The sequence below is a fragment of the Ochotona princeps genome, chromosome 17 (assembly GCF_030435755.1).
Source record: "Ochotona princeps isolate mOchPri1 chromosome 17, mOchPri1.hap1, whole genome shotgun sequence".
Classification (NCBI taxonomy): Eukaryota; Metazoa; Chordata; class Mammalia; order Lagomorpha; family Ochotonidae; genus Ochotona; species Ochotona princeps.
The window spans coordinates 51,734,659-51,980,138 of record NC_080848.1 but is presented as its reverse complement, the minus strand read 5'-3'; the positions used below and the strand labels follow the sequence as shown (position 1 = coordinate 51,980,138).

At 48.5% G+C, this 245,480-nt stretch overlaps 1 protein-coding gene across 4 annotated transcripts; it reads right to left on the bottom strand.

Annotated features, from left to right (window-relative positions):
• Positions 1-2,130: 2,130 nt before the first annotated feature.
• Positions 2,131-223,487, bottom strand: GAS7 (growth arrest specific 7). Of its 4 annotated transcripts, none has more exons than XM_004594742.2 (14): positions 223,122-223,487; positions 71,938-72,058; positions 48,556-48,636; positions 38,639-38,727; positions 29,356-29,409; positions 24,312-24,401; positions 21,133-21,248; positions 18,633-18,707; positions 13,743-13,821; positions 8,679-8,807; positions 7,958-8,081; positions 5,175-5,254; positions 3,700-3,798; positions 2,131-3,220 (listed from the first exon to the last, which is right to left on the bottom strand). In XM_004594742.2, exons 1-14 carry the CDS (start codon positions 223,302-223,304, stop codon positions 3,107-3,109), a joined length of 1,434 nt encoding a protein of 477 aa, XP_004594799.1. In that variant the 5' UTR covers positions 223,305-223,487; the 3' UTR covers positions 2,131-3,106. The 4 variants fall into 4 exon arrangements, with proteins under 4 accessions (XP_004594799.1, XP_058532572.1, XP_058532573.1 ...); XM_058676589.1 differs by lacking the exon at positions 223,122-223,487 and adding an exon at positions 110,731-110,785; XM_058676590.1 differs by lacking the exon at positions 223,122-223,487 and adding an exon at positions 87,435-87,670.
• Between the last annotated feature and the right edge of the window lie 21,993 nt (positions 223,488-245,480).

Sequence of the window (245,480 nt, the reverse complement as noted above, 5' to 3'; positions counted from 1 at the left end):
TACCGTTTCTGTTGTTTGTTTCGGTTGTTAGTTAATCCACCCCGGGAGTCAGGCAGTGTGTGTTGAGCAGGGGCAGGGGGGAGGTAGAAGGAGGCCCAAGGGCATCCCACAGGGGATGCTGTCCACTTGGCCTACATGGTCTTGGGTGCTGTGGTCCTGATCAAAAGCACTTGAAGAAACCCATGGCTCTTCTTGGAGGTTGTCATGGTAATCAATGCATTCAGAGCACTGTGAACCCTAGATTTCTCTTTTCTTCAATCTGGTTTTCCCAGACGGTGCATCTGTGTCTCCCTGGCTGAACTCACAGCCACAGATTTCTCCAGAACAACTAGACTCTGAGTAACCCAGCCAAGCCATCTCAAAGCCTTACCACTCAACCACACACAAGACCAACTGCACTGATGGTCTTTGAGGCTCTCAAATATACCTGTCTGTTTTCTGATTGGCACCCAGGGCAGAGGAGCCCTGGTCAATAAATAGGAGGAGGCCTGGACCCTCGATGACGTCACTGGGTTCTTGCAAGCCTGTCCTTAGGCTTCTCTCCTCTCATTGGTAGAACAAGCAGAGGTCTGTAAACCAATCACCCAAAGGTCTGCAACTGGCCTTGGGTCTGGAGACCAGGTAACTGAAGTCCCATTGCTGTCTTCCCTCTGGCCACCAGCCAAGTGCATCATGGTGGCAATTCAGACTATGACAAAAGAATCCCAGGGGTCAGAGCAACCACGGCTGCCATGTACACAGATGAGAGAGAGTGGGGACTGCAGAGAGAATGTCTTACATGCCACTGCAGAACCACCAGCCAGGACAGAGCTGGGCTGGCCCTCAGCGTCTACTGAATGACAAGTGGGTGCTTTAAACAGATCAACACAACGACAGAAAGGACCATGGAAAATCACAATCCTGCACAGAATACTCTAGTGAATGCCAAAGTTCCCAGCTTGGGAGGTCCCTGGGCAGGGGGAGGAAAGACGGTGTACACAAGACAAGACCCCGTGACTTTCGCCAATGACAGCCATATCCTGTAAGGTGGGCTCTTAGCCTAGTGCTCTGCATCCAACTAAACACAATGGACGAAGAGAAGAGGGAAGGGGGGCTGGTGGCAAAAGGTCTGGGAGGGGGCACAGAGAGAGAGGTGGATATGAAGAGGAAAGAAGGACCTCAATCATGAAGTGGCCTCCATGGTCCAATGTGGGGTTCCCTGCAAGAATGAGAGAGAGAGAGAGAGAGAGAGAGAGACCCATCCCAGGACTAAAGAAAATTCTGGAATCCTCAGAGGGAAAAGCGGTAAATCCAATGAACTGTATTCCAATCCAAATATCTGTGTTCTTAACAAGGCCATCGGGCGTGAGAGTTTTGAAATTCATCCATAAACTGGCTTACTGAAGCCACAACGCAATCACCGCTAGCACCTGTTTCGAAGAAAGAATGCAAGAAACACCATCCTAAAACCGACAGCTGGTGTCATGGTCCCCGAGCCCCTCCTGGACAAAACCCTTTGGACCCTTGGGCTGTTTCCAGCAGTGTCTGGTACGGGTCAGTACTGTGGCTGATGAGAAATGCTGATTCCGTGAGGCACGAGGCACATGGCAAAACTAAGGATGAGCAAGTCACCTGCGCCTGGCAGAGGAGGCGTGGCGAGCCATGTCCTTCCATAGCCACAATGCCCGAGGAGACTCGGGGCCCCCCGCTGGACTCTGCCCCTAGTTCTACCATGGGATTCACTGCAGGTCCCTTCCCTTCTCCCAGCGCCTTGGGCTGCTTCTTTAGACTAACCTAGGTGGAGGACACATTTGCTGTGGCAGCGAGAGGGAAGACCATGCTGGGCTTCCCAAGTCACACTCATCCCAAGGAGTCAGAAGACACAGAGAGGACAGGGAGGTGCCAGCAACACAGGAGGGCTTGGCCCATGGCTCTGGGAGATGCAGAAGGAGCTGGAAACCTAGGGGGCAGGGTACCACTAGAAAGGGCCTCTCTCACCTGTGCCTGTGAGAGTCAGTGAGGCCACACCAGTGCCCATCAATGAGGGAGAGAGAGAGAGAAGAGAACCGTGCAAAGGAAACAGTCCTTGTCTTGTCCAGGCACCAGCAGACGGAGCCATCTGGGGGTGACCGATTTGCCCGCATTCATCTCCCACTCTGGCCTGACCCAGCCCCATTCAGAGCCAGGTGCAGAGGCCACAGTGGTGGGTAGACCCTGTGTGCTTGGCCAGTTCACTTGCACTGTCTTTCATTTGCATCTCTGGACCCCAGTGCAGCCGGGCGAGGTCGAATTTACTAGGAACACTGGGAATCCCTCAATGGAGTTGGAAAGGAATGGCAGGGGCAGGGCTGGGGGCTTCCAGGAGCAACAGCTGAAGGATGGGCAGCTGGAGGAGCCAGGGGTGGAGGGATCTAAAGGAGACCTCCCAGATGAAGCCTGACCTGACGGAAACCACGCACAACCTGCTGTTCCGACTCGGGGCTGACGTGCTCAATGAGGTAGTTCCATCCTGGCTTCCCCAGGCAGGCGGCATTGGCCCAGGGAAGCCAGGCCTTCTTCCCAAAGACCCCGGGGCGGGGGAGGGGACGAAATAGGGAGCTGGGAAAAGCCAGACATGGGATCCCAGAATGCAAAGGGAGCAACAGAAAGGGCCAGTCACAAGGGATTCTGGATTCTGTGAGTGGGCTACGGGCCCAAGGGCACCTTCTATCCACCATGATGACCTTGGCTTGGAGCGACAGAGGTCCCTTTTCTGACCTTCCCAAGCCCTGGGAGGGTGAGGGGTGTTGGGGAAGACAAGCCTCGGGGCTTCCAGGGACCATAGTGTGTGACAGTGACCCCTACAGCGCTCAGCCAAGTTCCAGCCTCAGTTTGTCCTCAGGAGGGTGAGCACAGCAGGGAAGTTGGAGGGCTTTGGCCTCGAGACAAGGGCAGGGCAATGGGTCCGTTGTCTTGGCCTGGAAATATCGGGGTGTCCCCCAGCTGGGCCATCCATGCTGTCCTCCTGCGGTCTCCAGCTCACTCTGCTCCTTCCCAGTGGGCCAAGAGAACGGGTGGGAGGGCAGCTCCTCCCCGCGCCCCCCATCCCCTCTCCTGCGGAAGACAGCCCAGAGTCTTGCAGGTGCTCCTAGATCTCCATGTCCACAGGCCGGATGTTGCCGGTCTTATGCTCTCTGACCCACAGCTCCCTGTCTCTGGCCGGGTCCACCTTCCGAAGCAACTGGTCCACAGGCTCCACTGTCTGTAATGGACAGAGAAAGGAGACGTGGTCAGAGGTGTTGGCCAAGCTGGCAGACTCCTCTGAGTCACCCTACACTCAGAGGAGCCTTTCTAGAGGCAAGATGAGGGTGCTAGATGTTGTGGAGTTTCCTGGTCTGGGACCTCATCCTCTGTGTGGCCCTCAGGATGGCTGCCAGACCAATGGGCAAACAGAGTGACTGCTTTATGGGGATTCTTGTAAATTTCTAGAAGTTGTTCGGGTTGTGCCTTTGAACAGATGGGAATCTCCTTTTTCTTGGAGCTGGTTGTGCACACATGTACGGTTCCCTGCACGGGGGCAGATTCTTGTGGACATGCAGGGTGAGGCCCAGAGCCCAACTTGGGGCAAGTCTCACAGCAGCCCCTTCACCTGCCGTGGTGATGCATCAGGCAACTCTGCTCTCTTGCTGGGCCTCCCAGGGGCCCTGCTGGCCTTGGGCACCGTACAGGTGGGGGACTCACGCTTTGGTTGAACATGTCCGTCTCGTGCCGCAGCTGTGTGTACTGGCACAGGTGCTGTCGGATCATCTCCACACGCTCCACCTCCAGCCGCTCCAGCTCCTGCCACAGGAGGAACAGACCTCAGGCTTCAGAGTGCATCCCCGCAGCCTAGCAAGCTTCTCCTCCTCGCCCCCCACAGGGGACCCCAGACCACCATCACGTCCATCTGTGAGGCAGAAGCCCCTGGCTGTGAAATACCACTGTGGACACTAACCATGGGCTTGATTAGGGCTGAAGGTGGAAATGATGAGAGTAGCTGCGACTGTTGACTGGCCCGGCAGCCTGTTGGGCTGAGCACAGTGCTCAAAGCTCTCCTTGCCGTGCCTAACTGTCCTCGTCATTGTCCTAAGGTGTGCTCCCAAGCAAGGTGGCTCACACACCGGCAGCAGACATGGCTTGCCCAAATAACATGGAGTTACAAGACAAGCAGGATCCAAACCAGGATCACCACCTTGCACCCACTGAAGTGGGTCCTTGCACCCTGATGGGGGGCAGTGTCCATCCTCACACTGCTGCGGCCTTATCCTTGGGTCTCTGCTGGGCGGCCCTACTCCCCACAGCACCCCCCTGTCCCTGTGTAACCGCAGTGCAGAGGATGGCACAGAGACCAGGCTAGGGAAGCAGGGCCGCTGGGAGTGGAGCTGCCACTGTTAAAGGGCAGAGTAGCAAGCTTCATTCTTTGGCTTCTAGATGGTTCCACACTTTCAGAACGGAAGGGATCGGCTGTTGTTCTGTGTCTAACTAGGTCACCGCCCAGGTGATTAACTGGGAAAGAGGGGGAAGCAAGTGGCTTACGGAGGAGATTACCCAGGAGGACAGTCGGCTCAGTATCCCTAACAGGGGAGGCCGCTAATCTGCCCTGGCGGGCTTATCGCCTGGTTCACGGATGGACAGGCTACCTTGTGGGATATCCGTATGCCAGAAGGCTTCACTGCCTCACGCGGGTGGATACTGGCCGACAAGCAGATGCTGCTCCCTTAACTAGAGATGTTCAGGAGGGCACTGTGGGGCCTGCTGCCAGGACCTGACACCCTGTCAGAAGCCAGTCCCCCAACCTCAGCCATCCGTAAGCCTTACAAGGGCCTCCCCCCAAGGCACTGTACCTGCCCTGTGTGTGTAGGTGGGGGGAGAGTCTCTCTTCCTAGGGACTGTTTGCCCTAGATTTGGCTGTTTGTCCTAGGTTAGGGGCCACCATCCCTTTCGTCAGGAGAGTCCTCCCTTGGCCCTGTCCCCTCATTGAACAGCCCTAAGGGCACATGGTCGCTGTGTCCACAGGGGAAGTGTCGCAGCAGGTGTCGACAGAGATGGCCTGAGCTGAGGTTCTGGCCCCAAGCCGTCTCCATGCTCACCTCACTGCCCTACTCACACCATGCACCCAGGTTACCCGCCATGTGCCAGTCCCCACACAGCCATCCCGGACATCTGCAACCACCTACCAGTGTGGTGGTCACCATCTCCTCAAACCACTTGGACTGGGCCTGGTTGTAGAGATCCACGCAGCGCATAAGGTCATCGCCTGGAAAAGGTCCGGGGGCTGCATCACATCGTGCTCCAGGCTGCCTTGCCAACGCTCAGGCCCCCACCCATGCCTCAGCCATGCCCTCCCCCGTCCCTCTGGGATCCTGGTGGCCAACGCACAGTGGAGGGAAGGCGAGGGGGAGGAGAGGCAAGCAGACAAAGAAGGAAGCGACCTAAGGGCTTCCACCCCAGCTCAACCCTGGATGCCAGGAATTCAGGATGGGAGGGAGTTTCCTCATTGAGTGTGTGTTTGCGCATGTGCACGGGTGGGTGTGGACTATGCCCATGTGTGTCGGGCATATGCCAACTTCAGGGGACTGTTCCCTTTGGGAAACAGAAAGGAGTTGCCAGCCTTGGCTTGCAGCAGCAGCTGGAGCCCGGACTGGAACCCAGACCCTCTGATGCAGGAGGCGGGTGTCTCAACCCCTGGGCCAAATGCCTGCCCCAAGCTGTGGGCTCTCCAGCGCTAGTGTGTTAGGAGCTTTCAGCTGAAGCAGGTTGCAAACATTCTGCAGCTGGGAAGGAAAGGGCTAAAGGCACACGGGACCCAGGACCCCTGGGAACTGCCTGGGGGCAGCCAAGACCAGGTCTGCTCAGAGCTGCAAGGTCTCAGCACCCCCCGAATGACATCTGCACACAGTATGGTTGCAGTGGTCCTGATGCAGGCCTTTGGATGATCCCAGCAGGAGCCGACCCCAATGCTAACTCATCCTGCTCAGGAGTGCCTGCTTCATGTCCTCGTGCCTCTTTCAATTTCAGCTTCTAACAGCTTTCTGGGAGGCAGCTGGTAAGGGTGCAAGCTAGTGGACCCCTGGTGCCCAGGTGGGAGATCCGGCCTATCTTACTGAATCAGTAGATGGGAATTCTCTCTTTCTCTCTTGAAAATAAATAAATAAAAATGCAACAGTATATGGGCCAGTTTACATAAATTTGAAGACTATTATAAAAATTGACACAGTAGGAAGTACTCATGGTAACTACCGTAGTTACTAGAATATTTTGCTGTGTGCCAATATTATCTTCGAAAGATTGATTTATTTAGTTATTTTGAAAGTCAGAGCTACCAAGACAGAGAGAGAGAGAGAGAGATCTCCTCCATCTCCTCACCCCCTGCTTCACGGATGCCAAATGGTCAGGACTGGGTCAGGACTGGGTCAGGACTGGGTCAGGACTGGGTCAAGCTCCATCCGGGTCTCCCATGTGAACATAGGGTCTAAGCACATGGGTCATCTTTCTTGCTTTCCCCAGGTCCTTAGCAGGGAGCTGGGTAGGAAACAGAGTGGCAGGCACACAAATTGGTGCCCACAGGGGATGCCAGAAGCACGGGCAGCCACTTTACCCACGCACCACAACACTGACCCCTGCAGTAATATTTTTCATAATTTAATAAGTTAAACACATCTCTTCCCTTTCTGGAGTTCCCCTGTTCCCCTTTCCTCTCCTGGTCAATATATTCTGGGTTTATAATTATACTTCTGGATCCACTAATTTGCTATTGTAATATAAAAAATGATCTCGCAATACCCGTACTTGGGAAAACACTTTAATAGGTACACAGACTTGTAGCTACTCACTCACTCGGAGTGCTTCCTACTGTTCTAATTTCCGATCTTACTATCTGTCTGGGCTTAGTTCTATCTCAGATTATTTCACAGGGTCTGCAGGGTGGCTATTTCCTTCCATCAGGAAACTAATTGTAGCAGGTTCACCAGACACCGAGACGAAAGCCACCTGTGGCACACGGCACCATTTGAAGGCACTACATGTTGTCCCGCACGCAGCAACACTTGGTTGCTAGGGGCTGCTGCTGTGTGCTGTAGACCCAGCCACAGCCTGGGCGGCACTCATCATGCCAGAGCTTCAGGTCCAGTCCCAGCTGCTCTGCTTCTGACCTAACGCCCTGCTAAGGTGTCTAGAAAGGCAACAGAAGATGGACCAGGATGGGTGGGAGTTCCAGTTTCCTGGCTTTGGTTCGGCTTAGCAGCAGCCACTGTGGCCACTGGGGTGGAAAACAGGGAAAAACGAAACTGCAGCTGTATTGCACACTGGCAAGCTTTCTCCTTGTCACGATTTCCTAAATGCACAGAACTGCAGGGTTTTTTTTTTTTTTAAGCATTTACAGAGCATTAGGTCTTATAAGTGAACTGGAGACGACTTCAGCTTTGTGTGTCCTCTAGGCAAATGGTGTGCCATCTTGCACAAGGGCCTGAGCGTCTTTACATTTTGGTGTTTCCTGGGAGTCCCAGGGACGACTGAGGTCACTGAGTTTTTCACTAGTTCTAAAGGGGTTTCCTGGCCCTCTGGTGCGTGAGCAAGTTTGGCCACCAGGTGGCACCAGAAACTAACCCGTTGGGGAAATCAATTTTGCTGCTTGAATCCCCCAATCCACGAAATGTCGGTTCCCGTCCTGGGGTACCATGGATAAACCTTCAGGGGAGCCCTCCCTGGGGAAGCCTTGTTGGGTGGAGTCTTCATTTCTCCAGACAGGAACCTGAGCTCAGTGCCTGCAGGTGAGCAGGTGTATCTCCTGGCCAGGGTTTGGGCCAGCCCAAGCTGTCATCACAGTGCCGGCAGGCCTGCGGCTGCCCCACCACCCACACCTCATCCTCTGAGACCCGGGAGTACGAGACCCCTACTCCGCCGCACTACTGCACCCCCAGGCGCACTCCTCTCCATCCCCCACCCCCCACCCCCGGCGTACCAGCCTGTGTGGACTTCCTCCTAGCCTTCTTGATGTCCTCCTCTGTCTTGTTGCTCAGCTTGATCTCCAGCTGCTGGGTCTTCATCTCCAGGTCTCGCTGCCGCTCCGTGAGGGCTTTCCGGGCCTATCAGGGCGGTGCGTGGAGAAGCTAGCTGCTCACGAAGCTCGGGGCCACAGCCCGGGGAGGGGGGAGGTGGCAGGCGAGTCTGTTCCTGGATCTCAGGGGTCACCTCCCAGAAATGGGGGGAGTGCAGGCTGGAGCACCTGCTGCTCCATTCTTCCTGGTCCCCCTTCAGAGATGGCCTTCCCTACGGCTGCTTCCCCTCCCCCCTCGCTGCTCCCAGCAGCTCCCTTTGGTGCAGGCAGCAGGTGGAGACTGCTACAGGTCACCCAGGCCACCAGTGCTCTTCTGTAAGGCACGGAGGTGGGGGTGGGGTGGGGGTCAGGCTCCAGGGGAGAGCCCTCTGTCCTCCAAGGCTGGCCCTCAGGAGTCCACCCATGTGGTCCCTGATTTCCTAGCAGGGCATGACTGTGGGGCGGGGGATAGAGCAGCAGCATCTGCAGACACAGTATCACCAAATCCCAGTTGTGGCCTCCTCTGTGCCCACAGGCTCATCCCATGGACACACCCTTCCTAGCCCAGCTGGGTGGCTCCCTGGATCCCCACCCCGCCCCAGCAGGCGGTCCCCACCTGGCTCCTCCCACTGTCCCCACCTCTCACCTTCTCCACGGCAGCATAGCGACTGGCCAGCTGCTTGCGGAGGTCAGCGATGTGGTGGTCACACTTCTTCATGTCCTTCTTGAAGTTCTCGCGGAAGTTCATCAAGGGCTTCTCCACCTCGCTGTGCAGCTGCGCGAGACAGGGGCAGCGGGACACAGACTCAGGGCCCCAGAACGTGAGCCTCGGGCCAGCCAGGGGCTGGAGGCTGAGCCTGGCTTCGGGTGGCTCCACCCATCTAGCCCAACAGGATGATGACTATTGAGCAGGCCCGAGGGGACCGAAGACACAGAGCTTATTCAGGACAGCATTCGCGTCACCACGCTGTATAATCTCATGGCCAAGAGCCACAGGAATTATCTACAGCATGGGTCTACATGAAGTATCAACCTGCTGCAGAGTTCATGAATTTTAAGCCTCATCTGTGCTTGCCTCAGCAGGGCCAGCCCAAACGATCTGGTGACGCTCCCCAGCCTGGCTCCATGATCCAGAAAGGCTGGAGGAACAGGCCAAGGCCTTCAAGGCTTTCCCCAAGTCCAAATGATGGCCTGAGGGGTGATGTTCCCAGCTGCGAGAAGAGATCCAGCTCTATGGGCAAAGACCACGGATTCTGTCTCTTAAGTAGTTTTTTTTTTTTTTTTGAAAGGCAGAGAAACAGAGTAAAGGAGAGAGAGAGATGTCTTCCATCTGTTGGTCCACTCTCCAAATGGCTATAATAGCCGGGGCTCGGCCAGGCTGCAGTCAGGAGCCAGGAGTTTCCACCAGATCTCCCACATGGGTGCAGGGCCCACACACTTGGGCCATCTTCTGCTTTCCCAGGTGCATTAGCAGGGAGCTGGATGGGAAGTGGAGCAGCTGGGACTCGAACTGGCAGCTATATGGGATGCTGCTGTTGCGGGCAGTGGTTTCCTCTGTTACATAATGCTGGCCTAGACTTCTTTACTTTCAAAGTATCGATTTTGTCACTGGGAGTCAGAGTCCTACTCCTAGGGGACTCTAGGGCTGGCCTGGCACAGTGTAGAGCAGGGTTGCCTCCCAAAGCCCTCTTACCTTTGTTTCTTTCCACCGAATTCATTAGGAGGGGGTAAGAAACATTTCAGACTGGGAAGGATTTCAGAGACACTGTAGCCCAGTGTTGGCCAAACAATGTATGTAAGAGCTGTGAACTCCACCAAGTGAATCAGGTATGGCTTCCCCGTGCAAACAGACCAGACATGAATAGAAAAAAATCCACAGAGGCGTTTCAGGGGGAAGGATGAGGACTGGCTGGCTCATGGAGGACTGGTCTTGGCAGCCAAGGCACGTGAGTGTGGAGCGGATAGGAGGCAGGCACTGCGTGTGGATCTGGGTGTTTTTGGGTTGGCCATGTGAAACATCTCCGTGTAGGTCACCTGGTCCCAAGCCTCCACTTCATACACAAAGAAAAGGCATCTGCAGGGATCCTAGGTGATTCACCCAGGCTGGGCAGCCCAGAGCATCGAGAGAACCCGCTTGCCTCTTCCAGACCCTGGCTGAACACACTGTCTCTACTGCCTGATTGATTTTTTCCCCTTCTTTTCCAGCCTAGGTGCCAGGTAAAAATTTCCTTTGCAGAGAGCAAGCTTCATGCTTTAGCAAACTGTGGTTATTAGCAACAGGCTAATGGAACTGATGGATGAAAAAAAAAATTCCTAACAAAATTGCTGTTCCTAAAGAGCTTTTCTGTTTTTTTCACCCGAGGACACACAAAGAGCAGTGTTTCAAGGAGCCTTCTGGAAGCATACACACAAAAACAGGGGCGTTGTGCATACACAGTCATATTATCCACAGCGGACTGACAAATTCTCAAAGTCCCCTTCCCCATTAAGGACGCGTCATAAAAACACCAGACTAGGGCCCGGTGTGATGGCTCATTGGCTAAATCCATGCCTTGTTCATGCCAGGATCCCATATGGGCACCGGTTCGTGTCCTGGCTGCTCCACTTTCCATCCATCTTTCTGCCTTGTGGCCTGGAAAAGCAATGGAGGATGGCCCAAAGCCTTGCGGGAGACCTGGAAGAAGCTCCTGGCTTCATCTTGGCTCAGGACTGGACGTTGTGATCACTTGGGAAATAAACCAACGGACAGAAGATCTTTCTCTATCTCTTCTTTTCTCTGAGAATCTGCCTTTTCAATAAAACTAGAATAAATCTTAAAATAATAATAATAATAATAATAATAATAATAATAATAATAATAAAACAGACTGGTACTACGGTCACCTGCAGCCACTGACCCTGATTGGCAGGCTGGAGGCACACACACGTTCCTGGCATAGTCTGGTGTGCTTGAGCGTTCTGCATAAGTCCCCGGCAGCCCTGCGGTGGCTACTGACCTAACATATTCTGTGCATCTACAGGGTGAGCCTGCACCTGCTACAGCGACCCCCACCCCCAGGGCCGCTGGTTCTGCTGGAGAGAGGCCTGAGGCCCCAGTCCCCCAAAGGCTCACAGTTCACTCCTCTGTGTCTCCTTCGGTCAAGTTCACTTAGTGTGCGCCACTGTCCTGGGACTCAACTCTTTGCTTCATTCTCATTGGAGAAACACACCCTGGCTGTTGGCAGCTATGTGGGGAGTGAACCAGTGAATGGAAGATCTAGCTGTCTTCTCTCTGCCTCTCAACCAAATCAAGAAATCAGCCTTTTAAAAAGGTTCTCCTTTTCGAGGTGGAGACGGATGGAGCAGTGCCCCCCGGATGCCCAGGGATCCAGCAGGAACCTTTGAGAAGTTGGCAGATCTGCCTCCCAGCCCTGCCCCTCCCCATTCAGCTGTGTCCGTCAATGAGGTTTTTGTGCCTGGCAGGAACCTGGGGTGAGAGAGGCAGAGGTCTTGATTGTAGTTGAAAGCAACTCGCTGCTTTGTACACAGTGAGGGAGAGGCCAATTCATGGGTCTCCCTGCTTGGCCAGGGCTTGAGCGGAAATGTTTGCTCTAGTGAGGTGAGCATGCCTGTGTGGGTGGGGAGTCCTCTCACACACTCGGGTGTCGACTCAGATTTGGGGCACCGATATCCTTTAGAAGTGGGGAGTCGGGAGCAGCTTCTGGCAGCACTGTGTGCATGCTGTGGCCAGAGTACCATTCGTTTGCTCCATACATGCCATGGGGAGAGCTGGGGCCAGCACTGTGGCACTGCGTGTTAAGCTGCAGCCTGTGGTGATGGCATCCCACATCAGAGCACTGAATCTGGGTCCAGCTGTTGAACTTTCCATGTAGCTCCCTACCGATGCATCCGGGAAGGCAGCAGAAGATGGCCCAAGTCCTTGAGCCTCTGCTACTCATGTGGGAGACCGGGATGGAGTTCCTGGTTTCTGGCTTTTGCCTTGTCTTGACCTGGCAGCTGTAGTCATTGGGGCGGGGGGAGGGTAAGGGTGAACCAGCAGGGGGAAGATTTCTCGTCTCTCCCTCTTTATCCTTCTGGCTTTCAACCTAATTATAATAAATCAAGATACAGGTTTCTGTCCTCTAACAGTACTCTGCATGGGATCTCCAAGCAGGGAAGAGCAGTGGTGGGAACAGCATTGGAAGAGGTAGGACCACCAAGAGTTCAATGTGGAAGTCCTGGGCAGGAGTGCCATCTTGAAGGACTGATACCTTCAAAGGGTAGAGGGGCGTATTTAAAGATGGGGACTCAGAGAGTTTAGGTCTTGCCCAAGTGACCCCTCAGGATGGTGACAGTGACATTGGCAGGGGGGTAGAAGAGAGGAGAGGCTGGGCCAGGGTCACTGGGCAGCTGTCCCTCTCAAAGGTTTTTTTCCCTTTAGAAGGCCAACATGCTAGGGGGAAAACCCTCCTAATCCTATACACTTTAATGAGAATGACTTCTCAGAGCTCCATGGCTTATCATTCACCTGCTAAGTAGCTGAGAACCTGAGCAGGAATCCAGAGATGTGAGCCAGTGAGTGGGCATGGATGGTCAGCTGGAGAAATCTTGAGGTACACTGGCCCTGAGAGACTGTGGTGGGGTGCTGTGGGGGTACTGTCAGAGGGTACTGTCATTTGCTGTGGCAGAAACTCACGAAGCACCCACGGTGGACCAGACACCACCCTGAGCCCTGAGGATGAAGTGAAGGGCCCAGAACACCCCTGTCCTCAGGTAAGCCCTGCCTCAAGTGTCTTTTACTAAATTCATTAAACTTGGAAATGCAGAGAGAAGAGAAAGCCATCTCCCATCTGCAGGTGCACCCATGCAGGTGCCTGCAATAGCCAGGTCTGGTCTGGGCCAGGCTGAAGCCAGGAGCCTGGGCACTCAGGCTAGGTCACCATCTGAGTGACAGAGACCCAACTGCTGGACTTATCCATCAGTTGTTGCCTGTCCCAGGATGTGCATTAACAGGAAGCTGGAATGGGGAGCAGAGCTGGGACTGAAAAAGAGCCACACAGAGGTGAGCCTGACCGGCTCCCACTGCTCCCCCCACACTGAAGATCCAATATCCAGGAATGCTGTCAGCTCATTGCTAAACACAGTCATTCCTAAATGTTAAATTCTACAAACCTTCAATTAAATAAATGACATAAAAGACAAAGGTAAGACATACTTAGCACTGTGCTCCACAACCTAGATGGACTGTTCTGGTAGTGTGTGTTTTTGTGTTTGTGTGGTGGGCTACCATGCACCTGTTCCCAAATCAGTTCTTGGGGACTGTCTATCAGCAGCTTGAAATTTACAGTAGGGTGGGGATGGCGTTGTGGCATGGTGGGTAAAGCCACTGCGCCTATGCTGGCATCCCATGGGGGCATCAATCTGTGACCTGGCTACTCCACTTCCAACCCAGCTCCCTGCTAATGCTCAGGGGGAAGCAGTGTTAGATGGTCCCTGCCACCCACACGAAAGACCCAGACAAAGCTCCTGATTCCGGGCTTTGACATCGCCCAACCCTGGCTATTGTAGCCAGCTGGGCAATGAACCGGCAGACGCACAGTTTCTTTGTTTCTTCTTCTCTCTCTGTGACTCTTTCAAATAAATACATGGGAAAAGAAAGGAAATGTACAATGGCCACATTTGTGGTTAGCCATTTATACACATGTGCAGGCAGGTGAGGAGAAGGGATTACCTTGGCCGAGAACTTGAGATGAACTTCTGCTTCATCTGCCAGGCTCTTTTTCACCTGAGCCCACGCCTCTCCCAGGGAGCTGCAACAGGAATCCAAACATCAGACCTGGGGACTCCCAGGGTGGAGGCAGGGGTGCTGGGTCCCCAAATCCTGCATCTCAGGGAGCCCCCCAATACCCAGGGCTTCAGACTCCGATGGAAGCAGAGGCCAGACATAACCTAACCACAAGCAACCTGCTTCAGCCCACAGTGCCCGAGAAGTCACCAATGCCAACGAGCGCTCTCTCGAGGCTAATGGAACAGATGGTAACAGATACACAGTTGGCTGGGGAAATATCCGGAAGCCAGAGCCCTGGGAGGACTAGCGGAGGTGTGAGGGGAGAACATGCCACGGTTCCAAAGCTTCCGCTGTGACCTGCCCAATGACTGCCCAAGTACGTCCCCGCTGTCCCTGCCTGGTTTGCCATCGAGGGCTGCAAACGCTTCCTCCTTCCCCTGCCATCCCCAGGAGGGGCCAAGAGGGGCACACCCAAGAGACAGGTACAGCCTCAGGCACAGCCTCTCCCATCCTCATGCCCCTCTTTCTGGTTCAATGGTCCTGCCTATCAACGCTTACAGGAGAATGACCAAGTTGTCCAGGCCAAACGCCTTCTCCACTCCAAGGAGTCGCTTTAGATGGAAGAAATCTCAAGTCCAAAGGGAAGCTTGTGCTGCCACCGCCATCCGTACTACTATTTGAACCCTTAAGCCTCATTGGCCCTTGCTACAGTGCTTACCACCACCTCCTCAACCCGGCCAGCCAATCAGGCTGAATGTTCGGTTGACTTCATTTTGTCCAAAGCCACTTTCCCCTCGCCAGGGAATTCATTACACTCGAGTGCCGAAAGCTGATTCAAAGACAGTATGTTGCCCAACTCTGGGCTCTGAGCAGCTGAGAATCAGCCGATGGAGAACAGCAGCTTCCTCTGATGGCCTGCCAGGCCTGGCTGGTGGTTAGGGCGTGGGCTGGGCGTTTATGGGAAGCAGCTGATTTTATCTCAGAGGAGTCCAGCAGCAGCAGAGCAAGGGCTAACTGGGAGATCTTGTCAACAGATCTTGGCCACAGAGGGACCGGAGTGAAGGGTGTGTGTGCGGGAGGTGGGGGGGGGGGTTGGTGAGCACCAGGAAGTTGGGTACTGTACACTCTATGGGTACCTGAGTCCCTACTTCATGCAATAGGGAGGTGAAGGGTGCATCAGGTTTGAGGGGTCAGACCAGTTTGCAGAAAGCCTAACGTGCAGGTGATGTACTATTTCATATACATCATGCCACGCTTCTGGATGCTTTAAATCATCTTTGGCTTACTTACAGAATGCACTATACATGCCATACCCACAGCTGTAACGCTGTTTTGTTTAGGGAAGTATGAGAAGGCAAAAGCCTGCTCACGGTCAATGTGGGCCCAATTTCTTCTACTTCTTTTTTCCAAATAATTTTGATCTGCAGCTGGCTTGGAGAATACAGAACCTGCACATGTGGAGGGTGGACTGTGGGGTTGTGCAGAACTGGGGGACAGAAGCACAGTAGAGGTGCCAGGGTGTTCCCAAGGTGAGGTAGGGGCAGCCTTTTCAAACATTAGTGAAGACACAAGTGGGTGTTCACAGGGAAAAAGAAACCTTGCCCTAGTCCCCCTACCCCAGCCCCCAAGGTCACATACAAACACACAAGTTATCACAAGGAGTATCCTAGCTCTAAGGTGTTGGCTGACCCAACACAGAGCCTACAGAAGCTGTCTGGGGAGTGGGCATGTGGCTAAAGGGAGGTGAGAGGGTTGTGTGGCAGCAAGGGCCTGGCAGAGGTGGAGGGGGGCAAAGCCCAGCTACAGAAACTGCACGGAGGCCCTGCGAGGAGCCCCAGGTCTGTGCCAGCATAGGTGCCCTTCTGAGCAGCTGTCAGCAGGGCACGTGGCCAGTAAAGGGCCCAGGGGTCTTGCAGAAGATAGCTCAGGGCAACTGGAAAGAGAGCAGGAAGTATGGGAGTTCCAGGGATAATGCCCACAGCTCCACCTTGGGCCAGGCATTATGGAGTGAACGGTCATTTCCTCCCAAGGATTAGATGGGTCTGTCTGAGCCCACATGATCCCTGTGCATGCCTCCCCGTCCCCAGGATTCCAGGCCCACTGGAGCCCCATCACAGTTTAGAAAAAAAATTAGCAGCAACTTGGAAATTGTGTCATCAGAAGAGACTTTTTTCATCTGATAAAAGAGGTTAATGACAAAATTAACCCCCAAGATAGATTTCTGTTCCCATATACAGTTTGAGGTATGTTAAGGCCAAATGCACGCTACTGCCATAAATTGTTAGCCAGGAGAGACCACAATTCCATTTGCTTCCCACCCAGGAGAGAAATGAAGGCAGAATAAAGAACCCAGTGCTGTGTCTTCACCAACACGCACAAGCACCGAGGAATCTAATCTCAACCTAGTGCCAGGGCTTGCAACAGCAACTCAAGTCTTCCTGATGGTGTCTGCCCCACATTTCCAAGCTTCGAAGCCGTTCTAGGAATTGGACAGCCCAGGTCCAATGTCCAGAGCTGTGAGTGTGTGTGAAAGAACGCCACTGTACACTGAGGGTGTGTGTGGGAGTCTTGCGCACACGCCCTGCGGCTGACTGGCAACAGCCTACATGCCCACGCACAGGCAAGTGGCACTGATGCACGTATAGGAGCATGTTTTGCAGCCCCCGCCCACCCATGTCTGTATACGCATGTGTGGATGGCATGGCAGTGCAGGCCCAAGGCGAGGAGCTGGGCGGCTTGAGTTAGAAGCATATGCTGTGTCTGTTGGCAGGACACAATGTCCTTGGCAGTAGCTCAGGCCGAGGAGGTAGAAGCTGGAAGATTCTGGAGCAGCTTAGTGGCTGCAGGGCATGGGGGAGTCCCGAGAAAGCCCCCTTCCCAGGCAGCTTCTCCCTCCCAACCCCTGCTTCAGATCCATTGTACAGAAGAGAAGAGAGCTAGGAACCAACTGAGCTCACTGATATCCATGGAAAAGACACTGGTCCTGTGCCTGCCGTGTGTGTGTGTGTGTGTGTGTGTTGGGGGCAAGGCAGAGGAGGCAGGAACCACTTGGTTGCAGCATGCCCCACACAAAGGCCTAAATCAAAGCCACATTGGGCTGGCAAGAGCTCTGTCCCCCTGGAGGACTGCAGAGTTGGTCTTGTTTAACATTGCAGCTCTCTGACAGCCACAACTGTTCCAGGACAGTGTCTTCCTTCCTCACTGCTGCAGGGTGATTTCCAGCAGAGACTGGCACAGGGAAGGAACACACATTTCCATGCTTACCTCCTGAAATTCTGTTGGTTTTTATGGCGGGGAAAGTCCCAGAACATAACCACTTTCTCATAGCTCATTTCACCAGTGTTCGCGACACCCACAGTATGCTGCAAACATCACCTCCAGGTACAGCCCACGTTAGAGCCTGACTCCCCTAGATCTAAGCCTGGAAACCCCGGCTCCAATGTGCGGTACAGCTGAGGGGGCGTGAGGTGCCAAGGGTGCAGGCTGTGACCTGACTGGGTTAGAGTCCCTATTAGAAGGGACACCAGAGAGCTGGCTGTCCCTCTCCCCCAACCCTAATCTGTGCAGGGGCCAGGTGAGCACACAGTGGAAAGGTGGTTTTCTGCAACCTACCTGGAGAGTCCTCCCCAGACACCAGCCCTCCTGACAACTGGATTCTACACTCCCAGACCCCAGGACCATGCCAAAGGCATGGCAAGCTTCCTCATCTGCAGTGTTACAGCAGCCTGAGTGGGCAAGAACAGTCTAGAAAGAAGCCAGTGCCATGAAATGGCCAGGCCTTACTCCTCCAGGCAGCCACCAATCGGCCTCTCTGCGTTTGCCTAACCTGGGCATTTCCTATGATTAGAACCACATAATTGGGGCATTTTGGGTCTGGCTCCTTTCACTCAACCTAATGTTTTGAGGTCCATGTACATAGCAGCAAGCATCAGTGGTCCACTTCTTTTGAGTGGGTGAATAATACTCCATCATGGATCCACAAACCTCCATTACATCTATACCACCATAGGATCATCTGCGGACCTGGGCTTGGTTCCTGCTCTGTGTAGATGTGTCCTTTGTCACCCACTTGTATTGGAATCCTGTTCGCAGTCCTCCAGGGCATAGACCTAACAGAGCAATTGGATCATGCGAGATGATTCTGTGTTTAACTATTCAAGGCACTAACTGTTTTCCATGGGGACTGCACCCTCTGATTCCCACCAGGAGTACACAAGACTGAGGACTTTGCTAATCCCCAGGGCACAAGAGACTCAAGTCTTCTTCCCACTAGGGATCCCTGAGTTTCCTGGGGGCTTGGGTTGTGTGTCCCCACTCAGGAGGTGTGCATGGTCACAGCTGGGGCTGAGGAAGGCAGCCTGGGTCCTGGGCCTGCAGTAGAGACTTCCAAAAAAAGGTGCAAAATCATCTCACACCCAGGCTCTTCACAGCCTGTTTTAGGGAAAGGAGAGAAGCAGTAAGTGCTTATACGCTGCTATCCGGGGGCCGGGGGCCCAGCAGGAGGGTCTTGGCTACTAGGGAGAAGTCATTTTGAAAGTGCCTTCACTGGGGGTGGATGGCCATACCCTGAGCCACGGGGGTCACATTGACCACAGGTTGCACCTCTTGACCCACAAGGGCATACCTTGACCCACAGGTACACACTTTGACCCACAGGTACACATCTTGAACAAGTGCACACCCTTAGGCATGGGCACCTACCTTAAACCATGCCTGTGGAGACTTCCCTATCCATCATGTACCTATGCCAGTGACCAATGACAGGTGAAAACACAAGTTGCTTCCTCAGTGGCCTTGCCCCCACCCACTTCCACCACTGTCTGTCCAACTCACCCCTCCTCCTGTGCAGCCAAGGAGTTCTGGGAGAGCTTTGCTAAGTTCTTCGCATACTCTTCTTCAATCTTGATCCTGCGAAGAAAGGAGACCCAGCCATCAGCTCTCCAGTTAGATATGGGGCATCTGACTCTTTCCTAATGCTTGTCAGCTACATCAAGAACCAGCTCATGAGCTCTGACAGTGTGTGGCTCCTGCCCGTCCTGTGCAAGTGCTGTGTATGTGTCAAGGAGGGCCTGGCATGGTAGTGTAGCAAGGTAATCTTCCTTCTGTTAACACTAACATCCCATGTGAGTGCCGGTTAGTGTCTTGGCTGCTCCATTTTCCTTGCTAATGCACCTGGGAAAGCAATGGAGAATGGTCCAAGTCCTTGGGACCCTGCACCCACATGGGAGACCTGGATGAAGTTCCTGGCTTTGGATCAGTTTAGTTAGGCCTATTGTAGCCATTTGGTGCATGAGCCAACAGATGGAAGACTTCTCTGTCTCTCTCTTTTTGTGATATCTGACTTTCAGATAAAAATAAACATATCTTTTAAAAAGAAATAAATGTTGAGGTGCTGGTGTTGAGGTGCAGCACGTTAAGCCACCACATGTTGACATCCCATATGGGGGCTGATTTCAGTCCCTGCGTCTCTGCTTCTGATCCAGCTTCCTGCTAACGCACATGGGAAGACAGTGGGCAATGGCGCAAGTGCCTCAAGCTCTGCCATCCACATGGGGGACCCAAATGGAGTTCTAGGATCCTGGCTTCAGTCTGGCCTATTGCAGCCATTTAGGGGATGAACCAGTGATGGTACATCTCTCTCTCTCTTTCATCTCTTCCCCTCTCTCTGTAACCCTACCGTCTCCTCAAATGTATAAATAAGCCTTTTAAGAGCCCACATATTTCTTGAATAAGTCAATGGATGAATGAAACTGCCTAACTGCTCAGGGTGCTGGAGTTGCGAGGCATCACTTGGCACAGCTCCTAGCCCACAGTGGGACGTGTGACAGTCCTTCAGGGAAGGAGTACAGTTCTCCCCTCCCTCTGCCTTCTCTGCTGGCCCTCCCAGGGATCCTGGGGACTGTCAGCGTGCACCTGCAGTCTGGGATCAAGAGATCTCTTTAGCAAGCAGATGTGACATATCACTCGCTCTCTGGGTTGCTCAATGCCAGCGGCACACAGGCATAGCAGGTGCCCAGGCTGTCCACCCCCTGGGTCGCATCAGCACAGCCAGCACTCGCATCTCCTCCACCCTACCCAATGCCCTGCTGCCCTAAACCAGGGCAAGCCAAGGCCCGCTCCCTAGCCAGGCACACTCCACTCCTGCACCCTAGTCCTCCCCGACCCGGCTCTGACAGGCCTCCCTACAAGAACCCAGGTTGGACTGTGTGTTCTCAGGGTGCAGTGGCAGGTCCCTGTAACTGCTAACAAGGTGCTGTGTTGGAAACAGAAGCCACACGCCTGGTCAGGCTCTGGCTGCTGCAAACCTCTTCCTATCTACCCGTTTGACACCTCAGCTTCCTTGCACCTGAGCCAAGTAACCTCCCAATTTCCTACCAGTGTAGTGAGTCATAAAATGAAAACTGGATTATACAAATAGGCATGAGGTCTCCTAAGGAAAGAGGGTGTTTTGAAATGCCAGAGCATTATTCCTTGATTATTGCGGTTACAATAATTAAAAAAAAAACTATTTTTAAAAGACACTCATTTGCTACAAATTTGCATACAAATTGCATGCCTTGGAAATGACACTTAAAAATCTGCATATGTGTGCCTGTGTGGGGTGTATGTGTAGGTGAGTGTGTCTGTGTGTGTTTGCACATGTGGAGATAGAATGAGGGAAACTGGGAATTTCCTCTTTATAATGCTCCAGTTGATTGTACTGACTCTTGAGCTTTTGCCGTGCTGCTTAAACAAATCACTGTTCTAACCCCTGAGAGCCCGGATGGGGAGGGGGTGGATGGGGAAGCCTGTGTTCCCAGGCTGGGACGCAGTCTGGGCTCATGCCTGACCTAAAAGGGCACATTCCCTTTTTGGTTATGGGAAGGAACACTGCCTCAAATGAGGACCAGTAGTTATAAACTGGGTTGAGCAGTCTGTGTGGGAGACAGTTGGGAGTGGTGGAGACTGCGGAAAAACACAGCAGGAGGTCCCTCTGCTGGGGTAGCACCCCTCAACTCCAGCTGCCACTGTGTGAGGGTGGAGGCATCAATCCTGCCACCCCTTCTGCTTTCTCAGGACAGGCCACCCGGACTTTTTTTAAATGTAAAATCTATCAATTTAAAAATTGGTCTGAATCTTTAGAAACACTGCATAGACCACAGCCACGCATCAGTCAGCCAGATCTGCCCCACAGCTTCCAGTCTGAGACACCAGCCTTATTCTGCCCCTAGCGCTAAGCAGCCCCAGGCTGGGCAGCATGCAGGTATGGGTCCTGCTGTGGGCTCTGCCAGGTTGGTGGTGGTGGGCGCCATGGCCATTCCCGGGGCGGGGCTGGCAGGGGCCACTGCGTCACCTCTCCCGGATGAACTCTGACATCTCCTTCTGCATCTGTTTGCCCTTCAGTTGCTTCTGCAGCAGCAGTTCAAACCCGGCCACGGTGCCGTTGCCTTGGGGGTCCTTCTTATCGGCCTGCGAGAGACACAGAAGCACAGGAGGTCAGGTGATGGGATATGGGGGATGTGGGTGTCTGCAGCCCAGCTGCACGTGGCCACCCGACCCCTAGCCGCAGTGTCTCTGTCCACGGTACTGCCGGATGCTGCCTCGGTTTGCATGCTCCCCGTCCCCCCGAAACCCATGCACTAGACCCTTAGTCTCCAACACAACCTGTGGAGGGGGTGGCCTTTAAAAGTGCTCAGTTGAAGCCAGGAGTCAGGAGTTTCTTCACGTACACAGTGTAGAGGGTGTGTATGTGTACATGTGGGTGCAGGGGTTTAAGCACTAGGGCCATCCTCCATTGCTGTCCCAGATGCATTAGCAGGAAACTGGATCTGAAGCGGAGTTGCCGGGATTTGAACCAGCAACACCATGGGATGTTGGCCTTGCAGCAATGGCTTTACCCGCACAACACAGGGTCCCTCACCCAGGCTCACGGGTCTGCTACAGTTACAAAGACAGACTAAGAGAGCTGCATTAGCGCTGACAGCTGCTGCCACACCGCTTTACTCTTCCGAGCTGGGAATAAAGAGGAACAAAGCCAAGTGGCCATGGTCTGGGCAGTGACACCCTTTGGCTCAGGACCTCCAGCCAGGCTGGCAGCAGCAGCTGGTGTGACTCTCTGGGGGCATCTCGTGCCATGACTCCAAGCCGGGACAGCCTGTGGTGGCCCTGGGCATGGCTGCCCCGACCCTGTCCATCATCCTGTCTCCCACCGGCTTCTTGCACTTGATGTTGGGTAGTGTCTTCTAACACACCTGCAGAGACAACCCCATTAGAGGGAATAGAACAATCCCAGGAGACTGGCTAGAAGGGAAGCTGGGGTGCAAGAGGGTAGGGCCAGCACTGACTTCCGAGCTGGACAACCCCGGGGCCACCCCATCCCACCCCACCTCCTACCCTCCTTCTGGAAGGAATAACAGAGGCAAGCTGCTTAGCACAAAGCCCAGCACACAGTAAGTACTCGACCAGTGGCATCCACTGTTGCCCACTTCTAAATCAAAGGCAAGACCTGAGGCAGACGGCCAGGTTCATGAAACGGGGGATTTCGCACTTAATTTTTCAAGTACACATTCTTCCAATTTTCAAATCAAATCATTTTTTTAAACCTGTGCTTTCTCGAGCACGCCTGACCACTCCTCCCTGGCCTTATCTCCTACCTGCCACCGCCCGCACCCACCCAGTCAGCCAGCACAGCCTTCTCTGGGGGGAAACACTGATTCTGCTATCCTCCTGCTGGAGAGCCAGACCCCAAAGCCGCACCAGCCCGTGGCTGTCACTCCACCTACAAGTGTTCTCCATCCCAGCCTCTCGCCAGCGGGAAGCCAGGATGGAACGCGTTGAGACTCACTGCAGGAACAAGGGGGAGGAATGCTCCCCTAGCAGCGAGATGGGGTACAGTGAAAGTACTACGCCAGCACCCGCCAAGGTCCAGGTGCTCAGCTCAGCTCAGTCACAGGGTGGCAGGGCCACATCCTAGCCCTGGGACCCCCAGACCAGCCACGTGGGAGAAAGGAGAGGAAAAGGGGAGGGGCACTTGCCAAGAACCCACTGGCCACAGTCAAGTTGGTGAAGGGTGTTAGGAACACCATCCCTGGCTTTTGCCCCAAGGCTCTTAGGATACACAGCCGACACTGCGACCCTGAGATTGCCTCCATGCGTAGTGAGCCACATCAGAGTGGGGGAGGGGGTGCAGGGAGGGGCTCTTGTTGCAGTTTCTCCATGTATAACGAACATCTGTCACTCTAGGGGCACTCTGTCTTGTTGAAAAAGCAAAATACAAACTCCTTGGAAATATCGAGTTCCGGTCTGCTTCCCTTCGATTCTGACCGTCTCCAGGGAGCAGCAGCTAGAAGGCAAGACCCTTTGTGACGGTGACTGCAAGTTTGACTAAAGCACAAGGTTTCGGTGGCCAGGAGAGGAAAGGCCCCAGCTTTCCCTGAGATGTGTACAATTCGGAGGCTTTGAATATATTCATGAGGCTGTGCGACCACTGTCTCTGATTCCACAAAACAGGGGTCTGCACTTTGAATGTCATTGTTGACTCGAACATGTGAACCCCAGATTACTAGTAGTAGGGTTTCTGAGATGCAGGAATATATATGTGTGTATATATAATTTTTAAAAATCTGGAGTGAGTGTTGTAGCATAGCATGTTAAGCTGCTGCCTGTGATGCCAGAATCCCAAACTAGAATGCTGGTTAGTGTCCTGGCTGCTCTGCTTCTGAGCCAGCGTCCTGCAAATGCACCTGGGGAAGTGGCAGAAGATGGCCTAAGTGCTTCGACTTCTGCCACCCACACAGAAAACTGACTTGGAGTGTGTAGCTCCTGGCTCGGACCTGGCCCAGCCTTGGTTGTTGCAGCCATCTGAGGAATAAAACAGTGCATGGGTCTCCCTCTCTATCTCTATTATTCTATCAAGTAAATAAGCAAATACATATATATACATATATATATATGTATATATTCTTCAAGTTCTATACTTTGATTGCGTTAAGACAAAAAGTCACCATCAAGGGAGGCCTTCATTATACACACATGGTTTGCACCTAACACCACTATCCACCTTGCAAAACCCAGGTCTTGTGTGTGCGTCACAATTTTCAAAACTTTAAGAGCCACAAACTGATTGACGCTGGAGCTCTCGGCAGATCCGCAGCCCCCAACCTCCCTGCGACTTCGATGGGAACTGTGGGGCCCAAATTGGAGAAGCACTCATTCCGAGTTGCAGCAGGGATGCAGTGGTCTGTAGCGCATGCCACTGAGCGGAGCTGATCCCCAACTCGCGCCCTCGCCGAGCCTGGCAGCCGACAGCCCTGGGCCAGCTACCGCCCTGCACGCTGCTGCCTCCCTGCAGTTACAGGTGAGCTGTGCTGCCGGTACCATCTTGCCAAGGTTGCTGACTCCACCAGCAGCCTGGCAGGTTCCGAGGGGAGGAAACCCACAGAGCTTAAAGATTCACCCAGGTCCCTCCTGGGGGTGTCCACTCCCGGTCATCAGGGGCCCAAAGTGTTGGAGAGAAACTGAGACACAGCTTACCCAGAAGTAGTCGCAGTAGCTCCACTCGGTGGGTTTCAACAGCTGCTGCTCGGGCATCGTGTCCGGGTGAGGGAAGGTCACGCAGTTTACCTGGGTGGCACAAAACAGAATGACCTCACTGGAGGCTGAGGAGACGTGAGCGGGCTTGGCTCCCTGGACACGACACGGTCAAGGCTCCCCTCTTTAGAGCCAGCTCCACAGAACACACAACAGGTTATTCAGATGCTCTAGTGGTCAACACTGCAAAGGCGAGCAACCGACACTCACACCCACCCATGCCAGGGGCTGGGACCTCACAGCTGCAAACATCTGTATCAGCAATGGCATCTGTGAGAGTGTGTGAAATCCGGCCGGTGATCTGCAGGCGTGGATTTACCCCTGCCGCCCTGGAAGAACGTTGAGTCTTTAAATGGACTGGTCAGGGTTCCTCAGCATGCCCATCCCTGCCTGATTCAACTCTGATTTGGGGAATTTCTGGCTCCAAGCCAACCCACAAGTTTTCCCCCAAATCCTCAGAGCACTGCACAGCTCCCTCTGGTGGTTTTCTGGAGATCCGCACCTCGACAGCATTGGGTTTTCTGAAGCCTTTGTGCAAGCGCCCTGCTTTGCATGGGTTCTCATTATCCCAGCCTGGTCAACCCAAGAGGGAGGACAATGGCCTTAGGTGAAACAAGGAAACTGATGACACAGACACTAAGTATCTGAATCCAGAGCCCTCAGTCATGCTGCCTCCACGTGCAGTCTGCACATCCACCTCCCATTTGAGTGTTTGCTGCATGACTACCAGTGCCCTGCGCTGTGCTCCATCTTCCCAGCCATCTGCACATGGACATGTGTGACGACAGCGCTTCCCGCAGTGCTGAGGCTCTGGACCCCACGTGGGAGTCGGGGCAGGGGGCTCAATCCACTGGGAGATAGGGGTAAGGAGACAGTTGAGTCTGGAGACTTGGGTAGCACAGGAGATAGTGGCCAGAAGGATTCAGAACTGATAAGCTCATCAACTACGGGCTCCTTACAATTCATGCACACATTGGGAAACTGAGGCAAGGAGAAGTTCAAGCTCTCCCCAACCACCATGTGGCTACACGACAGCCTTTACAGTTACCCTTGGCCTGACCTTCGATGATCTCCAGGCCTTGAGGTCAAGGCTCCTGTGCCCCTAAGTCAGCAGAGCTGGAAGATCCACACAGCTCCAACTAGCAGGGCTCTAAAGCCTGGGAGGGTAGGAGACAGAAAGGGGGAGCCCCGCCTGTCTCCACGGAAATCTCCATGCATGGATCCCTGTCCCCACCTGGGCAACCTTTTCCAGGCAGTGAAATCCAAGGTCCAGGTAGGCCTCTACCTGAGAGCTTGTCAATTCCATCCTGCAGCTGCAGGGGCCACCCACTTCCTGTTAGGTCCCAACTAACAACCGGCCAGCTGCTGTTTCCTCTGTAGGACGTCACGCTAGCCTCACAACAGCTTGGTAGTGCAGGCGCTGCCATCAACCCCCACCCTACAGATGTGGACACTGAGGCACACAGAGGTTAGGTAGCTCGGGAGTAGGAACGCACAGCCTGTGTGTAAAGGTGGAGCTCGAGTCTGGGCTGCTAACCTGCTATAACACTCCCAACACTCGAAGGCATAGACATGACCTGTCCCTTCCATGATCAGGAGCTCAGGAAGCAAGGCAGAGGCCTACCAGGCACCCCCAATTCTCACCTCCCCCTGGGATCAGAACCCTCAGCCCGGTGCACCCTTGTACCAACTCTGTTCTCTTCAACTCAGGCCCCATCAACAGGTTCCGCTGCACCTCCATTGCTGGGATGTCCACTACGCAGCTCGAGTGCCTGACAGGGACTTGGCACATGGGCAGCAGCACAAGGGCTCCCGGGGGGGTGGGGGGCTCTTGCCAACAGGACAGCAGCAGCCAGCAAGGCACTTGGCAAAGGCATGAGAGTCGCTGAATGCAGAGGGGACTCCCTGAGACTCCTGGCCTGGGAGGAGTCTTATGCCCCCGACCCAGCCTGTCTGTAGCACAGAGGAAGATAGTTTGACTTCAGCCAAGGAATAGGCTCTGACCAAGCTGGCCTTGAATTTGCTCCTGCACAGAACATGCTTGGGGGAGGGGAGAGAGTGCAAGAAGCAAGTGCTGCAGGCTCCTGGGAAGAGGGGGAGAAGCGTCCCCAAAGTGCATCGTCAGTCCCCATGCTACCAGCAGCATTCTGTGGCCTTGGACTACGCTGTGCTAGGAAGTCACAGCTGGGATCCACAAGGGTCCCAGCTGCCTCTCACCAGCACAGAGGTCACCAGGGGGCTGGTTGCCATCTTTTCTGGAATCTTCCCGGTCCTGGCAAATCCGATGTGTGCCAAGGGCAGTGAGCTGTCACAGCGCTGTCACTTCCAATATCACAGCCAGCCCTGCACAGGTGACAGCAGGGACGAAGACCAACTAAACCTGCCAGGTCAGCGCCTTTAACACCAGCCCCATGGCCAGAGAGCCTCAGAATGTAGCTCCACCCGTGCTTGCTCCTCCAATCTGCACACACCATGCTTGGCTGCCCAGGCCTGGTGCTCCGGGACCTCGGGCAGCATGGGACATTGTCCCCCTTGCTCCATGGGTCAGGGAGACCAAAGCTGATGTTCCAGGCTCCCAGGAACAGGCCTGATCCCTTCCATAGGGTGCTTTCTCCTGGACAAGGCCAAGAGCTCTGGAAGTTGGGCACACGGATGAGGGGGCAGGGCACTGGGAAATGTCCCATGGTGGCAGGGACACTCAAGTGCATTCAAGTCCTGGATACTCTGCTTCTCACTTGAGGCCAATCCCCTCTTGTTTTCCCAGCAAAAATTCTCTAAGGCATCAGCATTTATTTCAAAATCTCTGGAGGCATTGGAGGGGGGGAATGCGGATTTTCCTAGGCTCACCCCTAAGTCTTGGGTATGGTCCCGGAAGCTGCATTTAAAATGTTTATCTGAAAGACAGAAAGAGATAGGCAGGCAGAAGGAGAAGCAGACAGAGACAGATCTTCCATCTGCTGGTTCACTCCCCAAATGGCCACAACAGCCCGAGTTGAGCCAAGCTGGAGCCAGGCGCTAGGAACGTAAGTCAGGTGTCCCACACGGGTGGCTGGGACCCAGGGCATGTGAGCCACCCCCTGTTACCTCCCAGGAGAGCACGTGTGCAGGAAGCTGGAACTGGATGCGGAGCCAGGACTTGACCCGATACGGACACAGGTGTCCCAAGTGGCATCCTAATATCTATGCTAAACACCTACCCTGGGATCTTAAAGAAGTTTCTGGAAAGCCTCAGATGCGGCCAACAGCTTGAGACTATGTCACCAGAGGCCGTGAGATAGGCTAGTGTTAAAGTAACAGGAAAGATGTCCCAGCAAGGATGGACCAGATGTGCTACCCCGAGGAGAACCCAGGGTCCCACTCAGGCCAGCGGCCAAACTCCAGTAGGTGCCCGTCGTCCCAACACTCTTGCCAAAGGCTTCTCCAGTCCACTGGAGGTAGGCAAGGTGTGCTGTTTCTCCTCGAATCCTACTTCTCCCTTCTCTGTTTCAGGAAACTTTTGGGAGCTCCAGCCTTGAGCCAATATTCCTTTGGGGACATCTGTGACAACTCAAAGGTCAGGACGAGGCCCTCCAGAAGTCCGCACCGAGGGCCTGCCCATTACCCTGCTTGGTTTCACCAGCTCCATTTGTAACAAGCAGGCTGCTGCTGCCCCAAGTAGGCTGAACCACCTGCCCAGCTCTTAGGAGGTATGAACGATGGGGAAGAATCAACAACCCACACAACCCCATTCAGCTTCAGAAGTGGGCACTGCTGGCAGGAAAGGGCCTGGGTTTGAGTCCCTGGTGGGGGTGTCTCAGGCTCCCCATCCTTACATAGGCATATATCAAGCCAGATCCCCAAGCGTTGTACACAAAGAGACACAATCAGCCCGTGTTCCATTGCGACAGCTTAGACACCCACTATCTCCCCATTCCCTAGACGTGGATGCTGGGGAAGGAAGATGGCAGGAAAGTTGCCCCGGGTTGCCACACAGCTAATGTGAAACAGTGCTGACCTCTGGTTCCATCCGCATTTATTATGGCAATATCATGTGTATGTCCATTCTATCAGCGTCACCTGCAATAGCCAATGGAGAGTGAATGGAGCCACGTGGGAGACAGCTGGTGCCTACTAAGTGCACACATGCGTGAATGCACTTACAGTCGTGGCTGGGACAGCTTCCTAAACTCCACCCCTCTACTCCCACCCCCATGGCAGGATTTTCAGTGGGGTGAGGCAGGGAGATGCACACACTCCTGGGTTTATCTGTTGGGGTGGCCCCACTCAGGAGCCTAAGGGAGCACAGCCCTGTCTCTGGTTTTGCGGCATGCAGGTCAAAATTGCAACCCTGAAGCTGCAGGTAATGTTGGCTGCTTGAGTAACAGGTCAGTTCAAATCTCCCCACTCGGAGGGGTCCCGCACCATCCCTGAGCGCAGGGTTAAGATGAGGGATGGGGCAAACCTCGGGGACATGGAGGGTTTGGGGATAAGCCCAGAGAGTCAGGTTTGGCCACTTGAGGCAGAAGCAGCCTGCTGCTCCTTCACCAACTCCTAAGAACTCTATTCTTAGGATGTTTTCTCTGGCTTTTAACTTTGACATCTTCCAGAACTTTCTCTTGCACAAAAGCCACCCTACCGTGGCTATAATTTGCACGTCACATCACTGGCTCAGAGCACAGTCCACCCCCTTCAACCCACTCCCCCACACGCACGCCCTGTGGGGAAAAAAAAAAACGGCTCACCCAGCCCCCTTCCCTTGGTTGCCCAGGAGAGAAAAAGTGACATGCAAAATTGACAGAGGGGAGGGGAGAGGAGATGGAGAGACAGTGATAGTTGGGGGTGGTAGAGAGAGACTCCAGTTAGATTCAAGCCTGGGAACTTCCCCAGACCTGGCTGGGCACACACAGATCTTGTGCTTGGGGGTGTACATTGCCATGACAACAGCCCTGCCCACCGCAGCCCAGCCTGGAGGAGGTGGCAGAGGGGCCACCCGGTAGGAGTCTCTTACCGTGATGGTGCTTTCCTTGTTCTGCTTTTTGCTTGGCGAAGAGGATCCCAGGTTCTGGAGAGAGAGGTGAGAAACATCTTCAAGTCTGTCCTCCATGTTGGACGTGCCTTTCTCCCCGCCCACCCCATTCAGGGTTCCCCAAGGGTTGGACACATGGTGTGTGTGTGTGTGTGTGTGTGTGTGTGTGTGTGTGTGTGTGTGTGTAGGGGAGGAGGGTGCTTCAGGGACACTGCCTGCCGTTAACTCCTAAGTCACCATATCCAGGGCTGGGGCAGGCAAGGGTGCCACCCCTGAGCTTGCGATGCTCCCAGAGCACATCTCTCAGGCTAAGGGCACACTGAAGCTCCTGCACAGGGGCTCCGGCAACACTTGATCCAGCCCAGGTCTCTCCTCCTCTCCTCCCAGTCTGTGATCTGAGCAGTTAACCCCTCCGCTGCCCTCTGCTGGTAACTGCTTCAGTGGGCTGCTCGCTGCCTGAAGCCCTGAAAGCCACTGGGGAGCACAGAGTTAAGTTGGAAGGCACCTGCTGGCGGGGCACACAGCAAGTGATGTCTTATTCCCAAACCCTAAACACAAACAGTGTGCAGGGACTGAGTCACGCCTGCAGCTCTCTGTGCCCTGGGCAGGGAAGGGGCATTTCTACTTAGTCTTTCCCCTGGGTGCCCGCAAGATAACCCGAGTCCCAAATACCTGGGCAGAGCCATGGTCCTTGGCAGCACGCCACTGGAGGAACTCAAAGACCGCCAGCAAAAATGCCACATGGGTCACATGACAGCCAGCGACCCCCAAGACAGCATTCAATTCTGAGGCCCTGTTTTCCCATCAGAGCAATTGAGCATCAGAGAACCAGGAACAGAGCAGGTGGTATCACCAATCCGGAGCCACACAGTAACCAAAGAAGCAGGCAGGCTCACCTGTGAAAGTGCAGGGTCCCCCTGTGTGTGTGTGTGTGTGTGTGTGTGCGCGTGCGTGTGCATCCATCCCAGGATGAGTTTCTTGATCCCACTCTCTCACTGGTGGAGATGGCACAAAGCGGCTGTCACTCTAGAGTTAAGGGCACGACAGCGTCTCAGGCAACACGGAAACCAGCAGTCCCTCACCCTTCGGCCAATGCAACCCCTGGGGGAATCATCAGGCATGATGAGCTGGGGTGGGGGACATGCTGGACACTGCTCTGTGCCTCAGGGACTGCTCAGCAATCAGCAAGCCTGGAATGATGGAGGCCCTGACACCAGTCTCACTCCTGGTACTCTCGTTCAGCCCCTACTTTGGCCGGTCCCTAAGGTCAGGCCACGGACAGCACCAAGGAACCATTCACCCACAGAAAAAGGAAATGATCCCTGACCCCGAGGCCGTGGCTAAGGACTCTGGGTTTGTGGAGTTTCGCCATGCGTGCAATGGCTTGTTGCACCAACAGTGGAGCTGGTTCCAAACCAAGACCCAGACTTGCTGACTGAGCAGGTCCCAGGAGGAGGGCCAGCGTTTCTAACACAGGGTCCCACGCCCTAGCTCCAGGCGCCCTGATTCTGGCTTAATTTATGCCACGATACAGAGACATTTCCATGACAACATCTCCTTTAGGAGCATCAGTGAGCTTGAGGCAATGTCAAGTTCAGCTCATCTAGCTGGCCCTCCCAAGCCATCAGTCCTTGCTAAAACTGCCTTGGAATACAGGGTTGCAAGTTAGGAACCCCATGGGCTGGGCACTGAGGACAATGGACAGGGGCAGAAGTCGTTTGACAGGTTCATTCAGAGAGACTCTGCCAGGCATACACACACACACACACACGCACACACACGCACACATTGAGAATCTCCAAATGCTCATTTCTGGAGAGTGGTGGCTCATTGCAAAAACGCCAGGCACAGGTTCCGAAGAGGTCTAGCCTCAAAGTTGACTTCGCTTTTCGACTTCATGTGTCCATGAACCTTTTGCAGTGGCCCCTTGCCCTGGGGAAGGCTGGCCCTGGGGATGGATTCCGTGGTTTGCAGGAGTCATGATGCACACACACGTGTGACCATTCTAACTGTGCTCTCACTGCAGCCAACCCGGGAGGGGAGACTAGTTTCTGCAACTACAGTGGACGGTGCCATTGTAGGTGATGGGGGAGGGGACACAGCGACAACCGAGAGGGTATAAGGACAACACAGTGACCAGGCCTGGGGACGCGCTCTGAGCATCATCTGACCACACTCAGGCACCAGGCTTGGCACTCAACGCTCTTGATCTCTCCCAGTCCTAAGGATTCCAGCTCAGGAAGAGGCCCTGAGACAGAGGTTTGCAGAGCTGAAGTGTTCAGAGTCACAGGCTTCACCTCCTTCCTCTCACCTGCCTCTGTGTTCCGACCTGGGACATCCTTTTCTCCAGGTATCTTTGCATAGGGGCTAGAGAGACTTCTGTCAACACGCATTCATCTCAGAACCATCTTCCTCAGGGCTCTGGGGAATGAGATGGGCCATGGAGGCCACAGTTCCTGCCTGAGACTTGGGACAGGTGTTGGTGCCCTATAGCTGATTACGAACTTGGCTCTGCATTTGCTGCTGAGTATGCACATGTGAACTTCACATACATGTGCATGTATCATCCTCACACATCATGCAAACATGCATCCCACACATATCACAGAATGTTCCTCCAAACAGCCAGGAAGGGCTGGGACCTCATGCCCGGGACACACTGACTAACTCCCATGGGTGTCCCTGTTCTCCACGAGCAGGGAATCATGGGTGTCCCTGTTCTCCACGAGCAGGGAATCATGTTTCTTGCAGAGGCAGAGCATTCCACATGCAAACAAAACCTGGACTATCTTATTGAGCCAGTGGGCAAAGCAAGTGTGCACAGGGTGACCTCAGAGGAACTCCTCCAGGCCAAAGGTGGGACGATTGGAACATCATGACGAATTGTGACAACTGCCCGGTTCCCAAGGATGGACATTTTTTATTTCATTACTGAGCAATGCCAGTTTAAAAAAATGTGCAGGGCGCGGTCCAATGGTTCAGGATCCCTGCAAGCACTGGGGTCCTATACGGGCACTGGTTCATGTCCCAGCTGCCCCACTTCCCAACCAGCTCCCTGCTTGGAACCTGGGAAAGCAGTAGAAGATGGCCCAAGGCCTTGGGACCCTGCACCCATGTGGGAGACGTGGAAGAGGCTTCTGGCTCTTGGCTTCAGATCAGCTCAGCTCTGACTACTGTGGCCATTTGGGGAGTGAACCAGTGGAAGGAAGATCTTTCCTGTCACTCTCAGTAAATCTGATCTGCCTTTCTAATAAAAAATAATCTTTAAGAAATGTGTAACAGATTAAGAAATATTGCCATTTGTAAACTCCAGTGTCCAAGGGTTGGTGTCAGGGCCATCCGGGGCATTCAAAGCACTGGATGAGAAGGCACCTGGGGAACAGAGTATTCAGATGGTCTCATGCTAGAACCCCCAGAAGGACGCTCCAGCAAAGGAGAACTCTGGTTCCCATCAGCCTGGTGTGAACAGGGAAATCTAACTCCAGCCAGCCAGCACTAATGAATCAGGGGGCCTCAGGCAATCCCAAGCTTGGCATTTACTAATGAGAACCCGACAACGTGCAGTGTGAAGAATCTGGCATGCCCTACATGGTAATCACACCCCAAATGGGCGCAGCAGAATGGAGGCAAGAAGACAATTGTTTCTGTAAGACTCGTAGAGCAATAGTCTAAATGGGGAAAGACAAACATGTGCAGGATGGAGACAGTCTGAAGCAATGATGCACAGACAGAATGATACAGCTGCACAAAGGAATATTATGCAGCAACAGAAAGGAAGGAAAGTCAAATCCCACACCTGCAAAACGTGAGGTTCAGGGGAAGAAGCCAGTCACAAAGGACCCCAGATTACACGACCCCATGGCATCGACAGAATAGACAAATGCACTGACCCAGAGAGCAGTTGCCTAAGGCTTGGACACATGTTGGGGGGAGTTATGAAAATATTCTCAGATTGTGATGCTGGGTGCACAATGCTATGAGCAGACTAACACCCTCTGTGGGAACGGAACCTTTTTTATGGGCGAACTGCATAGGATGTAAATTCTGCAAACATGAGTCACAGAAATCCTGAGGAGCACAACCACTCCTGCACCCACTAGGAAAACGAACAGATCTTGGACTGGGACGAGAAGAGGACACGCACATCATTTTGACGAGCCATTCAGGAATTTGCATCCGATCTGATACACAGATTCTGTGACATTACTGAACTAGTGTTTTCTGAAGTGTGTTGATAACATCAACACTCTTATCTCTCTCTGAGAAGTATTCTGAAACACTGCATTTCAGACAGGATGCCAGGAATTTGCTGTGGATTATCTAGGGTATGGAGGGAAGGCAGCAACAGGCACCGAGCAGGATGAGCCAAACGCTAGGGATGGAGGGAACCGAAATGAGAGGCCTGTGGTATTTGATGATCAGATTCCTGCCAGCTCTGCAGAGCCTTGCAAAGGCCGACAGTGGCAAGGGTACTGTGGTTTTTTTAATTTAAGAGACAGAAAGACAAAGGAGGCACCCCTATCAGGGGGCAGGGACACAGCCACTTGAGCGATCATGCTGTCTCCCAGGGCAAGCATCAGCAGGAAGCTGGAGTCGGGCGTGGAGCTGGGCATGGGACCCAGGCACATTCCAGTACGGGACATGGACGATCTGAGTGGTGTCTTAACCACTGTAATAAATAGCTGCCTCCAACTTAAAAACATCCTCTACTATGATTCCAGACCATTCTTCTTGTTTCCTAAGCTTCTTCCCTGCCTGGTGTCCTGACCCAGTCGATGGCTGTACTATCAGCAAGAGGATGCTTAAAGAGTAGGAATGGCCTCCTGGCCCCTCCGCGGTGGCAGGTGCTGCTGTGTGAAGCCTCTCGATGGCTTCCCAGTGCCATGAGGATAAAATTCGGAACAGGCTCCTCCAGCCAGCCCTTCCCACACCTGCTTCTTTGCTAAGTGACAGCCGTATGTGACCTCTACAAATTCCTTGAAAACCTCCTGAGGGGCTGACATCTTGGTAAAGTGGGTTAACCTGTTGCCTGTGACAGCAACATCCCAAATGGGCACCGGTTCGAGTCCTGCTACTCCACTTCTGATCCAACTCCATGCTAATGGGTCTGGAAGGGCGGGGGAAGATGGCGCCATGGTCACGGGTCCCTGCACCCATGTGGAAGCCCGGTCCAGCCCTGGCTGTTGCAGCCATTTGGAGGAGTAAACCAGATCTCTCTCTCTCTCGCTCTATAAATAAATAAATCTTAAGAAACAACCCACAAAAGCCTTGCCCTCCTTCCGACCTCCAAGCATCCACATCTGCTGTTCTCTGCACCGGAAATGCTGTTCCCCATCAGCCTCAACCCTTGTCTCTCTGCTGAGCAAAACTCCGGCTCATCAGCCCTTCTTGGTGTCCTAAGGATTGCATTCCTGACATCTCGATGCCAACCTGCACCACAAGCCTGGGTCTTCAGAGCATGTGTGACAGAACCTCTGCTGATGAACGTGTGGGGGAAGGGTGAGGGGACTGTTGAAGAGAGCATCTCTTGTTCTCTACCTCCAACACTTCTCTTCCTCAGTGTCCAAACTCTTAGACCCAGCCTCTTTCCTCCCTCTTGTATCTGGCAGATACGCTTCCTGGTAGAAGCTCACGGGAGGCCAAAACAATACAAGGTGAGTCCTGCTAGGTGTGAAGGGGTAGTACCTGGCTTGGCCAGCAGCGGCAAGATGAGAGAGGGTTCATCAGCCTTTGAGCCCTACCTCCAGCCAGCCCTAGTGTTGCCTGCAGAACTGAAACCTTCCACTGGGTGGCACCAGATCACCACCATCTGCGCTTACACAGCCACATCTCCAAGCCTAGATGGAGGGGTAGGCACCTGCAGAAACTTGGCCCTCAGTGCTGCTCACCGCCCAGCATGAAGGGGACACACTCCAGGTTTCCATGAAAATGAGGCATGCCTGGCCCCCTCTCAACGTTCTAATTGTCCTGATTGGTCCCCCAGGGTTTTGCAGGTTGCAGTTGTAATCTGGGTTTTGTCCCTAAAACCTCCAGTAAGCCATTTTATCCACCTGTAACTGCCCCAGCTGGGTATGTGCCTATCTACTCATGCATTCATTCACTCATGTCTCTCTCGGTTATTATTATATATTACTGTTTTTTAGATTTTTATTTATTTATTTGAAAGGCAATGAGAGACCTTGTATCAGCCATTTCACCTCTCAAAAGGCCAAAGCCAGGAGCCTGAAACTTCCTCCAAGTCTCCCATGTGGGTGCAGGGGCCAAAGCACTTGGTCCATCTTCTGCTGCCCTCCCAGGTACAGGGAACTGGATTGTCAGTGGGGCAGTTGGGATTTGCACTGGTGCCCATATAGGTATCAGCATCTCTGGCGGCAGTTTAACTTGCTTTGCCACACTGTCAATCTCCTATGTACAACCATTAAGATATAACTGACAACCAACCAAGTTCTGTTGCCCTTTCACAGCAAGCAAAGCTGGCCATCCTTGAGAAGAGAACCTTCCAGCCCCTAAATCTGGAAGCATGAATCAATCATTCTGCATACTGAAGACAGATGATCGTACCAGGCTGCTTCAAAAAAGTTTGTGAAAAAAACAAACAAGGAATTGAAAGATAGTACACTCTGGGGCAAAACTGATTTGAAATTCATGCAGTTTTTTTTCAGAGTATGAACTCCCTCCAAACTTGTTGAAGAATCTTGGGCTCAGGGGTATTTGTGGGTAGCATTCTTTAATAAATACTTAATTGTGTTAGCCTATTTCTATGTTTAACTGTTGACAGATTTTTGAATAACCGGTTCAGTCCATCCACAAACGAAGGAGAAAATGAGAAGCTTTTGTAGCCAAATGCTAACATTTCCACCACCTGACAGGCTAACATTGTACCTAGTGAATCAGAAACTGGTGACCAAATGCATGTACCTCTGCCCTCTCCATTTACCGTGTTATGTATCTTTGTTACTTTGATGGAACCCCAATTCTCTAGAATATCACCCAGAATAAGCATGTGACAGGAGACCCACCTGAGTTGATATGACCCTGACTGCCCAAGCCAGGGCTTCTGGAACTGGCCTTCCCTGGATCACCAACACCAGGGCCCCTCATTCTAGCTTTTATGTTTCCTAAAAAATATACTATAAATAAATAATAAATAAATAAATAAATATAAATAAATAAAAAATAAATATTGGTGTTGTGATGCCACACAACATCAGGTCCTGGCTGCTCCACTTTTGATCCATCTCCTTGCTAATGTATCTGCAAAGGCAGTGGAAGATGGCCTAAGTATGTGGGCCCCTGCCATACCCATGGGAGACTCGGAGAAGTTTCAGGTTTCTGGCTTAGGCCTAGCTCAGTTCTGACCATTGTGGTCATTTGGGGAGGGAGCCAGTACATGAAAGATTCTCTCTTGTCTTTATCTGTGCCTTTCAAATAACTTACAATACTGTATCTTTTATAAAGCTAAAATGTGTTCATTTAAGAAAACTGAAAAAAAAGGGGAAAGCATCAAGAAAGTTGCCCATAATCATAGCTAAGATTTCTCAGCTTCGTTATAATTGCAATCAAGCAGGTGAGCTCTCTGTAGAGTGGTGCTGTGTAACATTCCTGGACATCTGTGCCAGATGCCAGAAGCACCCTCCCCTGTCCCGATGACCATCACATCTCCAGATGCCACCAAATAGCTCCTGGCAGAGACCCAGAGTCTTGGAGGCAGACATGACCAGCGCCAACACTCCGGCTTATTTCTCTCCCTCTTTCCTTCCTTTTCGGAAAGATTTCCCTCTCCCGAACGAACTGTCAATGTTACACACAACTGCTACTTTGCGTTTTCCTTCTTGATAGCCGACAGTGGGCACTTCCGCCAAGTCATTACATGTTCTTCGGAAGGATGGTTCATAATGGTGACATCAGATCGTGGGCTGGCTGGCTGGATGTCCAGTACTGCAGTCTATCCCTTATCGCTGTACGGCAGGATTGAGTCCAGTGCTATGTGCAAGAACAGCCCTGCACCTGAGCCAGCTCTCTGCAGCTCTCTCCAGAACAGGCACAGCAGCAGAATGCCCCGCCATTCCCTGCCCACCAGACTTCTACTGCACGTTTCTGAGTTATCACTCAGCCTATACCGTGCTACGTCTGATTCCAAGGGACTGAATAAAAATTTCACAGAGGTAAAGGGGTGGGTCATCTTCCATCCAGGAAGGAAAAAAGGATTTAGGGGCTGGAAGGTTCTCTTCCCAAGGATGGCTAGCTTTGCTTGCTGTGAAAGGGCAACAGGGATGAAGTCTTCTGAAACGCTCTTGGGGTTTGGCACCAAACTGTTCCTTTTCCCACAGATGGACAGAGCCGTGTACTCCATGGGGATTCTGCAGGGCTGATCTGGGATGGGTGCCATGGGCAAAGGAATGCAGGGGGCAAACACATCAGCTCTCTGTGTCATTGACTGAATCTAAATCCTTCCAGGTCAGCAGTGCCAGCCTTGCCTCCGGGCCAGTTGAAAAAAACAGAGCCCTGTGCTGCACCCTGGTCCTCTTGGGTCACGAACAGGCACCAAGTCCCTAGAGCCCAGGGTGAGCCTCAGACACCACAGGCATAACAAGAAATGGGTGCCGACATCACCACTCACGTTGGTGCAGTGCCAACTGGGATGGCCAGTGAGAAAGCTGGGTTTCTCCCACAGATGCGTGTTCCCCCATCCCACAGCTGCCTCTGTGTTGGCTTAGCCAAATAGATCATCAAATTGGACCAACTCCCAGCCTAGGACTAAGACAAGGCAACTGCCTGGGTCACCCATGTCTTCACGTGATGGGAAATCGGGACTCCACATAGCATGAGCCCTCCATCCTGGTCAGGGCAACTCCAGCCCCAGCAGCCCCTTCTCCAGAACACCTGCCATTTCTAGAAAAGAAACAAACCACGATAACCCAACCTGTTCCCCACTTCAACAGACTTAAGCTCACCAGTTTCCTCTCATAGGTGCAGAACTACCCCTACCTACCAGGACTCCCACATGCCCACCTTGAAGGAACTCCTCCGGGGCTTGCTCAGGACCCCAACAGTCTGAGGTCATTGCCAGGACAGTCGTATTTGGAAGAGGGCCTGTGGGCCTTCTCCCTCGACTTTCAGGTCTGCCCCATGCTTTAGAAGACAGTCCACATATCCCGCCCCCCACACAAAGAAAGCTGGGACTTCTGCTACAGGCTGGCAGAATGGCAAGAAACAGGAACCCCTGGACCCTTCCTCCTCACCCTTAACAGGTCGTGTCCCTTACCTGGGAATCACCAGCGGTAGACTTTCGGAGACTCATGTGGGCAGTCTCGGGAGGGTGTGCTGGGGTCCCTGATGCGTGGTATCCATTCACTGCGGGGACAGAGATATGGCTCAGAAGAGGTGTGGGCCAGACAGGTGTCCTAACGGTCAGTCATGGCAGTCCTGTCTCCTTCCCTGGTTCCTAGAGCTGTTGCATGCCCAGGAGCATCTGGGGCTCCCAGCAACAGGTGCATGGCTGAAATGAGCAGAAAACATCTCACTGATCCTCAGCACCCAAATTACTGAATTCCCAGGGGACTGGGCTTTTTTAGAGTCCAAGAGTGTGAGGCATGCACTCAGCAGTAGGTATGGTCATGGGATTCCCACCGTGATAGCCACATTTTATCAGCTGTAGTCAGGGACAGCTCCTCTCTGTGGTGCCTACTGACCCTCCTGCCATCTGCCACTCTTAGGCAAAATGCTTGAGACCAGAAGTGTTTCAGAGATTTTACTTTACTTTGAGGAAGAGATGGATTTTGGAAGATTTGTACAGAGCTTAGGTTAGTTGGGCATCCCTAATCCAAAAGGCTCTGGAATCTGAACCTTTCTGAGATCTGATAGGAGATGGAAGCAAAGAAAGAAACTCCACAGGATGAATCCTCATTGTGAGCACAAAGTTGCTAAAACATATTTCTGAAAATTCCTGGCAGGCTCTCTGGGGCCTAAATAAAACACCCATGAATTCCATGTCCAGCCTTGGGTTCCATCCTCAAGAAATCTCATTATGTAGATGGCATCTCCTACGAGGGCTGGTTCCAGTCCCAGCTGCTCCTCTTCTGATCCAGCTCCCAGCTAGTGTGCCTGGGAAAAGCAGCAGAAGATGGCCCAAGTATGTGGATGCCTGCTACCAACATGGGAGACCCATGTGAAGCTCCTGGTGCCTAGCTTCATCCTGTCCTGGTGGTGGCTATTACATCCACTGGAGCGTGAACCAATGGATAAAAGATATTATATCTCACTCTCTCTCTGTATGCATGTATGTGTGTATCTCCCTCTCTCTCTCTGTAACTGTTTAAAAAAAAAAAAATCCCCAAATCCCAAACACTTTTGATTCCAAGCATTTCAGGTAAAAGATGTTCCACCTATAATTTGGCTGGAAGCAAGCAACAAGTCTAGGGATGCTAGGACCACTTTGTGAAAAACCTTTCTCATGCGGGGGGTTACACCGCACCTACCACAGATTGCAGAGGAAAGTCTAGGGTCATTGCCAGCACGGACACACGCCCAGAGGGCCTGCGTGCAGTGAGCCTTCTCCCTGGCCACAGGTCCGCCCCAGGCCCGGAGGAAGGGTAAGAACGCACGTCCCTGGGCACACTGCAGCCTCACCTTCCATGGCTCAGGGGAACAAGAAACAAGAACACAAGGAAAGCTGTAGGCCTGATCCATGCCCAGGGCCCAAAGCAGCTGGCCACAACCTGATAACATCCACTCTGGAAGAAAGGCCAAATGAGAGGGAGGGTCGGAATTCCAAGAGCAACAGGGAACAGGCAGAGAGGATGGAGGAGGAATCTACTCAGACAGGTGCAAGGCTATACCAGGAAGATGTTGGACTGTGTCGGCTAAATAGCCCTGAAATTGATAAAGCTTGAATGAGGAAAAATGTAAACAGCCACAGTGGAAAACCCCAGGCCCTGGATTTCAGTGTAGGACTGGGGAACAGACCAAAGGCCAGAACACTTTAAAAAAAGATACTGAATGACAGCATCCAACATTGGCGTCTACAAAGATGGCATCCTTTGCCAAGGCACCATGGGAGGCTTAAAAAAAAAAGCTGGCCACAAACGAACTGAACCATCATTGAATAACAACACACATTAAAACCCCAGGCCAAGCTCTTTGATTGGAAAGCAATCCAAGCAGATATTCCTAATGAAAGAATAAATACGCAAGCTTCTCATTCTCCCAACCCTTCCAAGCACTTGGAAAGATTTCTTAATGCCCTCTTACATAATCTCAGGTCAAAAGGGAATTTAAGACTGTAATTACATGATATTTAGACAATAACAAGGAAGAGCCCATTAACATCAATGAGATACGGACTGAATGATACTTACAGGAAAAGCCAGAGCCTTCATGATTTCATTACCAAACCCAAAGAACAACAACAAATGGAGCACGTGTGCAACTGCAGATTTTAGAAAAAGAAGAGGAAAGTAAACCAAAGGTGAACAGGGGCAGGAATTTAACAGGGCGGGGGAGGAACAGGGCAACAGAAATGAAGGAGCTAAGAAAGATGATGACACAAACAATACCAGACGTGTGTGTGTGTGTGTGTGTGTGTGCCGAGCGGGTAGAAATCACAATGATAAAGCCTATGACAAAGCCAGATTTGAGAGTGTGAAACGCTCAGCATCTGGAAAAACACGAAAGCACAGCCACTACAGCGGGGGACTTTGGAAAACCACAAGAATATATGATTGCTAATTCTCTGCTAATAATTAAAACCAAACCTTCCATACAACTCAAACAAGCAACATGGTTTCCAAAGACACTACGCATGCCAAAGAGAGCAAAACCGTTGGGGGCAAAAAAAAAAAAAAAAAAAAAAAATTCCTTCTGCCAGCAAAAACACTGCATCCAGATGGTTTTATGGACAAATTCAACCAAACCCTTTTAGGGAAGCAATGGCCAGGCACAAGCCATACTGCAGAGCATGGAAACTTGTGGCAAGTTTCCTGGTCAATTTTACAATGCCAGCATTTTCCTGACCCTAACAATGAGCAAGGAATACGCAAAACCTTAATCACCGTTACACTGGGAGGATGAAAATGAGACACATACACTCTTTACCTGGGAGGGTGGATTGTAAGCTGCTGTATCTGATGAGGCTGGGTCCTTGCACGCCTTGTAGACCTCGGTGCCTCTCCCTTCTTCCAGGCACACCAAAGGGCAGTCACTGTGCCATTCAGTCTCTGCCTTCTGCCCCGAAGCCCCCAGGGCTCTGGGCTTACAGTGACCAGAACTACAAGATGCACAGGCATTCTGCCCCTAATCCAACCTCCTGTTCCCACTCCAATTCTGAACTGTCAGCTGTTGGCTAATTACCGCTCATGTCAAAACAATTACTGGGAAAGAAAAGCTAATTACCCATTCAGCCGTTTCTCCCCACACAGCAGCTCTTCTCTGATGCCCCGTCTTGCTGCCTTTCACTCTAATATTCCCAGGCTCACTCAGAGCAGGGATTGGCGAAGGGGCAAAGACCTAGGTGAACCTTGGCTCACACAATCCTTGCAGCCCTCAGCCATGAGCGCTCCAATGTGGGCAGTGTCTGGCCGCTGAGCTCCCCAGTCACCCGGGGTCACCATGACAGGACACATAAAGGCATGAGGGGGTGCTCTGGAAGCTTCTGCTCTCCAGAGGAAATAACATTGGTTCAAGGCCACTCATCTTCTTATAGGAACAGGGTCAATTCGGGAATGAAAGTGAGAAAAACATGAGATGCTTTAACGACTCAGCTGGTTTTCAAAGCAGGAACAGAAAGCCCCAGCTCGTTACTTCAGTAACTTTCATCATAAATACAAACACAGACATTGCCATTTCCATCTTCTGCTTAGCTGAGCAGGCCATCAGTCAGTCCCAGCAGGGTACAAGGGAAAGATGGGACAGTGTAGGAAGGAGGAAAAGGAAGCTGCGCTTGGGAGAAGTGGATAAAAAGTGGAAAAACAAGTTGCCTAGGGGAAGCTATGAACAGACTATGGCACAGAGAAGAGCCAGTAACTCCTCCATTTTTTTCAAAGATTATTTCATTTATTTGAAAGGCAGGCTGAAAGCAGAGAGAGGAGAGAGAGAGGAGAGAGAGAGAGAGAGAGAGAGAGAGAGAGAGATTGATTGAGATTTACAAAATCTTCCATCTCTGTTCACTTCCCAAATGGTTGAAGCAGCCAGGGCTGAGCTGCACAGAAGCCATGAACTTCATCCGGGTCTGCCACATGGGTGCAGGAGCCCAAGCTCCTGGGCTATCCTCTGCTGCTTTCCCAGGTGCATTAGCAGGGAGCTGGATGGGAAGCATAGCAGCCGGGAATTTGAACCTGTGCTCCAACATGGGATGCTGTGAGTGGCTAGCCCTCCTCTTCAATATATCCTTTAGCTTGGTCCCACTCCTCCCCACTCATTTTGAAATAAATCCAGCAACTTCTTCTCTGGGAGTTGGGGTGGGTACTTAAGTCCCTACTTGGGACACCCCTCTCTGTATTGGGGTTCAAGTCTTGGTTCCTTTGCTTCTGATTTCAGCTTCCTGCCGATATACACTCTGGGAAGGAAGACATAAATGGCTCTAGGAACTGGATCTCACTCCATCTCAAGGCAGACCCGACTGGGTCCAAGCTCGTGGCTTTGGCCTGGCCCAGTCCTGGCATCTGGGGGGTAAACCAGAGGATGAGCCATCTTTCTCCATCTGTCTGTCTCTCTGATTTTCTCTAGGTTGACACAAACAGTGGTTTTGAGGGTACAGGAAAGTGCCCACTGGGGGCAGCGCTGCTGTCTGCTTGCACATTCCAAGCTGGTGCCAGAGGATCAGAAGCAGGTTGCCCCTCTGTGATGGCCTTGGTCATTGACACCTTTAATTCGGCTCCCCTAGGCTTCTGCTGGAAGCCAGAGGAGGATACCTCTGGGCATGCCAGTGCCAAAGTCGGACAAAGCCAGATCCTAAATCCAGCTGTTCTGAAGCCCACTCCCACAAGCCCCCTCTGCCCCCTCAACAACTTCAGTTAAAAATCAGTCTCCGGGGTCAGTGTGGTGGCACCTCCACTCAGTGATGCCAGCACCCCATGTGGATGTTGGTTGGTGTCCCGGCCACTCCACTTCTAATCCAGCTCTCTGCTTATGGCCTGGGAAAGCGACAGAGGATGACCCTAGTTCTTGGGCCCCTGCACCCACATGGGAGACCCCGATGAAGTTCTTGGCTCCTGCCTTCAGACTGAGCTTAGCTCCGGCCATTGTAGCCAGTTAGGAAGTGAATTGGCAAATAGAAGCTCTTCTCTCTCTACTTCTTCTTTCTGTATAAACTGCCTACCAAATTAAAAAAAAAAAGAAAGAAAGAAAGAAAGAAATTAACAAAAATCAGTCTTCCCTAGCTTCAAGAAAAATCTAGGGGATGGATACTTGTCCAGGGGGTTAGCATGCAGGCTGGGACCCTTGCATCCCATCTTGGAGTGCTTTTTGGCTCTAGGTTCAATGTTGACTTCCTGTTAAAACACACCCGACTTTCACTCTTTCCTTAGAACAGGCTTTATGTTTTTGTTGTCCAATCTCCCTATGAGAAGAGGCAGTGGTGATGGCTTCAGAGTTTGGGTTCCTGCCACCTGCCTCAGAGACCTGCTCTATGCTCCTGGCCTTGGCCCTGATCCAACCTTGGGCTGTTGGGAGCATCTGGGAAGTGAATCAGGGAATGGAAGTTTTGTTTTCTCTCTCTCTCTTAAATAAATTTAAAAGCAAACAAAACAATGACAAATGCAAACACAAGTTCATGCACATCCCAGGCTGGAGACTAAGAAAGGAATTCACCCTCCACACACTGCGTAGTGTTGGAAGCAGTAGCCACAAGCCACAAGCATGCCACAGGTGGTTGTTTAAACAAATCAAATTTGAATAAAATCAAAACACAATGTGGTTTCCAGAATTGGACCTCATAACAGGAAAAAGAACTCCAGTGAAAAAGTGCCTGAAAGCCAAACAAGGTCCAATGTGTAGGAAACTGTACAAATGACCAGTGTTGATTCCCTGGGTTTTTCAAAAACAATGGATTGTGCTTATGTAAGAGGATAACATGAGAAACTGAGTCGTGGTAGGTGGAGACTCTCTGTACTGACCTGACAACTTTCCTGCAAGTCTAAAATGGTCCCCAAAGTGGCAAAAACAGCATTAAGCTTTAAAAATTCCCCTAGGTTGAGTGAGGGCTGTGTATAGGAGTCAAGCTTAAGCCATCACAGAGCATCTGAGATACCAGCCAGTGAGTGCAGGAAGAATGACAGTTCCTCTTGGGGCTGGTTTCGTGTATAGGGTTGAAGTATTGCTTTGTGTACATTCATAGCTCCCATCACTGGAAATACTAACGGAGGTGACACAGGAGCAGTTCTTGGTCTGACCCAAAACAGCATCCTACACTCAAATCGTGAAACCAGTGGCTGGTGTTGCAGTGGGACAAGCCGCCATCAGCAACATCAGCATCTCTGGTTCAAGCCCTGGCTCTTCCACTTCTGAGGCAGCTAACACACCTGGTAAATCAGCAGAAGACAGCCCAAGTACTTGAAGCCCCGTCACCCACCCATGTGGGGCACCTAGATGCCAGTTCTTGACTCCAGTCTGCAGCCTGGATCAGCACCAGCCATTACAGCCACGTGGAGAATGGACCAGTGGACGTAAGATCTCTCTCTCTCTCTCTGCCTGTCTCCTTCTCTCCCTTCTTCTTTTTCTGTCACTCTGCCTTTCAAATACATAATATAAATCTCAAACAAAAGAGTGCAGACAACTGGGGGAGGGAACGGATGCTTCCAGATCCCTGTGGATCCAGTAACTGCAGTGGGAAGCACGAGGCAGCGCTGCCCTGGGTGGCCCTCCAAGTTCCCCATCCCCTTTCCCCCAAACCCATGGGACTAGAACACAGGAGCAAGGCGGGGCCCTTTGGTTGCTCCACCATGGATCTCCACAAAGGTCTGGCTTGGCTGGGTTTGTCTGCGGTTCTCCCTGGCTGATACTTCCTGATCCAGTTTTCCATGTCTTTCCTCAGCAGTGACCAGAGAGGATGCCTGTGGCCAACTTCTGCAGCAGACTTTTCCTCACTGCCGCTGGATCCCTGGCCTCGCCGCCTGCCTCCTCCCCCTTCCTTGCAGGCAACTTTGATCCCTGTCAAGGGCAGACAGCCTGAGAGCCAAGTGTAGCCTGGAGACTTCAATAAGGAGACCCTAAGGCTCAGAGGGAAATGGTAGCCCCCTTTTCCCTGGCTGGCTGACCAAGCATGGTGGACACAGCATCCCTTTAACTTTTCCTGCACTTCATCTCACACCACTGGCCTGCTTGTCCTCCACCCTCCAGACACACTGGCCTGTTTTCTGCTCTCAGGTGTGCCAAGCTTGCTCCTGATACTGTTTGGTCTCTGGCCTAGAAGCCCCTGGTATTCCACACATCCGTCTCCTCGTTGGCATTCAACCTTGGCTTAAATGTCACTTTCTTGGGTCTCCATCACTCAGGCTGCTGCAGAGGCAGGAAGAGGAACAAAAGAATAGAACCACTAGGCTCTAGGGCAGACAGGGGATTCTGTCTCTATCCTTTGCTCCACCATTGGACCCAAACTCCTGCAAGTAATAAGACACTAGAAAAGTCTATTGTCAGGCGTTAAGGTGAGAATGGAGAGAAACCTGGGAGAGAAAAGCGACAAGCCAAGGCCCCCGTTTTGCCTGCTGTCTATCATTCTGCTTCCAAATCAATGAGGGCATGCCATTGGCTACAGGATGGATCTGATTTTTTGGCATATTAAAATGTAGTAACACCAAGAAGTGGTGGGGGTTAGAATCAGTGCTAGGGCTCTGCAAGCTGAGACAGCAAAGAAAGCAACACGTGGCTGGGATCCAGAATAAAAGAGGGGGTGTGTGTTTCTGAACTGAGTAGCCAGGGAAGGCTTCTTGGAGGAGGTGACATTTAAAAAAAAAAATGGAGTCCTGGTGTGTCCCTGAGGCGAGACAGAGAGCACAGTCTCCGTGTCCTGGCACCACGGACACCCAGAGCTGGATGACTGCTGTGGGGGCCTGCCTGTGCATTTTGAGTCAGTCAGCAGCCTTCCTGGCACCCACCCATTAGATACCTACTGCACCTGCACTCAGCCAGCAATGCCAGTCAGGAAGGTTTGAGCAGTGTAGACAGAATCTGACCACAAAGCCCTTTTCCAAGGACTTCACCTTGGGCCCTCCCAGCCCTGGGGGTGGGGAGAGGAAGTATCAATGTCCACACGCATGCTTAGTCCCACCTAAGTCATCTTGGCAGTGCCCAACCCTCCTTACCCTGCTTCCCTCACCGGCCGGACACCCAGCCCAGCACTGAGGGAAGGAGGAAGCTGGCCACATCCAGAGGCCAGCCTTCCTTTGGGGTCTGACCCCCACCAACAGACGGCCAGGGGAGAGGGAACAGGGCGGAGGGACAGAAGAAGAGACAACCTCAGGATTCAGAGGGGGCAAGACCCGGCCAGCTGCACTGACATGCAGGCATGGCAGACATACCTGTTGTATGCACATATCCCAACCTAATTCTGCCCCTGAAGCCATCCCATCCTAACCCAGGGACCACGTGGGCCTGAAGACACAGTGGGGTCTTTCTTGCAAAAACAAGCCACAGCTCATGCATGTTAATTCACATTATTCACACTAGCATTTTCATTGTTATAAAATACACGGGAGCAACCAGGGACAGCAGGCCAGTATGCTGGCATCTGCCTGTTGTCACTGGCACCCGGGAAGACTGTGCGGACCATGTCTAGGGACTGACCTAACCAGTCGCTAAGAACGGTTGAGGCTCCCTGCTGAGGGAGTGAAGGAATGTCTCTACCATCCCATGGGGCCTAAACCACGTTCGTGTATTGGTCTTGGACTTGGGCAGCCAGCCTGGCAGCAGAGGGACAGCTGGGAACTTCCACATAGGTAGCCTGAGAACATAGCAGGTGCAGTCCCATCTCTCTCTTCCTCCCCAGTTCCTTTTTTAAAGGAAATCATTGTTTAAGTGTGTATGTGTGTAGTAGAAATGATACATTTTCAGAAACGTAGAAAGATTTTCAAAAGGGAACACCGTCCCCTCTCATCACCTCTCCCGTCTTTCACTGGCAACTTTCCTATCTCTACATAATGCACGTGGATGCTTTTATTGATTTAATGTAGCAGTGGTGAGCCTGTTCTGGAAGAGCAGTAAGTGCCCTGCTGTCCCCATGCTGGATTTACGGGTCCTCTCATGATCTCCTCCCTTTTGCTGCCTCTGTTGCTATAGGAAACCTTTTACACCTCTGCTTGCTTTTTATTCTAAGAACATTACAGAGGTTCCACCTCCCCTGGCACAGATGCCAGGGTGGGCACCCCGTCTTCTGTCCCTTCTCCTCCTGCCTGCCTCCCCACTTCTGCACAGTTGCACCTGCCACATTCTCAAGCTGTCTATGCTGCAGTTGCCCGCCATCCTCTGCTACTGAGTTAACTGTTCAGGTTCAAAACGCTGTGGACATCCAGGTAGTGGGGGAGGCATGAGTGAATTCACTCAACAAGGAAGTCAGGATGTGGCTAGGGGCTGGGGATTCCACAATAGGAAGCAAGAAACAAGGTCCTCCTCACCCTCAGGTAACTGCAACAATGTGCAGGGAGAAGAAACCCTGAGGACCAACAAACAGCAAGTGGCTGAGATCCAAAATGCAGTGTGAGCAACCAGGGAAGGCTTCTGGGAAGAGGCAACGCTTAACCATCCTGTAACAAACAGTCAGAAGGCATCCTCCCCACTGCTGTGTCTTGTAAGCTGTCTGCTGGAATCTCACTCTCCCAATTGCCCCCTCGGATAAGACCTCCCACCTCCCAAAAGGAACATACAACTTCCACTACCTGCTCTTGATTTCCTCAGCAGATGGAGAACGCACATCCACACAGACATTCTGCCCCATCCCACCTGTCTCCCTTTAGCACTGCCCCTACTTTCAGACAAGAGCTCCGATGATCACTACACCCACCCACCCACCACTTTCCCTTCCCCCATGAGATGGTAAGCACAAGAGGCTGTTTCTGGCAGTGCCATCCGGGAACTCCCAGGCCTGATCCCCCCACCCCTCAGTTTGGTGTATAAGACCCCGAGACCCAGAGTTCCAGCCTTTCCAAGGGGATGGACGTGTGGTCCCTCCCAGCCACCTGTACGAGTGGACGGTACCTGTCGGAGGCAGAGAGCTCCTGTGCGGGCCAGGGCTGGCTGGAATTCCAGGGGTGCTGCTGGGCCGATCCCAGGTGGTCTCTGGTCAAAGGAAAAAGAAACAAAAATCACCTTGAGAATTTCAGAAATCTTGGCATGAGGCAGAGTAGAAGAAGATGGACAGAGCTGGAAAAAAAAAAAATCCAAACCAAAAAATCAGAGACAGGTGAGTTACCTTATGCCCAGAGGACCCTACCTTCTCCTGTCTGCCCCCTCCTCAACATGGGGACAATGGAACTCCTCTTTGCTGGTGCCAGAAGCAGGTGCATGTCCAGCTGGAACCTTCCTGGAATTGTCCCCGGTGTCCCTTCTCCTGCCTACCCTGCACCCAGGGCTGCCAGTTCATTCATTCACCCCCCACTTCTGTCCTCAGACCTCATCCAGGCTTCAGTCCTGGGGCTCTGGGTGACCACTAGGTATTGATCCACACACACCATCATCCTTGGAAGCCCTAAAGCACAGAGCTCAGAGCCCTGGCCCTGGGTTTCTGGGAGACAGGGACATCTCGCACTGACTGAGCTTGATGGTCGCAGTTCTTTTCCAGTCTGCTCTTGTAAGTCCCACTTGAACTTCAACATTCACATCTGCCTGGCCTTTCTCTGTTCTGATACCCAGCGATGAGGCCCAATTAGAACCAAGGTGAATATCCTCCCCAACACTGCTTTACCCATCTCACTGCTGGGAATATACACTTCCCATAAAATTATTTACTGATGAAAATGGGACTTTCTGGGACAGGTGTCAGGCCTAGCAGACAGGACACTGCTTGGGATGACCACATAAAGTATCTTGCTATGCCTAGTGGATGTATGATGTCTTCCTCCCTCCACAGCCTGCCTTCCTGCCCATCACTCCCAACAGATGTTCCCTGAGATGCCAGCTCCTAGTGTCCCTGGGTACTGACTACAGCAGGCAATCATTAAGTGTAGGTTTTTTTAAAAAAAAATATGCATTTATTTATTTGAAAGGTAGAGTGAGGTCCCAGATGGTAGCCTAGTGGCTAAAGTCCTTGCCTTGTATGTGCCAGGATCCCATATGGTCGCTGGTTCTAATCCCTGCAGCCCAGCTTCCCATCCATCTCCCAGCTGTGGCCTGGGAAAGCAGTTGAGGACACCCCAAAGCTTTGGGACCCTACACCCATGTGGGAGACCCAAAAGAGGCTCCAGGCTCCTGGCTTTGGATTAGTGCAGCTCCATCTGTTGTAGTCACTTGGGGAGTGAATCAATGGACAGAAGATCTTCCTCTCTGTCTCTCCTCCTCTCTGTATATCTGACTTTCTAATAAAAACAAAGTAAATTAAAAAAAAAAGAAAGGTAGAGTGATGGAGAGAGGGAGAGACAGAGAGCTCTTCCATTGCTGATTACGTCCCTGTGACTGCAAAGGCCAAGGCAGGGCCAACCTGAAGCCAGGATCCCTCCAGGTCTCCTATGTGAGTGGTGGGGGGCTGGACCATCATCTGTCAATTTTCCCGGCACATGAGCAGGGAACTGGATGGTGAACAGAGCAGCTAGGGCTTGAACTGGCGCTCTAATAGGGGATGCTAGTGTTGTGTGTGGTTGCTTCACCTGCACAGGCTCAGCTCAGTAAAGAAAGCTTTTCATGGATGAATGAAGCAGCTATGAGAACTAAGTTCGGTTACCATCACTACTGGCTGATTAGTAACTGCACTTGCTCCCCCTGCCCCACACCTGTGTATGATGGCAATCAAAGGAAAACTTGAGAGACAGCGAGACTAAGAAGGGGGCCGGGAAAACAGAGTCTCGATTCTCTTGATATCCTGCGAATTACAAAGCAGCCTGCAGCACAATTTTAGAAAGGCAAAGAACCTACTCAGCTGGTTTATCAGAAAACAATTACAATTGATCGACCAACATGTTCCCACTCAAATCAACCAACATGTTCCCACTCAAGGCTGAAGACACATGAGCTAAGGCTACAAGACACTAATTCTTCACTCACCAGATGAATGAGATCTTTGAAGATCCGACAGGCCCTAGTGAGGGGAGGGGCTGGGAAAACGCGCAGGAATGCTGCTCTTACTAAAGCAATGTGGAGATGGCTATCAAGCAGTCCTGGCAGTGCAGTGATGTCAACAGAAGGGAATCTGGGGGGAACCTGTTAGGGAAGGCAGAAACCTCCTGGGGAGCAAACTAAGTCTCCCCCCAGCCCCCCTGCTCCCCCAACAGAAGACTGATCCTGCTTCAAGGCATTCAAGACAACTACAGCAAAGCATGCAGAGGTTCTCACTATCATAAAAAAGAGTGATTCAAATGCATTTGCTTATGTAGGCTGAAAGAATATTCCAGAGACATTTGCTGGAGTTTCGGTCCTAAAAAAGGAAAGCCAAGCAAGAAGCTGATATTGGCAAAATACACCCCTCTCAGAGCTTGTACCCAGTACGACACTCTTTCCCCATCCTCAATTCTGCTATCTGTGGGTTCGGTCACCTGTGGCCAGCTGCAGTCTGGAAATATTACACCAAGCAGTCTAAATGAAAGAATGCAAAAGTCTTACATTGTGCACTCTTGTGACTAGTAGCATGATAACATCCCACCCATCCTGCTCCATCCTACCTACTCCATCTCACACTACCTTGGCCTGGAGTATCAGTCCACATATACTCTCTCCCACTAGTGAACTCTTGCTATGGGTCCAACCATCTCGTTCTCACAGTGCTTGAGTTCAACCTACACTTATTTTATATGATGACAATCTCAAAGTGTCAGGGGAGCTGATGCTGGCAAGTCAGAACTGTCACAGAGGAGCTGCAAAGTATTTCTGTTAGGTGAGAAAGTCAAAGTAAGCTATTTTGAGTAAGAGAGACCACATTCACAAACCCTTGATTGCAGCAAATTATTATTGCTGTTAATCCCTTACTGAGCCCAATTAAGAACTCAAACTTTATCGTAGATAGGTGTTATAAGGGGAGGGGAAAGCCCTGAGTGTAAAGAGTTCAGGAATATCTGTGGCTCCAGGCATCCACTTTGGACATCTGAGGATGGGAAAAACCATTGTACCTGATAGGTTTCCATGATGGAAAGATGGAGTGAAGCAATGGGCAGTGTAGCACAGCAGTGGGTTAGGTCACTACTTGGGACACCTGCATCCCCTATCAGAATGCCTGGTTTGAGTGGCCGGAGTATCTCAGTTGGGAGAGCGTTAGACTGAAGAATGCCTGGTTTGAGTCCTGGCTACTCCAAGCTTCTGATCCAGCTTCTTGCTATGACATCTGGGAGACAACAGGTAATGACCCAAGTTCGTGGGTTCCTGCCACTCATGGAAGACTGGAGTGAGTTCCAGGCTCCCAGCTTTGACCTGTCCTAGGCCTGGCTGCTGCAGACATTTGAGGAGTGGACCAGTAGATCTCGCTCTGTCATTCAGATAAATAAACAGATGCCTAAAAAGAGAGAGAATTGTGCAGCGTTGATAAAGGAATAAAGAGAAGAATTAACAAATAGACAAGAAACAGACTGAAGCAGACTAGCATCCATTACTCAGCTTTTCAAAAACCATAACAGAATTCCCGAGGCAGCAAATTTCTTAAGGGAAAGGGATTTTTTTCCTATATTGTTTTGGAAGTTCAAAGCCCAAACAGCATGAAGCAGACTTAAGCAATGGCTACTGGTGAGCAGAAAACAGGGAGAATGAGTGAGCGACAGAGAGAGAGAGAGAGAGAGAGAGAGAGAGAGAGAGAGAGAGAGAGAGACTGGGACATCTCAGGCTTATCTAACAGCCCTCCTTGAAAGAATCACCTTCTGGTGCCAATCTTCCACATGCTAAGCACCACCCCCTCTAGGTCACTTCTTAGTTCCACCCTCTTAGTACCATTAACGCAAGACTCTAGAGTTTCAACAGAGTTTCTCCAGAGTTTCTCTAGAGTTTCTCCAGTTCAGAGACCAAATCACAGCAAACCAGAGCAATATGGTTGAGGTGTGTCTCAGCAAGGCCAGAAGGCTAACTCAGTCAATGAATGCTGTTAGAACGGCAGGCGACCTATTTGAAAATTATTAAAGTAGGTCCACTTTTAACATCTTCTCTGAAATTAAACTCCATCTGGGTTAAACCTTGCAAGAAAGAAAAAACAGCCTGTAAGAGCAATCCAGAAAAATATGATCTTGTGTGAAGACCGTTTGAAGTGTGGTCTCCAAAAGGTAGAAATGGCAAAAGCCAGAGATCAAGTAATTTTCCTGTAAAAGTAACAACCCAGCTTATAAAATAGCATCTGAAAAAAACCCCAAATGCTTTGATATGTGATCAAGAGTCTTCTTTAAGAATAGTCCAAGCTACAGAGTTCCTGTCATGTAGACTGGGTGTGTGATCACCTGGCCACTGTGATGTGGATCAGCTGAGAGCTTTGTGGAGCAGGACCGGGGCGGGGGGAGGGGTTTCTCCCACCCTAGCTGCAGAGGACAACCCAGAGAAACAAGTGGACATGGCACATCACAGGTGCCAGACAGGATGAGTACTCCGCAACTGTATGCCTGGGCTTTCCATCACATGTCTTCATAGCTTTCCAATAAGTGCCCTTATACAGAGCTAGTGTGAATGATGTTCTATTCCTGAAAAAAGATGGTCCCTGCCCAAGCTCATCCAGCAAACTCCTTGCTCTGTAGATAGCCAACCTTCTCCTTAGAATCATTCAAAATATTCTCTGGTGCTGCCTTGTGGCTTTTTTTTTTTTTAAGATCTATTTATTTTTATTGGAGAGGCAGATTTTACAGAGAGAAGGAGAGACAGAGAAAAAAATCTTTCATCTCTTGGTTTACTCCCCAACTGGCTGCAACAGCTGGAGCTGAGCTGATTTGAAGTCAGGAACCAGGAACTTCTGTGTCTCCCATGTGGGTACAGAGACCCAAGGCTTTGGGCCGTCCTCGACTGTTTTCCCAGGCAACAAGTGGGGAGCTGGATGGGAAATGGAGTATCCAGGACATGAATCGATGCCCAAATAGGATGCTGCACTGGAAGGTGGGAGATTAGCCAGTTGAGTCTTTTTCACAAGCCCCAAGCAGGGCTTCCCGGGAGAATGTTCTACTGTTTCAGAAACTGGTATTTTCCACTCCTGCATCACCACTTTTTCTTGGTTTTCGGAGAAACTTGGCATTTATTAACTTTAGTCGCTCTGCATTGCTAATCCGTATATAGAAGACTTTCCAGTAAAAGGTGTGACTTTACGTTTTCTAAATAAGGCTCAAAAAAAATCACTGAGTGTTGCTTTTCGCAGGACTGGGGAAATTGTCAGAAAGAGCTAAAATTATTTTTTTGGGAAAAAGAAACAAGCAATAATCTCTCTGAGGCAGCAGCCATAGGTCCTTGTGCACCTGCTAGAGCCCCCGGGAAGGCCATGCGGCCTTCAGGACACAAACGCGCCCCCATGGCTCTTTGGGGCCAGAGGAGAAGCCCTTGCCTCAGACCAAGGCTATAAAGTCATGCATAGAAATTCTGGGGTCAAAAATAGCTATTCTCAAACATCAAGAAGGGGCATTCAGCATAGGGAAGACCATTCGAGAAGGGTAAGAAAGAGGCGGCGCTTTAGAATGGAATGAAATAAGATTCCCAGGGAAACTGAACAGATTGAAAAAAAATCTCTGCAGAAAGACTGAAAGTCTTTTTGTGAGGAGGTAAGGAACAGGAGAAACCTGCCAGGTGGGCTTAACGTGGCATGTCTCAAGCTTCGGAGCAGCTGGTTACAACATAGGCCCCATGACCAGACTCACAGCCCAGTTCAGCAGGCCTGGGGCAAGTTGCAGGAAGTGGATCTTGTAGGCTTAGAATCTGCATGTCCACCAAGTCCTCAGATAATGCCTACATCTGAGGACCACACACTAGGAACAGACAGCCCACAACAAGCCCAGGAACTGGACAGAGATCTCTTTGCATCCAAATGTTAGATCCAGGGCAGTTAAAAACAAAGGGCAGAGTCCTGCACTGTGGGGTAGCCTATAAAGCTGCCATCTGCAGTGTCAGCATTCCTTATGGAGACTGGTTTGAGCCTGGGGCTGCTCCGCTTCTGATCCAGCTCCCTGCCAATGAGCCTGAGAAAGCAGCGGAGGATGGCCCGAGTCCTGGGGTTTATGGGCCCACATGGCAGACCCAGAAAAAGCTCCTGGTTTTCCAACTGGCCCAGTCTAAGCCATTGCGGTCTTCTGGGAAGTCAATGACTGGATGGAAGATTTCTCTGTCTCTCCCTCTCTCTGTAACTGTGCCTTTCAAATACATAAAAAAAAAAATTTAAAAAGGGGCAAATCTGTTGTCTTTTGCAACAACATGGATGGAACTAGAGGTCACAGTGTTTAAAAGAGACTAAACACAGGCCTGGCACCAAAGCCTAGCAGCTAAAGCCCTTGCTTTGCACACGCAGGAATCCCATATGCATATTGGTTCTAATCCCAGCGGCCCTGCTTCCCATTCTGCTCCCTGCTTGTGGCCTGGAAAAGCAGTCGAGGACGGACCAAAGCCTTGGGACTCTACACCTGCGTGGGAGACCCGGAAGAAGCTCCTGGCTTTGGATCGGTTCAGCTCAGGCTGTTGCAGCTGCTTGGGGAGTGAATCAGCGGACGGAAGATCTTCCTCTCTGTCTCTCCTTCTCTCCTTCTCTTTGTATATCTGACTTTCCAATAAAAGTAAACAAATCTTTTTTTTTTTAAAGGAGGCCAAGCACAAAGACAGGTGCAGCCTGATGCCACTCATACGTGAAATCTGAAAACAGCAGCCTCCCAGAAGGAGAGAGGAGAACGGTGGTGATCAGAGGCTGGGGAGAGTAAGAGAGAGGAGTGACCAGGCGAGGTTGGTTCACAGGTACTATGTTACATTTACAAAGCAGAAACAAGTTCTTCTGTACAGGAGCAGAACTGCAGAGAGCGACAGTGTATTATACACTGTTCCTTAAAACAAAATAAAAACTAGAAGACTGAATACTACTGCCATAAAGGAATAGTAAATGTTTGAGGACACAGATAGGTACGACATGACATACTGTAAACAGGTGTCAAAACACTGTGTGCGACAGATTTCTACCATCAGTGGCATCTGTTAAAGATGAGCCGGGGGGAAAGGTACAACAATCAAGCCAACATAGGAGGTGCTGAGAAAGACCAGAGCCTCCTTTGCTGCTTCTGGAAATGAGGTCTGTAGGCACTCAGCATGGACAAGCCACAGTCGACTCTCCCACGATACAGTCTAACAGAACCAGGTTCCCCTAGGGCTGTTGCAGTGGTATAGCAAGCTAATCCTCCCCATGTGGTGCCAGCATCCCACATGGGTACTAATTCAAGTCCTGATTGCTCCACTTCCCATTTATTTCTCTGTGGCATGGGAAAGCAGAGGAGGAGGGCCCAAAGCCTTGGGCCTTTATACCCATGTGGGAGATCCGGAAGAAGCTCTTTGCTCATAGCTGTTGCAGCCATCTGGGGAGTGAGCAAGTGGTTGGGCAATCTCACATTTTCTCTCCATAACTCCTTCAAATTTTTAAAGAACCATGCTATCCTAAACCATGGTCACAGAATTTCTCACCTTTTTATCCAAAAAGTGCGAGGAAAGCATCAAAATGGGCCTCTGGCCATGTGTGTGGGGTTCAAATTGTGAACTCCTAAAGGTCTTAGGAAGCTTCAAGGAAAACAGTCTTAGAGGACGCATGACTGTTCCAAGTGTGCCGCATGCATCAGTGACAGGCTCAGGCATGCCTGCCTTATAGAAAGCCGAAAATCACTGTGAAAGGGTTGAAGACACAAAATGCAGAGCCAGAAAGCCAAAAAAAGAAAAAAAGCCTGAATAATTCTGTTTTGAATCAAAAGGCTTAAAATAAGCGATTTCAGAAACATCTGAAGAAAGCACGTTAAGCTGATCCAAGAGATGAAGCCAAAGAAGGGTGACCCCCTGCAGGGCTGGTTCTGTGATAGTAAAGGGATAGGCTGGTTCCACAAATGTTGAGGTCTTCATGTTTGAGGAAAGCTGTCTGAGGTGCAGAAGGCTCTGCATTTGTGCACCTGCTACTTAGAATTCACTCTATGGATGAAAGAACTGACAGTGGGCAGGGATGTGGCACCTAAAAGCTGTATGTACTCCTACCCTTTCTGTTGGTTTCTAAGATCTTGCCCTGTTGTCTGTATGCTCGCCTGTATCTCATCTTTATATACCAGGAACAGAAAGCAAGGATACCATCCAACTGGGTCCACCTTTCTTCTACATCTTCAGATCTTATCCTGAAAAGATGCTATTTGCAAATAAGATCACATTCACAGGCACTGAGGATTAAGAGGCCAGAGTAGGAAACCATTTTCCTTCCAAGGGCCAATTGGATATATAATATCCTTTGTAGGTCATACAAAATTATCAACTTGGAGTCAGTGTTGTGATGGGTTAACCACTGCCTACACCGGTGCTGACATCCCAAATGGATGCCAGTTGGTGTCCCCACTGCTCCACTTTTGGTCCAGTTAACTGTTACTGGCCTGGGAAAAAATAACAGAGATAGCCCAAGTGTTTGGGTCCCCATCACCAACTTCGGAGACCTGTGAAACTCCTGACTTTAGCTTGGCCTGTCATTTGCCACTGCAGCCATTTGAGGAGTATACCAGTGGATGATATCTCTCTCTGTCTCTCTCTCTCTCTCTCTCTCTCTCTGTGTCTCTCTTCCGTGCATGTATGTATGTGTGTGTGTGTGTGTGTGTGTGTGTGTGTTCTTACTCCACAACTCTAACTTTCAAAATAAATGCATAAAAATTTTAAAAGTTACCAATTTAAAAATCAGCCTGCTATAGATGCATTGAATTTCAAGTCCCATTGTGGCTGCCTTCACAAGGCCAGATCAAATGATTTTGTGGCCCTTACACAGCCCACAGGCTTGATGTTCCCCAGCCCTGGGTGCAGGGCATGACTTGAACTGTACCAGTAAGCCAACAGCTGCAGCTGCCTGGGGACAGTAGGAGGCTGGATTACAGATCTATCTAAAAGGTAGAAGTTGATCCAGGCAACAAAGTATACCTCTATAAGAGGCAGAGGAGGCTGGGGGCTCAGCAGCTGAGAATCCAAGGAACTGGGCAGGACTTGGAGAGGCCATAGGGAAACTACCATGGAATAAGAGATAGGCAAGTCTGAAAACCAGTGCAGATCCACACAAGTGTTCATGCAGAGCACACAACTCCAGGCCCATATACTTCTCTTTCCAGGCAGAGAGTAGGCAGGTGTTGCCTGCCATTGCGGTATGCTGCCCACACTGCTTAACAAAACACCCAGGTCCTTTCAGACTCAGGTCTGTGCAGCATAGCTCAAAGGTCCACCTGCAGGACACCAACATCTGACAACAGAAATGGAAGCTTTGAGTCGTGCACAGAGGAACAGTGCAGGTGGGAGCAAACAGAAGCATCTGAACCAAGCGCAAGTCTTCTACTCTATGTCAGGAAAATGTATCCTGCTTATACAAGGAACAGAGATCCAGAGGAGAAGCAACAGAAAACAAAGGAAAAGCGCAAAGAGGAAATGACAATTTCTCCCCAGAAACAGCAGCGAAGATGTCTCTGGTATGCTTGTATCCCACCCACATTAGAGTCCCTGGCTGGAGGCCTGGATCCTCTGAGTCTGATCCAGCCTCCTGCTAATACATACCCTGGGAGGCAGTAGGTGATAATGGGTTAAGTACTTGGGAGACCTGGATTAGTTCCTGGCTCCAGGCTTTGGCCAGGTCTAAGTCCTGGTTGTTGTGGGCACTTGAGGAATGAACCGGCATATAGATCTCGCTGCCTTTTAAAATAATAATAAAAATAAGAAGGAAGAAAGAAAAGGATTTTCTAGCAATGTTCCCTAATCCCATACTGAGGCCCGGTGACCCGAGGTCCTGTTGCACCTGCTGGGAGGGTGCTCAAGGGGGCTGAGTAGCCTCAGTCACTGGGATGAGGGAGGGATGCCTTCATCTGCAGTAGCCTTCAGGCCCTGTGCTTGCCAGAAACACACACAGAGTCTGAGCCTGCAGGGTTTGCAGAAGCAGTACCCACCTATTTTTTGAGCACACTGGGGCGGGGAGGGAATGGCTTTCAGCCACATCCTCTTCCCTGACAGAGTTGGGAGAAGCCATCAAGAGCAGAAATCAAAAGCATTTGGAAATCAATTGTTCCCGGAGCATCTCTAGCCTGCAGCTTGTACCCAAAATCAAAAAGCCAAACCCTCTTCTCTCAGAATTACCATCACTCTGGCACCCAGTCAGCTATTTTAAGTGCAAGCCCATGAGCACTGGTAGCCTGGGACAGCAGACCATCATTCCTGCTGCAGTGGACACTCCCTGAGCCTCATGCCAGCTGCAGTATGGACAACACATCTCCCCTGCTTGTAGGCTGGCAGTGCCCGAGGATGCCACTAGTGGCTTGTTATACTGACATGTGGGCAGTAGATTCATTTCCTGGGACTGTCATGATCAAATTTCACCAGCAGGGTGGTTTAAACAACAGGGTGTTATTGCACTGCATGTCTGGAAGTCTCTCCTAGCTTGCAGTGGTCTCTGGTATTCCTTGGTTTGCGATAGGTTTTTCTCTGTGTCTTCACCTATCTTCCCTCTAGTGCACACCTGTTTATGTCCAAACTGCCCCTTCATAGAACAGTTCCAACACATACCAACCATATGGCCTCATCTTAACCTAACCATTGATGAAGATCTGTTTTCAAATAAAGTCACACTCACAACCAGGGCTTTGAGGACTTCAACATCTATGTGGCTTTATATCATTCCACGCATAGCAAGAAACAGAAGGTGAGGGCTGGCTGGGAAGCAGACTTGGAGGCCACACAGGAAAAGCTACTCTGTGGATAACAGGCCTCAATAAGAAGGAGCATTGTCTGAGGGATCGAAAGAGCAATTGTTTGTCAAAGCCCAAAGCAAGATGAGCACAAGGGAACAGAGGGTAGCTACAGGTACATGTGTGTGTGTTCATATAAAGCACATGAGCACATGTGTCACGCTGTATGTTAACAGAAGGAAGGTTTTGTAGCCGTGACAAAATTGTTTTGTTGCTCTGACCACCATCACCAGAATCTTGCCTCCTTCCCCCAGCAGGCTCTCCTAACCTGACCACTAAAGGGTTACTGTCTGGCCAAGTGTTGGGGGAGCCTATGGTTTTGTGTCCATCCCTTCGGCACATCACTCAGAGACCTCCTCCACCCTCAGCACCCTTACAGGGGCTGTTTCTTTCAGGTTTAAGGGCATCTTAACCTGCCCATAGGTATTTTCCCTTGCTGAAAAGTGGGCAGTAAGTTGTGTCCGGCAGAAATTTCCAGAGTACTTGCTATGGGCAAGGATGACCAGAACCCTGAGGGTTTCTGTGCCCATCTGGTATAGCTCAATACACTGCTCATGGAGAGGGAGCGTGGAAGACACGCGGCATCTTGCGTGACTAACTTCTCACCCGTTTGCTTCCTCCCACATCTCTCGGATGAGCTCTGCCCAACTTGGACTCCAACTTGGACTGAAATAACACACACACACACACACACACACACACACAAGCTGTTTCTCCACTCCAAGATCATCCTCCAACAATAGAGAGCTCATCAACAAGAGATTTTGCTAGTCTTGGCAGAAGCACATTCCCGATCAGTGCCGCTGGGGTGATGATGCACTGGGATCATCGAATTATCTAGAACCGGGAGGGCCCTTTGGAGGTGTATTCAGACAGGAGAGAAAAATGGATGCCAGACCGCAAGGAAAGTCCCACTCAACAACGGCACATTCCACTTCAGGAAGCATTCCGTCCTCACAAACACCATTTGCATTGTACTCGCCCACGCCACCCCTGCAAAGAGCTATCCAAGTGGATAATTAGAGCTGAGCCCAGAGAAGGCATTTAGCAAGCACTTGTTGCTTGATATCAATTCACATGTCTGTGCCCACTCACTGATTAGAATATAACCCATGGGGGATTTCTGTGTGTGTGCCTGGAGTTTCATGGATCGAAAGGACCCTTCTCTTTTCAGCAGTCTCATTGTTCGGTTATGTCCACCAGTGGGATGCTTTGGAGACCCTTGATGTTCTGCTACAGTCCCTGTCATTTCATTCCATTTACATGGAGTTCTCCGGCAAATCAATGATTCTTGTACTCAGGTGTCACACACAGGTGACAGTGCTTCAGGAAAAAGGCAGGAGAGCAGGATGAGTTCTAAGTTTCCTGTGACAATGGCCACTTCATCGCTGCAGACCAGTCATTGTTTCTCCCTGGGTCTTTTTGTTGTTGTTGGAGTCGGGGCAGGGAGACAGCCGGAGAGAGGGAGAGGGAGAGACAGAGAGAGATCTTCTTACTGCTGGTTCACTCCAAAGGCTTGCATAAGGCTGGCATGGCTGGGTAGAACCAGGGGTGTAATCCATGTCTCCCATGTGGGTATCAGGGACCTAAGTATTTGAGCCACTACCTGTTGTCCCCCAGGATGCACACCTGCAGGAAGCTGGAACTGGAAGCAGAGTCCAGCCTCAGACCCAAGCAGCTTTAGGTAGCATCTTAAGCCACAGTGCCAAGCACCTGTTCCCTACTGGATCTTTTATTTTCTAGCTTTTTATCATACTGTTATTATTGTGTGGTCCCTTCTCACAATCTCCATTTCTAGTGTGCTCATAAACTACCTTCCTGACTTTGCGTCTGGTGCTGCAATACTTGATCCAAAAGGCAGTATCTGAATCCAGGGCAAAAACTCAACTACCAATGAACATGGAAAATCATATACGCATGATGTCCAGCTCAGCCTGAAAAAGTCTGGGCAAGCGGGAACCTTCTCACATCCACCCAGTTTTGCTCAGTCAGGAAAATGGGTCTCATTGGGCTACACCCCAGAGAAGACGGCCATCCAGACGTTTATGGAAGAGCTCACAATTTTCCAGTGTTGGCAACAAGGTTGTTAAATGCTGTATACAGAGCAAAAAATGCTCCTGTCAACAGTCTCTGCTTAAATGACAATTGTTTTAAAAGATTTATCTGTTTGAAAGAGTGACAGAAAGAGAGAGAGGTGCAAAGAAAAAGATCTTCCACATTCTGGTTCACTCTCCAACGACTGCAACGGCCAGGCTTGACCAGGCCAAAGCCAGGAGCCTCGAACTCCATCTGGGCTGGTCATCCCTGTAGGTGGCAAAGACCCAAGTATGTGAACCATCCTCTTCTGTTTTCCAGGATGCTTTAGTAGGGAGCTGGATCAGAAGTGAATCATCTGGGACTTGAACCAGCACTGTGATATATAATGTTAGCAGTGTACATGCCAGCGTAACCCACTGCGCCACAATGCCAACATGTGCTATGTACTCCATCTGTAGGCAGTTCACCAAGATTCCAGAGTCCAGACCCTGTCTGATGACCGCCTCCCCTGCCTTCCACCTCTGGAGACACACTCAAATGTCAGACTGTGGCTTGAGAGTGATTTGAGTGGGGCCCTCAAGAGTTCCAGGGCTGAAATTTAATTACCAATATGAAGTGTTCCTCCAACTATGATGATTAAAACAGATGAGTATTTCAGAGGTGAGGTCACCAGTACAGGTCTCCATGGTAGAACACTGGTGACTTTTTAAGAAGAGGGAGACAGGTCAGATACACACAGAAGTACCCCTCATCTAATGTCACCTGATGCCTGGTTCCACCTGAAGACTGCCAGCAGGAGTCACCATCACCAGATGTAGCCCCTCAACTTTAGATATCCATTGCTGAGCCAAAATAAACAGAAAGTGACCTAGCCCACAGGCACTCAAAGTAACAGAAAACAGACCAAGAAAATACTCCGTAGCAGGCAAATATCCTTCCTTAGAGATGCACAATTCACAGCAGGGCTAAACTTTCTTTGCACCTTAATTAATGAACACTGATGACCTTTAATGACTGAGGGAGACTGCCAGCTTTTCCAGATTAGCTCTGCTAGACTCTCAGGTCTTGTTAGACTCTGCAGGACCTCTGAAAGGTGGAAGGACAGAGGCTGAACATGGACATGCTCTTCTGGACCAAAGCTAAACTGAGGCAGGATGTCCCACTCTAAATGTCTTTGGAAAAAAGGAGAAAAACCAGAGGATAAATGTACAGTTCCTCTAAACCTCCCAGGTCTGAAGTGGTTCACACTGGACTTGAACTGTTATCAGAGGCAAGGGAGCTGTTCATGTGGACCACTTGCCAGAATACCAAGCAGCATGTACAAAAGAAAATAGTAGGCATTTTCTGTGTTGTGCCATTGCAAGTTAAACTGCAGCCTGGGAAGATGGCATTCCATACCCAAGTGCCAGTTCCAGTCCTGGCTGCTCCACTTTTGATCCAGTTCCCTACTAATGCACCTGGGAGACAGCAGAGGATGGTCCAAGTATATGGATTCCTGCCACCCACTTGGGAGACCAGTTGGAGTTCCTGGCTCTCGGCTTCCAGATGGTCCAGCCACAGCTATGGTGATCACTTGTGGAATGAACCTGATTTCTGTTCATTTTTGTTTCTGATCTTTCTCCATCTCCTTCTGCGTGTATTTGTGTTGGTCTGTTTATATCTCTCTTCCAAGTTAATCAATCTTTCTAAGAAAGAAAATAACACTAGTACCAGATTCTTTCATTTAATGTTGGAAACAAAGCTGAAACCAGAAGTCATGGGTGAGTTTTCTGTTTTCAATAGCAAAAATGCTAAGATCAAAACAATGTTTGAGCTACTAACTCCAAAGCTTTGAAATGTTAAGACCAGCCCTTATGCCTTCTTATTCAGATAAGAATAAAGGCTGATAGCATGAACATGAATGTGAGCCAGAAGGAGGATCATCCTTAGTGATTGTACTCTGATTCTAAATCTCAGCATCCATCAGATTGCACTTCAATTACAAGTTCGTGGATATAAAGCCTTTCATCTAGGGATTGTGATGCATGTTCACCTGTTTAAAGAACACCGCATTTCTCATTGCGCTTCTGTAAGTGAAAATTAGATTTACATTTGCTCCCAAATTTCACTTGATTGACTGACCATGCCTCTACTGACTGTCACTAAGCCTCCTTGCAAGTGAGGAAAAGAAAAAAAATCAATGCATGCTTTAAAAAAATCCCTTCAGGGGTCAGTGTTGTGGCACAACGGGTAAAGATGTTGCCTGGAATGCCAGCATCCCATATAGAAATCAGTCTAAGTTCCAGTTGTTCCACTTCTGATCTGGCTCCCTGCTAATGTGCCTGGAAAAGCTGTGGGAGATGACTCAAGTACTTGGGCTGTTGTACTCACATGGGAGATTGACAAGAAGCTCCTGGTTTCAGCTTTACTTCTATTTAGGTAGAAGGGAACCACCTACTCAAATCCTCACTTGCTGTCTCCCACAGCGCGCATTAGCCGGAACCTGAAATCAGGCACAGAGCTGGGACTTAAGTCTAGGCATTCCAATATGGGACCTCCACACTCCCATATACAATGTTTTCTGGGATGTTCACAGGATTGCATAATGCTTACCACCAGCAAATTTCAGAACACACTTTCATTTCCCCACAAGGAATCCCTACACACATTTGCTGTCATTCCTAGCCCCTGGAGACCACTCATTCGCTTTCTGTTTTCACTGGTTTGCCGATTCCTGGCATCTGGCATAAATGGAATCCTAGACATTTGCCTGCTGTTTTTCCGGATTCAGCCCTCTCACAACCTGTCTTCGTTAACATTTCATTTTCTCTATAGCTGAATTCTACTTTATGCATACATTTCATTTGTTCACCTGCTGATGGATGCTGGGGTTGTTTCTGGCCAATATGGGTAACACTGCTGTGAACAAGCACACACAGGCCTTTGCATGGACCCAGTCTCCCTGGGGCCATGGCTAGGAGCAGACCTGTTAGATGATGTTTCATATATTGTGCTTGGTTCCATCTCCATATCACCTAACAGCTTAGGAGGAGCCTCCTCACACTGTTTATCAACAAGCAGCCTTTTGCAAAAAAAAAAAAAAAACAAAAAAAACAACTCAACTTCCTGGAATGGAGCAAACAGTTAAAAACTGTTTTCGTGGCTTTTTGACTTTTTTGGGTCTTCAGCCTTCTGCCGTTGTGACTCTGATCAGTCTGGGCATTTGGCAGGAACAAGAGATGACTCTCTTAAAAACTGATGTAAAAGGGAAGGTTTACCATGCCCTTCGGTATTTTCTAAACGTTAGAAGTTAAAATGAGTGCTTTTGAAGAGAAAAAAAGCCCACAAGAAAGCGGGTTAGCCGTAAGCATTTAAGTCTAATAGCCAAACAAAGGGTCCATAAAAGAAAAAGAATAAAACCAAAATAAGGAATGTACATGAAGACACACACACACACTCACACTCAAAACCCAATTTAATCAATTGGATGCGCCAAAAACAAACATCTTTTCAAATGTCCCATTTGCACAACACAGATGGACAGAAGAAAATAAATCGGTATTTTGGGTGTAGGAGCTTCTCAGGGCAACTTTTACTATTAGGAATTATCAGGGCTGTTCTATTTGGCAAGTTAGAAAAGTATCCAATTATCTATAACAAACAAAAGCTCAAAGAGTGCATTTTCAAAGTATTCTACTGGAAAACTTACCCAGAAACTCACATTAGTTCCTGGTGTAATAAAGTTCAATGGGAACCCACTCTCTAACAGAAAAATTAAAACAAGAAATCAAGAAAATTACTGCCTATTTGGCAAATGAATCCAAAAGCTTAAATCCTAGGTTACTTCTCCAAGCTTCACTCACAGACAAAATAAAAGCATTTATAGATGCAGATGTTTTGTCAAAAGAGCAGAAAAGCAACTTCCAGCTCCCGTGGGTTTCAGTTGACACTCTAATGAGACAGGCAGGCTTCTCTAAAAAGTAATAATTTCAGCTGGTTTTGTCAACACATCCATACAGCTAGTTATTCTCACTCCAAATTAAGTCACCAAGACCCATGGCCATCCTTATGAGAATACTGAGGCCAAGAAGAGGGAAGTGGTGGGACATCAGGCCTAGGTTAGGACACAGGTTAGGGCAGTTACCTCCTACATGGAGCAACTAGGTTAGATTCCAGTTCTAAAGTGGACCCTGGGAGGCAACAGTGATGGCTCTGGAATCTGGGATCCTGACACCTGCATGAGTTCTGGACTCTTGGCTTTTAGAGCATGTAGGAAATGAATCATCAGATGGGAACTTCCCTTTTCTTCCTACCCATTCTTTCTCTCTGCCTCAAATAAATAACAAGATTTAAACAAAAATTATATATATATATATATCAGAACACTTATAAATGGCTTATAAGTAGCCAGGTATCTCTTAGTCAGTCTTGGCCACATGGGGAACTTCCTCTCACAGGGAAGTTTCTCTTCCTATGACCGTACCACTGCTAAGTGATTAAACATTAGCATATGGGCTCTCAATTATAAATGAGAAAAAGCAGGTTGTACTCTGCCCCTGGAGACATGAGGACCCGGTGAACAAGTGCTGTGCCTGTATGTGTCCCCTGACACTCATGTGACAGGGTAAGAACTGGGGACCCTTGGAGGGTGACTGGGGCAGGAGATAGCATCACTACAAGATTAGCGCCCGTATAAAGAAGTTCAAGGAAGTGTGTTTGATTCTTCTATCATGTAAGACGGTGAAACAGAACCCCTACAATACAAAAGCCAAGCTTCGGGTTGGTCTCTCTTAGCCCCAGATGTCCTTTAGCAAAAGGAATTCAATGACGAGGAATACAACTGGCCCCACAAGGTTCTAATCACCTGACTCAGGGAGTCACTTGCTTCTCCAATAGATACGAACCTTGGTGGGCAGGAATGTCCAGATGTCCTGGATCATTTATTTTGAGGAATTCCAATTCCAGGCAGAAGATAACAAGAATGTTACACCTTCATGGAACCCCCAGACCAAATAAAACCCACCTGGATGTCACGAATCCCATAAAGAGCACAGGATCACTGGCCAATCAAACAAAGGTCACGAGCTCCACTGGTCAACCAGGATCATCACAAACCTCTCAACCCTGATTTCAATCTCTAAGAACCTTCACCCCCAACTTGTTTGGGAGCCTGGGGATTAAATAGTAGCTGCCTGGCTACTTGCTCTGCACTTTGTGATAAACACCTGTTGCCTTTCACCATCCAATGTCAGTGATGGGCTTTCTGCACGTTGGGTGAGTGGACCCAGTGTGAGGCTTGTGATGGCAATGTTCAACTAGTTCAGGATGCTGTGTGGCAACAAAAGCAGCCCTCCAGGACCCAGCAAACAAGGGTCCCGTTGGGTACCCAACCTGCTCACAGTTTCCCTTGGACTTCTCAGTCCCCAGAACTGTGAGACACAAATACCATTACAGCAGTCAGAATAGACTAAGATAGTCCTCTGGTGACAGACAGTCAGGCTCCCCATTGGGGCAGGTAGTCTTTCCTGCAGATTGAACAACCCCAACGTTTAGCCACATCTGATGGGAACGGAGCACTTGGCTAGACAATGCAAGACAGGCCGTTTCCTAAGCTAGAACCCCCCCCCGCCCCGGTGCCTGGGGCTGATCTCAGGGCTCCTCTCGTGATGAAGACCATGGAGAACTACAAATCACAGTGGGTAGGGGAATGAGGACTTCCCAGGGCACTGTAGGATAAACTTCCAGGGCCCTGGGAGTGTCTATGAAAGCCACAGCACAGTTGTTCAAACTCATCACCGAAACTGCGTGTCACCACTTGGCCAATACCACTTACGAACCTGTGCTGCCCCAGGGATGTTAAATGTCATTCTCACCCGAAGTCTGATTTATATTCCTGTCTCTGGCTTCCCCTCCTCGACATCCTTTTCTCCCTTTTCTCCCATTTTCTCCCTGTCTCTGAATGATGCCTTCCTTCAAAATCTCCCCGACCAAGGTTAGCTCTGCAGTTCCCTGCTGAAGAATATGCCAAGTGTGAGGCCAGTACACATGGTTGTGCAGGTTGTTCACTGGCACGAGGGTGCCTAGTACAAGGGGTGAAAGGCACTCAATTCTCCTGTGCTGGATCTGACACCCACATGCACCCAAAGGAACCACACGCTCAAACAGATGCGCTGTCATTTTTCCAAGCCTCCCTTGACACTCTGCTGGGTTCCATGTTTTCATGGCAGGGCCCGACCATGCAAGCCAGAAAACGAGGAGGAATCCGAGCACTCCCCACCCCTGAGCTGCTGTATCCTGTCTCACAGATTCTACCTCCCCTTCTCCAGCCTCTGCTGTGGATACACTGTCTGACTTCATTATTTCTCTTCTCATTTAGTAGTAGGGTTCCATGGTCATCGTCCTCCTATCCTTCACTCTGTAGCATGAGCAATCTTGCCATAATATACTGATGGTGCCAGCTGCCGCTGGGAGCTCCTTTGTGGCTTTCTACACACGGAATAAAGAAAGCACTTCTCAAAATGCCTCATGGAATCTTTTGGAGGTCAGACCCTGACTTACTCTCCCCTTTCTGATGCCTGTAAAGGCCAAGTCCATTTGCTGCCCTGTCTGTGCTCATGTGGCAACCTCAGACATGTCCCACAAGTACATGAGGTTGAGTACTCCCTTTCGTGGCTCCTCAGCTTTCTGTTCTAATACCCACCATGCTGACAGGTTTATAAAGGTGAGTGACCTTTATCCAAAAAGCTTAGAACCAGATGTGTATTGGGTTTGGGAGTATTTTGTAAAAATTCAGGAATGTTTGTACATGCATAAGGAGACATCTTAGAGAAGGGACCCGAATCCAACATGGAATTCCTGTCTGTGCAACTGCACCATGTATGCAGTCTAAAGGAAATTTTACACAACCATTTTAGGTTACCTGATCATGATTCATCATGCGAGTTCAGATGTGGAATTTAACCCTCGTGGTATCAGGGTATTCAGCAAATTCTACATTTGGGATCATTTGAGATTTTCATATATTTTTTTCTCAGGACCTCTTTAGAAATGCCGTCTCTGAAAACAGAGAGGAATCTTGTTCGATGTTTTGTGCCCCCAGAGCAAACACTGTGAGAATTCTCACCCATAAAACCCTAACAGACGTGAGAATGAGCCGATCATCCCACACCAGGTTATACAAAGGGAAATGAGCTTTTCCGCTGGTTCTGGTGCATGGTTGTATGCAGTGCAACCAAAACAGAGAGAACAATGATTACACTCATGCACCCTCTGGAAAAGAAGAGATTAGGGATTAAAGGAGAAAGACAAGATACAAGACGGTGGCCTCTTGTGGGCTCCATGACTGAGGATTCTATCAGTTACAGCTAAAACAAAACAAAACAAAACAAGACAAAAAACAACAACAACAACAAAAACATGTTTGTACTGAACGTAGACACATTTTAGTTTTTGTCATTATTCTGCAGACAATACAGTCAAACCTATTTATAGGGCACTGACGTTGTTTTAGATATTGGACATCATCAAGAGATGATTTAAAGTATTTGACTGGATAGTGGCTGGTGTTGTGTACCAGGGAGGTAAAGCTATCATGTACAATGCCAGCATCCTTTATTGGAGTGCTGGCTTGAGCCCAGGCTGATCTGCCTCAGATTTGCCTCTCTGGGGGGATGTACCTGGAAAGCTAGTGGAAGATGTCCTAAGTACTTCTGGTTTGGGCCTGGCCCAGCCCCAAAGGCTGCCCTGTTAAGGCTCTTTGGGGAACGAACCACCAGACGGAAGAACTCTCTGTGTCTCTCCCTTTCTATCACCCTGATTTTCAAACAAATGAAATAAAACTTTAAACAAAATACACCATGGGAGAGTGTATGTAGATGATATGCAAATACCATGCTATTTTATATACAGGAATTAAACATTCACTAATTCTGGTCTTCACAAGGTCCTGGAATTAAACTCCTAAGGGACAATTATATTTGGGGAAAAAAAGAAGACAAACACGAGGCCAAGAACAAGGATTCTGCATCCTGGACTTTGGGGCATTGATGAGCTACTGTCTGGACAGGAGGAGGGAATGGGGCCTCCACCCAGTTTGGGCACAAAAGACCAAGACTCAGGACAGAAAGATAAATGAGGCTGGCCCGGTGTAAGGCACAGACTCATTCACTTAAAGAATGTAGACAGTACATGGTTTTCTATTTATTTTACCCAACTGATTATAAAAGAACAAGCATACTCATATCTAGAAGTTGAGAGACTATGACATAATGGGAATATCTGGAAAAACACAGGTGATACATAACTCTTGGAAATAGGATCACGGACTTTTTCTCCTTAGACTTACTTGAAAGTCAGAGGAGAGGGACAAAGGGGAGAAAGAAATTAACTCCATCTGTTGGGTCATTCCTCAAATGACAGAGTTGCAACAGGTTGAAACCAGGAGCCAGGAGCTCCATCCAGGTCTTCCACATGAATGCAGAGGCCCACAGACACAGGTCACCCTCTGCTGCTTTCCCAGGTGTATTAGCAGAGAGCTAGATCAAAAGTGGAGCATCCAGAACAGGAATGAGCATCCATATGGGATACCAATAGTCTCAGGTGGCTTTACCTGTGCTGCCATAACACCAGTCCGATTGGGTACACACTAAGGTTTTTTTTAAAATCTTGAGACTATACTCTTGCTTAATTAAAAAAAAATGATGGTGTTGATTTTAGAAAGTAGCCTTTTCAGTCATATCCCTTTGTAATGGATCCAAATTCTTGTTCTAGGGTCACCTGGACCCACACTCAGCATCTCACAGGCAGAGCTGCACTGAGCACGCCCCCTCTGAAACACACATCTGAGGTAACGGTGCCAAGCAGCACACACGTTTGTTTTGAGGAAGTTTAAGATTAGGATAGGTAGAAACAGTTGTACTTCCCTTTTCCTAGAAGCTCTGGTTACCTCTTCCTCTAGAACACTCCTCGAACCCACAGCAGGGCAACTTGCAAAAGACAGACAGAAACTAACTGCCCTGAACAGCAGCTGCCAGCTGCCTTCTTTGTGTGTCTCCCTAAGCACCAGGAGCGTTCCACGTGTGGGTTCATCATCATAAACCATTCCAATGACCCCCCCCTGCCGTCCCCAGAACCCTGGGGGTGGACAAAGGAGGCTGCCAAGTCACGTGGGTACAGAGAAAAGCAAGAAGCCGAAGCTGGGCCAACAGGTGGATGGGAGTGTCTGTGATTCCTGGAAAATCTAGCTTCCCTGATGTTGATCTTATACCTGGATCGCATGAACAACAGAAGTAAACATCTTTCACTACTGAATGTAAAACCGGGAGGGAGGTGGATGCTTCACTGGCTGCCTGCTGGCTCCAGTCCTGAGCATAGGTTGCCCTGTTTTTTATGCCAACTTCTTTTCCAAAGCCAGGCAGCCTGGTCAGATGAGATCTCATCTCACCACCCGTGGGCCTCAAAGACCACCCCAGGAACCAAAGAGGGAATGTAGTTTCATCACTCCAGTGACAAGCCACAGCAGCCACAGCAGCTGACTCTAGAAACCTGCAGCTCTTCTGTGACGTTTGCTATCCCAGTGCCTGCTTCCTGTAGCCCCTTCAGAAGCCCCGAACACCCTAAGACCCGGCAGAAGCTGGCTGTGCTCTCATCTTGCCTATAAATTGGATGTTCTCTGTCCTTTACCTTTCAATTTTTTTTTTTTTATCAGCACCAGGGATAGGGTCAGGGACTGTTTTAGGTAACAATCTTTGGAGTTTCCTTATGCTAATGACCTCAAGGGGTATGTAGGTCCACACCCAGAGTTCTCAGCTATTTTCGCTGTCCTGCCCCAAACCACAACTTAAGCATCATTCGATCCCCTGATCTTAGAATCTGCCAGATGGTGCATCTCCCTTTTACAAAGCTTTTTTAACTTATAGGTGAGGATGCTGGAATCAGGCAGAGGGCTTAGGAAGACCTCAGTCACTAGGGGCACTGAGGTATAGACCTGCACAATTTGTAAAGGCACATATAACCTGTGCACCTGCTGGGATAAACAATCTAGATGCAGCCCCCAGCTGAGAAACAGCAGCCAGGAACAGCATCCAGGAAGAGAATAAGATGTGGTGGGGAAATTAGGAAAGCCCCACACTGGCAATCTCTGCTTGGGACTCTCAGCAAGATTTTTTTTTTTTTTCCCAAAACTTCAAGAAATCACATGGTAGCCTAACCTGTCGAACTTGACACCAACAAGCCGACAAACACCAAATCTTTTCAGATCTTGTTTGGTAAAAACTCAGCCCTAGCCCATGAGACTGTGTTCATCAAAGATGCCCGTGAGACTCTGTGGGCGACCAGGACCTGAAGAGCAGCCTCCTTACTGAAGACACCCCCAGAACTGCACACATACAGCTGTATTGGCCACCCAGTACCACGGGACAGCCAGACAATTGCAGCTGCTGCACACAGATCCTGGAGGAAGAAACCCTCAAAATGAGGGACGCCTCTCCAGAGAGACAGATGGCGATGGGTCAGGGAGGTGGAGGGTGCACCTGCGAGTGGGACTCACCATTGGTGGCCGTGTTGACATAGTAACGGCGTCCCTGTGGAGACAGGTAGCTCTGCCAGCCAGGTGGGAGGATGACGGTCTGGCTTTCCTCTCCCGGCGGAGGGGGAACCATCCCAGGTTTCTGTTGAAAAGGGAAGAAAAGGTCACATACATGTGGAATTCCTGTAGGTCTTTCAACCAGGAAGTCTGAAACAGCTGGACGCAGCGGGGTGGGGTCCCTGGGATCTCCATGGGTGCCAAAGCTGGAAAGAGGGTGGAGGGGAGGAGCTGTGTGTCCATGTGAGTCCATGCACAGAGGGACGGTTTCCCTAAGGTTGGGGAGGAGGGGGTGAGGGAAGAGGTGGAGCACAAAGGGAAATGAACCTGGCCTTTCTCCTCATCACCCTACCCGCCCCACTGTAAACTCCCTCACAGGGATGCTGTCTGGGGTACGGGGGCAGGGAGGAGGGTGTCACTCCATGTGCTCCCCGTGGCATCTAAAAGCTGCAATCCCCAGGACCACTGAGCACAGCAGCAGATGAGACCCCAGGCCTGCTGTGCAAAGCCAGCCGAGGCGGGTCAATGCCAGTCGCAGCTCAGCAAGATGTCAAACACTCCGTAATGAGGCCGAGGTCTGTTAAGCTCTGGAACGAGGTCTTCTCACTCTGGCATAGGGCACAGGGACTCCAGCAAGGGGCAGACCTGCCTTTTCACTGTATGTGTAATTCTTAAAACGTCATCAGAGCAACACAGATAAAAGAGAACTTCGATAAGAGAATACACGCAGAAGCACAAAGAGCTACACCTGGGATCCCACAGTGTTTGAATTCCTAGGCAGTTTTTATTCTCCTCTTCTGATTTAGGTATTCCCCTGATTGAATTTTCCCCCAGAAATACAAAACTGTGACTTACAAGATGTTTAAAAATGAGGGCAGAGGGTCCCCAAGAACCCCAAGAACCAACGGCTGTGCCTGCGGAAGACAGTGAACTCACCCACATCTGAATTCTAGCAGAGGAGCTGTGAATTACTCAGCTAAACCACAGCCCAGTCGGAAACTGAAAAGTTCAAGCAATGGGCTCCCAGACTCCACATCCCCACCCCGTAAGAGGCAAGGCCCGTAAGGCCCATCATGGTTACCTATGGGGCCACTGAGATGCCTGGTGCTTAGAACACGGGTGAACAGACTGAAAGGGAAGGGCTGCAGACACGTGGCTCCCAAGCTGCGCTCACGCTTTGGGGAAGCTGTTCGGCCATGCACATGTGCTTCCCTGTGGTGGCCCACGTGCCTACCACCAGGCAAAGTGAAAGCCGTGGCTCCCACTCCCTCCAGCAGCAGCCTCCCTCTGGCTCTCTGTGTAGCTGCGGCGCCTGGTCTATCTATTGTGAAATTTCTCAACTGAATTACCTGTTTGCATGTGTGTGCATGAACCCCATGTATAGGAGGTTGTGGGATTTTTTAGCTAAGGAGACTGGGAGTTTGGTACACCTGGGATGGGGAGGGCAGAAGTGTGACAGTGAGTGTTTGATTCAACAGAGAAATACACTACCACTTGGGGGCTAACATGTCAGGTCTCTTCTCCTTGAGTTAAGTATTGTGGAACACCGAGGTGGTCATTTGGTCCACCAGTTAAGGTTCTCATGACCCATAATCAGGATGGCTAGTATGAGTCTCAGCTACGGGTTCTAATTCCAGCTTCTTGTGATTACGGACGATGACGGCTCAAGTGGTCAGGTCCCTGCAACTCACACGGGAGACTTGGATTGAGTTTCTGGTTCCTGTTTCCAACTTCAACCTAGCCCTGGACACTGCAAGTATTTGGAGAGTGAATCAGTGGATGGAATCTCTCTCTCTCTCTCTCTGCTCCTCAAATAAACTATACCTATATTGTGTGATATCATGAGTGGGAAAGCCATGCTGGTGCTTGTCCAAAAGCCTGGGGGCGGGGGGAAATGAGAGGTTCTTCTTTATAGGGTATGACGCAAGTGTAAAGAGATTGAACTGGCCAGAAACAGGAGCCAGAGAGAGAGAGGCACAAAGGGGCAATGAAAATAGATCAACAGCCTTCCATTATAACCCTGACTTGGCCATGTGGCAGCCATGTGAAACCCAGCCAAGGACTCCACCAGCCTTTTTGTGCATCTGTAAGAGGAAGGCTGATAACACCATCCTGCTGGAGAGACTAACAGCAACACGCTTGGCAGCTAGGAGGGAGCTGGTCACTAGAAATGCTCCCCAACTCTTGATAGAGGATCAGAAGGAGACCTGGCCTCACCCGGCACCTACTGGCACCTACTCTTGTGAAGCTCTCAAGAGTGCATCATTTCCACTCCACGCCCACCGCGTTGGAAATGTCACCATCAACACTCATGCCTCTGAGGTTTCTGTTGCCAAGACTACCCCACGTAAAAGGCTGACCCTTGTCAGCACCTCAAGACGCTGACACAGGCATGCTGTTGGAAAGCTGGGTAGCAAGGAGACGGGTCCTTTCACAGGTGAAGAGCAGGTGGATGCACCTGCAGACCCTCAGAGCCCCCTTCACAGAGAAGCAGTACAACATCTGTCGCTTTTCCATCACCTCGCAGTACTTCTCCAATTAGCATGGCCATAGATGCTGTGTATGACAGGAAGAAAGAGAATATCCACACACGCTACCCTGTGAAGAAGGGACCCTGACAACACTGCTGAGAGGAAGCAGCCAGGCATCGAACCTTACATGCTACATGATTCTATCCGCAGGAAATGCCCTACGTGGACAAAGTCATAGAGACAGAAATAGGCTCAGTGCTTACTAAGGGCTGGGGCAGTAAAGAAACGGTCCAGGGCTTTCTTTTGTAGATATGAAAATATTCTGGAAGGAGGCAGAGTTCACACAATATGTAGTTATATACACATCATGGGTGGTACAGTTTATGTTAGGTATATAACTTTTCATTATAATTTAAAAATTTTTTAAACATATATGATGGCAAAGTTAGATCTCCCAAGCTGCAAGTCTTCATTTAAGCCAGCCCAAAGCATCAACATTATCTCAGCTTTCCTGGTTCATGGAGGGGCAGCAGCAGGTGGCCTGCTGGGACAGTGACCCCAGCGTCAGCAAAAGGATGGGGGGTGAATCCCTTCAATAGTTAAGGTCTTTCTCAACCTCACTTCTCTAGTTTCCATACTAACTAAAGCCTCCCCTTCCCTTCCTTGGTTCCATGGTTTCTCTTCTTCAAGTAGTTCAGTCCCATGGGAAATAAGAACTGGAGGCAGAGACGACACAGCCAGGGGGTGTCCTAGAAGAAAACCTGGAGGTAACCAGGGTTTGCTGGTGGGGGAGAAGAAGGCAGGTTCCTTCAACTCAGAAACCCACTAGATGTTTTGTGCCACCCTGAGCTAGAATGCAAACCTGAATTTTGGTCCTGATTTTCCTCTCTCACTTGTTTAGTTAACAGGCTGCTTTGGGTAGGTGTTGGGTGCACCAGCTAAGATGTCATGTGGAATGCCTGCTTCCTGCTTTCCATGCCATGCCCAGCAAGAGTGGGCAGCAGGCAATGGGTCAAGTATTTGGACTCCTGCTACTCACACAGGTAACCCCAATTAATTTCCAGCTTCCTGTATTTGACCTAGAACCAGTCACAGCTGTTGCAGGCACAAGGGAATTGAACCATTGGATGGAAAAAGGTCTCTCTCTGCCTTTCAAATCAATACGTGTATAAAAGTATAAGTACAGCCTGTCTAAGAATTCAAGAGTACTTTAAAAAGCTCAGGGAAAAAAATGAGACTAAAAGGTCAGTTTATTTTGGTGTTAGTGATTTTGAAATCTTTGTAAAAGGTCTCCATAAAATGTGGGTGGAAATAGTCCATTGTGAAAATACTATGCATAGATGTCAAATATCTATTACGAAAATGATCTAGTCTTTTAATTCTCCTTTACATGAACTTTTCGAGTGTGAAAGATCATCATCTAAGAAAATGAGGACATGTAGGAATCGCCTGGCTCCTGCCGCAGGGGTAAGGTGCATCCAAGTTGTATGTAGCACAGGCCAGCACGCCCTTCCTGTTTCCACTGAACAGTCCGTTGCATGGATGTAAGAACCACACTTTGTTTATGCCCTCATCCTGGGTGACATTTGATTGCTTCCACTTCTCGGCTCTCATGAGAAACACTGCCATGAACATTCATGTTCAAGGCTTGCCACCTCCTCCTATGTCACATGTGATATCAGACGGTTTCCAGGACGTCCTGGAATCCTAGTCTAACAGGTCCTCGAGACACAGCTGAGCACAGACTCCACTTGTGGTGTTTCTGATGACTTTCACCCTCACCAGATGTCTACAGGACATCCTGGACTGGGCCAGGTGCCTTAGACAATGATCACATCTTTACAACAAATCCGTTCACAGATGCCATTAATTCTCATTTTAAAATAAGAAATCTGAAATTCGGAGGGTTCAGCACCTTATCCTATAGTGCACAGCTAATTATGTGGTCAAAGCAAATGACATAACAAATATTCATTTTGTTCTAGTGAATTCTGCCTCACTACCTGAAGCCTTGGTGAATCTCTCCAGGACTATGCAAAATCAACTGTATTTCTTCCATGAGGTCCCCTCCTCAACACTGCAGACCCCCCAACTCCCCAAAGAGCCTGACAATTCTGGTCTGAGGTCTCCTGCCTGCCTCACGGTCTCTAAACTAACATATGCCTTCCTGGGAGACATGCAAAAATATCACCACCCGCATGCAAACTGTCAGGATCCCCAGCTAAGCTGACTTCCTCCTTATATAAAACACAAGCCCTCCTCCCGCCCCACCCCGACTCTCTTTCTCCTCTTAAGGGTGGCTACTGATTTCCCCTGGGAAGACAAAAGAAGCGCCACCGAGAGATCCAAAACAGAGTACCTCTAACAGGTTCCCAAAGCACGGTCACCCCCGAGACATCCCCTCTGACACAGGATGTGGGTGAAAATACACCACGCTTCAGGCCTTGATGCAGCGACAAAATCACCCTGGGGCCCGGTGTGTGAGGGGGGGTGTTCTGCACGTTAACAAACCTCCTGGGTGAGTCCTACAGTCAATGACTCAGTGGAAAACATCATTTCCGAAATAATACCACAAGCATAAAATTTTAATCAGCGCGACTTGACAAAAGAAAAAAAACATGCCAGTGCTGAACAGCATGGTTACTTATTAAAGGGAAGAATCGTGTCCCCCAGCCCCAAATCTTTCACAGAGACTCTAGGTTCTGTCTGCAGTCTTCAGGCAGTCCCAAGCCCTCTATTCAGTTCCCCAACAGCCTCCGCTACTCTTCAAACTCAAGTTCAGCCCAGGATACCAATCCCTCCACCTGCAGGACTCTGCTGGAAGCACCTGCTTCTTACCTTCTCTGGAAGCAGCAGCGAGCAGACCGGCAGGTGCCACTGGGGGCGGAGGGGAGGGGTCGTCCGAAACTTGACTGAGCGTCCGGATCAGAGAGGTCTGAAGAGTCCCCCACTCTGCGTCCTCTCACACCCCAAGCCCAGACGCAAGAACAGCTCTACAGACAGGCTTATCCACAGGGCCCAACACCCCTCTCCCCCACACTCCAATCTATATATAACATCTCTGAAGTTGTCAGCCTAACGAGCCACTTTCTGGCAGCCCCGTTGCCATGACAATGACTACTAATGAGCCCAGGGCTGTGATTGGCACTGCTTGAAGGCTCCTCCACAAAGGACTCTCCAGCAAGTTCCTTCCCTAGCCACATAGCCAGCTGGACACGTTAAGGCAGCCATATAAGCCAGGAAACAGCTCCATCACTAGGGCCCTCCGAGCAGGCCAGAACCCAATAGCCAGGACTATCTTCCCGTTGCCAGCTCTGTATACTCAGCAGGGGTTAACCAGTTATTGATAGGGCTTCACAAGAATGTCAAGAAGACGAAGACCTGGCTGAGCTGCAGACTGGAATCACTGCCACTTCTCAATTTTCCGCCAGACACCTGTTCAGGTGGGGCACTCCTCCGCAGAGCTGGGATAAGCTATCCAGGTGGTGACAAGCCCTCTCTGATTAGAGATTATGCAAATATATCAGGGAGGAGGGCCCCACCCCCATAGCGATGTCACCAGCTTCGGAGTCTGTGTCCACAAGAATCCTGGGCCCTCTTTCTCCATCCCACTAGTGGAAGCACTGCTTATTTCCTCTCAGGCAGCCTTCCAGCCCGGCAGAGATGGAGACTTGCAGCATACAGGTGGGGAGGAAGGCAGCAGAACTCCCTGGCAACGGTAGTGTGTATTTTGGGGTGTGCAGTCTTCACAAGAAGTTTTATACGCGACAGGCTGTATTCTTTTGAAGGTTAGAGACTCAGTCTTGGTGAGGGAAAAGAGGAGGGAGAGGAGGAGGAACCAACCCATGGACAGAGAAAACAGACTGCATGCCAGGAAGGCAGGGTCAAAGCCTCCTTGTTGATAGCTTTCATCTCAGCAGAGAGCCCAGAACACTGAATGAAAACATGAATGAGTGGAAACTGGGAATTGTAGTGGGATCTGGGACTCCAATAGATTAGGGGAGGCTATTTTATCAAAGTATACAAAGAATGGCAGTCCATGCAGAGTGTGTGCCCCACCTGTGAACAAATCCCAACTCTTTACACATCTGATCAATAGATCTCTTGACAATGAATCCAGGGAGGAGATGGGAAATACAAAGTGACTCTTTATCTCCAGCAGCCTCAGGGGAAGCAGATAGGTCTAACCACCACCTTCTACAGTATCCAGACCTGAGGTGCGGGAAACTGTGTAGCAACTTCAACAGCAAGAACATACAGCAAGGAGAGAGCAGACCAGCACAGAGAAATAGGGAAATCGCTTTGAAAACAACAATATCAGCAAAGACGATACAGAAGAGGAACTAGAACTAGAAATGATAATCATGGCAGGGAGGTTTGAAAGATTGTATCAAAAAGGAAATGCAGAATGGTTGCAGTAAAATACTAAATTTGGGCCTGGAGCAATGGCTGAATCCTTCTGTTGCAAAGCCAGGATCCCATAGGGACACTGGTTTGTGTCCTGGCTGCTCCACTTCCCATCCAGTTCCCTGCTTGTGGCCTGGGAAAGCAGTGCAGGATACCCCAGGGTCTTGGGACCCTGCACACATGTGGAAGACCTGGAGAAGGCTCCTGGCTCCTGGCCTCAGATCAGCTTAGCTCCTGATATTGTGGCCACTTGGGGCGTGAACCAGTGGACGGGTGATATTTCTCTTTGTCCCTCTTTTTCTCAGTAAAAATAGATGAAAAATTTTTCAAATAGATGAATCTTAAAAAAAAAAAAACCCAGAATTTATATTGCCAAAAAAGTGAATTAGGGTGAACAAAAACAAATGAGAATTCTGCTTCCCCTCCACCACTGCAGGGGAAATAGAAGGGGAAAAATGGAAACAGGAAGACAAAACAAGCAGGTCAAGATACAGATACTGAGTGTTCCCTTAGAGACCAAAGCTCTCAAGGAAAAGAAACTACAAGCAAAGGTTGGGAGTGGTTGGGGCTGGGAGGTGGACCCTTCCTGACCTGGGCAGCACGGAAGGTCCTGCACAGCTCAAGGCAAAATGGAATGCAAAAATGCAACCCACAGAGGACACATCCTCACAAAATGCTAAATGGAGAAAGCCCTGCCATCACCTCCATGGGAAGATGGTATCCTCCACGAAAGAATAAGAAGGCTAGCATCGGGTTTCTCCCAAACTTACGGCAAAAGCCACCTCCAGCATATCATAGGGAAAACATGGGAACCCTTGCAATACAACCAGGCTGCCTTTTGCAAATGAAGCTATCTGAAATACAGACAGACGAGGGCTTGGCAAGCACTGCTCACGTATCCTCCTTAGCCAAAGCACTTCAAAGACAGACTCCACCTCCATGAAAGATGAAGACGATTCTTGATCTTTACAAAGAATGAAGAAGTCATGTGAAGACCACAGCTAACATTAAAATGAGCTTACCAAGACGTATGAAAAATCCCAACTCCACTTACAGAATCATGTGTCCATATTTCTGAGTTAGTTTGTTTTCTGTTGTAACAGAATCCCGCAGCCTGGGTCACATATAAAGTAGTGTATTCCTTACAGTTCTGGAGGCCATGAACTCCAAGGGCATGGGGCCAGCATCTGCTGCACATGGGGGACACAGCCCAGCTGCTAGCTCAGGGTTCCCTCCTCTTAGACCCATGCCAGTGGCCTCCCACAGGCCTCACCTCTAAATACTATTCACATGAGAATGGGGGGATTGCATTTCCAACACAAAAATTTATTTAAGCGAGAAACATTCTAACCTTAGCAGTCACTGTCCTCTGTGTAGAGGGTAAAAAGCAAAACTAACTGAGAACCTGGGCCTCAAATTCCAGATGATACAAAGAAAGATAAAGAGGCAGGAAGAAATAAAAGTGAGTACACGCAGAGCGATGCAAGCAGGATCCTACCGTCCTTTCCCATGGCCACAAAGAAATATCTCTGTGTTCTCTCTCCCTCACTCTATCAGATATTCCCGCCCCTCTCCTGCCATGGTTGCCATCCTTTGCAGTTCAGCATCCAGCTTCTGCTCTGGTCTTAGTCCTTGGAGACTGAAGCTTGGAAACCAAAAAGACCCAGGTACTGTGACTCCACTGCCACCTTTTATTACCTCCACTTCCCTTTCATTAGCTCCAAACACAGTCAGTTTCACAGAGAATCCTAAGCCCAGGAATTCATTCAAGTGGAAAGGTTAGGGCCAAAGCATGCTGGGAAAACTCATTGAGAACCACAGGCAGGTTCTAAAGACTTCCCGAGCCAAAGCTCAAAAAAGCCCTGGAAGAAAAATGTGCAGCTGTTTTCCGGCCTGTTTCAGAACCCTGGAGCCACTTTTGTAGGACCCTGGCGTGAACAGGGACTCAGTGCAGAAGACACCGCCTCTAGCTCTTATCCATGAGAAGCCAGAAGCACGAGCTTTGCCTTTTTGTTTTAAACTTGCACAGTTTTTCCTCTATCTAACCAACTCATCTGAGATTTTGCCTGAACTCTGTATGAAAATCCTCAAACCATTCATGTAGGAAATCACCTGGTTAGCATGGCTGCTTGTCTGAATTCAGTAGTCCCAGATCCAGCTTTAAGGACGTCATGCAAACGTCTCCAGGACACTTCCAAACTTAGTAGGGTTCAAGTGTCTGCCCAGGCCTCACCCCTTAGGGGAGACGGATGGACTCACCATGGATGAGACAGCAACAGTTCATATCTTGTTGGCTTGAATCCCCTCATCACTCCTGCCAGCGACCCCTACCAAGCTTCCTTCAAAACCTTCCTGCATGTTATCTAAAAGTGCCAGCAGGTCAGTGGGGCATGTGGTGCAGCAGTGGAATTACTGCTTGGGATGCCTCGATTGAGTTCCAGTTACTCTGCTTCTGCTCCAGCTTCTTGCTAATGCACACCCTGGGAGGTAGCAGATGTGGCTCATGTACTTCAGTCCCTGCCAGACACACAGAAGATCATGATTGGGAATTTCTGGCTCTTGGCTTTCGCCTGGCCCAATCCAGGCTCTTGCAGGCATTTGGGAAGCGAACCAATTTGTGAAAAATTTCTCTCTCTTGAAGCCTTTCAAATACAATGAAAATAAATAATCAAAAAATTTTTTGAAAGGTTCCCAGAGATGGATACTTTTTGCATTAGACCAACTCCAGACCCCAGAAAGCATCATCCTCTTTGTTCTTGCTCACTTCCCGTGACATCCTCAGTCTAGGAGAAAGCCGTACACTGTGGCCGTCACTGACATCCATCATCAGGTATGTACCTGAGGATTACGGGAGTTTTCTCCCAGCCCTTGCAATCTTGCCAGTCATGGGTCCCAAGACTGGACTGCCTTGGACACTGCAGACCCATTTTCTTCCTGGTACATGCAGTGAGGGCTCTGGTCACCTTGAATGTCCATGTGCAAGTCCCAGTGCCTCCCCAGTAGGCAATCAACTCACTGGGCAGGCATTTTGAGACTGGACAGAGGGAGAACACAGAACAATGGGCTCTATTTTCTGGTCCTACAAAGGAGTGAATGGGGTGATCTTGTGAACCAGGAATTTTGATGAACATAATTACAGCAGGGTCTGTGAAAAAACACGGGAAGTTAACACTCACAAGGAAACTTGCTAAGCTGGAAAATGGGGTGGGAAAGGGAGGGACTCCAAGAGGACTGGGGTTGATGAAAAGGTTGGCAAATGATCCTGGCAAATTGCAAGGATGAGGGGCAGCATTTGGCTTAATAGTTAAGATGCCCACATCACACATGGAGTATCTAGATTCAATTCCCAGTTTCAGATTCCAATTCCAATTCCCTGCCGATGCAGACCCTGGGAGGCAGCAGTGGTAACTCAAGGAGTTGGGTTGCTGTCACCCAGTGAGGAACCTGGAATACATTCCTGGCTTTATTCCTTGCCACAGTCTAGCCCCAGCTGGTACAGGCATTGAGAAATGAACCAGTGGATAGGATCTCTATCTCTCTCTCTCTGCTCCAATTAAAAACCAAATTACAAGGATGAGCTAGACAGCCCCTCCTGAGTTAGAGTTACTCCACAGGTTTGAAATGTCTGGGAATCAAGCAGTAGAGGGTGGTAAGAAATGCCTTCTTACATGAGTACTGCACAATTCCTGAGTCTTTTCCTTCTCAAACCTTGCTGTTGCATCTGCCATACAGAGGGAAGAAAGAAGGCCCAAGTAAATGGGTTCTAGAGGAGACAATGCAAGAATAGAAGGGCTCCCAGAACATCAGCAGACTTGTCGTATATATGACATGGTGCGGCCTTGTCACCAGCAGCAAATGCCCAGCGACTCCACATAGCACAGCACAGGATCTGTGAGTCGCCTCTCCTCAGAACCCTCTGGGAGAGTCTCAGCACTGATCAGAGCAGCATAACATGAGAGTCACTCCTTTATTTAAACTCAGTCCTTCCTTGTGGGATGCTTGGGAATGTTGGTTTATTCCCTCTCACCCTTTTCCCTGGTAGACCAAAAATAGCATGAACTGGGGCAAACACTGGACCGAGCAGTTAAGATGCCCACGTCCTGTACCCAGGGACCTGGGTTTGACTCCTAGCCATAGCTCCAGACTCCAGCTTCCTGCTAGCTTTACCCTGGGAGTCAGCAGTGATGGCTCCAGTGGTTGGCTTCCTGCCAACTACATGGGAGACCTGAAATGAGTGCCTAGCTTGTGTCTGAAGCCTGGCCCATTCTGGGCCATTGCCAGCCATTAGGGGGAGTGAACCAGTGCATGAACATTCTCTATCTATCTCTGTGTATTCCTAAAAAAAAAGCAAAAAGTTTTTTTGAATTAAAAGAAAAAAAAAAAGTGAGAGCCATTCTGATTCCCTCCCTCCAGCTCCGGACAACAAAATGATGGGTGGAAAGCGCACAGGTGCAGGCAGGGGAGGGCGTTGTGCCCCAGACAACAAGTAGTCATGTCCACAGCTCCTTTCACTTCATCTGCCAGAGGAGGCGGCTGCTGGCCCTCAAGTGCTCTGGTTCTTTGCCCTGTGGGACTCTTTCATAACAGAGCCTAAAAACCACAGCACGGGAAATTTCAAGGCATTTAAATGTCCAGCTTAGCTTGCAAAAACAGCAACCACACCAACAAAGATGATAGAGGCTGCATGCCAGGGAACAAAGGCTCATGAAACATGACTTTTTTGGGGGGGTGTCCATGTTGCCCCCAAACTCTTTTTTGCGTTCTTCAGAGGATGAGAACTGAATTCTTTGGGTCTCAATCTTTTTCCACGGATACGATCAAATCTGACTTTGAAAGGTTGGGAAAGAAATGCCTTCTGAGACACTCTGGAAGAAAAATGATGGAATAAAAACTGGAAATGAAATAGACATGACATGAGATGATGGGCGTCCCCTTGGGGCTGTGCAAGGAGGGGCAGAGTGGGGTATCACTCTGCTACAGATCACTGCTAGGGACAATTAGTCTTGAAATGGCCCAGTTGGGGTACATGGTAGCCTTTTATTTTATTTTATTTTATTTTATTTTATTTTATTTTATTTTTTTAATTGGAAAGTCAGATATACAGAGAGGAGGAGAGACAGAGAGGAAGATCTTCCATCCGCTGATTTACTCCCCAAGTGAGCCACAATGGCCGGAGCTGAACCGATCTGAAGCAAGGAGCCTGGAGCTTCTTCTGTGTCTCCCACACTGATGCAGGGTCCCAAGGCCTTGGGCCTTCATAGACTACCTTCCCAAGCCACAAGCAGGGAGCAGGATGAGAAGCGGAGCCGCCAGGCCATGGACTGGCTCCCATATGGGAATCCGGAGTGTGCAAGTCAAGGATTTTAGCCACTAGGCTGCTGCGCTGGACCCATGGTAGACCTTTTGGTCCTAAAGATGGATGATCCTGCAACACACTTTTGACTTTTCTGTTAGTTTATACATGTAAGTTATGTAGTTTATACACACTGTCCTAGAAGACAATTTGAATATACTTTTGAGGGAACTTGCTGAAATTTCCTTTCTCAAAGGACAAAGACTGAGAACAAGAGTTTAGTTAATACTTGGCATTAGTCTCTCTCTCTCTCTCTGTGTGTGTGTGTGTGTGTGTGTGTGTATGAGAGAAAGATCTTACATAACATCTTCCCTAGCCTCCCTTTAACTGCGAAGCTCCCAGATGCCTAGACTATTGTTTCGGCCCATTTGAAAGCTGCTGTATCTCTAAAGAAACCCGTACAAGTAAATTTTTCAAGCATTGTTGTCCTGTTCAAAATGAATTTAAGAAATTCAGAGGAGAGGAAGGGAGTGGAAGGTTGGTAGTTCTGTCAGTCGTGGGCTTGGTACCTCAGGCGCAGCAATCTACGGCCCACCAGAAAAGAACTTGAACAAATGGCACAGCTGCCCCACCCACAGATGCTCTGGGGACAAAAGTACCCGCAGATAAAACTTCCTTTGGGAGTTGGTGTGGTTTGAAAGAAAAACAGGCGTCTGGCACAGTTGTGCGTATGTCTCCAAACACAGTGCCTGGCATCAAATTCAGTTCCACTCCCAACTTCAGCTTCCTGCTCAACCACGCCCTGGGAGGTAGTAGCTTATGATGGCGCAGGAATTAGGGTCCCCATCACCCTTGTGGGAAACCTGGACTGAGTTCCTGGCTCCTGGCTTTAGCCTGGCCCAATCATAACTGTTGTGGGTGTCTGGAGAGTGACCCAGGGGATGGGAGAGTCAGCTCTCTGTTTTCACTTTGTGCTTTTTAAATAAAATAAACTGGAGCAAAGTAGCAGATAATGTGGGCACATTTGCTGGCCTGTCCATTGCTGCAAACCAAACTCCCTGGTTTTGTGGTCACTCCTAGCTGCCTGGAGCAGGCCTCAGGCACTGAAAGAGGGTGACAGTGATAAGTCTCACCATGGAGCTACCACGCAGTGCTCATTGCCTGTTCTTGGAGAAGCTCTGATCAAACATTTCTGACTCTGACAGATAGATCCTAACTGGCTGTGAGCCATGAGCCCTGGAGAGAGGCTGGACCTCACAGGGGCTGGCTGAGTCTCAGAAGGGAACAATGGCTGACCTCACTCAGCTGACACTTCTGGAGCCTTCGTCACCCCTGATGCATACAAACTGGACAAAGTGGGACAGTCAAGGACCTATCTCCATCAAGGTTTGGAACCTACCACTGTGCCGTGCAATGAACACAGGACATGAACTAGGGCCAGACAACCCTGGCTTGAAACTGCCTTCCTCACGTGGTCCTGCTGTGACATCTTGAGCAACCCACTTCATTTCTGTTGGGAGTCCTCGATTTCTTCATCTCTAAAATACGGAAGGTAGAGCAGATGGCCTCCAAGGGCACACATATAAATAACCTAATACTGAAATCTAAATGTTATAGCCTCCGTGTTAAGGACATGCCATTTTTGCGGCAAGAAAAAAAGTCACATTCAAATGTAGACACCTGACTTAAAAAGCCATCTGATGGTTTCTGAAAGACTGCCCAGCCCAAAAGCGGACTCTGCCTCTTCACCTGGGAGGGCTGTGTTTCCAAGGACGGGCCCTGTCTACGCTTCCCTGCCTATCCTCCAACCACACTCAAGATTTGAGCTTTATCTGCCTAGCAACTAGATTTCTGCCCTGGCATGCTGGGCTCCTGGCACACTTTAAAGCTAGAATTCACCCCCCCCACACACACACACCAAATGTGGGCTCCAGGGAGATGTTCCCAGGAACCTGCTAGCAGGGAGCACTTCTGCTTGCCACACATGTGACACTACACAGTCATAGTCCGCTTCAGCTTGGCTGTGCCTTCCCGACTGACAGCCTTCCCACATTGCCAAGAACTTTACCTGGGCTCTTCCCAGCAACTTGCAAGCTCTCCAAATGTTCAGATTTCTTGCTCATCTTGCCTCTACATGAATCACACATGTGAGACCCATAGTGACAGCCAAAGATCCCAGACAGCTATAACCTGGTCACAACCTGATGGCTTGATCTGGGGTGATTTGCCAAGTGTGATCTCCTTACTAGCTACATGGGCATCCTCTAGGAACCAGCTAGTAATGCAGGATCCCCAGCTGAGCCCAAGCACCAGATCTGCGTGTGAAAGACAGCTGGACAATTCAGATGCACCTGAACCTCTAAGAGTCGCTGCTGTGTGCTATGCCAGATAGTCACTGACCCACCTAGGGGTGCCCTTGGCTAGGAAAGACTGCATAACTTCATGTGGCACTGGATCAGGGTTTTCTTGGTAGCCACACCTAGTTACAAGATGTTTAACATTAGTCCAGAGAGGCAAAAGAAGAGGATGAGCAATCTTGCCTTTCCCTACAGACTGGATTTCGGTCAGCACATGGAGCCCCAGGAGAGCGGTTGTCCCAAAGTCTAGGCTGATGAGAACTCCCCCTTCAGAGGATGGAAAGATTGGCCAAAAATGGCACTCAGGAGCTTCCCTTGTCACTGTGGCAGAGGCCCCCATCACACTGTAAGGAAAGTCCATCAAAGCTGGAACCATAGTGTGACAACCCGGCAGCTCTCTAACCAACCTCTGGGGAGCTGTGAACTCAAGGGCTCCTATTCACCTTCATGAATGCCTTCACCTTACAAAGCCCTGAGTGGAACCAGGCCAGAGAGCCGAGGCCAGATAGGTAGCAAGAAGCCACGGTTTATATTTGAAACAAGTCAAGGGCAAGAAGCAAGATTGGGACTCTAAGACCTTGGCTATCCATCACTACCCTGCCTCTCTGTTACACGCCTTCAACTAAAATGCCCTGGCTTTTTGCCTCATACACATGCTTTGGTAACTCTCCTTTTCTTCTTCCAAGTTTGCACAGCAGGTCACATCTTCTTTCCTCTCTGCTCAAGCCTAGAGACTGTGACAGGTGCTGCCCAGCACACAGGGTCCACAGACTGCCCCCCACTCCAACCCCAACCCCATCTCATCAAGCTCAACAGTCAACGCCAGATCTCAGAAGACTTCCATATCTGCCGCTTCACAATGTTGAAGGGGCTTCAAAGACACACAGAGCAAAGCGAGCCAAGCACACATGGGCAGGCAGAATTGATCCTTACCATCATGGGATACGAGTCTTCCCGCAGTGCAGTCACCTCAGAGAAGAATCTCGGATCCTGTTTGAAGCCCCCAGACTCACAGCCAGGCTCCTGCTGGCTCCCTCAGTATGACACCCTGTGCAGGAAATGGGGCAGAAGCAAGCAGCCACGCCAGGGCCAGGGCTCCAGGCACCCCAGAGGATGTCCCTGTGGCTTTTCTCATCGCTGTTCTTTCACAAAGAACCCACTGCATTGCACAGTTCCTCCCAATGTAGCTCCAGTGCTTGTTGGGAAATCAACAACTCATTCTGGACTTTCCAGATGCAAAGTTTCTGGAGGCTTGCATTTTTTTTCCAACTCTCTTTTCCCCCTCTTTCTCAGCTAAAAAACAGTTGGCTAAGGTCACAACATACAATGGCCAAGCCTGTGTCACTGACCAGATACCTCCCACCCCCAGGCTTGTGGACAAGGGGGCTTTGTCCACTGTATTTTAGGCAGGATTCGCTGGGTTTGTCCAAGCCCTATTGGGGAATGTTTCCACTAACTTCCTCCCAACTCTGAGCCCCAGCCCTGGCCCCAGCTGTGTGAACCCAAGGCCAGATAAAAATCAGCATAAGAAGAAAGGCAAATGCTTCCCCAAAAGAACCCCTGTGTTAGACTGGAAATCTTGCCTACAGGGGCAGGGCATGAGGTCTCCGGCCTTCAGTGTGCCCTCACCACCTGGACAGACAGTGGGTACAACCAAGGGTGATGCTAGACTCCTCTGATGAAAAGGGCCTGTGGGTTTCAAAGCTGTTAGTTAGAAGTGATAAAAGGCTTGGACTTTGAGGCTAAGACAGTATCCACCAAACAAATGAGTTTAGGGAAGGGCTTGTCTCTTTGGTGAACGTATCCTCTCATCATATATAGACATTTTTTTTTTTGCAGCAGTTGAGATTTTAGTACATAAAATGCTACCTATTTCTTGTTTACTCCCAAATGCAAACCTATGAAATTTTAAGAATAGATACTTTATACGGTAACAAACATGGTTTTCTAGACAGGCCAAGGTCCTGGGCCCTGAGTGATATATTTTTTTCTCCTATAAAATATCAACTCTTGTCACTATCAAAAAGATAAACTTATTTATGAAGAGGTTTCAATGCCAGCTCCTTGGGCAGTGGCTAAAAAATCATCTACTATCATGTAGGGATAGAATGAGGTCAGGGTTAAGCTGCCACTGCTGCAATAGCTATCAGTTCTAAGACCTTGGGCATGGAATTGCATCCATTTCTTCACGTGTAAAATGGATACAATTACCAAAAGATTAAAACAGCAGAATCCCCATACCTCTACATAAACATTCATCGTGTCGTGAGGACAATATCAAGTGCTTAATAAAAACTAGCATTATTACTGCTATTCCGAGAAGTGGCCGAAAGGGTAGGACCTGCAGTTTACCTGTGTTCCCAAAACTCTACACCCTTAAAAAAGCAACCCAAGTGAAAAATAAACAAAGCTATTTCCTCCTAGGAAGCTGCAAAAATGTCCAATAAACATAAACAGATGCTCAACATCACTGGTTAGGGGAAATATGAACCAAAACCACAATAAAGTGTTATGTCAGCATTATTATAATTAAGATAAAAAAGCAAAATAGAGCAAGTGTCGGTGAAAGCATAGAATCACTGAGAAACTAGTGAACTGGTGGCTGGAAGGTACAGTAGTGTATCCCTTAGGAAAAACAGCATGGTGATTCCTTAAAAGTCTAAACACAGATTTACCAAGTGACCCAGCAATGACATATATATTGGATATATTGGAAATATATCCAAAATAACTGTAAAAAAAAGGTCTTTAAGAGCCATTTCTCCCCAATGTATGGTGATACTATGCACAACAGCCAAAATTATCAGAACAACCCCAATGTCCATCAACAGAAGGAAGGATCAACCAAAATATGGAGTAAATAAGCACATTTTGCGATATGATTCTAATACAGGCTAAAACATGGAATCCCAAGGATATTATGCTAAGTGAGCTAAGCCAGTCACGAAACCACCAACACTGTGTGGGTTTTACTTCTATGGGGGCCTATATAGGGAAAAGCCATAGAGATAATCAAAGTAGTTCAGTAGTGACCAGGGTCTTGGGGAAGGTGAAGGAAGGAAACCTTGTGTGATGGGTAACAAGGAGGAAGTTCTGGAGCTGGCTGGTGGTAATGGCTGCACCCCAACATGAATGTTCCTGATGCCACCAAACTGTACTCTTGAACACAGTGACGATGGGAGACTGGATGTCATCATGTAGGCCAAGGGATCCTGTAAGCATGTCAACTACGTCAGGAGGCAGACAAGCAGACTCTCTAGGAAGGGGAACATCCCCAGGTGAAGCCACTTGAGCCTCTTGCTGAGGCTAAGGAGCAGCTCCACTGGACAATGAGGCTGGACTCCTACAGCAGGACCCATGGCTAAGGTCTGGATGTGGTTTGTCTCTCAAGGGTCCCCGTGTTGACAGCATGAACAATGGTGGCAATGTTAAGAAACAGTGTGGGATTTTTAAAAGGTGGGAGATCCCTCATGCTAGAGGAACTGCCCTTAGAAGGAAGGAAGGTGGCTTTCGTGGAAGTCCTGAGCTCTCTCTCGAGAGTGAGTTGCTGGCAGAATGAGTTCAGCTCCCGACTCACTCTGGGGTTTCCTCTCTTGCAGTGTGGCTGCTTGTGCATGCTCCCATTGTGACATCACTGGCCACTACGCCTGCACTGGAGGCCAAAGCAATACATGTCCCTGGGGTTGGACTTTCACCTTCTTCCATATCTAATATAAACCCCTTTTCATCATAACCAGCTTGCCTCCAGTATTTCTTTATAGTAACAAACACAGCAGACTAATGCATTGGCATGGTCTGTCTTACATTTTGTCTAGGGGAAGCCAGGGCCACGCAACTGGCAAATATAGGGTGTTGCTTTTAAGAAGAAGGGTGTGCTGGGGGCAGGAAGGGGGAGAGAGGGTGGCAGGGTGGGTGGGAGTGTGCCTCTGATCCATCAAGTCCTGCCTTTCCAGGTCTACACCCCACCTTTTTAATCTCCCCCACTTCCCACCCTGGTGGCAAGGGCTCATCTCTACCTTTTCAAAATTAGGAGAACTCCACTTCTCTCCCTCTGTCATTGCGGGTATCTTTCAGGCATCTGTCACTCTCATCCAAGTGCTGCCACTTGAATCACATGGCTGATGTCACTTAATCCCCCCAACCAAGTAATTTTCATTCTGTGATTATTCTTATCCATAGAGGCTGTTGGGTAAACCAGGAAGGCTGAATAGCAGGAAGAAGGGAAGGGGATGACACTCCAGGCCATGTAGCCATGGGAGCAAAGGCCAAGAGACAAACAAGGAGGAGGTTCAGAGGCAAAGCAAGTGAGAGAAGGAGTCGTTGAGAGCTGGCGTTGGCTCCTGGGGGGTGATGAGACTATCACGTGATTACAAACTTCTGATTCTCTTGTAAGCCAGAGTCCAGAGAAGAAAACATTCTCAAGGCTGTGCTTTGTAGAAATTTTCATGACGTCAGAGCATAACCAGGTCAAGGGGGAGGGAAAGACTTGAGACAGGAAATGGGTAAGGGGACTATCCCTGTTCCCATCCCTGCCTTTCTTCCTCTTTGCCATCATAAACGCAACAGCAATGCAATGCTGACCTCACACTTGCAACATGGTCCCATGCCAGCCACTACGAGCAGATGGGCATCGTGTGGGGAGTTTCCCACTATAATGCTGCTGAGTTTTTCTCATTTTCTTTCTGTGTGGGGGAAGAAAGACCAGATGGGGGACCAGACACTCACCTCTGAGGTCAGACCCACCACAGAAAGATACAGATAGGACCAAGGCACTTTACTCTTGCAATGGATTTGCGTCCACTTCCTTTGAACCTCAAAGACCTTCCTTTACTTCCAGTCCTTCCAGTTTGGTGGACTTAAAATGGCCGTGAAGTTCTTCCCCAGAGCATGACACTAAAAGGGGGTGGTCTGAAAGACGTCAGGCACAAATAGCTGCCACTGACACACTCTGACACAGCGTCACACAGATGAATAGAAACAACTGGGGACAACGCCGCAGCGCCGCAGGTGACACATCAAAATCACTGTCACTCTCAATCCCCGAATGGGCGCCAGCTAACGTCAAGGGGCCTTTTCAAACCATCACAGAGGGTTAATGTGCTCTGACCAGTGCTAAGCAGAACACACTAGTCCTCAAGATATTTTACTCATCAGGATGCTCCAAAGTCAGTATCTCAGGTTAGGAAAGACTCACCCTTATGTTCTACATAGTTTGCTGTGTGGGTTTTTCCTAGCATCTTTTTTTTTTTTAAGATTTATTTTGATTGTTATTTGAAAAACAGAGTTAGAGGGGACAGTGTAGTGGCTCAAAAGGCTAATCCTCCACCCTGTGGCACTGGCACTCCAAAAGGGTATTGTTTTGTGTCCTGGGAAAGCAATAGAAAGCGCAAACCTTGGGACTCTACACCCACGTGGGAGACCTGAAAGAGGCTCCTGGCTCCCAGCTTCAGATCAGCTCAGTTTTAGCTGTTGTGGCCATTTGGGGAGTGAACCAATAGATGGAAGACCCACTATCTCTCTATCTCCTTCTCTCTGTAACTCTGCCTTTCTAATATAAGTAAATATTTAAAAAAATAACAAAAAGCAGAGAGAAATACGGGGAGAGGGGAATACAGCGGGAATTATGTTCCATCTGATGGTTTACTCCCCAAATGGCTGCAACAGTCAGGGCTGGATCAGGCTGCAGCCAGAAGCCAGAAGTCCAGAGATTCTTCCAAGTCTCCCACACGATAGCGGTGGCTTAAGTACTTGATCCATCTTTTGCAGCGTTCCCAAGTGCACTAGCAGGGAGCTGGATCAGAGGTGGAGCTGCTGGGTCTTGCCCTGGCACCTGTATGGGATGCTGGCGTGGCAGGCAGCAGTTTAACTTGCTACACCACATGCCAGCCCCATGTCCTAGTGTCCTACTCCAGCAACTGATTGAGTTTTAATAATTCCTTACTTGAGTTGGCCTGGAGAAACACACCACTGGCCCCTTCAAATGTGCAGGTGTCTAGCTAGGAGAGCAGGCGGACACATGAAAGACAGCAGGAGACCTGTGATCCAAAGGCATCGCCACTGATAGCCATTTCTTCTGAGCTGAGTTTGTCTGAAGCTTAATGGGGTCAGATGAGACCAGCCCTCTTGTTACTGTTCTTTGTTTTTGTTGAATTGAATGCCATCAACCAGAACAGGCCACATTTGCTGTAGACCCTTGTCCTCCTTAAAATGAGTCTTGTCTTACAATGATAATTAATAAGAAAGAACATCTGGGCATGGCGATGACTCACTTTTTCTAAATGCTTCATCGGCATGAAGGGGAAAATTATTCATCAGCTTGTGCAGTCTCCAGGGTATAGGGCCTCTGGGACCTACCCTCCCTTGCTCATATGTGGCCTCTTAGCCACATGATCAATCAACCAATTAACAGTCACTAGCGACCCTTTCCCTGGCACTATGGAAGATGTGGGCAAGTGTTCCATGGAGGATCTGACTTGCAAAATTTGGAAGATAAATCACAAACTCGAGCGAAAAAAAAAAAGAGTCACTGTGGAGAGAGCCTGTAACCGCGCCAAACGATAAATCAGCAGACAATTGGAGCTTTCAGAACCCAGAAGAGGGAGGGGTCGCTGCGGACTGGGAGGGTCAAGGGAGGCTTCTCAGAAGAAACGGAATTCGCCTCCCAGCAGGGACAACAAGGAAGGGCTTGACCAGTGGGCTGGAGGACGGGGGACATGGTGTTGAGCAGCAACATACGGTTCAGGAACCAATGAGACATGGGAGAAAAGGGAGAAGACAGAACCAGATCCAGCCACAGTGGGTGCCGATTTAGAACATGGTAGAGCTTGCCAGCCATGTCAAATTCAAAGTAACTGGGTAGGCAGTGGGCATGAGTCTGGAGCTTGATGTGTGGAGCTGGCACTCTGGCGCAGAGAGGGTGAAATCTAATAGGCTAAGAAAGAAAAGAGAGGACTGTACACTGAGGCTTCCCTCACATGAACGGAGTGGAAGAAGGAATTGTACCTCCCTCTCCACTGGCTCCTATCACTAAGACCTTCTTTAGTTCATCTCTAAGACGACTTCTTCTTCCTCCTCCTCCTCCTCCTCCTCTTCTTCTTCTTCTTCTTCTTCTTCTCCTTCTTCTTTTTAAGCTATGTTTGGAAGGCAGAGTGATGGTGGTGGTGGAGGGGAGTCCTAATTACTGGCTCAACCACCCATCCCAAATGGCTGTAATGGCTGAGGCTGGGCCAAGGACCAGGAGCTTTATCCAGGTCTCCCATGGGGGTACAGGGGCCCAAGCACTTAGGTCATCCTCCATGCTTTCCCAGGCACATTTCCTAGGAAGCTGGATCAGAAGAGGAGCAGATAGGACTCAAACCAGTGCCCATATGGGATGCTGGTGCTGTAGGTGGCAGCTTAACTTACTAGGTATTCGTTGAAGCCTCATTTCCAAGATTATAAAGACAAGAACTAGGTCATCATTATTTTGCTCCGAGCCTAAGTCAGTGCCCAACACTCAGGGACAATGTAGGGGAATTGGGCTGAGTGAATCAACTCCAAAAAAATCAAAGGGATTTAGAAGAAAGAATATGTAATTCAACAGTGTCTCAGTGAGATAAGCACTCCCTGAACACAGGGAGGGAATGTCCCCTGTTTCTGTTGGAAAGAAGGACATAGATGAGAGATGAGCGGAACTATTGATCACAGTCCCATGACCCAGAGAGCGGGAGCACACAAAGGGAAGGACAACATGCTGGGAAGCTGCCATTCATTACAAGAGCAACAAGGGCTGATTCCAAACCCAGGGGTGTTCTAAGCAGATGGCTCCTACAGGGTGACCACAACCACAAGGGTCCAAGCCTCTTATACATGCTCTCTGTGTGTTCCATACTCCAAACCATTCCTTGTACCAGGCACCTGTCAGTTAAAAGTTGAAAGAGTGTCCTCCCACCCCCAGCTGAGGGTCTTCTCAACTTGTCCAGTCTTTTATGTCCTGCTGTCAACAGCTGGCCCCACTGCTGCCTATCAATCGGACCACAAGGTTCTTGGTACGTTCTTTTTTCAAACTGACTTATATTCAATTTAAATTCAGCCGAGCCCTAAGCAATAGTATCTAGGAAACCACAGACGTATTTCCTTCTTTTATTATTACAGACTAAAATAATATAACTTAGAAACTGCTATCCCAACATGATCTAAAATTATCCTGCAGATCCTTCCTTGTGAACATGGCACGCTTTTAGAGATATTCTCTCAGGCTGCAGGTAGAAATTCCATGCAACACATACTAAATAGTTTTAGGAGGCTCCTTCCAGCCCCAATTTGCAGAAAAGTCAACTTAATTTATACTGGGGGCTAGGGTTGTGCTGCAGAGGGTTAGACTGCTATTTGCAGCAGCAGCATCCCACGTCAGACAGCCCAACTGAGTCCCAGCTTCTCTCCTGCTGATCCAGCTTTCTACTCATGTTCCTGGGAAGGCAGCAGAGATCCCTGCCTCTTATGTGTGAGATTGGGATAGACATTCTGGCTCCTGGATTTGCTCTGACCCAGCCCCATTTGTTGCAGGCATTAGGGAGTGAATCAAGAGACAGAAGATGTCTGCTTGCTTCTCTCTGTGTCTCTTGCCCTTTCTCTGTGGCCCTGTCTTGCAAACAACTGTGTAAATAAACCTCCCATGTGGGTGCAGGGATCCAAGCACTTGGACCATCTTCTGCTGCTTTCCCAGGCACATTAGCAAGAAGCTGAATTGGAAGTGGAGCAGCCAGGACTTGAACCACATTCATAAGGGATGCAGGTGCTACAGATGGCTATTATCTGGCTATGCCCCAGGGCCTGCTCCAAGTAAATAAATCTTCTAAGCAAAGTATTCTCCGGCTTGTGGACCTGAACTAACAGCAGCACAGTAAAGGAAGAGGTGGGGTCCTGCCATGATCAGGAGCCAGCAGTCCCATGAATCCCCTTTGCTGAGTTATTCTGAAACCACCAACACAAGCAAAAGCAAGAGAAAATACTCACTCAGTATTAACCAAGCCAAAAGAATGGACTGTCAGAGTTGAGGGGAGAAACAAAACTCTCAAAAGCCATGAGAAAAGGGAAGAGCGTCCCACCAGCCTTCGTCTCTAAGGGAAATGCCCTTTACACTTTTACTGCTCTCTGCCCCTGACAGGAGATGGAGGATGTGCGCTGCCTTGGACGCTGAGCAGTTGGCCTTCTGCAAAAAGGCGCAGTATCGGGGGGCTGCCCTTCCCTCGTCCATCACCCACATGGGCACAACACTTCCCAGAACCCATGTGAGGAAGTATGGGGAGTCCCAGAGGCCCTGGCGGAAGACTGCTCACCCCCTCTAAAGGTAAGAGTCCCAAAGGGGAAGTCTGGATATGACCCTGTTGGGAAGTAGGCCCCTGGCAACTGTGACTTCCCTTGTGTGTTCCATCAATTCAGAAAAGCAGAGAGCCAAGGAACAAGATGACAGCACACACAACAAGGGGAAGCTACTTGATAATGGACTGTAAGATGCACACGTCATTGGACCAAAGGTTAAGTGCTGTGAAGGCAGGTTGGCCTTCCCCTCAGTGGACAGAATGCCAGGACCAGCAACAGCCTAGATGTCCTGTCTATTGGTATATGCCAAGTCCACAAGGGCCCTGACTTATTCAAGAGTAATTAGGGAGTGATGGGCATTTGGTCTGGTGGCTAATATTCACATTAAGGATGCTGTCTTCCATATTGGAGTGCCTGGGTTTCTGTCTTTGACTCCTATCTCTAGCTTACTGCTGATGCAGGTGCTGGAAAACAGCTAGGATGGCTCAAGTTAGCAAGTTCCTGTTTTCTGGGTGAGAGATGTAGAGTGAGTTCTCAACTCCCAGCCTCAGCCCAGCCCAATCCCAGCTATTGCCAGCTTTTGGGGAGTAAACCAGTGGATGGAAGTGCTTTCTGTCTCCCAAACAATAGATACATCAAGTGGAAAAAAAAGGTATAAAGCATGAAGATCAGGGTGAGGAAACACCATGTCAAAGACACATAGGAAGCATACATCTCAGAAAACAATTCAGAAACTCAGCAAAATGCCTGAATGCAAGAACCGTGTCCTCCTTGAAAGAGGAACAGAAAATCACAACAGAAAACTCAGCCCAAATACAGAGGATGACACAAGAATGAAAACGGATGAGGTCAGGATTATATGAAAATTCTAATATAAATCCACATGAGTGGCTATGGATACCTAAAAATACAAACATCTAAACAAGCGACTTGTAGGGCAAATGCTCAAAGTTCCCCAAAATTGCCAAGAATAAAAGAAAAACAGAAAATAAGAAGACAATATTTGAACAGTGTTCCTTTAGAAAGACCAGGACAAGCAGATTCAAGCTCATCATCTATTATAAAGACAATAAATAACAAAAAGCCAGGCTTACAAATAAGCAAAGAGAAAATTTTAACTAGGAAGCCAGATTTTCCTCAAACTCTCCTCTCCCTTACTATGGCAAAAGAGCATCTCTCATGAACAAAGCCCCATAGGATGCCCCTTGGAATGGTCTGGAAGACATCCTATGGACATTACATTTTCAGGGGTATAGTCAGCTCTGGGGGTGTCCATAATGACTTGCTGAAGAATGGGATCAGCTGAACTGCAAATACGAGTTTTTGCCTGAAACATCTGAGATCCAAGACACATCAAGTTACCTTTGTACTTCTTTGCATGGATTTCAAAAAATGTCTGCACTCAAATCACCTTTAGCTCCATTTCCACAAACCTTTGGACACAACCCTCATATTTCATACACTAAATAACTAGGAGGCTCTCGTTGAGCACACAAGTGAAGGTATAACAACTGACCTTCCAGGCATGGAGGCATAAATCAAGATCAGGAAGAAGACAACAGAAAAGGAATGACATAAATGCTTCTCAGTGTAGATGAACGGCCAGCTCAGGGATATCACCAGCTAAGTTCTGTCATCTGGTGGATCTGGTATCCCAGGATATGAACTTGGTGCCAGGTATGCCATCCACCTTTTGTCTGGCTCTCATTACCCCAGGAACCAGGACGGGTTTCTTCTGCACTGTCACTCAAGGCCAGTGCACAAGGCTGGGGCCATGCATGAGAGACACATGTGGCTTCTGGGCACTTACCAACAATGGGGGACTATTCCAGCTCTGGGGACACTGTGCTGGGACAATCATCACACACACAAAGTCTTTGTTTCTTGCCTCCACCAAAGTAACGCTGTGCTCTGCGAAGCACCACAGTGGCCATTGTCTTTGCTGGGGCTCAGATGTCATCATTTTTTGCACGTTTAAGTCTCATAGTGAATGGCTCAAGTCTCTTTTAAAAAATAGTCTTTTTAAATCAGGAAAGACGGAAACACCATCCAGAGGTTGTCATCAAAATCCTGTACCACTCACTCTCCCTCCAAGAGTTGCTTCTGCTTTAGACACCAGAGAATGCAACACAACCTGTTTTTCTTGGAAAGATTTATTTATTTGAAAGAGCAACAGAGAGAGACAGAGCAGAGAGGGAGAGGGTAAGGTTAAAGGCATATCTTCCATCTGCTGGTTCACTCTCCAAAAGCTCTCAGTGGAAGCTGAGAGATAGGAACTCCATTCAGGTCTCCTACTTGGGCCATCCTCTGCTAACTTTCAGGAGCTGGATGGGAAGAAGAGCAGCTGGGACTTGAATCAGTGCTCCGACATGGGACGCCAACATTGCAGACCACAGTTTTATCTTTTTAAAATAAATTTCATTTATTTTTGATGATGTTTACATAGTTAAGAAGGATGCGTGCCCAAGTGGAACACTTACTAGGGTGGGGAAGGTCGTGGAATGGGGGAAAGTGGATGAGACAACTGCATCCAATCTCTTTTTCTTCCTGTATCTGGGGAACGTGGGGAGCCTAACCACATTAGTACACTGGATGGGGTACAGCCACCTGATCCCATCCCAGGATCCCTGATGTGAAGCATGTTCCTAGGGTATTGCTTAAGTGGTTTTGATAGTTCTAAGATGCTGTTGATTTTGTTGCTCCGGGATTGAGGAAATCCTTCCAAGGTTCATTAGCTGATATAGTCCACCTTGGCGTCTCCACTTGCCAAGATACTAGCTGTCAAAGGTTGGCCAGCAGAGCTGTCCAATTTATTTTGCTCTTCATAACACTAGATGTCCCCTGCAGGCCTCAATGAACTGGCTGTCACATCCTCCATGTGCATCTGGTCATGCTGTCTGCTGCACAGGTTTCAACAACTGAGGAGACCCAGTTCTATCACATGAATTCCATGGTCAGACTATACATCCTGTGATTTTCCCCGTGGTTTGAGTTCTAAGTCCAGTGGTCCAGTTGGGGGTCCTCAAACACATCTCACCAGAAGTGACTCCATACCTGACTTCTGTGTGTGCCAGCCAGTGTAGGGTCCAGCTCAGTCCATCACCCGCATCAGCCTATTCATATACTGTTGGTTGCAGTCTCTCAGTTAGTCCCCAGCCACATCAAATATGCAACCCAACTGATCCTGCGGCCCAGCCTAATTCTGCCCACCACACACCTGGCCTTCACACACACCAGTGGGACCTGCAGCTTAGTTGGGGCAACTGGCAATAACCCCCACCATGTCCACCCCCAGTGTATGCCAATGTGTCCACCAGACTGGTCGAGTCTGTTTCGCATCTCATATACATCAATGGGTGTTAGAGCCTAACTCAGCCTGACAAACCTTACTATCCAGCCCACACTCAACCACTGACACACTGAAGATCTGTGGCTGGAAGTGGGCCTTGCTGTGGAGCTAAGGTGATATCCCAGCTGCACTGTGGTTCCCAATGGTGAGCACGAGCCCTAGAATGGGGGTAGTGAACTGGATTGGACATGGTTACAATACCCCTTGGCATGAGTGTGGACTGGTTCTGGGATGTGCCAGACTAGGCTATGCTCTAGCACCCTATAGTGCTCACAGGAGCCATGGTGGGTATAGGATAGGCTGGGCTAGGTCTCTTCACCCTCTAAACCATGTGAGAGCTGGTTCTGGGGGTGGGCCAGGCATGGCTGGGATATAGAACCCAACAGTAAGAGTAGAAATGGGTGTGGGTCAGTTGGACAAGGCTGCTGTTTCTACAGGAAAGTAGGCAGACCAAGTTAGGCTGGGCCAAGAACCCACCGGCATGCTCAAAATCTGCAACTGGGAGGTGACCTGATAGAGGAGCTGGGGGAACTCCTCTGTCAGGATGCAGTTCCTGCAGGTGAGCACAAGAACTGAGGCTGGGAGCAGCCCAAACCAGGCCAGGTTAAAGTACCTGTTGTATACATGTGGGTCAGGTCTCAGGGACAGCCTGGCTGGGCCAGTTCATAACACCCACTGGCAGATGTGAGAACCAGGACTGGGTGAGGACAGGCCGGGTTGGGCACAACTAAGCCAACTCACGTTAGGGCCAGGACTAGGGGCTGTTCAGGTTGGACTAGGCTGCAGCACCCATCAGCATGAGCTGGGACTGGGGGCAGTCTGGGCCAAGCCAGGCTGTAGCATCCACTGGTGAATGCTGAGGTGAAGTGAGACATGTCACATGGAGCCACAGCATCCACCAGCACACATAAACCCTGGTGTCAGGGTAGGGGATAAGTGAACCTGGTAGGGTGGTTATAAGGACTCCCTATTGAGCCACTGCTCCTGCTGGGGTGTGTGTGTGTGTGTGTGTGTGTGTGTGTGAGAGAGAGAGAGAGAGAGAGAGAGAGAGAGAGAGAGAGAGAGAGAGAGAGAGAGAGCGCGCGCGCGCGCTGGGACTGGGGGCAGACCAGTCTGGGCAGGGCTATAAAACTTGTTGGCTTACATGTGAACTGGGTTAGGAGGAGAGTCAGGGGGCAAGTCCTATCAGGCTAGATCACAGAACCACCTGGAAAGTGTAAGATCCAGGGCTGGAGGTGGGCCCAATAGCGAAACTGTTGGCACCCCTCTGATGGACTGCAGCTAGTGAGCATGGGAAGCAGGGCTGGGAGCAAGCCTGGCTTGACAGGCAGTGGCACTTGCTGGCATAGCTTATCTTTTGGACCATGGGAAACGATACTCTCCTTACCTCAAAAAGTGAAAATGTATGCAAAGGTATACATGCAGGTATAGAGTAGGATTCTTCTGGTGGTTTCAAACATATTTATTTTGCCACCTTAGAACATCTTTATTTAAAAATATTTTTAATTTTATTTTTCAATTAGTTTTAAAATCAATAAAACTCCCTTCTGCTCAAATCAGGATATGCAATTCTGAGTTCACAAGATGAGGCTACTTCATATAGTAGAAAAATCGAACTACAAGATAAGCTTATTTTGGTGCATTAAAAAATGGTGGTTTAACGCACTGCATCACAGCACTTTCTCTTCCAACTCGCATTTGTTGTCATCCTTGCATTGATTGAAAAGGTTCTATTCCATTACATCATTCTCATTATCTTAAAGATAAAGCTGTCCCATATGAAAGATAGCAAAGAAAGAGATTTTTTTTTCTTTGCTACTCCCAATGTGATCCCAATTACATAGAAAAACACTTAAAATTTAAAAAAACCACCTAAATACAAGGAAAAAAGAAAAGAATCTCCCAGGGCTGGCATGCTGGCTCAATTGGCTAAATTCTCACGTTGCAAGTGCCAGGGTTCTATATGGATACCAGTTCATACCCCAGCTGTTCCACTTCCAATTCAGTTCCCTGCTTGTGGCCTGGGAAAGCAGTAGAGGATGGCCCAATGTTTTGGGATCCTGCACCCACAGGGAAGACCTGAAAAAATTACTAACTCCAGGTTTCAGATCAGCTCAGCTCCAGCCATTGCAGCCATTTGGGGAAGTGAACCAGTGGATGCAGGATCTTTTTCTCTGTTTCTCCTTCTCTATGTAAATGTGTTCTGCCTTTCCAATAAAAATAAATAAATCTTAAAAAAATCTCCTGCTTCAATCTTTAATTACATATGCTTTTCTGCCTCTCTCAAATTTTCTACAATAAGCATATGAATTTAATGCATCTAAAACTATTTTTATTATAAGCTAATGCTTAAAAATAGCATTACTTGAAATATTCAAATCAGAATAGCAAAATTCTTCCACATATCCCATCTCACCTGCTGACATCTAAAATGAACATCATTTATCAGACTAGAATTTACTGGGCTATCTTTCAAATGGGGACAGCTTTATCTTTGAGATAATGAAAATGATGTAATGGAATAAAACCATTTCAATCAATGCAAAGATGATACACAAAATATGAGTTGGAGGAAGAAGTTAGTGTTGTGATACAGTGGGTTAAGCCACCAGCTGCCACATACTGGCATCCCACATAAGGGCTTGTTAGAGTTCTAGCTGCATCACATTCAATTTAATTCCCTGCTAGTATGCCCAGGAAAGCAACCCTAACTGGTCTGAATTCTTGGGCCCTTGGCAACACATGAGGAAGACTTGGATGGAGTTTCTACCTCCCAGTTTTTTCCTCGCTCAGCCCTGGTTATTGCAGCCATTTGGGGAGTGAACCAGCAGATGAAGATCTCTCTCTCTCTCTCTCTCTCTCTCTCTCTCTCTCTCTCTGTTTGTGTGTCTCTCTCTCATGCTCCCTTTCAAGTACATGAATCTTAAAAAGAGAGAGGGAGAGAGAGGAAGAGGACCCTAGCAATCATTTGATCCCATCTAGCCATTTTAAAGGTGGGAAACCTGAGGCCCAGGGTCAGGATTTAGTCACCACTTTCGCAGGTTCAGCACAACATCCCTCCCTTTCACCCAGAGGCTGCTCCAGACCTGGGTGCAGATGTCACCCTGGTGGCTAAGGGACTGACGTGTGCCTAGCAAGCAGAGCTGAAGCTAGAGCTCCAGTTAGCACCCAGCTGACCTCAACACTGCTCTCTGAAAGGGGACCTTTTCCATAAAGCCCGGCTCTGCTCAACCACAGCCACTTCCCATCTGGTTGCAGTCGGTGATCCCCACAGAGGGAGGGAGGAAACATCTGTGTGCACAGGAGGAGCGAAGGCAGAAACACATTGGATGTTCCCTTCCAGCAAATGCTCTTTTGCCATCCCTTCCTCTCCTTCCCCCTCCCCGTCTCCCTACTTACTGAGATACCAAGCTCCACTAAAAGGAAGAAGACTGGAAGCTTCCAGAAACTTCTAGAAACACCAACCTCCATTGTGCTACATGTATTCCCAACAACAGGTGGGCATAAGTTGCACTAGGGCTGAAGTGAGATAAAAATAGAAGATACAGGTCTGACTAACATCTTTGTGGGCCACAGACAACTATCTGGTTGCTCCAAACCCAGCTTCTGTCCTCCAGCCAAAAGTTCAAGTTGAGGTCTTGTGCCTTACCAGCCATATAACTTTGAGCAAGCCATCTCACCTCTACAAACCTCATTATTTTTATCTTTCCCAAGCATGAATGTGGAGACATTACCACCTACTTCACATAATTTATGTAATGACCTATAAGAGGATAAAGCCAATACTGAGTATGTCTCATATTAGCTCTGCTCCAAACCTTCCTATTTCTAAGTCCACGGGTTACCTTTGAGAAATACCACCAGTTGAGATCACTGAAGCAAAGTTGCCAGGCCCTTCCCAACAGCCTGGGCTAAATTCTCTGACACCTTCTTACCACTGGGAGACAGACGAGGCCCACAAATGACTAAGAGGAAGACAAGTAGTAAGTAGAATTCAGAGAACTATCAGATGGGGCCAGTAAATCCCATATGATTGAGAAGTCCAGAGTCCCCCAGTTCATCCTTGGGAGTTGGTGTGCTGAAGGAAATGACATCAAGATCTTGACCAAGATCTGCACACCAATAACGCACAACCCTGACAACTGCTGCAAAGCAGGCTGTATGTTCCTTCATTTGAACTTTCTTGCCATGGGCCAAGGAAACCCCAACAGAACACTCCTTGCTACATCAAGGTCCTGAAGATGAGCCAGACTGGAAAATAGGGAGAAAAAAAAGAAGCATGGGTTTCCCTTTTTTCTCAACATTGGATGTCCTCAAATTCCACTGCCTGTGTTCACCACCAGATCCCATCTTACTGTTGCTCTTGGTTTGCTAGGAAATTACTTCTTATTTTCACCTTATAATTGGGGCTGGTTTGGACCAGCTATTCTGGCCCTTAGGGTGGCCCCATTCCTCTTCACTCCAGGCTTCCACTGACTCTGATTCTCCCCCTCCTCCTCTATCACACCGGAGGCTCCCCTGCAGTGCCTAGCAATCATCTTTCCAAAGGCAAACACTCCAGTGGGGGAAGTCACAGTGGAAGCTGTGGGAACTGGGACCAGACAAACCTCTAATTATTAATTTGACACGGCAGAAGAAGCTAACCACGGATTGCCACCCAGGAACATCGAACAGTCCCAGGGGTGAGAAGCAAGTTGCTAAGAGGATGGGAGGGGAAGTATCTGATTAAGCATCTCCGCAGCAAAGAGCTCTGACCAGCACTCAGAGGTACAAGGACACCCTGGTGGAAGATGAACTGGGAACCCCACTGTGTGTGAGCAGCCCTGCCTGCCCAAGCAAAGCGAGCAGCACAGGCAGCTAGTGGCTCAGTTCTCACAATAAGGTGCTCAGACCCTCTCATCTAGGATGTGTTCTGGAGGCCTGGGTTCAACCCTCCTCCAGCCCGGGCATAACGCCACTCAACTCTGGCTCCCCACTTTTAGGCTGACTCCTGGAAGACGTGGGCCCAAGTATTAAGTCCCACTCTCTCCTCCCATGGACCCTCTGGTCTGGTTGACCTGTGATGAGAAGTCATCAACTCATACTCATCTGTGCTCCCTGGTACAATAGTGGTCCCATAAGATTACAAAGAAGCAAATTCCCATTGTAACATCATAACACACGCATCCTTCCCATGATCACAGTGGTGCTGGGGAAACAACTCAACTGTTACCAGTCAATAAAAGCAATTTGAACAGTACATAATATTTGATTGTACTTGATCATAAAGAACTTTATTACTAGTTTAGATATTGACCACACTGTTTCTCAGGGACCAGCACCATAGTATTGTAAGCCAATCCTCCACTGCAGCACTGGCATCTCATATGGGTACCAGTTCATGTCCCAGCCATTCCACTTTTGATTTAGTTGCCTATTAATGGTCTGGGAAGACAGTGGAAGAAAGCCTATGGCCTTGAGTCCCTGTATCCATGTGGGGGATCTGGAAGAACCTCCTGGCTCTCAGTTTCAGATTGGCTCAGTTTTGATTATTGAGGCTTTCTCTCTCTCCCCTTTCTCTCTCTCTGTAACTCTTTCAAGTTAAAAAAAAATGCTAAAAAGAAATCAGTGTAGGAGTGAGTACTTGGCTTAGCTGTTAAAATGTCCATGTCCCACACCAGGATACTTAGATTTGGGCCCTAGCTCCAGCTCCTGACTCCAAGCTTCCTGTTAATGCAGACCCAGTGGTAATCCTTCAGGCAACTGGGATCCTACCACCCACATGAAATACCCAGATGGAGTTCCTGACTTTCAGTTGCAGGCCCTGGCCTATCCAGGGGGCACTGTAGGCACATGCCAGTGAAGCAGCACACAGCAGCCTGTGTGCTTTCGCTTTCTGCCTCTCAAATCAACGAACATTTCTTTATAGAAAGCTGACTGTAAAACAGTCTCCTACAACAGCAGCATCCATGTTTACCACGTGTCTTGACTGTCCGAAGAGGCCATGAGGACTGATTGAGCGGCACTATCCAGGTCTCTGTAAGGCATTCTGTTTGTGCCCAGTGATGCAATCCACTAATGACGCATTTCAGAGCAGAATCTGTCAGCCTGCCTAGCAAGTGGGTGTCTGACTTTCCTGGGGTTCCCCACGCACAAGGTGAGGATGGAAGAGATGGAGACTACAAGGCTTTGCCCACATGCTTATCCATTTCTATTCTAGGAGGGAACTTGGACACTTCAGTGCTTTCAGGGATGCCCACATTGCAAATGAATGAGATGGGCCATGGCTTGGTCAGAGCCAAGAAAACAAGATTCCAAGGACCTAAAGCCCTGTGAGCAAATGCACCAGGGAGGACTTGTTCTCTTGGCTCACACAAAGAAAACCAGAGCCTTTAGCCAGAGGGATGCTGCAGGCAGCCAAGTGACCACCCATGAATCAGCAGTCTGAGCTACCTATGCCAGATCTGAAATGCGTGTACATGAGACCAGCTTTTGCTTACACAGTTTTAATAAACAACTGGTTCCTGCCGATGACCTGGAACAACTAACATGGTCCTTCTTAACATGATTCTGATCCCTGGCCTCATCTGCTAGGGTCACAAACCACGGGGCCATGGGAAGGCAGTCGGGACTGGGTCTCGAGGAGGTCTGGAAGCATTAAGCATCCCCAAGGCAGCTGTGCCGATAGCTGTGACCCTCAAGGGCCACGAGGTCATGAGGGCTATGTCCTCATGGACAAATGAGTACATCATAGGTGAGGATCAGCTCCCATTGGAGTGGCCTTGTTACAAAAGCGAGTCCTGCCCTTCTTAGTCACCTGGTACCTCCCACTCTCCTGACCCCACCTGATGCCAGCACCATGATCTTGACACTAGCCAACCATGTCCATTTTCCTTATAGACTACTGTATGCTGGGACAGCAGCACAGAGCGTGTTGTGGCTCAGAATGCACAAGTGTAAGACATTTTTCCATGCTACCCTAGGGAAACCCCTAAGACGAAGAACCGAATCGTTTGACAAAAATAGCCCTGAGCCACCATCCACTGCCTTCCCAGAACATAAGTAGGGAGCTGGATGGTGAGAAGTAGAGGAGCCAGGACATGAACCAGCGCCCATATGGGATGCTAGCAAGTAGATTAGCCAATTATTTATGTCATTTCACCTGCCCTTTTACTTTCTTCTCGTTAACCAGGGATCGCAGCCTCTCTCTCTGCACTAGCCCAGTGTCTTACAACGACAGTGACAGATGTGGCTGTCCCCTCCACACTCAGCATGACAGTAGTAATGGTAAAAGGCCAGCAGGCATCAGAAGGGGTCATCATACAGATGATGGGGTCCACCCTCGTCTTTTCCGAATCATGAAATGTTGGGTAGTGCCCAAAATTTGCATTTCTAGAAAACTCCTCAGCGTGCACCTGCTGCAGCTGTGGGCCCCACTGAATTTGAGGGGATAAAAGTCTCTGTTTTCAATCTAGCTATGGACCAAGATAATTGGCATTCAGTAAGCTGATAAATTCAGTTTTACAAGGAAACAGTCCCTTCGACACTTATATGTAGAACATAGTACTTCTACGTACAGGTAATAGCTCACAGATTCCCTAACCATATGATACAGGTTCCAAATGAAACAAATCACAACAATGATTCCACTCTTGGCCTCCATGCTGGCAGGCAGCAGAGATGGTCAGAGACTGCAGCGAACTGAAAAACCAACTACCCGCCACCTGCACTCTGTGGCCATGACGACCAGCAAGGCTTGGTGCTGTCAGAGCTTTTTGCTTTTGTCAGAGAAGCCAGAAATGTGAAATTTTTAATGTGAAATGTGCTGATTTTGAGATGCTGGAAACCAACTCAAAATGTTTTAAGTAAACCCTGGGCAAAATACACAACCAAAACAGTAACAAAAGACTCCCACAGCTCTGCACTTGATATTGCTCACTGGCCACCAGCGTGCCAACCCTGGGTATAACTGTTGGGTATTTGCAGAAGCAAGCCGTAACAAGGGGCTTCCCCAGTCTTAAGGATGGAAGCGTCTTTGGAGAGCTGTGTACACTCCCCAGGAACTTCAAACATATGGCCAGCTCCCACCTACCTCCCGCAGCCCGAGCCTAGCCTTGTTTGGCAGGGAGGCATAATTCAACGTATGGACGCAGTGTATTAAGTCATCACCTACACTGTTGGCCTCACATATTGGAGCTTGATTCAAGTTCTAGTTGTTCCACTTCCAACCAACTCCCTGCTAATGTAGTTAGGAAGGCAGTGGAAGACTGTCCAAATATTTGAGCCCCTGCCACCCGGAGGGGCGGACACTTGATGGACTTTCAGCCTCCTGGCTTTGTCCAGCGTCCAGCCTGGCTGTTGCTGCCATTTGGGGAGTGAATCGCTGATGGATATTTCTTGTTCTGTCACTGCACCTTTTAAGTAAATAAATCTTTTTTAAAATAAGGTTTCTTGGGCAGATAGGAAGCTGGGAAGCTTGGTCTCTTGATTTCTGGAAAGAGGGATGCCCATCAGCCAATGAGTAGGCTCGGAAGGGAAGCAGGTGAGAGAAAACAGCGACAGGTTTAGGAATGAGGTGTTCATTACAAGCAAGGCAGGGAGACTGAGAAAGGGATGAGCAGGGGAGAACAGATTGGTAGCAGAGCAGGGATTTGGAACCGGGGAGGATGTGAGGCAGACACAGCAGCCTGGGGGAGCAGAGATGTCAGACTCAAAGGGTCTGAGTGTCAGAGAATGAGCAGAGATGTCCACATTGCAAGACCGAATGGCTGGAAGCCAGCACCCTGGGAACACTGAGCATTCAGGCAAAGAGGGCTGGATCAGCCTCAGAAGGCAGGGGAATGTGTGTCGTGGGGCCACAGAGTACCATAGCAGAGGCTGCAGAAACTGCCCTCTGACACACCCCAGGCCCTGGAAGGAGAGATAACCACCTCCCTGTCCCCAGACCTCCCACTTCCCAAATGGTCCACATGCTCTTAGGGTGTATCCTGACTCTACCCCACCGAAAACCCTCCCTCCTGTTTCCAGAGGTGCCAGGGTCTCCCTACTCAGGGAGTCATGGCCAACTCTAGCATGATGTCAGAGCTCATTCAGCCCCAGCTGGATGCCAGCACTCTGCAGATTTTTAAAGAATTAATCTGATGGTAAAGACCACACTTTATGTCACAGCTCAAGATACGTGCACTGTGATGCTTCTGACCCGCGGCACCTGCAGAACACTGGACAGGTTCCCATTGTGGTTTTTATGCTGCTTGATACCGATTAGATGTGTGTGTGTGTGTGTGGCTTGGCATGCACAATGGTCAATATATATATTGCTAGGATGAGTGTGTGGTGCTGCGATTAAGGCACCACTTGGGAGTGCCTAGGCTGGGCCCTGCTCCTCTCCAGACTCTGGCTTCACGCTCATGGAGAATCAGCAGGCAATGGCTGGGATGCTCTTAGCTTTCTATCACCCAAGGGGGAGACCCAGATGGAGTTTGACACTCCTGGTTTTGCCTTCCAGTTCTGGCAGCTGTGGGAATTTGAGGGAGAACTGTGTTTGAAATCCCTTCCTTCCTTCTTTCCTTCCTTCCTTTTTTCCTTCCTTCCTTCCTTCCTTCCTCCCTCCCTCCCTCCCTCCCTCCCTCCCTTCCTTCCTTCCTTCCTTCCTTCCTTCCTTCCTTCCTTCCTTCCTTCCTTCCTTCCTTCCTTCCTTCCTTCCTAATTGGTTTCTTCTTCTTTGAAAGGCACAGTTACAGAGAGAGAAGGACAGAAATCTTTCATCTGCTGCTCACTTCTCAAATGGCGGCAACAACTGGAGCTGGGCTAATCTGAGGCTGGGGCCTAGGAGCTTTTTCTAGGTGTCCCAAATGGTTGCAGGGACCCAAGCACTTGAGCCATCCTTCACTGCCTTCCTAGGCAGGGAGCTGGATCAGAAGGGGAGAAGCTGGACATGAACTGGGACCCATACGAAATGCTGGCACCACACGCAGAGGCTTAGTTTGCTATGTCACAGCGCTGACCCCTCTTCTTCTTTCAAATAAATGACAATACATACACTATTCTTTGTTTTTAAAACTGCTTTATCCACCTTAATCTCCCCTCTCAGAATTTCTCCCGTTTCTGTAATTCCATCAAAAATTCTTAACAACGCTTCTTTTATTACACTTTTCCTTCACCCAGTGAGAAATAAATTCCCAGTGCTCAATCTCTCAGCCGCAGAGAACCAGATAACCCCCACAGGCCTTTAGAGTATGAACATGCAAATTTCCTCTTTTCAAGAACAGAGCTCAAGGGGCAAACATTTGGTGTAGCGGGTAGGATATGCTAATCGGGACACCCATACCCCATACCAGAGCGCCTAGGTCAAATCCCAATTCTGCTTCTGCTTCTAGCTTCCTCCCGATGTACGTGTGGGAGGCAGCACACAGTACACCTGAGTTCCTGCCTCATAGATGAATGATCCACGCTGAGATTCCTGGCTCCTGGCTTTAGCATGGCCAAAACCCAGTAATTAGAGCCATTTGGAAAGTGAACCAGTGGGTGGGAGATCGCTCTGTCTCTATCCATTTCTGCCTATCATGTAAGATGACAATAAATATTTTTGAGAGGAGGGGATAAAGGACAAAGACCAAGACTATAGATTGACTCAGTGCTCTTAAGTTATCTGTACACTGTCTGCTCCTACAGGAGAGGGACCTTAGTGATAATTCCTTTGGCTGTCCCTAAGTCTATGGATGCCTGTGTCACCCTGTCACTTACAGGATTGCCTGGTGGTATGCAAACCACTCTGTCCTCAGACGCCTCACAGCCTGAGCACTACCCTCCCCAGTGCCAAACTGGCCCAGACACTGGCCCACCACAGTGCTGGGTGGAGGTGGTCTGCCTGTCTCCTGCTCAGGTGGAGAAGAAAATGGCAGAATCCACAGAGAGCCGAGTTTTTGCAACCGGACCCCTGTACTCTTTCAGAAGGCTACCTGGCTTCCAGATCCTGTTATATAATCCCATGCTTTTTATGTGCCCCTGACCTATGACACCTGAAAGGGGTGTCCCACATGTGTTCCTTATCAGGTATGTGTGCCCACATGACCGAGGGTGCAGACATGCCTGGCTGGCTGTGTGACATCTGAGAAAGCCAGTAGCCTCTCTGGGCTGCTCTCTCATCCAGAAGCTAAGGGAGCTGTGCCCATAGACTTTTCCCAGCTTTTTCTGAGAACTCCAAACATGCCACCCGCAGCCACTCAGGGGTGGTCACGTTAGAAAAGTAGGAAAAAGCAGAATCCAAGAGGGAAAGATCCCAAACAGGAAAAAGCAAAGTATGTCCCAGAAAATCCAAGCAAAACTTGATGAGCTCAACTCAGCTCCCCTGCCTTGCATAGCCTTGGGTCACCAAGGGACCCTAACCCATGGAAGGCGCAAGGATGGGAGGGAGCATGAGGGGAAACAGGAACTCCACCCAGAGGTGTCCCCTAAACCAAGCCAAACCCTAGTCTGGCCACGAGCCAACCCACACAAGGCTTCTTCTCCCGCTGGAACATCTGGCCACCTGGCCCGCAACCTGCTCTAGTCAGCTTGAAGCATCAGCACCAAGAAGCTGTGTGCCCTGGGGTTCCCCCTCACCTCAGCCCTGTGGTCCGTCCTCATGCAAATCCGACACGCTGGTCACCATCTCCCAATCCATCGCTTTCCCGTGGCATCGGCTAATTCACTGTGCAAAGCAGCATTTATATATAGAAAGTTGCAGCCACGCAGGTTAGCATTAAAATAGAGACTTCAGGTTGTCGTGGCAACCAAACAAATGATATTCAAAATGAAAGAGATGGATTCTGCAATCGAGAAGGCATGTCCACAGCTTTCCAGGGAAGCTGCGCCCCTTCCCCTCTGGGAGTAGGTGGGATGGCCTCCGAACAAGTGCCTGTGAGCTGGAGGAGCCTGCTCCACCCTGTGAGGTCACCTGCTTGGGTTCCAACTAGCCATGGCCACCACCCCGCCTGCACAAACTCCTTCCCAGACAGAGGTCAAGGTGTTGAGGGGGTGTGATGAGCCTAATTACACACATGGGTTTGCAAAGCTTTTACTCGACACTATAGGGAGGGTGGCTACTTCAGAGGCTGGAGGGTGGTGCAGGATACCACATGGGAATTTTGTGGCCAATGAACCTTCTTCATCCAGTATGAACCCATGCATGAGTTGAAATCCATTAGAAAATGGTGTCTCAAAATGTTAATTTTACTCTGTGTCAACGGGGAAGATAGCATGCCACTTTCTCTTCAGAAACAGGCAAGCAAGCACAAAGTATCAGCAATGATGACATGTCCTTTCCTTGCACTACAAACATCAAACAAGGGATCCCTCCCCCTACACAGTCAAGTCCTGAGAGCCAGTGTTATTGAGATCATGGTTGCTTTTTATTAACCAAGATCCTCTGCTTGGTTCAGTGTTCTCAGGGTGTGGCCCTTGGGCTAGCAGGATCAAACCACCTAGGGATTCCTTGGTAAGAATAAACTCTGGGGTCCCAACCTACTGAACTGAAACCAAGAGTCTGTATTTTCACAGGCCCACCATCAGGTGATTCCAGCGCATCTGAACATTTGGGGACCACTGGCCTAGATGTCCCAACTAGAGCCACTAGGCCAGCCCATCATGGAATGATTTGGCTTGGGTCCCTTGGCTAGCAAAGCGCCAGGGCCATGGGGCAGATCATTCTCCATATTCTTTTTGCTCTTCTTTTTGGTTTTCTTCTCTCCATCTCTACCCCTTAGCATGACCAGCCATTGCCATTCAGGCAGGAACTAAGGGTTCCCTCTTATGGCTGGGACACACCTGGAAGGAACCAGGCTGGTAACCAGAGAGAGGTTCTTCGGCCATGTGCAACTTGGGTTCTGTAACCACTCCTCTGCCTCCATCTGGCCAGAACCAGAACTGGAATGTCCCAGTATTCTTTCCTCCCCCAACTCTTGGAGCAACTCTGGAATCAAATGGGAACCTCATGATCCTGCCCTGAACCCTGGAAGAACACAACTTCCTACTTTCCCCAGAACAACAACTTCAAAGGCACTTTGCATGGTTACAGGCTCCGAAGCCACACAGAGATGACGGATTACAAGGAAGAAATCAGAACCATATGGATTTCATATTCAGCAAAATAAACAGAATTACAGTATCAGGGTTGGGCCCAAGACACCAAGTGGCTGTGCGTTTGGCCTAGAGCCCAGGCTTGGTGGCCCCCAGCACGGGCTGGGTTCCTGTGGCCTGTCCTCCCCACCCACAACTCCCACCAACAGTGCTGGGGGCGCCTGGCCTGCTGTCTGTCCCTTCCTGCCAAGGTCCTAGCTAGCAATCCTGCTGTGGCTGACATGTTAGGGTTTTATGGAGTTTTTTATATCCTGTTTTATGGTGCAGTGGAAGATAACTTAGCGTCTTTTCCAGTTCTACCCAAACGCGCACATGCACTGACAGGAATACTGTGTTGTTAACGACAGTTGTGATAGCTCCAGGGACTAGGGGTTGAGGGGACTCTGGGGGAGAGGAACAGCTGTGGCTCCCACCCTCTTTCAAACCACAAGTTCTTTCCTCCCAGAGCAAACCATGCTAGGTACACCCACTTCCCACCTCCAACCCCCTGCAGAACACAGAGGACTCTTCCCTCACCCAATCCCTGAGGAAGCAATATGGCACCCCACAATGTGTCTAAGCCAAGGGCAAGGCTGCCCCCCAGGGGCCATGCCTGGAGACACTGATTGGCTGTTACAACAGAGATGGAGAAGCTAGATGGGTGGATTAGTTGCCTTTAGCTGCTGTAACAAATCACAGCAAGTTCAGGGGCTTCATACAACACCTCTGTTCTCTTAGTGTTCCTATTTGGCTAGTGCATCTACCTTAGGCTCAAATTAAGCTCCATCAAGATGTAGACAGAACTAGCTCCTTCTAGGCTCTAAGGAAGAACCTATTTCTGGGTGCCTGCTCAGATTCTTTGGCTTGAGATTCCATTCTCCACACTTGTTTCTTTGAATGTGAGAGACAGAGACAGAAAAAGATCTTCCATCCACTGGTTCACTCCCCAGGTGGCAATAATGGCCGGAGCTGAGCCTATCCGAAGTCAGGAGCCAGGAACTTCTTCCAGGTCTTCCACGTGGGGGCAGGGTTCCAAGGCTCTGGACTGTCCTCAACAACTTTCCCAGGGCAAGAAACTGGAAGGGAAGTGGAGCAGCTGGAAACACGAACCAGTGCCTATATGGGGTCCTGGAGCATGCAAAGTGAGGACTTCAGCTGCTGGGCTACTGGACTGGGCTGGGCCCAGGATGGGTCCTTTTAACATAGTCATCTCTCTGGTTCTCTCCCTTTGGTATCCCTTCCTCATGTATAAGAATCCTAGTGATTATACAAGGGCTACCCAGGCAACCCAGGTCAGCTGATTTCTTACCTTGATTCTCACCTAGCATCTCTGCAGGTTCTGGGGATTAGGACATGAACAACTTCCAGGGTCAATAGGAAGCCTAGTGTGGGGATTACTGTTGTCTGGTAGGGAGAGGCCAGGGGAGCTGTTGAGTAAAGGACAGTCCAAAGAATCACCCAGCCACAATGTTAACAGTGCCAAGGCTATGCCGGTACAACTCATGCTGACCGGGCCTCCGGTAGTTCCTGATGACCCTGACTCAAGTCCATTTCCACAGAGAGATCAACTGTAGAATTTTTGGCGATCACAGAGAAGATCGGACCCATAATAAGGAACAATGTTCACACTCTGTTTATGTATCTTACGTATCAGAGTCTGTCTCTGATCTGGCAGTCATTTAATCTTCAAAATAACTCCTGATTTACAGAAAATACGAACTTTTAAAAACATACAATGAGGCCACCACCATGGCTCAACAGGGTAATCCTCTACCTGGAAGTGCCGGCATTCCATATGGACCCTGGTTTGTCTCCTCGCTGTTCCATTTCTGATCCAGCTCTCTGCTTACAGTCTGGGAAAGCAGTGGAGGATGGCCCAAAGCCTTGGGACCCTGCACCTGTGTGGCAGACCCGGAGGAAGCTCCTGGCTCCTGGCTTCGGATTGGCTCAGCTCCAGCTGTTGTGGCTATTTGGGGAATGAATCAGCAGACCAAAGATCTTCATCTCTGTCTCTCCTTCTCTCCATATATCTGACTTTCCAATAAAAATAAATACATTTTAATGATAACAAATATTTTTAAAAATCCAAACACATGAAATAGAATTTGTCTACAGCAGCTATTGAACACAGCAGACAAACAGCAATTCAACCCGAGGGCTGGCATTGTGTTGCCAGCAATTAGGCTGTTGCCTGTGACGCTGGAATTCCATATGAGCATTGGTTTGTGCCCTGGAGGCTCTGCTAAGATCCAGCTCCTTGTTAATGCACCTGAGAAAACAGCAAAAGATGATTTAAATGCTTGGGCCCCTGCACTCAAGTGGGGGACCCAGAGAGTTCCACGCTCCTGGCTTTGCCCTATTCCAACCCTGGCCATTGCAGTCATTTGGAAAGTGAACCAGCAGGAGGAAGATCTCTTTCCCTCTTTTTGTCTCTCCCTCAGTGTTAACTCTGTTTTTCAAATAAATACTAAAATGAATCTTTAAGTTTTTCTGTGGATATCTTCAAATAACATAGATAATTGTACATTGTTGCGAGGTTGCCATTTGGTGTCAGAACTCTCTGAGCTGGCCAATCAGGGGCTCACTTCCCTCCTGTCTCTCCTCACCTTCCTCTAGCAGTGCTGAACCATCCTCAGTTGATGCCAATTCCCAGGGCCCTGTGGACCTCTATCCCCTCCCCAGATGCCCCTTGGCAGGTTCCTGTGGGTGCATGGCTGAGGCCTGGTGCATCTAGAGCACCCACGGTGAGGACACAATGCTCGCAAGGCCATATCCAGGCCATGCAGACACAAGGGAGCACACAGCCAGGGAGGCAATCCCTGTTCTGCCCCGGGGTTCCCATGTGATGCTTGGGTTTCCCAGGGGGGATCAAGAAGCAAGAGCAGGTGATTCCGCAGTGGTTGGATGGGGGTTCCCAAAAGGAGCAGCCAGATAGGGTATTTGTCACTCAAGCAAGAGGAGGGCATAGACCCTCCTGCCTCCATCAAATGAAGAGACCAGTTGAGCACAGAGGTGACAGTGTTGGATTCTGACACCTGACACACAAAGTGCAGCCTCAGTGGATGCAACTGCATGTTTCCTGCGCCCTACTTCCCAAGAAAGCTCTTGCCATCCTCTCTCTGCTCAGCATAGTGAAGGGCTCACTGAACTTGAGTCACACACCATCTTCTGCCACAGCCACCACTTGTGATACAAAGCATGGAACCAGCAGTGGTAGGAGACGGTGAAACAAATATGGGATTCTTGGATCTTGGGGGCTGCGTGTGTCAGGACCTCTACTGCCCAGCACACTGCACATCTGTTCACTTGCCAGCAAACACCCATCAAGTGCCTACTTACAGGTCAGTCACCCTTCTAGACCAGACCCTGCGATCTCCGAGAAAACAACAGAGAGGGGTCTTGTCCACAGGGGCCTTCAGTTCAGTTCGGAGAGAATCACACAGCTAACCCCCCCTACACCACTGCACGTCTCATCTCATCGAATATGCACAGCAGAGCTGGCAGTCAGCTTAGCACGTAAGACCCTGATTAAGTTGCCCACATTTCACCATGGAGTATAAGGTTCAAGGCCGGATGCCAGTTTTCCACTTGTACAGGCTCAGGGAGGCAACAGATGGCTTAAGTTATTGGATCCTAGCTACCACATGGGAAATCTAGACTCAGTTATGGTCTCGCCCAGACCTGGCTGATGTGGGTATCTGGGCAGCGAATTAAGGGATAAGGAGCTCCTGTCTCAGATTCTTTTAACGATTTCACATCAGTGGACAAGGCAGATACTGTCTGGGTTCCTTAACTAAGCCCATCGAACAGAGGACAAAAATCAATGTTCAACAAGCCCAGCAGTAAGCATGCACTTACATTTAATCAGATCAACACAGAGACAGGAACATGGATGGTCTTGAGGAACTGCCACCATGAAAATCTTGCCCAAATTCACATAGTTAACAAAACCTGACGTTGAGAATTGCACCTTGTGTGTCTGGCCCTATAGCTCTTAGCACATCTGTTCTCAGCAGCTTCCTGACCACCATCTAGAAACCACTGGCCACACTTTCTGGCCACAGGCCTCCCTGAGGACACTTCAGCTCAGAGCTTCTACCTGCCAGAGACAGTGAAGGGACACAGAAACAACTTTACTTCTCAGCCATATGAGCCATATGAGATCCTTTGTTGCCTCAATGCCCCTCATGAGTCACCACTCCCCCAAGAACCCCATTGCAGAAAAGAGCCCGATTACAGCACTTCTGTTTTCCATTCCTCAACACGGCTCTCACCTGATTGAACACCAGTCATGTAAATACCAAGAGGGACTCAAACATGCTTTAATAATGTGATGACCAAGCGTAAGTCCTCAACAGCAGCAACAGCACTGTTTCGCACCACCTGAGTTTTGGAATACTCTATGTCAACTTCATTGTCTCCCAGGAGCCAGGATACATGGGCTGTCTGAGCCACAAGGTGGGTAGAGGGGGAAATCTCATGGCAGGATCTGGCACTTGTGAGCACACCCTGAGGAAAGGAGTGTCTGAGAAAACATACTGGGCTCCCTAGGGTGTCTTATCAACTTTGGGAAACTCCAGGCCAGAATCGGCTCACAGCATCTCTAGTTGTTGCAAGCCTGCCCAGCAGTCTCATACTTGTCCTTGGGAAAGGTGCCCTGGGTTTCTTCTGCAAATCACCTTTCCCTATTCTCAGCCCCTTTTTCTTTTGCTTGTGTATTTTATTTGTCTGTTTATTGTTTTTTCTTTTTATGAGGCAGAGGGCCAGAAATACCTACATCAGTCAGGACTGGGCTAGGCCAGAGCTAGGAGCTGGAAATTCAATCCAGGTCCCCTACATGGGTATCACGAACTTAGCCACTCAGGCCACCACCTGCTGCTTTCCAGGGTCTAAATGAACAGGAAGCTGGAGTCAAGAGTTACATGTAGGAATGGAACCCAGATATTTTGATGCGGAATGCAGGTCTCTTAACCAAGAGGCTCAACAACTGCCCCATGGTTGATTTTTTTAAGTAGCAGCTCATGTACTTAAAAGCCTATTAAGAACAAACACCAGTGTAACTAACACATAAAGCCTGTGATGGCACTGCCATTCTGCCTTGATACCACAGCAGCCACGAGCTGTTAGACTGACTCCTTAGGGTGGCGGTCACTGAGTTTCGGAGTCAGAGGGGGACCATTTTTAAATCATCAAGTCCTCACAAGATAAGTGGTACAGAGAACAGACTTAGGAATCAGGCTGTTATGTTTCAAATCTACATCCGGCCCGGACAGGATAAGATACCATAGCTCTCTGCACAGAAACAATTCCCATGAAAATGGAAATCATAATACCACCATCATTACTGATACCTCTTGTAGGGATTAAATGACACAAAGCATTTGAAGTTGGCCTGCCCTTGACTACACTACTGTCTCGTGACACTGTCTTCTTCTCACTCAGCAATCCACCACCATCTTTCATAACATGCGGTGATGAAACCGGGACAGGCTCAAGCTGCTAGTCTATGCCAAATCAAGTCTATTCTACCTTCCATTTTTGCTTTAAGGATTCATTTGTTTGTTTGAAAGGCAGAGTGATAGAGCGAGGGAGAGACAGATACAGACAATTCGTTCTACCTGTTGATTCATTCTGTAAATGCCTACAATGGTCAGGGGCTGGGCTCAGCCTAAGCAGGAACCTGGGACTCCATATGGGGTATCCCATTTGGGTGGGCCATCTTCTGATGGTTTCTCAGGCGCATGTGCAGGGAGCAAGATCAGAAGCCGAGCAGTTGGAACCAGAACAAGTGCTCTGACATGGGATAATTGTGGTGGCTTAACCCACTGCACCAAACCAACCCCCTTTGCTCCCTCAGGCAGAACAGTGCCCCACATCTCTAAGGGTGATCTCAGTTCTGACCCCCATATCTACACTGGCTGGGAGAGACTCTGAAAGGAAGGCCTCCAGGGTGGAGATCCTCACAGGGCCACAAGACCCTTCATGCCATCAGCCTTACACCAGGATCTTCTGCAAATGTATCTTGCGTTACCATCATGCAAGGACAGGCTTTTGAAAACACAGCCCAGATGCTCTGCAGCCTGCCCTGCCCGGAGATGTGGCCATGAGCAGAGGTCATGAACCCACTCTGGGAGTCTGAACAAGGAGTAGAGATGAATTCTGTAAGTAAGTCAGTTCCCTCTGTGAGGGGAAAGTGGATATCAACATTCCTTAACCTTGACACTAGCCACCAAGCAGGCGTGGCTGCTGTTCTAAAGCAGCAGGGTGTGGTGTCTCTGGCATTACTGGCACCAAGCCACAGTTCTTTGTCTTGGTGACTTCTGGGGTGTGTTCTGTCCTGCAGATACAACATAAGTCATCATGGAGAATTAAACATGAACAAGAACACCTCAACACTGACCCTCCAAAAAACATTTTTTAATATAATTTTCTTAAATGTGTTTATTTGAGAGGCAGGATGATGAGACAGACAGGAAGGGAGGAAAGCTCGCTTCTGTGGTTTCACTCCCTCAACGCCTACAGACTTTGGAGGTAGGACCTGGCCCAGAACCGGTGTAGGAAGCTAGCAGGTCTTCCAAGAGGGTGGCAGGAACCTGATGACTTCAACTATCACTGCTGATTCCCAGGGTGTGTGGAACCAGATCAGGCACCAGAGCAAGGAATCGAACCCAAGCACTTTGATGAGGGATGCTGGCAACCTAACTGGAGTCTTAAGCATCAGATCAAATACCCACTTCCCCTTCCAAACCTTTTAAGCTCTTACCAGAAGTGCCATTAGCCCGATTAACACTCCTGCCCTCTGTCTGACTTGAGGAGATGTTTTGCTGGAGGGAACCCTGGTCTCCTTTTGTGGTCTAAAGACCACAGGCTATGTGGGGGATCCCCAAGACCACCCCTCAGTTTAGCAATGCAACAGGAGAACTCCCAGGATTCGGCATACATCTGTGCCCTAAGTAAGGTTTATCACTGCAAAGTGATGCAAAGCAAAAGCAGTGAAGGACCCTAGAGTCAAAGATGAAGTCCCAGGGACATTAGGCACACGTTCCAGGAATCTACTCCCACTGGAGCCACACAGCATGTGCCAAGTTCATCTGGCAATGAGTCTTGACAGCAGGTGCAGAGTGCTGCCCGTTAGGGAAGCTCATTAGAACCCAGTGTCCAGGGTGCTTCCTGGAGGAGTGCTTTCTGTCAGCATCTACCCAAACTGCAGACTCTCAGAACAGCAGGAGGTCAGTATCAACCATTAGGATTTGTACAACTTAGGGAAGAGCATCCCTAACCACTTAGAGAATCCAACGTCCCGAATACTGACAAGGGCCAACATCTCAGGGGGGCCGCTCCTGGGTGGGCATCTCAGGACTACACACTGGCCGTGCCATAGAAGGAGTTTTCTTCTGGGTGGTCCAATGCCCAAATCCTGCCACCAGAACCGAGACAAGCTCAGGCTGATCGACAGCTTCTTCTGGGCTCCCTAGTAACCTTGAACCGCAGCCTCTGAGCTGAATAGCTGATGTCTACGAGCAGCTCCTATATAATAACCGTGACTATGCCAGGCACTAGGCCAACCACATGACACCCAAGGGCTTATTTAATATTAATAATAATGTTTTACAATAGAGTCTACTACAGCTAGGGGCATGAAATGACTTGCTCAAGGTCATGCTATTTATAGGTGTGATCCAGCAGCCAAAGACCCACACCCAGACTCTCCTGGGGCCTACTTTTCACTGTCTTTACCCACTATAATTGTCAGGACACTCATCACTTGTTTCTGTTTTGAATATTTTCAACTGATTCCTACCAATATTTTTAGGTAACTCTGTTTTTCTTCTTTTAAAAAATGTGCTAAATGAAAAATTTTATATTCATCTTTGGACAGAAAACTGCTAACAGTTTCCAGATATCTATAGTAACTACAAAAATAGCCACAGTGGAAAACGGACCAAAGGCATACACGATGTGGTTTAGTGGTTTGAGCCACCAAATGGGATATCTCGTTAGAAAGTGCCTGGGATTGAGTCCTGCCTCCACTTGCAATCCAGCTTCCTGCTAAAGCACATCCCAGGAAATGGCAAATGAAGGTTCAAGTACTTGTGCTCCTTACCACCCATGTGGGAGGCCCAGATGGAGTTCCTGGCTCCTGGCTTTGCTCTAGGCCCAGCCCCAGACGTTGCAGGTCTTTGGGGACTGAACCAAAGGACAGAAGAGCTCTATCTCTCCTTCTATCTTTGTAACTCTGCCTTTCAGATAAATAAGTCAATCTTAAAGAATAAAGATAAGTGTAGGGAGGATTTTCAGTGCTGAAGTTAAGACACTGCTTGGGAGCCTGGCGTGGTTGCCTAGTGGCTAAAGTCCTCACCTTGAACGTGCCAGGATCCCATATGGGTGCTGGTTTGTATCCTGGCTGCTCCACTTTCCAACCAGCTCCCTGCTTGGGAAAGCCTGGGAAAGCAATCGAGGACGGCCCAAAGCCTTGGGACCTTATACCTTCATGGGATACCCAGAAGAGGCTTCTAACTCCTGGCTCCTGGCTTCGGATTGGCGCAGCACCAGCCATTGAGGTCACTTGGGGAGTGAATCAGGGGATGGAAGATCTTCCTCTCTGTCTCTCCTCCTCTCTGTATATCAGTCTTTGCAATAAAAAAACAAAAACAAAAACAAACAAAAAAACACTGCTTGGGATACCTGGCTGGAAATGTGACAGTGATGTTTGTTTGGCCTTATAGAAGCACCTCTACCAGTCTCATTCAGCACTGTCACCTGCCTGGCTCACATACCACATGGGAATAAGGGAAGGTTGAGGTCCCAGAATATATACCCAGCAGCCAGTGCTTAATCACAGTGCATATTTCACAGTGTTGAGGAGCTGGCCATGCATCCCTGACCCCTTCCAGCCTCCTCCCAAGGCTCCCCGCTTTGGGAAAAGACAAAGTCCATAATGCATGTGGAGAGGACCTGAGACGAACTCCCCCTGCCCACAGCCAGGACAGTACCCAGCAGCAACCAAGTTTGAGATTTTTCTTGCTGAGAAGTACTTCTGGCTTACAGTGCACTTAGTGTAAAACCCTGGAACCAAACCACAGCCTCAGAAACCCCAGTTTCCACTGCCTGAGAGTGGAGTGATGTTCCAGAGCCCAGACCTGCCCTGACCCTTAGGAACCAACCTTAGGGTGAAAAACAGAATATCAAGGCAAAGAACAGATGGCAGCTCAGCAGGGTTTCTGAGATGTACCAATAGTGTGAGTGGGCAGAGGGGAAGGTCAGGGTTTGTCACTGTTTTATCTGGCTTCAGCATTAGTGCGTGAGTGGCTTATCTGTAATGGGTCCATTTCCTCCTGGTTTTGCACTATTTCTCCAAAAATGGGGAACTGAGAAAAAGCCAAGTGGCCTCATGGTTCTCTGGACTGTGTCCTTAGTCCTAGTGTATGGGGCCAGGCCACCTCTACCTCGCCCAGCACGGGGAGCACAAGGGAAGCAGAAAAGGTGGACCTCCCATCTGGGGACCGGAGTGACAGCAAGGCTCAGGTGCGTCAGAATGAGCCAAACAAGTGAGATTTCGATGATACAAAGCATGGCGGGGCAGGAGAACAGTGACAAGTGATGTGTCAGTCACAACAAGGGCTCCCTGGGATGTGACGGGTCCCAGCAGGCTCTGTGGCTCAGCCTGAGAAACAGGAAAATGAGGAAGAGTGTGATCATTGTTCAGGTTTCCCTATGAACTCATCCCACCCCTCCAGGCTGGGGTGGGGGGATGGCTGAGCAGAGCTGGAGAGGGGCCAGGAAGTGCAGTGTGAGGTCATGGGCACCAGTGACAAGCCTGAGAGTCAAAGCTGTTTCCCTTTGAGCTTATTCTCCAAGTGCAGGATGGCCCTGTGATTCCCAAGTGCGAGGGGAGAGCCTGGGTGCAAGTGAAAGCTGACACATGGTTATACAGGAAGCCTTGCTGCATGAAGCAAGGCCCACAAACCAGAAAGGCTGAGCTTGCTGTAAATGATAGTTCCAGACCTCCTGTAGGAGATTCTGCACCTAGCAAGCACCCTTCCCCTGATAAACTGTCCTCATATTGTCTTTGAGAAATACCGATGTAAAGCACCAGGGCTATGTGACTGAGGCGCAAGGGGACTTTCTGGTACCACTGAGGACTTGTCAAGCACATCTGGGCTGTAGAAACACGTGAGCAACCTACAGGCAGCTGCAGGTGAGATAAATCACTCTGGCTCTCCTCCGCCCCACCAGCCCAGGGCATTCAAAACCGTAGCTATTTTCTGGGTACCCAAACCCACTCATTAGCCAAGGGGAAGGTGGATTAAAAAGTCTCCCTGAGGGTGAGCATTTAATTCAGTGGTTAGGATACCCCTTGGGATGGTGGTATTCTCTACTGGAAGGACCTGGGAGGCAGCTGATGACGACTCAAGGGCCCTGCCACCCTGTCCGGTGGGACACCTGGAAGGAGTTCCAGGCTCCTGGCTTCAGCCTGGTCCAGCCCAGCCTGTTGTGGGTATTTGTGGTGTGAACCAGCAGATGAGAGATCTCTCTTTCCCTCCCTCTCACACACTCTCTCTCCCTCTCCTTCCTTCCCTCTTTACCTTTCAAACAAAATACGTAATAACTAAATAATTTTTCAATCTTCCTGCAGCCATCAAGCCTGGCAGAGGAACATTTTGGGATTTCTTGTTTATCTGTTCACTTATTTATATCATTCATTGTGACTGGGCACCAAGTACATGTCAGGCACTGAGACTACACAATTAAATGACTCAATCTGGTCCTGCTTAAGTGTTTGCTTTCTGGTAAGAGAGCACGAGAAGGCACACGCACACAGGTCTTCAGGCTGCAGTGTTCTGGACGTGGGCTCAGAGGAAGAAAGCTGGGGTACTGGGAGAGCAGAGTCAATCCACGGCCTTCCCCATGCTGCAGCCCGAAGATCAGCATGGGGCCCTGCTCTTCCAGAAATCTCACCCTTCTCTTTGCTTTTCTTCTCCCTTCTGTCTTGCCTTCCAGTGGGCAGACTGCAGTTTCCTTCCTCCTCTCAAGCCACAACGCTGGCCTTTACACTCTCTATTTATACTGCTTAGGTGGTCACACTGACATTTCAAACAAGGACTCTTGCCTCACAGCGTCAAGTTAATCAATAGCTCTTCTTCCCCTCTGAATAATACACATCCCTCTCCTCCCACCTCCCTCTTGCCTCCTCCCTCCTTCCTCCAAGGTGCTGGCAGCTCGAATCAGTTGATTCCCACAAGCCCTGCAAAGTGCCTGGTTATTTTTATTATTATTATTTCTTGCTTGTGACAGTTTTTCAGAAAAAAGAAATAACAATTTCCAAGTTGACTCAAGAGGAAACAGAAAACCTGAATAGATCCATAACCTTCGGAGAAATTGATTCGACCATCTAAAATCTGTCCTAAAGAATAGCAGTGGTTCTGTGTGGTTTGGCTGCTAAGTGTTCTCAAATCTTTAAGGAAAAGATAGCTCAGATACAATCTCTTCCAGAAATAGACAGGAAAGCAGTTCTGCTCATGATAAACATCCTTGACCCACTTCAAAGAAGAACAGGACAAGAAGAAAGGAACGAAAAGCTGCCTCTGAGTCTCACCTAAGGGCAAAGACGTAAACACGCCAAAGAAACACTGACAAATCCTGCAGACGCAGACATTATGAAAACTCATTCATGATTTGCCACATTAGAAGATTACAAGCAAAAAAAAAGCATAAACAATCTACAGGCAGTAAAAGCACCTGGCAGAACTCAGTACCCGTTTGTGACTGAGACTGCCAGCAAACAGACCACAAAAGCATTTTCTTAGTCTAGGAGTAAGGCACAAGGATCGAAAACTAAATAGCAGTCAGTGTTTGTCACAGCAGTTAATGGGAGACCTGGAGCATCCGCGGCCTTCATCGGAGGACCTGGGTGTTGAGTCCTGGCTCTGTTCTTGATGACAACTTCCTCTGACAGACATCCTGGGAGGCGGTGGGTTATGGCTCAAAGTACTTGGGTCTCTGATCCTCCTATGGGGGATCTGGATTAAGTTCCTGGCTCCTGGGGTGTGAACCAGTGGATGGAAGGTGTTTGTGTATGTGTCTATCTGTCTCAAATAAAATAATCAAGAATTTATTTTAAAAAACCCTTCATACTTAATAGAAAATACTGGAAGCTTTTCTGAAGTCAGGAATAAAACAAGGCCACTCAGTATCACAGTTTGTCTTTAAAACTGTGCTGGAAATCTCACGATATAGTAATAACAATAAGAAGAAATAAGAAAACTAGGACTGCAAATGAAGAAACTGTGGACATCCTCATATGGTTTGATTGCCTGCTCCCCAAATCCAAGCAATTTGACAAAGTACCAGAAAGGATGAGACAGTTCAGGATCTATTTATAAAAATGAATGATATTCCTCTGTGCCATCATAATCAGGAAACATAACAAATACTTTTGCTTTAAATGGCTGATAGAAAACAGATTGTTTATCTTCATGCCCATTAAAAATGTGGAAGAAAAAAAAATAGGTACAAGGCCACAAGAAGAGAAAAAAAAAAACAGAAATAGGGTTAACAACAAATCAACAAAATTTTAGGATAATGGAAAACAAATGAATAAACGGGAATGACTTTTAGCATAAAGGGGGAGAGGAGATAAAAATGAGCTAATTTTTACTACAGAGTCTCAGAGAAGCCCAGGAATGCTCTTTGGCACAAGGTAGCCATCAGCAGAGGTTTGAAGAAGAGATGGTGAGAAGGTGTTTCGTCTAGTGGTTAGACACCTTGCATCCCATATTAGTGTGTGGGAAGAATCTTAGCTCTATTCGCACATCCGGCTTCCTGCTAACAGGCACTATGGAGGCCAGCAGCACTGGCTCAAGCAGTTGGGTCCCTGTTACCCACCTGCAGACCTAATTTGAGTTCTGAGTTCCCAGATTTGATCTGATTCGGTCTGGCCATTTTGGAAATGTGGGAAGTGAACCAGCAGATGAGAGAGCCGTGTGTGTGTGTGTGTGTGTGTGTGAGTGTGCATGCACACACCTTTTCTCACAATCCCTTACATTAATAAATGGTTTGTATTAAAACAATAACAAAACCGTGGTCTAGATGCAACTTATTTCTCAGTGACAGCCTCCTTACTACCAAGAAGTCTTTTCTCACCAAATTAATCTTAACACATAGTGCCATTTCAACAAAACCCCAACTCAAAGAGTTGCTTCCAGGGCTTGCAGGAAGGGCCAGAGACAGGCAAGTCAATTTTGAAGAAGAATGAGGATTTTTTGCGTGAAAGAGTAAGACTTTCTAGGAAACCGGAAAATTCAAAGAGCAGAGGCACAAAGAGCTGGACAAAGCAGAAGCAGAAGTCCTGAAGACCACATGCTCATGGAAACACAGGGCAACGGGCGCCATCGAGTCAGCGATCAGAGGACAGACTGAAAACTAATAATGATAGGATGATGGACCATCCCATCAGAGAGACAGCACAACTGAAGCCCTGAAAAGGCACTTAGAGAGGAATCACAGCTCTGCATGTCACATGTTGAAAGAAAGTTGGGATCGTCTTAACGGCTTTGACTTTAATAAAAGATTTCTTAGACAAGACATAGACAGCAAATGCATAAATAGATCTGATCAGATGATGATGAAAGCTACTGCCTGGCAAAACACATCCTTAAAAAGGAAAAGAAAAGCAGTGGGGAAAAGACAGCAAAAGAGAAAATTGAACAGAGTGTGCACAGAAAACTCACGGGAAAGGAAATCCAGTGGTAAACAGATACGACAACACAGGCAGCCTTACTAGCAATGAAGGAAATGCAAATGCAAGTCCAAGGGGCAGTATTTCACACCCTCTCGTGTCAAAAAAAAAAAAAAAAAAAAAGAAAGTCTGAAGTGCTGGCAAGGTCGATGGAAATTCTGAAACTCTGTGGGTGGCGATATGGATTTGCAAAACCTCTGGGAAACAATTTGGCTCCATTGAGCAAATTTCCAGCTTGTATACACTCAGACCCAGAAATTCTAACCCTAGGTTAGGCCCCTAAAGGAACACTCATATAAGGACACAAGAAGACGGGCATAGGATAAACACCACACAGCACTGCTTGTGATCCTATAAAATATTTGCCAAGAAAGGTAAGTGTGGAACATGTACAGGCTAGAAACCTAGACAACAGTGAACACGAGCTAGTTCCACATGAACCTTCATGAATAAACCTCAAACACACACAAGATTCTGGACATACACATATGAGTAAACATTAAAACATTGGCATTTGTTCCACAGCCAAGTTAAGCTGCCGCTTATGTGGCCAGTCTCCCATATCAGAGTGCTGGTTTGCGATTTGGCTGCTCTGCTTCCGATCCAGCTTTCTGCTGATGCACTTGGGAAGGCAGCAGAGGATGGCCCAAGTACCTGCATCCTGTCACCCATCTGGGAGACCTGGATGGAGTTCCAGGCTCCTGAATTCAGCCTGACCCAGCTCTGGCTGTTGTGGTCATTGGGGGAATGAATCAGCAGATAGAAGATCTCTTTCTGTCTCTGGCTCTATCTCCTTTTCTTTGTAACTCTGCCTTTCAAATAAATAAATTAATCTCAGAGAAAAACATTTAAAACATGCTTCTAGAAAATGCATCTCCACCATAAGACAGTGGTTACTTCCAGGGACAAGAAAAAGAGAATAGAATTAAGTGAACATGCCAGGATTTTTAACACCAAGTAATGTGTTATTTCTGACTAGGATTTGGCAAGTGTTAATACTTGTCAAATTCAGAGACGGTAATAAGCACATGAAAAATGTTCACTGTCATCAATCTTCTGAGAAATTTGAGATAAAAACACAATGATAAACTACTTCATACTCCTTAGAATGGCTAAAAATAATTGTTTAATGTTCACCAAGAGGTAGAACAACTGGAAATTCCTACCTTGCTGGGAGTGATGAGTAAATTAAAGTAAGATCTTCAGTAAACAGTTTACCCACTTCTTATGAAGTTGAACATACACTTACCATACGATTCAGCAATTTCACTCTTAGATATTTGTGCCAAAGAAAGGAAAACACATCCCAAAGATTTGTACACAAATGTTCACAGCAGATTTATTCATAAGAGCTAAAAACTGGAAATGGCTCAGATGTCTATCATTGACAAATGGATAAGCAAATTGCAGTAAATTTAACTAATGGAATTCTACTTACCATTAAAAGGGAATGAACCATTGGCACAAAAATAGGGAAGAATCATAGACATTATTCTGTGTAAATGAAGCAGATTCAAGAATACACAGCATGCTCCATTTTTACGAGATTTAGGAACAGGCACAACTCAGCTACAGGACAGAATTCAGATCAGGGTGACTTGGAGAGGCAGGTGGGACAGAGGAAAGAAACTGACTGCAGAGGGCAAGAGAGAACTTTGTAGGTATCTTAAACAGCTCAGCTGTCCCTTCAAATCTGTGAGTTCCACACCCATGGATCCAATCAACCATGGATGGAAGATCGTTGGGAAAAAAAACTGCACTTATGCCAAACATGTACAGACCTTCTCGTCTTGTCATTATTCCCCAACAATACAGTCTAACTTGCACAGCACTTACATTGTGTTAGGCATTACAGATAATCTAGAGAGGAGTTGAAGAATATGGGAAAATGTGCATAAGTCACATGCAAGTACTATGTCATTTTATATAAGGGATTGAGCAGCCAATTTTCCAGGGCGTGTTCTGGAACCAGTCCCCCATGTACAACTATACATCCACTGAAATATTGATTACAAGGGTGTGCACATTAACCCAGCTGCCAACCTGTTTTATTTTCTAGTAAATGGCAGCTCAAGTAAAATTGATCTTAAAAATCTGGGTTCTAGGCAAAACTTATTATCATTTCTGTGACTTCCTACAGACTAAAATGTCTTATTAAAAATTAAGTAGAGTTTTAAAATATTTGGTCCTTAATTGCTTATATGGTGGGCATGAAGTTTGAGAGAATGCAAAACTCAGGTAGTCCATAAGGTTAACACTTATTTCCTTCCAAGAAGAGGCTTTTCTATGTAATGCAGTAGCCCTAAGTTGAAGGATCATCTCTTTTAAGTCTCTTGTGTTCAGAAAACAAGGCCAGAGAGGTTTATCCAAGATGGCTGCGGTGGATACCCACTGTTTCAGCTTCTCAGAGTCCATGTCCCATAGCTTAAGACCTTACTCTTTAGGAAGGGAACTTTTATCTCCTCATTAAACACTTTTTCTGGAGTGCGATTCATCCAGGTGTGAGTCTTCCCTCCATAAACCCAACGAGAGCTAGCAGGTTCCTTCCTCCTTTCCAGATCTTACATGAGCGAACCATGCCTGGCTCTGGGTACTCCGGGTTGATTCTGTAAATCGCAGGTGACAGATGTGTGAAGTTCATCATCCCAACCAGCAAACGTGACCTCACCAGGGCTGGTCCTAAGACCCCTTCTTCCTGGTCTCACCCAGACAAGTGCTTACCTTTCTGTCTGCTTTTGGAAGGTTTCCCCCATCCTCCTGCCCATTTTCTATGAACCTCCAACATCTCTGCCACAGATGATACGTTCACTTGCTGGTGCAATTCTACCGTTTACAATTTAAGAATCTTTTGCGACGCATTATCCCATCAGTCCCAGGAAGACCAGGTTCTCAATCTAGAGTTCTGAATTCTACAAAAGCATTTCTGGATGTGTCAACCACTCAGTCAGCTTCTCAGGAGCGTCCACTCCTCACCCTGTACCCCAAGGCTGCTGGGAGGCAGAGTGAGAAAGAACCACCCATGGGCCAGTGTTGTGGTGCTGTGGGTTAAGCTGTGGCCTGTAGTGGCAGTATCCTATATGGACTCATTGAAGTTCTCAGTTGCTCCACTTCTGACCCACATCCCTGCTAATGTGCCTGGGAAAGCAGTGAAGATGGTCCAAGTGCTTAGGCCCCTGTCATCCACATAGGAGACCTGGAAAAAGCTCTTGACTCCTGGCTTTGGTCTGATCCAACCCTGGCTGTTGCAGTCATTTGGGGAGTGAACCAATCGATGGAAGAGCTCTATCTCCCTGTGTAACTGTCTTTCAAATAAGTAAAAATAAATTTTTAATGAAGAGAAAGAAAACCATTCTTTACTAAGTGATGTGCCAAGCACTGTGACCCACTAAACTTCGTCCTTCCCATAGCCTGGTAATGTGTGGATTACTCCAATCAAATCTATGAGGTCAGTGAAGCTGAACAACAAAGCTTTTTGCCAAGGTTGCAGGATTCTTGTGTGGCAGAACCAGAATTTGTGCCAAACCTGTCCTAACATTAGAAGCTTAGCTCTGTCACCTCCCCTTCCTACTGCCTCACCCAAGAAAAGATAGACACCCTGACTTCAAATTAGGCAGCAGAGGTATCACTAGATGTTAGCTGCACCTGCTCAGTGGCAAGGTGGCTTGGCGGGGGGATGCCAACTGCTTACACTGTGCCAGGACACCCACTCAGGCAAGAGCGACGTTGGCTGAGGTGAAAGAGAACAGGGATGAGGACCAGTTTTGGGGAGCACTCTCCTGCCAGAGAAATGACGTGGGAAATGTCCCCAGCCCACAGCAGTGGAAATGGATTCTCTCTGCTTTGAGATAAAGAAATGTTCCAGTTCCCATGGCAACAGAGCATGCTTGCCACTGCTCATACCTGTAACCAAGTGACTCACACTTTTGGCATTGCAGAAGCCCAGTGCAAAGCCATGAGCTCATCAGCCTGGAATGTGTGTGCTGATTGCTATCTAGGTGGGTGGGTGGGAGGGAAACTGGGGTCTGTGCGCATCCATTCTCGGAGACTCTTCAGAGCCAGTGGTGCGTGGTCACCTTTGTTTTCACCCGGTTTTCCCAATACCTGGCTCAGAGTCCGTGGTAGATGTAATAGAAGGAACCCGGGTTCTCTAAATAGGTAGGGAGTTTGAGTCAAGGATAAGGGTAAGATACAGAATTAAAGATGGTGTAGAAAGGGAACAGTTTGAGTTGGTACAAACTGTTGAAACCAATGGGAAATGTTGGCAGACTGAAGCTCTGGAAGGGTAGCATGTGGAAAAACTAATTTTGCCAGATCCCGCAGGGGATCAGCTAGAATGATGCATTGATGCTGGGGTCCATCATGCACGCTCCTAAGACACTACACAGGCACTATCTTGTGGGAATGCAGCATGGTCTGCTGAAGAGCTGAGGTGGCAGCAGTGGGAATGTCAACAGGGAAAACAAAGCAGCCCTCGGGTCCCCTAGGCCCAGAAGTGTAGGGTGGGGGTGGGGGATCCCATCAGAGCAACCTGGAAAACTTGTTGAACGACTCTGTCAGTTTAACAGAAGAACTCCACTGGGTACCAGCAAAGACTGCTAAGGGCCCATCAAACCCAATGTTTAGAGGAAATGCTTCGTTTTCTCCCCAAACAAAGGAAAATTTTGCAGTTCCCACCCATGCTCTGGAGCTTATGGAAGAAAAATCCCAAAAATCCACCCAGGGAGGAGAGCGAAAGCAAGGTTGCACCTTCACCTGTCTAGGTTTGAGAGTGAGGGCAGCCAATCTCCCTAAGAGAGAACCACACAATACATACAACACCCACCGTGTTCTGCCAAGCAGGCTGCCCTGTCCCCAAAGGTGGGCTCACCCAGGAAGACCTGGGCCAGGACCTTTGCAGGGTCACTCATTCTATACCTCCCCAGCAGCACTAGTCAGGAAAGGTTTTAGGCTAGACTTTACGCATGCACCTGTTTCAGCTAAAAGATGGGCTGGTAACTTCCTGGGACACTGCCCATGGTTCACTGAGAATTGACAAAGGCTTATAGAATCCTGGAGGGAGAGATGCCTGGAGCTCTCCTAACATGCCCTTACATAGTTCACAGGTCTTGGTGTCCAAGGACTGGGCCCCCAAGTCCTAAAGTCTCAGAACATAGCTAGTCTGTGACCACAGTGCTCTGAAATCTAGGCTACATTGTGATAAGCATTTCTCTTACTGCACAGAACGGGAAGCTGTGCTGAATTCCGATGCTGCACTCCACAGGTCTATAACAGGTCTGGAAGAATCTCCAAAGGCAGTAGTGGAAGCTCATCAATGTAACAGGTGTCTGTGGGACAAGAGGGCTAGTGATCCTGAGATAGCCACCTGCCAAGAGTGGAGACACCAGCTGGATGCCTACTCCCACTCCCAGCACAGCACACTCCTCATCTCAGATGTACCCCTGGGGGCTATGCACAATTCCTGCACATACAGGTGGCTCCTCCCTTGAGTGAAATGCTACGACCCAAATATTCAGACTTTCAAACAATTTTTGGATTTTTCAAATATTTGCATATATGCATAATGAGGTTTATTAGGGATGGAACCCAAGTTTGAACACAAAGTTCATGAATGCTTCAGTCAAACCATAAACACAGTCTCAAGGTGATTTCGTACAATATTGTCAGCACTTGTGTGCACCAAACAATTTCATAGTGTGGAGTTTTCTGTTAGTGACATACTGTTGATACTCCTACAACATTTCAGGTTTTGAAGCTTTCTGGATTTCAAATTTTTCGATTAAGAACATGACAACTGGAAAAGTGGGTTAGACCTCTGGCATGGTAGTTAAGAAGACTGCTTAGTGCACAGTTCAAGTTCTGTCTTCACCACCAATTCCAGCTTCTTGCTAATGTGCACCCTAGAGGCAGCCAGGGATGGTCCCTGCCACTAATGTGGGAGTTCTAGTCCCTTGGCTTCAACTCGGCTCAGCCCTGGCCATTGTAGCCATTTGGGGAGTAAACCAGCAGGTGGAAGATCAGCTTCTCTCTCTCTCTCTTTCTGTAACTCTACCTTTCAAATGAATAAACAGATCTTAAAACAAAGAAGAGCACAGGCATGCTGATTGTGGGCAGCCTTTTTTCTTGCCTCTGACATTTCCATACTGGAGCCTCTAAGCGAAAGCAATGGGGAGCTTAGGGAAAGGAGACCCAAGCATCCCAACAGAGAAGTTCCTTAACCACACTCTGACTCTCATTAAACCTCTGCAGGCCCAGGCTGGAGGGACAGCCACAAGCGGCACTAATTGCTAAGCATTGTTTTACAAGGCTCGGTCTAGAGATCTGAATGGATACAAGGGTGAATCCTCACGGGCCTGGTGTATTTAACAAGTAAATAAATCATCTGTAATTAAACAGGGCATGCTGCCATGCCACGCTGTTTCTGGAGAAGCTGCTTCACATGCTGGCATACAGGAGAAAATGCAGTGTGGACATAAAACCCCAAGGAGGGAAGTGAAGTTCACGGGACGAGGGGAGGCTGTAATGTGACCACAACTTCTTTGAGATGATGAAGCATATGAGAGTGAATTGCTGAAGTTTCTCATGCGATGCCTGATCCAAATCAGCTGCCTAGAGTGCAAAATCAGACCAAGAGAGAATAACAGTAGGAAAAAAAAAAGAGGTCTGCTTGAGATGGGGACCTCTGGAGCTTAAGGGAATCCTCAATTGGGCATGGAGCTTCACAAACAGCAAAATAGTGTCTTTGAGATGAATTAAGCCATGTAGTTGTGAGGTAAAGTCACTGAAGAATCTCACACGGGAGTGCCTGCCACCAGTCCTGGCTATGCCATGCTTCTGATACAGCTTCTTACATGCCTGGGAAGAAGCAGTGGAAGCTGACTCAAGTACTTGAGCCCCTGCCACTCATATGGCAGATTTCTTAAATGGATAGATATTTTTAAAGATTTATTTTATGTATTTGAAAGTCAGGGTGAGTGAGTGAGAGAGAGGAGTTAGAGATATTTGCTACTGGCTGATTCACTTTCCAAAATGGCTGCATTAGTCAGGGCTGGGCCATGCTAAAGCTAGGAGGCAGGTGTCCCATTTTGGTGGCAGGGACTCGGCTCAAGCACTTAAGCCACTCTACACCACTTTACCGGAAGCATCAGCAGGGAGCTCGAGAGGAATCAGAGCAGCCAGGATGTGAATCTGTGTGGCATTCATGCTTCCTGGCTTCAGCCTGGTCCAGCCCTGGCTATCGTGGACATTGGGAGAGTGCAACAGTGGATGAAAGATCTGTCTCTCTCTCATTCTCTATCACTCTGCCTTTCAAATAAATAAAGGGATTGTAAAAGAGAGAAGAGCTGATGATTTAAAAGAAAGATAAACTAAGGCCCCATGTTCAAGAGATGGCCAGCCATTTCTGCCCTAACATGAGAAGCAGCTCTTTCCAAGGGTTCCTAGAAAGGGAGCCCATGGTAAAGAAGTATCTTCAAAGACCAAGATGTCCACTGGGCTGTTTATTTAAGCCCTCTGAACTAAGATCTGAAGCAGCACTCCCTGGCTATCCATTTCTGACTGTAATTCCTGAGATTCAGTTGTCAGTGAAAGCAGAGCTCAAGAGAAGGAAAAAATAAGAAGACAGATCCCATTTGGGGGACAAAGAGGAGGAGGAGGATGGGAACTCGGGCTAAAACAAAGTAGCTCCCCATCTGGCTTCCCGGGACCCAGTAAGCAGTGCTGTTATCACATGGGGCTTTCAAGAACTTCATAAAAATGGGATTAAAAGCCTGGACTCATTCTGGTGCATACAGCTCCACTCCAAAACCCAGGACAAACAAACTTGCAGGGTGTGTCCATCAAAGGATGCTCTCACAGGCCCAAGTGCAAGTGCTCAGTTGGGGCCTCCTCCAGGCTGGTCTGTTTTTCAAGTTTTACAAACGCATGATCTCAGAGCTGTAACAACTCTAGGGCTTCATGCCCTTGTTTGAATCTACAGGCGGGCACAGCAGGTACACACTCAGTAACTTCTGCCCTCCCTTCATCAAGGTCAGGGAGTAGGAAGGAAAATGTACACTGGCAATTGCTTCCTCTTGCCCAAGAGACCCAGAGGAACCACTTTGCGCTCCCATGTACCTTAAGCTGATCTCTCTCTTCTCCTGGGGGGAACTCTTGAGGGTGCCAGCGGAGCCTGAGCAGGTGAAATGAAGGACAATCTGGGCAGAGGAGATGGGATACACGTGGTGTGGGTAATTGTTTGAAGAGCTTCTTCCAGGGTTAACCTGACCAAGATAGCAGGAGGCAGCTTTCTTAACTGATGCTAAAAGAATCTTCCAATTACACTTCCCATGAATCCCGAGAACATGATGATCACATTTGCCCAGAAATTTATTATACATTCACTCTGTTCAAGAAGCCTAAGGAGAAGACATAGATGGGGAGGGAGGGTCCAGACACCAAGCTGGAAAGCTCTGTACATTTTTCAAAAGTGGTTAACTGGGGATGGGGGAGAGGGGTGATGATGATGAATAAGGTGGGATTATACTTTCCATGTGTGAAAAGCATGGTATAGGTCTGACAGGTACAAGAGAAGTCCAGGGTCAGCTCAGGATTGTGGGAGTCATGCACAGTCCCTGTGGCTGGGCACTCCCCTCCCCTCCTTCCAAACACAGCAAATCTGACTCTATGAAGACAGCATCGGGGGCACCTGTGGGCATGGAGGTTAGACGTGTACCTGATGTCCATCTTCCCACGAATAAGTTCCAGAACTCGGACTAAGTCCTTCCCTGTGCTTGCAAAGAAGCATTTCTGCTGGATCGGATGAAGTCTCCTGGAAGCCTCTTCTAGCAAGGCAGCAGTGAGTCACTGGAGAATCTGGAGGAGGTGGAGACACACCCATCTACTCCTCCCTACACCCTGGCCCTGTTTACCAAACAGAGCCTGCCCCACTAGCCCAATGCAACAGCAGGGATGCATTCCCACCCCCCTCCGCAGAGTGCCCCAGAACAGGTTCCACATGGCCCTGCCAGGCTTCCTCCCTAAATGCTGAAGCTGGCAGCACTGCCTGCAGCTGGGCACAGCCCAAGGAGGCAGGAACTTTGCAATCCTTTCTGGCCAGTGAAAAGTTTAAACATGGTCACAGCATTAAGTGATCTAAGGGAGACATCTGTCCACTGCCCTGGGGTGGCTTTGGTTGATGTCAGATTTCTACCCCCCACTTTTTTTTTTAGAATTTTTTAAACATTTATTTATTTTTACTGGAAAGTCAGATATACAGAGAGGAGGACAGACAGGGAGGAAGATTTCCCTCTGTCACTGATTCACTCCCCAAGCGCCCGCAATGGCTGGAGCTGAGCCAATCCGAAGCCAAGAGCCAGGAGCCTTTTCCAGGTCTCCCACGTGGGTGCAGGGTCCCAAAGCTTTGGGCTGTCTTCAGCTGCTTTCCCTGGCCACAAGCAGGGAGCTGGATGCAAAATGGGGTCACTGGGATTAGAAGCTGCATCCATATGGGATCCTGGCACATGCAAGGCAAGGAGTTAACCCTCTAAGGCTATCGCGCCAGGCCCCAGATTTCTACTCTTGTACTACGGGGGGGGATGGGAAGGAATGATGTGAGTGAAAATAAATTCTGTTTCTTAATAGTTCCTCCAAGGTATTTCAGAGCATTTTCAAAACTTCTTAGATGTTTAATAAAATAGGGAAAAAATCATCCTGGGAAGGGATGGTAGGTAGTTAGAACAATGCAAACACATTGATGTTGAAACGGAGTTGAATGTCCACGGCTTTTGCAAAGTGATCACTTGATTCAGCCCATCCTTGGGTACCCCCTGCCTTATCCTCCCCAAAACTATGGTCTCACTAATGTAATCACATTCAAACCGGAAGCCTGTGAGCTAAAAACATCACTGAGGACTGTGTCAGCCTCCATCTTCCACCCAACTGCACCCAACAGAGACAGGGACGGGTCAGGACTCCCACTTCCCACTGGGAGGGAGGAATCTTAGCATAGTGGTCCTGCTCTTTAGGGCCTATGTAGGACATCAGAAAGGGAAAGACAGCTAAACAAAGAGGAAACTAAAATCTATCTCCTCTCCTTGTTAGGAGCTCTAAAGATTCAGAGGGAAGAAACGCAAACTTCTGAATAAAAGACTTGGTGGAGTTACCCATGTTTAATGAATATGAACAGGAGTGATTTACATGGTGCTGTGGGAACCTTGATGTTTTGTGGTAGATTCCATTTTTTATTTCCAGCTCAACCTGAAACTTTGTGTCCTATTTAGAGCACAGAAGATCAAAGCCTGTGGTCAGGTACTCACAAGAGCACTCTATACCTGCCTGCCTTAGTGTCCTCACCAACTTTCTCCCCTCCTAATGTGACAAGGACAATTCACACACTCAGTGGCTTAAGACAACAACAAGTTAGCAGCCCAGTTCCTGGAGACCAGCTGTCCAGGCACAGCTTCCCCAGAGCTTCACCCAAAATCTCTCACTTGAGGCAGCAATTCAGATGGCAGCCAGGGTTGCAGCCACTTCAACTACAGCTACCTCCACTACAGAACAATCCGCTTCCAGGGGCCCTCAATAATGGTTGTTTGCAGACCTCAGGTCCTTGCTGGTTGGTGGGACATTAGTTCCTGGCCATGTGAGTGCTTCCCTGGAACAACTCAGAACAGGACAACCAGCCAGCAAAAGGCAAAAAGGAATCCCAGATACTTTGTAGCACATTCTCACAGTATTGAAGTTGAACACAAGCCACCATGCCATGTCCACGCCTGAAGGCAGGGATCATTGGAGCCCACCCTAGAGATCACCTAACACATGTTGAGAAGGGGTCATCCTTGCACCTGTAGGCTCTTTGCTCAGGAGGGTCAATAAATCCATCCAGCCACCTCAATTTTTTTGTTGTTGTTGTTGCTTAACTGCCTTGACCTGGACTGTTATCATTGAGGTTCAAGAACAACTCCTTCTTGCTGCAGTCTTCACGTTGTCTTCTGGATGTACTCCGCCATTATCAAAGAGATGCCTCAGCCTCTGACTTCCATGATGCATCCCTAACAAGAGTTCTGATGACCTGATGACAACAGCCCATTGTGTAAGCTGGCCACTTGGTTTTTCACCCTGCTTGTTCTATGTCTGTTCCTGACCAAGCTGCATGACTCAAGGGACCCTGCCCATCGATTGCTTTCTTTCAAAATTTTCTCAGGGCCTGAAATCAGCACGGACTGGCAGATCCATCTCAGCTCAGGCACAAGGTAGAGCAGATGTCACAGGGAGCTCTGGGCAGGATGCTTGTAGGCTCATCCCGAGAACTGTGAAGGTTCTGGAAGAGCAGCCTGGTGAGCTGACCACTCCTGACAGTCCACATGATGGTGCAACTATGTAAGATTAAGCAGGCAGAATGGCCTTGGCATGCTGATTCCAAATGACTCAAATTGTCTCTAAGGGCAAGAGCCTAGACATTCAGGGGGCAGTTCTACTTCCATCCCATTTGACCTCCCAGTCTCACAGTCATCCCCTTGACCACTGGTATTTCAAATCAGTGCTTCTTATGTCTCATCAAAACCAACAAGGAGCATTCAAAGGCAGGGATAGTCCACTCCACACTAATAATGTATAATCTCAAATGTAAGGAAAACGCTTGGGATGGTGTGTGTGTGTGTCTGTGTGTGTGTGTGTGTGTGTGTGTGTGTGTGTATGTGTGTGTTAGGCTCCCCAGGTATTTTTAACTTTGAGAATATCTGCTTTCAGTGGACAACCACAAAGCTCAGACAGGCACTAACCTCTCACTGCCCCTTTCTAGCCATCATTTCAGGACACTATATCTTTTCAAATCCCACCCTTCCTCTGGTCCTGAAGCAGCACGATACAGTCTTGCCAAAGTGGGAACCATAGCGTCGGCAGCATTGTCACCACCCGGGAACACACTCACCATGCAGAACCTGTGTCTTAACAAATTCCCAGGAGCTGGCTTGCACATGCAAGTTTGAGAAGCACAATGCAAGTCATTTCACATCCCTGCACTAGGTACCCAGTAGGTTTGTCTTCCATTTTCCAAAACGACGACTTCACTTCTGAGATGATGATCTTGTCTCATACTTCACTCAGATTGGAAGAAATCTAAACAGTCGCTGGTCCTCAGCTAACCACTCAAAGTCCATCCTGTTCACATCAGTGTCCATTCTCTCAGCCTTCCTTCCCACAACAGTGACAGGAGTGCCCCCCACCTACCGAAGGCACCCCACCTGTTTCAGACTTACCAGCACACAGTCTTTATCTGAAAAACGGGTCTGGATTCCTTTAGCCTCAGTCTTTCTATCTCTGCCTTATTCTTTTGTCTTCTCAGAGGAAGAATTTTTTATCAAAGGGCAGGTGCTTAGGGCACCACTCATGCCACCCTTGTGACACCTGCAAGCCATATCAGAGTGCATGGGATCAAATCCCAGCTGTACTCTCCAGTACAACTTCTTGCTAAAACAAACTCTTGGGAGGTAGCAGGTGATGGCTCAAGTACCCTGAGTCCCTGCCGCCCATACGGGAGACCTGGACTGAGCTCCACAATCTTGCATTCAGCTTGGCCCAATTCTGGCTAATGTGGGTATTTGAGAAGTAAACCAGCAGATAGGAAACATCTCCCTCTCTGTCTTGATCATAAACTCACTGAGTTTTACCAAAAGTGCCACCTGTAGTCATGGCTTCCATTTTTCTTACCTCAAATCCACTCCTGCCCATTCCACTGAGCCTACTCCCTGCAATGTCACCAATGACCTCCATGCTGTCACCAAAGCCAAAGACAGCTGTCTCTTCTAGCATCCTTGGTCAACTGGCAGCATTCAACAGCCCCTCTGCCCATGAACCACACCTTCTCTTGGCCTCCACAGCATCTCTTGCCTTCTGAAGTCATCTCCTTTCTGTGTCTTCCTTCTAAGCTCTATTTAAAATCACACTGCTCCAGGTCTCTCTCCTGTTCCTCTGCCCCCCATCCTACTTTCTTTTCAATCTACTCTGTCTTTGGTCGCCTGCCCCATAGAGTCACACATCCTCAATTTCCTGTTGACTTTAAATTAATCTCTCCAGATTTGACCTTTCCCAGCTCTGCAGACCCCACAACCACCTGGCTACACATCAGCTTCAAGTTCAGGAGGAATCTAAGAAATGCAACAAGTTATTTGTTTTCCCAGCTTCTACAAACAAAACAAAACCTGCTCCCCATATCCCACCTTAGCAAATGGTATTACCATCCATCCTATTGTTGAAATCTTACATCTGGGGTCTTCTTGCCTTACATGTCCTATCCCTCTCCACTCTTTGAAACTTGGCAGGGATCCATCCAGATTCCTTCTTCACCATCTCTGCCACCATAATCCCAAAGCATCATCAACGCTTTTCTCTATGATGACAATGACCCCTTGTCCCACGCTCAGTCCCTACAGTTCATTCCCAACATGGCTGCCAGAGTGAATTTAATCACTGATAGGATTATTTCAGCCTCCTAAACTCATGTGAAAGCTTTGCACTATTCTTAAGAAAACGATGAAAACTCCCTGTACTCACAATCAAGCCTGCCTATCTAAACTTACAACATTTTATCGTTGTGTAGTGCAGCTATCCTGAATTCTAGTTCTTACACAACTATTTATCTGTTGATTTAACTAGTAGAGAGATAGAGTGCTGCCATCCACAGATGCCCACAAAGGCCAGAGCTAGGCCACACTGAAGCCAAGAGCCAAGAACTCAGTCTGAGTCTTCATTGTAGTTGGATCCCAACCACTTCAGCCATTACCTCCTGCTTCCCAGGGTGTGCATTAGCAGAAAGTTGGAACCAGGAACAGAGTCAGGAGTCAAATAGGGGTTTCTCAGATATTTCACTCTTTCTCAGGTACCCCGATAAGACTTTCAGGTATCTTAATTAGCACCTCAACCTCTAGTCCACATACCTGCCCCATAAGCAACTTTATCAAGTTAAAATTAGGTGCAAGTATGTGGGATGATAGTGAAGACACCATCTGAGACGTCCACATTGCATACAGGAACACCCAGCAGCTATGCTCCCAATTCCAGTTGCTTGCTAAGAAGCACCTGGGAGAGAGCACATGATGGTTTAAGTAATGGGTTCCTGCCACCTACATGAAAGATCTAAACCAAGTACCCTTAGCTTTGGCCTGACTCAGCTTCAGCTGTTGTAGGCATTTAGGGGAGTCAGTCAGTAGCTGGGATATCTGTTTCTCCTTCTCTGCATCTCTACTTTCCAAATCATTAGTAAGTTAACGTTAACATTAAATTAAGTGAAACTCAAACAGGAGATTCAGTGCCTCTGTCATACCAGCCACACCGTCAATGTTCAGTAATCACATGTGGCCAGCAGCTGCCCTGTTGAATCATAGAGCCACAGAACATTCTCATCACTCCAGAATGTTGTGTGCAATGCTGTTCCAGCTGCTCCTCAGATGAGGAAATCCCCATTCTGCCTTAAGCCTTGGCACTTGATGTTGCCTCTCTCTGGAGTGTTGCCCTCTTCTGCCCATGGCCAGCTCCTCCTTCTCATCCAGACATCAGTGAAATGTCACCTGCCCCGAGAGACCCCCTGCCAACACTTCAGTCTAAGGAAGCCATTCAGTCACTCCCCATTACTCGAGTCTGTAACTCCAGCACACTCGCAGCACACTAATGATCCTGGTGTGGTGTGTGTGTGTGTGTGTGTGCGTGCGTGCATGCACGCACGCCTGCTTCTGGCCTAAAGCTACCACCCCACCCCACCCTAAAGTATGCTTATCAGATCAGAGAGCCTGTCGGACTTAGCTCCTTGCCCTGTGCCTGCACAGCCGTCTACCAACTAAACATTAGTATCATGTTTGTATTTCTTCGCGAACCCTTCCTAACTACCACTTCCCATGTTCTCTATCACCACCCAGTTTGGGCCTCACCCGCTCCACCTCGGTGGTACTACTGAGACCTACCTCTGCCCTCCAGGCAACCTTACCAGCACCAGCAGGTTGCTCTGGTTACTTTTTCCCTTGTGAAGTCAATTCTCTGCCCCTACCCCTCCTAGCTCCCCAGTGCCTCCGCATCGCCCCTCCACCTACCTCGATGCTGCTGCTGAGGCTAGTTCCCTCCAGCCTGGAACACTTGCTCTGCTGCTTGTGAAGCCACACCTCCTCTCACCTTCCAGGTGTGGCTCAGGTGGCTGCTCCTCTCCAGCACTTCCTGTCTGCAACCTGGCTTGGGTACTTACTCACCTCCCACACACAGAGGCACACAGATAATCCTTCAGATAGCAGACAGCAACAATTCCCAAACATGAGTGAGGCCGAGAATCACCCGCAGAACCGAGTAAGCACGTAAAGGCCCAGTTCCCAGAGAAGGAGGGCAGGGTCTGGCCTCTGCACCTTGTCCACAATGCCCACCAGGTTTGAGATCCACTGTTTTAGAACAGGAGACCATCACTGGGAGTGGCTTACGTTATACCCATTCCATCTACCTAAGAACAAAAAGAGTATCTACATGACTCAGTGGCTAAATCCTCACTTTGCAAGCTGCAGGATCCCATATGGGCCCTGTTCATGTCCTGGATGCTCCAGTTCCCCTTCAGCTCCCTGCTTGTGGCGTGGGAAAGCAGTAGAGGATGACCCGAGGCCTTGGGACTCCATATATGTATGGGAAACCTAGTAGAGGCTCCTGGCTTTGGATTGGATTGGCTTAGCTCCAGCTGTTGTGGACATTTGGGGAGTGAACCAGCAGATGGAAAATCTTTGTCTCTCCTTCTCTCCACAAATCTGATCTGCCTTTCCAATAAAAACTAAAAATAATAATAATTTTAAGAGAACATAAGAAAGTGACGGACTTGGTTAATAACCACCTCTCACACACATTTATTCTACTTCAAAGATGGAAAGGCATCCCTCAGGGCAGATTAAAAAATGCGCACCTTCCCCCCTTATATGCACATCTTCATGACCAGTACTTTCAATGTTGCCTTCTAGGGCAAAAAGGGAACCTGCAGGGTGTGACTATGCTAAGGATTTTGAGATAGGCTTTTACCCAGGATTCCCTGGACAGGCTTGCCACACAATCACATGGTCCTTCTAAGAGGAAGGCAGCGTCAGAGTGAAAAGAAACGAATAGCAGGATAGGAGTATGGAGCAAAGGCAGCATGACGTGAAGCTTGCAGCCAAGGCTTCTAGACACAAAAGGAAAGGAATGGCGTCTCAGAGCCTCCAGAAGCAGCCAGTCCTGCTGACACCCTGACACCTGATTTTTGGCTTTGTAAGTCTATTTTCTAACTCTGAACTTGAAGTAAGCCACCAAGCTTGTGGCAGCTGTTACAGCAACCATAGAAAGCTGATACTTGGTCTTCACACAGGGGACTTCAAAAACCCTACAGAAAGATGGAATTAATAAGTAGGTTATCTGGGTGCAAAATTTCGTTTGACACTGATACATCATTTTTACTTAATGGGCATTTTTCCTGAACTTTCTGAAAACCCCTTAAATTGCAGGAGCCCTATCTGCTCACTGCCCCCAGAGGAGTCAGGGCACTAAGTATGGGGTGACACAGGGGAGAACACTGAACGGAAACAGACTTTTCCATAAATATATTTAAAAATCCAGGGCAGGCGTTTGACTTTGCTGTGAACATGCTGGTTGATCACCCCTTGAATGTTATATTGAAGCATCTGGGTTCAACACCCACCCCAGCTTCCCGGAGCAAATGCAGACGACAAGCAGGGATGGCTCAAGCGATTAGGCCCTGCCACGTGGAGGGCCTGGCTTGAGTTCGTGACTCTCAGCTTCAGCTCCTCTGTGCACTGAGGCTTGATGGCAGGTGCAGCATACATATGTTCAACACACCTTTTTGATCGGGACTTAAACCCATTGTAGCTCAAAGGGCACGTGTAGAGAGGTTTGTCTGTATACTTGAATATTGAATGACAAGTTTAAAACATAGCCCCAAACACACTTACGGGTAATAGTAGGAAAGCAGCACCTGCCAGGTGGGCAGGTCTACGTCACAGCTGCCCAGCAGCTCTAAGCGCCTCAATTTCCACTCTGTTCTGCATCTGCTTTGCCCTTGCAGTTAGCAAGCTTCACAGAGAAGCTCCCTAACACCTGGCCCTGAGCACACCTGGGTGGTCAGGCAGCCTTGGGGAAGGTGCTCCCCCAACCTGCAAGCCACCTTTGGGGTCCAGTTTCTTTGTTTCTTTTTTTTATTGCAAAGGCAGAGATATATGGAGAAGGCGAAACAGAGAGGTAGATCTTCTGTCACTGATTCACTCCCCAAGCGGCCACAATGACTGGAGCTGTGCCAATCTAAAGCCAGGAGCCTGGAACCTCTTCCAGGTCTCCCACACGGGTGCAGGGTTGCAAAGCTTTGGGCCATCTTCAACTGCTTTCCCAGGCCACAAGCAGGGAGCTGCATAGGAAGTGAAACTGCCAGGATTAGAACTGGCATCCATATGGGATCCCAGCACATGCAAGGCAAGGACTTAAGCCACTAGGCTACCACGCCGGGCCTGGGGTCCAGTTTCTGACTGGGGTATCCACCACCACATCCCAACATCTCCACAAGAACAGAACATATATCTTCTGCCAGCTTCTCATTCCCGGGCAGAAAGAAAACCAAAGCATGTCCGGTGACTGGTGTCTGATAATCACCATGGATGCAAGATACCAGCCACCTCCACCACAACACCGTGGCAACAAAGGTAATATTATTGTTCTAAGGGCAAAGAAGAGAAACTACACACACTGCTCATGACATCTTATGCAGCCACACAGATCTCATTTTCCAAACTCTGCAACTTTTGCCTCTCACTTTCCTGCAGTGGGATGGGTCAGGGGGTGTCACAGGCTCAACCACCACCTCTGAGAAACCACCCCAAGATGTGCACCCTTCATGGGAAATTGTGAGTTCCTGACCAATGGGAAGCAAGCACCTCTTTCTTGACTTCAACCTGGGGTGTGCAGGCCGGGAGTGCTAGTGAGGCTGACTCTGCTGCAAGCAGGACAAGCTGGGAATGATGCTCCAAGCTCTCAGCAGTGCATCTGGTGGCCTTCTGGGGTGGACACTGGGATGTTGGCTGTTGTGGCATCTCCACAACCCAAATGTGGAAAGCATTAAGCCAAATGAAAAGGGGCGCATACGGCTTTGCTCGGAGAGCGGGCTATTGCACAAGAGCTAAATGAGTCACGAGCCTGCAGAGGGAGATGGGGAGAGGGAGGGAGGGGAGCCCTTAGTGGGACTGGCGGGTGTATGGGTGGGGAAGTGGGGGGTGGAGTGGAATAACACAGCTGCAGGTTCATAAGGAACCACACTTCATCAGCAGTCTGAAGGAGGGTGGGGGCCAAATGTCACCTCCTCCAACTCAGGAAGTTGTCAAAGTGTGCTCTCCCAAGAGGAGGCAGTAGGAAGGAAGCTTCCCAACCACCACAGGGGCACCCCGGGGTTGGGGGCGGCCCATTCTTTTCGGCTTCTCCTTGGGCCCAGGCCATACTCCATGGCAGCGCCCACACAACCGTTCTCCCATCGTCCTGCCCATCTACACAGCTGCTTTTTATTTGTCTTCTTTGCCTTCACCCAAACACCCTGTCCTCTGTGCAAGCTGCTGCTGACAGCAAGACAAGCCCCGTAGCCACTATTGCTCCCTTCCTTGATGGATGGAGTCAGGATGCCACCTGCCACATCTATGCTAAGGGAGTTCCTACAGTAGGCAATGGGGTTGCTCTCCCTGGGGTGTGGCAGTGGGGAGCGGAGCCTCCAGGTTCTGAAACCTAAAGGCTCCAGAATTAGCTCAGCAACCAACAAGCTCAGGAGGGGGCAATCCCTTGGTCTCTAGGGCATTCCACTATTCCCTGCCGAAGAGCTGGGCGCAGAGATCATCGGGGAGTTTTATATTCTGTTACCCTCTGTCGCAGGCACACGGTGGAATGATCTCTCTTGTCTGTCTCTGATTCTTTGCCTTCCACATAAAGAAGAATTTTTTTTTTAAAGACAATGCTCATGGGTAAGAGACACACAAAACTAAAACAACAGTCCTCCTTTATCTATAGGAGATACATTCCAAGACCCCCAGGGCATGCCTGGACCATAGAAAGTGCTGAATCCTCCATTATACACATACAGCCATCCCTTAATGTTTGTAGAGGATTGGTGCCAGGACACCCAAGGAGATCAAACCCCTTGGATGCTCAAGTCCCTATGTAAATCGCCATAATATTGACACCAGAACCTACACACATCCTCCTGTACACTTTAAGTTGTCTCTAGACTGTTTGTATCACCTAATATAACGCAAATTCTCGTACCACACAGTCTAGGGAACAAGGATTTAAAAACAGTATCTGTGCTTGTTCAGTACACATGCAATATTTTTTCCCCTCAAATATTCTGGCTGCTTCCTGATCCACCTGTGAGGACTTCCCCATCTTGGACTCCACTGATACGGGGGAACACTGAACATCCTAACTGGGTGAATGTCCGAAGTGTGACACGACCTAACTCCTCACTGAAGAAGGATGGAACAGGGTGCCAGCAGAGTGACTCCACAGCCAAGCTGCCACCTACGACGCCAGCAACCCACACTGGAGTGGTGGTTTGAGTTGCAGCTGCTCTGCTTTTATTCCAGCTCCCTGCAAATGTGCCTGGGAGGCCAGCAGCAGATGATAATTGTTTAGCTTCCTGCCACTAACACAGGAGCCCAGGATGAAGTTCCTGGCTCCTGGCTTTAACCTGAACCGGCACTAGCTGTTGCAGCTATTTGGATAGCGAACCAGCAGATGGAAGAGCTCTTTCTCCCTCTCTCTGTCACTCTACCTTTCAAGTAAGTAATGCATACATTTGACATTTCTGTTTTGCAGAAAAAGCCAACCTTCTTTCCCAACTCCTAGAACATAGGGTGTGAAAGAAAAAGATGAGTCAAGGTTTTGGAGGAATGGTTGGCCCCAGCAACTGGAAAGGTCCCCGTGGCCCCAGACAAGCGATGGGGCCCAGGAGCCTATGTTCTGGATAGGACATAGCTGCATTCACAAGTCGTGGGGCTGAGAATTTCAATATACACACTACCCTGGTGCCAGGGAGAGGGGGAGGGGGAGGCGGGAAGCACCAGGCACTCACTGCTGCTCTCCAAGGTGTGGAGGCAGCCATGACTTCCCCAGATTAAGTCTGTGGGCTGGCCACCTGTTGCAAGACAAGACAATAGAGGCTAAGTAAACAGGGATTTCGCCTTCGCCCTCAATTGCTCAACCAGGCATTCTTCACAGTCCACAGGGTGGGAACCGAGTTGAGCTGTGGGAGCAGGGCAGAATTCAGGAATGCTGTCCAACCACAGACTCCAAACTCCTCAGCTGGAAACGGCTCCTCTCACTCCCTGTCATCTTTCTGACCTGCCCTCATGTCCCTGAGCTGCCATGAGGCATCGGGATGGCTTTCTACTTCAGGGTCCAGGAAGATACGAAGTCAGTGCCAGGCCAACACAGGCAGCCAGTCTGTAAGGACCCCTCCCGCACAGTCTGCCCTTCTCACTGGGCATGGGACACAGCATGCAAGTTGCTCAAACAGCAGCGTGTTCTCTGTGGCGTTCCCAGAGACACACGGCACAGGACGACTTCTCAGGTATTCAGTTCATTCACCCACTCAACACATATCTGCAAAGCCCATGTGAAGGGCCAGAAACTGCTTCCTGGTAGGGGGTCCCTTTGTGAACAAAACCAAATCTTTGGTGTTTAGAGCATAAGCTGGGAGTAGGTCAAATTCAGGTAGCAGACAAACATGAAAAACAAGTAAATGATACAGAGTGTCATTACAGAGGATGACAGGGATGGCGAGAACAAGGATGGGGAATCTTGAGTTCAGGATAGACACGGGGGTAGGTGTCAACTTTGTAGCTCAACTTTATATAACCCAACTGCCTGCAGGTCAGCCGCTGACCACAGTTCTGAGCTCACCCTGGGACCTGAGGCTGGCATCTTCCCCAGATAGACAGAGGTTATAAAGCTGGCAGGATTCTATTCTCCCAGGCCTCCTGCAAACACAGCATCACAGGGAAACACAGCACACATGTCAACAAAGAGGGATGGGGCTCCCCACAGGAGCATCTTGGGTTTTCAGTCGAGATCCACCCTGGCCAGGGTTTCCTGCCCTTCAATGCCATCACAACTTGGGTTGAAGCTACTCTCTGGGGGCAAGTGCTTTGGCATATGTCTGCATCTCTTCTAACAGGAGTGCCTGGAATGGCATTTGGGCTCTGCGTTAGACCCAGGATTCTGCCCATGTGCACCCTTGGAGCCGCTGGCAAACGGTTGAAGAACTTGAGTCTCTGCCTCCCACATGGGACGCAGGGAAATAAGTTCCTGACTCCTAGCTTTGGCCTGGTTCAGCCATGGCTTTGTGTACATTTGGGGAATGAACAAGGGAATAGAAGATACCTCAGTGTGTGTGTGTGTGTGTGTGAGAGAGAGAGAGAGAGAGAAAGATATTCTGTCATTCAATTAAATACCAACAAATCTAACAGAAAAAGAATGGTTCTCTGCTCAGTTATCAGAAACCACAATTCAGTGCTTTCTCTAGAACTTGCCGGCAAAAACGTCCTTGCACCTTGCTTGGCTGTTCTATGAAAACAATGGTCAGTGTTGCCTGACTGTGCTTGCTCCCACAGTCACGGCAGCCTGGTTACAGGGTATAAGCAGAGGATAAGCAGAGTCAGGAGATTAACCCCCCTGGGCAACTCCAGCCGCTGACCACAGGCTAGGCTCTCTTCCTAAGTGCAAGTCCCCCTAGCCAACAGAGCACCAAGGCTTTTTGTGTTCAGAGGAAGGTCAAGGCTGACCTTTGTGCTCACCGCTGACTCCCATTTCTTCCCACCCCATACTCAGCTGTGATGTGAGCTGGCTGCACCAGTCCCCATGGAAGACACAGCCACTAACCAAAGCTGCACCTGTTCCAGCTGCTATCAACTTGCCACTGCCCTTTCAGAAACTCCTGCGGTCTCGTCTCTCCCTCATTCTCCAATTCCTAATAGTTGTGGCACTTGAGAGCAGCCACAGCATCAGCCTAGGACAGTGAGATGCTCCACAACAGAGTCTCCCCGAGATGGTGTCACCAAACCAGGGCTCAATCATAAGAACACACGAGGAAGGGCTATTTCAAAAGCACAGTGTCAGCCCTCAGCAAAGCCGCTGCACAGGGCCCCTCCCTCATTTGCCACACAACAAGTTTCCAAGTAGGCAGCTCAGGATGGAGCCAGAAGTACTGCTCTGGGCACATGCCCGGTTTCTCCTGCGATCCTCATCTTTTCTCCCACATCTGCCATGTGAATGCACAGGCCCAGTGCGACCACTAGCAGAGTATGCAGGTGAACAGACCCGGAGAAGCCCTATGCTTCCTCTCTGCGGGTCAGTGTCTCAAGCCAGGTGATGGATAAAGCAAAGGGGTCTTTCAGCTCATAGTTCTGGAGGGCCAACAGGATGCTAGCACATGCTCCTGGTGAGGCCTCACAGCGGCTGGCATTATGTGAAGGGAACTTATATGACAGTGGCAGGTAGGCAGGTGGGGAAGAGACCTAACATCAGGAGTGACCTTGCTCTGCAACAAGTCATGGTCAACAGAATGGATCTAGTCCCTCAGGACTCATCTCGGCAGGACCAAACCTATCCTGAGAGACATGACCCAGTCTCTCAAGCAAAATATGCATCCACACATGAGATACAGCACCCCATGACCTGATCAGCCCCTCAGGGTCCCACCTCTCTTAACGCTACTTCACTGGGAACCAAATTTCAAAACAAAATGCAAACTACAGTAGGTGGATGCAGAAGGTCAAATGAAGAACATGGACTCCAGAGGACAGGTATTTGGCCTAGACTGCCTCCCACTTTGCAGTATCTGGGATCCGCAAACACTTGGCTCCACTCCTTACTCCAACTTCCAGTGAATGCAAGCCCTTGGAGGAAGCAGTGATGGCTCCAGTAGTTGAGTCCCTGACATCCATGTAGAATACCTGGGTGAAGTTTCCAACCCTAGTCACTAGGGGCATTTAGGGAGTGAACCAACAGATGGGAAGGCTCTGCCTTCCTACCTCTCAGACAAATAAATAAGGGGAAAAAAACAGAATGTGGACTTTGTAGATACCCTGGTTATGCTATTCATTGGCTGGGTGACACTGAAGCGATGAATTCCTCCATGACTCAGTTTCCCCATTTGTAAGGAGGCTTGGAAGCACTTATAAATCGGTCAAGAGGACCAAATTAGCAAATAAAAGTCATGCATTTTCAACTAGTGTCCAGAAAATATAAATGCTATGATTAAATAGAAGTCTATTGAAAGTATTATTAAACAGGAAGCCGCAATCAGTGCATTCCCTAGTCTAACATGAAGTTCTGGGAAAGTCGAGGACCAAAGAAACCTAGAAAGTGTAAGCCCTGTCTAAAAGCATCCCTTTCAAAGATATCAAAATAGCATTTGCTTCAACATGTGGCATTGCCGCTAGCCTTTTAAAGCCTCTTCCATCTGCCCTTTCTTGATATATTCCATTAATTCCAAATCCATATGAGGCAGTGGCTCAGGTTTGTGGGCAGAAAGACCTGAAGCCTCAGGGCTGGTGCTGCAGCACAGGGAGTTGGTCCACCATCTGCAATACTGGCATTTCCTGTGGGAACAGGTCTGAGACACAGCCACTCATCTTCCAATCCTGATAATGTGCCTGGGGAAAGCAGCAGAAGATGCTTCAAGTTCTTGGGCTGCCACAGTCCTTGTGCAAGACCTGGATGAAGCTCCTGGTTCCTGGCTTTGGCCTGGCTCAGCCCTGGCCATTTCAACCGTTTAATGAGTAAATCAGTAGATGGAAGGTTTGTTTTTCTCTCTCTCTAACTTAACTTTCAAATAAGTATATAAATCTTACAAAGAAAAAAAAAAATACCTGAAGTTGCCACTGCTGTCAGTAACTTGGGAGCTGGGCTTTTTTTTTTACCATGGGCAGGGGTTTTTCCATCCCACTTTATACATCTGTTAATTATACGTTAAGTCAGTCCCAAGGTTGGGGATGCAGCCATCCCTTTGGGGTGACCTGGGAATGGCCACCTCCCAGGGGGTGCTGGCTGACCAGGGATCACACATTCAAAGACAAGAAAGTGCTCTGAAGATCACCCAGAAGAACTTCAACAAGAACAGGAACACTCTGCACCTCTTGCCTGGTGCTGGTGCCCGCTGCAGTGGTACTGATGAACTGTCTCCCAGCAATTCCATCTTACACGTCAGACACAGGCGGGGCCAAGGATAGATGTCCCAGATCACAAGCTGTGGCCCCCACCAAGGACTGAGTATGTCCTGAAGTTGAAGAAAAAAAAAAAGGCCACAGGAGTCCCCAGGCTGCAGCCTTCTCCATCCAGCTCCAGATCCCTTTCACCTTCATGTGTGAGTTCCACTGACCCTTGGAACAGGCGGTAGGAATTGATGCTTAGAAGAATCAAGGGCAAGGCGTGGGCAGCCCAAGGCCTACAGGTAAGATCCTTGGAATGGCAGATTTGAGGACAACACCCCCCACCCTGCCCCATATTCTGAGCAGAGTCTGGAGACCGTGGTTTTTCCTGGGGACAGGCAGGCATGCACACTGGATCCAGTGTCCTGGATGCACAATGCACAAGAGGCTGCCGGGGCAGGCGGCCAGGGCCCACTCATGCCAGTACCATCTGGGAGCCCTTGCCAGGCCTCGCAGGGCCAACTGAAGAGGCTGGACTCTGTACTGGGGCACAGTCAGGCTCTATTCTTATCTCAAGGCTGGGAATGTGTGAGTCTCCTTCCCGTGCATGGGGGCCCCTGATGAGGTGGAGGAGCAAACAGAGCCTTCACTGTGTCTGGGGAAGGCTCCCCACGCGGCTCCCGGCTCCAACCAGCTCCCCGTGGCAGGGCCTTGTACAAGCCTCTGACAAGGAAAGGCTAGGCTAAAAGTGGACATGGAAACAAACAGCCTGCCCCTCACTCATGCTTCAAGAGTGCAAGAAACTCCCACGTGGGAGCTCCCAGAGAGTCCCATCAGGGCAGAATCCTAGAAGAAAACATAGCATCTGCCACACGGTTCCCTACCAAGCACCAGGGGGAGTTTGGGAGTCCCATGAACTCCCCGTCCGCACCCTCCTTCCCCCCCACACTCAAGTCTCCGCTGGCAGATGCCTGCCTCTCACCCTCAATGCTCTCTTTAGGCCTGAAAATCCCAATCTTGGCCGGCACATGGGGCCTCAGCCAGTCTCAAAGACTACACATTGGGAACAACCTTTCCAGAGATTGGGCAATGGGACAGCGCAGGCCCCAGGGCTCACCACTCCAATGCAGCAGCCAGCTTCTTTCCAGGAAACTAACCTCAGGGCAAGAAGATATCAGCCCAAGAATGACTTTATAATGATTTTGATAATAGCCAAAAAAAAAAAAAAAAAAAAAAAGCAGCAACCTCAGGGCCCATCACTAGGGGATCTTATATAATAGCCCACCCAGACTTCTGCACAGCAAACACAACGCACAGTGCTACAGATGCACTGGCTGACAGAAATGCACTCCAAGAATATAAAGTTTAGAGAAACAAAGCCTGCCACACAGCGGCGTGTGTAATAGGATTACAAAGAGAGGAAAGCGTGAGATTGTTCTTTCTTTCTCAACAGGCTGGAAAACAGGAGTAAATGGTGATGGGGTGATGGTGGGGAGAACGGGGAGGCCAGGGTGCTGGTGGTGGTGGTGCTGGTGGTGAACACCCAGCCAGGACACAGGGGGACAGCTGAGGGTGGGAACCACTGGAGGGATTTGGCTAAGTCCTGCTTAGCCTGTCCCTGGATCAGCCTTAAAAGACTATGAAAACATCCGGAAAATATTTAGATAGTAAATCTTGTTATTTATTAACACTTCCCTTCCACTGCCTGCACTCTCAGTCTATCCCATCTCCCACCCCATCACAGCTTCTCAGCATCCACAGAGACAGACAGAACAGGGCAGGGCTGACTCTGTGATCTGTCTGTCTGGCCTGGATGGAAGCTACATTATCCCCTCCCCCTCCACTTGCTCCCCTGACCCCTTAAGAACCAGCCTTTCTTGTAGAAGAAGAGCGGCTGGCTTCTCAGACAAGGCCACATGGTTAGCTCCACTTGCTTCCTTCCAGAACCCCTGGGAGTTCTCAAAGAAGAAAACCCTTGAATGAGTGGATGCACACAGAAGAGAGAAAGGAGGTTCATCACGAATGTAATCACACTCTTGGGTTCACACACACACATGGACACAGTCTCAGTTCCTCCTCCTCCTGGGACGTTCCCAGAGCTCAGGGAAGCCACTCACTTGCTACCCTCCTTTTTGGGTGAGGAGCCAATTCCAGGATGGGGTTCTGGGTTAAGCACATGTGTCAGAGTCAAGCATGTGCAGACGCTGGTCCCACTAGGAGCTCAGCTGGGTTCAAATCCCAGTTCTGCCGCTGCTGGGATTTAGCACCCCAATTTTGCCTCCCTAGTCTATCACCTCCACTAGAGAGCCTGGGGTGAGTGAAGGGAGACAGTGCCAGTCCCTGGGAGTCTAAAAACCCCAGTGTGAGAGCAGGCCACTGAACAGATTCATGATCGGGAACCCACTGTGCACAATGACCCAACACCCAGTGTTGTCTGTTGCTTTCTGATCTGAATCAGAAACAATGTTACAAGATTGAAAAACTGCAGTTTTCCAGCTGGGCATGTGTTCCCACGATGGGTGCTGCCTGCTTCCAGGGACGTACAATTCTTTGCATTGCAGTGATCTGCCTGTCCCTGGCATCTGCCTTCCTGAACACTATTTCAGGAGAGCTGGTGGGCTCTCAGAAATGGAGCTAAGCATTGACTTGGGGATGTCTGGGTGGAAGACAGCAGTGCCTTCATTTGCCACTCCCCAAACTCCACTCCAGCTCTGCACTAGGGGGACCCTGGCTTCTACATTCACTTTCCCACAGCACATTCCAAGCTGGGAGCTAACAGTTCGGAGTCTTAGGGGCTTTCACAAACTGTCCCTATAGCCCAAAAGAGAAGCCAGGGCTCACCAGAACCCCCCATCAAGTTCCCTGGAAAGTATGGGGTGTTTCAAAATGCTTGAGGAAAACAACATTAAAAGCAAAGTTAATAAAATATTTGGTATAAAATATTTGGGGCTGAAATTTTGGCATAATGAGGAAATCCTTGTGACGCCAACATCTCATACATCATGGTGCTGATTTGAATACCATTTGCTCTACTCCTGATCCAGCTTCCTGCTAATCTGCCCAGGAAGGCAGCAGGGGACGGCCCAAGTGTTCAGGGTCCCTGCCACTAATATGAGATACCAGGATGGGATACTGCATGTAGCCTAGTGGCTAAGTCTTTGCCTTGCATACGTTGGGGTCCCATATAGGCAATGGTTCTAATCCGAGCTGCCATCCAGCTTCCTGTTTGTGGCATGGGAAAGCAGACATGGATGGCCCAAGGCCTTGGGACCCTACACCCACGTGGGAGGAGGATCCTAGCTCCTAGCTTCAGATCAGCTCAGCTCTGGCTGTTGCGGCACTTGGGGTGTGAATTATTGGACGGAAGATCTTCCTCTGTCTCTCCTCTCTGTATATCTGACTTTCCAACAAAAATAAACAAATCTTTTAAAAGAGAGAAAGAGACTAGGATAGAGTTCCAGGCTTCTGACTTTAGCCTGGCCCAGGCCTGTCTGTTGGTTCATTTGGAGAGTGAACAAGTAGGTGGAAGATCCCTTTTTTGTCACATTCAAACAGATACATCTGTTTTTTCTTTTAAATCCAAATCTCAGACATACAAAAGTTCAATGAAAATGTATACTAGCAAAAAACTAGGCAGATTTTTTTTTTGCACCAAGTAAACACCCTTTAATTGATGAATGAATATGAACAGAGGCACAGATAGACAGGAAACTCCCATTCAATGGTTCTTCATCCAGATGCCTGCAGAAGCCAAGGCAGGCCTAGACCAAAGCCGGGAGTCTGGAACTCATCCTGGGTCTCCTATGTGGGTGGCATGGATCCACAAAATTCCAGGAAGCTGGATTCAGGAGCAGAGCTGAGACTTGAACCCCAAGATTCTGATCTGGGGTGCAGTTACCCCAAGCAGCATCATAACCACCTAGCAAACATTGAGCCTCATCTTTTCATTTCCCTCTACAAGAACTTTGTTTAAGCTGGGCACTCACAGAGGTAAAGACTCAGGCAAGAGGCAGGGCTGGAGGATGAGGACGCAAGGCTCACTTGATCATCTTGGTTTAAAACCCAGTGGAGGATCCGCTGGAGTCCAGGGCTCTGCTGGAAAAGCAGAGGCGGAAGGTCACCTCCAAGGCGTGAGCCTACCCCCATCCTCTGTCTGCTAAATGCTCAAGACTAGGCAAGTTGCACCCACGCTGGGAGGACCAGGGGAGAATGTTCTGGATAAATTCTGGGCCCCTTAGACTCTCTCCCTGGAAATGCTGATTAAACACCAGAGTCTGCCCAAAGATCAGAGCAAATTCCAGGACCACCTCTCGGGACCATATAAGCTCTCAGCAGAGCCCAGGCAAACACTGAGTCAGCCTTCTAAACATCTGGGGCTTAGCTAATCCTCTGTTTGCCGGCATTCAGCTTGGGTGGACTGGGAGGAGAAGCAGCATTGGCGGGGGATGGTGGGTCCAGTGTCCAGGGAGCCCAGCCAGGCTGGGGAGCCAAGCCTTGAGCCCCGCCCCAGGGATGAGGCCCCAAGTCCCATGGGAGGCTGTCAGCCCACACCAGCAGTTCCGGGGCAGCTCTGCACTCAACCCACACGTGGGAGGCCACAACACTCCAGGATTCCATTCTGTGGTGGAGGTTTCAAGAGGAAACAATTCCCTAATCCCCTTCCTAAATCAAGGCCAAGAAACAACTTGCAAAGTCCACAGACGACTGTTCCCCCTGCCTGGCTGTCCTTGTGCTGACCTCCTGCTGCCAAAGACAAGCCTCAAACAGCCAGGAGAGGCAGTGGGCTGGAACAGCGGGAGGGAAGGGGATGTGGGGTGCCTTGTTCACAGAACCCACGTTCGGAGTCCCAGCCTCTATGCATCTGTCGTGTCACTCGATACATTCAAGTCATGGCTCACAGAACTCCAGAACAAGCTGAGGCCAAATGCCCTTTGTTTTCACCCTCAGCTGGCCCAAAATGCAAAACTTAGTGTTTGTTACTTATCATTCAACAACTTCAGTCATTGCCAACTTTCCTTCTTAGTGAAAAACTAAACTTTCTCTTTCTTTAAGAGAGAGAGAAATACAGAGAGAATGAACATGACAGCACAGTCAGAGAGACAGAGAAATATCTTTCTTCACAATGCATGCCCCTAAATGCTCACAATAATCAGAGCTGGACCACATCGAAGCCAGGAGCCAGGGACTCAATCTGAGTTTCCCACATAGATGACAGGGACCCAAATACTTCAGCCATCACCTGCTATACCCCAAGGTGCCTATTAGCAGGAATCTGGGTTCAACGTAGAACTAGGACTTGAACTAGGCACTCTAAATGGGAGGAAGACATCCCGAGTGGCATCTCAAGCACCGTACCATTCGCCCACACTTCTACATAAATGATACACAGAAACAAAATGATCTTGGCACTAGCATGATCCTGAGTGATCTGATTTCTCCATGTAGGTCAGCAGATGGGCATGAGAAAATGTTTTCTTACCTTTTGGCTTAAGTAAGGGACATAGGTTGAAGGAGTCTTGGCCCCTGACTCACACTACACACACGTTTGATTAAAATGGATCAGAGTCTTCAACATAAGAGCTAAAACTCTAAGCCTCAAAAGAAATCACGGATGTGAATTTTCATGACCACAGATGAGGCTATAGTTTCTTAGCCATGAGAACAAACACAGGAACAACAAACGAATTAAACAGGTAAATTGGCCTTCATCAAAATTAGTAACTTCTGTGCTCTGTATGATACCAGGAAGAAAGTAAACACATGACTCACAGAGGGGAAGTAAACTATGGCCAATCATCTATCTAACGAGAGATTTTTATCCAGGCTACATAAAGAATACTTGTAACTCAATGATACTAATACAAAAGCAGGCCAAGGTTCTGACTAGGCTTTTCTCCAAAGAAGAGCTACAGGAGATCAACAAGCCCATGAAAAGATGCCCAGCATCATCCATCCTCAGGGAGACGCAGATCAAAACCACAACAAGATAACACTTCACACCCTCTCCAACAGCTAGAATCAAAACCAGACAGCAACGATTATTGGCACTGATGTGCAAGGGCTGGAGCCCTCCCACAGTCCTGGTGGGAATATCAAGTGTGGTGATGACTTTGGAAAATCATCTGGCAGGCTCCCAGATGATGAAATGGTTTTCATGGCAGCCAGTCATCCCACTCGTAGGTACACATCCAGGAGAATGAAAAACATGTGTACACAAAACATGTACACAAACATACACAGAAGCAGCAACAAGCCCAGTGCTCGCCAACAAAGGAGTGGACCAACAGAATGTAACACATCTATTGCTAATGAGATATTATCCAGAAATAAATGGAAATGGATCCAGCATTGTGGCATTGCAAATAAGGCCATCATCTGTGATGCTGGCATCCCACATAGGCACTTGTTTGTGTCCCAGCTGCTCCACTTTCAATCCAGCTGCCTGCTAATGAATGATCTGGGAAAGCAGCAGAGGATGGCCCAAGTGTTTGGGGCCCTATACTGATGTGGGCCAGAAGAAGCTGCCGGTTCCTGGTTTAGGTCTGGTCCAGTCCAAGCCATGGTGGTCATCTAGGAATGATCTCTCCTTCTATCTAAATAGCTCAGACTTTCAAATAAATCTTTAAGAACAAAGAAATAAAAGGGAATGAAATCCTGATCATTCTCCAAATGTGAGAACCTTGCAAACATTCTGCCAGATGAAAGAAACCAACCCCAGAAGATCACATGGTCTGTCACTCCTTATCAATGGAATGTATCCAACAGATAAATCTATAGAAACAGGAAGTAGAGGAGTGATTGCGAGGGCTGAGGTGGCTGAGGTGGTTGGGGTAAATACAATGACTGTTAATGAAAATGGTTTCATGTGGAGATGATGAAAGTGTTCTGGCGTTGATTATAGCAATGGCTACGCAACTTTGGATGTACAGTGAAAGCAGTGTAGATTTTAAATGGGTAAATCGTATGGTATATGGAATAGATCTTACAAGACTGCTCTAAAAAAGAAAGTGTGTGCGCCATGTGATGCTCCCTCTATCCCCAGTTCAGGACTAGGATTAATCCTGGAAACTATTTCATGTCCTCTAACCCTAGATCGCTCACTCATGTTTTTCTTTGTACAATACTGCTGGCCACAGCAACCCCTAAGCCTATGAGAAAGGGGCTTAATTGCTATGTAATCACTGGTGATGACTGAGCTGTGCAAACTTCACTCAGGTGGCGGAGGGGAGTGATTGATAATTTCAGCCATGGCAGCCTGGCCCACCAATGAGAACATGCAAATGTCCTCTATCCCTGCACCTGTGAACACAGGTGGTACACATGTATGAACACGCTCAGACTCACAATTGCTTCTCTCTTGTCCCTTTTAAAATTCACTTCATTCACTGATCATCTATTTATTTTCAAATCACAGAAAGAAACAGGCAGAGAGGACACACTCCCACTGGTTCAGTTTCCATCACTGCAACAGTTGGGATGAGGCCAAGTCTGGAGTCAGGAGCTGGGGATTCAGCCTGGATGCCCCACATGGCTGCCAGGAACTCAACTACTTCAGCTGTCACCACTGCTGTCCAATGTCTGCAGGAGCATATATTTATCCTATGCAACATTCTGAAATGTATATTCATGATGAAATAGCTTAATGTAGATAATAAGCATACATCACACCTCACATACGTATCATTTGTGATGAAAACATTTAAAATCTACTTGCTTAGTGGGGCAGGTCTTGATGACACAGTAAGACAAAGCTTTTACTTGAGGGGCTGGCATTTCGGTGCAAGGAGTAAGGCTGTTCCCTGGAATGCTGGCATCCCAACTGAGCAGCATAGGTTTGAACTTGGGCAGCTTCTTTTCTGATCCAGTTGCCTGCTAGTGTGCCTAGAAAAGCAGTGGAGATGAGCCCAAGTGTTTAGGCTCCTGCTCTCCATGTGGGATACTGGGATGGAGTCCCTAGCTCCTGGCTTTGTCAGCCACTGCAGTTAGGGTGTCAGGGGATGGAAACGTGTTCTCTCTCTCTCTCTCTCTCTCTCATCTCTGTGTGTGTAACTGCCTTGAAACTTCTTAGGACGCTTGCATTCCATATTGTAGTGTCAGCTGGAGTCCCAGACATTTCACTTCTGATCCAGTTCCCTGCTAATGCACTTAGGAGTCAGTAGGTGGTGGTTCAAATACTTGGGCCCCTGCCATCCATGTAGGAGATCTGGATGGAATTCCTGACTTCTCTTCTCCTCTCCTCTGCTTTCCTTTCCTGTCATCTCCCCTTCTCTCTTCTCCTCTTCTTTCTTCCTCTTCCCTCTCCTCCCCTGTCCTCTCTCCTCTTTCTTCTCCCTTTCAAGTAGCTGAAAATAAACATTTAAAAAAAATCTATCAGAGATTTCCACAATTCAACACATTGCTACAAAATGTAGTCACAGCTGAGTCCTTTGAACCTAGCCTTCCGATCTAACTGTAATTTTGTATCCTTTGACCAACAGCTCCCCACCCATAACTCCATCTACCAGTAGCTCATGATTCCATGAGCTCAGCTTTTTCTAGATTCCAACTCTAAGTGAGAGTGGTATTTGTCTTTCTCAGCCTGAATCAATTCCCTCCACTTAATACCCTGTGGATTCATCCTTGTTGTGGGTAAGTAACAGAATCTCCTTCTTTTTCAAGGCTAAGTATTGTTCCACTACAGTCACGCACTCATCTGTGACCAGACACCAAGGTTGATGCCATCCATTGCTTATGAGGGGTAATGATGTCATGACCGTGAGAGGGCAGCTTTCTCTTTCATGTCACTGGTTTCACTTCCTTTGGCTGCACTCTGAGGAGCAAGACAGCTGGATGCCCAGGTCAACTCTCCTTTCAGTATCTGAGAAACTCTTGGATTGTTTGCCTACTGACTGTGCCAACTTATATCCCCACCAACAGTGTGCCCGTATTCACTTATCTCCATAGGCTCAGCCCTGCTTGCCTTCTGAAACTTTACACGAAACCTCCAAAGTCATGTCCCTGCCCACAACCCCATCCCATCACAAGCCAGGAATGGCACCAGTCTCACCCACCTCTGTGTACTCACATTCCCTGCTGTGCTCTGCTGCTCCATGTTTTAGTGTCCGACCTCACGTTTTAATATTTCCCCATCTCCACACGCTAACAGGAAGCTGGACAGAACAGCACAATGCCTCCTTTCTCTTCCCCATCCACCCTTGGCTCCAGTTCCACTTCTGAGCTTTGTGTCCAATGATTGGGCAGCAAGTGGCCACATGGCAGGCATCACAGCCTCAGAGCTGGGGTCCAGAGGGGCCGTGGCGAGGGCCAGTGTGTGTGTGTGTGTGTGTGTGTGTGTGTGTGCGCGCAAATGCTCAGCCTGGATGTCTCAGCTCCGAATGAGAAGGAAATAAATTTTCAACAGAAAAGGAGAGAACTCAAGTGAATGGAAAGTAGCAAGGGGAGGACACAAGGGGCTGTACTGTAATACTGTAAGGGGGAGGTAAGACTTTTTTTTTTTTCTGAGATTGGAGCTAGGGAGGAGGGTTAAACAGCAAAGGCATAAATTTGCAAGTAAGTCCCTGCTGGGCCTGTAGAAGGGCTCAGCCCCCATCTGTACAAAGGCTTTTAAATGCCTGGACTGCCAGCAAAGCTTTCCAAACGTGGTCTCTATTTTCTACCCATCAATCATGATTGTTTGTCACCCTGTGGCAAAGCGAACCATATTTCACATCAACTAAGCTGTGCAACAGCTTGAGGTCAACTTGTTCGTCATCCTGTCTGAGCCAATCACGACCCATGAGAGGCTGGGCATGTGGGGAGCCCCCTCTTCCGGGAGGTAGATTCAACCAAAGTGTGCCTTCCTGGCACGTACAAAACTGCCAGTTTTTTTTATCCCACAGCCCAGGGAGAGCTGCTGGGGGTTCCCCAGGGGTCTCTTCGGGTGCTGGAGGGAAAGGAACATTGTGGGAGGCAGGGCGGCTGACACATGCTCTAGCCATGGGAAAAGCCAAGGGCTGTCTGGAAGTTCAGCAAACACATTGGTGCCTTTATAAAAGGGGACACCAAATCCTGGTGCTTAATCCTCTTCCGTCTCACCAGCCTCCATTTACGCCTTCTGCACTGTAGGCAGAGGGATCTCAGCAGAGAGCAAGCGGGCTGGTGCAGGTCACACCCCCTTCAGGGGCTTCCCCTGCGCTCAGAATCAAGTGTCCCAGGAATAGTTCAAGACGTTCTGAGTGGTCCTTGCAGGCCTCTCAAACCTCAAATCCTCCCTTGCCTCCCTGTCGGTTCTCTCAACTCCAGATCCACAGGCCTCATTCTCTTGGGACCTTTATACCTGCCTTCCCTGGAGCAGTCTTCACTCAGATTTCTTTTCTTCTTTTAAGTTTATTTATTTTTTATTGGAAAAGAAAATTTCCAGACAGCAAGATCTTCCATCCACTAGTTCACTCCCCTAAATGGCTGGAACTAAAATGTTTTGAAGCCAGGAGCCAGGAGCTTCTTCCAGGTCTCCCATGTGGGTGCAGGGTCCCAAGGCTTTGGGCCATCCTTGACTGTTTCCTAGGCCACAGCAGAGAACTGGATGAGAAGCGGAGCAGCCAGGGCATGGGTCAGCACCCAGATGGAATTTCAGCGCTTGCAAGGTGAGGATTTAGCCATTGAGCCATTGTGCCGGGCCGCACCCAGATTTCCATACTGATTCATCTCCTCTCTTCACTAAGTTCTCTGCTCACATGCCTCCTTCCTTCTCTGGCAACTCCATCAGATGTAAGCTTTCCCTCCAACCTGCCTCCCTACCTGCCCACCATGCATTATTTACCTGTGTGACATTTATTTGCCACTTGCTTGACATACACTGGGAAGCGTTGATTGGCAGGTAGGCTCCACTGCTCAGGGAATCTGTCTACTGTGTAACTGATGTGGTCCCAGGCCCTGGAACACTCCCTAGCACAGTGCAGTTGTTCTACCCATTTTTGTTAGATGAATGTGTGAACACACAGCATATTAATGGGTGGTTACCTATAGTCCAAAACTAAGATCATGCCCCATGGCCATATCCTTTCTTCATGGTTCCTTCTTAGAAGTGAAAGCATTTAAGTAATCATGAAGGAAGGAACTACTGACTCATGTTTATCTTTTTAACTCACCAGCAGGAAAGAAGTGGCAGGCTTAGCTAGGCTCCCTCTGCAGAGGAGAACACAAATCACGTGGGCTATCTGGTCCAGGAAAGCATGAAATGCACTGGTTTGTCCAAGGTCACTTTGCTAGCGAGAACCAAGCTAGACCCAGAGTCCAGATCTCCAGATACTCTATCCTAAGCTCTTTCTGGTGAGTTGCTTCTGATTTCAATATTGTACCTCCCATGACAAACTTACTAAAGTTAGGCGTAAAACCTATTCATATCATGTGCTGTGGATTCAGCATTGTGGTACATCAGATTAAGCTATTACCTGTAACACTGGCCTCCCATAGCAGTGCCGGGGTGGGTCCTGGCTGCTCTGCCTCCAATCCAGCTTCCTGCCAAAGTGCCTAGCAAAGCAGCAGAAGATGGCCCCTGTGCTTGGATCCCTGTGGCTATGTGGAGACCCAGATGAAGAGCTTCCTAGCTTCCTGGCCTTGGCCTAGCCAAGTACTGGCTGTTGTGACCACTTGGAGAGTGAGTGACAGGAAGGTCTCTCTATATCTCCCTCTCTCTGTAGCCCTGCCTTTAAATAAATCCTTTAAAAAGTACATCATGTGTTGCCAAAGCAAACATTAAAAGCTCAGGTAGTGGGCCCCGGCATGGTGACCTAGCAGCTAAAGTCCTTGCCTTGCATGTGCCAGGATCCCATGTGGGCACCAATTCTAAACCGGGTGGCCCGGCTTCCCATCCAGCTCCCTGCCTGTGGCCTGGGAAAACAGTCGTGAATGGCCCAAGGCCTTGGAACCCTGCACCTACATGGGAGACCTGGAAGAAACTCCTGGCTCCTGGCATCAGAATGGCTCAACTATAGCCGTTGCGGCCACTTGCGGAGTGAATTATTGGATGGAAGATCTTCTCTGTCTCTCCTCCTCTCCGTATATCTGATTTTCAATAAAAATAAAACAAATCTTAAAAAAATACCTCAGGTAGTTATACACATAACACACACATAAGCAACCCAGATAGTGGACTGGAAGACCCTTGACTCTCCAGGAAGTTCAAACCCCCAGGAAGGATGCTGAAGAAGCTGAACCAACAGTCCTTGCTGAGTTTTTCACCCAGCCTCTTAACAATCACAAATGCACAATGAAGTACCCATTAAAAAAAAAAAGTCTAAGAGCACAGGACTTGGAGAACTCTCTGTGTAGCTGAACACATGGAGGTTTCAAGAAGGCAGTATGTCCAAAGGCAGCACAGAAGCTCCCTGCCCTCACCTGGCTTGATGGTTCTCTACATCTGTTCCTTCTGTGTGATAAACTCTCAATGTAAGCTAAGCCGTTCCCTGAGCACAGAGAGCTGCCCAAGCAAATTAATCAAACCAGAGGAGGGAGATCTAGGAGCCAGGAGATCAAAAGGCATAAGCGAAACAACGTGGGGGCTTGCAACCAGCATCTCAGAGTGGGCAGGACTGGGCTACTAATGCTGAGCAGAGTGCAGGCAGGCGGTGTTGGATTCCTGGAATTGCTTGCCTGGTGTCAGAAGCAAGCTGTGTTGTAAGCACAGAGAGGGGAAACTGAGTCTGAGCATTTGTTTTGTTTTGCTGTCCTTCTACACCCCCCAGGGCTTGCCAATCATGTTAATATTTCAAACATGATAACAGAGATGATCATCTTAAGAAGATGCTGACAAGGTATCATTGGCTAAAACCCCACATTCATTTGGGGCCACCAGATCCATCCTATCTTATGCTCCCCACGAAGACACAGAAACACAGACATAAAATGGATATGAAAATACAAACTCCAGAAGACAGAAATGTTATTGAAAACCAGCAGCCAGCATCAGTCACATGGAAACTGTGGAGCAATTGCCATGAACACTATGAGCGTGATTCTTTCCTAACATCCTTCTGGAACCACAGATCATTGGCATGCAACTTGAAAACATAATGAAATTTCACTCCCAGTAACAAGATGAACTATCAAGATCCCTGGCATAAACCCAATGTAAGGTATACATAAGTCCCATGTGAAGAGACCGTGCTTCAGAGGACACAGTCAAATTCCACTTTGGGGAGACACAAAGTTCCTGGTTCACATCAAGACAAGAACTCTTGCCAGAGAGTCTTAGTAGGGTCATCTCCTTGTCATGGAACAGGTAGAACCCACCCAGCAAAGAAGCCAGGAGTGAAAATCAGATGGTGCTGACTCCCAGGTTTGCTAATTCCTGTGGTTCACTCACTTTTCTTCAGAGGTGTGATGCCTGTCTCGTGTGTCAAAACAGCCAGGCCAAACTTTAGGTGCCAGAATTCCGAGTTCACTCATTCTGGTGATGAAGGACCTGAAGAAAGTACTTGGAAGATGCAATGGGCAGACATGTTGCTGGTCTCACACATGGCTCCCTGGTCTGAAACAACAGCTGGGTACACAGTGCCCCACCCTCCCTAGAGTTCTCCTTCAACATCTCTAACTCTTGGACTAGGGTGTGTGGCAGCTCCATGACAGAGTCCCTGGCTTCTGAAGGACACACACATCACGGTCAGAGGCACTTTCAGCCCAGCCTTGTGAGGTTCTAGTTGGTGTCCACAGATTCCAGCCTGCCCCTTTCCAGGCGTAGCCCACCCTGCAGCTTGAAGCGATGACAGCCCAACAGAGCCTGTCTCGCCGGCCCTATGCTGGCACAAGCCAGCTCTCTGTAAAACGTCTCCTTAAAAGTATGATGCGGACTCTTCATCTAGCACGGGGTGAGATGTCCATATCCTACACTGCAGTGCCTGGCTTTGAATCCCGGCTATAGCCCTTGTCTCCAACTTCCCCACTACTGCGTGCCCAGGAGGCAGCAGTGATGGCTCAAATAGCTGAGGCGTCATCCACCCATGTGGAGGTCTAGATTGATCTCCCAGCTTCAGCCCTGACCCAACCCTGATCATTGCAGATAATTGAACCTGTGGATGGGAGTTCACTCTCTTTCTCTGTGTAAAGACTGTGTATATGTGTCTAGTGCATCTGTGTGTCTGCAGATGTGTAAGTCTGTAGGTCTGCGTGTATGTGTCAAGGTTGGTGATCAAGTGTGTCCATGTGTATATCCGTGCCTACACACATACCCATGTCTGTGTGCACCACATTTCTGTATGTCTGTCTATGTGTACATGTTCACATCCATGATTCTCCTTCTTTGTCTGCTTCTCTGGTTGAATGCTGCCCAGTGTAGGTGCTAAGGGGATCCAGGACATCCTGCCAGCTCAAGGAGAGGCAGTTGTGGGGTAGGAGTGTCATTAGAGGAGCCAGAGAAGGGATAGAGATGGTTGGGAATGAGCCTGCCATTCTGGTATGCAAAGCTATCAGATTAACATAAGAATAACTCAGTTTGGGGCCTGGCTCTTTAGCCTGGCAGCTAGAGTCCTCACCATGCACACCTGGGATCCTATATGGCTGCTGGTTCTTTTCCTGGTAGCCCCACTTCCCATCCAGCTCCCTGCTTGTGGCCTGGTAAAGCAGTTGAGGACGGCCCAAAGCTTTGGGACCCTGCACCCATGAAGGAGACCCGGAAGAAGCTTCTGACTCCTGGCTTCAGATTGGCGAAGCACCGGCCATTGTGGGCACTTGGGGAGTGAATCAGCAGATGGACAATCTTCCTCTCTGTCTCTCCTCCTCTCTGTATATCTGACTTTACAATAAAATTAAATAAATCTTTGAAAAAAACAATAGCTCAGTTGGTCCCTGCTCTATGCACACACCTACAGAGAGTAGCACTAAGGAACAGGAGCTCCATCTTGCCCTGTTGTGCTTCTAGAGTTACCCCAGGCATGAGCGCACATCCACAGAGGACTTTCCATTACTGCCAGTGGCCTCTGCATCCAGCCAACCCAGCTGCATCCCTCTGAGAGCTGCGGGAAAAGTGCTTCTGGAGTCTCCTGCCTTGGGAAGCTATTCCTAGGCCACTGCTCAACTCTGGGTGCACAGGCAGCCCTGAGCAGACTCCCAGTTTTCCAAGGCAGACTCAAGTCCCTCCAAGGCATTATGTTTTCACATGCTACAAAGAAATAAAAGGGAAGGGAGGTGGAAGTGGAGGTGTTACCCAGAAAACTCAAGGCAGTGAGGCATCACCTATAATACACACGGAGGTGGGCAGATCCTGTAGAACACACAGGGACGGGAGGAGCCAGTTGCTGCACACTGACCCCATGAGACTGGTTCCTGGCTAGTGTTCTGAATCATAAGAGTCCTGTGCAGACTCCCGCTGTATCAGATACCAACCAAGAGCCCGTGAGTTCCTCCCAGGACCTCTGTGTACCTTGAACTCCTCACCTTTAAAAAGTATGTGCTACTGAGATACTTCACAATGGGCAGTTACAGATATGGCTACGTTTTTAACTTTCCTAAAAAAATTAAAGCATCAGAAATGCTATTTTTGTTTAGATAAACATCATTACGGGATATTTGTCACTACTCAAACTGCTGAGTTGGTAGGTACTTTCTCAGGAAACAGAGAAAGGGGTTTTGTGCAAAGTCATACTAATTACAAAGAGAACTGCTAGGACTAATAGTGGATTGTAAATTTTTCCAACTTCCAAACACACACTCAACTAAAATCAATAATTAAAAAAAAGCCACTGTGAAGTGGCATAAAACATTTAACAACTGAAACATCACATAAAATGACAGACTAAAATCCACCCTAATTATTATAAAAAGATTTTTGGCTGTCCACAGCATATTTCCAGCTTGTATAATTTTTTTTTCTTAATTGCATGCTACTTTGATCAAGCGGTAAAGCTCTTTCTGGAGGCTCAGGCAGGATTCATTGTGTTTCACATGAACAACAGGGTGTGATTCATGAGCTAAATTATCCAGACAATTGTACACACGCACACACAATCTAGATACGCTTAAATGATAACTAACCCCAAATCCCTCAAGACGTGATGATTTTGGAGACAGAAGTTTTACAAAGGGTTACATTAAAATGGGTTCGTGAGAGTGGTCCCTACTCAGATGCCCCTATACCTTAATGCCCATGATGTAGACTTTACCAGGCCCCAACATCAATATCTCTTCCCCCACTGTGTAGTTCCTGTTTCTTCTTTGATGAATGTCAGCTCTCTGCTCAGGATTCACTCACTGAATTAACAGAGTGGCACAGCTGTAAGTCCAGGGTCACAAGCCCCTGACTCAGGAAGACTCAGAATTCAGCTAGCACCCCTACAACTAGCATCTCAATGCTGACAGCTCTCAGACAGAGATCAAAGTCAAATCCCTGAGATACCAGGGCCCACCTGCCTTTGCCACTACAAAAGCAACAGGCTGGTCTCTGTGGCTGGCCAATCCAAAAAAGGCCACAAGCTGAGCACTGCTCAAGGCTCAAATCTGTAAAACTCCCTGCCCTTAATCCCACAGGGACTCAGGAAATTGAGCAACAGCTCCTTGCTTTGCAGGTTGCAAATAAACTGCTGTCTCCATCTACCATGCCAGTGTCAGAGAGCACGCACTGCATGCTGCACAAAGGGAACCCAGCTTGGGGGATACTTTCTAATGCAGGGAGGACTCAGGCACACTGAGAGGGAAGACCACGTGACAACACAGAGAGAACGAGCCAAGGAGAGAACCCTGAGGAAACCAGCCTAGCTGGCCTCTGTATCTCAGGTTTTCCTTCTCTGGGCCTGGAGAATGAAATCTCTGCTCTTTCACACCCAGCCTGCAGCCGCATGACCTCAGCTGAGCAAGCCCAATCTATTCTGTTTTCTGGGGGTTACCAGGCAGGGGACTTTGCACTTCGTATTAAGCACATGGAGGCACACACAGAGGAAGGGGCTCAGGAAAGCCTCATCTGAACCCCTTTCCCTCCAGGCCAAAGAGCTGTGTTGTTGACAGGTGGGGCTGAGAACTGCCAAGGTTTTGCCAGACAGTGTGCTCCATACCCTAGAAGCTTGGAGAACTGGGGTTCTTAGAGTAGCAGGATACAAGAAGCTCTGGGGGCTCTAAGGAACCGCCCCGAGGGAGGGAGCAGGCAGGAGGGTTTTGTAATCTGTTCCAACCTGGAGATTCTGTTCGAGGCTGAGAAATGAAGATGGTGGTTGGGGTGCAAAGAGCTGCCGTCCTATACCAGAGTGCTGGTTCAAGTCCCAACTGCCCAACATGTTTTTTTTTTTCCCCTGATAGGCAGATTTACAGAGGGGAGGAGAGATAGAGAAATATCTTCCTTCTGCTGGTTCACTCCCCAAATGGCTTCAACAGCAGCAGCTGAGCTGATCTGAAGCCAGAGCCAGGAGCCTCTTCCAAGTCTCCCACACGGGTGCAGGGTCCTAAGGCTTTGGGCCGTCCTCAACTGCTTTCCCAGGCCACAAGCAGGGAGCTGGAAGGGAAGTGTAGCAGCTGGGACATGAATTGGTGCCTATATGGACACCATTGCTTGCAAGGTCTGGATTTAGCCATTGAGCCATTGTGCTGAGCCCAAATAAACAAATTAAAAATAAAAATCTGAGGAATGTGTCACCTGTTTCCTTCATTTTCCCTGTGTTCTGGTCGAGGTTGTTAGTGTCCAGCAGGACAGAGGAGTCTCTGCTTTTTACAAGCAGAACCAGCAGTCCTGTCCCTGCCTGTGCTAATCAGAGTACAAGATGCTCCAGGGTGCATTGTTAGAGACCTTGGATTCCATGCAGGGCTCTAACACAAGTCCCAAGAGTTCTCTGCCTAGACCATCAAAAAGGGCCCAGAAAAATGACTGCAGACTAAGGTCCTCAGTGAAATGCCTGGGCCCAGAAGTGTTTCGGATTTAAGTTTTTGCTCTGAGTGGTGGTGGGGGTTGGGAAATCTGGAGTAGCTGCATCAACATAATGAAGTATCTTAGGGATGAAAGTCAAGTCTAAAAATGAAATTTATTTCTATATGATATCCACCTTACACACATGAACTGAAGGCAATTTATATGTATATATAATTTTTATTTGAAAGTTAGAGTTACAGAGAAAGAAGGAAAGACACAGAAAGATCTTCTATCTGCTAGTTCACTTCCCAAATGGCTGTATCAGCTAGAGTTTGGCTGGTCTGAAGCTTGCAGACTGGAGCTTCTTCTGGGTCTCCCACGTGGGTACTGGGCAGGGTCTCAAGGACTTCGGACCATCCTTTGTTGATTTCCTAGCTGGGAGCTGGTTTGGAAGTTGAACAGCTGGGACTTGAACCAGCACCCTTATGGGATATCAGTACTGCAGGCATAGGCTTAGCTTGCTGCGTCATGGAACCAGCCACTGGAGGTTAATTTTATCTACTATATTAATAATTTCGTACATGAAACAAAGTTGCATGGCTTGGAATTTTCCACTTGGGGGCATCACATCAATGTTCAGAAATATTTGAATTTTAGAGCAACTGTCCCTTCTGATTTTTGAATTAGGGATGAATGCTGAATTTCTTTTTATTTTATTTTATTTTGATAATCTTTACATAGTTGATTAGGGCACAAAAGGTCAAGGGCTACAGGAAAGTGGGTAAGACCATTGTTCTCACATTATTATTATTTTTTTCTAGATCTGGGGTAAGGAGAGAATAAAAGCAGAAGCCCCACCCTGCCTCCCACCCATCCCAGGTCCCTGATGTGGGGCATGCTCCGAGGACAGTTCTGAATTGCTGCCAATCTCGCCATTCCAACATGACGAAATCTCTCCAGAATCCACTGGCTGACACAGTCTACCTTAGAGTCTCTGTTTGCCTAGATTTTCACTGCCAACACATGGCTGGGGTAGTTGATTGATTTCTTCTGTCCTCCGTTCTTTCTTGTGCTACCAGGCATCCTCTGCAGGTTCTGATGGACTGCCATATCTTCCATGTGCACATGGATATGCTGTCCACTGTTCCATCTGAGCCTCTGAGAAGGCTCAGCTTTGATACTTGCACTCCATGGTCAGCCCATGGAACCTGCACTTCTCTTCATGGTTGGGGTTCTGAGATCAGCAGTTCAGTTGCAGGGATCCCCAAAGAAACTTCGCCTGAGGTGATCCCAGACTTGATCGTTGTGTGTGCATGCCAGTACACGGTCCGGCACAGTCTGTCACCCCAATCAGCTTATGCATATACTGGTGGTTGCAACTGTTGGGTCAGTTCCGTTTCCAGTCCTATCTTCCACATGAATCAATGGGTGTTGGAGTCCAGCCTGATTCTGCCCACTACACACTAACACAAACAGTTAACAAGGCACACTATCTTGCAGATCAGTCAGAACTGGACAGCAGACACAACTGGGTGGATTTATGGCTCCTACCTGCCTTGGATCATAATCCTCTGAAACCCAACTGGATAAGGAAAGAGGGAAAAGCATTCCACAGAAGCTACTAGCTCCCAAAGACCATGGGTGCTATCCAAGCATCCAGGGAGAATTCCCAAATCGGGGCTATGCAGTGTGGCTTGGGCCTTTTTGGAGAAGGTGCAAGAAAGACTGGTGCCCCAGGCAGGAGAGAGAAGACCCACAGAGCACCCACTGCCCTGCTCTGGCATAGGACCTGGCTCAGTTCAAGGCCACAAGCACGCTGGAGTCTACAGCTGACAGCCAGGGGCACTCAGACAGCTCCCAGGATGGAATGGAGCTGCAGGGCTGCCTGTGCTAAATGCTCAGATGCACATCAAAAGGAGGGAAAAATAAACCTAAAAAAGACCTGCTGGGAAAGTTATGCGGTAAGAACAACAGAACACCAAGGCTCCCCTGGATGGAGTCATGCTTGGCTTACTTTAAGCAAAAGGTGATGGGGGAAGCTCAGAGGGACACTAAGCCTGGAGGAGCCACTCAGTCTCACCCTTAGGAAGGCTCCATCCAGGAAGCAGGTAGTGGAGGCATGAATGGAACCTAACAAGGCCAGACACCCAGACACCAAAGTCCCAGCTCCCTCCCTCTCCTCCCCCTCCCACCATTCTCTGTTAGACACCATGGGGTGGGGGGGAATCAAGGACACCCAAAGTCCCTGAGGTCAAGTTCTGGGTCCTCCAGGTGGTCCTGGCATGGGGACAAGGTCAGCAGTGGGTCTGCTCCTCATACTGGGGACACTGCCACATCTGTTGCTGAGCAGTCAGCGCGGCTGTGCCAGGAGGGGTCGCCAGGGAGTTCACAGCTTTGGGGAAGGTGGCATTCCCTTCTCAGACCCCCAGGAATGTGGATGGCTCTTGGCCCTCTCAGGGCTCAATGAAGAGGAAGGGTGGATTGTTTTTGTTACTGTGGGAGCAAGAATGACTCACTACTTCAACAAGAACTTAGGGGTCCCAAGACCAAGAGCTTGCAGTGAAAGTTCCAAAGTGCAAGGCCCCTGGTCCTAATATATATATATATATATTTGTTAATTTCTGTTTTATTTGAACAGGCAGACATGAAACAGGGAAGTGGGAGCAGCTGAGTCACCTGGTTGGTTCCCCTTCTCTGGAGGCTTGTGCTACGTGCATTTGCTTTCTCTTGAGGCTCTGGAGATAAACAGGCTTGCTTGGACCAGGCTCTTGTTGGTTTAGTGGGCCTGGGCTGACCTGGACTGACCTACAGCTCATTATACACTCATTGTAATACATTAGTATACTAAACGACACACTTGCCTACTGCCATGACAGGAAACTCAAGGCCAAATAAGCAGCAAAAAGACAAGGCAGCAGTAGGTCCCATCTCTACCTACTCCCCCAGAGAACCACAACTATTCCTCCTCTATATTGGAATGTAACTCCCATTCATCAAACAATCCATAAAACATCAAGCTCAGTTCCGAGAGGGGTCGGTACTGTGGTGTAGCCTGTGACACTGGAATCTCATATGGATGCTAGTTTGTGTCCCAGCTGCTCCTTCCTGCTGATGCCCTGGGACAGCAGCAGATGGCCCAAGTGCTTGGATTCTTGTCCATCTGGGAGACCTAGATGAAGAAAGGCTTCAGCTTGGCCCGGCATGGCCATTGCGGCCATCTAAGGGAGTGAACCAGAGGATGAAAGATCTCCTTCTCTCAGCCTCACCCTCTCTCCCTGTAACTGACTTTCAAAATACATAAAAACTGACCACTTCAATATTAACAGGCTAAGTCACAGGCAAGGATTAACTGTTCCACAGTTAGACAATTAAAATTCCTTCATTTAGGACCTTCTGGGCATTCTAAGTTGAGACACACCAAGTAAGTCAGGAATTATGATAAGCAAGAAAAAAAAAAGCCAAACATCCTCTTCCAATGCGTACTGGTCTGGTTTGTTTTTAAATGCGCTCATTACAAAATCGTTATGTATACCTACTCCATCAGCTCTAAAACACTGTATTTTTGTTCATCATACTTGTATGAGTTCCACTGTGGGGTTGGCTTGCGGCTAAGGAATAAACAGATAGATGTTCTCACACCTCCAGGCAAAGCCACCGCAAGTGGGGCTGGGCAGAGCGAAGGGAGACGTGTGTGTCTCTGTGTTTAATCACGGTGGAGTATAAATACACAACCCCGTCTCCGAAACGCACAGACACTCTCAGACAACCTCAATTAAACTATTTCTAGAATACTCAGACAAAAGGAAACAGTCCCATAGTTTCTGTAAATGGTTTTCGATCCCACAGCTGAACCGATGCACCAGTTTGGAATTTACTAGCTATTTAAAGTAACAGGAACATAGTAATATTTCCTCTTACAGCTCAGAAGTTAAGACTTCCAGATCAGACACACACATAAATATAGAAAATAAACTTGTAAAAATACCCTGGGTATCTGGCTCCCTACACACACGTAGGAACACAGCGATTCCCCTTTCATGCCAAACATCTGATTGTGGCCTTCATCTAAGCCAACTTCAGACTGCCTTACCGAAGTGAGTTTTGAAAAAAAAAAAAAGAAAAAAAAGCAGGGTAGGTTCACCTATACTTTCAAAACAGTGGACACTGCCAAGGAATCCTAATAAAAAGAGTACTCAACTCCAAGGCCGAGGGACTGAATGAGGACTCTGTCCTTTCTAACCGCTGCTTCCTAGCCCTGCCCCAACTCACAGATTCTGCCATGTCCTCCCTGCAAAATAGAGAGGTGATAGTAACGGCTTTTGCAAGCTCACAGCACTGCTGTGAAGGCTGAGCAGGGATCCTGTGAGAATGAACTTGACAAGCCGACAAGCACACACATACCTCACTTACTGTCTACAGCAGGCGCTTATGAAAGATGAGCTGGGGAACGAAGAAATGCAAATTGCCTGGCTTTGCATGCTGTTTTGTTTTTAAGTCTGTTGTTTATATTTCGGTGCTGGGGTTTACTTTTGTGGAGTGAGAAGTGGATGTGGAGGTTTTGGTTAACCTACATCCTTCTCCATTCTACGATAATCCTTTACTACTGCAGAAGATCCTTCTTGAATAGGGGATGTTTAACCTAGTGATTAAGATAGCCTACATGCCACCGTGGGGTACCTTGAGTTGGACTCCCAGCTGCAGCTCCCCGAAACAGTTTCCTGCCAATGTAAATTCTTGGGAGGCAGCAGGCATGGTCTAAATACTTGAGTCTACAGCCATACCACCCTGAACGCGCCCGATCTCGTCTAAATACTTGAGTTCCTGCCATTCAATGAGGAACCTAAATTGAGTTCCCGGATGGCCATCAACTGGTGAGCAGGCAAAGTAGATGAGCTGCGGCCATGAAAATGGGTGTAGTATGCAGCCACAAAGAAGCAAAAAAGGCACTGACAATGGGAACTTTGAAACCATGCAAGATACAAGGATCAAAAACACAGGACTACAGAATGTGGGAGACTATGAATAAGAAAAGCCTAGGAGAAGCAAACCACAGAGACAGAAATAGACGAGTGGGCATCAGAGGTGAGGGGAGGGGAGAATGAAAACTGATAGCTAATGGGAAACAGGTTTCTTTTTGGGCTGATGAAAATGTTTTGAAGTTAGCAAATATATATGCCAGGCATGGGCATACCATAAACCACTGAATTGTGAAATTTAAAGAATGAACTATGGAGCCAGCACCGTGGCTCAGTAAGTTAAGCTGCTATTTATGACGCTGGCATTTCATACGGAGTGTGAAGTTGGATCAGAATCTGAGCAGCAAGTTAGGGTTAGGGTTAGGGTTAGGGTTAGGGGTTAGGGTTAAGGTTAGCAAGTTTTGGCTGCTCAGATTTTGATCCAACTCCCTGTCAACATGCCTAGGAAAGCAACAAAATATAAACCCTGCCACCCACATGGTGGATTGAAGCTTGCGCCCTTCCCTCTCCATACCTCTCTAATAGAAAAATGACAGTCCTAAGGGTAATGCTTAATAACTCCCTAGAGAGTCAGCTGATTTCACCTTACCTGGCATCCACCTCAAAACCCCATGTATTCCACTGAACCCTTCAACTGTTCTTATCCTTTCTCTGGCCTTTGCCTTTTTCTGTGTCTTTTTATCTTTATTCTTATTCTCCTTCTCCCTTAAATCTTCAAGAAAGAAACACTGGAGAGCGTAAGCCACGAGTCTTTTTAATACAACGAGATGACCATCCTCCCCAGAGGCAGCAGTAGCCAGGAAACACCGGTGGGAAACAGCGGCATGCACACAGGCAGAGGACTCAGGAGCGAGGCTGCCAGGTTTCAGTCTGAGTGCCACCACTGTGTCATTTGCCACCTTTTCTTTTTCTTTAGAAAAAGAAAACAACAAGTTTAAAAGACTACGATCGTTCTTCTGAATTATTTTCCTATGAACTGAGTTTTCCCAAGTATTCTACAAAATATGTTCCAATATCATACCCGTTTTACAGATGCAAATCTGGCACATCAAGAAGTTGTAACAGCTTATTACTGCAGGCCTGGGTGACCCAAGAGAGATTCCCAGTCTGAATCCATTGGGTTCCCTGCACGCCTGTGACAGATGATCCACCATGTGCTTTAGAAAACATCATCATTATTAAAAAGAGATGGGGTGGCCATTTGGCACTGCAGTTAAGACTCTCTGTGGCATATCCTCATTCCCTACTGGCAAGCCAGGGCTCAGATCCAATGGTCCTGCTCCCAATTCCAGCTTCCTGCTCTTGTGCAACCTGGAAGGCAGCAGATGACGGCTCCACTAGCTGCATCCTTGCATATGACAAAGGAGATACAGATGGCATTCCCAGCTTCCAGCTCCAGTCTGGCCCTAGGGCATTTTGACCGCTGCGTCCATTGTGGGTATTTGGGGGGCAAACCAGCAAGTAAGAGCAACCCCAAGCCAATTTACTACCACATACACACATGCACAGAAAAACAGAAGCACACACACAGATACACACACAGACACACAATATACAGACACATACATGCAAAGACACAAACATACAGACACACACACTGACACAAAGATATATACAGAAACAGGCACATAAAGACACAAACACACACAGCTACACAAAGACTTGCACACATAGAAACACACAGACACATACGCACACAAAGGCACAGAAATACACACATACAGGCATACAGAAATACATAGACTACACACAGAGATATACAGACGTACAAAGGTATACATACACATAAAAACACACACTCACATACACAAGTATTCTTTTCTTTCCACCTCCCTTCCTCCAGTACTCAGGTCTTCATGCCGTGCTCCAACTTTTCTCAATTTAGAATCCAAATGTCCCTAATTATCATACTAATGTGTAAATACTGGAGAGTGTCAAATCACTGCCTCTGGGACAAGTAGCCAACCTACAAAGAAAACACCAGCTCTGCCCAGTGTCCTTGGCCGGTTTCTCGTGGCTATGTCAGGGATCAAACTGGACCAGGCTTCTCGTCCACCTCTTCTTCCCTGGGGGTACTGCTTGTTACTTCCTCCCACCCCCAACCCGTCCCCAAACCAGTCCAGAAACCCACTCAGAAGCAGTTCGGGATGGCCATAATAACCAGAGCTGAGACGATCTGAGGGTGAGCACCAGGAGGTTCTCACAGCTTCCCACATAGGTGCAGGGTCCTAAGGCTTTGGCTATCCTCCATTGCTTTCCCAGGCCACGGACAGGGAGATGAATGGGAAGTGGAGCAGCCAGGACATGAACCAGCACCCATATGAGATACTGACGCTTACAGGGCAGGATTAGCCAATTGATCTAGCCATATGAGTCATCACGTTGGATCCATAAAGTGGTGCTATTTGTTGTTATTGTTTTAATATTTATTTATTTATTTATATTGGAAAGGGAGATTTACAGAGAGAAGGAGAGACAGAGAGAAAGATCTTCCGTCTGCTGGTTCATCTCCCAAGTAGTTTCAATGGCTGGAGATAAGTTGATCCAAAGCCAGGAGCCAGGAGCTTCTTCCAGGTCTCCCATATGGGTGCAGGGTCCCAAGGCCTTGAACCATTCTCGACTTCTACCTCAGTCTACAAGCAAGGAGCTGGATGGGAAGTGGAGCAGCAGGGATAAGAATCAGTGCCCATACGGGATCCCAGCGCATGCAAGGCAAGGACTTTAGCCACTAGGCTACTGCACCAGGCCCTAAACTGGTGCTTTTAACTTTTATGTGCACTTTCTCCTCTGATCCTCAAAACAATCCCCAAGAGACAGGCATTCATTTTTACAGTAGAAACTTGAGGCATAAGAGGTTAAGTCATCTACCCACAGTACTACAGTTAGACATGGCAGAGCTGGAATTTGAACCCAGCACTCTAGTTCCAGACTCTGTGCCTGGAACCACCACCCCACTGCGGCGTGTTCAAGGTAGCATTCCAAGGCAGCATTCCAAGGCCAGACCATTCCACGCAAACACATAACCTCTATCCCCCACCAGCAGCTTGCTAACTGACCCCGGTCAACCTTCTGCTCTTACCCATTCTGCTTTCTTGCTTGTTTGAACACCCAGCCTAGGGCCTGAGCTCCCCATCTCTGACTTGTCTTCTTCCCCAATTCTGCCACCATCTTGCCAACCTTCCTGCTTGGTTCATCCCTGGCTCTGCCCCCATCTTCCTCTGGTAATGTACTCCCCCAGAAAGCAACTTCTTCAGCACTCCCCTCAGGGGCTCCTTCTATCTTCCCTCACCTTCTAAATCCACAATCCCTCCAGAGTGCCCCCTCTTCCTCTAACCCCTGTAGCCATAGCCCACAAGTTTCCGCTTCGTTCCTGTCTACTGACTTAAAGCCAGGCAGACAAGGGATCTTCTCTGCCCCAGACCTCCGGTTCCAATTTTACATGAGATTTCAGATAGCTTTGCAGGCCAAGAACATTTCTAAAATACATTCTTCCTCTTACAGAAAATGTCTTTACAAGTTAACATGAGAGAAGGGTCTAGAGACACCTTTGAACTGGTTTCTGGTCCCTTGCTCAGTGATCCCCTACTCTGCCCTTCTCTTGCTGATTCTGAGCCTGAATGCACTAGATCTAAGGGGGTCCCTGCCCTGTGGCTGTTAGGTGAGTTAGGTCAATGGGAGACACAGATGGGTGACAGGGGCTGGGAAGAAGAGTGAGGCTAGGGGTTGGCACTAGCTGCAACTTTCCATTGTATCACAGATCCTCCCTCACTCCTCCCTCTTCTCCCGGGTGGGCTTCACTGGCCTCTTCTCCTCCCATACCCTTGCAAAGGAGTTTGTGACAATCTTCCCCTGACCACACCTTGGTCAGTGTCCCCTTTGCAAAATGACAGCTGATAGAAGAAACAGAAAGCTAAAAACAACGAGGATGTGGGTGACCCTGCTTCTCCCTAACCCGGCTCAGACAGGACCCCTCAGAGACGTGAAAACCACAGCAAACTGGGGGTGGGGCCGGACACCTGAAATGCAAGACCTGTCACCCTGCGAGTTGACAAAGGCAATCTTTTTTTTTTTTTTTCCTGGAAGACCCACTTTTGTCACTGCCTATCAAGGGATATTCCTGCTTGCACTGACACCCTTCCCTTCTAAGATGAGGACAAGTCTGGTACCCACCCACGTCAGGAGCTCAGTCACACTTCCCCTGGCAGTTGTGTGTGGTCAGATCTCCTTATCAGTCATATCTGCTAATGATCCACAGTTCTGCTGGGCCGACACCCGTCAGAAGAAAAGTTATATGATTGGAAATGATTAGAAGGCCAGGCTTCAAGCAGCAGGCTTAGAAATTCCACTGCTCTCCCCAATTTGGGGATGAGTTTCAACATCAGCGTTTTCTTGCTGCCAACAAAGGGAAGTCTTGCAGATGTGAGAAGTCACCCTGAGTTAGCAGCAGGCACACTGGAACCGAGGTTGACACAGGAATAGGTCCTTAGTCCACTCACCTGTCTACTAGGCTCATCCATTTGTCCCCACCATCACAACCACCACCACCTTATACTGCAAAAGACATCATTGCACACACCACAAAAAGGAAACTCAAATGGTCAGCAGGCATGTTACAAGGTGCTTAAGATTACTGTCCAATGAGTACATGCAGACCAAACCACAGTGTGACTCAGAGACGGAAAAAATAACTCAGAGGAATGGCTGTTTCTTGCTGGGGTTGGAGTTTTGAGTGTTTGCCTTTGTTGAAACTCGGCAGATTGGGGGTGAGTGTGTGGCCCAGCAGTTAAAACACATGTGCCTCATCTCAGAATGCCTGGTTCAAGTCCCAGTTCCTCTTCCTGGCTCCAGCTTCCTACTAATGCAGACTCTGGAAGGCAATGCATAATGGTCCAAGTACTTGTGTCCTTGCCACCAACTTGGGACCCAGAAGGAAGTTCCTAGCTCCTGACTTTGGTCTGGTACCATTCTGGTTTTTGTGGCCATGTGGGAAGTAAATCATGAACCAGTGGGTTAAAGATCTCTATCTCTCACTCTGCTTTTCAAACAAATGAAAAATAAAAACTGGCAATAGCACATCCAGGAAAGGAACTTTGCGAGCTCATTGTTGGAGGGAGTGGAGAAACAATCTGGCAGCATTTTCCAAGCCCAAACATAGGCTATGCATCCTCTGTGACAGCATCTTAGGCCAGAAGTAGATGGGAGTGGACTTCAAAATACTCTTGGAAAAACGAAATGAAAAAAATAAGCTTACTTGGTTGCAAAATTTTGCAACCTTTCAAAATACACATTTTCCATGAACCTTGTTGAAAGATTTATTCATTAATTGGAAAGACCCAGTGACAGCAGGAGGGAGATAAGAGATCTTCCATCTGCTGTTAGATTTCCCATGAACGTTTTGAAGACCAATCCAACTCAAATAAGGAGCATTTGCCCACCAAAAACATGTCCAAGAATGTTCAGAGTAGCACAATTCCCAGTAGTGCCAAACAACCAAGAGCAGGGTAAAGGGTTGGTGCTATAGTTACTCATATGGTGACAAGCCACATAGCGATGAGAGGGAATGCAGAGGCTCATGATACAGGTGAATCTCTCAAAGACAACATCAAGTGAGAGAAGCCAGCTGTGCCTGGCTCACCACCAGCCCGTCTCCCCACTGCCAAGCATGTCCTCAGAAACAAGCAGAGTGAATACAAGGTACACTCACAGAAGCTAAAGTCTTGCTTTCCTTTGGAGGACATATGGAACTTGGGAGACACTTATGAGTCCCTGACCTCTGTTCTGGTGTGGTCCTCCCATGAATGTTCTGGATATCCAACCTGCATTTGTGATGGAAATCTTTTCCTGTATGTAGGTGTTACTTCGGTTGAAAAAAAAGTACGTATAAAATTCTTTTGCAAAAGAAACAGAGGATGGCTCTTCAAGCAGTTTATAGAAATCTGGAATTTGACTTCACATCTTTGCTTGCTTTCTCTTTGATTTTTATGCCTACATCAAATGCCCATTTAAGGGATGGACCACAAGGCAAAAAAAAAAGAAATAAGAGGCATTCAGACTGAAAAGGAGGAAGTCAAACCACGAGTGTTTGCAGATGACATGATTCCAAAGACTTCATCAGAAAGCTGCAAACATTCAGCAACTGTACAGGGTAAGAAGCTAGTGTACAGATATCAGTAACACTGCTATAATCATAACACTAGTGAATCATCTGAAAAAGAAACCAAGAAAGCAAAAACAGCTACAAAATCAATAAAAAAAAAATACCTGAGAATAAGTTTAGCCAAAGGGGTAAAAGATCTTTACAATGGAAACTATAAGTCACTGATGAAAAAAAAAAAAAAAACATCCTGGAGAAGTCACTCAAACAAATGGAAAGACATGCTGTATTCCTGATTGACAGAATGAATCAACATCATTGAAATGATGCAGGGCACACAAACAATTTACAGACTCAGAGTAACCCATACCAAAATCTCAAGGACAGTTTTCACAGACATACTAAAAAATACTACTAAAAATTGTATGGAACCACAAAAGACCATAAATAGCCAAAATTACCTTGAACAACAAGAAAAAAGCAGAATGCATTACCCTACTCTAGGTGAAATATACTACAAAGCTACCGTAGTTAAAACAGCTTAAACTTGCCATAAACTTCCATACACCAACGGCATAGAATAGAAGTGAAACCACACATCCCACAGCTTAAGTGATCTTGACAAAGGTGCCAAGAATTTTTTTCAATCAATGGTGTTGGGGAAATTGGATATTCCCATGCAAAGAAGGAATCTAGACCACCATCTCTGACCACAGGTAGAGCATGAACTCAAAACGCATCAAACACCTAAATGTGCAATCTAAACCCTTGAAACTTTTGAGTGGAGAAAAAAGAAAAAAACAAGGACACTGAAATGGATAAGGATTTTCTTGACCAAATTTTGAAAGCACAGGAAACGAAAACAAAAATAGAACAAATGGGTTTTCATTAAACTAGAAATCTTTCACACAGTAAACAATCCACAAAGCAAGGAAACAACCTACAGATTGTCAGAAAATATTTGCCAAGCTAGCATCTGACAAGAATTCAGAATACTTAAAGATTTCATCTCAATAATAGTAAATCCAGTTTTAAAACAGAACGTGAATCTAAACAGATATTTCTCAAGATAAAAAACCCACAGGTGCATAAAAAAAAATTGCTCAACATCGCTGACCACTAGAGAAATACAAATTAAAACCACAGCAAGATGTCACCTCACGCCAGCAAGATCAGCTATTCTCAAGACAACAAAAGACTACAAAGATTGGCAAGGATGTATAAAAGGGAATGTGCATTAGTACAATCACGGTGTCATAACGGAAGTTCCACTGGAACCAAGGAGGTTCCTCAAAGGAACCTGAACACAGCGCTTCCCCAGGAACTAGCAATCCCACTCCCAGGTACACATCCAAGAAAATGAAGTTCATCTGCACGCCATGCGTGTTGCAGCTCCAGTCACAACAGTGCAAACATAAGCATGCATCCACTGGCAAACGGATAAAGAAAATGTGCTACCTATACACAACAGTGTGATGGCACTGGAGCTCATTTTGGTCAGTAAAATAATCTAAGCAGAGAAAGGCTTTTTATGATTTCACTCCTATACGGAGTCTAAAAACAAAACAAACAAAACAAAACAAAAAGGTGATCTGGAAATTAAAAACTTTCTGTGGGACTCAGTACGGTAGCCTAGTGGCTAAGATCCTTGCCTTGTGTGCACCAGCATCCCATATAGGCGCCACTTCTAATCCGGGTGGCCCCATTTCCCATCCAGCTCCCTGCTTGTGGCCTGGGAAAGCAGTCGAGGACGGCCCAAAGCCTTGGGACCCTGCACCTGCATGGGAGACCTGAAGGAGGATCTGGGCTCCTGGCTTAGGATTGCTGCAGCTCTGGCCATTGTGACCACTTGGGGAGTGAATCAGCGGATGGAAGATCTTCCCCCTCCATCTCTCCTCTTTTTGGTATATCTGACTTTCCAATAAAAATAAATAAATCTTAAAAAAAAAAAACACACACAACTTTCTGTGGTTACTAGAGCCAGGGAGAAGTGAGGCAAGGGAGGGATTTAGAAAGGTTGACTGACAGGCACTAGGTTATAGCGAGACACAAGTAAGAAGTTCTGAGCTTCTATTGCACAGTAGGCTTAGAATAGATAATGTTATTTATTGCATATTTCTCTATTACAAAAAAAACTAGAAGATAGAATTTCTCTATGTTTTCACTAAAAAAAAAACACCACTAAGTCCTTGAAAGGATAAATATATTTAGCCTGGACATTACACAATATATGCAAGCAATGAAACATCACATAGCATGCTGTACACATGGATTATTTTCATATGCTCGTTAAATGTTTTAATAAATTTAAAAAATCAAATACAAATATTAAGTAAAACTATTGTTACAGAATCACACAGTGCTGAAAAAGACGACCTAGATCTTCAAAGATTTCATTAAATTCAGGAGGTACTGGGAGTGGAGGCCTAGAAAAGATCGCAAACATGCCCAACACACCCAGCCAGGATGGAGCAAAGGCACCGAAGAACCAGTGACCTCCACCTCCCTCCCTGTCTAGCAGTCTCTCCCCGGCACAGCAAGCAGCTGTAAGTCACAAGTTGTGCCTGGGCTCATCCTGGCACCAGGCTGATCACACTGCACATTCGCTACGTGACATTTCCCCACATCATATACAAGTTCAGACGCACACGCTTCCGACAGCACCCAGTAGGGTGCAGGTCCCAGAAATCAGTTTTAGACGCACAACCAGCACCGTACAACCTCACATGCACACGAAACAAAGATGTTCTGGTGTTTCTCGGTTCATCTCACTTGAGAGTCACAAGCGTGTGACCTTCAGATTCTATCAGATCCAAACAGCATCATCTTAAGCCCTGCTCTATTCATTTTGATAGCTCCATTCATTCATTCACTCATTTCCAAGGGGGAGCCCATGACAGCCATGATCACTCTCAGCTTGAACAGCCCCAGAAGACAGATGGACAGGTGGTGTGTTAAGAGGGAAGGCACTTCTTTCCCCAACTGCATAAACTGGGGATAAAGGACTCTGAATACCTTCTCTGAACCACTGTTTCCATCCAGTACAAATCAGCTCCCACTACGCCATCTGCTTCCAGCAAATCCTCTGCACCTTTGCGTCCCCAGAGAAAACTTGGGGAGTCACTGCCAGAAGAGGGAGAATGCACCACAACAATACAGCAAATATCTCTTTCCATGGGGCTCATCCTGTCCTCCACATCAGAACCGAATTCTACTGTGTCAACGGGAAGAGGCGGTCACAGATTTTTGAACTTGAACTTCCTTGCCAGGTCACATTCCCACATATTTCAGCTCACCGACTGTACCATGGTCCACTGCAACAGATCTCAGTTGTTCCATGCAGTCATCAAGTGTTACATTTGATATGCCCTCCAGCCCTAGTCAGAAACATCCAATAATAGATGATAAAGCCAAACATGAAGGTCAATTAGCCAACCCCCAGATACACTTGGCTTAGAAGGCTCTCGCCCTGGCAGCTGGGCAGATGAGGCAGGAACCTGGCTCAGGAGCACACAGCCTGTGCTGAGGAGTGGGCAGGCGCGTAAGGAAATCAAACCCCCATCTCTCCAGCAGGGAGTTACAGATCACACGCACACTGCCAACCGTGGCCAACACTCTGAATTTATTCAAGCAACATAATTGATCCTTTGAGTTGGCTAGGGTCTTCCTTCCTCTCACTCATTCTTTTTTCAGGTTTATTTGAAAGGTAGAGTTACACACACACACACACACACACAGATCAATCTTTCACCCAGGGTTCACTCCTCAAATGGTTGCAACAGTTGATTCCCCACCCGACCCTGGCCCCGCTTTCATAAGTCATTTGGGGGAAATACTATCTTCTAATTTTTTTAAAGAAAAGAACAAAAATCTAGAAATTATAAAGGTCCCAGTTTGCTCTGTGCGTCTTTCTTTTCTTTTTTAAGTTTGTTCCCACCCCAGCCAGTATTGTGCTGCAGTGTCTTAAGATTCCACCTGTCGGGCCAGCATCCTATCTTGGAGCCCCAGTCTGAATCACATCAGCTCCACTTCTGATGAAGTTCCCTGTGAATGTACCTGGGAAGGCAGAGCAAGCTAGCCCCACTGCTTGGCCCCTGGACATCCAGAAGGAAGACCCAGATGGAGTTCTAGGCTCCTGGTTTCAGCCTGGCTCTGCCCTGGCTGTTACAGCCATGTGAGGACGGAACCAGCAGATAGAAAAATCTTTTTTTTTTTTTTTCCTTTTCTACCTCTTTTTCTGTGTCGCTTTGTCTTTCAAATACATAAATATTTTTTGAAAAGCTCAGTCTTGGGCCCGGCGGCATGGCCTAGCGGCTAAAGTCCTCGCCTTGAAAGCCCTGGGATCCCATATGGGCGCCGGTTCTAATCCCGGCAGCTCCACTTCCCATCCAGCTCCCTGCTTGTGGCCTGGGAAAGCAGTTGAGGACGGCCCAATGCATTGGGACACTGCACCCACGTGGGAGACCCAGAAGAGGTTCCAGGTTCCCGGCTTCGGATCGGCGCGCATCGGCCCGTTGCGGCTCACTTGGGGAGTGAATCATCGGACGGAAGATCTTCCTCTCTGTCTCTCCTCTGTATATATCTGGCTGTAATAAAATGAATAAATCTTTAAAAAAAAAAAAAAAAAAAAAAAAAAAAAAAGAAAAGCTCAGTCTTTTCATGTAATGTGACTTTTCAGAAGATACGCAAAGTGAAACAAGACAAAACCACACTCAGCTCAATCCATAATTTTTTTTTGGGAATCCAGAACTTGCTTTAAGTGAGTCGTCTATGTAAAATGTTTTAGAATGTAAGCAAAATAAGGAATCAGCACGGTGGCTCAACAGGGTAATCCTCTGCCTGTAGCACCAGCAACCCATATTGGCACTGGTTCTGATCCCGGCTGCTCCACTTCCAAACCAGTTCTCTGCTTCTGACCTAGGAAAGCAATAGAGGATGACCTGAGCCTTTGGGCTCCCTGCATCAGCATGGGAGACCCAGAAGAGGCTCCTGGTTCCTGGCTTTGCATCAGCTCAGCTTTGGCCATTGCAGCCATTTGGGAAATAAATCAACAGATGAAAGATTTCTCTGTTACTGCCTTTCAAATAAAAACAAAAATAATTCTTAAAATGTTTTTAAGATCATATAAGCAAAATAAGCCAATCATGACATATTACGTGATTTCATTTACAGGAAGTAAATGTGAATTGCTGAGCACCAATGATCTGAACTCTTAAAGAAAGGTTAAGAGGATACCGGGTGGGCATTGCGGTATAGTAGGGTGAAGCTACCATTTATGATGCCCACATCCCATAGCAGAGGGTCAATTTGAGCCCTGGCTCCTCTGGTTCCAATTCAGCTCCCTGCTAACATACCTTGGAAGCAGCTAATGATGGCCTAAAACCCATCACCCATGTGGGAGACTTGGCATCAGCTTTGGCCTGGCACAGACGCCACTGAACAGTGAATCAGAAAATGGGGGATTTCTTTCTCTCTTTGAACGAAGAAAACGAATTTAAAAGGAGAAGAAAATGAACTTTTTATTAAAATTAGTAAAGTAGATGATCGGGAAATATTATGGGTGGTTTTATCATCATCTTAAAAATAAATAACAGGAACCCAGCATGGTTAACATAGCAGCTGAAGTCCTTGCCTGGCACGCTCCCGGGTCCCATATGGACACCAGCTCCTATCCTGGGACTCCACTTCCCATCCAGCTCCCTGCTTGTGGCCTGGGAAGGCAGTCAAGGACGGCCCAAAGCCTTGGGACCCTGTACCCATGCCAGAGATTTGAAAGAGGCTCCTGGCCTCAAATCGGCGCAGCACTGACCATTGTGCTCCTTTGGGGAGTGAATCATCGGACAGAAGATCTTCCTCTCTGTCTCGCCTCCTCTGTATATCTGACTTTGCGATAAAAAGAAACAAGTCTTACAAGAAAACGTATGTTTCGTAAAGGAAGATATCAACTAAAACAAGATTTAAAGAAATAAAAACAACTCAGTATAAGAACATGTTAAGAGAGGAATTCACAGATTAAAACTATGCAGGAAGAAATAAGCATATCTTTCATCTGCATGTGCTCTATACTTACTTTTTTTTTTTTTTTTAATTACCACTACACCTTACCTTAGGTCTCCTGCCTCAATTCACCAGAATGTTGTGCTCTGATTGCTGACAGCCCCTGGGCTCTGATCCATCCTTACCATCCTCATCCTTCAAGGATAATCCTTACTTGTTTCATATGGCTGTGTGACAGCGTTCAGGCCGAGGCACACAGACCTGGGACACCAGTTTCTGGCTATGCGATCTTAAGTTGGTAACTCCCATCTAAGGGGCAAATACAAAGCCCTTACGATCTAGGGTGTGGATGAAACCAAGAAAGCAATACAGTGTTCAAGTAGCCAGCATACTGCCTACTACAAAGTTGTTTCTTAGACATGACAGATATTCGTAGCAGATGCCCCAGTCTCCTACAATGCTCTCGTACAACTTTTCTCAATTTCTTACCTACTTCTAGACACCTGCAGAGTATCACCTGCTCTGACTTCATTAGCCTGGGTTTGGCCTACACATTCATGCCCAGTTATGACTTGCACTATGCAGCCAGGATTAGAAATACAGCTCCTATCACAGTGGATATTTGGCTCAGATGGTAAGACACCACTTGGGGTACCTGCATTTCACATCAGAGTGCCTGGGTTCGTGTCCTGGCTGCTGAATCCAGCTTCCTGCTAGTGCAGACCCTGGGAAGCAGAGCATGGCTCGAGAGGCTGAGTTTCTGCCACCCATGTGAGAGATCCAGATTGGGCTCCCAGCTTATGAGTTCCCAACTCAGTCTTGCCATCTGCAACCATCTGGGGAGTAAATGAAGAGGTGGGAGCACACCTCTCTCTCTCTCACTCTTATTTCCCCCTCTTTCTATAGATGCATATGCATGCGTGTTCATCTCTCAAGTGATTTTTCCAAAAGAAAGAAATATGCCTCCGACTACTTTTTCCTGTTGGAAAAAAAAAAGGTTTTTCTGCTGGGGAAAAAAAAAAAATCAGCCCCAGAAAGATTGAATATCATGAATTCACCTTGCTGCTTCTAAGCCAGAAAAGCTGGCATGCGCGCACACTGCTGGGCATTGCCAGGCCCCTGGAAGGCCCATGAGAGTTTTTCTTCTGACCTCAGTGAAGGGTTCTATTGGCACCAACTTGGTGCCACCATTGACGCCACCTCCTCTTCTCCACTGAACAAAGCCTTCTATGCATCGAGTTCTGAGGATTGCTCATTAGGCAGGCAAGCATCATCGGATGGTTGGTAGTCACTGGCTGGCTGCCAAAAGCGCCTGTGCAAGGTCAAGCCTTCCTTTTCCTCTGGACATCTTAAAATAGAACTGTGCCCTCGAAGGGAATAAAAGCTAATGACTGATGCTTAGCATCTTTATAACACACGGGCCCCTCCTACACTGACACGCCCTCCCTCCCGCCCCAGCTGCAGCTGTCATGGGGCATGGGATATGAGTTCCATTTGGAAGGAGAGTCAGGGGTTCTTGGGATCTGAAACAGGATGCTGGGAAGGGCTCTAGATTAGACGTTCTTTAACCCGCCCCACCTGGAGGACCCTGCCTGTCTCAGGACTCCCTGCTACCAGCCAGGTGGCAATTCTGCCCCTGTTCAGCCTCAGACCCCTCATGGCAAAAAGCACCCAGAAACTTGGGACCACTGGCTCCTTTCTGTGGGGCGGGATCTTAAGGAGGTTTCTTTTCTCACTGGGCCAACCATTTGGCAGCATGCACCTTGCAATTGCCTGAGTTGGAGTCCCAGAAACCAGCTCCTGAAGCCAGCTCCTGACTCCAGCTTCCTGCTACTACAGACCCTGGGAGGGAGCAATGACAGCTCAAGCACTTACGTCTCCATCGCTCACAGAGGAGACCAGGGTTGAGTTCCCGATGCCCAGCTTCAGCCCCAGGCCAGCCCCAGCCAGCACAAGCATTTGGCGAATGAACCACTGGACGGGAGCATTTCACATCCCTCCTTCCCTCCCCTCTCCTCCCTTCTCTTCTACTCTTCTTTCCACTTTCCTCTCCTCTCCCTCTTCTCCCTCCTCTCCTCTCTTCTCCCCTCTTCTTCCCTCCCCTTGCCCTCTCTCTCTTTTACTTCTCTTTCTCTCCCACTTTCCTTCCTCTCAAACACAAGTTTGCTATTTTTTATTTACGTTTTTTTAAATTTTACAGTTTTTGATTTTTAAGTTTTTTTTAATTTTAAAGTTTCACTTTTATTTTTATTTGTAAAAGAGAGAGACAGGGACAAAGAGAGATCATTTGTTTGCTGGCTTCTCACTTAAATGTCTGTAACACCCAAGGCTGGGCCAGGCCCAAGTTAGGAGTCTAGCACTCCATCTGAATCCCCCACATGGGAGGCAGAGACACAAAGAACCTGAACCATCATCTTCTGCCTCCCAGGGTATACTTTAACAAGAAGGTGAAATTGGAAGAGTAACCAGAACTCGATACCAAACACTTCAATGTAAGATGCATATGCCAAATGCCTGCCCCCTCTTAAATATGTTTTAAAACAGTAATAATAATTTTTAAAATGTATTCTACTTGGAAAGTCAGAATTACAAAGAGAAATGGAGAGAGAGAGAGAGAGAGAGAGAGAGAGAGAGAGAGATATTCCATCTGCTGGTTTGCCCCCAAATAGCTGCAATAGCCAGAGCTGGGCCAGTCTAAAACTGGGAGCTGGGAGCTGGGAGCTTCCAGCGGGTCTCCCCATATGGGTGCAGGGGCCTAAGGACTCGGGCTATCCTCCACTGCTTTCCCAGGTCATAAGCAGGAAGCTGGATGGAAAGTGGAGCAGCCAGGACATGAGCCAGCGCCCCTACTGGATGCCAGCAATGGCAGGCACAGACACCACCGCACTGGCTCCTTAAAATAGATAAGTATGGGGATAATAGATGGCATAATGGATAATGCTACAACATGCAACGCCAGCATCCCATGTGGGTGTTGATTTGCATTCTAACTGTTCTACTTTTCAGTCCAGTTCCTGAGCCTCTACCACCCGTGTGGGAGACCAGAAGAAGCACCTGGCTCCTGTTTTCAGCCTGGTCCAACCCTGGGGAGCGAACTGGGGGACAGAAGATCTCTGTCTCTCTCTCTCTCTCTCTCTCTCTCTCTCTCTCTCTGTAGCCCTGAATTTCAAAATAAATTAAACATATTTTTTTAAAGAAAAGCGAAGTTTATTTTGGTGAAAAAACTTGAAATCCATGCATAAGTTTTTCATAATATTCATTTCCCATGAACTTTTCGGACATGTTCTACACATGGATTTCAAAATTGTTGGCACCAACATAAACTTTTTAAAATTCCATTTTCCACAAGTTCTTTTCTCATTTCTTTTCCTTTTCAGTGAAATATAAATATTCTCTTGTTTAATGCATTGTGTTTCTCAGATTACAATATTCATACATGTTGTTCAAAGGATATTGGCCAGAGGAGCTAACCAGGAAAACCCCAAAAGGAACTAGACAGCCCCATAATCCCTTCATCCAGCAATAGCTGTGAGCAGCATTTCAATGAGTTTCTTCCAGCATTTTCCCCATAAACATGCAGATGCATGCACACACACATTTCCCCACAAATTTGGAATTTTATTGCACACGGTATTTCATAGCCTCTCCTTTATACATTATGAGCTATTTTTTTTTTTACAGAATTTTTTTTGCCTGTTCTGCTTAATCAGTGAAAACAATAGAATAGAAGTAATTTCAAGCACTCTAATCTTGGAAAAATAACAGTCTTTCAACTGCATTAAAAAAAAAAAAAAACAAACAGCATGATGACAAAGGCATGACCCGGTGTGTGTGAGTTGGGCCCTGGGACATCCCCTCCCCAGGGGGAGGGGCGAGGGGGAGGGACAGACCTCCCCCACAGGAGGGACTGTCTCTCTTGCCATCTCACACACTTACAAAGGGAGCCCCAGCTCGCAGCCTTCACTCTCCCACTGTCTGCTGTGTGTGTTGCCTTAGCCAAGTCATTGCACATTTTAAACCTCAGGGCTCACGTAGCTGGAGAGACGTGTGAACAAAATGTCATCCTCATGCCAGTCTTGCAAACATTAAGGAGGCCAAGGGTTCCAAAGGCTGTTTATACAAACTCCAGCAAGAAGCCTACCCAGCCCATCTCCCCCTTGTAAAATTTCAGTCTAAACAACATGGACCCAATAACCAACAGGCCTCCTGCAACCCTCTGCAAAGAGCCATCAGATTCACCAGGTGCACAAAAATAAAATTCTGCAATGGTGATTTTATAGCAAAGCAAAGGGAAGGGAGGATGGAAGGACAGAAGGAGAAAGGAAGAAAAATGCCCTAAACATTTATCAACTAAGAAACACAAAACAAGCCACATACACATGGTAGAACTCCACATGGCTCTTAGAGCTAACCGCAGACAGGTGCTAACAACAACAACAAAACCTCTTCAAGACATGTGACCAGGTAAGACAAAAAAGAAGCTGAGAAATAAATGCATTATTGTTATTTATTTAAAAGAAGACTTAACCCCATGAATCATCAGAGTGGACCTCCCCAGGGAACTGGAGAGGGAGGCACTGGAAGGGGGGCTGGAGCACATTTATTTCTCGGTTCCTCAACCTTTTGTCATTGGTGCCCTCTCTCAGGAGCCCTTTGAGCTATTTCTTTCCTAACAACTCCCCGACAATCATGAACTCTTAATCACATGGACAGGCTGTGTGTGTTTTTGTATACTGTGGCCACAAGCCACTGTAAGACCTAGGATGTTCTTGAAACCCAAGAACCAATTTCCTCCCTTTTGGGGTGATATCACACACCCACTGAAGATGCCCACTTTAATTCATTTATTAGGTGTGTCATTAAAAATTACTAAGTTTTAAAAATGCACATCTACCCCTGTGGCCAGTGTCTCCTCCCTTGAGATTCTCCACGCCTGCCAGGGGAGGCCTGGGTGGGGCCCACAGGAAAGGCAGAGACAGTGGCCACACAGAAGCTTATGTTTCTGTTTGTACTGAGAAGTACGCATCGTCCCATGGCTGCTGCCTTATCTCAGATATTGTTTGGGGCGTGCCTGGTGTCCCTTACCGCTTCCCGGATGATGGCTCCGAGACTGCCTTCCCGCAGCTCAGGGACAGCAATCCTGGTCTCCTCCCTTTCCTCCCTACACTGGGCTCCTTCTCTCCTTTCACTCCTTCTCACCTAGCCACACCCACCCAGTCCTCCCTCTAGGAAGTTCAGTCCCTGCACTTCTTTCTCTCCAGCCACCCCATTCCCTAGGGAATCTCATCCAGTATACAGTCTTGAATTTATCCTTCCAGACAAGACTTCTCCCTTGAACTTGAGTCATCTTCCCAGGGATGAGCACTTAGCCTAGAGGTTAAGACCCTCCACATTCTACATTGGATGCCTATTCTCAGTTCTAGCTCCGGCTCCTGACATAAGCTTCCTGCTAATAATGCATACCCTGGGAGGTAGTGGTGATGACATAAATCCTTGAGACCCTTGTCACTTGCTTGGGAAACCAGGATTGAGTTCCTGACTCCTGGCCTCGACCCAGGCATAACCTTGTTACTGCATGCATTTGGGGAGTGAACCTGAGGATGAGAATTCTATTTCTCTACCTCTTACGGAAATATGTAACACTCAAACAACAAAATTGAATCATCATCCCAAATGCCAACTCAGTGTCATTAATTGCTCATACAAGAACATTTTAAAAAGTTCATAAGAAAGGTAAGTTTGGGGCGGGGGGCTGGTATTGTGGTGCAGTAGCATTAAGCCACTGCCTGCAACATCGGTATCCTCCGTGGGCACTGGTTCAAGTCCCAGCTGCTCTACTTCCCATCCATCTCCCTGTTAATGTGCCTGGGAAATTTGCAGGTGAACCAAGTATTTGGGACCCTGCCACCCTTATAGGAGTAGAAGAAGTTTCTGGCTCCTGGCTTTGGTTTGGTCCAGCCCTAACCACTGTGGCCATCTAGAGAATCAATGAGCAAATGGAAGATTTCTCTCTCTCTTTCTCTCTCTCTCTCTCTCTCTCTCTCTCTCTCTCTCTCTGTGTGTGTATGTGTGTGTCTTTCTGCCTCGCCCTTCATAGATCTTTCAAATAAATAAATATATAAATAAATAAATATATTTTTTAAACGTACCCCCTGCCTCACACACAGACACCACCACCACCACGACTACCACCAGAGATCCCTGAACAACTCAGGCCAGCAGGCCCTTTCTGCGGCTGAGTCAGTAAGCACCACTGGTGGTTTTTTAAGCTTAGCAGTTTGAAAAAAAAATGCGGGCACCCTTTCTTTCTCTCTGTAACTTCACCTGAACCACAAAAAATGCAGGACCTAGCCAGCTCAGAGCCCCATTCAGGGAACACTCTAAAACTTCCTTCATCCCTTGAGTCAGATCTTTTCCTCTTTTGGTTTGGAAGGAAACCAGAGGTGTTAAAACCGAACATCTTGACCGAATTTCCTCTCGGCAAGCTTCCCCTGGGCTTACTCGCAAACACCAGCCCCTCCTGCCAGACCCAAATGGAGCCAGACTTCTCAGCAACTTGGTCCAATGCAGAACTCCAACCGGGAACCCGGAACCCGGAACCCAGTTCCAAGCTGCACCAGCGTACACAGCTGGCTCCATGCCTGTCACTAGGACTCATGGATAACAGCTTCTTGAACCAGATCTTCTGGCAGCAAATGAGGAACACAGTTTTAGCAGGAAATCCTTGAAGTATCCCTGAAGCTGGTTCCGAAAAGAGGAAGCCACGGCTGTTTGGAGTTGCAGGCAAGGCTACCAACAACTTCTACAAAAACTTCTCCTGACCTGGAAACACTGAGATATGAAGGGGAAAAAAAAATCTCCAAAATGCACAAGGTCCAAGTGCATCAGGCTTCATTTCCCATCTCTCTAAATAAGCACAGACACATGGTTCTCATCTGCTAGAAATTCAGACAGTCCCCGGGAGGGATGGTGAAGCAGTGGCGAGCAGTGGTTCCCAGCAGCGTTGGACCCTCTGGCTGGCTGTGTGTCATTAGTCAGTGGCTTAATCTCTCTGAGCCTTCAGGGTCTTTATCTGACAAACAGAATCCATCTTCCCAGGCTGCTGAGAAGATTCTAGAACTCTCCTGAGAAAGTCCTCTGTGATTGTCACGAGACAGAACAAATGAAGCTGTCGCCACCCGCTCAGCAGAGCTTAGGCTCAGAAAGCCATAAGGGGTGCTGGGAGGAAGGTCTGATGGGGAGAAATGAAAGACAGCCATCTCCTTGCCTTTAGGAGTCTTCCACCTGGGCTGGGAACACCACAGGCACAGGACCCCAGAAGACAGATCTGTTAGCATTTGCAAAGCAACAGGGCAAGGAAAACACACGCGTGCATCTGCTGACCTTCGGATTCTAATATCAGCCCAAGTATTCATCACTCTGGCCCCTTCCAGGAATGCAAGAGGCCTCAAGTCTGACTGCAAACCAAGTCTCTAAATCCAAGCCACAAGGGAGACACAACTTAGTGGCCCATGAGTAGCATCCTCTAGTCCTGCCACGGCTGACTTCACCCCCTCCCGGCCAATCACCTCCCCTCAAAACTTGCTGCACCTTCCCTAAGATGCCTCATGCAGCACTTTGTGTTCTCGGTCACCTCCAGCTGGGCAATGTGCTGTACACTTTCTCCTGCACCCCCAAGCTAGCTCGAGAGAAAAAGGAAAGCAGAAGTCAAGGGCAACGATTAGCAAATAAAGAGGAAGCAGAGGGGAAAAAAGATATAAAGCAGAAAGAGAGGCAATCAAAAGGAAAATGAGGAACATAAGGAACTATCATTTGACATCTGACTTTGTAGCTTCTGAAAGGCGGAAACTCCCATTCTGATGTTTGTGCGTCTTGCAACATTCCTCAAGGCTGAGCAAGCAGGGAAGGGTTTTGTGCCCATTGGGGGAATAAATAAACTGAGAGTTGGCTAAACCTTACAGGTGGAACCAAAGCAAGGACGGTGTGCCTGTCATGTCACTCTGTGCTTTTGGCACAGAGTAACCCCAGGGCCTCAGTAAGACTGAAGAGTTTAGCACTCGGAGGAAAAACTAGAGGCAGGAAAACTGCGGATGGTGCATTCCCAACAGTCAAGGTGTGGAAATCAAGGGCTGGCATTGTGGCATAGCAGGTTAAGTTGCTGCCTACAGTGTTGGCACCCCATATGAACGCTGGTTTGAATCTCAACTTGCTCCACTTCTGACTCGGCTCCCTGTCAGTGCCCTGGGAGAGCAGCAGATGTTCCAGGTGCTTAGGTGAGACACTTAGAAGAAGCTTCTTGCTGCTGGCCTCAGCCTGGCCCAGCACTGGTTATTATGATTATTTGGGTGAGTGAAACAGAGAATAGAGACTTCTCTCTCTCTCTTCCTCTTTCTCTGTAACTCTGCCTTTTTAATAAATAAAATCATAAATCTTAAATTTGAAAAAAATGTTAACTACAAAGAACTCAGACCAGGAAACCAAAACTCAATTCATGCTACAAATCTCTGGCTAAGAAAAAAAAAGTATGGAAATAACCCACACATCCATCAACTGACAGATGGTAAACAAGGGTGGCATTGAGCTATGCAGTAGTCTTCATTTCCTGAACTAAAACACCCAAGGGGAGGGGCTGACTTGGTTGCACAGTAGGTAAAGCCTCAGCCTGCAATGCTGGCATCACATATGGGCTCTAGTTCGAGTCCCAGCTACCCCAATTCCCATCCAGCTCCCTGCAAATGGCAAGGAAAGCATCAGAGGATAGTCCAAGTGCTTGGATCCTTGCACTCATCTGGACGACCCAGATGAAGCTTGTGGTTCCTGGGTTCAGCCTGGTCCAGCCTTGGCCACTGGGGCTGGAGTGAACCAATGGATAGAATCTCTCTCTCTCTCTCTCTCTTTCTGTCTCTCTCTGTGTCTCTTTATTTCTGTATTTTGGGAAAGAAAAGGTTGGTTGGCTCTAGTCCAGAATTGGGGAGCCCCATAGTGTGGCAAGTTTGTTGCCACAGGTGTGCAGAAATGACCACATGATGAGCCAGGAGATATTTGAATCTAGGCTGAACTTGAACTCAAGATAACCAGTATTCAAGGGCACACTTCCAGCAGCCTAGAGAGCTTTCAGAGGCCATCATTAAATCAGGTTCCACCCTTCATCCATCACCCATCAACATGAAAGCGTCAGAGTTTCAACACGTGCATGGTTTGGGGGAAGCAGGTCCTGCGGCATATGGCACAGGATAACGTTCAGTCACAAGCAGCACTGACGTACGAGACCGTGTGCAAGAACCTTGAAGACACTATGTTCAGTGAAAGAAACCATACCAAAGGCCACATAATGCAATCCCACTTCTGCGAAACTGCTTCAGTAAGCAAAAAAGTGCCGGGAAACCAGCGAGTGGTCACCAGAGTCTGAGAGAAGAGAATGGGGAGAGATTGCTTAATGGGCATGCAGTGTCTTTCTAAAGTGATGAATGTGTTCTAGAACCAGACATTGGTGGGGCTGACAGGGTGACACAGCAGCTCTGTGTCAGCGCTGGCATCGCACGTGGGCGTGGGATTGTGTCCTGGATACTCCACTTCCAATCCAGCTCTCTACTTACGGCCTGGGAAAGCAACAGAGGTTGACCTGGGGCCGTGGGACCCTGAACCCACATTGGAGATCTGCGGAAATCTGGAAGAAGCTTCTGGCTCCAGCTTCAGAGCAGCTCACGCCTGGCCATTGCAGCCATTTGGGGGAGTGAACCAGATGAACCAGTTGGTGGAAGACCCCTCTTGCTCTCTTTCCTTGTCTCTATGTAAAAATCTGCCTTTCAAATAAAAAATAAATCTGTCTTGCTTAAAAAAAAAAAACTATACTGTGGTAACAGCTATACAACAATGAAGGTACTAAATGCTACATTTGTACATTGCATTTTTTTAAAGTTTTGATTATTATGTATATTATTTGAAATTTGGAATGATAGAGAAAGGGGGAGATACACACACAGAGATCTTTCACCTGCTGGTTTACTGCACAAACACCAGAAACAAGCCAGGTCAAATCAGGATAAAGCCCAGAGCCAGGAACTCCACCTGAGTCTCCCATATGCATGGCTGGAACTCCCAAGTATTTGAGCCATCATCATCTGGTATTTCCCAAGCATATATGAAAAAGCTGAATCAGAAGCACAGAGTAGCCAAGACTGGACCAGCAATCAGGTCAGATACAGGCATCCCCAAGTGACAGCTTAACGCGCAATGCCACAACACCCACCCTAAAAATACACATTTTAAAAGTGAATTTTCAACACTGTTTGAGAACTCAGGGAGGGGGACAGAGAGGAAAAAAATGAAAAGTGGACATAGATTAATCAGGGAGTCACTGCAAATCCCAGGGTTCCTAAAATCAGGGACCCTTCCCTCTCCAGCCTCCTGCACATGGGACTCACCCTTAATCAGGGCTGTGGACTAGCAGAGAACTCCCAGCAGCATGGTGGCAAGCGCAGGGGAAGGAGTCTGAGAGAGGTAGCCAGGGTGATGGGGCTGGCAACTGCATGGAAACACAGACGGCTCCCCCTGTGATGTGTGCCTGCTGCTACGTCCCATGGGGCTCAATCATTCACTCCCCAAGCATGAGCAGAAGTCCGGGTATGGGCCCAGGCTATGCACTGCCTTTGGCCTGGGGACACTGTGGTGCTAGATCCTCAGCCTCACTAACTTGACCCTGTGGTGGAGCAGAGGGGTAGGGATAACATTGTTCAAACTCACTGATCCCACTGAGCTTAACACAATCTATGGCTCAGTCCACCCAGTGTAAACAACAATGGATAATGCAATTTTTCTTCACTAATTTTTAACACAGGTCAATTAAATTTGGTGACTGGGAAGAGATCTGAAGAATGCACGGGACAGAGTCTGCAGAATCAAGAATAAGTCACCTCGCAGGGTTAGCGCTGAAAAACAAGAGAATCCATTTAAAATCCTGGATTTAGGCCCAGAGTGAGGAATTTGACCTCAGGCCCTGTTTCAGACAGACTGTACCCAGAAGATGTACGCTGGTGTGGATGCTGCGATGCAATGGTTTAAGCCATCACTTGCAATACCCACAACCCGTATCAGAGTGCTGGTTCAAGCCCTGGCTCCTTGGTACTTCCGATCCATCTTCCTACTAATCCACCTGCGAGTGGATAGTCAAGGATTTGGATTACTGCCGACCTGTGGGAGACCTGGATGGAACTCTTAACCCACCTTTTCAAATACATAGAAGTCTTAAACACACACACACACACACCACAGTTCTAGCCTCACACAACTCATATTCTAACTCAGGATACACACAATAACCAAGATAAATAAATGGAATACACCAGCTGATGGCCAGGACTAGGAAAAGAAGGGGCAAATAGAGTATCCCTGTTTTCCCCCACAAGGGTTTGTTCCCCTGCCATACTATATAAATGAGTCATCCACCCAAATCTGGGCAGATGGACCTGGGATTGCCGGAAAAAAGACCCAGACTGGGCCAGGTAAACAGCACTGTTTTTTTTTTTTTCTCACAGTTCTGGAGACAGGAGGTCAGAGGTCAAGATGTCTGCATCTTGCCTGGATGGTTTCTGGGGGGGTGCTCTCTCTTAGGCTGGCATGGAGCCACCTTTGTCCCTGTTTTCAGTGTACATGCTAGGTCCCCTTCCTCACAAAGATCCCATCCCACACAACTGTTTTCACATACACCTCTTTAAAGACCTTATTTTGGGATGAGCGTTTAGTGGCAGCTGTTAACATGCTTATATCCTATATCACAGTGTTTGGGTTCAAGTGCTGGCTCCATTCCTAAATCCAGCTTCCTGCTAATGTGCACCCCAGGAGGCACAGATGATGGTTCTGGTGACTGGGTCCCTTTTACTCACCTGGGAGAGCTGGACTGAATTCCTGGTTCCTGGTTTTGGTTGACTCCGGACTGGCTGTTGTGGCTATTTGGAGCTTGAGCCAGCAGATACACAGATACACACACACACCACCACCACCACCACCACCGCCACCACCACCACCACCAATTCTTTCTCCTCACCCCACCAACTTCAAATTTTCAAAGACCCTAATCCCCAAATACAGTCACTCTGTGAGGTCCTGGTGGTTATGCTTTCTATACATGCGGGAGGTACAGCCCGCATCCACTATAGGCCCTCGGTGTCCCCTGGGGCCCTCACGGTGCTGGTGGCCATTGCACCCTGACCACAGAGCTTCCTGAGTGTGCTCCATTCAGGTCAGTTCTCTACTTCATCCACAAGTCCCAGAATACATCTGGCACCTCAAGAGGGCTCAACGAAAGACTGCAGGGAAGGATGAAAAAGCCAACAAAGCTGATAGAGCTCCCATTCCAAAGGCTGAAAACTTGTCTGAGCCAAGAATCTCAACAGCTTTTCAAATCATCTGAGCAGAGGAAAAAGAAGTTTCAGGAAGAGGCCTCAGGAGCGACTTCAAAGGGGCTGGTGAAAAAAAGACGACCCTAGCAGAAGGGGGAGACACTGGGCCACAGCCTCCCGGTAGAGTCAGGACACTGGGGTCCCACGAACACCAGACACCCATCCCCCCTGACATGGCTTCTCCTAACGGCCCTGGGTTCTTCAGTGGCTCACCAGGAACTTCAATTCATGTTCACACCCTACGAGACTGGAGAGTGGGTGCCACCGCCCCTCCTTCTGACAGATAAAGAAACTGAAAGCTTGATAAAGTTTTGGTTGAATTCTACAAAGTCAAAGGACCAGTCATGTTTTGTACAGAGGGTGGAGGTTCCTGCAGTGAAACCCAGAACCCTCAGCTGCACCTGCTGAGAAGCCCAGAAGAGGAACAAGGTCCTTCTGAGAAACACCTGCTTCACCTTCTCCTCTTGAGTGTGGGGCCTACATATGGCTGTTCTAGGACCCAGTGACCTTAACTTTGGTGTTCACTGTCCTAAGCTGATCTGAATGCACCCCTTCTGTAACCCCAGGCTTACCCCCACAATAGAACCTTCCATGCCTTATCAGAGGAAGGCTGGACCAGTCATGAGTCAAAATAAAACAAGATGTGTCCGATTCTTTAAGGAAGTCCTTGCTTTATCTTTTTCATCTATCCTTCTCCCATATACTTGTCATCCATCCATGTATCTATCATCTATCCAACCATTATCTGTCATCTAATCAATATCCATCTATCCTTCCACAATCCATCAGTTTCCTCATCGTCCATCCATCCATCCAACCACCACCTCCATATCATCTATCCATCATTCATCTTCCCAGACACCCAACATCCATCCAGTCAACCATTTCATCCATCCATCCATCCATCCATCCATCCATATCATCTATCCATTATCCATCCATCCAACCAATCAGCCAACCATTATATTTCATCCATCCATCTATCTACCATCCACATTCATGGATATTAAGCCCCACACAGTTGAGAGCAGTTACAAAGGTTTAGGAATTACCTGCCCTGGCCCTGGGCAGGACACATAGTCAAGTCAACAAGCCACTGAAGCCCTCACAGCAGGAGGTCTGCAGAAGTCAGAAGAAGAAATGACACTACCTGTGGGGAGGGTAAAGGCCACACAGAGGAAGGTGCACTTGGCTTGGGTCCTGTAGGGATTATCACCCACTCGATGGTGATGAGGGGAAGGGCTCTTAGGTCACAGCTTTGTAAAGGCACAGCAGTATCCAGAGACTGCCTTCTGTCTAGAGAGAAATCTGATGAGAAAGGGAGAGAGGCCAGACACAGTCTGTGCAGGGTCCATGTTTGCATATGGACTAGATAAGCAGGCCTGGACATGGTGCCATGGAAAGCCACTGGGGACATTAGGCAGAGATGACTCCTTAGTTTCAGTTTGGATGGACATGTGCAGCCTGGGCTCAGTGGGTTTGCAAGCATTATGATCAAGGACCAGGTTAGCAGAGAACCTGTCTCCTTCTCGGTGTGTGGAACCACTGCCCCCCCGCCCCTGGGTTCTCCCAGCCTCAAAGCATAGCTGCTGTCCTTCCTCCCTATGCAAACCACAGAAAAGAGGGTTTCAGGGTTCTGTCAATCATGTCACCACCTGTCTACATAGTAACCCTTTCCAACTTGCCCGCTTCTCCTATCAGTTCTCCTTTGCAAGAGACTTGCAGCTGGAGCTGAATATATGAATACAGTCCTGACAAAGCCTAATACACACCTTCTACTGCTTCTCAGAGAAATCATTTTCCCATAGCTAATAATAAAGCACCTCAATCACTTGTAGCCAGCAGTTTTGGAAATAAACCAGAATGGGTCAGGTGGGGTTTAGCACCAAAGGGTGCAGATGTTGGCCAAGATTTAGCATAACTTCTCTCACGTCCCCAGCAATCTGGTCCCCAGCGACTGCTGCAGGGAGTGATACAAGGCCCACAGCATAGTCCCCTGGGTGTACAGGATCAGCAGGAAAGACAGCTGCTACATCCAGGGCCCCTGAAAGCAGCAATAGCAAACACCAGGCCTGGGAGATGGGGGATTTGGGGAAAGCTTGTCTTCCCTGCCTTCTGCTCACTCTTCAGTGTCACTGGGGGGCCTGGGCTGTAGCAAAGGGCTCTATCCCTATGGAGTGCCTTGCAAGGCCTTTAGTTAGTCAAGGCCCATCTCCAATTTCTTCCCCTGAGGACAGGGGCTCCTCAGACTCTGAACACACCCAAAAGGCTCTCTGCTGAGAAGTCTGGTTTCTTTCCCTCTCCTGCTGTTTCACAGGGGTGAGGCAGAGGGAGTCCATCTGAAACCCAAAACCCTCCCAGAACAGCCACACCCAGCACAAGCACCCCTTAAAGGGCACACAGAGGGCCTCAGTCCAACCCCAGCCCCTCTTTTCTAAAGGGCCCCCATTTCCTCCTCAGCATGCATTTATAACCTGGCTACAGGGGTAGGCAGGCCTTTAACGAGGCACGTAGAGATCACAAACACATTTTTGTGTTGTTGTTGCTGATGATGAAGACCAAAAATTAACTTTTCCTTGCAAATCAGGGACTCAGAAATAGGAAGACCTCTTCCCTGGGTGATTGTTCTGAACCCAGAGTGTTCTCTATTTCTTGGTTAACGGAGGGAAGTGGAAAAAAGGATGAGCAGTTGGCACTGTAGGTGTCACCTTTTAGGATAAGATACTAGGGCCAGGGTAAAAAGCGGAATACAAGAACTCCAACACAACTACCACTGGCTGGCTGGAAGAAGGACTTGCCCTCCCCTCTACCGTGTTGCAAGACACATGAACTTGAACATAGCCTAGGCGCTGTATTTCCAATTGAGAAGTAAGTATTTTTCCTTCTCACCGAGCAGTAACATACTCATAGCCAGGGAGATGTTTCAGGGGCTCCAGGATGTGACCTGCAGCAGAAAACACTGTTTCCAATCTGCTTTACCTGTCACCTGCAAAAGATTGCCTTAACTACCAACCTGCTTTAAGATTCTAATCTTGGTCGCATTTTATCACACCCAGAGACAGTCAGAGGAGGGGAGGAGACAGAGATTGGGAGCTTCTGGGTTCAGTGCCTAAAGAGGCTATGGATGCTCACTGCATCTTCCCACACAATCCGGGTCCTAGGCATCTCTTCATCTGTGTCCTATGTAACATATTTTTCTAAGTTAATAACTGGAAGTAAAGTATTTCTCTGAGTTCTAAGAACCACTCCAACAAATTATTTCAAGGAGAGGGTCATGGGAACCTTACCTTCAGAGCCAGTTCATCAAAAGCAGACTGTAGGGTGGGTAGGGTGCCATAGCAGGATAATAGTCCACCTTGCAGGCTGGCATCCCATTTGGGTGTTGGTTCGTGTCCCAGCTTCTCTACTTCCAATCCCTCTCTCTGCTTATAGCCTAAGAGAGCAGTGGAGGATGGCTCAAGTCTTGGATCCCTGCACTCTTGCAGGACACCCAGAAGAAGCTCCTGGTTCCCGGATTCCAGACTGGCTCAACTCCAGCCATTTATGGGGAATAAACCAGCTGATGGAATTTCTCCTTCTCTCTGTAAATCTGCCTTTCAAGTAAAAATAAATCTTAAAGAAAGAAGAAAAAGCACAGATCACAACCTACGCTTAACATTTACATTGGAAGTGGGACCGTCTTGTGGGAGTGGGGCCTTACCTGTGGGATCCAACACCCTCCCCAGACAGAACATGCCGGAATCAAACTGAATAAGGGGCTGGTGTTGCTGACACTGGCATCCCAAACTGGAGTGCCAGTTCAAGTCCCAGCTGCTTCACTTCCAATCCAACTCTTGCTAATGCATCTGGAAAGATAGCAGAAGACGAGCCAAGTACCTGGACCTTTGCCATCCACATAAGAGACCCAGACAGATTCCTAGGCTCTGGTCCAGCCCTGGCTGTTACAGCCATTTGGAAAGTGTGCCAGCAGGTGGTTCACTCACTCACTCACTCACTCACTCTCCATTTTTAATTAATAAATCTTTGTGAACTCAATGAGAGGAGGCATAGCTGGTACTGGTGCAGAATTGATCGCTGTTGGAGAGAAAAGCCCCACATACTCTGTGATGACCAGAGAGGCACTCTGTGCTGTAAGAGAACAGTAGGGGAAACTGGTTGGTTTTTCCTTTAAGCTTTTGAAAATTAATCTGATTGGAAGGGAAAAAAAGAGGGGGAACAAAAAAGAAAAGAGAAAAATGACCCTAGTAGGATATAGGTAAACCATCTGAACAGGCATTTTTCCAAATAAGATAAATATAAACTGACAATAGCATGTGCAAATATGCTCAGCATGGCAAGTGTCAGGAAATCGCATCAGAACCATCATCAGATATCTGAAATCCATCACCCTGGCTATAATTAAAGCAACAGATCATGGGGCTGGCATTGTGGTGGCAACACTGGGTCAAGCCCCAGCTTTGGACATGTGTACACTATGAGTGAGTGCCCATTCAAGCACTGGCTACGCTGCTTCTGATCCTGCTTCCTCCTAATGCACTCAGAAGGTAGCAAATAGTTGAGTACTTGAGTCCCTGCCGTCCACATGGAGACCCAGGCAAAGCTCCTGGTTCTTGGTTCTGCCTTGGCCCAGCCCTGGCTGTTGCAAGCATGTGAGGATTTGAATCAGCAGGTAGAAGATTTTTCTGTGTCTTTCCTGCCTGTCTCTGTCACTCTGATTTTCAAATAAATAAATATTAAAAAAAGTAAATAACAAGGATTTATGAAGATATAAATAAATTACAACTCTCATAAAACTGTAAAATTGTTCCACTGCCTCAGAAATCAGCTCATCAGGTTCTCAAATTGTTAAAAAGAGCTGCTGTAGGATGCAGCAAGTTTATACCCAAAGGAACTAAACCCAACTGGCCACACAAAAGCTTGTAGACAAATGCTCATAGCAGCAATGTTCATAATGTCATAAAAGAGAACCAACCCAAATATCTACCCACTGAAAAATGCATGTCAAACAAGGTCTACCCATACAACAGAACACAATTTAACCACATAAGAGGATGAAGTTATGATACACGCTACCACATGAATGAATCCTGACAACACTATGCTGAGGGGAAAGTTGGATACAAACAGTCATATATCGTATGATTTCACTTTCAGGACATCTCCAGCACAAGAAATCTACAGAACCAAAAAGTAACTGAATGGTTTCCTTAAGGTTGGTGTGGCTGGGGGGAATGTAAGAGTGACTGCTGGAAAGCATGGACTTGTTTCAGGGATGAGTATGCTATCAAAACATTTTTAAATGAATGATGGCATCAGTCATACAAACCCACGAACGTACTACAAAATATATTGCTATTTGTTTTCAATGGTACATGAATTGCATTGCAATAGACCAACTGCTGGGTTGAACAGCATCCTGCTCCCCAACAACTGAAACAAGCCTTCTTCCTTCCTAAGTAGTTTCTTCAGGCTATTCTGTGATAGGGATGAAAATCTGACTTGTGTAACTCTCAACAACAAAAAAGAACAAAGAAGAGTGGAGGTAGAAGGGATGATGAAGAAGGAAGGAAGAGAGAAGAACCAGCCTGTGTAGAACACAGAAGCGAGAGAAAGATTACACCTCAAAATTAGGTAGCTCCAAGTGGTTTTTCTAACATTATGCACAAGAAGAAATGGCTATAAATGCAGCTGGAAGGGGTCAGGGAGGGACAGGCACGCAAGTGCTAGGTCATAACAGATCCTGTAAACAAAGCTAAGGTTTTACACAGGTTGAATATCCCCAATCCTAAAATCAAAATCCCAAATCCTCCAAAAACCAAAACTTGCTGAATATGGACATGACACCACAGGTGGAAAATCCCATACATCTGACTTCATATGACAGTCCAAACAGACCTGTTAAAATACATGGTATTGAATTATCTTCAGTCTACATAGGGTGTTATCTAAAACATAAAGGGATTTCACTGTAAGAATTCGAAAATCTTTTTAATAAAATCTGAAAACTGAAACACTGCTGGTCCCAATCAGTTGGCATAAGAGACACTCACACTTATGTCAAGACAATAAAAACACACAAACAGTTTTAAACAGGAGATATCTGTGAAAAAAACCAACTGGCTGGAAAAATCATGGTAGGGAAGTGACAACACTAGGAGGTAAAACGGACACCACTCCCAGAAGGGGACACCACAGTGATCTGGGCAGCAGAAGAGAGAGGTCACGTCCAGGACAACAAAGAACCCAGAGTTCAGTCCAGAACACCTGCCCATAGCAGCACCCGAGAAACGGAAATTCATGCGGTCCCTGGAAGCAAACCGTTCCGTTGCTCCAGGAACAGATGAAAACAAGGAAAAGGAACACTTCAATCTCTTGAATTTCACCTTTCTTAGTAAACAACCTTTTTCTCATTACAAGAAGAACCTCTTCTGGGGATGTCCAGGCAGCCAGAGGACCATCAGACCCAGGTAAGAAGTCATTAAGACTAATTGGCCCAGGCTGAGCAGCAGCGAGCATTACATAAAAGTTTCAAATAAACTAGCAATGGCCAACAGCAGCTGCAGCTCCACTTCCTCCAACTCCTAGGACCTATGTCCTGAAACACCCCCAAGAAAACGCAGCACCAAGTGTTAGCCCCAAATCAGCAGCATCTTAGAAACCTGGTAGCAACACAGATTCTCAAGCCATATCTACTGCATCCAATCTTGCAATTAGCAAGACCCCCAAGTGATTGAAGCCTTGGCCACAGCATTACACCCAGATAGAGAGCTTTGTACTGTGACTTCAGAAGGACTTGTGGAATGGGGTCTCTCCCACCTCAGAATTCCCTCAGCTGGTATCCCTGTGAATAGGCAGCTGTCAGCATGCAGGTGGACAGGACCTCATCTTCCCCCAGAGCACAGAGAACAGTAAACTCTGCTTGCAGGCGTGCATAAGGGTTCCAAGCTCTTCTTGTACATTTTCTGGACCCTCAAAGGGTTCAGAAGCTTCTCCAACATGCCATGGGTCACATAGGCAGCAAGGGACTGAGCTGGAATCCATCCCCAAACTGCCACACTCTTGCCTTGCACTCTGCTGCCCATACGTATAGAGGTTCTGCAGCAGCAATGTGCGCTGGGGGTAGCAGCATGGCCCACTTTCCAGCACCCACATCTAATCACACAAAGCATCCAGTAGCATCTCTGGGAACTGATAAACTGACTCAGGACATGGAGACCACAGCCCCACCATGTGCTTTTCCTAATACAGTATCTGGCAAGACCAATCCAGGCTCTCTCTTGGCCATGTGGTCCACACTACTCACCATCCTCCTCTCAACCCTGCTACCTGCTGAATCTTGTATGTCCTCCATTGTTAGGCTCCTACCCCAGCCCCAAATAAGACTTCCTGTTCCCAACATCCACCCCGCAGTATTAGAGATTCTCTCTGAACCAAACGGGGCAGGGGGGCAGATGAGAATATACTCCAAGAGGGCCCAGTGGCATGGCCTAGCGGCTAAAGTCCTCGCCTTGAACATGCCGGGATCCCATATGGGCGCTGGTTCTAATCCCGGCAGCTCTACTCCCCATCCAGCTCCCTGCTTGTGGCCTGGGAAAGCAGTCGAGGACGGCCCAAAGCTTTGGGACCCTGCACCCGTGTGGGAGACCCGGAAGAGGTTCCAGGTTCCCGGCTTTGGATCGGTGCAGCACCGGCCATTGCACTCACTTGGGAAGTGAATCATCGGATGGAAGATCTTCCTCTCTGTCTCTTCTCCTCTCTATATATCTGACTTTGTAATAAAAATAAATAAATCTATTAAAAAAAAAGAATGTACTCCAAGAGAGATTTAATTCCAAAACCTATGTATGTCCCATGACATCATGTATTCTCATTTTAATCCACTTAGAGGAGAGAGAGAGAGAAACAAACTAAATCCAATCTAATTCCAGGATTTAACATGTCATGCAGAGAAACTTTAGAACCCTTAGGGTACTCCAATGTCCTGCTATTCAAATTGTAGCCTAAAGACTAGCAGCAGACCAAGCCTTACCTGGAAATCCAATGTCTATACTATGAAATGCTATTTACCCACAGCATCACATAGAACACTGTGACACACAACACCACATACATGGTCTGTATCACACAGCCTAGGTGTGCAGAAGGTTGTGTCTTCAGGTTTAAGTCAGTAGACTCTATGAGATCACTTAGCACAGCACTTCTCAGGCACATTTCTCAGAATGTATCTCAGTCAAGTCTCTGCACCAGTCTGACTATATTTGGTGTTTGTCTCAATTCTGGACACAGAGCTTCTACCACCCCTGAAATAGGAGTTTCTTTTATTATTCACCATTCTTCCTTTTAATCACACCTAATTTTATACAACGCAGGTGACTTAGGGTGGAGCCTGAGAGGAACTGATCAGTAGAAAGCGCAAATGATTAGACGATCAGGAGGGTTGGAATTTTGGGTCCTGCCCACCAGTCCCAGGGAAAGGCACAGAGGAAACTAGAGCTGCAGCTCTATAAAAACTAGGACTGATGCTGTGTCTTAGCAAAGCAGGTCATTACCTGCATGCAAATTAAGTCATTATCCATTCATGAGTTGGTTCAAATCCTAGCTGTTCCACTTCCAATTCAGCTCCCTGCTAATGTGCCTGGGAAAGTAATGGAAGACAGCCCAAGTGCTTGGGCTCCTGTATTCACGTGTGGGACCTGGAGGAAGCTCCAAACTCCTGGCTTTGGCATGGGACAAATAGTCCCAGCTGTTATGGCCACTGGGGAGAGTGAACCAGTAGATAGAAGACCTCTCTCTAGTTCTCTCTTTCAAATAAAATAAATCAAACTAACTCTTGCACAGATTCTAGATTGCTGAACACAAGAAGGTCCTGTCCTGTATACCACACCCTCAACAATGCTTCACCTGGCCATGTACCTGCATCTTTCTAGTGTCCCTTACACTTAACTGGGAAAAGGAAAATTCCCCAAGTTCTGTGAATTCTTATAGCAAATTAACTAAACCCAAGACGGAAACCCAGTGGGAAACTTAGGAGGTAGCCAGTCAGATAGAAGAACAAGGGGTGCTTCCAGAAGTTAATAGAAGGAAGGAATTTAAAAGATACTAATTTTTTTTTACTTGTATAAAGAATTTCTTTGTTTATTTAAATGATTCCCAAAGCTAATGTGTACAGTATTTTGTGTTGCATATTTTATTATCATAATTTAAACATTTCTTTCTTTATATTACAGGAACATAAATGCACAGGTCTGCCACTCTCTTCACTGTGTTCCAAGACAGGTAAAAGGCCACCCCCCCGCCACACCATTTCTAGCAGCATTTCCTCCACCAGGAAGCCTTTCTTCTCCTCCAACTTTTTTCCCTGGAGTAACTTGCAAATCATTCCCACTATTACTTTGCCAAGAGACTACCCTTCCATAACCACCTTTGTTGGGGGGCTCTACTCCAGGATAATCACTTTCTGTAACATTTGAAATGAAGTAGAGATCAATGTATAAATCTGAACTCCATGTATTTATTCTTATGCATGACTTGTTTTTTCATGATGAGAATCAGGTGCTAAGGGTGGGTCTTTGGTAGTGGTTAAGTCACTGCTTGAGATGCCTGCATACCAAATAGAAGCGTACTTCTCTCCAGTACTTCCACTTCTTCATCTTCTAAAAGATGCTAAAATTTTTCCTTGACTTTTTTGAAGCCTTCTCTTGAAGGTAACATTCCTTGGCATTGGGAAGCAAGGGGCAGTCTTGTACAACTGATCCTTTGGCCTGTGAAATCAGACTATACTCCAGGTAGATGGTGGCAGGACTGAATCGTAGGAGACTCCGCTGCTGAGAAATGCTTGGTATGTGGAAGAAACTCATACACGTGTGGTCCTAACAGGGTTCTGCACTGTGTCAGTGTAGAGACACAGTGAGTAGAAGCAGGAAGTTTGTATTATCCTTCAGACTTAGTCTCCCCCCTCAACCTATTCAATCAAGAACCCTCATGACCTCATGCATGTTAATGTTGAAGCAGTCCACAACAGAATCCAAGCCCCAGTATCTGCCATCGTCTCTAGGCTATGAAAATGACAGACTGCCCTAGCTGCAGACAACTGCCTGGGTTGCCTTGTACCTGGGCAAATGTCACACTGATGGGAGAAAAGCAGCCAGTGGCTGGTGGGCATCCTGGGCCTAGTCAATGCCAGATTTGTATTAACCATATCTGTATTCCAGCATAGTTGCTTTTTTTTTTTTTTTAAGACATGCAGGGAAGGAAAGGAACATCAGGCCAGGACATGGTTCCCTGGCCCCCAGATTGGGGGCAAACTACAGATTGCCTGAGGATTTGGGGATGTATTGGAGTTGGAGAAGCTGAGGGTATGATTGACAGGACAGAAATGACTTCTGGGGGCTTCCAAGTACCTGGCCACTGCACCAGCAGGTAGGCGAAGGACATAAGATGAGTAGTTTAGAGGGGGAAAACCGGAGTGCATGTCTGAGTCAAGCCAAGGCACTCACCCACACGGGAAACCTGGGCTGGGTTAAATGGCATTACCCACCGCCCACTATCACATACAAAAACTAGGGCTGAGAGGTGCATGAAAGTTGGGCTAGGCCACACCCACAAATATCACAGCAAGTGGTGGGCCATGTCAGACTGAGTTGTAGCACTCAACAAGAGAGAACCGGATCAGGGGACAGACTCTGTAAGGAACTTGTGGGCTCGCCTCTGTAGGATTACAGCACCCACTGGTTTGCGCACACAGCTGGGGGTGGTGACAGGCCAAGCAAAGCTGGACCACAGAACTCACCTGATAAGAATCCATCTGACACTTATGTGAGCTGCGACTGAGAGAAGGCTGGGTAAGACCAGGCTGCAGCATCCACTGGCACATGAAAAGGCTAAGACTAAGAACAGACCATGCTAAGCAGGGCTGCTGCACCTACCAGCATGTGTCACATCCAGGTCTAGGAGCAGACCCAGTAGGGAATTTGGGGAACTCCCCTACCAGGCTGTAGCCCCTGCTAGGGAGCACAAGGGACTGGGTAGGAGTTGGTGTGGGGGGCAGGACAGACAAAACTGCAGTACTCATTAGCAAGAGGCTTGCTAGACTGAGCTAGGTTCCAGCACTGGCTGGCACTTGCAAGGGCTAGAAGAGATGTGGGATGATGGCCTAGGCTAGGCTGTGGTGTAACCACTGGGTCACATGAGAGCCAGGTAAGGGGTAGGCCAGGCTGAGCTAGGCTGTAGCACCCATTGGTGAGAGTTGGAATAGGTGCAGGCCAGTTATGCTAGGCCATAGTACCTGCCAGTGAGAGGCAGTACTGGGGGCCAGCCATGTCAGGGTGAGCCACAACACCTGTAAGCACATTCAAGATCTGGGGTGGAGAGCAGGCTTTGTAAGAGAACTTAGGGAACTCTCCTGCTAGGCAGCAGCTCCTGCTAGTGAGCATGAGGGTTGGGGTTGGGAGCAAGGCAGGCCAGGTTGGGCTACACACCCATCAACACATGTATGAGCCAGGTCTGGGAATGGGCTGAGTTGGGCCAGTACACAGCAAACTGGTATGAATCACAGCATGGATGAGTTACCTGCCAAGACAGGCTGGACTGCAATATCTATCAGTTCACATGAGAGCTGGTGGTGGGGCAGGCTGAGCAACGTTGTAGCACCAGCCGGTGATGCTAAGACAAGGGGTGGGCCATCTCAGACTGGGCAATAGCAAATGGAAGACAGGGGCTGGGAGTGGGCCTGGGAAGAAAACTTCAGGGACCCCTTTGCTGGGCCCTCTGCTTCCACAGGTAAGTGTGAGAGCTGGCACTGGGGACAGGCAAGGCTGGGCTAGGCTGCCACACCCCCTGATGTGTATGAGAGCCAGAATTGATGCAGGCCAGCCAGGCTAGGCTATAGCACCAGCTGACAAGTGCCTGGAATGGGTGTGAGTCATGTCAGGCTCAACCACAGTATCCCCTGGCAAGTGCAAGATCCAGGGCTGGGAGCATACTTGACAGGGGAACAGTGAGTATTTCCCTGGTAAGCTGTATCTATCACTGGCGAGCACAAGAACCAGGGATGGGGTTGGGCCAGGCTGGACAAAGTAGTAACACCCATCAGCATACATGTCAGCCGGGTCTGGAGGCAGGTCAGGATGAGCTAAGCCACAGCATCCATGAGTGTACATAACAGCGAGGTGGGATGCTGGCTTAGCTAGGCTAGGCCACAGCAGAGGCTGACAAGTGCAAAAACCTGGGCTGGGGATAGGCCTGGTGAGGGTTTTGGGGGGTAGCCTTGACTAGCCTGCAGTGCCCACTGGTATGCATGAGAACTGGATCTGTGGTGGTCTGGTTAGGCTGGGCTGGGTCAGAGCACCTATCAGTTTGTGTGAGATATGGGGCTGGGGCAGAACTGACTAGGCAATTACATCCACCAGTATGTGCATTGGCTAATGTAGGTGACAGACCAAACCTGACCTTGCAGTGGTTGGCACATGTAAGAATCAAGTCTGAGGTCACCCCAAGTAAGGTTTCTTTTAGGGACTCTCCAACTAGACTGCTGGATTCAGACCCCAGACAACCCAGAAAATCACAGGATATGTGGGCTGATCTTGGAGTGCATGAGTTGCTGATGCCTGTGTAGTGGACCACATGCCAAGAAACACACGGGAATTAAGACAGCCAGCTCATCTAGGCCAGCAGAGGACAATGACTGCCTCATCAGAGGATGGAAACAGAACAAGTTGGACAATTTTCAAGCTTCGTAGCATGTTCCTGGGTCTATGGACATACTTAGTGGACTCGGCCAACCAATAGACCTTGAAAGGATCTCAGTCCTGGAGCAATGATATCAGCTTTCAACATCACTCAAGTAACACACCCTTGGAACATTCTTCCCCACATTGGGGGTCTCTGAGGCATCATCAAAGGACCGCTCCCCATCCCCGGGTGCTGATGTAGTTTGACAACAAGAAGTGCCCCATCTCCCTCTTCTCTCCTGAAGATACAGGATACATAAACGAACAAATAAAAAACCTGCAACATTATCCCATCCACCTTCCTCCATACCTGACCCTCCCCACCCTACCTGGAGGTCCACAGGGGTGTGCATCCCTTTCAACTATGTAAACAATATTAAAAAGAAATTTTTAAATTAAAGAAAGAAAATGATAGAGTGAAATGCAGCAGCACTCTCTTTTTGAGCGTGTCAAATTTCTTAACAAGGGCTTTATTTTTCACTTCAAGCACAACACATACTTGTAGGCTGTTTATCAATTTAAAAATCCTGCTAAATGAGAACAATAGGTTCAAACTAAATTAAAAATTAAGGTTTCCTATTTCCATTCCTAAGTTAGATCACAAATAAAAAACAAATGCTTCTGACTCTCTTCCACGAACCACTGCTAAAATAAGAATCCCCTCCTGTGGTTCAGTTAGGACAAGGTCTCATTTCTTGTAGAATTTTTAAAAATAGCATCTCTTTAAAAATGTCTACAACTTAATTAAGATTTCTGGTTGTTGTTGACTAACCTTGGAGTTCTCCATGCATTTGACAGCAAAGGAGAAGGGAGGAAGAACAGAAGAACAGAAGAGAAAAAGCAAGGAAGCTAAAATCCTGGAGGGTCTTTTCATTTAAACAGAAAACGTGTCTCTTGGAGGAGATCGTGGAGAGGGTTCCCTGGGAAAGAACCGTTGACCCCAATTACATACCTTAGCTAACCCTTGCATTAAGCATAGCCCATGGTAGTGTGCAAACATAAAAACTTGCTTTTGTAAAGTTCCCAGTTGTGACCAATGTACTTAACAGAAAAAAACACCAACATGAAACTTCAGATCACGTGACCATCACACTTGTTAAAAAAAAATGAAGTGTATGCCTTGTATCTATTAGTAGGCTGAGCAGGACGCTAGATGCTATGCTAGCGTGTGTGAAGGGGGAAACTACGGTAATGAAAGAAACTTGCCTTCCACCCTAGGAAGGTTCAATAACTGAGTCCATCAAACAAACTGGTAATAAACAGAATAAGAAAAGAAAAGTCATACACATTCATTAATACACAGGTGCACAGGAGATACCCAAAACTGAAGGAAGGGCAAGATGGTACAAGCTTCAATGCTCCCTTCATAGAAAACAGGAAGTGGGGCTGTAGGCGATTTCAAAGGAAGAGGAAATCATTTTTAGCGAACATGAATGGGCCCAAGGAACAGCCTGGGATGGAGTCTGTCAAAGCTCTGAATTGAGCATCAACTCTAGATTCCCTCCATTTAAATTCAACTTCCGGAGCATACAGATATTAGGTACATAGTGAAACTTCTTATAGAGTCCCCTGTCATGCTTTGGGAGGGAAAGAGGGGTGAGGGGCACAGAAAGACACGGCTTCTCCTTTAGCTCAAAGCCCTCAGCATGCTGAAGTGCCATACTTAGAGGTATCCTTTTCCGAACGCCAACAGAGCCAATGTGAAGAAACAGTAAGAGCCAGCCATGGCTCAGGAGCTCAGGGCACCTGCTGAGGACTGTACTGCCTTCTGTCGTCTCAGGGCATCATCAGCACACAGTAGTTTCTCACATGTACAGAGCCTCAGGTCCCAGGCTGCACCAGACAAGCTTCAGTGAGTTTGTTGTTGGAAGCTTCCTTCCAGAGGCACCCACTTCAGTCTGAGAAGCACTGCTGTGAGTGTGACCACAAAACACCGAAACTGAGGCAGACCAGAAACGAAGCATCTCCCCTGAGAGAGTGTCCACACAGATTCGCCTTGTTCCTTTTCTTCTTTCGGGTATGTGTTAGGACTACATTTTCCCACCCTCTTGAATTCAGGTGTGGATACATGGCTAAGACATCGATACAGGAACCCATGGGTCAGGTGTCACACTCAGGGAAAACAAGAACAACTAAGAACCACAAGCTGGCAAAATTCCACACAACAGTTGTCCCATTATCCTGGGTCCCAGAGGGTTTTGTAGCCCCACATCCCACTCTTGTATGCAAAAAGCAAACCAGTGTTGTTTTGCTCATAGAGATTCGGGGATGTTACAGCAGCATACTTTATCCCTTTCTGACTGATGCAGCTGCGTGTCCACAATGCCACTACTTCCAGAATTCTTCTATTACTCTTTACGGCAAACTGTTCAACCGGGTCACTACTTCAGGCCATAATCCCTTCTGTAACCCTGAACAGCACTGCTTCACTCGATTACCCTGTTCTCCCATCCAACTTGGTTCCAACAGGCATCTCACCTTTTGCTCTGGTAGTTTCCTCTCCAGATTTCCACATCATGTACGATTTCATCCTACCCTATGCTTTTTAATAAGCTGTTTTAAAATGCTTTTGGTGACAAGGTGACAGACAGTCACATGCACAGACACACCAGACTTGGCTTCCAGTAAGTTTTGGCTGTTTCCAAAAAAATCAAATCCATCCCTCCCCAGACAAAGATATGCTGTTACTGCGCCTATGTGAAAGAATGTGGCCCTGGGCCAGCATGTTTTCCTTCAACCTGTTCTTTCCACAAAAGGATACTTGAGGAATGCACAGGACACACAGTCCCTGCTTGTCAAGAACAATTCATTTCTGGACTACATGAGTACATCCTGCCTCCTCGTAAGGAGAAATCCAAAATATGCTAACTCCAGGAAAGCACTTAGCATCACTGACCAACATTTCAGCTTCAATACAACACTGAGCCACTTTTAGGTATCTGATCTATCTCATGCTAAACGCAGATCTAACTGATTTTAATCCATTCTTCCCAGTGAACACTTAGGCTGTGGCCAATATTGCACCATCCAAAGTGGAGTTCACAGCTTGCCTATTAGATGCTGTCTGGGTCAAAATTCCTACAAGTGGAATTGCTGGGTCAGCGAGTACGTAAACTGATGATGCTTTTAAGTAGTCAAGAATCATTTTCCTACTTCCAATCTATGCAGATTCTCTTTTCCTTTTTCTTGACATTTTTCTTTAAAGCTACTTCTTTTAAAACTTTTATGTCTTTATTTTCTCATTTGAAAGACATCTGAGGGAAAGAGAAAACTGTTATCCACTTGTTTGTTCCCTAAATGCCCACAAAAGCTAGCATGTGGCCAGACTGAAGTCAGGAGCCAAGAACAGCGTCCGTGTCTCCCACATGGGTGGCAAGAACCCAACTCCTTAAGCCATCTTCTTCTACCTCCCAGGGTGCACATGAGAAGAAAGATGGAGTTGGGGGGGCGGAGGGGAGCAAACCAGGATTGAAACCCAGGCCCTCCATGTGGGATGCAGGCATCCTAAGTGCAACCCAAGTGGCGTCTTAACCACTTAGCCAAATCCCCACCCCTAAAGCTTTCTTTTTAATTACATTGGTCCTGCCTTCATTACCAGTAAGACTGAACAGGGTGATGACTCTGTATATTTTTTATTACAAAGTATATAAACAAGTTTTTACCCATTCTTATCCTGGATGTATTCACCTTTGTGTTTTCAGTGTTTTGTTTTGTTTCAAATAACTTGTTTAAAACGTTTTTTTGCACTAAGGCCATGGACTTGCTCCCTATTTGTATTGAGCTTTAACCTTGCTCTTTAAGGAAGGTGGTCTCTGGTGGCAGAAACAATTGACAGATGGAAAAAAAAAGAAAGGAAAATGCATGGCAATGGACTTGCAAGAGGTGAGACTCGTCAAGTCTGTGTACTGGGTGCCCCAACTAATTCACCACTCAGACCTTCGGACTCTGAAAAATAACTCCAAGTCCACCCACTTCTTGTCATCGCCATGTCCACTGCTCCCGGCTTTCCAACAGGCCTCCTGGCTCCCATGCATTCCCTTTTACCCTAGAGTCCAGATGATTTTTCCAGCACTCTACCCCCTTCCATGGAATCTAAGGCCTTTTTGCTGCACTTGGATAATGGTCCAACTCCCAGGTCCTATTCACTAGCTGTCTCCCTTGCAACCACATCTCTAGCCTCTCTGCTTCCCGTTCACTTCTCCCCAGTCATCCCAGAATATTATGATTCTTCCAAGCACAAAGATGCTTCCAAGGGTTCATGGGAAATGCAATTCAAAGATAAGTTTATTTTGGTGGAAAAAAAAATTCAAAACTTACGTATATGAAAGGTTTTCATAAAATTCACTGAAAAGATGCATAATGAAAAAAAATTACATGCTATTTCAAAATTTTTTGCACCCAAACACACCATTTAAAAAAAAAGCTTCATCTTATTTGTTTGAAAAGCAGGATTAGAAAGAACGAGAGAAGAATAAGAAGAGGAGAGGAGAGGAGAGGAGAGGAGGGGAAGGGAGGGGAGGGGAGGGGAGGGCAGGAGCAGAAGGGAGGGGAGGGGAGGGGAGGGGAGGGGAGGGGAAGGGAGGGCAGGAGCAGAAGGGAGGGGAGGGGAGGGGAGGGGAGGGGAGGGGAAGGGAGGGCAGGAGCAGAAGGGAGGGGAGGGGAGGGGAGGGGAAGGGAGGGCAGGAGCAGAAGGGAGGGGAGGGGAGGGGAGGGGAGAAGGGAAGAGGAGGGGAGGAGGGGAAGAGAGACATGCATCTACTAGTTCACTCCCCAGACGGTCACAATAGCCAGGATGGAGCCAGGCTAAAGGCAGAAGCTTCATAAAAACTGCCCATGGAGGTGCCAGCGGCTCAAGCACTTGGGCCATCTTCCATAGCTTTTCCAGGCACATTACCAGAAAGTTGGATTGAAAATGGAGCAGCCAGGATTCAAACAGGCCCTCAAATAGAATTCGAGCAGTGGCTTAACCCACTACACCACAATGCCAGCCCCTGAGTGCCTTTACAGTCCTCAGATGAACGGCTGCTTTGCATCATTCAGATCTCTGCTCAAATGTCACCTCCCTTGAGAAGCCTTTCCTAACTAGCTTAGCAGAACCCCTCTTCACCACCACAGAACTCTCACTCTATCTCAGCACGCTGGTTGACTGGCAAGTTTTCCACCCCCTGAATCAGAACAACTCGAAGGTGTTTCTTTGTTAATGTTGATCACCATTGTACCTTCAGCATGCACAGCGCTGCTCCCAGCCTGGGAGTAACAGGTGCTGACCGACTGAAAGATCACCTTTGGAGAACGGAGTGGAAAACTACATTCAGTCTGTGAGCTAAGAGTAGTTTTCACATCTTTTAATGATTGAAAACAAACTGGAAGAAGACTAGGATGGGCATTCACTGGTTAAGATGCGTACAGGGGGGGCTCGGCAGAGTGGCCTAGTGGCTAAGGTCCTCGCCCTGATCCCATATGGCCGCTGGTTCTAATCCCGGCAGCTCCACTTCCTCTCTGTCTCTCCTCCTCTCAGTATGTCTGACTTTGTAATAAAAATAAAATGAATCTTTAAAAAAAAAAAAAAAAAAAAAAAGATGCCTACAGGGGCCCGGCGGCGTGGTCTAGCGGCTAAAGTCCTCACCTTGAACGCGCCGGGATCCCATATGGGCACCAGTTCTAATCCCAGCAGCTCCGCTTCCCATCCAGCTCCCTGCTTGTGGCCTGGGAAAGCAGTCGAGGACGGCCCAAAGTTTTGGGACCCTGCACCCGTGTGGGAAACCCGGAAGAGGTTCCTGGTTCCCGGCTTCGGATCGGCACAGCGTTGGCCGTTGTACTCACTTGGGGAGTGAATCAATCGGACGGAAGATCTTCCTCTCTGTATATCTGACTTTCCAATAAAAATAAATCAATCTTTAAAAACAAACAAAAAAGATGCCTACAGACCATATCAGAGTGCTTATGTTTAGTTTTTCCAGATCTAGCTCCTGACTCCAGCTTCCTGCTAAGGCACACCTTGGGAGAAAGCTGCTGATGGTTCAAGTCGTTGTGTCCCTACCATACCCATGGGAGACCTGGATTGATTTCCCAGCTCCCAGCTTCAGCCCAGGTCCATCAGTCCCAACTACTGCTGGCATCTTGGGGGGAGAATGAATCATAACTCTCATCTGTCTCTCTTCCTCACTACTTCTCAAATAAATCAATATATTTTTAAAGAAAAGAGATGACATTTTATAGGATGTGAAGATTACAGCAGCCGGATTCCAGAGGCCATCCATAAAGTTTTCTCAGACAAGCACGCCCGTGGGTTTTTGGGTTATCTGCGGTAGCTTTTGCACTCCAGCAGCACAACTGAGGAGCTGTGACGGAGACCATCTGGGCCCCCTCCCTGCTTCTCACTGCTGCTGGCGCACAAAGCACAGCTCACAGCGAGGCAGCTCTAACTCGATGCTGCCTCTTGGCCCGCGAAGTCTAAATCGTTTCCTGGCCTTTTACAGAAAAGATTTGCCAAGGCAAGTTAGGAAGGAGCAGGCTTTGAGTAATGTTCCTGAGAGGGAACAGACAAGGCTTGCTCACCCAGAACACAGCAGAGGAAAGGAAGAGGAGAAGTGTCTGGCAACCTAGAGGAGGGAGATATACCCTGCTAAGGTTTGCAGGGTGTAGGTAGGAGGCAGAGATGAGAGGTAGGATTATGAGTTTTGTTTTTACTTGACAGAACGACTATCTGCTAGTCTACTCCCCAAACGATTGCAATGCCCAGGGCTAGCCCTGGTCAGAACCGAGAGCCAGGAACTCAATCCAGGTCTCTAATGAGCATCTTAGTCAACATCCTTTTTGTTTAAAACAAAACAAACAAAAAACAACAATAACAAAAAAAAATATTTTGTTGACTTGGAAGGCAGATGCACAGAACGAGGCAGAAGACAGAGAGACAATGATCTTCCATCCATTGGTTCACTCTCCAAATGGCCACAACACTTAAGGTTGGGCCAGGCCAAAGCCAAAACCTTCATCTGGGTCTCCCACATGGATAGCAGAGATCCAAACACATGGGCCATCTTTTGTTGGTTCCCCATTACATAAGCAGAAGCTGGAAGGGGAGCAGAGCAGCCAGGACTCAAATGAATGCTTTGAGATGAGCTGCCAGCATCACAGGCAGCAACTTATTCCGCTGCACCGTGACAATGGCGCCTTAACCACCAGGTCCAAAATCAGTCCCCACAAGTTTAGCTTTGATGTATGAAATCTGAGTTGAATCTCAATAACAGTTTGCAGCTTCAGAAGTAAGGTTAGATTCAGTGAAATGGAAAGTTCAACTCACAAGGTGTGTCCAACAGTTGACAAAAGGAGCACCCCCATGTGGATAGGAGAAGGGACATGGTTCCTCTTAAGATCCCATGGAATCTCCTCAGAATCCAGACCCCAAATGCCACTCAGTCTTCACATCCTAGTCTAAATGCCGTGCCTCCTCTCCCCATCAGTATAAACACCATCCTAAAAGCCTCACCATGGCAGGGAGAGAAGGGAATCTACTAATTTCTCTGTGAAGTAAGGGAGACTGCCCAGATGCTGTACAGGAAAGCCTGTGCATGGTGCCTTGCTGCTGTTAGTAACAAGGCAGCCCAACATGACCACAGAGACCCCTGCAGAGTCAGAACACTGCCCAAGTATTGAAGGCCACCTGGTCTGCCCAACACATACTCTCTCCAGCAGTGAAGGCTTTCTAGGCATCAGACAAAAGCAGACTTTCCCCAGGCCAAGAAGAAAACAAAAAGGTCAGCAGCTCCTCGGTGTACCTAGGTAAAAATGGAAGTTGCAGGCTGATATGAGAGTTAGCACAACTCGGGGGTTGATGCCAACTTCTTGCAAAGATGCCCTGAGTCCACAGAACCCAAAAGCCATTGCTCATTGTGCTAACGCCCTATGGAGCAGACACTTGACCAGTCCAGCACCCAGAGGGGAGAAGCAGCTGGAAACTACAGGATGGACTGGCAAAGTTCCCATCAGCAGAGCTTCAGATGCCAACAACAGACCCCCAAATCGAGGAGCAGAATAGTGGTGGGCAACTAGTGCAGCATTTCAGAGACTGCTTGACGAACTCCCATCCCATGTAGGAGAATCTGGTTTGGAATCCCACTCTACCTCCTGACTCCAGTTTCCTCCCAATGTGCACAGGGGAAGCAGCAGATGATGATTCAAGTAGCTGAGCATCTGTCAGCCATGTGGGAGATCTGGATGGAGTTCCCAGCTCAGCCCAACCCTAGCCACTGCAGGCATTTAGGGAGTGAACCAGTATGAAGGAGCTCACACACGCTCCTGTGTCTCTCTGCCTCTCAAACATATATTTTTAAATTCCTTATGCATCACATATCCTGTGGGCTTTATAAAAAGAAAAACAAAACTCATGTTATTTTAAAAAATAAATAAACCTTCCAAGAATAACAGACACTGTTGAAAGAAGACGGGCCAAGCCTCCTGGATGCTACCTCTCTCCAAGGTAGCATCATCATGTTGGGCTGGCACTTGCTGTCTCTCTGTTATGGGCCCTATGTCTCTGCATGTTCTCACTGCACTTCTAAGGTGGCTGATCTGTAACATGGCCATCCAGGAGGCCATGCCTCCCTTGTATGGCCGTCTCCTGCATCCACCCTGACTCTGGCCTGGTCCTGTGCCTCCCTTCCCTACAGGACGCAGCAGAACTGGTGTGCCCGTGCTGGACTGAGGCCTTGGGAAGGCTGAACAATGTGCTCCTTGGTGCCCTTGGAAGCCAGCCACATGGAAGAACGTCAACTACTCTGATCATCAAGAGAAAGGCCCTGGAGGAGGAGACACAGAGTGCAGAGATGAGCCATGTGGAAGCGCATCTGGGCACTACACAGGTGGATGGAGAGGCCATTTTGGAACTTCCAGCTCAATTTAGTCTCCAGGACTCCAGCCTCAACTGCCATCTGATTGCAACTTCAAGAGAGACAAGAAGATAAACTAGCAGAAGAACCACACAGCTGAGCCCTGCCAACCAACAGGATAAACAGTTGTTTGGATACATGAAGTTCAAGGGCGGCTTGTCACATAGCAATAACTAAAGCATTATGCCTTGATGACCCACAGCAAAGTCTACACTCCCACAACCACTCCTTGTGAGCTCCTATAGCACAAACACAGGGCCTCCCAAAAAGGAAAACGGTAGAATGCAGAGAGGAGATCAAGTTTTGTTAGCGCCTCTGAGGTCTAGATCCCGGATTCTAAGTCAAGAAAAGCTTTTGTGTGTGTGTTTTTGCAACACAATCTTACTGACATCCAGATTTTTCCCAAAAGCTTTGGGAAGTTTTAAAGATGCTTTCAAATTTCCTGTAAGCTCTGACTTCTGTCCATTGAAGGGAAACCACCTGACTCTGGTTAACCCTCTAGGTACTGCACCTGTCCTGGTACGGGGATCTGTTTCCCTTCTCTATCTCTTTTCCCAGGAACTGTTTCTCTAACCTCCATTCCCCACCCAGAGCCTGGTGAATATCTTTCCACATGCAGGTGAACCAGGTCAGCAGAGGTGATGCTGTGCCTGGCTTGGCGCTGGCAAATGTGCTGTTCCATAGCCTCTATCCCTGGTCTCGTCTCTGGTCATCTTTGCCAACTCGGCTCCTCCTCTACAGGTCTCCCAAATGATATTAGTAGAGATCTCTACTCTCTCCCTTCTAGTGGCTGAAGAGACCAAGAGTGACTCTTTGAGTTGCTCTTATCCGGGTCCTTTTATGCCTCGTGGTCACCTGTGGGTCTTGGTCATCAACCTCTTCCCTTTCCTGAGAGCAGCAGGTTCCCTCCCTTCTTTTGAATAGCTGCACATTCTCCTGATTGGAAGGGACACTGGTGGCTGGAGGGCTTTGGCCCATTTCATCCATCCATGCATACATACATACGTCTCTGCTTGGGCTAAGGTTTCCCTGGAAACCACTTCCTAGAAGTCAGGTGTGGGCTGCACCATTCTACCTTGACCTTGGAATCCTGACCAAAGCAAAGTGCTTAGCAACCTCTCCCTACTGTGACAGATCCAACAGTCTCTCTGAGTTTGTTCCTAACCCTCCTCTTTGGGGTTTTCTTCCTGCAAATCCAGGGCCTCTCACTTCTCCTTTCTACATCTGAACAAGAAAGAAATCTTTGGAGTCTACACTGCTCATCCTGACACCCCTCCAACAAGATGGGGTTCTCTGATATCACTCTTTACACCAGAGGGAGAAAAGTACCAAGGAATAAAAATCTACCAGAGTGACTATTCTCAGACAGGCACCCTTCACTCCATCCCTCCCACAAGAAGGCTGCTTGAATCCATTCTGCCTTCACTTGTTTCCACAAAGGCTTCCATGACCTGCTGAATGAACTCCCTGCCCTCAGCAAGCTCAGAGGCAGGCATCCCACATGGCCCACATCCCACAGAGTTTCCCATTTCCCAAATCTGCATGCACCTTCTCGGATCTCCTGGCAGCTTCAACCAGCACCTGCTAGCAAACTTCAAGTCCCAAGGTTGGATATGGGGGGGTGGGGTGAGGGGAGCTACCAGATACTCTCTTGCAAGCCCTGCCTTTTGCTGCTGGTGCTGCTTGGAAGATTCATCCTCTGCCAAGGAACTCTATTTGGCATAGTTACTTTCCTAACCCAGCCTTGAGCTGGCAGGTCCAGCTTGCTTCCGTAGGAGGTTCCCAGACACCAAGTTCCTGACCCAAGATCCTCCCTATTTGAAATTGCAACTACTTTTGCCCTGAAATGAGCCTGGTTGAGCACTAAAGCCACTGGGCTCAGACTCTTCCCTGCCTCCAACTGTGGGAAAATCAGCCAGCTCTAAGCCAACTCAAACTCCAGGGTTAGCAGAAGGGACGCTCTATGCTACAGCCACCCCACATTAGCCCTAGCATTTTAGCCTCCCCTAAGGGATGCTGTCCCCAAGGGCTGTCCCTGCCCTGTTCTTCCTTAGTCTTTTGGCATAGATCAACCCAAGGCTACCACATTGACAACAGGCACAGGCCTAGTCACCTGTGCTGGTGACCAAATAGGCAAGCATCACTTCTGCAACAGCCAGCTCCACTTCTCTGAGATACAGTTTACTTGTCTATAAGATAGGCACAACACCTCACTCTTCACATTGCTTCCTGGGGAAGTGATAACGGATGTCCCATGCCTAGTATCTAGGAGATCCTCAACCAATCAAACTCGCTCTCAGTGGGTCTGCTCACATAGATGGCCATTTTTGTTGCACGTTACTAGGTGGGAATGTTCTCAGACATTTCCAGACATTTGCTAACTATGCTTGTGCCGGGGGTGTGGCTGACACACCCTAGGCTGTCCCAGCTGATAATTCTGCTTTGTTCAGAAGGGAGGAGGGTGGTCTTTCCTCCCTCCCCTACTCAAAAAAAAAAAAGCAGTCTTGCTAATACCCACCCAAACTCTCAAACTCTCCCATCCCCTTCCTCCTTACACACACACACACACACACACACACACACTCATTCACCCAAAAACAGCTGGCTAAGTCCAGCCAGGGTTCCTAACTGGACAGACATATCCACCAGCCAAATTTCCACATCAGTATTTCCTGGGGAAATATGGTCACCAGAAGGAATCCCAAAATACATTTATCCCAGGGCTTTTGAACTAGACAAGGGGAGAGTCCAGATTGTCATGTAAGAAGCAGCACACTCGCTTTGCTTGACATCTGCTTCTCAGGAAAGGAATAGAGCAGGGGGGAGCTTGCCACACCTGGGCCTGTCCTGCATCTACACGTGTCACCTCCCAGGAAGTGAAATCTGCCCAGAACACCCCTCCTAACAGCCCCTAAGCTTGGGCGAAATTCTTGGCTCAGCAGGCAGCATGTGGGTCCTTCTCCACCTGAAAGAACCAAGGTATCTGAGCGTACACCACAGGGACTAACTCACTCTACAGCCATGACACCTTCCTCCCTCCCTTCCACCATTAGCTGCAGGGATCAGCCTCTTGCAAAATTTGCTGCTTTGTTCTTTTGGGAAGTAGGTCGGTCGTTAAATTATAAATGAATTCCGTTTTCATGATGTGGACACGGTTTCACCAGAATGTTCATTCCCTCTTGACAACAATCCTGGGGTGAAACAGCCTCTGAGTTCAAGAGGATGTTCTGGAAGGAAGCAAAGTCGCCCCACCCCCCCACCCCCCATCCCAACCTGAGAAAGCTGGGCTCTCACTCAGGCAGTGACCCTGAGCCCAGTGACAGAGCACAGCGAGGCATCCAACTGTCACCCAGACAATAGACAGCCAGCTGACTTGGCTCAGCAGCAGGTCCCACATAGGTTTGGGACCCGGCCAGAACCCCAGGGTCTAGCCACTTTTTAGAGAGCTGGACCAAGTTTGCGGATGGGACTTGGGCTACTGGCCCAGCCAGACTCAGCTGACCAACAAGTGGACCGTCTCCCAAAGTGGCCCGGCAGTATGACCGTCCCTGGGCTGGCAGGCTGAGGGGAAGAGGCAGGGCTGCCCCGCAGCCAACTGAGGATGTGACATTTCTCGGACTTTTCCTATGCTTTCAGCAACACCACCACATCCCCAGTCACTGCCACTGTTGGGACCGCACCCGCCTCCAGAACACACACATTCTCTTCTCTCTCTCTCTCTCTCTCTCTCTCTCTCTCTCTCTCTCTCTCTCTCTCTCTCTCTCTCATACACACACACACACACACACACACACACACACACACACACACGCAACAAGTTCCCGCTTCCTCCGAGCGGCTCCGACGCGCGGGAGGCCGGCTCAAGGGGAGTGCACCGGGCAAGCCCGCGCAGCCTACGCCCCGAGGGGCACCCGCTCTCCTCCACTGCTCTCTGGCCGCGCCGGTGATGCAGGTCTGTTCGGCAGCCGCTGCTCGCCCCCCACTCCGCGCCCCGGGGCGGACGCCCCTCGGACCCGGTAGGCAGCGGCTTCCCCGGGCGCGGGCAACAGGTAGGCGAGCGCACCGGAGGAGAACCGTAGCCCAGGGCTCCCGGCTCTCGGCCCTCGCCCCTTACCTCCAGCAGCTGCACGTAGCTCGCCGGGAACCAACCACGGAGCCCGTCCTCCTTCTCGCCTTCCCACCAGCCGCCGTCAGGGACCTGCAACAGCGTGATCAGCTCTCCCGCGGCGAAGCGCAGCCCCTGGCCGTGCCGCTCCCCGGAGAAGGGGTACAGGGTCCGGCAGCGGGCGCCGGACATGGCCTTGGCGCCCGGGCTCACAGCGCAACCTGCATCCCTGCCGAGCCCCGCAGGTTGGGCAGCGGTTCCGCGGGGTCCCAGGCGCCCGGCGCTCCGGGCTTCCTCGCTTTGGGCGCGCGCCGTCTCGGGGGTGCGCGGGGAGACCCCGGGCCGGCAAGGGACGCGCGCGCTGAGCACGGGGAAGCCGAGACTGGCTGGCTCCGGAGAGCAAGCGGTGACGCCCCCGGGCCGGGCAGCTCCAAGATCCCCGCTCCGGGTGGGGGGGCGGGGCTCAAGGGGAGGAGACCGAGGTGCCGCGGGCTCCGGAGACAACTTCCCAGGGACGAGGAACGCGGGCTGCTGCCGCCGCCGCCGCCGCCTCCACCAGGACCGGCCGTAGCCCGGGCGGCCCAGGCGCGCAGAAATGCACGGCTCCCCTGAGGAGGTGGGACCCGGAGCATCCCCCTCAGCCGGACTCGGCGGTGAGGCGAAGCAGGCAGGCAGGGAGGGAGGGACCGGGAATACGTGGAGAGGGGGCTGGCGACCGGGCGGGGGCTCTGTCGGCGAGATGGGCGTGGCGGGGGCGTGGCGGGGGCGTGGTCTGAGCAGGCACCGGGCGAGGTCGGGGCGTGGTGGGGGCGTGGTGGGGGCGGTCACGCCTGCCGGTGGCCGGGCGCTCCCTCGCGGAGAGCGCGGGTCACCCACCCGGGAGCGGGGTTCCCGCTCTCGCCCCCGCGGGGCCCCTGGACTGGAAAGAACCCGTGCGTGCTGATGGCCCTGGCAGGCATGTCGGGCACCCACCTCCGGGGTATCTGTGAGGGAATGTGTCTGGTGGCTGTCACCGAAGACATGGAGCCTGGGGTTGAACTGGACTCACCGGAAACTGAACAATGGGTGAGAGACAGGTCTGTGGCCCTGGCGCCTGAGCCCGGACCCAGGAGGGAGCCGCGGGGAGGGGTCGGAATGCGACTTGGTGGAGATTTGGAGGCTGGCAGATAAGGGAGATTGGAAAAGTGAGAGGCTTGAGCCCTCCAGGCTTGAGGTTTACACTCCTTTAGTCAGTCAGCCAACAACATTGTAGCTGCCATGTGTCTTTCTAGCCTAGTCTGTGTTTCCTAGTCTCTGGATGGCTGGGCCTTTTAATAGCTCTGAGCATTTCTGCTGGTGTTCTTTGCTCCAGCTTCCCTGGCTCCCTGTTGCCTGTTAAATTGGGCACAAACCTCGGCTATGGGGCCGTCTGTAGCCTCAAGTGGCCAGTCAGCTTGAGTGCTGCAGGAATGCTAAGATTTTGCACACTGGGTGTAGCTTGTGGCACAGGATGTTAAGCCTCTGCGTATGTCCAATATCAGAGTGCCAGTTCTAGTCCTAGCTGCCCTGCTTCCCATCCAGCTTCCTGCTAATGTGCCTGAGGTGTGTGGTGGGGGCAGGTACTTTGGAAATCATCCCACATGGCTGACTCCTGGCTCCCGGCTTTGGCCTGGCCTTTTGGCCATGTGGGGAATGAAAAAAAATTTTTTTTAAAGAAAAATTTACACACAGTCTGTTTCAAATCAGACTCTGTCTTGAGATCTTGCTCCCTAGTTTGGTGGTTCTCAATTTTGTACATCAGAATCCCCCAAGGGACTTTTTACAGAAACTCCTGCCCAAGCCCTCTCTAGCTCTGGGAGCCACAGAGGAGGTTGCCGCGTGGGTCTGCATTTACACCATCTTACCTGAGCAGCCCCTGACCCTGGGCACAGCTGACCAAGGCAGACTGTTGCGTTTACTGCAAACTCACCAAACTTTGCTTTACTAGCAATGTGGGGAAACAGGCACTTGACCACAGTCACCACTAAGCCCCTAGACGGAGATCTGCACGATCTGATAGTAAAAGCAGCTACAGAAAATGACTGGATTCACTGAGTTTTAAAAAGCGTAGTGATCCCTGTAGCAGGGGAATATGTGGTTGTCCAGGTAATAGGCTGTCCACCGCTTTCACACCTGCTCATATGAGCAGGTGCAGAATGGGATGGTTCGGGCTGGAGTCACCCTCCAACCCGGGATCCTATGTACCTGTGAGCAACCTGACACCCAAATCCGACTGGAGACACCTCAGCATCCCATGCACGTCCCTGACCAGCTTGACTTGCAGCCGCAAACCTGAGTGTGGCTGTCAGGTCCTTCCAGGCTGTCCTTTGGTTCCTGTAATAAATGAGCTGAGGAGATGGCCCTGCAGACCGGAGCTCACTCCCAAAGAACATCTTAAGAAAGGTCTCTCGGTGACACCCCAGGCCAGGCTTGATGGCTGAAGGACCACACTGCGAGTTAGTAGAGCTTCTGGCTCCACCAGAGGGGAGCCCGTTTCCCCACGTGGACTTAGAGGGTGCACCCAGTAACTAACTGCACAGTGGGCCATGAGAGGGTTAAATGTCATTTGTGAGCTGGGCATTCTGTTATGCAAACCACAGCTCTGCACTTTCCAGCAGTGTGCTCCTGGTCAGATTACTTGGCCTCTCTGAGCCTAATTTTCCTGTTTTGAGCAATGCCTGATGCATAAAGCACTCAAGTATTAGCCATTATTATTATCTAGCTGGCTCAATGGTCCTAATAACTCAATATCTAGCACTTTATTAAAGAAAATCTATTTGCTAGGGCTGGCATCATGACTCAGCAGGTCAAGCCACCACCTGTGACAATGGCATCTCATTTCAGCAACGGTTTGAGTTCCGGCTGCTTTACTTCTGATCCAGCTCTCCTCCTAAAGTGGCTGAAAAATCAGTGGAAGATGGCCTAAGTGCTTGGGCCCCTGCCACCCACTTGGGAGATCTGAATGGAATTCCAGGCTCCTGGCTGCTGCCTGATCCAGCCTCAGCAACGGGAAATGGGCCAGCAGATGGAAGTTCTTTTCCCTCCATGTCTGTCCCTTTGCCTCTCAAATAAATTGGGTGCATCTTTTAAGGAATGATCTTAGTTGAGAGGCACAGAGACAGAGAGGGGGAGAGAGAGAATCTTTCATCTTCTGGTTCACTCTCCAAATGACCACAAGAGTTAGGGCTGGGCCAAGTCAAAGCCAAAAGACTCAAACTCCATCCAGGTCTCCCATATAGATGACAGGGGTCCAGGCACTTGGGCTGCCTTCCACTGCTTTCCCAGGAGCATTATTAGGGAGCTAGATGGCAGGCAGAGCAGCTGGGATTTGAACCAGGCGGTGCAGGTGTTGCAAGAGGCAGCTTATTCACTCTCCCTAATGCTGGTCCCTATTTCTTTTTTTTTTTTAAATGAAGATTCTCAGGGCAGTCATGAAAGTGGAAATTCTCACACCTGTGGAATGCAAAAAAATTTAAAGATTTCTGGTTTCTCCCAGAATTCTGAAGAAAAGATAAGTTTTTCCCTTATTTCTTTTCTCCTTGATTCCCCTCTCCTCTGATCTTTTATTACTAGACCAAATTATTTTTATTTGACTCTTTATTTAAGTTGTCTCTAATTGTAATTGTCATTTTTTTCCAGTAAGAGCCTTAGTAACTCAACGAGGGATAGCAGCTTTGTTTTCTGTTTAAGATTTATTTATTTGAATGGCAAAGTGACAGAGAGAGACAGAGAGAGCTTCCATCCATTAGTCCACCCTCCAAAATAGCCACAATGGCTGGGGCTGGGCCAGGCCAAAATTAAGAGCCTAAAACTCCATACAGATCTCCCATGTTGGTGACAGGAGTCCATGCACTTGGGTCATCTGCTGCTGCTTTTCCCAGACCCTTAGCAGGGAGTTGGATCAGGAGTGAAGCAGCGAGAACACAAACCAGTGTCCATATGGGACGCTGGCATTGTATGCCATGACTTTACCTTCTATGCCACAATGCTGGCTCCCATATTTTAGTTTTTGAGAATGTCAAACATAGGAGTGGGCATGTGGCACAGCAGGTAAGACACCACTTGGGAAGTCTACTTCCCATACTGGAGTATCTGAGTTCAAGTCCCAGCTCTGCTTCTGTCCCAGCTTATGACTAATGCGCACCTTGGGAGGCAGCAAGTGATGGTACAAGTAGTTTGAGTCCTTGTCCCTCATACAGGAGACCAGGATTGAGTTTTCAGTTGCTGGGCATTTGTGTAATTTACCAGAAGATGGAAATCAGACTCTCTCTTCCCCTCCCCCGTCTCTCTCTCTCTGCCTCTCGCATGAAATAAGCTAAAATTTTACAAAGTCAATCCTACATTGACATCTTATTCAGCAATTCCCGCCAGGTACTACCTAAGAAATATGAAAACATATTTGAAGGAGCTCCAAAAAGTTTGTGAAAATTTCCCATGAACTTTTTGAAAGACCCTCATAAATCCACACAAAAACTGGCAGTGAATATTCATAGATGCATTATTCAAAATTGCCAAAAAGTGAAAACAACTCAGATATCCATCCCTCTGTTAATGAAAAGATCAACTAGATGTGGTCTGGCCATACAATGCAATATCACTCAGCCATGCAAAGGAGTGGAATCCTGGTACATGCTGGTACATGCTACAGCACGGATGACCCTCAAAGACATTAAGTGAACGAAGGTAGACTCAAAGGGACACACTGAGTATCACATAACTCCACTAATGTGAAATATCCAGAAAAGACAGATCTATAAAGACAGTAAATAAAAGAGCAGTTATTTGGGGCTTGGGTTGGGAATAGGGGTAAGCCAGAGAATATCAGATTTCCCTATGAATGATGAAAATGTTTTAAATTTAGATTGTGGTGATGATGATAATGTAATTCAGTAAATCATTTATTTGTTCACTTAACTTTTTAGTATGGAAATTATATCTCCATGAAAATGTTGACATAAAACACAAATATGTAAACTCAGAATATAAAGAAAAAGGGAAATGTCACACTGCACCCCATCAATGCATGTAACTGTTAATAAAATGTTTTGATTAAAAAATCAAATATATGTAATATTTATGCCTGTTAAATATATAATATATGTATGTTAGCCAACAAAGATATTTTTCTCTACTCATTTACACTGGTTCATTCAGTAGCAACCTAGAAAGCTAGTAAGCATGTTTGCTGAGGCTAGGGAGATAAATATGACAGCTTATATAAAGAAAATCTATGGTTTAGTTTGTGCGTAGGGAACCTTTTTTCTGCCAAGGGCTGTTTGGATATTTATAACATCATTCACAGCCCATACAGAATTATCCCTCTAAAAATTAGCCTGCTATGGATTTATTGGATCTCAGGTCCTGCTTCTGGTTGCCTTGACAGGGCCAGACCAAATGATTTCATGTGTACTGGATGGCCTGTGGGCTAGATGCTCCCCACCCCTGTTTTAAATCAATAAGGACAAGGTAGATTATTCCAATGGAAAAAAAAATGCAAAAAAACTTTTTTTCAATAAGCATCCCATGAAAGAAGATACCAAATGACGAATACATGGAAGGATGCTCAACGTGCTTATTACTCATCCAGGTAAGCAAATCACCATCAAATGGAAGTCCCAGGACACACTCACCAGCTAGGGAAGAGAGAAGCAGAACAGAGAAGCTCGCAAACCAAGGAGAACCTCTTGGAAGGCTGGCGGTATTTAGTAAAGCTGAACACAGCACCCCCGCCTGCTCATCTCCCAGTTGTATGCCCTCTGGAGTGTGTCCAGATGTTCACCCAGGGACAAGTGTTCAGAGCTGCACTGTGTATAATAGCTCCAACGTAGAAACAAACCCATATTCCTCAACAGCAGAATGGGGTTAACAGCATGGACAAACTCAGAGAGTTCTGTAGCTGTGAGGCTGAGCCAAAGCAGCCAAACAACAAAGAACAATGTCCAGCAGGGTTCTGTTCACTTCAAATTCCTAGAAGGCAGAGTGTTATTTTACAGAGGGCTAGTGAGGCTGCCGGGGGTACTCCACATTGCTATGAAAGACATACTTCTTGATCCAGGTGCTAGTTATACACAGCTGCCTCCAGCCAATATATTTTATATATAGAGAGAGTATACATATAACTCGTGTTCTTTATGGATGCTACAGTTCAGTTTGTTTAAAAATACATAGATCACCTTGGCTCCAGCTCCTGACTCCAGTTTCTGGATAATGCAGTGATTGCTCAAGTAATGGAGTTTCTGCTGCCCACCCAGGACACTTGAAATGAGTCCCCACCTCCTGACTTTGTCCTGGCCCAACCCTGGCCATCATGAGCATGTGGAGAGTAAATGAGCAGGGAAAATCTATCTATCTTCCTTCCTTCTTTCCTTCTTTCCTTCTTTTTTTAATATTTATTTTATTTGTATTACAAAGTCAGATATACAGAGAGGAGGAGAGACAGAGAGGAAGATCTTCCATCCGATGATTCACTTCCCACGTGAGCACAACGGCCGGTGCTGTGCTGATCCGGAGCCAGGAGCCAGGAACTTCTAGGTCTCCCACATGGGTGCAGGATCCCAAAGCATGGGGCCGTCCTCGACTGCTTTCCCAGGCCACAAGCAGGGAGCTGCATGGGAAACGGAGCTGCCGGGATTAGAACCAGCACCCATATGGGATCCTGGCGCATTCAAGACAAGGACTTTAGCCACTAGGCCAAGCTGCCGGGCCTGCTTTCTTTCTTTCTTTCTTTCTTTCTTTCTTTCTTTCTTTCTTTCTTTCTTTCTTTCTTTCTTTCTTTCTTTCTTTCTTTCTCTCAAGGTTTATTTTCATTGGAAAGTCGATTACACAGAGAGAAAAGGAGACAGAAAGAGCTTCCACCCACTGATGCACTCCCCAAGTGACCACAATGGACAGAGCTGAGCTAATTCAAAGCTAGGAGCTTCTTCCAGATCTCCCACCTGGTTGTAGGGTCCTAAGGCTTTGGGTCATCCTCTACTGCTTTCACAAGCAGGAAACTAGAGGGAAGTCGAGCAGCCAGGATTTGAACCAGTGCCTGTATAGGATCCTGAGCTTGCAAGACGAGTCTTTAGTCACTATGGCCCAAGAACTCTCTTTCTTGCTCCTTCTCAAATCAATACAATTTTTAATTAAAAAAAAAAAATTGCATGGTCCCTCAGCTCAAACACTTTTCAGTCGAGACTGTAAACTGATGCTCTGCGTACTTTTTTTGAATATGTACTCCCATGAGTAAACTTCCAAATATATGTATTTCTCATAATTGTACATGCAATAATGAGCCACTAGACTAGTAAATGTATACAAAGTTTATAATTGGAGAGTTCTATTAAAAGACTCATTATATACCAGAGATGGGGTAGGTTGTTTTATGATTGTTTTCCCTAGCAGGAATCAATGATCTTGAGAATCAGATTCCAGAAGACATTCGGCAGGAAATGAGCATTTTAAGACCAAACTTTGTAGAAAGCAAGAAGATCCATAGGCCCAGCACGATAGCCTAGAAGTCCTCACCTTGCACGCAATGGGATTCCATACAGGCACCAGTTCTTATCCCTGTGGTCCTGCTTCCCATCCAGCTCCCTGCTTGTGGTCTGGGAAGGCAGTTGAGGGCGGCCCAAACCTTGGGACCCTGCACCCGCGTGGGAGACCTGGAGGCTCCTGGCTCCTCGCTTCGGATCTACACAGCTCTGGCCATTGTTGCTGCTAGGGGAATGAATCAATGGACAGAAGATCTTCCTCTCTGTCTCTCCTCCTTTCTGTACATCTGCCGTTCCAATAAAAATAAAAGAAACCTTAAAAAAGAAAAGATCTAGTTTTCGCCTTGTTCTTTGGAGTCCAGGAGAAAGCCAGCATTGGGCTAACTGGAATAGAGCATGTGAGGATCTGTGCATCCCACGCCCAGTTCTCTCCTCTCACATCTCAGCCAAGTGATCCAGCAAAGGATTCTGAAACTAGAGAATGTGTGAGAATCCCCAGCGAACATGTTAGAAGTGATGTGTGCTCCTGAGCCTTGTTCCCAGAGATTCAACTTTAGTGAGTTTGAGATGGGATTCAGGAACCTGGAAGGTTTATTGTTTTAAATAACTATTTAGTCCTTAGGATTTTTTTTTTTTCATTTATTTGGAAGGCAGAGACTCTGAGAAAGAGATGAGGGCATAAACAGAGAAAGGTCACTCATCTGCTGGTTCACTCCCCGAAACGCCTGCAAGAGCCAGACGGCTAGGCCAGTTTGAACCTTTGATCCTGAACTCCATCTGGTCTACCACGTGGGTGGCAGGGATCTAACCACATGAGCCAAGCTCTTCCATCTCCCAGGATCTGCAAGAAGCTGGAATCAGGAGCAGAGCCAGGTACTTTGACATGAGAGGCAAGTGTCCCAAGTGGCATTTTCGTTGCTGCACCACACACCCTACCCAAGGAATGCATGTTTTTAAGCAACCTCTGCATGAAGTCCTCAGATGGTTACATGCAGTGTTGTCACAGCATCTTGAGGAATTGTTTGTACTGTCAGAAGCCCTAAGATGTACATGTGAGAGAGGTGTACCTTGATCCGTCATTTGGACAGGCTCACCACCATTGAAAAGAAGGGAAGGGGAAGCAAAGCTGAGGCAGGCAGAAGCCGGAGCATAGGCAGTGAGGCAAGAAGCGAAAGCATGGAGAACCAAAGGAGACAGAGAACACAGAGCCAGAAAAAAAGGGGGACCCTGGGGAGACAAGCCCAGCATTCTCCCCATCTTTCCACCCCCTTTATAAAACTCCCAACCCCCAAGAAATCTGGGCTTCCATTAACAATTAAACATTTCATTTGCAAAAGAAGAATGGAGAATAGAAAGAAAGAATAAAGAAAGTCAGGCCTGAGACCACAAATACAAAGTGAAAATGGAACTTTCCACTACTCTTGCAGGAATGGAGTAGAAAGGGGTTTCCACACCACACCCCCACCCCGTTCTCTGTCCCCAGTCCTCCCTAACCGACGCAGTGGGAGTATGCAAATGAGACTGCCCTTTGGGAGAAAACTAAATCCCCACCCAGAGTCCAGCAGAGATACTGGAAGCCACAGAAAGAGATGGTAGTCTCCAGGGCTGGAATCCAACCCCAGCTTGTTGAGCCAAGGCTGTGAACATATCTGAAGCCTGGAAAACTTCACTCCCTACCCTCAGGGGCTGGGCTGCCAGAGAAAAGAGATGTCTGGGAGGTTTCAGAGAACTGCCAGGGGCTCCTAAGTTCTCTGCCTTGTGGTTTTCTTGGCCCCAGACCTCCTGCTTAGCATACAGCCACAAGTGTGCCCCTCCCTCGGATGCACACATATACATACTTACTTGCCAAGCACAGACAGGGGGGCACTCTGGTTGTTGATGGATGGCAGTTTGCGTCTGTCCTCCACCAACAACCAGATCCTAATTTCTTGGGCAGTGTGGCAAAAGCTGGGATTTTTTCATTTGGAAGGGATGGCCTGTCCACCTAGGTGACCCAACACTTCTGGAGAGCTCATTAAAATTAGCTTAGAGGGACTCAAACTCCCAGGCACTCTGGAGCTTTGAGGAAAAGAATGCCCAGGAGTGTGACCGACTGAAGGTTCTTGGCTCTCTCCAGTGAGAAAGGGCTGACCACGGAAGACTGTCAGAAATAGTCTACTTGTTTCTCAGAATGAAAGTCCACTGCCAGTCTCTATTCTTTTGATGACTAAAAATAAGTTCAGAATTATTCACAACACCAAGAAAAAAGGAACAGTCTCTTCAATGACTGTAATTAGCCCTCCACTTATTAATAAAGACTCAAATGATTAGGCTCTACCAATTCCCAACTCTTTTTTGCTTACTAATTACACTCCCAGGACAGACGGCTTTGCGTCTCTAAATCTCAATTTCCTTGCCCGCAAAAGAGGGGTGGTCACACCTGTTTCACAAGGCCAGGAACAGGCTTGCAAGAGGCTACCAGGGACCGAGCGCCTACACATGCACAGGGCTGCTTGGGCATACAGCTAGGTTCAGACTAGAAAAAAAGTTCCCTTGCAGGATTGGAAAGCCAGGCAGTGGTCTGTGGAAACCTCCAGTCTTGTGAGGTGGAGGTAATGCTAAGTTGCTCTCTGCACTAATTAAAATTCCTTCCAGAACTTTGGGTATAACCTTGGTGAGGAAATAGAAGGCGCCTTCACATTCCTCCTGGCTTCCCCAACAGGATCTTCTGCTCAGACAGAGGGGCAGTTCCCAAGCCCTTCCCGTGGTCATCCATAAGATGTTAGCCTGACTGTCCTGGTTTGCTCAGCCTGAAAGAGAGCAGAAAGAACCTTGGAGGGAAGGGGATTTGGCCTCTCAGTGAACACACCAGTGAAGACACCGCAGTCCCACATCAGAGGACTCAGGTTTGATGCTCTGCTCTGGCTCCAATTTCCTGCTAAGGCAGGCCCTGGGAGGTAAGGGTGCTGGCTCAAGCTGTTGGGTTCTTGCCCTCCATATGGGAGACCTGGACAGGGTCCTCAGTTCCTGGCTTCATCTCCAGTCAAGAGCAGAGTCAACAGATGGTCTCTCTCTCTCTCTCTCTCTCTCTGTACCTCTCCAATAAATAACAGTTTTTTTTTTAAATGGAAAGAACTTTGTAGCACTTTCCCTTCAAAGTTGCCCTGCCTATAAACATTTCAAGCGGCTTGTAGAGAGTTTAAAAGGCACGGGACAGAGTTTCTGTTTGTCAGGCTTGAGGGTGTTGATGATGTTGGAAAGCCTTGTCCCAGAGGCCTAAGATATCTACATCAGGAAGCCAGAGTTCAACAAGATAATTTAGAACAAGCAAGGCAAGAAATGTGTGCGCTGTGGTTGATTGTTGAAGTGGGTACAAAAGGGTTGCTATAGCAATCCCACTACTTTTTGATAGGTTTGAAAGTTTCCATAACACTAAAATAAAATAAAATAAAATAAAATAAAATAAAATAAAATAAAATAAGAAGTCTATGCACCTGAACATTCTCTGTATTCCTAACTCATCTGAAAGGCTTCTGGAATCTCAGTTATAACCCATTCACCTGCAGTTTACAAACTCCAATAAACTGTTTAAAACAGATAAACAAAGTTGTCTTATGGGCAAGTGTTTGGCTTGATGGTTAAGTCATGCTTTGCGATAGTCTCACAGCTCACATCAGAGTGGCTGGCTCAAGTCCCAGCTCTGTTTTCTATCCTGCTTCCTGCTAATGCCTCTGGAAGGCAACAGAGGGTGACTCAAGTATTTGGGTACCTGCAACCCACGTGGGAGCCCCAGACTGGAATTCTGGGCACCTGACTAAGGCCTGGCCCGTTTCCAACTGTTATGGTCATTTGAGAAATGAACCAAAGGATTAATACCTGGCTCTCTCTCTCTCTCTCTCTCTTTCTCGCTCTGTCTCTCTCTCTCTCACACACACACACACTCCCCCACCCCATTCAGATTAATGGAAAATAAATAAAACTTTTTAAATCTTTTCAATAAATCAAGACCTAGTTTACAACCCATAACCTTTGGAAAAATAGATCTGGGCAGGAGGAAGAAGCCCCAGCTAAATAGTTTGAAACTGGTGTGTGTGTGTGTGTGTGTGTGTGTGTGTGTGTGTGTCACAGGCAATCATTTACAAAGACGAGAGAAAATTGAAAGCATCTTAGCCAGAACTTTTTATCACACATCAAGAGCCCCGAAGATGCTGAGTACTAGATATTGAGCACTACACTAAACAAGAGGGATGGCAGAGATGGAAATGAGGAAGTAGGTCCAGAACTAAGCCTACAAGGAAGGTGATATGAATGCCAGCCCCTGTTCTGCAGTCTCAGTCTCCCCATCTGTATATCCAACAGGAGCAGACCCATTTGATTTATTCACCCCGGCTGGCAGAATAACCCACAGAGGCAATATACTGAAAGTGGTTGATGAACTAGAAAATGTTATTCAAACATGCATTTCTTTTCTTTTCTTTTCTTTTTTAAAGATTTATTGTTATTGGAAAGCCGGATATACAGAGAGGAGGAGAGACAGAGAGGAAGATCTTCCATCTGCTGTTTCACTCCCCAAGTGAGCCGCAACGGGCCAGTGCGCGCCAATCCGATGCCGGGAACCAGGAACCTCCTCCAGGTCTCCCACATGGGTGCAGGGTCCCAAAGCTTTGGGCCGCCCTCAACTGCCTTCCCAGGCCACAAGCAGGGAGCTGGATGGGAAGTGGAGCTGCCGGGATTAGAACTGGCACCCATATGGAATCCCGGGGCATTCAAGGCGAGGACTTTAGCTGCTAGGCCATGCTGCCGGGCCCCAAACATGCATTTCTAAAAGCATGGCAATGTCTCTCAAAAATTCCATTTTAAAAAGCAAGGCAAGCAAGGTGGCACAGTGGGTTAATCCACTGCTTCAGATGCCTGCACCTAGTATCAGAACACCTGAGGCTGGGTCCCAGCTCCACTTCCCATCAAGCTTCCTGCTGATGCGCCTGGGAGGTAGCAGATGATGGCTCAAGTTGTTGGGTCCTACTACACACCAGGAAGACCAGCCCGGCCCAGCAGGGACTGTTGTAGCCATTAGGGGAGGGAACCAGCAGATGGAATGTCTCTTTCTATCTCTTTGCATCACTCTGTCATTCCAATAAATAAAAATAAGTAAACTCAAAATATATATTTTTAAAAATTTGTTTATTTTTATTACAAAGTCAGATATACAGAGAGGAGGAGAGACAGAGAGGAAGATCTTCCCTCCAATGATTCACTCCCCAAGTGACCGCAATGGCCAACGCTGTGCCGATCCAGGAACTAGGAACCTCTTCCGGGTCTCCTACATGGGTGCAGGGTCCCAAAGCTTTGGGCTGTCCTCGGCTGCCTTCTGAGGCCACAAGCAGGGAGCTGGATGGGAAGCGGAGCTGCCGGGATTAGAACTGGTGCCCATATGGGATCCCGGCGTGTTTAAGGCGAGGACTTTAGCCACTGGGCCACGCCGCTGGGCCCAACTCAAAATATTTTAAAAATAAAAATATAAGTCAAGGCATAGTGTATCATACTTTTATTCCAAGGATCTTAGTCTGCAATGGTGAAACAACTTTGAGTTATTTCAAGTGTTCGTCAGCTTTGATTATTGGGCATATTCATTGATGTGGGAATAATTTGTTTCTTAATTAAAAATTAAATGAGGTAGCCATTAGCCTTGGTGACCTGGTAGAAGGGTGGAAGGCGAGGGTGGTAAGAGAATGAACTTTTCTGTATAAATCTTGGCATTATTTTGTTAGTTGCAATGTGCTTATATTACTTTTGTAATCTAAAAAGGATTTTAAAAGATTAGAAAAAGAAATTAAAGACCAAGTGCTTGACGTGGCAGATGCTACCTCCTGGGGTGCTCCCATCCTACGTCAAAGTGTTGAGTTCAAGTCCCGGCTTTGTTCCTGATTGCAGCCTCCAGTTAACATGTACCTTGGGACATAGCAGGGGACAACTCCACTTGGGTCCCTGCCACTCATTTAGAAGAAAGTAGAGTTTCCAGTTCTTTTTCTGGCCTAGCCCAGCCCCAGCTGGGCTACTTGGTACTTGGAAACTAAATCAGCTGATTCACTTCCTGAATATCCACAACTGCTGGGACTGGGCGGATTGAAGCAGGAGCCTATAGCGCAATCAGGGTCTAGTGGCTAAGGTCCTCCCCTTGATCCCATATGGCTGCTGGTTCTAATCCCGGCAGCTCCACTTCCTCTCTGTCTCTCCTCCTCTCAGTATATCTGACTTTGTAATAAAAATAAAATAAATCTTTAAAAAAAAAAATAAAAAAAAATATTTAGTTTGTGAAGGTTAGAATTCAAAGAGACAGAGAGATGGAGAGTGTGAGAAAGAAGCATAGCCATAAAGATAGAGATGAGATGGAGATCTTCCATCTGCTGGTTCATTCATCAAATAGTCCCAGTTGGCAGGACTGAACCAGATTGAACCTAGGAGCCTGAAGATCCATCTGATTGTCTCATGGGGGTTCAGGGGTCCCAGCCCTTGGGTCATCTTCAGCTGTTCTCCCAGGCTCATTAGCAGGAAACTGGATCAGAAGCAGAGCAGCTGGGACACAATCCAGCACCCATACGAGGTGCTAGCATCAAGGGAGTGGCATTACTCATTGTGCTGCAATGCCGCTTGCTCCACCTCCAATAATTTTAACTTCGAGCCCCATTCACCTAACACCAGGGGTTAAAAAACAAAGCCGTGGAAGCTTCCAATAAGCCCAGTTCCTCACACATTCCTTACTGCCCATCCTCTCTAGGAAGCTTTGGATGCCTCTGGATGAGAGATTGGCAGCCCTGTGACTCACCAGCTTCAAGCCAGTGAGAGATGGCATCTGAACTCATCCCTCGAGTTCTCCAGGTAGTTCTCACACACAACTCTGGCTGAGAACCTTAGCGCCCTGTGATGTCTCCAGTGTTGGAATTACTTGGAGATCTCGGAATGTCTGGAGGGTAGAGTAGACATCAGGAATTTTGTTGTGGGAGATATCTTTAAAACATTATTTATTTATTTATTTATTTATTTTATTTGAAAGGAAGACAAAGCAGTCTTCCACCTGCTAGTTCACTCTCCAAATGCCTGAAATAACTGGGTTGGCTCAGGCTGGAGCCAGGAGCCAGAAACTCAATCCAGGTCTTCCACGTGGGCCACAGGGGTTGCAACTCCTTGAGCTGCCTGCCTCCTGGCGTGCTCATTAGCAGGAAGCTGGACACAGGAGTGGAGTTAGGACTGGAAGCAGATACTTCAACATGGGATACAGAGGCATCCTAGGTGGCATCAACCACTATGGCACATGTCTGCCCTGGGCATCAGAGTGCTTATAGATCTCCAAGCAATGACAGGGTGCAGTCTCATGTGGGAATAGCACAGTTTGTTGATAACTTCCAGAGGCAGGCAGTGTCACCTGCAGCCCGCAACTGCGTAGGTCAGCAGGGAGTGAAACAGCAGGGAAGTCAAGCATCTGTCCATGTGTGTGAGTGTGGCTGACATTAACCCTGCTCTCTAGCGCTGGACCTGTTGGCTCTGAACACCTAGCTCTCTCCCTCTGTAGACGGGGTACCAGCTTAGCCTGGCTGCCTCAGTCCTTTCCTGTTTCCTGGGTAGCACTGCCTTCCGATGGCCACCCCACTGGGCAGCCGCTTCCTCTGCCTGGGAGCTCATCCCAGTGCCCAACAGGGAGCGTGTTGCCATGGCGATGGTGGCATGGCTCCCCAGCCCCTCTGCCACTGCCAGAGTCCCGTGGAGAATCAGAACTCACCAGGCTCTTCTGAGTCCTGGGACTCTCCTGCAGAAAGGGAGAGCCAGCAGATGTCTTCTCTCTGGGCTTGTGGAAAAGGGGCAGACGGAGAAACAATAGGCTTGAAACAAAAGCCCAAATGTTCCCAGAAACCCACTTTTAAAACAAATTTTAGTAAGGTTTATTGACTGTCATTGTTATGATTTTCACTAATGGGAAAATGCAGGGTGGGGTTTTGGTGCTGAGGTTATGGTGTTGCTTGGGCTGCCTGCATCCCAGAGAGGAATGCCTGGGTTCGAGTCCCGGCTCCACTGGTGATCCCAGCTTCCCACTGACGCACACCCCGGGGGAGGCAGCAGGTGAGAGCTCACTCCTTGCATCTGTGCCAGTCACACAGAAGACCCAGATGGAGTTCCTGAGTCCTGGTTTCAGCCTGATCCAACCCTGGCGGCTACTGTGGGCGTTTAGGGAATGAAGTAAAAGGTGAAATCTTCTTCTCTCTCCTTCTGTCCAAACTCTTTCTCTCCCTCCCTGTGTCTGTTTCTTTTCTCCCTCTCCTTCTCTATCTGCCTTGCAAATAACAAAAAGCTTTTAGGAAAGATATTGGGGAAGGTGTGGAGGAGGTAGGGGGAACAGGGAAAAAGGAGAGGAATGGGGTGGGCATGTAGCACTGCAGTTAGATTGTTGCTTGAGATGCCTAAATAATCCCATATCAAAGTGGCTGATGCATGACCAAGGGCCTCGACTTCCAATCTGGCTTCTTGCTGACGCACACCCCGGGGGAGGCAGCAGGTGATGGCTCTATGCGTTGGGTCCCTGCCATCTACATAGGGGACCCAGATGGAGTTCTGGGCGCCTAGCTTAGGGATGGACCACCCTTGACTGTTGTGGACATTTGGAGATGAACCAGCAGATGGAAAATCACTCTCTCCAAGTCACCACTTTTCAAATAAAAATTTTAAACTAAAGAAGAAAGGAGAGAACCTTGGGAATGACATCAAAGGGTGATCCGTAGAAAACCACCATGGAAGAGGATGAGAACAGGGGCTTCAAGACACAGGGAATGGTTAACCACACATGCAGGAGGAACCAGGGTGAGGAGTTTGTCCAGGAGGAGGGAATGGGTCTGGGATGGAGTGTACAGGTTACCTGTTGCTTGCGATCAGATGACTGCAGGACACCGGGGCTTAAAGTGACAGTAGACATCTCTGGTCACAGTCTCCACGGACCAGGAATTGAGCAGCAGCTGAGCCCGGCTGGCACTTCTGCTTTGACATAGCTTGACTTGCTTTCAAGATGGTGCAGGCATACGTGGGTGATACGGCCACGGGGGCTGTTGGCAAGCCATAGAGAACAATGCCCCTCTTCCTTTATGTATAACAAAAGGGAGGACTGTAAGGAGTTATTCCAATATCCTTCCCTGGACCCGGCGCCATTCCTTCTTCCTCACAGCTCATGAAGTTCGCGCCGGCCTAGCTATCCACCAATCGGATGTAACCTGGCATTCCACCTGAATCCCACCCCGCATCTTCCAGCCCCTCCCCCAGCCCTGCCCACTGACCAATCATCCCCAGGCACTAATCCCCTGGGGCCTGCCCCCAAGACCTCCCAATCCCCGCCCCCCACACCTTGCGGGCCCACCTGCATAAAAAGGCCCCAGGTACTTCCTTTTTCCCTTTTTCTCCTCATGATTTTCACCACCTCTACCCTGTTCCTGCCCTGTTGGAATAAACCTCCTAAGCTAAAAAAACAAAAAAAGAGCCAAAAGAACAATGTAGCAATTCATGTAGTACAGGAACCTAAAGTTTCAGGAGTGGCTGTCTTTGGGGTCTCAACAGTACTGAGACTTCTCTCTGAATCTTAAGGCGGTTCTCTTCTGACTTGATGTAACTTTGTGTCCACCGGACCCCCTCAAAGCTCTGTCATCACCACAGTATCCAGTAGCTTTAGTCCTCCAGACTGGGACTCAGCCCAGGACAGAACTGTAAATGTTCAGAATACAAAGGTCTGAGCCCGATTCTGTTTGACACCTTCTTTGCATATTTACTATGATCAAAGTGATGGATGACCGTCTTTGTCTGCAAGGCTTGGCCACTGCTACACAATGAGGCTGGCCCAGTGTTTCTTCTTAGTGCATGTATAGTTATGGTATATCTCCTCTTTCTTGTGTTCATCTCAAATGGTGGCATGCTTTCATTATTCTATATCCTTCCCTTTATTCTGAAAATCATATTTCATTTATTAAAACATATGTGTTTATTTTGAAAGGCAGGGAGACAAAGAAGGATACACACACACACACACACACACACACACACATACACACACTTTTCTGTCTGCTGGTTCACTCTCCAAATGCCCACAATTGCAATGAGGGCTAGGCGAGGCCAAAAGCCAGGGACCTGGCACCTAACCCAGGTCTCCTGTATGGGTGACAGGGAACCACCTATTTGAGCCATCACCTACTGTCTCCCAAAAGGTGGAATTTGGACTCAAATCAGACACCCTGATATAGGATGCAGGTGCCCCAAGTGGTTAAACAGGAAAAGGGAAAACAGGAAAGGGAAAACCATGCACATCTTCACCTCTGGTTCAGGCTCCCATTAGCTAGATTCTGCCACCACGTCCCTCGTGGCAGCACACTACCTGACCCCCCTGCTTCCCCTTTAAGGATGTGTGTTTGTATGATAGTAACTCTACTCAGAATGATTTAAGATTCTGCTGCATTCTGCATTTTGAAATCTTGCTCTGTGAAAGTTTGCAGAAGTGACTTCTATTTTTAAAGGGGCTGATTCTTCTTTCTTCTGATCATTTTCAAGTGAAATTTGAAATTAGCAGAGTCGTGTTGGAAGCCCAGCTGTGCTGTGGATTCCTCCAAGCTAATGAGAGCTGGGTCGCTGTTTCACAAAACAGGGATTCACTTCAGCTTGGGGTCTGATGGTTCACAGGATAATTGTAGGAAAAGCAGAGATGAGCATTTAACGTGATGCTAAGGGCAGCTATTGGGCCAAGTGGTTGGAATGCCCCCTTGGGATGCCCTCTTCCCTCATCTGAAGGTCTGGGTTTGAGTTCCAGCTCTGTTCCTGATGCCAGCTTCCTGCAGGTGGTAACTCAAGGAGTTGCGCCCACCATCTTGGGGTACCCAGACTGAATGATAAACTCTTGACTTCAGCCTGGCCCAGCCTTAGAAATGGTCATTTGGGAAATGAACCACCAGGTGAAAGTGTCTCTATCTTTCAGATACATTTAAAGACTAAATCAAAGCAAAAACAGAGTAAGTGAATGATGTTAAAATTGAATGTTATTTAAAATTGAATATTTATTTTACATGTATCAAGATTGTTATTCCAGGGTTGACCTGACACAGTGAGTTAAGCAGCTGCTTATGAGGCCTGCACCTGCATTCAGTATCAGGGTGTCTGCTCGAACCCTGGCTGCTCTGCTTCCAAACCAGCTTCCTTCTGAAACATCCCTGGAGGCAGCAGGTGATGCTTGGGCCCCTGCTATCTCCGTGGGAGATCCACATGGAGTTCTGTGCTTCTGGCTTTGGCCTGGCCCAGCACTGTTGTAGAGGACATCTGGGGCGTGATGCATCTCCCTCTGTTACTCTGTCTCTCTCTCTCTCAGTCTGCCACTCTGCTTTTCAAATAGATGAAAACAGATAAATGAACATGAAAAAATGTTATTCTGTGAATCTGACTGCTGAGGCAAGGTGAAAGCCGACAGCTGTGTTAGCTTGGAACTAAAGAAAAACATTAGTAAACAAGGATGCTCACGGATACCTAGCTGGGAGAAATCACGAAGGTGGATTGATGTAATAAATGACTACAAGTGTGGGGACTCCAAAGTAGCACACGTTTGTTCTGCTGTGGTTCTGAGGCTGCAAATCCAAAGTCAGTTTTGTTGGGCAGACGTTCAGATGTCCACAGGTCTGTGTTACCCCCGGAGCTCTAGGCAGTCCTGTTTCATTCCAGCATCTTGCATTCTTGGCTTTCTGGCCTGCGTATCTCTCTCTCTCTCTCTTTTTAGGATTTATTTATTTTTATTGTAAAGTCAGATACACATAGAGGAGGAGAGATAGACAGGAAGATCTTCTGTCTGATGATTCACCCCCTAAGCAACTGCAACGGCTGGTGCTGCACCGATCTGAAGCCAGGAGCCAGGAACCTCCTCCAGGTCTCCCACGTGGGTGCAGGGTTCCAGTGCCGTGGGCTGTCCTAGACTGCTTTTCCAGGCCACAAGCAGGGAAGTGGGGCTGACGGGATTAGAACCAGCACCCATATGAGGTCCTGGCGCATTCAAGGTGAGGGCTTTAGCTGCTAGGCTACTGTGCCAGGCCCATATCCTTCTTCTAAATGTGAGCAGGATGTTTTCACCATCTCAAGATCTTTAATCCAATTGCATGTTCTTGAAAGTCTATTTTTTTAATCAAATATTCAGGACCCTAGAATTAAGACAGGGACTGTGGAAAACACAATAACAGTTGATAATAAACTTTGGGTTGGGCCCAGTAAGTAAGATACACACAGTTCCCAGCTCTGGCTCTTGCCTCCAAGCTTCTATGAAAACAACCCTGGAGAATAGGCAGCAGGTGCTAGCTCAGTGCTAGAATCCCCACCATCTGCACTACAGACCCGGGTTGAGTTCTAACTCTCAGCTTTGACTCGGGTTCAGCTCTTGCTGCTGCAGGCACTGACGTAGAAAACCTGCAGATAGGAACTGTCTGTCAGTCTGTCTCTCTGCCTCTCAAATGAGTACAGTTAAAAAGAAAACAATAAGGCTCAATGCTGGCAGACTCCATGTCTCTGGGTCTCCACCACCTGTTCTGGGAGGGATTTTTGCTCTCTGTGACTACCCCGATCTCACTGAGGACAGCTGCAGGAGGGAAAGACTGGGGACTCCCCGCTGTCATGGTCTTTGGAGAAGCACATTTGTTGGGGGGTGACCCTGAACGCATCCTGGGATTTTGTATATGATTCAGTTCCATGCTGCATAAGTTGGTAATGGGCAGAGACCAGAGAAAGCAAGAATTTTAAATTGTCTAGGTTCAAACCAGCTTTTTGTATCATAGGCAGAGTGACGAGGAGGGAAAGAGAGAGAGAGCAAGCCAAACCTTTCATCTGCTGATTCTCTCCTGACTGCAACAGCCAGGGCTGTGTCAAGCCAAAGCCAGGAGCTTGGAACTCCATATGGGTCTCCTACATGGGTTCAGGGGGCCCAAGGACTTGGGTCATCCTCAGCTGCCTTTCTCGGAGTGTTAGCAAAGAGCTAGATTGGAAGTAGAGCAGCTAGGACTCGAACAGATACCTTAATGGGTTGCCATGCTGGCAGCATAATAGGTGGTTTAACCCACTGCTACAGAACACTGGACCCTGCACCACAATGCCAGTCTCAACTTTATTTTACTCTGTACAGATCATAGCCCTGGGACTCCACCACAGATTTGCACTGCATCTATTTAAATTGTTTCTGAAGTGTTAATCACCGCATGTTAATAAACAAAATCATCATCCCTGATTTTCCTTATGAGCTCCATTTATTAAAGGGTACTGATAGGCATCATGATTTGACAAAGAAACATGAGCTCGACAAGCAGGCTAATGTGTTTTCCTTATAAAATTAACGAAGATGTTTTCCCATTGCATAACCAGTCAATTAGCGACAGGACTATTGCGTTTCAGGGGAAGGTGCTGTAACGGCTTCTCACTCCATCTAATTAGTGCCTTCTCAGAGACTTCTTCCTCTAGGTAGCCTTAGCTGCATGTGTGCAGCTCTACAAGCTGTGTGGAAGAGGACCCTGTCACTCAGCAGGCTGGGCATGGATGCAACCCAATCGGCTCCCCACCACATCCCCATGCCCTGCACCCACCCTCTGCACATCTGCCTGGGCTCTTTGTTGCTCCAACCCCAGTGGTACCTGCGAGTGATGTTTCCTCTGGCCAGGTAGTTCAGAGCTGACCAAAAGAGACAGAAAGGGCTGGGGGAGAGAGTCCTGCTGGTCTCTGGCTGTGGAGCAGAGGTAGCCTTTCAAAGGCCCCAGGATGATGCCTCACAACTTTCTATGATGTATTCTTCCTGGGCCTCACACAGTTTAGTGAGAGTCGCTGGCTCTGATCCCCAGCGAAGGACTCCAACATTTCTGTTCCTGGCTCCTGAATCTTACTGATTGTTGATTAACATCTTGGCACAGGGTATTTTTTTTTTAATTTTTGCTCAGTAGGGTCCTTTATTTATTTATGTCTTAGTTTGCTTTTCAATTTATTTGAGAGACAGATGAGAGGGGGGAGGCTTTCATACGCTGGCTTACTCTCCAAATGTCCACAACAACCAAGGCCAGGCTAAGGGCAGAGCTGTAAGCTGGGAACTCAATCCATGTCTCCCCTGAGGGAAGAGGAACCCAGTGACTGGATCCATCACCACTGCCTCTCATGAACTGCATTTGGTGGGAAGCTTGGAGTCAGGAGACAAAACCAGGAGTCTAATCCAGGTGTCTCGACCTGGGACACTGGTGTTTTAACTGCTAAACACCTGCTCCAGTGGAGAGTTCTTTGAAATAAAAACAGAAGACAATGGGGCCCAGTGCAGTGGCACAGGCAGGCTGACCCATCTCGTGCTAGTGCCGGCATCCCATGTGGGTGCTGGTTCATGACCTGGTTTCTCCACTTCCCTCCAGCCCCCTGCTTATGGCCTATGAAAGCAGCCATGGACGCACCTAAGTAGGAGACCCAGAAGAAGCTCTTGAATTCCAGCTTTGATTCAGTTGGGCTCTGGCCATTGTAGCAATTTGGGAAACAAACCAGTGAATGACAGACCATCTTTCTCTGTCTTCTTTTCTCTGTGTAAAATATGCCGTTTTAAATAAAAATAAATTTTTTTAAAAAGGGGGGGAAGAAAATGGCAAATATGCCTTGTCAGAGCAGCTAGAAGGGCATTATGTTCTGGAAGTGCTCAGTAATGACCAGACAGGGGTTCTTGGGCCATGTGTTAGTCTATTCAGGCTGCTCTGATGGCATACCATAAATGGAATCATTCAAAGGCCACTGATGTATTCAAAAGCTGGCAAATCCCAGATCAAGGCACTAGTGGGTCCACTGTCCAACAGGGGATTCATACCCCCCAGGTAGCACCTTCTGGGTCCCCACTGGA

Coding starts and splice junctions, on each gene's coding strand:
- GAS7 (XM_004594742.2), bottom strand. CDS start 223,304: ATGTCCGGCGCCCGCTGCCGGACCCTGTACCCCTTCTCCGGGGAGCGG. Junction 21,249..24,311: donor GCTACTGCGACTACTTCTGG/GTAAGCTGTGTC, acceptor TGTCTCTCGCAG/GCCGATAAGAAGGACCCCCA. Junction 13,822..18,632: donor TTGGCTGCACAGGAGGAGGG/GTGAGTTGGACA, acceptor TTCCTGTTGCAG/CTCCCTGGGAGAGGCGTGGG.